Source organism: Neovison vison, chromosome 12 (genome assembly GCF_020171115.1).
Source record: "Neovison vison isolate M4711 chromosome 12, ASM_NN_V1, whole genome shotgun sequence".
Taxonomy (NCBI): Eukaryota; Metazoa; Chordata; class Mammalia; order Carnivora; family Mustelidae; genus Neogale; species Neogale vison.
In genome coordinates this window covers 9,524,892-9,774,627 of record NC_058102.1, presented here as the reverse complement: position 1 = coordinate 9,774,627, position 249,736 = coordinate 9,524,892, and the positions used below count along the sequence as shown (strand labels likewise).

The window sequence follows — 249,736 nt, the reverse complement described above, 5'->3', positions numbered from 1 at the left end:
TGGGTGTCATAGTGTTACATGGGGTGCCCTGGGGGAAGGCCTCCCTGATCAAGTGACACTTGAGCAGAGCCCTAAAGGGAGAGAGCTAGCCTTGCCAGCAGTGGAAAGAGCAAGTGCAAAGGCCCTGAGGCAGAAAGTGGCCGACTTAGCAAGGAAGAAAGACTGGAGAGGACTAGATTTGAAGGATTTGTAGGCTGCTATTGGATTTTGCCTTTTCCTTTAGGTAAAATGGAAATCTCTAGAAAGTTCTCAGAGTGACACAATAAAAGGACCCCTATGACTATGGTATAGAGAATAAATTGAGAGTGAGCTAGAGCAGAAGCAGGAAATTAATTAGGAGGCAAGTGTAGTAGTTCAGGCAAGAGATGATGGGGCTTGGTACAGGTTAATGGCAATGTGTAAAGGAAAAATGGTCTAAATGAAAATTTAACCAATAATTTGCTAATGGGTGGGATATGAAAGAAGACTCAAGGATAACCTTGTAGGAGTGACACAATGATTAAGCTCCTGTGATTTAGACTACACAGGCACTGAAGGAATAATTTGGACCATTTTGCCTATTTATCATATTTGCTGAGTAATTAAATCTGAAGCTCTCTATATAACAATAATTTATAAACTAAGGTAGGTCCATTGAAACCCTCCCTATGTTTTGCTGAAGTAAAATAATATTTTGCTACTTGATTAGGTCCCCATCTTACAGAATCTCATGGCTCCTTTGTTTTCATAAGGCTTTTCGCAGTACATAATTATATATTTACGTCATTATTTGGTTAATAACCACCTCCAAAAAACATGAACTTTGTTTTCCTATGGCAGACAAGTTTTTTATTATTAAGTGAATTCATAGTATGCTTTCTCATTCTTGGTATATCTGTTTTCTCACCCAAGATGGTTAAAAGTTATTACATTTTTTCCTAAATACAGAGAAGGATTTTCTTTAAATAGAGAGGTCAGAGAACCTAGGAATTTCATTAGGAATAGCTAAGACTGTTGGGGAAAAGGAAATATGCTTTGTTCACTTCATCTTTTTTTGAAACCTAAGTACTTACCAACAGTTACACTCCTTGATATTTCCTGTAAGATTTGGAAACTTACATCCACACACAAACCTGCCCAAAGATGTTCCCAGCAGCTTTATTCATAATTGCCGAAACTTGGAAACAACCAAGATGTCCTTCAGCTGTGTATCCTTCAGAAAAACTGTGGTAGGGGCGCCTGGGTGGCTCAGTGGGTTAAGCCACTGTCTTCGGCTCAGGTCATGATCTCAGGGTCCTGGGATCGAGTCCCGCATCGGGCTCTCTGCTCGGCAGGGAGCCTGCTTCCTCCTCTCTCTCTGCCTGCCTCTCTGCCTACTTGTGATCTCTCTCTGTCAAATAAATAAATAAAATCTTTAAAAAAATATTAAAAAAAAAAAAAGAAAAAAACTGTGGTACCTCAGGGTAGAGGAATATTATTCAGCAATAAAAACAAATGGGCTATTGAGCCATAAAAAGACACTGAGAAATCTTAACTGTGTATTGCTAAGTGAAAGAAGTCAATCTAAAAAGGCCCTATAACGCATGATTCTAACTACATAACGTTCTGGAAAAGGTAGAACTATGAAGGCAATAAACAGATCAGTGATAGCCAGGGATTAGCAGGGAGGGAGAGATCAATAGACAGAGTACAGAGGATTTTTAGGAGAGTGAAACTATTCTGTATGGTACCATGATGGTGAATACATATCATTATGCATTTATCTAAACCCAGAGAATGTACAACATTAAGAATGAACCATAACGTACACTATGGACTTTGGGTGATGGTGATATGCCCATGTAGGTTCGTCAATTGTAATGAATGTGAAAGTGTTGATAATGGCTGGGCATTGATAGGGAAACAAGGGCAAGAGAAAAAATTTTCCTGGCTACCTACAGCCCGCTGACAAGTCCATGAAACAGGCAGAGTAACATTCCTTGAGGAACTCTCAATGTTGATAATTTGCTAAGAGAAAAAGGCAATCTTAGCCCAATCCCCAGGATCCTGTAAGTCTACTTTAACATATAAAAATTCCTTTGGAAAGTTCTTTTCTCTCTACTACCCAAGATATATTTTGGTGATCATCCCCCAAGCATATGACCCACTGATAACGCATCTGAAGGGCCTCGTGACTAAGGTTTTATTAGACAGTAATAAATGACCTTTTCCTAACAATGGCTAGCCCCTCAAGGTCCTGGAAACCTTGATTCCAAAATTCCTTAGAGACTTAGGCTATCCCTAACCCCCTCCCCACTTGAAAGTGTATAATCGGCCTCTCCTCACAATCCCAGTGCAGCTCTTTCTGCCCACGGGTCCTGTCCCTATGCTTTAATAAAACCACCTTTTGGGTGCCTGGGGGGCTCAGTGGGTTAAGCCGCTGCCTTCGGCTCAGGTCATGATCTCAGGGTCCTGGGATCGAGTCCCACATCGGGCTCTCTGCTCAGCGGGGAGCCTGTTTCCTCCTCTCTCTCTGCCTGCCTCTCTGCCTACTTGTGATCTCTCTCTGTCAAATAAATAAATGAATAAATCTTTAAAAAAAATAAAAAATAAAACCACCTTTTTGCACCAAAGACATCTCAAGAATTCTTTCCCGTGCATTAGCTCCGAACCCCAACATCTTTCCTCTATCACGCATGTGTGGGGTCGGAGGTATATAGGAAATCTCTGGACCTTCCTCTCAATTTTGTTGTAAACCTAAAACTTCTCTAAAAAAAAAAAAATCCTTAAAAAAACCCAAACAAACCCTAAGAACTGACAGCTATTGTGTCCTCATGCTTACTGTATCCTAGGCATGTGCTATGTGCTTTATTTTGTTGACATCTGTAAATGAAACAACAGTGCCTCAAAAAGATTTTAGAAGGAGCAAATGAAAATACACAGTCAGAGCGGTACCTGGGCACATTAACACTCAGTGAATGTTACCTGTTATCATCCCTCCACTTTCCTGGATGAGAAAGCTGAGGCTTAAGTCACTTGAGTGCTCGTGGTCACACAGCAATTGGCTTAGCTGAGACACAACCCTAGGTGCTCTAGCACAGCTTTCACGTGGTACTGCTTACATCTGGGGTCAATTTGTTCTGCCTGTTATCTCCTGTGCGATAAGATGTTAGCAGCATTCTGGACTCTACCAACTACATGCCAATGGAATCTCCCCCCTCCTCCAAGCTGTGACAACAAAATGTCAGAAAATGCCTCCTAGGGAATGCTGAGAATGACTCTAATTGACAGCTACTCAAGAAGCCCTATGCTGTACTACCTCCCCATGGGATCATAAGATGATGATTATTCTCTTTCAACTGTCAATTTTTTCTACAAATTTGGTTTGTCTTCTGCACTCCACCTGCCAACAATACAATGCCATTTTTCATTTTATGTTTTATTGTTATTATAGCAGTAAAATTTATATTCAAGACTCAGTTTCCAACCACTAAGAGAATTATTTCTTTTGTTTAGATTTTAAAACCATAGGTTTTTACACTACTTTGAATGTCAACCACCTATGCTAAGTTCTGTACCTACATTCTCTCCTCTCAGTGTTACAAATCTGCAATTTCATGTCATTAAACTCCCCAAATGTGAAATACAGTTGCCTCTGCCTTCTGCTTTGGTAGGACCTAGGTTAGTTAGTTGTTGTTGTTTTTTTTTCAAGGTTTTTTTTTTTTTTTAAAGATTTTATTTATTTATTTGACAGAGAGAGATCACAAGTAGGCAGAGAGGCAGACAGAGAGAGAGAGAGGAGGAAGCAGGCTCCCTGCTGAGCAGAGAGCCCGATGTGGGACTCCATCCCAGGACCCTGAGATCATGACCTGAGCCGAAGGCAGCGGCTTAACCCAGAGAGAGTAGGCAGAGAGGCTGACACAGAGAGAGGAAGAAGCAGGCTCCCCGCTGAGCAGAGAGCCCAATGCGCGGCTTGAAGCTGGGATCATGACCGGAGCCAAAGGTAGAGGACCAACCCTCTGAGCCACCCAGGCACCCCCCGAGGTTAGTTTTTTGAGAAAAAACTAATTGTACTAACTGTACTTTGGATATAAGAGGATGAGAATCCTGACATTCTTCAGTCGACAAGGTAACCTAAAGAATTTGCCTTCCAATCATGGTATAGGAGGGACACACAGGAATTCTATTTCTAAAACAAGAACTTTTATATACACTCTTTTCCAAAGTTGATAAAACTGAGAAATTTGTTTAAAATGTCACACTCCTGTGCACCTGGGTGGCTCAGTGGGTTAAGTGTCAGCCTTCGGCTCAGGTCATGATCCCAGGGTCATAGGATTGAGCCCCACATCAGGCTCCCTGCTCACCAGGAAGCCTGCTTCTCCCTCTCCTGCTTCCCCTGCTTGTGTTCCTTCTCTGTCTCTCTCTCTCTTTCTCTCAAATGAATAAATAAAATATTTAAAAAATAAAAAATAAAAATAAATAAAATGTCATCCTCTTATTTTGTAAACAAAAAGAATACTTCTTTCTACCCAAAATCTGACCATGGACTTTGCCATGTATGTACAATCTCAGAGGTTCTGAATATAGGGACAATTAGAAATGATGACATAAAAGTAAGAAAAGTAAATGATCCTAATGACTTGGTAACACATCCCGTTGCAAATTAGGAAAATTCTAGTTTTTTGCTTTCAACAAAATGAAAAGAGAGCTATGTGGAATTTTTAGGAACTTTCAGGATTTTAAAGGATGATGTTGGATATCAAACTGCTATGGTATTTAAATTCCATCGGGATACACTCAGAAGAGTCATGTGGAGGTGATAGTTTCATATTAAAATGGCAGATCATTAAAGTAACAAGATTATGAGATTTTTGGCATATAACTTGGAAGGAGATTAAAAAATTGAGTGGCATTACCAGATCAAAACTCTTTTTGATTTCTACCTATGGAATTATATGGATCAAAGTTTATCAGCACCTGTAGCTATAGAAGGGGGGGGGGAATAGCCCAAAGTAATATTCTTCCATGGATATAGGATCTTTTTTTCCTTAATCTGCCTGTATCTTATTAAGAGATACTATTCCCAGGGCACCTGGCTGGCCCAGTAGGAAGAGCATGTGACTCTTGATCTTGGTGTTGTGAGTTCAAACCCCATGTTGGGTGTAGAGATTCCTAAAATAAACAAACAAACAAACTAACTAAAAACGTTTAAAAAAATTAAAAAATAAAAGATACATCCCCAATAAAAAGTTTCTGTTTAATAGTTATTTAGAGTTTTAATGTATTTATGTTGCTTTATTTAATTGTGTTCTAATAAAAATTATTATGGTAACTTAATCCAGAAGAAATTTTAGTATGCGGAGCGTTAGGATCATAAGAAATGAGAAAAAAGGGGCACCTGGGTGACTCAGTCAATTAAGCATCTGCCTTCAGCTCAGATCATAATCCCAGGGTCCTGGGATCAAGCACCATATTGGTTTCCCTGCTTAGTAGTGAGTTTGCTTCTCCCTCTGCCCTCCCATCCGCTTGTGCATCAAGCACCATATTGGTTTCCCTGCTTAGTAGTGAGTTTGCTTCTCCCTCTGCCCTCCCATCCGCTTGTGCTTGCTCTTTCACTCTCTCTCTCTCAAATAAAATGTTCCAAAAAAATGAAATGAGAAAAAATATTTTAGTATTTGTGCCACAATTCTGTGTGACAGAAATAAATGAGCAATAACACATTTGATATAAAAATGTGGGATAAGATTCTGGAAAGAAAATAGTTCAAAGAGAAAATAGAACCACATAAGATGTCCAACTCTTAAAGAAGAACCCATTCATGTATTTTTATTATTTTTAAAGATTTTTTTTATTTTGGGGCACCTGGGTAGCTCAGTCATTAAGCGTCTAACTTCAGCTCAGGTCATGATCCCAAGGTCCTGGGATCGAGCCCCACATTGGGCTCCTTGCTCAGCCGGGAGCCTGCTTGTATTCCCTCTTTCGCTGTCTCTCTCTGCCAAATAAATAAATAAAATCTTAAAAAAAAAAAGAAACTAAAAGACTTTTTAGTTTTTAAGTACTCTCTTATACCCAATATGGGACTTGAACTTACAACACCAAGATCAAGAGTCGCATGTTCTACGGACTCAGCCAGCCAGGGGCCCTCTTCCGAGTGTATTTTTAAAGGATGATGTTGGGTATCAAACTGCTAAGGTATTTAAATTCCATCGGGATACATTCAGAAGAGTGATGTGGAGGTGATAGTTTCATGTTAAAATGGCAGTACTTTGCCATGTTATAAATTTGAGCTTTTAAAGCACTTTTGGGGCTCCTGGGTGGCTCAGCTGGTTAATTATCCAGCTCTCGATCTCAGCTGGGGTCTAGTTCTCAAGGTGGTGAGTTTAAGCTCCTCACTGGGCTCCATACGGAGTGTGAAGCCTAACAAAACAAAACAAAACAAAACAAAACAAAACACCGACAGTGTAAACCTACAATGAAAAAGTATCAACATAAAATCCGTTTTCAGAATTTCTTTAGGGGAACTCTTTGAAGACCGCTAATCTTAAAGAGATGAACGCAGACCATGTTGCCATGCTCCAGCTAAAGTGGGTGCCTCGCTGTGCTGTTAGTTGCTGCCAGGCAGAAATCAGGCTGAGAGGTGCGAATCATTGACTCCAGATGAACGTGTGTGTTAGTGGCTGCTGTTTTAGAGAGGCCTAGAAGAACAGAATCCCACTGTCACTGTTTTTACTTCTCTCTTCTGTATAAGTCTCTTGCTTAAGATTTTCTATCGCTCCCCATGACCAGAAGACCCGATCTTAGCTCCATAGTCTTTTTTTTTTTTTAAAAGATTTTATTTATTTATTTGAGAGAGAGAGACAGTGAGAGAGAGCATGAGCGAGGAGAAGGTCAGAGAGCGAAGCAGACTCCCCATGGAGCTGGGAGCCCGATGTGGGACTCGATCCCGGGACTCCAGGATCACTCCCTGAGCCGAAGGCAGTCGTCCAACCAACTGCGCCACCCAGGCGTCCCTTAGCTCCATAGTCTGACACTGAAGGTTTTCCAAATTCTGGGCCCAACCTCTCACCACCTCCCTGCCTCAGCAAATCCCTGTTCTCTATCTTCACCTGCATTTAAAATACTTATTTATGCCAACTTTTGTGATTTTATTTTTATTTTTTATTATTTTTACTTTTTTTTTATTAACATATAATGTATTATTAGCCCCAGGGGTACAAGTCTGCGAATCACCAGGTTTACACACTTCACAGCGCTTAAACTTTTGTGATTTTTATTAATCCCTGTCCATACATGCAAATAAAAATGCTGAAAGTCTACTTCTGTCCCCTCTCTGCTTGGAAACTCAGAGAGGTGATTTTCTTCTTCTTCTTCTTTTTTTTTTTAAAGATCTTATTTACTTATTTGATGGAGAGAGATCACAAGTAGGCAGAGCAGAAGGAGGCAGAGAGGGAGGAAGCAGGCTCCCTGCTGAGCAGAGAGCCTGATTCGCAGGACCCTGCGATCATGACCTGAGCCAAAGGCAGAGGCTTAACACACTGAGCCACCCAGGTGCCCCTGAGACATGATCTTGTGTCTGTCTTCTGGCATTTAGAAGTATTAGTCACCACCTGGAAACGATATTTTTTCTGTTCTCTTGATAGATAACGGAGGCAGCTGTTCTGTTCCTCCCTTCAGCGCAGCATGCAAGCAAGCCGAGGAGGAACGGAGTCGAGACTCTACAGTCAGCTCACTAGGGGTGACATAGTCAAGGATTAAAGAGAATGACTCACAAGCACAGAGATGAACAGTGTTACTGCGTCTTAAAAACTCTAGATGAGAAAGAGGGGATTATAATTATCAAGGTGTGACGAATACTACATTCGCATACACAAATGCTTGGCACTTATCTTTTGGAAAGCCCAGAATTGCATCCGCCCTGCCCTTTGCCTCAGCAAATAGTACCTTTCTTTTTTTAATTTTATTTATTTATTTGACAGAGAGAGATCACAAGCAGGCAGAGAGGCAGGCAGAGAGAGAGGAGGAAGCAGGCTCCCTGCTGAGCAGAGAGCCTGATGCGGGCCTCGATCCCAGGACCCTGAGATCATGACCTGAGCCGAAGGCAGCGGCCCAACCCACTGAGCCACCCAGGTGCCCAAATAGTACCTTTCTAACGAGGGTGGGACAAGAAAAATTTTCTTGGTGACAGAAAAAATTGTATTAATTCCCTAGCAGCCTTCTAAGTCAAGGGATCCTAGTAGCTGGAGGCTCTTTGGTTTGCCGAATCCGAATGAATTTAAAGACTGTTAAATGGTGTGTATGGGAGTGCAAAACCTGAGAAGCCAGAGGAAGTAAAAATGTTTTGCACAGGGGACGTGGAGGAGGAGGCAAGAACGCAATGTTTTACCTTCAGAAAAGCAGTAATGTTGTCCAGTGCTCCGTAGAGGGTGTTCAACGGAGGGGCCATTAAGATCCCATGGAGGGCTGAGTTCCTGTTCAAGATGGATACTGGTTGAGAGCAGAGACTGTCTGTGCCGAAGCAGCCACATGGGAGGTAACTGGTTCTCAGTCCAGAGAAAATTCCGTGATGTTCCAGTAGATTATAAGGCACAGTGATGTAATTTTCTTTAGATTCCCAGCTCCCTGAATGCTCTGTTACTCTTCACTCCTACAGTCCCCATCCCCCACCCATGACCACGGCTGCCAAGTGTGCAGCCAATCCCAGGCTTTGCAGCAGTTGAATCCGGGTACGGGTACGGCTGACATTATGGGCCTCTCCTCAAGAGCTAGCGATAGAAAAACAACTATCACAGTCTTGGCCTGACCACAGACTGACCGACTGAGGCCATTTCCGTGGTGGCTTTTTGGTTCTGGAGAAGCATAAAATGGACCCGAGCAAACTTCTGGGTCACTGCGGCCAAGGACCATCTGGCATGTCACATGCTGGGCCCCAGTCTCTGCGCTCCCTTGGGTGTGGCTCAAAGGTTAAAGATCAGACCTGCCAGAGCTGTGACTGGCACCGTGCGTGTTTCCGAGGCTCTGATGATCTCTGGAACTACAGCAGGGCCTTGTCTTGGCTGGGAAATCCAGACCCAAAGAACAGGGGATTAGCAACCTTGGTTTACTTTTGACAACCCTAGAGAGGAAACATCAGCCTTCACAAGCTGGAGGGGAGGGAGTAGCTATATGCTAGAGCAGCTGAACAGGAAGTCGAGGGACCAAGTCATGTTTTTAAATAGATTCCTCTGTGTTCTCCAGACAAATACGGGGATGTTGATCAGGTATGGAGCGGAGTGGGGTATCTGAGAGGAGAGCTGGCAGCGACCTGCCCAGGAACAGAATGGAAAGGAGGAGAATTGATCAGAAAGTATATAATTATGCACTTTAATTGTACCTTTAGAATTGCACTTAAGAATTACAATTGTACTTTGGAAATACATAGACTTAATAATGTGAAGAAAAACAGGCTGGCACCAAAAATCAGAACATAAGGACCAAGACAGTGAAAACATCGATGGGTCAGTTAAACACCAACTGGTGTCTCTAAGGTATTATATAATGAGAAGGAAAGTTCTGGTGTTTACATAATTTTGATCACAGAGGCAAAATATAGTTTGCACACACTTGGAGGAAAACCAACCAGCATCAGGGTGATCTCTTAGGAAGGACTTCGTGAAACAAGGGCACCAAGCGCACACGCACGCACGCACGCACACACACACACACACACACACACACACACCACCCCCCCCCACCTGATCTGGGGGTGGTTTTCACTGGTCCTGGGTAGAGTCAAAAGAGGAGACATTTGCTTCTGCATGCATATATAATTCTAGGCATCTATGTTTGAGAATTTACAGGGTTCTCCCCCCACTAAAGGGCTCCTGCCCAGAGTAAATAAGTCCCTGTAAGTAGTTTCACATGGTTTTCCCTCCTCTACCTGTTGAAATTGCTGCAAAGACCCGTTCTTAAATTGGGAAATGTGGGAGTTGACTCCCTTGGCAGTACTTGTAAATCCAATAGGGATTGTAGTGTTCAGGACAGGCTCTTTGCTCTCTGCCAAAGAGCAGAACTCCTTGAGGAAAAGGGGTGGAGGGAAGGTTGGCAAAGCAGCCATCCAAGAGCTACTCAAGGTAGAGGGTGCCTTGTCAAGACAATATGAATGTCCAGGCTGCCTGGCAGGTCTTTGAACCTGCCCCAAACTTGCTCAAGCACACCCCAGACGAGGCAGTTCCCTGCGTGAGTGGTCTCATAGCTACCTGTATTTTTGCTTTGCTCTTAGCCACATTTGGAATCATTTGGGTGATTTCTCCTGCAAGTCCATGCCTCAGGGACTGTCTTGATTAATTATTCCTATCTATATCTGTTGTATTTGACAACTAACTGGTGTCTCCCTATTGGCAGAGTACAAGGCAGTATGCTTTTTAACTTAGGGATGCACAGATATGTAATCTAAGAACAAAGAAATGTATGGGAGTGTTTGACAACAAATTCAGAAAAATGGTTAATTCTTTGGGGGAAGGAAAGAGACTCAATCCTAGAGGATATTCAGGGGTCTTCAATTGTATTGGTAATGTTTCATTTCACAACTATCAACTGCATTATTTTTTATACCTTTTTGTCTTAAATACTCCATAATACATTTAAAATATACATATGGATGAATGAATGAGGTTTTATATAGGGAGTCCTCTGAGCCCATTAATAATTCAAGGTTTATATCCAAGCAATCTTATTATTTTTTTTTATTGTTCTGGGATAGAGCTTCTTTTTAAAAAGATTTTTAAATTTCAATTCAATTTAATTAACATATATTATATTATTAGCATCAGGGGTAGAATTTAGTGATTCATCAGTTGCATGTAACACCCAGTGCTCACTACATCAGGTGCCCTCCTTAATGCCCGTCACCCAGTTCCAGCATCCCCCCACCCACTTCCCCTCCTACAACCCTCAGTTTGTTCCCTATAGTTAAGAGTCTCTTATGGTTTGTCTCCCTCTCTCTTTTCATCTTACTTTCTAAAAAATATTTTATTTATTTATTTTACAGAGAGAGTGAGAGAGAGAAAAAGCAGGGAGAGCAGCAGAGGGAAAGGGAGAAGCAGGCTCCCCACTGAGTAGCGATCCTGATGCAGGGCTCGATCCCAGGACCTCGGGATCATGACCTGAGCCAAAGGCAGACACTTAACCGACAGAGCCACCCAGGAGGCCCTGTTTTCACCTTATTCTCCCCCTCCTCCCTTGCCCCATGTTCATCTGTTTTGTTAAAATTCCTTAAATTCCACATATGAGTGAAATCATATGATATTTGTCTTTCTCTGACTGACTTATTTCGCTTAGCATAATATCCTCTAGTTCCATCCACATCACTGCAAATGGAAAGATCACATTCTTTTTGATGGCCGAGTAATATTCCATTGTATATATATACACACACACACACACACACACACACACACACCACATCTTCTTTATCCATTTGTCTGTTGATAGACATCTGGGCTCTTTCCATGTTTTGGCTGTTGTGGACATCAAGCAACCTTCTTTTGATTCCATATTCATCAAGCAACTTTAGCTTCATTTGAACTTGCTCATTGAGGCAATAGGTAGTTCGGGTCAATCTTGACATCTGATCAGCTTGCTGTTATAGTCTGTTCTTCAATATCAGTGGCATTTTGGTATACTCTACTTGGTAGCTTGTGTGCTTCGTGAGACGGAGCTATTTCTTTTTTTTAAAGATTTTATTTATTTATTTGACAGAGATCACAAGCAGGCAGAGAGGCAGGCAGAGAGAGAGGAGGAAGCAGGCTCCCTGCCGAGCAGAGAGCCCGATGTGGAGCTCAATCCCAGGACCCTGGGATCATGACCTGAGCCGAAGGCAGAGGCTTTAACCCACTGAGCCACCCAGGCGCCCCGAGATGGAGCTATTTCTCTAGAAATTAATCAGTACTGGAGAACTAAATACACTGAAGATGAAGGCTGAAGGCCTGACCCTGAGGCATGGAGCATTTGCCACCCATATGACACCTCTTGAGAAAATTTCAACTAGCTTTCCCAGGTCAAAACCCCTTTGTCTGTGCTTGCTTTTAGGTTTACATAATCTTAAAAATGTTATTTAAATCCTGTGTTGCCATTTAACTTTCTAATACCTTGTGTCTCATGTTTCTGACCATATTGTAAGCTCTTGAAGGTGAATTCTCCCAGCCTATAAGAGCCCAATATTGTATCCTGTAGAATAGTGTTACACTGATGACTTCCAAGGTACCATAACTCCTGACATTCAAGCTCCTGCATAGTCCCCTCCCACAAGGATCTGGGCTTGGTTGATGACTTGCTTTGGCCAATGGGACCTTAGCAAGTACGAGACAAGTAGAAGCTTGATAAGCTCTTGCCATGCTGGAACCCAGGTACCATGTAGAAGCTCAGGCTAGACCATGGAAAGATGACAGAAGTCTCACTCTTTCATCCATCCCTGCCAATATCCCAGACACGTGGGTAAAGTCATCTAAGACCCTCCAGCCAACCCATGAGCTGAAGGTGGCTGTGTGAGCAGCTTGTTTCCTTGCCCCTTTATCTAGATGTTGCCATATTAGGATGTAAAGCACAAGTGCTGTAACCATCTTTTGACCATGAGGGGAGCTTTTGGAGAACCAACCAGCACTGAGGATGGGAAAGTGAAGAAACAGAAAGACGTTCTTTCTGTTTCTTGTTGTTGCTATATAATAGCAACATTATATAGTTGCTATTAACTTAATTACTATATTAATTATACTAATGAACTGACTAGTTAATTAATGAAGGTCAGCTTCTGGACTCTTCATTATATGAGAAGGCATATTTCCTCATAGCTTAAGTCCTTTGAGTTGGGTTTCTGTTACCTGCTGCTGAAGGCATTTCTTTTTTTCTTTAAGTATTCTCTATAGCAGATGTGGGGCTCAGAAGTCATGACTCTGAGATCTAGGATCTCATCCTCCCCCCCACTGAACCAGCCTGGTGCTCGGCAGCTGAAGGCATTCTAATTGATAGGCTCCTCAACCAGCTCCACTGGTACAAATAGAAAACCCCTGAAATGCCTTGCATTGTATGTAACAGAACTTCAATGAGTTTATCTCTGCTGAGGAAGTAAAAGATTTTGTGGTAGAGACTGCCAGTTGCTTTCCCCCTTAATTAAAGAACTCTCAGTTCTAGCTGGGCATATTGCTGTCTAGAACAAAAGACTAATTCCCAACTTCTTTGTGTGTAGATATGGCTGCGTGACTGAGCTCAGGCCAATGAGATACAAGCAGAAGTGTGTGGGAGAACTGCTTCACAGGGGCTGACTCAGCTGCAAGGAACTTTTTTCCTGCCCTTCTGCCTTTCACCATTCTTCCCCCAGCTTGATTTCTCTGACAAGAGTTCCAAGCACTATCTTAGGCCATAAGGTGACCTTGAGGATGGAAGCCAAGAGCGAGGATGGTCAAGCAGAAAGACAGAAGCCTGATGACAAAGTAGGGGTCCCGAGGACAAAATGGAGGCCCCAGAGCATCTCTGGACAGCCTGGCTTCAGATTGCTTGTTAACGAGAGAAATAGAAACCTTGATTTTGTTTAAGACACTGTTATTTTCAGTTTTTCTTTTATATTCAGCTAAGTAAAATCCCAACTTTCCTTTTAAAACATTAAAGGCTGGGGTGCCTGGGTGGCTCAGTGGGTGAAGTGCCTGTTCTTGATCTCAGCTCAGGTCTTGATCTCAGGGTCGTAGAGTTCAGGCTTTGCAACACGCTTAACAAAACAAAACAAGAAAAGGCTGGCATAGGAAAGTATATGAAGAGTGTGATTAATGAGGAATCTCTCATCTGTGTGTTAAGCAAGCCCTTCCTGGCTTCCTTTTTCTCCATTTCCCTAAAGCAGCATTTGGGAATCACTTTCTCTGCACCTTGGTTGGAATTCTAGATTGCAAGTAGTAGAGTCCAACTCCAGCTAACTGAAATAAAGGGTAATTTGTCAGAAGGACATTAGGAGTCATTGGGTTGGCAGGAGGCTGGAAAACCAGCTGGGGAATGAACAGGAGTTTGAACAACACTGCAGTTTGGGAGTCAGAAACCTGCAGTCTAGCAGCATGAAAGGACTGCCAGGTCACTGCACTGCTGCTGGCCCTGCCACCCTGCTGTCACTGCACGAATGAGTGGCTTCTAACCCATGTTTTAATCCTCGTTAACTGTCACTCAGTATCCAATGTCTCAGGACAGACTACATGAATTGGGGAGACACAACTCTTTAAAAGAAAACCAGGATCTTATTATAATAGAGTCATGGAAACTATACAACCAAAAAATTAGAAACATTCGCTATGTCCAAGCCAGAGTCAGGTGAAGAAGACTTGACTGGGCACAGCTTGGTGTCCAAGGTCCCAATCCCTCTTTTCGCCATGAAAGACAGTCCTTCTCAATTGTCTAGTCCACTGTATTCCCTGTTTTTGGCTTGGCCACCCTATTCTGATCTGGATTTCTAGCCTTATTTTTTTCTTTGCTCTTTAAGGAATGATTGAACAGGAAAGTTAGAAAGGAATGGTGGAGATATTCTATTTCAACCTCTTCATTTTCTAAGTGGATACTAGGTTTCCCTAGATCTTGACTTACATGTTTCTGTAGCCAGTGTGGAGTACAGATTGTGTTTTGTGCATCCTGGCGTTTGTTAGGAGAAGTCATCAAGAAGTCATGAATGCCTGTTTGACCTGTAAGCTAGACTCAGGTGATCAGAGTTCCTTGCCCCTACCCCATTCCTTGGGGGTATTTTTTTTTTAAAGATTTTATTTATTTATTTGACACAGAGAGAGAGATCACAAGCAGGCAGAGAGGCAGGCGGAGAGAGAGGAGGAAGCAGGCTCCCCACTGAGCAGAGGGCCCGATGCAGGGCTCGATCCCAGGACCCTGAGATCATGACCTGAGCCGAAGGCAGAGGCTTTAACCTGCGGAGTCACCCAGGTGCCCCTATTTTTCTAAGGATAGACTTGAGAGAGTGGTATGGTGTTGAGAAAACCTGCACAATATACGTGACTGAACCCAGTCAAGGCCTCTACATGAGCTTTTAAGATTTGGTGGGAGGGGCAGGGATTTGAACTTGTCTTGCTGTTGCCCAAGACAAGCGTCATGTGTAAGTTCCCTTTGCTTACTAAAATGGCCACCCACCAAGAGAGTGGCCTGCCTCTTTCTTCAGTCTCTCCCTGCCCTCCACCCATGGGGGCTGATTTCAGATAACCCCTGGGAAGTTCCTGAGGAGGTTATGGCCAACAGTGCTTGACCCCTGAGTGTACCTAATTCTTACTAACTGCTTGGATCCCTGTCCCCACTAAAATTCATACATTGAAGTCCTAACCCCTAATACCTTAGCGTGTGGACTTATTTCGGAATACGGTCATTATAGATATAATTAGTTAAATTGAGGTCATATTTGAGTAGGGTGAGCATCTAATCCAACATGACTGGTATCCTTATAAAAGGGGGAAATTTGACACAAAGACATATACATAGTAAGAATGTCATGTGAAGATGAAGGCAGAAACGGGGTGATTCTTCTACAAGCCAAGGAATGCTGAAGGTCACCAGAGAACCAGCAGGAACTAGGGAAGAGACAGGGAACAGAATCTCCCTCGTGGACCTCAGAAGGAACCAACCTTGACCTCGGACTCAGAGCCTCCAGAACTGTGAGACAATAAAATTCTGTTGTTTAAGCCATCCAGTTTATGGTATTTGGTTATGGCAGTCCTAGCAAACTAATACACAAACCTTCCCAGGTAAAAGCCCTGACCTCTGCTTGCCACTTCCTCATTCCTGATCATGATAGAAATATAATCTCCTCTCATAGGTTAGAGAACTTTGTCAACAGTCACCTGTGACTCTTCTTCTGTTTTTATTCAATCTCACACCCATACTTAACCTACTGAACCACATTTTTGAAACGTCTGTTTCACTGCTACTCCAGTCCCAGGTTATACCATCTCAGAACTGAATTTTTATAACTGTTTCCTAAATTGTATCCCTGATGCCAGTGTTATGTCCTTTATCCATTTTCTGTGTTTCCATCAGATTAATGCTCCAGCTTCCCAATGCCAACAACTTCCAATCAGAGCACACCTATACCCTTTCCTTTTTTCCCATTCCTCTGCTTGCCTTTGAGTCTCTACGAAAAGTAAATAGAGGTCACTGACTCTCTTGCTGTAGCAAACTCTGAATACATAACCTCTATTCTCACTTGATAGTCATGGTTTGTTTTTTTGCCACGGAATGAATGCTCTATGGAGGAAAAACGCATGCTTTTTCTAGTGGGTTTTCTAACTTAGTGGGATGTAAGCCTAGAGCCGCAAGCAACATCTTGGCTACTATGTGGGGAAAGCCTGTCTGAGAACAACAGTGGCATGGAAATGATCAGAACAGGAAAAAGAGGTAGGGAGAGCAAGTCCTAATGATGCTGTTTGATATCTTGCCTCCATCTATGACTAAAGACAGCACTACTTCTGGACTTTTCAGTTTCATGAGCCAATGAATTCCTATCTTCATTTGCTACTTTGAGTTTTGGTGGCTTGCAACCAAAAGAGTCCTGACCAATACAAGCTCTTTTTTGAGCTCTTCTGTCCCCCTTAGAATAAGGAGTGAGAGCTGCTTCTGCAGTCTGGTGAACTGGAAGGACTGGAAAGCCCCAGCAAATTGAACCCTGGCCCAGCAGAGTTCCATGGGCACTGCACAATCTGCTGTGCTTTCCCAAAGCTGGGCCTCAAGGTTACAGCTTCTTAGTTCACTGTCCTCAGTTCTCAGCTACTGTTCTCCAAAGCAGGACACACAGAGCAGCTGGACCCAGACAGGATTCCAGCTTTAGCTACATGCTGTATTATAACTAGCCTCCCCACAGGGCTGCGTGCCCTTGGATTAGGCCCTGATTTCCAAACATACTGCCTACCTTTTGGTAAATTCTCACTGGTGAGGGGGTTACTCAGTTTAATCCAGAAAATTTTTCTGAATCTCCAGTCTTGGGACTTCTGTTTCCTTTCCTACCAAAAGGCTCTGGGCTCCTACATAAATTAGTCCATTCCCTCCAGTGCTCCGCATACCAGGGAATCTTTAGCTGTTGTTCAGTTTTTATCAAGTAACAAAATCTTCCCTTCCCCAGGACAAAAGTATGCATTTATATTTGTATACCAAAAAAAAGTCATTTAAGTGACTTTGCTGAATACAGAAAATCTGTTCCTAGATATCTCTGCTTACTCAGAAAGTGGCTTCTGTGGTATTAAAAAAAAGAAAAAGAAAAAAAAAAAAGCTCTAATTTCCCAGGACCCCATACTGAACAATTTCTGCTTGTTCAGGCTGGTCTGTGTTTCCAAATCCCAGCTTCTCTGCCTTTGCACATGCTGTCTCACAGCTTACCCTTTCCTCTCCCATTTTTGGAATCCTATAATCCAAGACCACACTACAGATAAATTAATTATATAATCATTTGCTCTCTTTCATTCTTTCATAAATGTTGTATTTTCTCTTAACCAGTGTACATATTCTTTGAGGGCAGGAACCATACTTTCCTTGTGTATTTTTTAGTTCCAAGCATTGCTGAGTGAATGAGAATGGATAATCAAATACTTTTTGTAATAAATGGTACTTTCAATACTTGCAGTTTCATACAAGGTGATGCAACATAAGAGATGAAATCTTTTTGAAATCTATAAAGATTGTCATAAATACTATTCATATTTTAATTTTCAAATACTTTTATCATACATTCATTCTGAAAACCAGATTTTATTTTTATTTAACAGAAAAAAACCCAATATTCTTTTACACCTTTCTGAATTTAGTGTTCAGAAATTTTACATGTAAATTAACCTTAGTATTTTTTAAAAAATATTTTGAATTCTCTACCCTGAGCTTAAAATATAAAACTCATGCTATACTGATTACCCCAAACTGTAAAGTTCCTAGTTAGCTTCCTCTTTTATCCCCCATAAAATATGTCTGTATCAGAAATATTCTTTTTCAAAGTAATTTTAACTCGTCAAAAAGTCAAATGGATTAAAACTTAATTTAATTTAATACTTCTTTTCCATTGCTATAGAGGTAAATGTACAGTTTGATGTTGTAAATTTAAAAAAAGCTTTTTTGTGTGTTCTGTAAACATTCCTTCCTTAACTCGCTCCCTCCTTTGGAAGTGTGTCCACCTCTGTAAGTGTTCAAGGGAAAATGGTGGGAGAATGGGGCATGTCTGAGCTTGTAGATTTTCTGTCTGTTTAGTGGCTGACTTTGGACAGCTAAAGTGATGGGATCGGGTACCCCTTCCCAACTAGTTTTCCATAGCTTTATTCATATATACACATGTAGGAATATATATATGTGTACATATATATATTCCTGAATTGACATACAATGTATAGGGATTATACATCAGGGACTTTTAGGATAAATATAAGATTTAAATTTCTTTTGTTGACTTTCCTCTAATAGCATGTGAAAAAAAACAAACTCTTACTTCAAGTTCTGAAATTTCAGACCGCTTTTCCATTTCTTCAGCTCCTAATAAGCACTAAGAAGCAATTTGCATCAATTTGCCACCTACTCCTTGGCATCCCCAATTCCTCCAGCAGTTATTGCGAAGGTGGCTTCATTTTCAGGCATCTCAGGGCTAACAGAATACAAGGGAACAGAAGTTTATAAAAAGCTCTATTTCTATAAATACCATATTCATGTCACAGGCATCACACCCCTCTATCAGTCTGAGTCTCCAGAGACATTTCAGAGTTGCTACAGCTAAATGTGGACTACAGAATTTACCTACAAGTATTACCAAGCCTCACAAACACTTATTGAACAGCTTCCATTTTTAAGGTTCCGAATGTCAAGAGAAATGACCCCAAATCTGGAAATAGGCAGACGGAATAACTGGGTTTTCTTTCGGTATATTCTGAGGCACAGTGTGGCAGGGCCTGGGTCAAAAGGGGGGCGCACATTTCTGTGACTAGACCAATGCAGGGCAAAATTGTGAAAGACTTTGAAGTGAACTAAAAGGTTGCCACGTACTTTCAGTGGAAAATAGGTTGCCTAGCACATCCTTCCAGGTGCCCCTATTTTGTAAGGACTCTGCCTTTTGTTGTCTTTGAGCTACTTGACAACTCTGCAAGTTGTAGGTAACCATGAATAATACAAATTATTCTTGTCCATAGAAATATGAATTGTATGAGAAGGAATGCAATTGATTCTTGTCCTATGGATATTGATCTGTTTTTGGTCAATTTCGAATCCACTTAGCATTCCTTATTTGGCTCCATATGTGTATTAATTTGATTTTTTCTTTGATCTGGTTATAAAAATCTTATTAGTTCCTGCCTTAATTAATGAATTAAATAAAATATTTGACATTTTATATTTGTATGTGATTATATGATCTCTTAGATTTTACCTTTTACTTTTTTCTACAACACCGTAGGAATAGAGGTTAATTTGTGGAAAACTGACAGCAATGCGGGCAATTCCTGTCTGTGGGTGTTGCAGATGATTCCAGTCTATAGCACTGGAAATGAATTTCACTGTGTAGAGAAGCAACTGATTTCCCTCCAGTAAAGAAAACAACTTCAAATGTTACAATTGATTGCCTTGTAAGATATTAACCAGTTTTTCATCTATTTGCAAATTTATTTCTGCATTCCTCTGATTGAGAACACAAATCTCTATCAAATTATCCTTTGAATAAGATTCTTCATTTCTTGAGTTGAATTAATGTTTTGACACACTTTTATTTTGTATTTATTTCCAAGAAAGTCATTTTTCAACTTCTGAAAATCATACATTAGAAGGTACTAGATCCTACAGATTTCACAAAAATGGGACAGAGTCCCTACTATCAAGAAGTCTAACAGGTGGGACGCCTGGGTGGCGCAGTTGGTTGGACGACTGCCTTCGGCTCAGGGCGTGATCCTGGAGTCCCGGGATCGAGTCCCACATCGGGCTCCCAGCTCCATGGGGAGTCTGCTTCGCTCTCTGACCTTCTCCTCGCTCATGCTCTCTCTCACTGTCTCTCTCTCTCAAATAAATAAATAAAATCTTTAAAAAAAAAAAAAGAAGTCTAACAGGTGAACTATGTATGACGTATGACAAATATGCAAAGTAAGATAAATTTCATAAAGTCAATATATATGTTACAGAACTCTAAAGAAAGGTTGATTATACCAGTGAGGTTGATTAGGAAAGGACTCGTAGATAATATAAAGCCTCATAGAGGCTTTTTGAGGCAGAAATGGGGGTGTTCAAGGCAGAGGGAATAGTATAAACAAAAACAGAGAACTAGATACTTGTTTAATAGGTAAGAAAGAAGAAGGGGGCATTTGTGTGGCTCAGTTGGTTGAGCATCTGCCTGCTTCTCCCTCTCCCTCTGCAACCCCCATGCTTGTGTGCTCTCTCTCTCTTTCAAAGAAATAAATAAAATCTAAAAACAAAACAAAAGAAAAAAGGATAAGAAGTTAGGTTTAGGTATGTTGTGTTTGAAGTACCGGTGTGATAGTCCTGCAGAGGAGTTCTGTAAGCAGTTGGAAACAAATATCTAAAACTTAAGTAAACTAAACAAGAAATAAATATTTGAAAATCACTGATCCTGAGAGAAAGAGCCTACTGCTACTTTATGTTATTATTACATTCAGGTTATGGTGACTGTTAATAACATTAATAGCTTTCATTTATTAAGTATTTACTAATTTACTACATGTTGGTCTTCTTTATGATTTTATATTAACTTTATGAGAACTCTTGGGTATGCATTATTATCCCCATTTTATAGATGAGAAAAATCATGGTTCAGAGAGAAGTAATTTTCCCAAAGTCACAGTGGCTGGTAAAGGAAGGTGCCAGTTTGGAGACTAATTATTTGACTCCAAAGCTCAATGTTCTTCTTCTTCTTTTTTTAAAGATTTTATGTATTTATTTTGTCAGAGAGAGAGAGAGCATAAACAGCGGGAGGGACAGGCAGACAGAGAAGCAGGCTTACAGCTGAGCAAGGAGCCTGATGTGGGACTTGATCCCAGAACCCTGGGACCCTGGCCTGAGCCAAAGGCAAACAGCAAACACTTAACCAACTGACAACCCAAGGGTCCCAAAGCTCATGTTCTTAACCACCAGACTTTACTGCCTCTCAAGGCTGGCTTTTGTTTTTTGGTTTTGTTTTGTTTTGTTAGAGGGGTGGAGATTAGGCACTGTATTCTGAGCCCACTATTGGTTAGGTTACTTCCCTTAGGAAATAGTAGGGGGGCCTCCCCTGAGGATAGCAAATGGGCTATAAATAAGGCCGGTCTTGCTAAACTAAAACTAGAGCTGGGTAAGAAGGCCCGAGGAGAATCAGATCCCAGAGATAGAGGGAGAAGCAGGGTCTCTGCTGAGCAGGGAGCCCAACTCGGGGCTTGATCCCAAAACCCTGGCCTGGGATCATGACCCGAGCCAAAGGCAGCCACTTAACCCATTGAGCTAGCCAGATACCCTGAGTTGTTTTTAATGTCCACCAATCTCAAATATGCTAAATGGAATAAAATATTTTTTTTTCTTCACTCAAGAATTTTAAAGAGAGCAGGGCACCTGGGTGGCTCATTCAGTTAAGCGACTGCTTTTGGCTCAGGTCATGATCCCAGGGTCCTGGGATTAAGCACTGCATAGACTCCCTGCTCAGCAGAGACCCTGCTTCTCCCTCTGCCTCTGCCTCCTGCTCCTCCTGCTTGTGCTCTCTCTCTCTGTCAAATAAACAAATAAAATATTTTTTTAAGTTTTTTAAAAAATATTTTATTTATTATTTATTTGACAGAGATCACAAGTAGGCAGAGAGGCAGGCAGGGAGAGAGGAGGAAGCAGGCTTCCTGCTGAGCAGAGAACCCGATGTGGGGCTCGATCCCAGGACACCAGGATCATGACCTGAGCTGAAGGCAGAGGCTTTAACCCACTGAGCCACCTAGGCACCCCAAAAAAAGTTTTAAAGAGAGAAAAATGCATACTGGGGTCCAGCTATATTTACTTATGGAAGCTATAAACTATAGTGACACTTTAGGGAAAGAGCTTAGTCTGTTTTTGTAGTCACTCCTATATATCTGGGAATTCTTCTGATAGCCCTTTTCTGCTCTATTCCTCGAGAATTCTGTGTTTTCTTTGAATGAGAACTGTCTTTCCCTTACATCTGTGTAAGTTAGTAGTTGAAGGCATGGGAGTAGCAGTAGCAGATGCTATGACTGTCCAAAATAGAGCATCTTTAACAAACTAAGAAATAGTGTAATGATTAAAAGTGTTGATCCTAGATTCAGACAGTACAGATTCTAATCTTGGCTCCATCTTTTATTGATTGTGTGATTTGGGCAAGGCCATTCATGCGCTCACTAAGAAAGTATTTATTGGGCACCTGCTAAATCTTTGTTGTAGGTACTTGAAATCTAGAAGTGAAAAAAACAGACAAAGATTCCTGTCCTTGTGGAACTTATATCTGGGGAGAAGAAGAATCAGATAATAAATAATGAACATAATATATTATGTAATATATTTGAAGATGGTCAGTGTTATGGGAAAGATAAAAACAGAGCTGGGTGAGGAACAATAGAAGTGTGGAAACTGGGAGGAGTTGCGATTTTAAATAGGGGATCTAGACAGGTGTGGTGGAGAAGGTACTATTTGATCAAAGATTGGAGGGGCGGAGAATGATAACCAGAATGAAAGCTGCGTGGGGAAAGATGATTCTAGGCAAGTACAAAGCCCCTAAGGTAGAACTGCGCCTGGCACATTTATAGAACATCATCCGGCCACTGAGGTCGCAGTGCTGTGAGAGAGGGAGAGCAGGGACAAGGACAGGGACATCCTTTACGGAGACTAAGTAAACCATTACAGAGACTTGAGCTTTTATTCGGAGTTAAGATGGGGAGCGACTGGAGAGTTCTAAGCAGAGGACAGATATTATCTGACTCAATTTTATAAGGGATCACTCTGGCTTCTGTGTTTAAAATAGACTGTAAAGGGACAGTGGCTACCTAGCTGCTTGAGCCCTTGATTTGCTCATGTGGAAAACAGGGATAATGACCTCCACCTCTTAGAGTTGTTGTCATAAACAATGAAACATATATAAAATTATATTACATATAATTACAGATATGATTTATATAAATTATAGAAAATTATAAATTTTATATTTTATATAAAATTATAAAATATATTATGTATAATTATATATTTTCTAAATATATACATATATATGTATACAAATAAAGTACTTGGTGGAAGGCCTAGTATGCAGCAGCCACTCAATATGTATTAGCTATCATTAAGCTAATAGCTTAATGCACCATCATAGCTAATAGCACCATCATCTTCTCAACTAAAAAGTTTTCTCTGGAGTCAAGAATTCTTTGCAGGAAATTTTTTTTTTAAGATTTTATTTATTTATTTGACAGAGAGAGATCACAAATAGGCAGAGAGGCAGGCAGAGAGAGAGGAGGAAGCAGGCTCCCTGCTGAGCAGAGAGCCCGATGTGGGACTTGATCCGAGGACCTGAGCTGAAGGCAGCGGCTTAACCCACTGAGCCACCCAGGCACCCTCTTTGCAGGAAATCTTAAGGAACCAGAAAGAAGGGAGGACATGCTGCACAGCAAACTAAATTTTGATACTTTTTGCTCTGACTAGTTTTGCTGTTTTAATTCAAATTTTTGGAAATTTGAATTTCTAACCTCTACAATCCTTTAATTATCCTTTACTGAGTTTGCAGAATGCTCGTATTCTCTCAAAACTAAGAACTGTAATGAGAGACTATGGACTCTGAAAAACAATCTGAGGGGTTTGAAGTGGCGGGGGGGGGTGGGAGGTTGGGGTACCAGGTGGTGGGTATTATAGAGGGCACAGCTTGCATGGAGCACTGGGTGTGGTGAAAAAATAATGAATACTGTTTTTCTGAAAATAAATAAATTGAAAAAAAATAAAATTGAAAAAAACAAAAACAAATACAAATACAAAAACAGAAAAAAAGAAATATGCATTTAAAATTGGTTGATATTAGGTTATTGCAGATAGTACATTCATTATGTTGCACTGCACTAAATTTTTTTCTCAAATTAGCTAATTGTGTATATCAATTTTTAAATTTTAACACATTTTCTTTCTGGAATTTAATAAGGATTTTTTGAAACATGCATAACCTCATGATATGTGATAATTGCCTAAAATAAAGCCAACAACGGAAAAAAAAAACCAAACAACTAAGAACTGTAGGAGTTACTTGGTCCTGCAAATATGGAGGGTTTGATAAAATATGCGAATGACTGCACATGTAGATGGTGTTCATTTGTTAATTCGACCAATAGTTACTGAGTTCCTACTATGTGCCAAGTACCATGTTAGTGCTGGGGACATTTGTGAATCAGACTCAGTCCCTGCTGTGAGGGAGATTTACATGGAATCAGCTGATGCAATTCAGAGTGAAAACTGTTTAGGAGAGTATTTTATTCATTTATTTATTTATTTATTTCCGAGAGACAGAGGGAGAGTGTACATGAGTTGAGGGGAGGGGCAGAGGGAGAGGGACAGGGAAAGCAGAGTCTCTGCTGAGCAGGAAGCCTGACTCCAGGCTGAGCCCGAGCTCCGTCTCCCCACCCAGAAGTCATGACCTGAGCAGAAACCAAGAGTCAGATGCTTAACCAACTGAGCCACACAGGCACTCCTAGGAAACTTCTAAGCACAGCAATCTAAGATACAGACCAAGAAATTGTAGTAAAAAGATGGAACAATCTTACTACCTATTGAATTCAACAAAGCATATTCATAGGAAATTTCTAGAGATTTCTGAAATCCATAAAATACAGCATTTGTATATTATAGCCTACAGAGATAGGTCACAAAAAAGCAAAATGGTCTAAATAACAGTCAGATGAGAGAACTGATTATTTAATATTTATTCAGTGACAGCCCATAATAAGTACTGCGATTCATAGCAAATACCAGATTAAGAGCTCATGTGATTTCTTTTTGGTTGATTTTTCCTCCATAGTATAGTTCTCACAAATCTTTGCCTTGTTGATCAGGGTTGGCTAATCAGCCAATCACAAATATTGTACATCTATCATGTGTCAGGTACTGGGAGTACAGCAGTGAGCAAGAGAATTGGGTTCCTGTACTCTGGGTATTTGGGGTCTAGCATGGATGGCATGCATTATATAAATCATTGCCAGCGGAATATAAGCTCTATGAGGGCCTTGTCTTTTTCTTTTAGTCATTGCTCTATTCCTAGAAACTAGAACAGCTGGTGTATAGTACATCTCTTGTAAAAATTTCCTTTTTTTTTTTTTAAAGATTTTATTTATTTATTTGACAGAGAGAAATCACAAGTAGATGGAGAGGCAGGCAGAGAGAGAGAGAGGGAAGCAGGCTCCCTGCTGAGCAGAGAGCCCGATGCGGGACTTGATCCCAGGACCCTGAGATCATGACCTGAGCCGAAGGCAGCAGCTTAACCCACTGAGCCACCCAGGCGCCCCTCTTGTAAAAATTTCTTGTTTATAATTCTTTTTTTTTTTAAGATTATTTATTTATTTATTTGACAGAGAAAGATTACAAGTAGGCAGAGAGGCAGGCAGAGAAAGAGAGGAGGAAGCAGGCTCCCTGCCGAGCAGAGAGCCCGATGCGGGACTCGATCCCAGGACCCTGAGATCATGACCTGAGCCGAAGGCAGCGGCTTAACCCACTGAGCCACCCAGGCGCCCCTATAATTCTTTTTTTAAAAAAATTTTACTTATTTACTTGACAGAGAGGTAGAGCACACAAGTAGGCAGAGCAGTGGGCAGAGGGAAAAGGAGAAGCAGGGTCTCTGCTGAGCAGGGGGGGCTGGAACCCAATGTGGGGCTGGATTCCAGCACCCTGGGATCATGACCCAGGCCAAAAGCAGCTGCTTAACCCACTGAGCCACCCAAGAGCCCCATGTTTATAATACTTTTTTTTTTAAAGATTGCATTTATTCTTTTGACAGACAGAGATCACAGGTAGGCAGAGAGGCAGGCAGAGAGAGAGGAGGAAGCAGGCTCCCTGCTGAGCAGAGAGCCCGATGTGGGGCTTGATCTCAGGACCCTGGGATCATGACTTGAGCCAAAGGCAGAGGCTTTAATCCACTGAGCCACCCAGGCGCCCCCTTGTTTATAATTCTTAATTAAATAAGTAAAATATCATGAAAGAATATAAATTACAATATAGTGTAGCTTAGACCGGAGGGTTAGGGACAAGTTCCCTGTGGAAGTGATGTTTAAATTGAAACCTATAAAACAAAACAAAACAAAACTCCCAAAAAACAAATCTGGCAGAGGAAAGGAGAAGAATATTTCTCTGTCATACTCTGTACTTTCCCTGCACTGAACAAACCTCAGTTGGAATCATTCTCTGGCTATCTAGCTTCACCATAAGCTTTGGAAGGTCAGGAACCAAGTCTATTCATCAACAGAATCCCTTAATCCCTAGAACCTAGTCTGTAGTAGGGACTTCCCAATGGAGTGAATACTTTTTTTTTTTAAGGTTTTATTTATTTATCTCAGAGAGAGAGAGCACAGGAGTGGAGAGGATCAAAGGGAGAAGCAGACTCCCTGCTGAGCAGGGAGCCGGATAGGGGACTCGATCCCATGACTCCAGGATCATGACCTAAGCCTAATGCAGTTGCTTAACCAACTGAGCCACCCAGGCAACCCAGAGTAAATACTTTTTGAGAAGGAAATTCAAACATGTAGGATCTGCCAGTGGTATAATTAAAGCCTCTCATGGAGCTCATGGGTGGCTCAGTGGGTTAAGGCTCTGACTTTAGCTCAGGTCATGATCTCAGGGTCTGGGATCAGATCTGGGATCGGGTTTGGGATTGAGACCTGCACTGGGCTCTCTGCTCAGCAGGGAGTCTGCTTCCCCCTCTCTCTCTGCCTGCCTCACTGCCTACTTGTGATCTCTCTCTCTGTCAAATAAATAAATAAAATCTTTAAAAAAAATTAAAGCTTCTGAGGAGAGGCAATTCTATTTAATGCCATATGCCCAAGAATCTGATTAAAAATAAGAAAATATTTACCTGTCATAAATCTTTGCAATTCTCAGTTCTCCTCTTCCTTTTCTCAAGCTTATTCTTGTTGTTGAAGCATGAGCCAGGATGTGTCCCCCGATGGGTTTTTTGGGGTCTGCCTGAAAACTAAAATAATAAAACACTTTTTCAGGTTTCATCATAGGGACTATATACAGTAAAATCTGCAATTATAAGGCAACTTTTCTCCAGATCACAGCAGGAGATGGGGTAGGTGTGTGTTCTAAGGAAGCAGGGGCTCATTCATTAACTATGAAGTGGGGTATGGTTTGGAGCTGTCATATATCCCCTTGCCATCCCATTCAGGCTCCTGATGTAAAGTTCACAATTTGATTGCTTTTTTTTTTTTTAAGATTTTATTTATTTATTTGACAGAGAGAAATCACAAGTAGTCGGAGAGGCAGACAGAGAGAGAGAGAGAGGGAAGCAGGCTCCCTGCTGAGCAGAGAGCCCGATGCGGGACTCGATCCCAGGACCCTGAGATCATGACCTGAGCCGAAGGCAGTGGCTTAACCCACTGAGCCACCCAGGCGCCCTGATTGCTTTTTTAAAAGGAAAAAAACACAAACACTATGTTATTCACTGTCTTAGGATAATTCTTGGGGGTAAGCAATTTTTCTTCTTTACAAAATACCAAGACCGAATTTATTTATTCATTCATTCATTTATCAGAAATCTTTACTAATGGCCTACTATATGCCAAACACAATTTTAGTCTAATGAATAAGAAATGCCCAATTATCCCTATGGGGTCATGATACAACTGAGAGCAGACTGAGAACCTCCTTCTTGTTCATTAACTGGATGTTGGAAGCCTTCAAAGCTGCACTCGTTATGAATTTGCAGTGAGAATAATCTTGGAAATGTCTGTCTTTATTGCTGATGCTTAAAGTTTATTCTTCTAAAAGAGGATACAGAAGAGATAAGTTTTGACTATGTGTTAATTTTTAAAATATATTATGATTGCATGAGTTATGACACTCATCTTGAGATATACACATACTAGGGTACTAACACTCACTTGGCAAGAAGTGAAGGGTCCTTAATAGCCCTAATTGTGAACCCTTTAAAAAAAAGCCCAGGTGCTTTAAATCATCAACAAAATGCCAGCAAACCAAATCTGGAAGCATATTAAAGGGATTATACATCATGACCAAGGAGGATTTATTTAAAAAATGCCAAGAGTGGATCAACATAGGAAAATCATCAGTGTAACATACCAGATCAAAAGAATGAAAGGAAAAGATCCCCATATACTCATCCCAGTTGATGCAGAAGAAAACCATCATGGGCTTTGAAATCATCAATAGGGGAACTAAATATAGACTAGCAGGTTATACTTGATCAAAATAAACTGTGACAGAGCCTAATAACTTCAGCTCTGGGAGAATATGGTTACAAGTCAGTTTAAATTCTGCTTGATTCATGAGCCTGCTCAGGATTCTGGTTACTCTAAGCATGAGGCATGGTGTAGTAAGGATGTAGCTGACTAGCAGGAGGTTTAGTAGGTAGCAGGGTGGTGGGGATGAGAGCTTCTTGGTGAATAAGAAGTTCTCTGGTGAAGGAGTCAGCTGATACCAGCAGGAATTTGCTTATAAACTTCTGCTTGTTTAAATGGCTCAGGAGTTAGGACCAGAAGATCCTTGGCTGGGGCTGGATAGGACTGGTTAAAATTCAGTAGGTCCAATGTTGAAATAGACACAGAAAGTTGGTTTTGGAGTGAACTATCATCAAGAAAGTAGTAGCCAGGCCATTGAGAGGGACAGCAGTTAAGAAGTTAGAAGGCTATATACCACATCTTTATCCATTCATCCGTCGATGGACATTTGCCCTCTTTCCATAACTTGGCTATTGTTGATAATGCTGCTATAAACCTCGGGATGCATGAATCCCTTCGAATTAGTGTTTTTGTGTCCATTGGGAAATATGTAATAGCGCCATTTGCAATGATGTGGACGGAGCTAGAGAGTATTATGCTGAGTGAAATAAGTCAGTCAGAGAAAAACAATTACTGGATGACTTCACTCATATGCGGAATTTAAGAAACAAAACCAATGATCATAGCAGAAAAAACGAGAGGCAAACCAAGAAACAGACTCTTAACTATAGAGAACAAACTGATGGTTACCATAGGGGAAAGGTGGGGAATGGCTTAAATAGGTGATGGGGATTAAGGAGGGCACCTGTGATGAGCGCTGGGTGATGCATGGACGTGTTGAATCACTAAATTGTACACCAGAAACTAATATTACACAGAATGTTAATTAAGTGGAATATAAATAAAAAAATTTAAAAAAAAGAAGTCAGAAGGCTAGTTTGCTTTCTGCAGGCAGCTGAAGGGGTAGTAAAACAATAATGTGGGCTGCCTGGGTGGCTCAGTGGGTTAAGCCTCTGCCTTCAGCTCTGGTCATGATCTCAGGGTCCTGGGATTGAGTCCCGCATCAGGCTCTCTGCTAGGCAGGGAGCCTGCTTCCTCCACCCGCCTCTCTGCTTGCCCCTCTGCCTACTTGTGATCTCTCTCTGTCAAATAAATAAAATCTTAAAAAAAAAACAATAATGTGATCTCAGTTGGATGAAATAGCTAAACTTGAGTTGTCTGCGTAATGCTTTCAGATTAACGTCACTCTTAATGGAATGGCTCTAAATTTTCCAGATGATCCTATTCAAGGTCTTAAAAGAATCCTATGGTTCTATACAGATGGGCCCTGATGATATCAAACAGGGCTAGGACTCTGAACTTGCAAATACTATACTTACATTTCCTTAATGCACTTTTCATACTGTGCCTTTAGTGCTATTATTATGCACCTTTTATATTTCCCTTCAATCTCTCTTCTATTACCTGTCACTAGGCTCCTTAAGGGCAGACAACACTGTATTTAACATTGGAGCAACCAGCTACATAGTGCGTGCTCAAAAATATTTTTGAAGATAAGATATGGAAGTTACAAAAATATCAAGGAGAATATTGGACTGTAGAAAGATTGGTGCTGCCACAGAAGGTAGACCTATTAGAAATTTCTATCAAGAGGAGACAAGACGCTACATGGTGAAGAGAAGTTTCAACAGTTATGTTACTGCTTCTCACAGATGGTCTCTCAGTACTCTTTGTAATTCTCCTGTATGAGCTTGGTGAGTCTCCTTAAGCCCCCTTTTCCATTCTTGTCCCTTTATCTTGGATGACAAAACTTGCTTTTTAAAATTTTTTTAAGATTTTATTTATTTATTTGACAGAGAGAGACAGCAAGAGAGGGAACACAAACAGGGGGAGTGGAAGAGGGAGAAGCAGGCCTCCTGCTGAGCAGGGAGCCTGACATGGGACTCAATCCCAGGACCCTGGGATCACGACCCGAGCTGAAGGCAGACGCCCAATGACTGAGCTACCCAGGTGCCCCCCACCTTTTTATTTATTTCTTTTTTTTTTTCACCATTTTCTTTTTTTAAGATTTTATTTATTTTTGCAAGAGAGGGGCAGGGCAGGCAGAGGGAGAAGCAGACTCCCCACGGAGAAGGGAGCCTGACCCGATGTGGGACTCTGTCCCAAGACCCTGAAATCATGACCTGAGCCAAAGGCAGATGCTTAACAGACTGAGCTACCCAGGCACCCCAACAAAGCTTGCTTCTTTGTAGAAAAGAAATGAGTGTTCTCAGGAAGAAGCTCCTTCAATTTCCCCTTCTTTCTATCTGCTGCTTAAATACTTTTCTATAGTTGTAGTCATCCTTCCTTCTTCCCTCTCAAACTTTGCTTTTTCCTTCTTCCAATAAATCCTCTGACACCTTGATGCCTTTGCACACACAATTCCCTGTAAACAAAAGCCCCTTTCCCACTGTATTTGTTAATTTAGCTCCTACTCACCCATCCAGTGTCAGCCCTTCTTGGAAACCCTGCCTGGTCCTCTGAAACAGAGTGAAGCCTTCCCGTCTGTGCTCTCATACCACTGTATATTCCTCTGTGAAAGCACACTACATTGTAATTTTTCTTTAATTAAGTAGGCTCCACACCCAGTGTGGGGCTTAAACTCACGACTGCTATCAAAAGTCACATGCTCCACCAAGTGAACCAGCCAGACACCTCCACATTATGATTTTTAATTTATAGTTCTCATTCCCCTACTATAGTCCAAATCCTATTCAGCTGTGTAACTCCTAGAAAAGTGTGTGTAACATAAAAGGCACTGTATAAATATTGCTGAATGACTAGAAGGGAGGACAATTTGGGTGTCCCTGGTCTACATTCTTTTGTATACAGATCTGGATACACATCTCCAAAGACGGTATATAATTCGAGGAGTTTTTTTTTTTTTAAAGATATTTATTTATTTGATAGACAGAGAGAGATCACAAGTAGGCAGAGAGGCAGGCAGAGAGAGAGGGAAGCAGGCTCCCTGCCAAGCAGAGAGCCCGATGCGGGGCTCGATCCCAGGACCCTGAGATCATGACCTGAGCTGAAGGCAGAGGCTTAAACCACTGAGCCACCCAGGCGCCCCTTGAGGAGCTTTTGAAGGGTGTTCTGACCAAAAGGCAAATGTAGAAGGAGACAGAATTTCTCTCTAATTCAAGTAATCCTACCCCCTCCCCATTTACTGATCATCTGAAGAAGAGCAGGAATGTGGAGCTTTTAGATGCATAGCCATGATTTTTTCTTAGCAAATTACTGTTTGCTGTGATCAAGGTGATACCTTATGCACAAAAAAGAATATGTACTACTGCTTGTTACTGATGACTCCAGGTGAAGAGCCTGAATGTTAGGAATGTTATCTAAAAAAAAAAAAAAAAGGTTATCTCCAAAGGGAGGAGATTTTGAATGAACTAAATGGGGAAATAAATTATAGAATGTGCAAAAGTACTAAAAAAAAGTAGGAAAGATATCACGGGAAGAAAAATGTCCTCAAAAGTGACTCAAACAGGGGCGCTTGGGTGCCTCAGTGGGTTAAGCCTCTACCTTCGGCTCAGGTCATGGTCTCAGGGTCCTGGGATCAAGCCCCGCATCGCATAGGGCTCTCTGCTCAGCGGGGTGCTTGCTTCCCCTCTCTCTGACTGCCTCTCTGCCTACTTGTGATCTCCTTCTCTGTCAAATAAATAAATAGAATCTTTTTTTAAAAAGTGACTCAAACAGAGGTTGTACTTAACCAAAATTGATTGCCACATATTGTAACAACCTTAGCTCTGGGAGAATATCACGCCAACTCGAATTTTACTTGCTCCATCAAGGTGTCAGGATTCTGTGGAGAATTTCGTGTAGAACTGATGGTTCTTCACGTTTCTTATAGGTCACTAACACTTGGACAATTTAATAAAAGATATAGACTCTCTCCCAGAAAAATGCACATTTGTATGTACATGGACTTTTCATGTTCGTTTAGGGGATTCATGGTTTCTCTCTCCTCTGAGGCAGATGAGTATTAGTAATAATAATAACACCTGGGGCGCCTGAGTGGCTCAGTGGGTTAAAGCCTCTGCCTTCAGCTCCGGTCATGATCCCAGGGTCCTAAGATGGAGCCTAGGGATAGAGCCCTGCATTGGGCTCTCTGCTCAGCAGGGAGCCTGCTTCCTCCTCTCTCTCTGCCTGCCTCTCTGCCTACTTGTGATCTCTGTCTGTCAAATAAATAAATAAAATCTTTTAAAAAATGTATTAAAAAAATAGGGACGCCTGGGTGGCTCAGTTGGTTGGACGACAGCCTCCGGCTCAGGGCGTGATCCTGGAGTCCCGGGATCGAGTCCCACATCAGGCTCCCAGCTCCTTGGGGAGTCTGCTTCGCTCTCTGACCTTCTCCTCGTTCATGCTCTCTCTCACTGTCTCTCTCTCAAATAAATAAATAAAATCTTTAAAAAAAAGTATTAAAAAAATAATAACACCTAAGATTTACTGAGTCTGTACTATGTGACAGACACACTTCTTAACTCATCCAATTATTTTCTTTTGCTTCCACATTTAGTGAATAACTTCAGATTAAAACTTAAATTCCTATAAAGGTCTGCCTACAGGGAGAGAATGCACTGGTCACAAGAAATTCAAATACAGTTACATTTTTCATTGTCAGTAGACTGGCCCTCTGAACTATCATGGAGTCTCCCGAGCTTGATTAATATGAATCTACCCTTAAGAGATTCTTGGTTCTCAGTAGGTGACCAAATCAGATCTCTACATATAAGGCTAAGGGTCAATTCACCGGGGTAATGGATACATCCCTGCAAAGTTTCTCAAATGACAGCTTGCCAACCTCTCTCCAGGCATCTATGGCTCTGATGTACTGTGTTCGAGCATTGGAGTTAGACCCGGGTTCTGGTTTCGGATTACCAGCCAATCATGCGACCTCAGGAAAATTACTTAAGCATTGTAAGTGTCTGTTTCTTTATTTCAAATGGGGGTAATAAAAGTACCTAACTGGTAGGGTATATGTAAGAATAAAATAAAATAGTTTAGGGAAGGCATTAGCCCGGTGAATATAATTATCTACTTTCCCAATCCTGACTCAGTGTTTTCATTGGGCCAGTTACTTATGTTCATGAACCTCAGTTTCTTTCCCTGTAACATGGGATCAAAAATATCTTACCACTAAGGGCTGTCATGAGCATTCAAGATATATTTAATATAACTCAGTGATACCTACTGCATGCCAGGAACCGTGCTAGGTCATTTATGTACATTAGCTCTACTCTTAATACTAATCTTGGCACATAAGAGATATTTAATTAAACGATCCAGTTAAAACAGCCACTCTTTCAGGGACATGTGGAATAAGAAAACTTCTTAAAGTTTCTTTGAACTTCCTGAGTATTTTAACAGTTACAACCAGGGCTCGAGGTAAAGTACGAGAAGATGTAGCATTCCGCATCTTTTCAGAGGGCTTTAATTTACTTCTATTTTTGACCTAGTAAAAACAGCTTCAGAAAACCACCCACATTCCTCCTTCAACCTATTCTTATTTCCCCTTCTTTCATATTTTCTTCTCTTCTTTCTTCCTTTTCTCAGGAGATGGCAGAGTATGACAAGCAGGAGGAAAAGAGAGGTGTGGATATTAGGAATAAAGAGGGGCCAAGAGAGGCTGCCATTTATCCCCATCCGGCTGAAATGGACATAGTGTATTAGATTGCTGAGGGTAAGACCCAGAGCAGCCTGATCTCCCAGCTTCAAACTGGGGTGTTGGGGTCATGTAGTACAAGATGATGGTGATGGTAGGGCAGGTGATATTTTCCTAGGAGGAGGATACGGAGGGTAGCACAGTGAGGCTAAAAGAGCAAAACTTTGGATTCAAAGATACCTGGGGTCAAATCCTGACTCCCATTCTTAAATCTTCTTTTTAAAAAGATTTTATTTATTTATTTGCTAGGACAAGAGAGAGCACGCAAGCAGGGGGAGCTGCAGGCAGAGGGAGAAGCAGGATCCCCAGTGAGCAAGGAGCCCGACTTGGGACCCATAACCCTGGGATCATGAGCTGAGCTGAGCCGAAGGCAGACCTCCAACTTACTGAGCCACCCAGGAGTCCCCTGACTCCGGTTTTAAATTGGATGATTGAAGAAGTAGATACTCTGAGACTCTGTTTCCTCTTTTTCAAATTAGGAATAATAATAGTATCTACGTCAAATACTGGTTGGAGCAGGGACCTTCAGGGGCCAGCACAAGGGCAAGCTGGTACTGTCCCTGAGGGACAGCAGAACTCCTGGTCCTTTGGACCTGCCGCAGGGGAAGGTTTGGATGGAATTTTTGAGACGGGATCTATTGAGGAGAGAAAGGCTGAATGAACATGCCCAGGAATGAGGAGGATTCTTTGAGATTAGGGGAAGATAGGGAAAGAAGAGTACAGCAAAAAAAGAAAATTGGGGGGGGAAGGAGAAGAGACTTTAAGATTTTATTTTTAAGTAATCTCTACAGCCAATGTAGGGCTTGAACTCATAGCCCTGAGACCAAGAGTCACGTGCTCCGACAACTGAGTCAGCCAGGCACCCCCAAGAAGAGATGGTTTTTGAAAAGGGCTATGTTTAGGGACACCGGAGTGGCTCAGTCAGTTAAGTGTCTGACTCCTGATTTTAGCTCAGAGGTCTTGATCTCAGGATCATGAGGTCAAGTCCTGGAGTTCAAGCCTTGTGAGTTCAAGCCCTGCGTTGGGCTCCACACTGGGCATGAAGCCTACTTTAAAAAAAAAAAAAAGTAAAATAATAATAAGAGGTATGTTTAAGAAGTTTTGTTAAGTTATCTCCCCACCCTGATACTTTTCTCATAAAATCGGCAGAAAAATCTAAAATTTTTTCAAAAGTTTGAAGACGGAATTCTGGGGCGGGAAACATAGCACTATTTGGAGACTGGTTTCATAGAAGGAAGAGGGAGGCACAGGGAGGCTGAGCTGGGGTGATAAGAGAATTATAGAAGACAGTGCATAAAAGCACCTGGCAGCAATCAATAAATATAAGCCCTCTTAATCTTTTAATGGAGTTCATATAGTTTATTTTTACTTATTTGTTTTTTAAGTTTTTCTTTAATTTAAGTGGGACTCAAACTCAGAACCCTCAAATCAAGAGTCACATGCTCTTCTGACTGCGCGACCCGAGGTTCAGTTTAAACAACTTGCTCAAGGTCACCATGCTTCTGAACTTGGCTTAATGTTTTTTCTTTAACCATATTGCTTCTTAATTTACATGCATGCTGTTGGATCAGTGAGTGACACACTTAGAGAGCAAACTGCACATTTACAAGACATGCAAATGTTCTAAGATGACTTTTGGTTTTAGCTAAACAGGTACACAGAGCAGGTGAGTAGGTCATGGTCTTATTTGCCGCTCATATTCTCTGCCCTGGTATGGAGATTTGCAGGCTGATACTTCTCACTTTTTATCTCCAGGCCTTCATCAACTGGATCATTCTAGTTCTAAAATCTGTATCTGTAAGCTTCGTCTAGGAGCTAATGCTCTGCTGTATCATACGGCAGCTCCCCGCCTCTGTAATTTTGTTCCTTTTTAATACGATGTGCCATCAAGTATAATGCATGGGACATAAGCCTCAATTATTGTCAGCATACTTGGGGACTCATACCAATTATGGTGATATTTCTCTGACAGGTCCCAGGCAAGCTGCAGCTTGGAGTTCTTTAACACCGAGAAACAAAGCTTTTCTTTATGGGAGGTTTTCTAATAGCATTTGAGTTCCTTTAGTTTAAAACTGTACTTTTTTTTTTTTTCATTTAGTTGTGGCAATCTATTGCTTTATATAAAGACACACATTTAATTTATATTGTTATAATTTAATATACTTTAGAATATACTAATTATAGTGAACCTTGATTCCTCACAACTTGGTTTGGTGAAGGATATGAAGCTTCAAAGCAGAGTCATCCAACAAAAGTATTAGCCTTTGCTACCTTGTCTGGCTCTCAGGTCACTTCACTATAAATCTCCCCTCCCCAGCTCCTACAATTGTTTCTTTCTGTCATCTCTCTCTGTCCCCTTTAGTTGTTTTAGTGGAGTCAATTCAAAATGGTTTTACTCTTTTTGAAACTGTCTACGAATTTAAGAAAAAGAACTCCTATCTGACCTAATTTCCACAGATTTCCTTTGCCTTCTAACCCGATAGACAGTTTTGGCCTCTGCAGTGTTCCCTCCCCACACCTGAAGAAAGAACACTGCTCTTTAACTCGTACTGTTTTATTTGAATGCAACCCACTTCCTCCCTCTGAGCCAATGAGTCATTTTCTCTTTTTAAAGTGAGCCCTGAAAATCTTCCATTTCTCTCCAGTTTAAAATTATTCTCTTTGTGAAGTACTTCATGTCCTGTGTATGAAAGACACCCTATAAAATGGAGAAGATTGCCTTAACTACGCAAGGACTACAGATAATGCATGACCTACCAAGTCTTCACAATTCTGAGTTAAATGGACACCACTTATTTTCTTCTTTATGGAGTCAAGGCACATAGTCTCTTTTGTGCAGTAGTGAATTCCCAGAATCTTGATACATAGATTTTCAATAAGTATTTACTGCACGAATAAATGGTTGATCTCCCCCTCCTCAGTCTTTTTAACTTGCTTAATACCATTCCTATAGTTAATATTTTTCACATTGGACTCTCCTGTGATTAAATACTCATAAAAAGGGTATTGAAAAGTGAGAAATACAATTTGCAGAAGATGCAACAATACTCTTAGGGTGAGTTTAGAAAATGCCTGAAGGGGGCACCTGGGTGGCTCAGTGGGTTAAGCCTCTGCCTTTGGCTCAGGTCACAATCTCAGGGTCCTGGGATTGAGTCCTGTATCAGGCTCTCTGCCAGCTGCTCTGCCTACTTGCGATCTCTCTCTCTCTGTGTCAAATAAACAAATAAAAATCTTCAAAAAAAAAAAAAAAAAAGAAAAGAAAATGCCTGAAGGGGAGTGCCTGGCTGGTTTGGTCAGGGAAGCCTGTGACTTTGGATCTCAGGGTTGTTGGTTTGAGCCCCACACTGGGTATAGAGGTTACTTAAAAATAAAGTCTTTTTAAAAAATTAAAAAATAGGGGTGCCTGGCTGGCTCTGTAAGTGGAGTATGCACCTTTTGATCTCAGGGTTATGGGTTTCAGTCCCACTTTGGGTGTAACAATTACTTAAAAATAAAATCTAAGAAAGAAAGAAAGAATGAATGAATAAAACAGAGAATGCCTAAAGAGAGATACATTCATTTCAGTACAATTTACATAATTTACATTGGATTGAATATCTTCAAATACATATGTCATTGACCCGTTTAACTGCTACTAAACGATGTATTGCCTTGGTTTTAAATATTGCGTTCATCAGAGTAATAACTGATTTAAGCAAGAACCTTCCATGGATGCTAAAACCAACTGGTAAGAGCTAACTGCAGGACATGATATTCACACACATCTCAGATTACTCTAACACAAATCACTTATTCATTATAAAAGCAAAAAGGTCTTTTACAATGGAGAAATTTTGTGAACACCATCGTAATCCCATGACCAAACTTCACATCACTAATAATGGGACAAACCACCATCGTGTGCTTCTTGATATGATGCAGGGAGAAGGCCATAATATTGCTTATGTAATCCTCCTGCCAAAAGTACTTAACATTTTAAATAATGAGGAAAAATACCCTCCGAATTGAGGGACGTTCTGAAAAACAGTTGACCTGTGCTCTTCAAAACTGTCAGTGTTGGGGCGCCTGGGTGGTTCAGTGGGTTAAAGCCTCTGCCTTCGGCTCAGGTCATGATCCCAGGGTCCTGGGATCGAGCCCACTTCAGGCTCTCTGCTCAGAGGGGCGTCTGCTTCCACCTCTCTCTCTACCTGCCTCTCTGCCTACTTGTGATCTCTGTCTGTCAAATAAATAAATAAAATCTTAAAAAAAAAAACCACACACCCACCTGTCAGTGTCCTAAAAGCTTAACAAATGCTGAAGAGCCGTCCTGATGAAAGGAGATTCAAGAGACAAGACAACTAACTCCAGGCCGTGTGTGATACTAAATTAGTCTTGAATCAAAAACAAAATTAAAAAACCCTGGCAACTATAATGGACATTTTTGAGACAATTGGAGGTGCTGGAATATAAATGTATGTTAGAAAACACGAGTGTGCCATTGTTAAATTTCCTGATGGTGATAGTTACCCTGTGGTTATGCAGGAGAATCTTCTTGTTCTTACAAGAAGTATGCTGAATTATTAAGAGGAGAAGGGTCCTAATGTCTGTAAATAATTCTCAACAGTTCAGGTGGAAAACCTCTTAAATGGTTCACCAAAAAATACACACATGTATATTTGAGTATGTGTGTGTGTGTACAGAGAGAGTTTACACATATGCACACACACAGGGACACACAAAACATCAGAGGGAAAAATGCAGCAAATGTTTACAACAGAAGAACTTAGCTGAATGATATATGTGTATTCATTGTACTAGTCTTGTAACTTTTCTCTGGTTAAACAATTTTTTAAATAAAAACTTGCTGGAAAGATTGACATCACGAATTCAGGGTTATTTTGATTGCTTATTCAGATACATAATGTTCAAAATGTTTGATCGTGGCAACTAATCATTCTTTGAATTTTCTGTTTTCATCATCTTTATTTAGCTCTCCTTGCCTTTCTGTTCACGGCCATCTGTCAAGCAAAACCATCAAAAAGTATATGATGTGCACCAACACCTCAACAGATTCTGAACATGCCTAAGTGCGAACTGAAATTCTGTTTCTTCTAACAGGAGTCTTCTCTCATTGGACCTCTTATAAATGTATCCTTGTACATCCTGCAGAGAGCCTCCTTTTTTTGTTGTTTTTAGGCTGATGGCTTATCAGTACAATAAAAGCCATTCATATAAATGGAATAGAATTTTTTATCTTTTTCTTATTGTCCTCTAATATCCTTTTAGCCCTAGACAAAAGAGGAGCCCAAAGGATCTCTGAAAATGGTTAAAACTATTGCTTTATTCTATAGAGAACTAGAGAAAAATAGATTCTGGATAACAAGTGATATTTGCAATTATGAAGTAATATTCACCGTGCAATAGGGTAATTTGTGATATATTTGTGCCCACATTGGAACTGATCATTTTGGAATTACTTTCTGTTCTTCATTTTAACCCTTTTGATATTAACCTTTGGGAAATACAAAAGCAGAATATTGGGACTTACGTCATAGTTGCTCCTGGATCAGCAGTCATTTGATTGGTCACGAACACAGCCACGTTATATTCTGCATCAAGAAATAAAATTAAGAAACTAATGATGGCAATATAAAAAGTTCACTGCTTAGACTTCAGAATTTAGGAATACTGTGCTATGAATTGATTTTATAAACAATATCACATTCCTATTTTTTTCATTGGTAACATAGATTAACTTCCTTAAAATTATTATTGTTATTACTATTTAGGTACTTACTATATTAGAATCAGTATTTTGATTTTTTTAAAAAAAGGAGTTGCATTCTCATGAAGGTAAATTTATTTTTAAATGTGTATTGCCAAAAAAAAAAAATGTGTATTGCCTCCTGACATTATTCTGAGCTTCTCTGTGAAGCCTACTCAACAGTCACAGATGCTATTCTGATAGCACCACTTATTTTAAAAAATCTACCTTCTGAGATTTTTTGGAGTCGTGACAACATCTGGGCCAATTTTTGCTGCCGTTCAGCCAACTCCCCACGACCGCTGAAATCTACTCGAAAAAGTGCCATTATTGAATCAATGATCTGCACAGGATTAATGTAAAAATAAATATGGAAATGGAAAGAAATTAATTTGAATTGGAATCAATAGAAGAAAAATAATACACTAAATAGCTCTGCGAGGGAGCAGTATAGAAAAGCTTGTACCAATAGCTTGAAGATGCCGGCTTCTTCATGGAACTTTGCTGCTACATAATCAAGTAGCTCCATCTGATGTTCACCTGGTGGGAAATGCAGTGAGAAAATGTTATAACAGCTAGAAGAAGCAGAGGCTAAAATCATTTATGGTCCTGGAGGCAAGCAAAAGAGAGTCCTGAAAGGATTTCTTCATTATTCATGGCTTTATTAAATATGATTTCACATTCTGCCTTAGCATGCATGCCAAAGGCTACATTATCCAAAAAGAATGTTACTCTCCATTTCAAAGACAAGAACAAGAAGTCATTTGAGGGCATTTTAATACCTCAGGGCTTGCCAGATGATAAAATCTGTGGACTGACTAAATAAATTTGGAGGAAAGCAAAATGCAAAGAGAACAGAACAGCATCAAAATGTTGTAAGGATCAACTCAATAGCAAATCAGTGCTTCCAACCTTGAAACAGCCCAAGCATCAGTTACATGGGGCTCTTACTAGTATATGCACGGGCATAAAGGACGTTGTCCAGTACTGCGTCATGGTCTACATTGAAGCGGTCAGCAATGTCCCGAAGGCGATCTGGACGGCTGGAGCATGCCAAGATTAAGGATCCAATAAATCAATTCCAAAAAAAGTTTAGAACAACTACCAAAAATAATATCTTAAGTAAGTAAACTAACAGAGAGGCAAACATCATACCTGGAAAGGTATTCTGAAAGATGCTAATAACCACTTAAAATCTACATCAGATTTTTCTTTTTCATAAGTGCCCAAATTAATAAATAACTCAGTGTATAACAATGATAGAAATGATGAGCACTGATGGATTTAAATACAGAATACTCTGATCTTTACAATAGCTTTGGAACCTAGTTGTTATGGCCTATATTACACTTTACAAATGAGGACACTGACAAACAGAGATTAGGCAAATGACTCAGGATTATGCAGCAAATCAGTTACAAGGAAAAAACCAGACACTAAGATTTGTGACTCTCTTTTGATTTCAGTATAAAAATAGATCTATTCTAGGAAGATAATATCACTGAATTATAATTCAAGTCACTTCAAAGTGAATTAATTCACTCTCTTTAAATTCCTCGCTTGTTCAGTATGAAGTAATTTAACATACTGTTAACCATGAGTTGCCAACAAATGATAAATTTGACTACATGAACCAAAGAATCAGTAAGTAATTTCAAGGATCATGGGGTGCTTGGCTCAGTCGTTTCAGCAAGCGACTCTTGATCACGAGGTTGTGAGTTCGAGCCCTACTTTGGGTGTAGAGATTACTTAAAAAAAAAAAAATCTTAAAAAAAAAAAAAGAATTTCAAGGACCAGAAGGAAATTAGCAACCTATGGTTTTTGGTCTGTTTAGGGTTTAAAATCTCTCTTCTTCTAAAAGACTTGTGTTAGCTTTCTGAAATTAGTAAAATTCATAGGGAGGCAAATTCAGTGTACCTGCAAACGTTTTTTGGAAGATGCTAATAATCACTTAAAGCTATCTAAACAATAGGGGCGCCTGGGTGGCTCAGTGGTTTAAAGCCTCTGCCTTCAGCTCAGGTCATGAACCCAGGGTCCTGGGATAGAGCCTTGCATCCGCATTGGGCTCTCTGCTCAGCAGGGAGCCTGCTTCCTCCTCTCTCTCTGCCTGCCTCTCTGCCTACTTGTGATCTCTGTCTGTCAAATAAATAAATAAAATCTTAAAAAAAAAAAAGCTATCTAAACAATAAAGAAGTAATCCACAGTTTTTTAGGTCTTCGGTGATCCAAATATGTCTACAGTATTCTCTGAATTGATGTGAGCTAAAATAAAATCCATGTCGGTGTTCTCATTTCACTTTGTTTACAGTGTTTGTATAGTACTGATCACACTACAACTGTAAAATGAGGACAATTTGCGATTTTATTTGTGATGTTTACAACTAGCTCCGTGTATGTAGAATTAGATTGTCTTTCCAATTCCCCAGCCATCTATATCCTAATGCACTACGTGTTCTTTTCTTCAGAGCTTCAGCGACAACCACTAAAATCTTCCACTGCTCCTGAGTTTACCCAGGAGATATTTTTGGTGGACAGGTCAAAGCCAGCAGAGAATTAGAAGACACAGTAAAAATGCTTTTCAGCACATCACTTTTTACAGAATCTGGTTACCACGTGACTGAAAGTGTAAAAGTTGGGCTTATGCTGAAGGGAAGTTCAAATCAATTTTTAAATATTTGTTAGCCGATTACTATATGGAATTGATTACTATTTTAACCAATTACGAGTGCATTGCGGTACCATATACGGAGTTGTAAAACCCATCCGTATTACAGGTAAATGTAAAACATAAATAAGAAGGCAAAATATAAACATTTAAAAAGGAAAATATCAGGAGAGAGTAGTGTATACCTAAGAGCAACTAAAGGAGGGGCACCTGGGTGGTGCAGGGGGTTCAGTGGCCAGCTTTTGGTTTTGGCTCAGGCGATGATGTCATGATCCTGGGATCAAGCCCACAATAGGCTCTGTGTTCAGTGTGGAGTCTGCTTGAGATTTTTTTCTTCCTCTTCTTCTGCCCTTCCCCCTGCTCATTCTCTCGCTCTCTTTCTAAATAAATAAATAAATAAAATCCTTAAGGAAAAAGAAAAGAAAAGAAAGAAACTAAAGGAATGAGAACATTCCATTGGGGCTCTTGAATGTCCTTATTCCCCTAAGCTGTCCTCCCTACTCCTTCTTGCAGAAGACTTGGCTCCTAACTGTTCCTCTCTATCATTCTTGATAAAATCCAGATTGCCCAGGGATGCCTGAGTGGCTCAGTTGGTAAAGCCTCTGCCTTCAGCTCAGGTCATGACCCCAGGGTCCTGGGATCAAGCCCCGCATCAGGCTCTCTGCTCAGCGGGGAGCCTACTTCCCCTCTCTCTCTCTGCCTGCCTCTCTACCTACTTGTGATCTGTCAAATAAATAAATAAAATCTTTTTAAAAGATTTTATCTTTTTAAAAAGATTTTATTTATTTATTTGACAGACAGACACAGTGAGAGAGGGAACACAAGCAAGGAGACAGGGAGGAGCAAACTCCCCACTGAGCAAGGATCCTGATGTAGGGCTGGATCCCGGGACTCTGGGATCATGACCTGAGCCAAAGGCAGACGCTTAACAATTGAGCTACCCAGGCGTCCCTAGATAGTAAATTCTATAACAGATTAAGAAGGACAAGGTTATTTACGTTGGGTAATTAGAGAAGATTAGAAAAGGTAGGCCTTCAAAGGAGAGCCTTAAAGGATTTGTGTGATTCAGGAAGACTGAGGTAGAGACAGACGGATCAAATATCCAAGGAGGATAGAAATATACCATGCAATTCCTCTATGACTGGCCAGATTCACATTTAAGAGTGAGAGCAAAATAAAGGCATTTTCAGACATGCTAGGGCTCAAAGCTTACCATCCAGATTACTTTTCTGAAAGAATGACTTGAATAGGTATGCAGAGAAAACAAAGATATGGGGAAGAAAATTAATGAATACCTTTATAGTTAAGACTAACTAATTGCTGATGTACAAAGTTTTCAAGTTTTAGAGACAATTTTAGAGAACAGATTGGATCCCTTTGCCTCTCTACTAGTGGTAATAGTCAGTAGTGAGCTGGGAGAGCTAGGTTGGGGCTTCATTGTGAATGGCCTTACAAACTTGTGTGCAAGTATTTTCTATTGTTAAAAACAATTTCCTCTGAACCTGATACCTCAAACTACTGTTTCTTCTTCTGTTTATTGGTTAATAGCACACTGGCTCCATTCTTTACTGTTCATTTGCAACAAGCTTCCATCATCTTCTGGAACTGCAAATGCTCTCTTGGATTCCTAATTTCAAATCTCAGTGACCTTTCTCAATTTGTGCCTTCTCTCTCTCTCTTGCTGACTACTCTTTTCCTCTTTAAACTTTCCTTTTGCTTAGCTTCTACGACGGATTTCCTTCTACTTCCTCTGTCTCTATGGCATCCTCTTTTTGAGTCCCTCTTCCTAAACTTAGGAACCCAGGGAAGTGATAGTCTCAGGTCTCCTCTTGTCTAAGTTCTCCCGCCCTTTCGTTTATTCCATCTGTATATCTCTGGCTCTACCCCTTCTCAGACAGAATCTAACATTTCCAACTGCCATGTGGATGTCCTCCTGTTTCTCATACTTAACACACCGAAATGAAACACACCTTTTGTCTGAATCATGACCCTTCCAATTCTGTCTTTAGCATCATTTCTCTCCCAATATCTAGATAATACACCTGATAATTTCTCAAGCTTCTCTTTGATTTGTCTACCAAATACAGTCATCAAGTCCTATCAATTTTTCCTAACATTTCTTGTCCCTTTTTCCTTTTTAAGATTCTTATTTGATCTCTATACCCAACATGAGGCTCAAACCTACAACCTTGAAGTCGAGAATCACATACTCCCCTGACTGACCCAGCCAGGCACCCCTTGTCTTGTTCTTTTTATACAGGCTTCCAGCCTAGGTCAAGCTCTATTACTTGCCTAGAATATTGCAAAAATATCAATTTATACCCATCATCTGGTTTTAAAGCCCTTTATATCTAAGACCCAAATCATCTTTCCAGCCTTAATTCTGAAACATCTTACATTTCAATTAAGCTACAATTTTTCCTGTGACCCAACCACATTCTGCCTTTTCCCACCCTGTACTTTTGTTCTCTTCTTTCTTTTCCCTTTATTTTGAACCATGACTTTGAGTCAACAATCTTCCTCCACCTATTAAGTACCATCTTTGGAGAAGTAAGAGGACTAAAAACAAATAAAATATAAGTCCCTCTCATGTATTCATTTTGTGAATTTTACACCAAATACATCTAGAGAAGTGAGACTTTTTAAAAATAAAAAGTGACTTGAAAACTCTACCAACTACTGATTTCCCTGTGGCTCTTCTCATTATTGCTGGTTTAGGGGATGATTATATAAATGATATACTTCAAACTTTCTTTTATAATAACATTACTACATCACACTACTATGCAAGCAACTTATTTAAATAAAAAGGTTACAAAGTATTTTCTGTATCAATGAAGATAATCTTTCCTCCTGAATAGCCACCTGCTCCTGGAAGTTGAGCTGTCACTAGGAAGCAATTAAAAAAATGAAATAATATTAATAGAATTGAATAAACTTTGCACAAGCAAATATATAAATTAACAGGGTTTATGTTGGTTGCAACCCTTTTGTCAATCTGGCAAAAAATCATGATCCTTTAATTTCTAAACAGCATGTTATATTTTTATATTACTAACCAGTGGTAAAACTATAAGTATTCTATAAGCATGATAATTCAACAAAGAATGTCCATATCTCTCACAATCTTTAGTTCTCCTAAAGAATAGAATTTAAATATTACTTTTTTGCTATAAGAAATAATCACAAACATAATTTATGCTATATAGCCCATTTGAGTCACCTTTCAATTAATGCATGTTAAAATTTAAAATGCATTTTCTTTATAGGTATTAGTAATTGACACAAAGGAATTTATTTATATTAGGATCATGGATTATTTCATTTATTTTTCAAGACAACCCTAACTTTGGCACTATCATTATGCCTATTTTACTGATGGGGAAAATTCAAAAGGTGAAGAACTTGCCCAAGGTCACACAGTTATTAATGGTAGAGCCAAGACTTGGGCCAGGTGCTTTGATTCCAGAATCTACTTCTTTTCTTTCTTTCTTTCTTTTTTTTTTTTTAAAGATTTTATTTATTTATTTGACAGAGAGAGAAATCACAAGTAGGCAGAGCAGGAGGCAGAGAGAGAGGGGGAAGCAGGCTCCCTGCTGAACAGAGAGCCCAATGAGGGGCTCCATTCCAGGACCTGAGCAGAAGGCAAAGGCTTAACCCACTGAGCCCCCCAGGCGCCTCCAGAATCTACTTCTTAACTGCTTGGCCATGCTACTTCTGCTTAGGTCAAAGAAATGCGGAGTAACATCTTTGTACAAAAGGAGGTATTTTTGTTTATTCTGTTTTAGAAAAATTTATTTTTAAGTCTTTCCTAAGGCCAACTTTACTTCATGGAAAGTTAGAGATTCTAGGCCTCAACTGATTTTGGGACATTCTTGTTGATAGAATATAGAATAGATGGATTGGGAAAAATGGAGACAGTGAGGGCCTCTACCCACCACAAACATTACACTCATATACGCTTTCACTTCCTCCTGGTTTCCATTCAGGTGTTCAGAACACAGAGTGCAGCACATACAACATTACCTCAAGCGCCAAACATTCAAAGACTGGCTTTGGTATTTGTGTAACCATAGGCAGGTTAGTTTCCTTGCAAATTCCAGATTACCTGAGATTATATAAAGTACCAGGCACAAAGTACATTAGTAAGTGATTGCTATGATTATTATCGTTATTGTGGTTGTTATGTATCCTTACCACAGAGGGTATGAGAGAGCTGGGTTTTTCCAGTACGAAATTCTGTGAAATATAGAAAAAAGCAAAACCACATAGTTAATTTCTAGATATTTTCATAAAGAACAAAATACAGACTCAGAGTATGATTTTCTTTCCAACTGTCAAATCTTACACCTAAAGTACCACTGTGTCATGGACGAAGCCGGCAATACAAGGTGTTTGTTTGTTCATAGAACTGTCCTTTAGAAAAAATTTATTTAAACCAAGTTTTCCTTAGTCATTGTGAGGTAATGGAAAAGAGGACATGGAAGCTCCGCCCCTCTTCCCTCATACCTTCTCCTACTCATCTTTTCCCTCTAAATGTTCATCTGTAGCTTTTATCACGTTTAATAAAATGGTAAACATGAGTGAGTGTTTCCCTGAGTTCAGTCAGCTGCTTTAACAAACTAATCAAACCCAAGGAAGGGGACACTGGAACTTTGGACCTACAGCCGGTTTGTCAGAAGCACAGTTTTAATCTGGGCTTGTGACTGGCCTCTGAAGGCGGGGGGATTCTTATGGGACTGAGTCCATACTTAGCCTGTGGAATCTGGCACTGTCTCTGGGTAGGTAGTGGCAGAATTGACTTGAATTCTTGGATACCCTGCAGGTGTCCAAGAATTGCTTGTTGTTGTCGGGGGAACGTCCATATATTTGGTGACCAGAGGTGTCAGAAGTGAAGTGTTTGTGTGAATAGTGAAAGAGACTTACAGGAAAAAAAGATACACAGTAGGAAAGAACTGGGTTTTCCCTATATAGGGGAAAAAACCCGAGTTTTTTCATTTTAGTCATAGAAATGAAAGTTTAAGACCCTACCACAAGGAAGGAGAGCCTGGGGTTGTCCCATTGTACTGAGATCCTCAAAGGAAGACTGAAGTAGTCTCAGGCTGGTGGCATGCCCTACCTTCCAACAGAAGCAAATCCTCTCTGGAGAAAAACTTCCCCACTCACCAGTTTAGGTCCAGTGAGCTCCCGTAGATCAAAATCAGGCAATAAGCTCAGAAATATCAATAAATACACAAGAGAGCAAGCCTTTCAACCCTGACAGTTGACAGGAATAATAAAAAGCAGATTTATTTCTCTTTGTCAACAGAAATATCAACAACCACAAAAAACAGACTAGTTCCCCAAGGATTGCAGATACTGGAGTTGCAAGGCGCAGCATATACAATACCTGTGTATGAATTGTTATGAAGAAAAATAGAGGGGCCCCTGGGTGGCTCAGTTAGTTGAGTGGCTGCTTTTGGCCCAGGTCATGATCTCAGGATCGTGGGATGAAGCCCTGCATTGGGTTGGGTTCCCTGCTCAACAGGGAGCCTACTTCTCCCTCTCCCTCTGCTACTCCCCCTACTGTGCTCTCTCACTCTGTTTGTAAAATAAATAAATAAATAAACAAACAAATAAATAAATAAATAAAATCTTTAAAAAATTTTAAGATTTTATTTTTAGGAGAAGAAAAATAGGAGAAGATAGAATCAGGGAAGAAAAAAATCTACTATGTCCATGGAACATGCATATCCTAGAAATAAGATTGGTCTCATTACCCAACTACTTTCTGAAGGAATGAGGAAAAAAATTATTTTTTCTTTTATGGAAGTCAGAGATTTAAAAATGACAAATGCCAATAGGACCTCTCTGTTAATGATGGAAGGTCTTTTAAGCTCAGGATGATCCTGTATTATAATTGAGATTTCAACATAAGTTTCAAAGTAGCTATTCAATGTACTATTGGTTGTTTTTAAATTATATATGTATGTGTGTATATAAATTCTTTCATATAACAAAATAGTAAGGTTCTACTTACCTCCAAAAGCTTCTGTGATTGCCATGCTTTCAATTCCACCTCCTAGCAACTTACTGGAAATAAAAAGCAAGCATTAGTAAAAGGAACAGAAACAGATCAAGAAAGGAGAAAGTGTGCCATTAATGTCGTATCTGTCTCTCTTTCTCTCTCTATCCACCACGGACAGGAATTCTTGGCTGAACAATGATATGCTAACTCTTTAGAACACAGATTCTGCTGTATGTGGGCAGTAGATCAACAAAAGGTCAAAAAAAATCTTTTGTTGTTCTTGCTCTAGCTTCTAGGTACCAATAGGAAATAGGCTACATAGGCTTAGGTCTCATCATTCTTTAGAACTGAAGCTTGAGCAAATGGTTTTAGTTATTAACTGGGTTGTTCCCATTGTGCTTGGGACTATGTTTCTAAAAGTCAACTGAATACACATTCAGTGGGAGAACAGATAAGAAACAGTAATAAGTAATAAGCAAAATATGTGGTAAGTCAGAGGTTATTAAATTTATGAATAAAAATTAGATCCAGAAAGGAGATAAAAAGTGCAGAGGATGAAGGCAGGGAGTTTATTTATTTATTTTTTTAAAGATTTTATTTATTTGACAGAGATCACAAGTAGGCAGAGAGGCAGAGAGAGAGGAAGGGAAGCAGGCTCCCCACTGAGCAGACAGCCTAATGTGGACCTTGATCCCAGGACACTGGGATCATGACCTGAGTCAAAGGCAGAGGCTTTAATGCACTGAGCCACCCAGGCACCCCAAGGCAGGGAGTTTAAATAGTTAAATAAAGTGACCAGAAAAGACCTCACTGAGTAGATATTTTAGCCAAGATTTAAAAGAGATAACAGCAAGCCAGGTAGATATAGGAGGAAAAAGTGTTCCAGGCAGAAGAAATGGTAAGGGCAAAAGCCCTGACGCAGGAGTGTATATGGCACGTTCTAGAAATAGCAAAGAAGTCAGTGTGTTTGGTGCATAGTGTTGGTGCATAGCAAACTGAAAAAAGGATAAAAGATGAGATTAGATTAGAGAGGATTTTGGCTTTTGCTCTGAAATGAGGAGGCATTAGAGTAATTTTGGGCAGAGAAATGTCCTGATCTGACCTAACTGGTTTTTGTTTGTTTGTTTGTTTGTTTGAAGAGAGTTGGGGGAGGGGCAGAGGGAGAGCGGCCCAAGCGGACTCCCCGCTGAGCATGGAGGCTGAAAATACTGTGCTCAATCCCATGACCCTGAGATCATGATCTGGGCCAAAAAAAAGAGTTGGAGGCTCAACCAAATGAGCCACTCAGGGGCTCCTGACCTAAGTTTTAAAGGGATCATTCTGGCTCCTGTGTGAAGAATAAATACTAGGGGCAAGGCCTGAAAAAGAGAGAGGTTAGAAGTTATTATACTACTCCAGAGGCGAAGTTAATAGGTAATTTAAACTAGTAAGGGAACAGTGGAGGAAGTGGAGGAAAATTGATTGAATTCTTATTTCCTCTTTTTTTCTATACACACACACACAGGAAAAAGATATAAACATTATAATGCAAGGTTTCAAACATAAACTAACGTGGACAAAACACTATAATAATGAGCCATCAAAGGGCACCTGGGTGGCTCAGTGGGCTAAGCCTCTGCCTTTGGCTCAGGGTCCTGGGATCGAGCCCCACATCAAGCTCTCTGCTCAGCAAGGAGCCTGCTTTCCTCTCTCTCTCTGCCTGACTCTCTGCGTACTTTGTGATCTCTGCCTGTCAAATGAATAAATAAAATCTTAAAAAAAAATAATGAGGGGTTCCTGGGTGGCTCAGTGGATTAAGCCTCAGCCTTCAGCTCGGTCATGATCCAGGGTCCTGGCATCGAGCCCCACATCAGGCTCTCTGCTCAGCAGGGAGCCTGCTTCCTCCTCTCTTTCTGCCTGCCTCTCTGCCTACTTGTAATCTCTCTCTGTCAAATAAATAAATAAAATCTTAAAAAAAATAACGAGCCATCATGTACCTCTCACTTAGCTTCAACAGTTATCAACTATGAACTCATGGTCAATCTTTTTTCATATAAACCTCCAACTACATCCTTCCCTTTTCCTGTTATTTTAAGCAGATACCGGACAACATATCATTCATCCTAAATATTTCAGTAGGTATCTCTAAAAGACGTATGCTCTTATTTTAAACATAATCATATCATCATTATTACCTAAACAAGTAGTAATTCCTTAATAGCAACTATACAGTAGGTGTTCAATTTTCCAACTATCTCATATATAGCTTATTTTTTAATACTGTGCTTGAATCAGGATCCAAATGAAAACCACATATTGGGGATTAGGTAATATGTCTTTTAAATCTCTTTTAATCTCTAGGTCTTCTCCTTGACTGCATCTGTTTTTTGATTCTTTGTAATTTATTTGTTGAAGAAACTGGGTGGTTTGTTGTAGAAGGTAGAGCACACTCTTAATGAGTAAGAGTTAGGGTGTGAGATGAAAAAAAAAAAAAACAAAGTGCCAAGGACAACACCAAGGTTTTAGTTCTGAGGATTAGAAAAGAGGCAAATCCGAGAGGAGGGAGGCTTTGAGAGGTGCAGATCTGGGACAGATAACAGAAGTTTGGATTTGGACCTGTGAAGTCTGAACTGCCTGGGAGACATCCAACTGGAAGCAATATTTGACTATGAAATCCTTTTTTCTTGGAATACCTTATGAGGACAGGGTTTTGAGGAATACTTTGTAGAAATACTGCTTTTGTTTAAATTGCTCTTGGCCACTCGTCTAACCTATGAACTAGTAATTCTGCCTAGGAAGGTAAGGGGGAAAAAAACACAACTTAGTCAACTTGCATTAGGAAGATGATAACTATGTCTTAGGAATCTTGAGATAGTAAATAAAAAGGGAGGTTAAAGCAGTTGATGCTAAAGAGAAAAAAAACCCCACTGGATTATTTCTTCTAAAATATTCAATCTAAACAACTGATTTTTAAGTAAAACCAAGAGTGAAATGGAATCTCCTTTATCAACAAGGAGAAAAGAAAATGAAAAGTTAAACTGATTCTTAAGGCGGTTTTTTAAAATACAGGCTGACTCAGAAACTACTTATATTTTGGGTCTGAATTTCTTGTAACAAATTTAATCCTGCTTCTACAAATTGTCTGGAATTTGTTTGCTTCAGTAGACTTTTGGAAGAAAAAAAACTACAGAAAAAGAAGTTATTTCTAACAAACTCAAGAAAAGAGATACAAAGTCCAAAGCTTGTGTCTAGTGGTCATAAAAAATATGAGGTACACACTCAAATTCCTGGCTCCCAGTGGTGATATGGAAAACCATCTTTCTCTTCTCACTGTACTCAAAGGCAGTCAAGAATCCTGGCTCCTATAAAAAGACAAAAGGAAAGGTTCAAAGGGGTATAAGATCATAGTTTCGTTTCAAATGCTGCCCAAAACTCTCTACTTGATTATCAGGGTAATCATTTGATATGAGCTACAGTTCATTCGTCTTTGAAGGCAGCAAAAGATCGTGGTTAAGAAAACTGACTCTGAAGCTACCCTATCTAGGTTCAAAATAAGTGTCTAATACTTATTAGTTGTATGATTTGGGGTAAACTACTTAATCGCGCTGTTCCTCAGTTTCCTTGCTTGGGCCAAATCAGGACAAGAACCATGATAAGTCAATAAGAGAAAGACAGTTATCATATGATCTCCCTCATATGAGGAATTTGAGAGGCAGAGTGGGCAGTTTGGGGGTAGGGAAGGAAAAAATGAAACAAGATGGGATCGGGAGGGAGACAAACCACAAGAGATTCTTAATCTTACAAAACAGACTGAGGGTTGCTGAGGGGAAGGGGTCGTGGAGAGGGTGGTTGGGTTATGGACATTGGGGATGGTATATGATACAGTGAGTGCTGTGAAGTGTGTAAGCCTGATGATCCACAGACCTGTACCCCTGGAGCAAATAATACATTATATGTTAATAAAAATAATTTTTTCCAAAAAGAATAGTGTCTCTCTCATAGGGTAGCTGTAAAGTTTAAATGAGGTATATTTATGGCATAAAGCAGAATGGTATTTTACCGAATGACTCAATTGATTTCATTGAACACCATCATTTTCCACTCGCTCTGGAAGTTTCAAGGAGCACAGAAATTCCTGTGTTCACTATTCATGAGACAATATATATTGCAATGGTAGAAATACTACTTATTTGACAAATCAATGAGCTACAGCTGATGCAGTAGTCTAACTAGCAAGAAGAGGCCTGATGTGCTCTCATGACATGGTCTAATGTATTCCCCTTAAAATAAGAAGATTTTATTTATTTAAGATGGAGAGAGAGAGAGAGAGGCATGAGCCCAAGCAGCAGGGAGGGGCAGAGGAAGAGGGAGAAGCAGCCTCTCTACTAAGCAGGGAGCCCGATACAGGACTTAATCCCAGGACCCAGGGATCATGACCTGAGCCAAAGGCAGCTGCCTGACTGACTGAGCCACCCAAGTACCCCTAATGTATTTCCCTTTTTGTTTTATACTATGACAGTGGCTCTCAAACTTTGGAGAACTTAAGAGGGTGTTAAAAAAAAGCCCAGGCCGGGGTACCTGGATGGCTTAGTCAGTTGAGTGTTTGATTCTTGATTTTGGCTCAGGTGATGATCTCAAAGTTGTGGGAGAAAGCCCCACATCAGGCTCTGGGCTGGGCATGGAGCCTGCTGGAGATTCTCTTTCTTCCTCTCCCTCTGCCCCTCCCCGATCCTCTAAAATAAATAAATAAATAAAAGTTTAAACTCACAACTATTTTATTTTATTTTATTTTATTTTATTTATCTGACAGAGAGAGACAGTGAGAGAGGGAACACAAGCAGGGGGAATGGGAGAGGGAGAAGCAGGCTCCCCGCAGAGCAGAAAGGTCAACACTGGGTTCGATCCCAGGACCCCAGGACCACAACCTGAGCCAAAGACAGACACCCAACAACTGAGTCACCCAGGTGCCCTAAACTCACAACTCTTAAAGAAAACAACAACAACAAAAAAAAAAAACAAACAAACCCAGGCCCTATCCTATTTCAAGGAGTCTGGGCCTGTGTGTTCTTTATTAGCCAATCCAGGTCATTCTGATACACAACAATGTTTGGAACCACTGTACTATGAAATTAAATACCCCCCCATCTCTTTCTCTCTAAGAATAAACAGCTTTAGTTAAGAAGGGATGCAGATTCTGGGTATAGTAATGGATGCTTGAGAAGGAGAGAGATTCTTTTCTTTGATAATGGGATTTAATTTGCAAAGAAAATAAGACTAATGCCTATGAGCTATAACGTGTCAGTTTTGCAAACTCTGGGTACTGTTTGAGGGCAGTTGTGGAGCTGGCCTGTGGGTATACTGTCTGAATTTACTCAGAAGTTAGAGCAACTGAGCTCGGTTCAGAGCAGTTCAGTTAGGCGCTCTCCAAGTTCAGGACCATACCACCACTGTCCTCACTGCCACACTTCAGATGCCTCTGGGTAAGCAAATCAAATGGCTGTCAGTGAAGAGAGCTTCTAGGACTTGTGGGAACGAGACTCTTACATACATATGTAGACATAAATGGAGAGCCTTGTTCTTCTGCAAAAAGAGAGACTGGTGACTCTGCACATTCCTGTTTCCAGCGATAGTGCCTCCACAGATCCCCCAAAAGGTCAACACAAAAGTTTGAGTCAAAGACATGTTTTTGCTTGGAGCCTCTTCGTTGCATGGGCCACTCAGTGTGTGGGGGCCAGCTACAAGGTGTGAGTTCAGCTCAGCTTTAGCTCATCTACCTCAGTGACCATATTCTTGGTCATATTTATCTCAACCGTACACATGCAAACCCACACTTAGTTTTTTTCTAACCCGATGCTCTCTTACTAATTGGCCTATACCAGGAGACAGCAACTTCTTTGGCGCTAGTGCTTTGCAACAACCAAAGATAAAATATTTGAGGAGACAAAGTGAAAACAAGGAGGAGTTAAGGCAGAGAAACAGAAAGGGAGAAAAATAAATATAAAAGGAGACCAAAAAAATTTTTTTGGTAAAAATAATTACCTTTTTAGTAGTATTCAAGTCTCTTAATACTTGTCTCAGTCTGTCAAAAATTAATTGTTGTTGCTTTTTATCACTGAAGTGATAAAAAGTTAATGTGAGGGGGTATAATAGATTGTGATCTACAGAAATTTGGGGTCCCCACAGTAGTTTCTGGTGTTCATGAGACGTGTCTAAGGTCCAATGAGAAAGGCTATAGAGCCTCACATACCCTTCTAAGCTAAAACAACAAAGAACTGATTTTGCTTACGATGAGTTTGTTGGCTGCCTCTTTAATTTTGTCCACTTTTGCTTCTGAGAGCCCTTTGACATTGCATAGTGCTCTTCTAGTTGTCATCTGTATCCCTTTGATGGTACAGATTCCTACGGACTTTAGTTTCTTAATGTCAGCCACGTTCTGTAAATAAAAGAATGGGTGCAGCAGATTGATAAAATGCCAGCCTGCAAGGCTCCCATACTATGTCATGTGCTTTTGAGTCCATCTCCTTCCACCAAGATGCCAATTTTATCCAAGCAGCCAGGTGGAACCCACCCACCATGTAGCCAAATGTTCTGGAAATATCTGAGTAGAACATATCCAGCACGCTGCCAAATGTTCTGGCTGTGCCCTGATTTCCCAAGAATGTTAGTGAGACCATGGCAATGTAACAAGGAATTCAAAAGAGAAGTCTGTTGGTGGAAAAGCTAGCAAATGTATCACACGTTCGCCCCCTCAGTTCATCTCTTTCCTTCTAGAGAACTTCATTATGATTATGTTCTTTTAAAATTAAATTTTTTCCCCCTCGATCCTTGGAAAATGCAAATAACTACATCACCAATGGACTAGGATTTTCTCTTGCTCCTATTTTCTAAATCCAACTGAAAGAGATTAAATGTGAGGGCTTCAAAAGATAATGTCAGGGAAGTTTTACTATCAGTGAACTGATGCTGAAATGCATCTACTTAAAGTCTGACTTCAGTCAACATTATTTACTCTGATCATCTGCCACAGAACTGAATTTTCTGTTGATGAAGACAGGGGTGGGTAGCTCTGAATGCCTCCAGTTGGACCAGTGGTTCTTGGCTGGGGACAGTATGCCCTCTTAGGACACCTGATAATGTCTGGAGAAATTTTTGGTTGTCCTAACTAAGAGGGGTGTTACTGGCATCTAATGAGTGGTCAGGAGCCAGGGGTGCTGTAAACATGCAACAAATGTACAGGAAAGTCCCCTCCCCGCCCACTAAGAATTGCCCATTCCCAAATGTCAGTAGGGTCAAGGCTGAGAAACTCCGGATTGAACAATTTCACATTGAAAAATTACATGGAAAATTGAAAAAATACTTACAATCCCATGTTTTTGTAACAGGTCAATGTCTTGAAACAAAGATTCCTGGAGGAGATGGAACAGAAAAAAAGGGAGCTTTGATTCTTCATATCCAATTGTATCGTATCTTTTAAGGAGTTAATTCAGTATTATGAGTCACTCCAAAATGCCTCAAATTCCACTTTCCTTGACAGAGCAAGTTGGGATCAATAATGTTTTTTCAAACACATTGTTATATACTTAAAAGATGCACCAACACTGAAAGGGCTGGGAAGCCCAGTATTTTTGTTGTGTCCTGTCCAGATTTTTAAGACCTTAACCCAAAGGAGTGAAACAATATTTAACCTCTTTACTTTTTAAAAAAATTTTATTTATTTGACAGACAGAGATCACAAGTAGGCAGAGAGGCAGGCAGAGAGGGAGAAGCAGGCTCCCCGCTGAGCAGGGAGCCCGATGTGGGGCTCCATCCCAGGACCCTGGGATCATGACCTGAGCAGAAGGCAGAGCCTTTAAACCACTGAGCCACCCAGCCGCCCCAACAGTTAACCCTTTTAAAAATACATTTTCTCAACTTTCTGCCCCACCAGACCTTGAACTCCTTCAGTACCAGCATGGATTGATACCATTATGGCCATACCAGTTCAGTTATTAAAATACTTTCATGCTAGTTGCGAAGTAGCTAATCCTAGCCCCCCTTGCCAAACAAGTCATTACATATTTGTAATATTGCCTCTCCCTAGAACTATGTTTTCTTTCCACTCTCAGTTTCTAAAAATAATAGCCAACAGAGCAGCAACTTCATTTTTGTGGAATGACTGAACGTCTACCCATGTTTCAGCATCCTAGCCATACCTCTTCATCTTGGAATCCTGGTTCTTCCAGCACGACTTGATCCTCCTTCATCGTGAAAGGTGAGCAGCAGAAAAATAATCAGTTCTGAGAAAATAAATATTATTTAGGAAATAGTCATAGATAAAAATCCTTTGCTCAGAGACCTCCCTGATTTCATTTCAAAGTCACCAAGGACCAGAAGAGGAATTAGAGAAACATTTTATTTAGAATGACTGGGCTGGCCTATCTGCTTTCTGCAGGGCATGTGACATTGTTTCTCTTGTGGGTGTATGTATGTGAGGGTGGGGAACTTAGTTTCTACTCCTTTTCCTGAAAATTGGTTACTTTTCTCATCTTTTGATTTCCTAAAGCACAGATATCATGACTGTTAATATCTTTTTTGTTGTCTTAGAATACTATTTAGTATTCCATGTTGCTGTTTAACCTTTCACGTTTATGTTAACAATACCAATTTTGTTAACAACATGAATTTTGACCTCATGTCATTCTTCCTGTATCTCTCCTGGCTCCTAGAACTTAGTCTAGCCTCAATCAATAGATTTTAACTTTCTCATATACGATGAATGCCTTCCTGCCTCCTAATTATGAATGGGCTCTCTTGGAACATATTTCTTTGTTTCTTAAAACATTAGCTCTATTTTGTTTTGTAATATTTACTAGTCTCAAATTTCTTTTAAGATTTAAAATTATGGTAGATACCCAGTATTATGATAACATGACGGCCAATAAGCAGATAAATGGAGTCTTAAACATTGTAGTAGTTGTTTTAAGATCTCGGGAATCTACAAGGCATGACCATAGAATACAATGTGGTCCAAGCAATCAGTTTTCTTGGTTTATTGTGTTTTCTCGCTTCCTACCAAAGTCACGGTTGGGCCCCAGTGGAAGGGACACCAACTACTACGGTAGACGTATGATTGCCGTCAGCTAATTCCGCTGAGCAGCACAATATCTGAGGCAAAGAGGAGACGACGTGAATGGGATCTTCGGGAACACTGTCCCTCAGACAGGTAAACACATATAGGACGACCCTAAATTCCACACTGCCCTCATGGAAGACAAAAATCTTTCATTTCTTCTCGCCTTGATAAAACGAAAGATAGTTCTTTCTCAAGTGGCCATGGATGGGTGTTAGAGCTGGATCCTAAAAGCAGGCTCCCTGCCACCTCGGTTTCAGGCGTCGCAGCTCGGGAGCCGCCATGGGCATCTTCCCGACACCCGGTTCCCCCCAAACGAGGCCGAGGAGGCTGAGTGAAGACTTAGGTCCGACTTGCTTTAAAATAATGCTGCCGGAAATCCCTCGGGGTCACTGAGATTTCCTCCCGGGGGTGCGGACAGAACGCAGAAAGTCACCAGCCCAGGGCCCAGCGACGACCACCAAGCCCCACCAAAGGAAGCAAGCCTTGGCTTTCCCCTCACATTCTCCACACGCTCGCCCTTTTTGCCACAGACCCCGCTCGTACCTACAGTCCCGCGAAGTTTTCAAGGTCACTCCCTTCCGCCCCCCGCCCGGGCTTTCCCGTCCTCAGATTCTGACCCCGAACCAGAACGCTGAGACTGGCAGCCCTCGCGTCACTGACCAGCAGGTTTGGCGCCAACGGACGAGAGTCTGGGCGCCGGTCCAGCGTGGGCGGGGCCGGGCGATGACACAGGGGCGTGTCCACAGTGGGGGCGGGACATGGTGTGGCTGAGACAGAGACGGGGCGTGGAACAATAGTGCGGGCCCATACGGGGAGGGGTGGGGCGGGGGCGGGGCTTGCAGGGAGGCGGGGCGAGGCACCGGTGGGGTAGGTATGGGGGAGCAGCCTCTAGGAGCCGCTTCCACATGAACCTCGTGGGAGCGCTCGATGGGGAGAGGGAGGGATTCTGAGGCAGAGGAAATGTTTTGAGGAGAGGGACCCTGATACGAGCGGAGGCTAGGGGTCTCCATTGAGCTGAGGGAGATGCTGAAGTGGGGAGAAGACTCCAGGGTGGGGACCCTGAGGAGACGTGTGGAAATTAGGGGGCACTGAGGAAGGCGCTGAGGTGAAGACAGGCTGCTGTGAGGAAGAAGGCCCTGAGGTGGGGGTTGTTCGAAATGGAGAGGGGCCGCTGGGAGAGGGTCGTGAGGTGGACAACCAAGGCGGGGGGCGGGCAAAATGCTTGTCTTGTTGGGGACCCTCAGGTCAGGAGGTGGAATATGGGATCCTCACTGAGACCCCAGCATTCCCGATTTCCATCCCTTCTCTGTGGCTCCCGTACCATCAGCCGCTCGCTCTCTGGCAGTGAGACACCCAGGGCCCATTCAGGATGGAGAGTAATTTTTCTGCGTCTGAACTTGAAATTTTAAATAGACAACAGAAGCCAAGCATATTTTGGTCCAGCTTTTAAATAGAAATTTGGGGCCCGCCTTCTTGCCAGCACAGCCGTCTCTGGCGGCGTCATCCTGCTCCCCTTAAATGGAGACTGACTGTTGACGAGAGAGTCATGAAACATTTGAAAGAGCATCTGTTGAGGTGGAGGCTAGCATGGGTGTCTGTGCAAACAGTTCTCGGAGTTCAAGACCTAGTACAGGACGACCCTTTTTCTTCAGTGTCTGAATCATTTTGTTGGAATAAATAGAAAAAAAAAATTCCCACAATAGCAGTTGGCATTTTGTAGGACATTTTTTCCCCCTCAGAGTGGATTGTTTAAAAAGCCAACAAATAACTACTGTAGCTCCTTCAAGATCTTACTTTCCAGAAACAGAGCCTGTCCTTCGTGTTAAATGGAAATCAGTGCCCGGTCTGGGGATGGACGAACTGGATAGAGGTGACAGGCCTTCCCCTTGACACCTCACCTAATGACTGTAGAACTTTCGAGCAGCTCGTTAGGTGAGGACACCCAAGTGTATGAAGAGCTGCAAAGAGCACAGCAAGACGATTTAGGGAAATCTAACATATGTAGTTTGGTGTAGTGACAGCTGGGAGAGAGAAATGTTCATAATATTTGAAGGTTGTGTGCACTACACTTAAAGAAACAGAAATGAGCTTGGGAACGACAAATTCATAAAATGAGGATAAAAATCGTGTTTGGATATGGTAATGATGGTTATAGGCAACTTAAAAAAAATTTTAACCCAAAAGCTGTGGGTAGTTAAAAAGTATACTTGAAGACTTATCCACTTAAATCAGGCCAAAAAAATTAAAAAAAAAAAAAGGACTAGCCTTTCATATCATACAAAAATTCTGAATATGACGACGGTGATATTTCAGATCAGTGGGGAAATGATGAATTCAGGGAATGGTGCTGGAACAACTAGGTAGCCATCTGGAAGAAAAATAAAATTGGAACCCTACTTCACACCTTATACCAAGATAAATTCCAGATGGATCAATAGATTAAATCTGAATGTAATAACAAAAGTGCTAGAAGAAAATGAGACAATTTTTTAATTATCCCAGAATAAGAATAATCTTTTTAAATATGACAAAAAATTCAGAAGCCATAAAATACTTATAAAAATGACTACTTTAAAAAAAAACCCTGCATTGTAAAATGCTACTTTCCTATTTTAGATATAGAGTATGGGGAGCCAGAGCTTTTGTAGCAATCTAACTAATTAGTAATTGTGTGAAACAGCTTTCTCAATTTCTCAAATCCTTCAGTGAGTCTACAAATCCTCTACAAAATTTTAAAAATTTGTTTCATTTTTATGGTATTCTGAAAACAACTAGGCAGTGGGAGTACCTGAATTTTAAACCATTACACTTTACTGCCCCTCTGTGGACAACCGCCTTATAATCAAATAAAGTCATATGATCCCACAGTCTGCAGTTGGGTTCCCTCAAACTGGTGCCTGTGACTATATGTTCTTGAAGTTTCAAGAGCTCAAATATGAGAAATGCTTTGGTAGAGAACTTAAGAATGAAAGATCATCACACACAAAAGAATTTCACTGGGTATCTCCCCTTCAACAAATTTAATCCGTTCAAAAGATGTTTATTGAATCCCTACTATTTGTCAGACACTGTGCTAAGGGATATGTACCGGAGATTCAACAACCAACAAGATACAAACCCTAATGGGGGCTATAGATTGGTATGTATATAGGCAATTACTATAGGCAATTACACTGAAACACACACACACACACACCAGTCATTTGGGGGCTTTCTCATTTATTTATATTTATTTCCAAATTTGAAAAACTTGCAACTTTAGCACATAGCTGCCCAGAGAGGCATGCCCCTGACAAGTTATTTAACCAATATTTACTAAACACAGCTTGATGGGGTGCCTGGGTGGCTCAGACAGTTAAGTGTCTTGCCTTTGGCTTGGGTCATGATCCCAGGGTCCTGGGATCAAGCACCATTTCTCCCTCTCCCCCTGCTTGTGCTCTCGCTCTCTCTCTCTCTCTCTCTCAATAAAATAAAATCTTTAAAAATTAATAAGCACAGCTTGATTCCAGCTTTCTGCTGGATAAGAAGATGAAGACAGGTCTCTGCCCTTCGAGAGCCATGAGTCTAGTAAGGGAGATAGACACTGAAACATAATCACACACAGGGCAAGGTAAGAGGGATTATACGTGCATTTGGGTAACAGGTAGGTGTCTCACTGCACGATCTTCCCAGAGGAGGTGATCCTTAATTTGGGGCTGCGAGGACAAGGGAGGATTTGCCAGCTGGGCAGGGTGGGAAAGGCAGAGGCAACACAGAGGCTTATTTAGGGAAATGCAAGTGGTTCTGCTGGGGTGGAAAAGTGCTAGGGGGAAAATAGCTCTCAAAAGTGAAGGACAGGGGGGTGCCTGGGTGGCTCAGTGGGTTTAAGCCTCTGCCTTCGGCTCTGGTCATGATCCCAGGGTCCTGGGATGGAGCCCCGAGTAGAGTTGGGCTCTCTGCTCAGCAGGGAGCCTGCTTCCCTCTCCCTCTCTCTGTCTGCCTCTCTGCCTACTTGTGATCGCTCTCTGTCAAATAAATCTATCTTTTAAAAAAAAAGGCCTCTTGAAAATGGGGAAAACTGCACCTCACTCACAGAGTGAGAAGACAATAATATAGTGAGAAGACAATAATGTGGAAATAATGTGGAAATATGCTTAAAAGTGTTTAGTTCAGGGGTGCCTTGCTGGCTCAGTCAGTGGAGCGAGTGACTCTTGATCTTGGGCTTGTGAGTTCGAGCCCCACATTGGGCATACAGATTAATTAATTCTGTTCCTTTTTAATTTATTAAGTGGAATACTTCTAAAAGAGAAAATTCCCCTCATCTACTGTTTGGTTAGCTGGTAATAAGGTTTGTATGGAAATGGCATGGTAAATGCTGACTTTTGCTAGATTTCAGAAGAATGAATTGGTTCCCTAGTATCTTTCAATGGCGACCAATTAATCTTTTTAAAGCAATAGTATGAATATCTAAGTGAAAATGTTTTTGTGGATTTTTTTAAAATTAAAGATTTTATTTATTTGACAGCGAGCGATCACAAGCAGGCAGAGAGGCAGGCAGAGAGAGAGAGAGAGGGAAGCAGGCTCCCTGCCAAGCAAAGAGCCCAATGCGGGGCTTGATCCCAGGACCCTGAGATCATGACCTGAGCCAAAGGCAGATGCTTAACCCACTGAGCCACCCAGGTGGCCCTAAAATGTTTTTGATGTACTTCAATTCCAATTACTATTACAATGCTTAAATTGTCCCGACCTTTTTTTTTTTTTTTTCCCCAATAAGCAACACACCCAGTGTGGGGCTTGAACTCATGACCCTGAGATCAAGAGTTGCATATTCTACCGACTGAGCTGGCAGGCACCCCTAAATTATCCCATCTTTAGCCAATGAGATCCCAAGTTGGCTCATGACTTTCTCGGACAGGACTCTTATCTTTAGTAGCTTTTCTGTTGTCTAGTGTAGCAAGAGGTTGTGTGTTCATCTCATGATTTCCCTGCCCTAGACGGGGAGCCAGACATTTCTTCAAGGATCCCTGAATCCTTTTAGTGCAAATAGTGTTTCAAGTCCACGGTCTGGGGCATTGCTACTGCGGTCTTTATTTCTAGGTCAGTTCAATAGATAGAGTTAGGAAATAGGTATTTTTTTCTGTTTTAAATAGGTTGAGGTATAAGTGACATACAAGAGAATGCATATATTTAAAATGTGTCTACTCCTGAGAACCTTTCACCACAATGAAGAGTGAACATATCCATCACCCCAAAAGCTTCTTCAGGCTTCTTTATAAACCCTTCCATTCTCTCCTCCCCTCCCCTCTCTAGACATCCCTCCTCTCGGTTACTCAGGCAACTGTTTTTAAACATAAAATACATCCTTGGTCCATCATCAGTTCAAAATCAGGACAGTAGGATTTTACCTTCATCTCTTCTACTTTAATGTGCTGAGGGTGCTGGCTCTCAGCAACACTGGGAATGACAGAATTGGAGTATCACACAATTACTCATTTGTTTTATAGTAAATGCCTCTTAAATGTTAGTTCCCTGCAACACTCTATCTATCCCCTTCCCCTTATAAAGGGCAAAGTATCCTTCACCATAATTTTCCCTTCTAATATTTACAAAGAACAGAGACAGGTCTTTTGATCTGGAATTTGCTGAGAGGCCAATGGTTAGGAGTCCTCAGTAATTTCTGGAAGGGGTCTGTGCAGAGATCTTGGCCCCAAGCTGCGCAAAGGATTGTCCCGTAAAACAATCTGGGTCCAGAAAACCAGGACAGCTTCTGGGTGGGGGCTAGTAGAAACAGACAGGTTGACAGGCGATTACATCCATTATGGTAACTGCTACCATAATGGAGGGGCATGAAAGGCTGTGGGAGGGGTCCCTGTGCCAACTTCAGGAAGGCTTCCTGAAGGAGAGGATGCCTATGTGGGGTCCAGAAGGTGGAACCGGAATGAGTGTTATTGGGACTTCATAGTGAGGAGGGAAAGGGATTTTCAGGTACAGAAGCAGAGGAAAGACCCAGCAATAGGAGAGAGTATAGCTCCTTAGAGAAACTGTAAATAAAGGGCTAACTGCAATTTGAGTGGGAAGGGAAGGCGTGAGAAACCTCTGGTTATCTTATGTGGTGCCTTGCACATGGCAAGGGCTCCGTACATCCTGGTTTCAGGAGAAGTGTATATTAACAGCAATGACAACAAAAGAGCGGGTAGCAATGGCCAAGTGAATGACCCCTGTGCCGAGAACATTGCATAAATTATCTCATTTAATGATCACAACACTACTGCGAGGCAGGCATTCCCTTTCTGCATTCAAGAAAACAAGTTCAGAAAAGGTCAAGTTACACAGCTACTAGGCCTAACGTCATACATCTATCATGAGGCAGGGTAGGGACTCTAAGCCCTGAATTTTGGGGGGCCAAAGCTTGAACTCTTTCCTTATCACCCTTCCCCCATCCCTTTATCACGACTATTCAAATGATTATACGTTATCTGTGGGAGACACTGGAGATCCCAAGAAGGTACTTATTTTCTTCTTGGTTCAGGCAAATAGCCATCTGCTTCTTTTCTTCCAACTTCGCATTGCCAGGCAGACTGCTATAACACAGACCAGGTCACCTCCTAGTGCCCTAAGGACCAAGTGATAAAAGCCACACCCGTCAGCTCAGCTCCTTCCACATACTCACCCCTGCACCTCTGAGTCTTGGGGAAGTCGCTTTCCATTTTGATTTTCTTGGATTCCACACAGATTTCTAGCAAAGCTTAATGCATTTATTGTCTTCTATATCCTTCCCCCTCTCTTCCAGGCCGTGGTGCACCTTAAGGCCAAGTACTGTGTCTTTATTCATCTCTGTACCCTCTGGGACGGCTGCAGGCATGGTAGAAAATAGACATCTAGAGGGCTTGCGCAACCCCTCCAAATCCGGGTGTCCTCCCAGGAGAGATGGAGGTGACAATACTCACCTTGTGGGGAGCCACTAGGAGGGTTAACCCAGATCATGTCTAAGCCCGACTTACCAGAGTACTCAGCATATCATAAGTACTCAGTAACTGTCTCCTATGATTACTATTACTGTTATATAATAATATTAAATCTTTCATTGTATTACCACTAATAAGTGAGTGAAAGAATTAGTAAGTGAATGCATGAGGGAATGAGGTGACTTAACTTCAACTTAAATCCTGACTTTGGGGGCACCTGGGTGGCTCAGTGGGTTAAGCCACTGCCTTCGGCTCGGGTCATGATCTTGGGGTCCTGGGATCGAGTCCCGCGTCGGGCTCTCTGCTCAGCGGGGAGCCTGCTTCCTCCTCTCTCTCTGCCTGCCTCTCTGCCTACTTGTGATCTCTCTCTGTCAAATAAATAAATAAAATCTTAAAAAAAAAAATCCTGACTTTGTCCAGGGGTAGAAGTGAACTTTAATGTTCTTTGTCCCATGGACTGGAAACAACTACATGTGTTGTGGTATTACTGTTTTGTTTGTTTTGTTGCTTCTGCTTTCGATGAGACCCAACAATGTGGGCAGGCTTCAGTCAATAGTTGTCCCCATTCTTGGACAAGGGTTCATCCAGGAGAGCTAGAAGGTGAGGGGTTAAGGAAGCTGGATTCACTTTTCTGCATTGGTTTTCACTTCTTGGTTTCCTCCCTGTAGATAAATCATAAAAATATAAAGAGAAAAAGATTAAAAGGCCTATGCGAAGAAGAGAATGGAAGTGAGTCCGCAGGGTTACATAAACAGCCTAAAATCAACCACCCAGAGTGAAACTAGTCAGAAGACTGGGAAATGAAGGTGAAATGGACAGACTATGTAATGTGTCTGAATGTAGTGTGGGGCAGATTTGTATAACCCAGGGGAAATTTGGAGATAAATCGTGATACGAACATGACAAAAGAAAAAGGCAAGAAAACAGGCAGATTAAAAAGAGAGAGAGAGGGGTGTTGGGAGAAGGGGGGTAGGGTTATGGACATTGGGGAGGGTATGTGCTTTTGGGTAAATTGGAAGGGGAGGTGAACCATGAGAGACTATGGACTCTGAAAAACAATCTGAGGGGTTTGAAGTGGCGGGGGGGTGGGAGGTTGGGGTACCAGGTGGTGTGTATTATAAAGGGCACGGCTTGCATGGAGCACTGGGTGTGGTGAAAAAATAATGAATACTGTTTTTCTGAAAATAAATAAATTGGGGAAAAAAAGAGAGAGAGAGAGAGAGAGAGAGAGACTTAGTTCCAGGGATAGCAGAAGGTTCTATAGGAAAACAAAAATCATTGCATCACTCTCCATGGCTCATGGCAATTGTGTTGATGGTATAGCAACACTGATTAGTGATCCACACCAAACCACCACAGAAACACACCGAGAGGAAGAGATAGGAGGTATGTGCATATGAGAGAGAGCCCAGTCCTTCCCTTCCCTGCTGAGAACTCAATGCACAGTGCCTAATAGTGAAAAATCAAGGAGCCAGAGCACCATGGTATTTCAACAGGAACAGGAAAACAAACACTAAAACAATCAGTGAAGAAAGTGGAAAATGTGTTCCTGGGGAATGGAAAGCAGGTCCAGAGGAGTGCAATCTTTTGTAACAAGCTTTGTCCAACTATTAACTGATTAATTTAATAAGTACTTACATTATGCTTTTCATAGTTAATCAGTTAATTTTTAAATTTTAATTTTTATTTATTTTTAAAGATTTTATTTATTTATTTATTTGACAGAGAGAGAGCGATCACAAGTAGGCAGAGAGAGAGGAGGAAGCAGGCTCCCTGCTGAGCAGAGTGCCCACTGAGGGGCTCCAACCCAGGACCTTAGATCATGACCTGAGCTGAAATCAAGAGACAGATGGCCAACCAACTGAGCCACCCAGGTGCCCATCAGTCAGTTAATTTAATGGGCACCTTATATATTACTTTACATCAGGCACTGTTCACAATGCTTTATAAATGTTAACCAATTAAATTCTTGCGCTATATCTACCATTATCATTCCCATTTTACAAATGAAGAAATTTGAGACACAGCGAAGTTAATTAAGTAAGGCTCAAGGTCACAGAGCTAGTCAGTCATAGGTCAAGGAGCTGGGATTGACACCCAGGTGGTCTGACCCCAGAGTTGCCTCTCTATTTAATTTTTAAAGGATGAATATGAATTATTTTAATTCAAATATAAGCAAAAGAAATTTAAATCAGTGTGATCTTTTAAGAGGATTTATTCAACTTCATGGGTATAGAGAGAAAAGTTCTAAAATGTGATCAATTTTTGTATAAGCAATGAACTGAAGCAGAATGCTAAACACACATTAGCTAATCACTAATGCCTTCACCAAAAATTCACTGAATCCTTACTATGAGCAAGCCATAGGAACAGGTACAAAAGATTCAATGCTGAATTAGACAAGGTCCTTGAACTTGGGAGACTTCTAGCACAAAGAGCAAGATAGACAAGTCCATCACTAAAGTCAGTCATATTCAGGGAAGCAAACTTAGAAAAGCACAGAACACAAAGTAGAAAGTCACTAGGGCAGTTTGGGGAGACTTCTTGGAGGCAGTGATGCCCATGCTGGGCTTTAAGGGTCAGGTAGGAGTTGGCCAGATGAAAAAGTGGCTAAAGGATATTTAAGACAGAGCAATGAATACTTATTAAAGTGAAATGAATTAGTGGCTTTCTTCTTCCATTCTGAAACATTAGAAGGTCAGAAACAACAGTATGTACAAGCCCCTCTTAACCTGAGAGATTGCACAGCCCAAACCAGTGGGGCTGAAAACCATGCGGCTGTATGCCAGTATCAGTGGCTGTTTCTCTAATCAAAGGGAAAAAAATAGACTGATAAAACTTGTCTTCATATTAAGTTTACTTCTTAACGCTTCTCTTAGAAATAGGCTGTAGGGCAGGCCCTAGAGTCTGGCTGCGGGTTTGAAATCCTGGCTCTTCCGTCTACCAAAGGTGAGAGCTTGGGCAGTAATCACTAAACCTCTCCGGCCTCAGTTATAAAATGAGGACACCACCACCCCAGAATTTATAGGAGCGTTGTGGGGATTAAAGCATACACAGACCATGCTTAGAACAGAGTTATATCTAGCTGGCATGACTCTGTTGGGTGCCCTTGCTCAAAGTGATAAAACGAATGAATAAGTAAAAGTTAAAATTAAGAAAAAAAATTAAACTAAAAAAAAAAGAAAAAAATAACCTGTAAAAAGTTATAATTTCTTAACATAGTATATGTTACTTTAAGATACCAAAGTTTGCAGATATACTGGAATTCTATATTTTATGCTACTCAATAGTACTTTATTTGGGTGGCAGAATTTAAAGCAGTGATATTTTGATGGGTTTCTGCAAAGAGTACTATGACTTCTGGCAGTCCTGCCCCCAACACATGGGAGAGTCAAGGCTCTGAGCTCAGGAAAATGGCCTGCCTACCTCTTCTTCCACTCTAGAGCAGTAATCCTATGAAACAATGGCTAGATGCTTTCTCCAAATTGGGTCTGCCCCAAACCTCCCAGTGCAGAATGGTCCAATGTACAGTTGACCCAGAAGGAACCTGGGCCTCGACTCATGCAAGACTCAGCTGCCTCCTTTGAAAAATAGGAAAAAGAAAATTTACCTAGACTTGAATGGGACAATGGAACATGCCTAGCACAGGGCCAAGACAACTTCCCTCAATTCCCCTTCCAGTATTTGTAATAGGGGGAACGGGTCTGCTCTTCCTTAGGCTCTGAAAATTCTGGGGTGGCCAGTCCTTAGTGATTTCTGAAACAAGTGTCTGGGGAGACATTTTGGATCCTGTGTGTGCCCTCTCTTAATGTGAAATCATAGGGATGCCTAGGTGGCTCATTCAGTTAAGCATCTGCCTTTGGCTCAGGTCATGATCCCAGGGTCCTGGGATCAAGTCCCACAACAGGCTCCCTGCTCAGGGGGAAGTCTGTTTCTCCCTCTGTCTCTCCCCGTTTGTGCTCTCTTGCTCTCTCCCTCTCAAAAAAATACATACAATCTTTTTTTAAAAATGTGAGAATCTTGGAGCTTGGAGGCTCTTCCTTGCAAGTTAAGAATTTGTGTTTTCTGGAGCTTCACCATTGCAGTGCCCAGGGATGGCTAAGTAGGGTAGGGACTGCCCTAAGATGTAAGAACTCAGTTGGTCCAGGGCCCAGAAAGCCTGGGAGTCCTTCTGGGATGGGGTAGACCAGTGGTCTCAAACAGGCATGTTCAAAGATGTCATGGATAAGGGAAGGTAGGAAGCTTTATGAAACAATGATACGATGACTATTAGTAACTGTCGGGTTCTATGGCAGGTTCTTTTTATAGCTGAGCACTCCACACGTAACCGCCATCCACATCTTTTAGGGCCAACGAAACAGGCCCAGAGAACAAAGGTACTTGACCTGAGGTAGCAGAAGGAGCAGAGCAGAGATTCAAAACCCAGATCTTTTTAGAATAAAGTCTGCTCTACTTGTAGAGCCTACTGCTTCATCTGCCATCAGGACTTTTTTTTTTTTAAAGATTTTATGTATTTATTTGACAGAGATCGCAAGTAGGCAGAGAGGCAGGCAGAGAGAGAGGAGGAAGCAGGCTCCCTGCTGAGCAGAGAGCAGAGTGCTCAATCCTAGGACTCTGGGATCATGACCCGAGCCGAAGGTAGAGGCTTTTTTTTTTTTTTTTTAAATTTTTTATTTCTTTTCAGTGTAACAGTATTGATTGTTTTTGCACCACACCCAGTGCTCCATGCAATCCGTGCCCTCTCTAATACCCACCACCTGGTTCCCCCAACCTCCCACCCCCGCCCCTTCAAAACCCTCAGATTCCTTTTCAGAGTCCATAGTCTCTCATGGTTCACCTCCCCTTCCAATTTCCCTCAACTCCCTTCTCCTCTCCATCTCCCCTTGTCCTCCATGCTATTTGTTATGCTCCACAAATGCCCACTGAGCCACCCTTGCGCCCCGTGCCATCAGGACTTTTTTTTTTAACTTTTCTTTTTTTTTTTTTTTTTAAGATTTTATTTATTTATTTGACAGACAGAGATCACAAGTAGACAGAGAGGCAGGCAGAGAGGGGGGAAAGCAGACTTTCGGCTGAGCGGAGAGCTCGATGCAGGGCTCCATCCCAGGACCCTGAGATCATGACCTGAGCCGAAGGCAGAGGCTTAACCCACTGAGCCACCCAGGCGCCCCCATGAGGACTTTTAAAACCCAAATATTTTTAAAATCCACAACTCCCCAAGACTTAGAAAATAAAGTGTTTCATGGCTTGTTTGGAGATCTTCTCTGTGTTCACCTCTCCTGGAACCCCCTTCACACCCCTTCTTGATCCCCCGCCATGCTAATTCCTGCCTCTGAGCCTTCGCCTTTGCTGATCTGTCCACCACAGGCTCACGCCAGCCTCTTGCCTCCTCCTCCTCCTCCTTCGGCCTGGCAAACCCCTTCTTATCATTTCCAGACCCAGTTCAAGGAACACCACCTCTGTAAAGTGTTTCTGAGGGCGCCCGGCTGGCTCAGTCAGAAAAGCGTGCGACACTCGATCTCAGGGTTGTGAGTTTGAGCCCTATGTTGGGTGTAGAGATTACTCAATTAAAAAAAAAAAATCTTTAAAAAAAAAAAGAAGTGTTTCTGCATGGCTCCTGGGGGTCCCCTCTGTCTAAAGCACCTCCGGAGTTTAGGGTGTTCGTTGATTGATCCATTTGCCTTCTCTCTACCAGAGTGTGAGCTTCTCGAAAATAGGGACTGTGTGTTAACGACTGTTTTTTTACCCAGTATCTATTTCAGGGAACTTCTGAAACCTCTTATTTTCTTATTTTATTTTATTTATTTAGAGAGAGCAGGGGGAGGGGACAAGGGAGAGGAAGAGATTCTCAAGCAGATTCCACACTGAGTGCATAGCCTGACACAGGGCTCCGTCTTACTACCCTAAGATCATGACCTGCGCTGAAATCAAAAGTTGGACGCTTAACTGACTGAGCCACCCAGGCATCCTCGAAACCTTTTCTTTTTTTAAAAATTCATTTTATTTGTCAGAGAGAGAGAGAGCACAAACAGGGGGAGTGGCAGGCAGAAGGAGAAGCAGACTCTCTGCTGAGCAGGGAGCCCGAAAAGGGACCTGATTCCAGGACTCTGGGATCATGACCCAAGCCAAAGGCAGACGCCTAACTGACTGAGCCACCTAGGCGTCCCCCTGAAAACTTTTCTAACCTGGGCTTGCTGCTGTGTAAAATGCAGTGGGTCATGTCTGCCTCATACGGCTGTTATGAAGGTCAAAATGAGGTGATGTCTGTCATGCGTTGAGCTTACTTGTTTAGTTAACAACTAAAGCCATTATTATATTATAGTTTAATACTGTGAGTTGTAATATTTAAAAAAATCAGTGGGTAAAAGAGTAAAGGCGTGAATAAACGCAATGCCCCAAGCAAAAACTCCTCACTCTTGCTTTTCACTCAGCCTAGGAACAACTATGATGGAGTATTTCCCTTATCCTGGGAATAGCTCTTTTTGTTTCTCAGTCTTTGGCCACAGTTTCCTTTTTCTCATGTTGTTTTACCCTACCTGTAGAAATATCAGGGCTCCTGAGGGAGCTTCCCAGTCCCAGGGGAGAGAATTAGTCAGGGTCTGATAGTGACAAGGGAGAGCAGTCCAGCTTCTCTCTTACTTCTCTTTCCCTCTCCTCCTTTTTCTTCCTGTGGGGGAAATTAAAAAAAAAAAAACAGTTAACAAAAATTGGTTCAAAAATTCAGTGTGATTTCTTCAAAGGTGTCACTGGAATCTTTTTTTTAAAAAATATTTTATTTATTTATTTGACAGAGAGATAGAGAGATCACAAGTAAGCAGAGCAGCAGGCAGAGGGAGAGGGAGAAGCAGACTCTTCACTGAGCAGAGAGCCCGATGCGGGGCTCGATCCCAGGACACTGGGATCATGACCTGAGCTGAAGGCAGCCACTTAACCGACTGAGCCACCCAGGTGCCCCGTGTCACTGGAATCTTGATAGATATTGACAAGAGATGTTTACAAAGGGACCAGTAGTGGCGACAGCAAATATCCAGAACAGAATGCTGAATGCACTGCACGATCCCATCATCTGTCTTTTAGGCACTGTTGGGTACCTAAAAGGACTTGGTCCCAGGAAAACAAGATCACCCAGGGCAAGATTCTTTGAGGCCAAATATTCAGTCTAGGGAGATGGACAAGGAAGTCTATGATTAAGTAGGCTAAGATCTATGGAGCATGATCAGGAAAGCACAGGGCACATAACGGATACCCTGAGTAGGCAAGTCAGGGGAGACTTCCTGGAGGTGATGCCTGAGCTGGGTTTTAAAGGTCTGTGAGGAGTTTGTTAGATTAAGAACTATCTGAAAGATAATCAAGTCTGAGGGAAGAATAATAATATTGGTAAATTAAACTGCGTTGGCTTAGATTTCTGAGAATCTAAGGTGGATATCAGAAAGCTTGTTTCTGGGGGTGCCTGGGTGGCTCAGTGGGTTAAGCCGCTGCCTTCGGCTCAGGTCATGATCTCAGGGTCCTGGGATCGGGTCCTGCATCGGGCTCTCTGCTCTGCAGGGAGCCTGCTTCCTCCTCTCTCTCTCTCTGCCTGCCTCTCTGCCTACTTGTAATCTCTCTCTGTCAAATAAATAAATAAAATCTTTAAAAAAAAAAAAAAAGAAAGCTTATTTCTGATAGATCCGCTGAGTTACCACTGATCCTTTAAGATTCCATGGCTCAAACAGGTGGGTCTCGAGCTAAACGGCTATTATCAAAAAATTGTGGTCTTCTCGATCAAAGGAAAATTAAAATTGGAAGACTTAAGATTGGAAGGTTTCCTTGGATAACTTTCTCAACTCATTAAGCTTTGGTTTCTTCTCTCAAATGGATAGTATAACACCATCTATCTCTGTTGAGATGGCTAGTTACCAACCCATCGTCTGCTCTCCCTTATTCTTTAATGGGAGAATGAGTCAGCTTTTGTTTAAAACGGCAATGTCCCCAGATTTTTTTTTAAATTACATTTCCCAGGGGCGCCTGGGTGGCTCAGCGGATTGAGCCTCTGCCTTTGGCTCAGGTCATGATCTCGGGGTCCTGGGGTCAAGCCCTACATTGGGCTCTCTGCTCAACGGGGAGCCTACTTCCCTCTCTCTCTGCCTGCCTCCCTGCCATTTGTGATCTCTCTGTGTCAAATAAATAAATAAAATCTTTTTTTAAAAAAATAAATAAATTACATTTCCCAGCCTCCACTGAAACTAACATCACCATGTGACTAATATCCAACCCTTGAAATAAAGTGGCAATGTTACATGGTACTTCCAGGGAGGTTATTAAAAAGGGAGAGGGTAACAGTGGTTGACTACAACTGAGCATGAGGGATCTTTCCGGGGTGATGAAAAAGTTCTTAAACTGGATGGCAGCAATTGTTGCTAAACTCTGTAAATTTGCTAAAATTAATGTACTTCAAATGAGCAAATTTTATGGTAAATTACCCCCTCAGAAATATTATTAAGTAATAATAATTATTTAAAAAATCACTTAAAATGGTTTTTTTAAAGGAATGTTAAGGTTTTTTTTTTTTAAGATTTTATTTATGTATTTGACACAGAGAGAGCATGATCAACAGGGAGGAGCAAAGGGAGAGGGAGGAGCAGTCTCCCCACTGAGCAGGAGAACCCAATACGGGACTTGATCCCAGGACCCTGGGATTCTGCCCTGAGCTGAAGGCAGACACTTAACTGATTGAGCCACCCAGGCGCCCCAATAAATATAATCATTAAAAAAAAAAGGGGGGGGTGGCTGGATGATGGACAGTGGCGTGGGTTATGTGTTGTAAGTACTAGGTGTTGTGTAAAACTGATGGATCACAGACCTGTGCCCCTGAAACAAATAATACATTATATGTTAATAAAAAATAAATAAAAATAAAGTATTCAGACGGGGCGCCTGGGTGGCTCAGTCAGTTAAGCATCTTATTCTTGATCTCAGCTTGGGCCTTGATCCCAGGGTTGTGAGTTCAAGCCTCATGTTGTGCCCCACACCCAGTGTGGAGCCCACTTAAAATAAGAAAGTTCTAACAGTATTCATATTTCCAACTTGTCCATGGTCTTTGTCAGAACAAACCTTAAAAGAAATGCAGTCTCCCTCTCGGGACTTCCTCTAGATTTCTTGTCAAAGGAGTCCTCAACCAAGGTGGAAGGTGGGATGAACATGTGGTTTGTCTTCTTTAGCTCTAATGCTCTTTGATCGATATTCTTCACCTCCCTGTGGGGAAATCACAAAGGCACATATGGAAAAATATTGAGGAGTCAGCATGATATTTTCACTCCTATTTTCATATGTAAAGAGAGAGAAATATTTACAGACTTATTCATTTAAGAGCAAGCAGAGAGCAGACTGTAAGTCCAGAGCCCCTGTAGTGTGCTAGGGGTCATGTCAGTGCTTGGGGACACAGATAGGAATAAGATGTGGTCGTTGAATTCAAGGAACATACACTCAAATTAGGAGGACAGGAAAAAAATCAGCAGTCTGAAAGAAAGCCAAATACTGAAGGCAAGCTAAATTCAAGTTGGGGATCTGCTGCTTGCTGTGTGACTTTGGGCAAATTACCTAACCTCTCCCTGCCAGTGTACCCATCTCAACTTGGTGATGGTAGAACCTAGGGTTGTGGCGAAGGTTAACTGAGTTGCCACAGGTCAAGTGCTTAGCTCAGTGTCTGGTACACCATAAATAAAGGAAGTGCTCCAGAAATGCCCTGTGCTGCTGGTGTTCTTACAGAGACGGTTTGCCATAGAGTGTGTTGAGGTAAGCATGGGGCACACAACAGGGAAAAGGAATTGGGTGATACATCAGCTGACTTTTGAACGTGAGCAGACATTTACTTGATGACGAAGCAGGTTGCGGGCACTCAGGGTAGACAGAATAGCAATAAAAATGTATTTGTATGGGCACCTGGGTGGCTCAGTTGGTTAAGCAACTGCCTTCGGCTCAGGTCATGATCCTGGAGTCCCAGATCAAGTCCCACATCAGGCCCTCTGCTCCTCAGGGAGCTGGCTTCTCCCTCTGCCCCTCGCCCCTTTCATGCTCACTCTCACACTCTCTCTCTCTCAAATAAATAAAATCTTTTAAAAAATGTATTTGTATGAATTAAGAGTCTGCCATATACTTCTCTGCTGATGAAGGATAGAGGCAGAAAGATTGGTATTAAAAAAAAAATAGCAGTGAATTTGGCCTTGAACTGAGGTAGGGAAGCTGAAGGGATGCCATTTATTTTATTATTTTATTTATTTTAAATATTTTACTAATTTGAGAGAGAGAAAAAGCATGAGTCGGGGAGGAGCGGAGGGTGAGGGAGAAGCAGACGCCCCGCTGAGCACAGAGACCAACAGGACCCTGAGATCATGACCTGAGCTGAAGTCAAATCCTCAACTGACTGAGGCACCCAGGCACCCCTATTTTTTTTTCTTAAGATTTTATTTATTTATTTGAGAGAGAGAAAGTGTGTGAACACATGTGCAAGTTGGGGGAGGAGTGGAGAGAGAGGGTCAAGCAGACTCCGTGCTGAGAACAGAGCCAGGGCAGGGCTCGATCCCATGATGCAAGTTCACAGCCTGATGGGACACCCAACCGACTGAGCTACCCAGGAGGCCCTGAAGGGACTCCATTTTAGAAAGGTTCTATCTCTGCTGGTTTTCCACTAGGCCCCATTTCAGAATAAGCCAGAGAAGCTATGTTCCCATTTCAAGGGGGAATCAATCATTCTCTGAATTGTGTCCTAGGCCCCAAACACCTAATAATGTCAAAGGAGCACCAGATCCCAAACACGTTCCAGGCTGACACTGGCATCAATACCTCCACCTTCAGTAATTTATGGAATAACACCTGTTGTTCACCCGACACTCACCTCTGATTGGGGCCTACCCTGGACTCCTGAAGGAACAAGTATCCTAGACCCCTTTCCAATGGAAACCTCTAACCCCAGGCAATGACAAGTCTCCTTCTCCTTTTCTTTCCAAGTCTCCCAGACATTCTGCTATTTTCTACCTGTCATTTAGACTATTTCATAAACTCTGTTTCCACTTTCTCTCTCGCATTTGATTTCTATCCTGTGTGAAGCCAGGACCCTCTTGGCTGTCCTGGGGAACCCTCCCCTGGGTCCTCAGACTTAACCTGCCTGTATCAATGTCAATGGTTATTTTAACAATGCCAATGGGTTCTTTTTCCAAGTCAAAGGAAGAAATTCTGTTGACACAACATTCTTACTTTTAGGATCTTTTTTTTTTCTTTTGGGATCTTCTGCCACAACTTTTTTTTTAACCCTGGGGAGCCTGCTTCTGCTTGCAACCAAGAAGTAAAGAATAGCCGCAAATTGCATTTGTCCTTGTTATGATCACATTTTTAAAAAGATTTTATTTATTTATTCGAGAGAGAAAGAGAGTGAGCAAGAAAGAAATGAGCCGGGGGAGGGGCAAGAGAGAGGGAGAAGCAGATTCCTAGCTGAGCAGAGAGCCTGATGTGGGGCTCCATCCTAGGACCCCAGGATCATGACCTGAGCCAAAGGCAGATGGTTAACTGACTGAGCCACCCAAGTGCCCTGATGATCACATTTTCTTTTTTTAAGATATTATTTATTTATTTGACAGGCAGCGATCACAAGTAGGCAGAGAGGCAGGCAGAGAGAGAGGAGGAAGCAGGCTCCCTGCTGAGCAGAGAGCCTGATGTGGGGCTTGATCCCAGGACCCTGGGATCATGACCTGAGCCAAAGGCAGAGGCTTTAATGCACTGAGCCACCCAGGCACCCCTGGTGATCACATTTTCTAACAGAAAATCACTGAAGAAATTCCTTGATGATATTTTCTATAGTGTTATTTCTTGAGACGTTGAAACCCACACATGCCTTAGGCTCATATTTTGCACGAGAAAAACCATCTTTAGTTTGTGTGACAGAATATGTTGAAAACATTTCATGGGGTTCTGCAAAGAGCATTCTGAATTGTGGGTGCTCTGTGCCCAGACAAGTTTGAGGATCAGGGCTCTGGACTCACATGTCAATAAAGTTCTCCAGCAGCCAGAGACCCTGTTCCCTCAAAACATGCCTCGCCTGCACAGGCAAACTGACCTCTACCTACAGCAGGGACCCCTGGATTGCCTTTTCTTTTCTTCTTCTTCTTCTTCCCCTGGATTGCCTTTTCTTTTCTTCTTCTTTTTTTTTTTTTAAGATTTTACTTATTTGAGAGAGAGAGTGCATAAGCAGGAGGAGCAGCAAAGAGAGAGGGAGAAGCAGGCTACCCACTGAGCAGGGAGCCCGATGTGGGGCTCAATCCCAGGACCCTGAGATCATGACCTGAGTTGAAGGCAGACGCCTAACCTACTGAGCCACCCAGGCGCCCCTGGATTGCCTGTTCTAATAGGGGCTTCTCCAGGACTCCCCAATCACAGACTTTCAAATCTGAGTCCTGCGCTGCTTTGGACCCTGCAATTTCCATGGCACGGGGTCACAGGTATTATCTCTGGCCGTCGGCATTTACTGAGCACTTTCTTTGAGCCAGGCACAGAGCTAGACATCTCCATTCCCCCACAGCTACTCTGTGTCCCTGTTTATAGTCAGTATCCAAGCCTCACACAGGCTGTGATGGACATAATTCAGATAGAGAGTGAGACAGAGCTTCAGTCTGTCCAACTAAAAAGCCAGTGCTTCCTACTGATATGCTCTATTTGGGAAATAAGATGGTAACTTAGGTCCCAAAGGAGTCCTAGCCCATGTGCAAGTAATAGTCCATATGGGCATTTGACACCTTTTGTTTTTGTTATAGCTACCATTTAAAAAAAAAACTTCAAAAAATATATAAAAGTAATGAAAATTGCACAATCAACACCATTTACCCATTATTTAGCTTCAATAGTTACCAACATAAGATTAATCTTGAAACATCCATTACTCCCTTCATACCCCTCCATTCCCGCCCCAAATGGGTGATTTTCAAGAAGAGCCTAGATACCATGTCATCTCATCCAGAAACACTTCATTAGGTATCTCTTTCAGACATGGCGCTTTTAATTTTTGTTTATTTTTTAAGATTTTATTTATTTATTTGCTAGAGAGAGAGAGAGATTGCACAAGCAGGGAGAGCAGCAGGCAGAGGGAGAAGCAGGCTCCCTGCTGAGCAAGGAGCCTGCCGTGGGGCTCCATCCCAGGACCCTAGATCATGACCTGAGCCAAAGGTAGACGTTCAACTGACTGAGCCACCCAGGCGGCCCCAGATTTGACTCCTTTAAAAAATAGGTAACTACGAATGGGAGAAGATACTTGCAAGTGATATATCAGATAAAGGGCTAGTATCCAAAATCTATAAAGAGCTTAGCAAGCTCAACACCCAAAGAACAAATAATCCAGTCAAGAAATGGGCAGAAGACATGAACAGACATTTCTGCAAAGAAGACATCCAGATTGCCAACATGAAAAAGTGCTCCACATCACTCAGCATCAGGAAAATACAAATCAAAACCACATTGAGGGACACCTGGGTGGCTCAGTTGGTGGGCAGCTGCCTTCAGCTCGGGTCATGATCCCAGTGTCCTGGGATCGAGTCCTGCGTTGGGCTCCTTGCTCAGCGGGGAGCCTGCTTCTCCCTCTGCCTCTGCCTGCCATTCTGTCTGCCTGTGCTCTCTTTCTCTCTCTCTCTCTGATAAATAAAATCTTTAAAAAAAAAAACAAACCACAATGAGATACCACCTCACACCAGTCAGAATGGTTAAAATTAACAAGTCAGGAAGTGACAGATGCTGGTGAGGATGTGGAGAAAGGGGAACTCTCCTACGCTACTGGTGGAAATGCAAGCTGGTGCAACAACTCTGGAAAACAGCATGGAGGTTCCTCAAAAAGTTGAAAATAGAACTACCCTATGACCCAGCAATCACACTACTGGGTATTTACCCTAAAGATACAAACGCAGTGATCCGAAGGGGCACGTGCACCCGATTGTTTACAGCAGCAATGTCCACAATAGATAAACTATGGAAAGAACCTAGATGTCCATCAACAGATGAATGGATAAAGAAGACGTGGTATACATACACAATGGAATATTATGCAGCCATGAAAAGAAATGGAATCTTGCCATTTGCGATGACGTGGATGGAACTAGAGGGTATTATGCTTAGTGAAATAAGTCAATCAGAGAAAGACAACTATCATATGATCTCCCCGATATGAGGGAGTGGAGATGCAACATGGAGGGTTTGGGGGGTAGGAAAAGAATAAATGAAACAAGATGGGATTGGGAGGGAGACAAACCATAAGAGACTCTTAATGTCACAAAACAAATTGAGGGTGGCTGAGGGGGAGGGAGAGGGTGGTGGGATTATGGACATTGGGGAGGGTATGTGCTATGGTGAGTGCTGTGAAGCGTGTAAACCTGGCGATTCACAGTCCTGTAGCCCTGGGGCTAATAATACATTATATGTTTATAAAAAAATAAGAAAAAAATTTTAAAAAATTAGGTAACTACAAAACCATTATAATATCTCTACAAAGAAAAAGGATACACCAGTACAAGGAGCTCCTTAATATGTTCCTTCAGAACATAGATAGCAAAGAATTCATAGACTCTAAATGTGCAGCTCTAGGAGATTTTGTGGACTAAGCAAACCCATGTAACTAGCACCCAGATCAAGAAATGGAACACTGGGGCGCCTGGGTGGCTCAGTGGGTTAAAGCCTCTGCCTTGGGCTCAGGTCGCGATCCCAGAGTTCTGGGATCGAGCCCCCGCATCGGGCTCTCTGCTCGGCGGGGAGCCTGCTTCCCTTCCTCTCTCTCTGCCTGCTTGTGATCTCTGTCTGTCAAATAAATAAATAAAATCTTTATTAAAAAAAAAAAAAGAAATGGAACACTGTGTGCTCCCCAGAAGCCTCCTCATCTGTACCCTACTCAGGCAAGCTCTATTTCCCTGAGTATAGCTCTGCTTTGATGTCTAACAGCACAGATGTGGGTTTTTTTTTTTTTTTAAGATTATTTTAGAGAGCGAGGGTGAGAGCATAGGGAGTGAGGAGAGGGGCAGAGGAGAGGGGGAGAGAGATAATCTCAAGCAGACGCCCCACTGAACTTGGAGCCTGCCAATGCAGGACCCCATCCAGGACCCTGAGATCATGACCTGAGCCAAAATCACATTAAAAAGATTATCCACCATGACCAGGTGGGATTCATCCCTGGGCTACAAGGATGGTTCAACATTCGCAAATCAATGTGATAGAAAAAATTAATATGAGAAAAGAGAAGAACCACATGGTCCTCTCAATTGATGCAGAAAAAGCATTTGACAAAATCCAGCATCCGTTCCTGATTAAAACACTTCAAAGTATAGGGATAGAGGGAACATTCCTGAACTTCATAAAATCTATCTATGAAAGACCAACAGCAAATATCATCCTTAATGGGAAAAAGCTTGCAGCCTTCCCGTTGAGATCAGGAACAAGACAAGGACGCCCACTTTCACCACTCTTGTTCAACATAGTGTTAGAAGTCCTAGCAACAGCTAGGAAAAGAAATAAAAGAGAAATAAAAGGTATCCAAATTGGCAATGAAGAAGTCAAACTCTCTCTTTGCAGATGACATGATTCTTTACATGGAAAGCCCAAAAGACTCCACCCCCAAACTACTAGAACTCATACAGCAATTCAGCAACGTGGCAGGATACAAAATCAATGTCCAGAAATCAGTGGCTTTCTTATACACTAACAATGAAAATACAGAAAGGGAAATTAGAGAATCGATTCCATTTACTATAGTACCAAGAACCATAAGATACCTGGGAATAAACCTAACCAATGAGGTAAAGGATCTGTATTTGAGGAACTACAGAACACTCATGAAAGAAATTGAAGAAGACACAAAAAGATGGAAGACCATTCCATGCTCTTGGATTGGAAGAATAAACATTGTTAAAATGTCTATACTGAGCCAAAATCAAAAGTCAGATGCTTAACTCACTGAGCTACCCAGGTGCCCCTAATGGCACAGATGTGTTTCAAGGCCACCATTTTATTCTGTAGACACAAATTTTGAGAATCACTTTATTAACAGAAGGCATGCTGAACTTCTTGATAATGCCTTACCCAACAAAAAGTGGATATATTTAGCAATGAGATTGCTAACACATAATTACAAAGTTTCTACTGACTTAAAATACGTATACTATAATTCACCCTATAAGGATGCCTTTATTAAACAAGGATGTCCTTATATATTTCTGAAATATATATGCTGTAGACTTAATCTTAAATGAATTTAATATTATTTTTATTAAATTTAAATTATGGGGCTAAGTTCCAGCCAAAGGAATAGAAAATGGAAGGTTTATTTGTGATCTTATTATTGACTTGAGAGAGAGACAGAGTGAGAAAGAGTGAGAGAATGTGAGCAAGCAGGGTAAGGGACAGAGGGAAAAGCAGACTCCCTGCTGAGCAGGGAGCCGGATGTGCGGCTGGATTCTGGGAGTCCCGGATCATGACCTGAGCCGAAGGCAGATGCTTAACTGATCGAGCCACCCAGGTGTCCCAATAACTAAAACTAAAAACAAAAACAAAAACAAAAAACCCCAAACGGCTCCTGGGTCCTCTCCCTTCCTCAATCCTGACCCTGTCCTCCCTTACCTACATTTTTCCAATCTCTCCAATCTCTCTGGCTTCCCATGGCCTTGGGTCTTCCACTTGATAATGAAAGAGCCCTGTTACTCCCCATCCAATCTTGTCCTTTTTGGTGCAGAATTTTGCTCCTTCTGCTCTCATTCACCCATGGGGCGCCACACCTTTCCCCCAACGTCCCAGGCTCTGGTGTCTGACCAGTTAAGACCACTCTCTGCCAAATCACCAAACCTGTCTCAGCCCAGGGCTTCTACATGTGGCACCCCCACTGCTGACCGCTACTCCCCTTGGCCCTTTCCTCCCTCAGCTTCGTGGCTGCTGTGCCTTCACACACGCTTTCCTTTCCTTCCGGCTACTCCTTCTCCATGGCCCCACATTTTGTCCTCCCCACAAATGTGGTTGCCCTCCAAGTTTCTGTCTTTGACCTTGGCTTCTGTAAAATGGAGATAAATAACCGTGCTTCTTACACACACTATTTTATACCCTGTTTTTTTTTTTTTTTTGGTCCAATAATATGTTATGACCATCGTTCCTTATAAAATAATACTAGATCGACATGGCCATTTTTCTCGGCAGCAGAGCACATACATATGATATCTGATTAACCAAACACCTTTTGATGGACATTTAGGCAGAACTGCATTTTTGTGGGGTTGGTGCTTAACAGGTTTGTGTGTTTGTGTGTGTATCTCATTTGGAAATAATGCTACTGTATCACTTTGTAAAACAAAGCAGTTACCAATGTGTTCATTGTTTCCTTTCTCTCCTACCATGGCAGATACCAACGGCTGTCTGGCCAACAGCAGTTCCCCCTTTCTCCCCCGCTAACTGAATCCAGTGTTATTTTGGATAATGAAGTGCTCAGGCAGTTCCGCTCTGGTTCAGGCATGGAAATCTCATTTCTCTTTGCCAAATATTTCCTGAGCTTCTTTTGCAGCCGGATGTCCACGTGAGAGACTTATGGGAATAGGTGGAGAAGACATGAGAGAGAGATAAGGGGCAAAAGAAGAAGGTGAGCTCTTTAGAAAAAAAAAGTGCCAGCTAATAAAGGGAGAAGGGAGTGGAAGTAGAAACCCCAGCTGTCATAACTGATCCAGGCAAAGAGCATCAGTGGATGCTACAACCGCTGGGTGTTGGTTTGGGGAGAGCAGATTCATTCAGCCTCAAAGAATCACACCAGTTATTACAGACTAACTACATAAAACAGGGGTCTTAGAATGGAGAGGTCTAGCAGAGACCACCTGTCTGGCTGACTTGACATTGAGTGTCTCCTGATGCCGTGTACTGCGCACACACATCATCATCTATGAGGTGTTTCCTGAATTCTATCAAGCACCTAGTATCACCCCATGTCTAGTTTATGAGAAATATAGGGCATTTTGGAATAAGTTAAATGATACCCTGAAGAAATAATTAGAAAAATCCAGAATGTGGCTTGAGTGTTTCAAAAGACTCTGTGTCATAAAATAATAATAATAATAATAAAAATGTAACCATTGATTCATGGCATAATAACAAAGGTGGCAGCAGGGCATTGTTATCAATGAAAAGACCCCAAAGAGATATAACAGCAAGATCTAGTTCCCAATCCTTGATCGGATCCTGGAGCAGCAAGTAAAACCAGAAAGGATATTTTGGGCACCACTGGGGAAATTTGAATTTGACCTAATTACTAGAGAGAGAAAGAAAATGTGGCAAAAAGTGGATAATTGGTAAACGCAGTGTGGACATATGGTGTTCACTGCACCATCCTTTCAACATTTCTGGAAGGTCTGAAAAATTTCTAAAGAAAATAAAAATACTGAAAAAGTCAGAAGGCACAGGAAAATACCCATCATACGCAGCTAAGTGGGAAAACAAAGTCTAAAAACCAGATTGATGGTATGACTCTACTACTTTTGTCTAAAGATACACCTCTACAGGCCCAGGCGAAAAGACTGGAAGGATTTATAGAAAAATGTTGGCAACATATGTCTCCAGGTGCTTTTCCAGGTTTGTTTGTTTGTTTTCATTGAACATAAATGCTTTTGTAGTTAGGGAAAATGAACTTTAAAAGAAAGATCTGGTCTCTGTTACTATGGCATTTATATTCTGACCACAAGAAACATGCCTAAGATAGTCCCAGGACTAGGCCCCCAATTAAAAATTACCATGGGCAGGGGCACCTGGGTGGCTCAGTGGGTTAAAGCCTCTGCCTTCGGCTCAGGTCATGATCCCAGGGTCCTGGGATCGAGCCCCACATCGGGCTCTCTGCTCAGCAGGGAGTCTGCTTCCTCCTCTCTCTCTCTCTCTGCCAGCCTCTCTGTCTACTTGTGATCTCTAGCTGTCAAATAAATAAATAAAACCTTTAAAAAAAAATTACCATGTGCAGGGGTGAGTGGCTGGTGCAGTGCATTAAGGGTCTGACTCCTGGTTTTAGCTCAGGTGGCGGGTGATCTCAGGGTCATGAGACCTGCCCTATGTCGGGCTCTACACTCAGCAGGAGGTCTGCCCAAGATTCTCTCTCTCCCTCTGTATTCCCGCTCCTGCTCTTGCTCTCTCTCTCAAAATAAAATAAATAATCTTTAAAATGCATGTAAAAGGGGCACCTAGGTGGCTCAATGGATTAAAGCCTCTGCCTTCAGCTCAGGTCATGGTCTTAGAGTCCTGGAATCGAGCCCAGCATCAGGCTCCCTGCTCAGCGGGGAGCCTGCTTCCCTCTCTCTCTGCCTGCCACTCTGCCTACTTGTGCTCTCTCTCTGTCAAATAAATAAATAAAATATTTTAAAAGAATAAATAAAATGCATGTAAAAAAGAAATTTTCATGTGCAGGGGTACTTTACTGGCTTGGTCAGTGGAATGTGCTACTCGGTCTTAGGATTCTGAATTCAAGCCCTACACTGGGTGTAGAGATTACTTAAAAATAAAATCTTTTGCAGAGAAAGGGAAACCCTCCTACACTGTTGGTGGGAATACGAGCTGGTGCAGCCACTCTGGAAAACAGCATGGAGGTTCCTCAAAAAGTTGAAAACAGAGCTACCCGACGACCCAGCAATTGCACTACTGGGTATTTACCTTAAAGATACAAAAGTAGTGGTCCGAAGGGGCACATGCACCCCAATGTTTATATCAACAATGTCCACAATAGCCAAACTATGGAAAGAACCCAGATGTCCATCAACAGATGAATGGATAAAGGAGACTATATATATACAATGGAATACTATGCAGCCATCAAAAGATGAAATCTTGTCATTTGCAACGACGTGGATGGAACTAGAGGGTATTAATGCTGAGCGAAATAAGACAATCAGAGAAAGACAAGTATCATATGATCACTCTGATATGAGGAATTTGAGAGGCAGGATGGGGGGGTCGTGGGGGGTAGGAAAGGAAAAAATGGAGCAAGATGGGACTGGGGAGGAAGACAAACCATAAGAGGCTCTTAACCTCAGGAAACAAACTGAGGGTTGCTGTGGCGGGGGGTGGAGGGAGAGGGTGGCTGGGTGATGGTCACTGGGAAGGGTATGTGCTATGGTGAGTGCTGTGAAACGTGTAGCCTGATGATTCACAGACCTGTACCCTGGGGCAAATAATGCATTATATGTTAATTAAAAAAATAAATATATAAAATCTTAAAAATTTTTTTTAAATTGTCATGTGCAAGAACAGGCAGATGCCCAAACAATGTCCCTTCCCTAAAGCCCCTTAAATACCTGAGGAAGTTTTCTTGCAGTTCCCTTAGGTACACATCAAAATACTTCCATTCATTCCAGTGGAGGCATTTCAGTTGTTCGAAGTTGTCCCTCCGCTTCTTCATGTTGCTCAGGGTCAGGTCAATGACCTCAGCATATGTCAGGATGGACTCAGTGGCATTGGCCGTCAAGGAAAAGTTCACACTGTTGGTTGGTATTGACTCTTGAGTGTTACCAGCAAGACGGCCTACATCACCAAAATCTGAGCAGGAAAGGACTCCTGCCCTCTGACTATGGGTGAAGGCAAGGGGCTATCCTCCCCAATGGCTGGGCCATTCCTGATCTTTTAACACAGCCCTTCTCTTCTCCTGCTGATGGAAGGGCTAGGAAATCCTCTTTTGAGACTGTCATCTAAAGTTCTCACTCTGGGGGCACCTGGGTGGCTCAGTGGGTTAAAGCCTCTGCCTTCAGCTTGGGTCATGATCCGGGGGTCCTGGGATCGAGCCCTGCCTCAGGCTTTCTGCTCAGTGGGGAACCTGCTTCCCACCTCTCTCTCTCTCTGTCTGCCTCTCTGCCTACTTGTGATCCCTGTCTGTCAAATAAATAAATAAAATCTTTAAAAATAAATAAATAGAATTCTCACTCCATAGGGTGACAAGAGGCGACTCCACTTATCATGGGAATCACTTCGTAGTAACACTGTGTTGTACGTCTGAAACTAATATGTTGTGGGTCAACTATACCTCAATAAAAAAATAGGCAAATAAATACTATTCTTACTCTATGATCACAGTGATGAAGAGGAAGGGATTCCAACTTTCAGTCTCAAGACCTCATTCCCAATATCATGTTTGTATGTTGGAAAGCCCTCTGGGCCTCCCCCACCTCTCTACCCCTTCTGCATTGGTCAGAATCTCAGGCGTTTGGGATTTCCATCCAACATGAGTCATCCTCTATGTCTCTATTTTCTGATCTATAAAATAAGGATAATAATTCCACCTTCGAAAATGTTAATAATAATTATGATCATTATTGTTTATTTAGAACCAGCCATATGCCATTTAATCCTGATCATAACACTATTGTTTTGGTATAATTATACTTATTTTTAATTATTTATTATGAATTATATAATATAAATTATATAAATTATATTTTTATAATTATATTATAAATTATAATTATTTTTTAAGATTTCATTTATTGGGGCACCTGGGTGGCTCAGTGGGTTAAAGCTTCTGCATTTGGCTTGGGTCATGATCCCAGGGTCCTGGGATCGAGCCCCGCATCGGGCTCTCTGCTCAGTTGGGAGACTGCTTCCTCCTCTCTCTCTCTCTCTGCCTGCCTCTCTGCCTACTTGTGATCTCTGTCGAATAAATAAGTAAAATCTAAAAGAAAAAACAAATTTTATTTATTTATTTATTTGAGACAGAGAGAGCAGGAGGAGGCGCAGAGGGCAAAGGACAGTGTGCTCCACACTGAGCACAGAGCCCGAGGCAGGGCTCGATTCCATGACCCTGAGATCATGACCTAAGCCAAAACCAAGAGTTGAATGCTTTAACTGAACGAGCTACCCAGGTGCCCCTAATTATTCTTATTTTACAAAGAACTTGATAAAGCTATTGAGCTCAGAGGTCAAGCAGTGCACCTAAGATCTTAAGGCCAGTACGTTGCTGAGCTGGACTCAAATCTGGGGCTGTGTATTCCCAACCCAGGCTCCTCCTACTGTACTACACTACAGAGCAGTGAGGTCAGCCGCTGACTTGGTGCTTGAGTCTGGGCTGACTTGATCCCATGTCTGACCCCCTATAGGAAAATGCTAGGTCTCAGGACACCAACTAGTCACATCTGTTTTCTTAAGATCTGAGTTGGGTTACTGAATCTTTAAGTTGGTTGGTTAAGTTGGTAACCAATACCAATTGTGCCAGAGATTTGCTGATGGGTCTGGAGGAGGGTGTGTGCGTGCGTGTGTGCGTGCGTGTGTGTGTGTGTGTGTGTGTGTGTGTGTATGAAGAGGATGTTACAAGAAACACACATCTGGACCCCAAATCCCGATCAATACAGATTCTGGGGTCAATGAGCACAGGGGAGTCATTACTGAACAGCAAATATGTTCGAATACCTAGTTAGCAGGAAGAGATTTTGCACCCAGGGAAATCTGATTTGCCTAGGATCCCATGCAGCCAGTTTACAAAGCTGGCTTGGAACTAAAATGCTCAACATTCTGAGCCTTCGGCTCCTATCAATGACTACCCTTGATGGGTACCAGGCACTGAGCTAAGGGCCGGGTCCCTTTCTACACCCTTGCTTCTCAGAGGTGGAAGCAGCAGGGCCTGGAGGAACATGTGCCCTTCCTGTGGCAGAAAGGATATGGGATGCTCCTGGTTCTTTCCCTCCTGACTATCAACACGTCTTCACCACCCTGGGGCAGATGGGCGTAGTTGTGGAGGAAGTACACAATCAGAGGGCTCTTCCCGTAAATGTTGAAGAAATTTGAAGTCAGCTCAGGGCTTTTGCACGCTGGGTGAGACTGATTGGGAAAAAGAGTGGAAAAAATTATATATTGTCATTGTTACAGCATGGATTAAGAAACATAAAGGTAATAATGTTCTTTATCCAGTAACTCCAATTTTAGGATGCTATCCTAAAGAAATTACCCAAATTCAAGAAAAAAGATTTAAGTACTACAATGCTTGCTGCAGAGATACTGACTATAGCAAAAGATTAGAATAACCCGAATGTTCAAGAAGATATTGATATTTCTTTTTTTTTTTTTAAAGATTTTATTTATTTGATAGAGAGAGATCACAAGTAGGCAGAGAGGCAGGCAGAGAGAGAGGGAGGAAGCAGGCTCCCTGCTGAGCAGAGAGCCCGATGTGGGGCTCGATCCCAGGACCCTGGGATCATGACCTGAGCCGAAAGCAGAGGCTTTAACCCACTGAGCCACCCAGGCACCCTGAAGATATTGATATTTCTATCCCAAGGAATAGTTATGTTGCCATTAAAATGTTTATGAAGAGTTGGTCCTAAGAAACAGCTTCAGATCTAATAGTAGATTAAAAAACTGAGATGCAGGGGTCACTGGGTGGCTCAGTTAGTCGTCTGCCTTAGGCTCAGGTCATGATCTCAGGGGCCCGGGATCAAACCCAGAGTTGGATTCTGTGATCTGCAGACAGCCTGTCTCTCCTTCTGGTCCTCCCCCTATTCCTGCAGTCTCCCGCTCACTCTCTCAAATAAATAAATAAATAAATAAATAAATAAATAAAATCTTTAAAAACACAAAATAAACTAAAAAATAATTTAAAACTTGAGATGCAAAGTTAGGAATATAGCATTATATGTTTTCTGTGAAACAAATCAGTTCAAAAGAAAGATAGGAGACTGGAAAACATAGTTACCAAAATGTTAATGATTCATTCAGCAAATATTTATTGGGTCACGAACATGTATAAATACTGTTCTAGGTGCTAGAGACTCAGCCAAGAAGAGGACAAATTGCAGCCCTCGTGGAGCTTGCATTAGAGTTGAGACGAAGACAATAAACAATCCCACGAATAAAGGAATAGGATGACATTATGGAAGAAGTAATGTTTTGGGTAAGAATCAAGCTGGTGGGGGTGGGGGGCACTTGGGTGGCTCAGTGGGTTAAACCTCTGCCTTCGGCTCAGGTCATGATCTCAGGGTCCTGGGATTGAGTCCCGCATCGGGCTCTCTGCTCAGCAGGGAGCCTGCTTCCTCCCTCTCTCTCTGCCTGTCTCTCTGCCTACTTGTGATCTCTGTCTGTCAAACAAATAAATAAAAATCTTTAAAAAAAAAAAAAAAGAATCAAGCTGGGCAAGGGGTGGAGGGTGAAGGGTGGTGGGAAGAGAGCCTGGGGAGGAGAGGAATCTTTTCCATGGGGTGGTCAGGGAGGGCTACGAGGAGGTAAGGAATGAGGATCTTTTTGAAGTGTCATGGAAGCCACTGGAAGGTTCCACAGAATTAGATTCATTTTCTACCGCTCCCTTTCACTGGTGTGGAGAGAGAGGCTTGCCGTGGGTGAAGGCAGCTGTGAGGAGTGGTCAAGAGGTCTCTGCAGGGGTGGGGGGTGTTGGGCTGGGACTGAGCGGAGCAGTTGCAGAGAGGGGTGACAAGGGATGGGACTGGCAATCGGCTGCGAAAGTAGAATTGTCAGGATTTGCTGGAGGACTCGACGCGAGTGTGAGGAGAAGTCAAGGAGGAGTCTGAAGGTGTAGGTGCCAGTTGCTCCGGTGAGAGGAACTGGGAAGGAACAGGTGAGTGGGGTGGGAAAATCAGAATGTCTGCTTTGGACGCGCTACAGTTGAGAGGAAGTATCTCAGGAGAGAGAGCTGGCTGGGGCCAAGAGTGACTTGTTTTCCTTGCTTATTATTCCTCTGCCTTTTTCCAACAATGTCAGTAATGAGTACGTACTCCTTTTGTCGTTAAAGAAACTGATAAAATTTAACTAAAAGTCTGCCTCGTGAATAAGGGCTGTGGTAACAACTGAGCGCACTATTCTCTAGTACTTTCCATTTGAGTTGCTTCATGAAATTTTTTTTTTTCTATCTATAGATGGTCTCTTAACCTCACCACTTTGACGTGTTGGGCCAGATCATTCTTTGCGGCGGGAGCTGATGCTGATCTGTGTTCACTGGTCTCCAGTGAAATGAGGGCAACCAGGGAAAAAAATATTACAATGAATCTGACACAGAGTAAGATTATGTGCTTCAAGGCTTTTCTTTTATTCTGATATTACCTTTTCTCCTTTTTTGTATTAATGACCTTCTTTCTGGGAAACAATGGTGATGGTAGATAGCAGTCATTTTGCTTTAATGAAGTTATTTAGTTAGAAATTTTTTTTTCAAAGTCTTGAAAATTCCAAAATTCCAAGATCTACTAACTTAGTTCTGTATTTATCCTAGAGTTGTTCTTTTGGCTGCCCAGAATCCATCCTCCTTTTCTGACAAGGCCCTGATTCTTGTGCTTAGGAGAGTTTACCTGCCCTCAACTGCATTTGGGCTTGAAGGGGCTGTAAGTCAAAAGTCCTGCTCCCCCAAGAGGGCACCGGAGGGATCCTCAGAGGCAGCCTGCCTCTCACCTACCCAGCCTGAGCCAGGGCACATAGAATAAGTTTGGTCAGTCAAAACGTCTGCTCCTGGGACTTTGACCCTTGAGTGGGGCAAAGTACAGACCAATGACACATGGGGGCTCACCCTTTCCAGACATGTCACCTTGAAGTGATGGTTCAAAGGTTGAAACTGCCCCGATTCTTCTCCCAGTACCTGGACTCAATTTCAGACTTTCTAGCTACTCAATGTTCTTCCAGTTTTTGCTCAAGTTGGCCAAGGACAGATTTTTTTTTCTTTTCTTTTTTTTTAAAGGTTTTATTTATTTACTTGACAGACAGAGATCACAAGTAGGCAGAGAGGCAGGCAGAGAGAGAGAGGGAAGCAGGCTCCCCACTGAGCAGAGAGCCCGATGCAGGGCTCGATCCCAGGACCCTGAGACCATGACCCAAGCCGAAGGCAGAGGCCTACTTAACCCACTGAGACACCCAGGCACCCCCAGATTTTGTTATTTACAAAGAATTCCAACTAATATACCTCCTTTCAATAATATTCTCAATAGGTGGGGCGCCTGATGGCTCAGTGGGTTAAAGCCTCTGCCTTTGGCTCAGGTCATGATCCCAGGGTCCTGGGATAGAGCCCTGCATGGGGCTCTCTGCTCAGCAGGGAGCCTGCTTCCCCGTCTCTCTCTCTGCCTGCTTGTGATCTCTGTCTGTCAAGTAAATAAATAAAATTTTTAAAAAATTCTCAATAGATATTGTCCATTTTGCTTCCCTAACTTTGAAATGGGGGACATACTACCTCAGAAAATCCAGTTCCCTTGTTGCTAAGCATCTGACTTCTCCTCACAGGTGGGAGTCAGGGGAAGGGGCGCTGGGTACAGGGACCTGGGGATCGGAGTGGAAAGGGCTGGCTCCTAGCCACAGCACTGGGCAAAGGCTGGCCAGTGTGCAAGATGAGAGGTTCTGTAACATCAGATCCAAGGGGCAGGGAGAAAGCAGAGTAGGAGCTAGAGTGAAGGGCTGGCTTCAGACATCTGGCAAGAGGACAGAGTTGGTTTGAGAGCCAGAGCTGGGACAAATCCAGCAGATGGTCTGCTGGAGAGCCAGGGGGTAAAGCTGGTTTAAAATGACCACTTGGACCCTTAGGAAGTTCTTTGTTACCCTAGATAAAAATCTGGCTCTCTGTAATTCCAACCCATCTTCCTCCAGAACCAGGTGTTACGGAATGGTCCTTAAAATATTGGAGGAGAGTCCCTGATCTTCTCTCTGTCTTGTCTTCTCCAACCCAAACATCCTTAGTGCTTTCAGTAACTCCTGGACAGACTCAAGCCAGATGCTTCCCTCTGCATACATGTTTGGTGAAACGTTCTGAAGTGGAATTGTCCTCTTTCTCATTCTGCACCAACAGAGCTTCCCTTTTGGAAGTTTTTTATTTTGACACTTGCAGATCATTTTTCAGATATCTCTGAGGATGAAAACCTCTATTTCTTTTTAACAAAATAAATTCATGTTCACTGTGAAAAACCCATATAATATTTTTAAAAAGATAAAAAGTAAAAGACAAACGTCTTCCTCATTCCCACTTGCAGTGCTAAGAATAAATACTATGAACACTTTTCTGGGTATCCTTCCAAGCCTTCTTGTTTGCACATACCGATTTTATACCAAAAATATATTTCAAAAATAAAAATGGAATCATACTCTACATAATGTCTTGTTACTTATTTTCCACTCACCAGTAACTAAATATGTTACCAGTAATATTCTCTTGATTTATGACTTTAGTCATTGTCAACTGACTTCTTTCCTATCAGAAGTTATACATCTGTCTCATTGGATGCATGTATGTTGTCTACCTTGGATTCAGTTCCCTATGCCCTTCAAAATACCTCACTAAATAAATTCCCCAACTGACCAGTGTTGACCAGAGGTAGGGACATCTCCACACCCCTCTTCAGCAGGAAGGAGTTATAGAAGGTAAGACCTTCTGCTGCCCTTGGCAATCTTAAAGATTTAAGGGTCAACATTGTTCAGGGAGGGAAAATGATGAGAATAAAGGCAAGAGGAATGCAGATAAAATTAAATATCCTTAAAAAAATTATATTTCCTTATAACTTGCAGCCCACTGATAAAACACCTGAGACAGGCAGGGCGTGACAGTCCTCAAGAAACTCACAGCCGCCTCAATGTCAAGTTTTGTGAGAGACTAAAAGCAGCCTTCGCTTGACAACGCCAGAGCTCCAGGATCCTGTGAGTTTTCTTTAACAGGCAGAAATCCCTTTAGAGACTTCTGTTATCTCTACCCTCTCCCCCACAAAACTTAAAAAGTATGTAATGAGTCACTCTTCACAATCTCCGTGCAGCTCTTTCTGCCCACGGGTCCTGTCCCCATGCTATAATAAGAGTGCCTGTTTGTACCTTAAAAAACAAAAAACAAAACAAAACAAAAAACCAAAGCAAGCAAACAAACAAACAAAAACCCCTTCTCATTGTTTTTAATAGCAGCAGTATCCATATTATGGATATTTCACAATTTACTTTTTTATCTATGGAAATTTAAGTTTTCTTCATTGTTGTTTTTTTTCTTTTTCCCCCAGTCCAGTTAATATAATGGATGGCCACATATGAACATTTCTTTTTTGTTCTTTTTTTTTTAAAAGATTTTATATATTTATTTGACAGAGAGAGATCACAAGCAGGCAGGGAGAGAGATGGAAGCAGGCTCCCAACTGAACGGAGAGCCCAATGCGGGACTCGATCCCAGGACCCTGGGATCATGACCTGAGCCGAAGGTAGAGGCTTAACCCCCTGACCCACCCTGGCGCCCCTACATATGAACATTTTTACAGGGTAGATTATCTGAAATGGAATTGCTAGGTCATAGGTATATACATTTAAAATTTTAATGGGATGCTCTAAACTCATGATATAACATAAAAAATGCTAGTAACTATTTTAAAAATCCTTTTCTTTTGTTTAAAGATTCCACTTACTAATTTATTTGACACAGAGAGAGAGAGAGAAAGAACATGCACAAACACAAGCAGGCAGAGTGGCAAGCAGAGGCAGAGGGAAAAGGGGACTCCCTGCTGAGCAGGGAGCCTAATGCTGGGCTCCAACCCAGGACCCCAGGATCATGACCTGAGCCGAAGACAGACACCCAACCAACTGAGCCACCCACGTGCCCCTTAAAGTCCTTTTCTTTCTTTCTTTCTTTCTTTTTTCTTTTTTAAGATTTTATTTATTTATTTGACAGAGATCACAAGTGGCAAAGAGGCAGGCAGAGAGAGAAAGGGGGAGGCAGGCTCCCTGCTGAGCAGAGAGCTCGATGCGGGACTTGATCCCAGGACCCTGGGATCATGACCTGAGCCAAAGGCAGAGGCTTAACCCACTGAGCCACCCAGGTGCCCCTTAAAGTCCTTTTCAATGAATGGAGGAGCTTGCAAGAAAGTAAGGAAAATCCTTTGAGGTCTAGGGAAGTGAGGGAGTCCTGAAGTTGGATGTCTGGGTTGAGAACAACTTCAAAGGGAGGTGGAGATAAGAGTCCTTTCCCTGCTCCTGGTGCTAAGCCAAAGGCTCTACTGTTCACTGGTCCGCAGGTTTTTTGATACTAATGTCTCTCTCCAGTTACCAATGTCCCCTTCCATTCCTCTTGTTACTGGGATGTAAAAAAACTGTGTTAGCTGGTACCAGAATTTACCACGCAGGGAGGATGATGTAGAAAATGTTGGGGTTTGGAGCCTACAGCCAGGAAAGAATTCTTGAGACATCTTTGGTGCAAAAAGGTGGTTTTATTAAAGCACCTTTATTAAAAAGGTGCTTTTATTTATGACAGGATGCGTGGGCAGAAAGAGAGGCATTGGGGTCGTGAGGAGTGGCGGATTATATGCTTTCAAGTTTGGAGGGGTGTTAGGGATAGCGTAGGCCTGTGAGGAAGTTTGGAAGCAAGGCTTCCAGGACCTTGAGAGGTGAGCTGTTGTTAGGAAAAGGTCATTTATTACAGTGACACCCTAGTCCTGAGACCCCCTTCAAATGTACATCAGTGGGCCATATGCTTGGAGGATGATTGCCAACATGTTATCTTGGGGTTAGAGATAAAGGAAATTTCCAAAGGAATTTTTATATGTTAGACTCACAGTATCCTGGGGGTTGGGCTAAGATTGCCTTTGCCCTTAGCAAAGTGTCAATATTGAGGCAGCTGAGTTCCCAGGGGAAGGTCACTCCGCCTGTCTCGAGGATTGGTTACTGGGCTGTAGGCAGTAAGGAAATTTAATTTTGTTCTTTTGCCTTTGTTTCCCACAGCAAGGGGACTGCTCTTGCTCAGGAACACATGTCAATTAGCCACTTGGTGAGAAGCTTAGAGCCAAAGGCAGAGGAGGGCTACGCTGCTCTGAGTCAGAAATGAGCGGGAGTTGGAGATTCCAGAAAGAGAAGAAAGGAAAGTGGAGAAGGCTGGGGATGGGGTCTAGCCAGCTGGGCGACTGCAGGGTCTGTAAGAAGGGTAACTCACATGACTGTTCTCGGCAGCACTGGGATAGGGTCCCCCTTCTTCCCACATCTTTAAACCCAGTAATACCTTCTATCCACACTACACACATGCAGGCCTGTGTGGGCAGTTTTGCAAAACTGAAGGGAAGAGGTGACTCCATCTTTGGGCAACATGGTATGAGCAGAAGAGGAACTCAGTGCCAGGAAAAACACAAGGCCCCAGAGTTCACAGACACGTGGGGGAGAGGACTGGGCTTCAAACAAATCATATAGCAAATGCTTGAGCCAGTCTTGAACTAAATTCAAAGGAGCAGAGTGACCCCTGGTGACATATGGTTATGTGAGTAGCGTTTCTGCATTGTGAATAGGTGATAACAAAAATACTGTAGAAAAAGTTAGGAGAATATTTAGAGTGATAAATATCTTTCTTTGTAAGACACGAAATCGAGAAGCCATAAATGAGAAGACCAATAAATGTGACTTTAAAAAAAAATTATAATTTTCTCATAAAAAATATCATAAAATAAAACGATTAAATAGTAAATGTTTTTGCCAAACATATGACTAAGAATTGAGCTTCTACAAATGAATAATGAGCAGAAGACTAAGAAACTCAACCTCAGAAGTTGAAATATTTCTACTTTGGAAAAAATATTTAAAAAAAGACGCAGGCATTTCACAGAAATATAACTTCCAAAGTTATATATATATATGTGTGTGTGTGTATATATATATAAAAATATATATTTATATATATATAAATATAAATATATATAAATAAACAGGGGGTGGCTTTATATATATATGTATATATATAAATAAATAGAAATAAATAGAGGGTGGCTTTATATATATATAAAAGTATATATATATATACACTTAGTATATATCTATATATCTAGATTATATATATAGTATATATCTATAGATATCTAGTTCTAGATCTAGATATCTATATATAGATATAGATATAGATCTCTATATATAGTATATTACATACATATACTTAGTATATGTATATAGTACATGTATATGTACATGTATATGTACTATATACATATATAGATATAGACTTAGTATATATAAAGCCACCGTATATATATAAATAAATAGAGGGTGGCTTTATTTATACTAAGTCTATATCTATATATATCCATATATACGTATATACATATATATGGATATATATAAATAAATAGGGGGTGGCTTTATATATACTAAGTCTATATCTATATATGTATATGTATCTATATATGTTTATACATATATATTATATATGTATATATACACATATATTTATATATATAAATCTATAAATACATAAATATAAATAAAATAAACACATATAATATAAATATATATAAAGCCACCCTCTATTTATTTATATATGTATATATATAATTTATTTTATATATATAAATACATATACTTATATACTTACATATATACTTATATATAAATATATATACTTATATACTTATATAAATAAGTGTGTGTGTGTATATATATATATATATATATATATATAAATAAGTAGAAGGGTAGCTCAGTTGGTTAATGTTGCCTTTAGTTCAGGTCACGATCTCAGGGTCCTGGGATTGAGCCCCACAGGATCCCTTCCCCACCTTCCTCGCTCATGCTTTCTCTCTCTCTCTCTAATTAATAAACAAAATCTTTTTTAAAAAAAGACAACTTCTCTCATAATTAAAGCATTTATACTGAAACAATAAAAAGTACCATTTCCCCCTCGTGAGAATAGCAACAAAAAATTTGATAATGCACGACACTGGAAACGGTACATGGAAGATCTCTTGCATCCTGCTGGTGGGAATATAAATTGGCACAACTTCACTGGAGAGCAAATTAAGATGTACTTTGCTTTAGCAATTCCACTTCTAGGAATGTTTCCTACATGTGTATTTGTTCATGTGAGCCAAGAAACACTTAAACACTAAGATGTTCAAGGTAGCAGTATTTGTAAGAGCAAAGACTGGAAGCACCCAAATGTCTACTGCTAGGAAATGGTTAATGAACTATGGAACACAGGTGTAAACATGAAAACAGCGTGTGATGGATCTCCAGGTGCTCTCATACGGAACATTACCCAAGATACACTGAAGTCAGAACAGAGTCTGATTTAGAGCATAGAATATGGAGTCAGACTGCTCAAGTTAAAATTCTGGCTCAATCAACTCGATCTAAAAATGCGTAAGGGGTGCCTGAGTGGCTCAGTCGTTAGGCGTCTGCCTTCAGCTCAGGTCATGATCTCTGGGGTCCTGGGATCGAGCCCCACATTGGGCTCACTGCTTGGTGAGGAGCCTGCATCTCCTTCTCCCTCTCCCACTCCCCATGTTTGTGCTCCCTCTCTCAGTAGGTCTCTCTTTATCAAATAAAATATTTAAAAAAAAAAGGCAATAGATTGGAATAAACATTTCTCCAAGGAAGATATATGACTGCCAATAAACACATGAAAAGATGGTCAGTATCACTCACTAGCCAGTAGGGAAGTGGAAGTCAAACCACAGTGAAATACATCTTGATGCCAACTGGGATAATGGTCATGAACGAATGGAAAAGAAGTATTGGCAAGGGTATGGAGAAAACAAACCCCTCACACGTTGATGGTCAGAGTGTAAAATAATGCATTTGCTGGGGTGCCTAGGTGGGTTAAGCCACTGCCTTTGGCTCAGGTCATGATCTCAGGGTCCTGGGATTGAGCCCCGCATCGGGCTCTCTGCTCAGCGGGGAGCCTGCTTCCCCCTCTCCCTCTCTGCTCTGCCTCTCTGCCTGCTTGTAATCTCTGTCAAATAAATAAATAAAATCTTTTTAAAAAAATGGTGCATTTGCTGTGTGAACAAGTTTGGCATTTCCTCAAAAAGTGAGACACACAGTTACCCCATTGCCCAACAATGCGACTGCCGGCTATGTACCCAAGAGAACAGAAAACCTACATGCACCCATAAACTTGTACGTGAATGTTCACTAAGATCTAAAAGATAGAAAAGACCTCAATGTCCATCAACTGGTGAGTGGATAAACAAAATGTGGGGGCGCCTCGGTGGCTCAATCATTAAGCATCTGCCTTCAGCTCAGATCATGATCCCTGGGTCGTGGGATGGAGCCCCACATCGGGCTCCCTGCTCGGCAGGAGGCCTGCTTCTCCCTCTCTCTATCTCCCTCTCCTTCTGTTCCCTCTCTGTCTCTCTCTGTGTCAATAAATAAATAAATAAAATTTTTTTTAAAAAATGTGGATTATTCATATATGGAATGTTATTCAGTCAAAAAAAAGAAATGAAGTACGGATAGATGCCATTAACGGACAAACCTTGAAAACATAATGCTGAGTGAAAGGAATCCATCACAGAGGACCACATATTGTATGATTCCACTTATATGACATGTCCAGAGAAGGCAGATCTCTACAGATAGAAAAGTAGGTTGGTGGTTGCAGAGGCTTAGAGGAGAGGTGAATAGGAAATGACTGCTATTGAGTATACAGTTTTTTTTTGGGGGGGGGGCAATAAAAATGTTCTAGAATTAGATAGTGGTGATGATTGTACAACTTGTGAAGAAATTAAAAAGTGACTAAATTGTACATTAAAATGAATTTTTTCATAGGGTTATGGGAGGATTAAATGAGTTAATATATATGATGGGTTTAGAATAATGTTTGGTATACACTACGTACTCAGTAAGCATTAGCTATACTGTGTTAGGTTGAAAAACCAAAGTGCAAAATCATGTATATTCTATTACAGTTTGTGTATTTAAAAAAGTGTTTATATCCCTTGACATCCGTCAGCCATTTCTACAAGGATATATGGGAAAATAGCCTTTGCCTCTGCGTAGGGGGGCATAGGGTCTGGCATGGAAGAGCAGGGGGGAGGGGCGGAGGGAGAAGCAGACTCCCAGAGGAGCTGGGAGCCTGATGTGCAGCTCAGTTCCAGGATCCTGAATCCTGAGCCAAAGACAAATGCTTCACTGACTGAGCCACCCATGCGTCCCTATTTCCCCCATTTTACAGAATAAGGTCAGAAAAGTTAAACCACCTGCTTAAGTAAGAGGCAGAGGTAAGTGCCATTGATGTAAACTACCGTCCGCAGAGGTTTGTGGGGGAGTTAGGGGTGGGAAAGAGAAGAGGAGAGAACACCTATTAACCCAGGGCCTTTCAAGTTCTGGGGACTTTGCTAGTGGCAAAGCTCAGAGATGAAAAGCTCAAGCTCAGAGTCAGACAGGTTTGCCTGCAAGTCTTGGCTTTATCACTTATTTGCTTTTTGAATTTGGATAATACTCTGAGCATCACTTCCCTCACTAATAAGCTAAAGAAGAGCAGGACTAATTATCCCAGAGAACTGAGACAGGAAAATAAAATATATTGCAAATATAGGTTTAGTTTAATATCTGATATACAGTAAATGATCATTATTTATTATCATTACTACCTTAGGTAAACCTCTAAGAACACCAGGACCTAGAAATTATCGTCCCCATTTTCTCAAGTAGGAAATGGAGGCTCAGTGCTCTTTTTATTACACCAAGGCTCCTGAATTCCAAGGGGGTAACTTAAATCCCTGCAGAAATCCAGATGAAATGCTCACTCAACTAACTAGTACCTGCCTCACCCAGGAATCACCCTTAGGACATTTCCTGACTATATCATCTTAGTCTACAATCAGAAATACCCCAGTTCTAGGGGCATCTGGGTGGCTCAGTTGGTTGGGCGACTGCCTTTGGCTCGGGTCATGATCCTGGAGTCCTGGGACTGAGTCCCACATTGGGCTCCCTGCTTGGCAGGGAGTCTGCTTCTCCCGCTGACCTCTCACCTCTAATGCTCTCTCTCTTGCTCTCAAATAAATAAATAAAATCTTAAAAGAAAAAAAAAAAAACTAAAAAAAAAAGAAATACCCCAGTTCTTACTCTGACATCTTCACAGAGCTGGCTTTTCTCACCAGATCTCCCACTCCTCTTAAATCATCTCTACTATTAAATTTCCAATCATGTACTCACCTGCTTGGGAAGCATGTTCTCAGGTTCTCTTGCTTCTGATATCCTCTTGACTAGTTTTGCAGCTTTCCTCAAGACCAGAGTCTGACCAGGATGCTCTGTCAATACAATGTTAACAGGAAAGGCTCATTGGAGCTTTTCAGCTGTGATGGGAAAGCACGTATTGCAGATCTCAGCTTCCTATTACTGTGAAAATGCCTGCGTGTATTCAGATCAGTAACAGCTCAGGTAAATTCATGCAGTTTTATTTGCATTTTAGCCAGATATACACCTGCGGCCATATATTTGTCCTTCTACTTATCTGTCCATCCAGCTATTCATCCATCCAGTAAACATCTACTGAGCACCTACTATGTGTTAGGCCTGTGCTCAGTGCTGGAAGTAGACTATCTTCAAGGAACTCATGGTTGAGGGAGGGGGAAAAAAAGCATGCAATAATAAGGGTAAGACCAACTCAAGGCTGTGCATAGAATTCTTTACAAGTGGCCACAGAATAAGGAAGGAGAGGTTTGATGGCCTCAAAAGTGCTATGCAGAGGTACACCTAGCTGGCTTAGTCAGTAGACCATGCGACTCTTGATCTCAGGGCCATGAATTCAAGCCCCATGTTGGGTGAAGAATGTACTCAAAACACACAAACAAACAGACAAAACAAATAAACAAATAAATAAATAAATGCTAAGCAGAATCATGAAAAGTGTTGAGGATAAAAGATCCAACTCTTACACAAAATTATGACTCTTCAGTGGAAAAAAGTGAATAGACTATCTTAAAGTTGGGCCGAGAGAAACAACAGATCATCTACTAAAGGAGTAACAATCAGAGTGACTGCAGAGTTCTCAATAGTAACAAGGGAAGGCAGAATATAATAGAATTAAATCATCAAAGCACGGAGGTAGACTTCTGTACCCAGCAAACTATCTTCAAAAACAAAGGTGAAGGGGCACTGTTGAAACCATCAGATGAAGACTGTAAATCATTCATTATAACAATGTTGTAAGTAGTAAGGGCGAACTCTTTGAGACAAATAGTAAGTCTCAGTAGGGAAAAAAGAAGCTATTACAGAGAACCAAATAGAAATTTTACAACTGAAAAATAAAACAATTGAAAAAAAAATCCACTGGGTGGGATCAATAGCAGAACTGAGGTGACAGAGGAAAGAGACAATGAACTTGAAGATAGATCAACAGAAATCCATTTTGTCTTCAACAAAGCAGGAAAGAATATCCAATGGAAAAAAGACAGTTTACAACACATGGTGTTGGGAAAATTGGACAGCCACATGCAGATGAATGAAAGTGGACCATTTCCTTACAGCATGCACAAAAATAGACTCAAATGGATGAAAGACTTAAATGTGAGAGAACAAATCCATCAAAGTCCTAGAAGAGAACACAGGCAGCAACCTCTGTGACTTTGCCCATAGCAACTTCTTGCTAGACACATTTCCAAAGGCAAGGGAAACAAAGGCAAAAATGAAAGTGAAACTTCATCAAGATCAAAATCTTTGGCACAGCAAAAGAAATAGTAGACAAAACCAAAAGACAACTGACAGAATGGGAGAATATAATTGCAAATGTCCTATCAGATGAAGGGCTAGTATCCAATATATATAAAGAATTTATCAAACTCAACACCCAAAGAACAAGTAATCCAATCAAGAAATGGGCAGAAGACATGAACAGACATTTCTCCAAAGAAGACATCCAAGTGGCCAAGAGACACATGAAAAAATGCTCCACAGGGAAATACAAAACAAAGCCACAATGAAATATCACCTCACATCAGTCAGAATGGCTAAAATTAACAAGTCAGGAAACAACAGATGTTGGAGAGGATGCAGAGAAAGGAGAACCCTCTCACACTGTTGATGGGAATGCAGGCTGGTGCAGCCACTCTGGAAAACAGTATGAAAAACAGTTGAAAATAGACCTACACTATGACCCAGCAATTGCACTACTGGGTATTTACCCCAAAGATACAAATGTAGTGCTCCAAAGGGGTACCTGCACCCCAATGTTTATAGCAGCAGTGTCCACAATAGCCAAACTATGTAAAGAGCCCAGATGTCCATCAACATATGAATGGATAAAGAAGATGTTTATCCATATATACGTATATATATATATATATATACACATATATATATATAATGAAATACTACTCAGCCATCAAAAAAAAATGAAATCTTGCCTTTGCAACAATGTGGATGGAACTAGAAGGTATTGTGCTAAGGGAAATAAGTCCATCAGAGAAGAACAATTATCATGTGATTTCACTCCTATGTGGAATTGACGAAACAAAACAGGATCATAGGGGAAGAGAGGAAAAAATAAAACAAGAAGTCATCAGGGAAGGAGACAAACCATAAGAGACTCCTAATATAGGAAACAAACTGAGCATTACTGGAGGGAAGAGGGGTGGGGGATGTGGTAACTGGGTGATGGACATGAAGGAGGGCACATGATGTAAGGAGTACGGGGTATTATATAAGACTGATGGATCACTGACCTCTACCTCATACATAATTGTATGTTATTTGAATTTTAACTTAAACATTTTTTAAAAAGATAAATAACCAATTTGTGTGATTTTCTGATACCACATGTGTGGTTCTATACTTCTCCAATTCTCTGATATAAACTGGGTCTCCATTCAGTTTAGTTCCAAATCTACCAAATCTGAGTTAGCCGCAGATCATACAAGTTAAAAAAACAGTCTGACAAAATCATCTCCACTTTTGGCACCAGTCTCAGATGGGATGCCCAGTAACCCATAGTTCTATCCAGGCTATTACAAATTTGGGGGTTCCTATGACCCACTCTCAAGTTTGATAATTCACTAGGATGACTCACAGAATCAGGAAAGTGCTGTATTTACTATCACTGATTTATTATAAAAAATGAAGCTTGGGGGCGCCTGGGTGGCTCAGTGGGTTAAGCCGCTGCCTTCGGCTCAGGTCATGATCTCAGGGTCCTGGGATCAAGTCCCGCATCGGGCTCTCTGCTCAGCAGGGAGCCTGCTTCCCTCTCTCTCTCTCTCTGACTGCCTCTCTCTCCGTCTACTTGTGATCTCTCTCTGTCAAATAAATAAATAAAATCTTTAAAAAAAAAAAATGAAGCTTGGAGGGGTGCCTGGGTGGTGGCTCAGTTGGTTAAACACCTGCCTTTGGCTCAGGTCATGATTCCGGGGTCCTGGGATCAAGCCTCATGTCCAACTCCCTGCTCCACAGGCAGTCTGCTTCTCCCTCGCCCTCTGCCACTCCCCCTGTTTGTGTTTGCTCACTCCCTCTCTCTCTCTCTCAAATAATGAATAAAATCTTTTAGAAAACGGGCAGCTCAGAAAGATGGAAGAGATACATAGGGCAAGGTATGGGGGTGGAAGGTCCACGCTGTCCTCAGGGTGTAACCACATTCCCAGCCTGCTGATGAGCCCAGCAACCTGGAAGTTCACCAAACCACACTGATGAAGACGGTTTTTTTTTTTTTTTTTTTTAAAGATTTTATTTATTTATTTGACAGAGAGGCAGGCAGAGAGAGTGTGAGCAGAGAGCCCGATGCAGGACTTGATCCCAGGACCCTGAGACTGTTGGGTCCCCAATATTGGGTTCCCCAATAATGGGTCCATGGTCAAAGGAGCGAGACTGATACAAAGCTAAGGTCAAGCAAAGCTTTATTTCGCGCCAAGCATCAAGAATCAAACCGACCGTCAAACTGACCTTTCAGGGCCACCCCGTACAGAGAGGGCGACCGCACCCTGCCTCACAGACTAACCTTTTTTTTTTTTTAAGATATTATTTATTTATTTGACAGAGATCACCAGTAGGCAGAGAAGCAGGCAGAGAGAGAGAGGAGGAAGCAAGTTCCCTGCAGAGCAGAGAGCTGGATGCAGGGTTTGATTCCCCGGACCCTGGGATCATGACCTGAGCCGAAGGCAGAGGCTTTAACCCACTGAGCCACCCAGGCGCCCCCTCACGGACTAACTTTTATAGAGCAAAGGCCATGTGGTTGAGCCTGGCCACACACAGGTGGCCAACGAGATTGTAACACACAGAGAAAACTGCACAGTCATGCTAGGTCACACATGGGTGGCCAATCGAATTACAATTCACCCCATAGTAGCTATTTGAACTAGCCTATCACCTTGGTTAGAACTGGCGCCCAAAAGTCACCCAAAAGGTGGAGCCCACACTCTGGTAGCTAGGGGACAGTATGCATGCTCTACTGATTGCATGTCTCCACCTGACCTGAACCACCCTTGTATTTGGGCTTTGTTACCTGGGACTGGTTTCCTGGACTTACTTTTAAGTAAGTTCCCTGAGGAAGGGGCAGGGTCAGTTTAAGTTTTACTGCATAAACAACAAAATCACTGTTTAACCGGATGGAATTACTCTGGCTAAATAGGCCCTTACATCTTCCTCTTTGACTCATGGGTCTTCATGAACTGAATAGATAATTGGCCTTTGTTTTTGTTTTTAAGTAGATGCCACATTCAGCCTGGAGCCAGATGTGGGGCTTGAACTCACGACCCTGAGATTAAGACCTGAGCTGAGATTGAGAGTTGAATGCTTAACTGACGGAGCCACCCAGGCGCCATCCTTATGATTTCCTCAATAGCATTTTCTTTCTGCTAGCTTACATTATTGTAAGAACACAGCCTATCCTACATATAACATACAAAATATGTGTTTATCAACTGTTTATGGGGTTGGTGAGGCTTCTAGTTAACACTAAGCTATTAGCAGTTAAGGTTTTGCTGGGGGGAGTCAAAATTATACATGAATTTTTGGCTGAGTGGCAGGATCAGAATCCCTAACCCCTGTGTTGTTCAAGAGTCAATGCATGTTTATGTTTTGGAAAGTCTCCTACAAATATTTACCTCTGTTTGAAATCTGGCTATATCTCTCAAGGGTAGTTCCCCAGATGTTGCTGTTGTTGTTGTTGTTTTGTTTTTGTTTTTGTTTGTTTTTAAATGTTTTATTTATTTATTTGAAAGACATAGATCACGAGTAGGCAGAGAGGCAGGCAGAGAGAGAGAGAAGAAAGCAGGCTCCCTGCTGAGCAGAGGGCCCTATGATCCCAAGACCCTGGGATATGACCTGAGCTGAAGGCAGAGGCTCAACCCACTGAGCCACCCAGGCGCCCCTGTTGTTTTAAAAACAGCTTGATTGAAATATAATTCACATACTCTGAGCCTTCATTTCTCCATCAAGAAAAAGGATTGTTTAATTTTTTTGGAATAATGATGACATGTACATAATTGTCTAGAATGATATTTAGGAGTTCCTGTTCTTTGTTCCTTCAGGTTCTGTATTTGTCTACTTGGCATCCTATAGTTCCAGGGCAAAACTAATGGCCAAAGTTCTTCATGTCTCTCCTGTAACCCAGAGCCCATGCTCTGGGCCACCTACTTCTCTAACTCTCACATACAACGGCAGGTTTTCTCCCCCATGCCCTAATTCACCCAGACACCAGGTGCCAAATAACAAGGGATGGCCCCTATGCCCCAAAGACCCGCAGAAACACTCCAACTAACCCTAACCTGTTGCCCTTACATGCCTTATCTTTTGTAAAGAAATTCTGGTAAAGGCCATGGCCTATGGCTTCCCCTTGCTCCGTTCTGCCTCCTGATGGACCTAGGTACTTCCCCCATGGCCCTGTGTGGTGAACCGGGCCTCTGTTTCTAGCAGAACTGTGAGTTGCAAACTTTTATTTCAAAGGCATCGGCCTCTCTGTGTAGTCAATCAGTCTCCTTCATAAATTAACACCTGGACACAAATCAGTTCCTACCTCAATAAATACTGGTTTCTGAAGGCACCGTGGAGGGCAGAGGGGGTGGGGGGTAGAGGGGGAAGTAATCATGTCTTGGGTTTTCTTCTTCTATTGCTAACAACCTCTCTTCCCACAGATATTAGCACTGTGCTAAACTCATCATCAAAGTGGAACTTAATCTGTGCTTGTTGAACTGAAGAATAATTCTTTTTTTTTTTTTAAAGAGCTTATTTATTTACCTATTCATGAGAGACAGAGAAAGAGAGGGAGGGAGAGGTAGGCCCCCCCGCAGAGCAGGGAGCCCGACGGGGGACTCCATCCCAGGGCTCTGGGATCATGACCTGAGCTGAAGGCAGATGCTCAACCGACTGAGCCACCCAGGCGACCCCTGAAAAATAATTCTGTCCTCTCCTCAGATACTACTTGGTGCCGAGGCCCCAGACTCGAACTACAGGTGTAAACTAGGGTGGCAAACTATGTTTGGACAAACCCAAGCACCTAGGTCTTGGGAGATCATAACTATGTCAAACACCTACATTTCCTTTTTAGGTAGTTAATGTACCTTTTGTGGCATTGTGGGTTTGGGGTGTATCTGCTGAATTCTTCTTGGCCGAAGAGTCTTTCTCAGTGGTTGAACTTACACCAGGAGACTCCAGGGGAGGCGGGGGGGAGAAAAAGAAAAAATTTCATAAAACCGGTTCTGAGAGGAATACAGAGCATATGAAATTTCCTAGACACATCTCATTGTTCTTAGAAACGGAACACGTGGAGGGAGACCAGTACTCAGCCCTCCAACCCGGGAGCATGGCCAAGAGGTGGCTGATATGGAAAATGCACATCCTAGGGATGGAGCAGGCCGGGGCACCCGTCCCAGCCCCTGTCCCTCAAAGTAGCTGCTAATCTTGGACAAGTCCCTGAACCTCTTGGTGGTCTTGGTTTTCCCCAGGTCCCTAGGAGGATGAAGTCAGCACGTGCGTGCAAAGCTCATGGGAAGTGTTGTATGAGCACTGCTGCCATTGCTTACACACTCCTACACCCCACCTCCCTAAGGAGACATTTCACTGAGCAGCTACCGCTGGCTCTGCCACTGGGCACACCCTGGAACCTGGGCCCTGCCCAGAGGAGCTCCCCATTGAGCCACAGGAGAGAGCAGGAAATAAGACAGTTATGCTGAGGGGTGGGAAGTCTCACCTATTTCTTAGAGAGGTGATGTAAGTTGGGGTTGGGGGAGTGACAGACTCAAAATGACAGTGGTTCAAACTAGGTAGAAATTTCCCTCCCACAGAACATTCTGAACGTAGGCACTGCGGGGCTAATACGGTATTTCGGCGGTGACAAATCCTTAGGGACTCTGACTTCTCCCAGCTCGTGGTTATCACATTCCTAAGACAGGAGCCTTGTTCTTAGGGTCCAAGATGGCAGCCAGCGCGCTCCAATATTGGGGGACAACGAACAGTCTGCCACAGCCGTACGAGCAGAGTATCATCGGAAGCCAGGGTGGGGAACGCTCAGGATTTTGTCTTGGGGGGAACTGGAGGGCTTCCAAGGAGAGAAGACATTTCTGTTCTGTCTTTGAAGAGGAGGAAGCATTGGGCAATGTTGAACAGATGGCCCGCCACACGGCAGACAAGCAGTCCACCAACCGCAGCAGCCACTTTGCTTTTATAGAAATACGGTATTTGAATGGGAGGCACACTGCGAGGACTTCCGGTGTCCATGCAGCCGGCTGTCCAACGGCTACTGATTTTTTAGAGCATAGAAATGGGTCCTGGGATGTGCGAGAGAGAAAATGCTCCCAGCTCGAGGAAGCATCGCAGCTCCTTGCTAAGAGGCTTCAGAGATCTGTAGTCTAGCAGAGAATAAATGCACTCCAACAGACTCTAATCCTGGGTGTAAGACTGTTGGAGAGGCAGTGGGGCGGTCCCCATGTTGGTAGAGGTCAGGTGCGTGGTCTGGGCTAAGTTGTTCACCTCTTGAGTCTACAGCTTCCTTTTTCAAATAACAATAATAATTACCTGCCTGCAAGGGTGTTGGAAGGCCTAGAACGGACACTTCCCATTTAGTCTCTTGGGTTGTGACCAATGACCAGGTCTGAGCTGTGAGGCAAGGCAACTATTGTGTGGGTGGGGGGTAAGCTGAGACCACTCTGGGATCCTCTCCCCACCACGGCCCAGAGGAGAGGGAACCCTTCTGCCCCACGTGCTCACCCTGCTGCTCAGATCCCCTGTGCCGAGGGCTCAGCTGTGATGGGTCAGGGTGGCCAGGGAGCCAGGTTTTGAGCCAATGTGGGATTCAATCTGGGGCTGCCCAGAAGTATCTGGGAGGGCGGTGGGCTTTGCAGATCTGGTATTAGCAGGTATGGGCATGAGCTGGAGGAATTGGGGTCATTCCAATTAACGATTGTTACTGTACCCATGCCCTGCAACTCGGAAAAACTGGTTAAAGTGAGAACACATTCTAATAGGACCCGACTGAAAAAGACTGGGCATTTCCTGTCGTTGGACTCAATCTGCAAGAATGAGTATCAGTTGTGATGTTCATTTTGCAGGTTAAGAACACAGAGGCTCAGTTTTGCTGAAAGCTGTACAACTGAGAGGTAGTATCACCTGGAGGGAAATTTAGATCTTCCAGAACCAAGAGGTCTGTTTTCCTGTCTTCACCTAAGGCTCCATGGGGGTCTTTCACTCCTAGCTCCCATATTTTGTCACCGATATAGATGACTTCGGTATGACTTGTTCATTCTTTAATCTAGACCTCCCCTCCAAAGCCTAGTCTTATAGACTTAACTACCTAGGTGATATCTACATCCATACTTCTCACATGTATGTTAAAGGTAAATTCAAAGCTGAACTCTTGGTAACCGTCCCTTATCTCCCCTCTTCTCTGAGTAAAAGGGCACCATTCAGATGCCTAAGCAACACCCCAGGGAATCCTCCTTGGCTCCCTCCTTTCCTTCCCTGCCCCTCCTCCCCATTCCCAAAGCCAATGGGTATGCACCTGTTGAAAGATCTGGCTCCAAAACACACTTCAAGTCTTCACTCTTACCACCTGCTGTCACTTTCTCTTCCTGAGACAACCACAAAAGCCTAACTGGTCATCTGTCCCCTTCTGTTACATTCTCCATATTCAGAAGACAAGTGTGATCTTGTAAAAATATAAATCAGAGGGTGTCATCTCCCTGTTTTAATGGATTCCTGCCGCACTAAAATTATATCCATATTCCTTACTATGACCCTCCCAGCTGTACAGGACCTAGTCCCTGATACTTCCCCAGCCTCAACTCCTGCCCCTTTCCTACAAGGGCTAGTGACAGTATTGTTGGCCTTCTCTCTGTTCCTTGAATATCTCAAGGGTTTTTTGGTTTTTACTTCTCACCTCAGGGCCTTTGCACATAATGTTCCCTTTTTTTCTGGAAGGTTCTTCCATTCATTTTTTTAATGGCTGACTCCTCATCTTTGGTTCTTAGCTCAAAGTGCTCTTTCTGGTGATGTTACCTGTCACATGTGTGCCCTTGCTTCTCCATATACACAAGATCCATGCCCCAAGGTGAAAGACTCACACTGCTCCCCTAGCTTCTTCTGTGGCTGGGATGCATACATTTCACCTACGGTCTACCTTTCAGATGCACCGCACCTTCCTGATCCTTTGAGGTACAAATGAGCAAAGGGATGAGACAGCCCATGCAGACTCCAGTTCCGGGATGACCACTGACAGGAAAACAGAGTGGAGCTTGGAGCTCCCACTCCCCAGGAACACTGGTTGGGGGCCAGCAGTGTCCCTTGGCAGAGATGGGGTGGCTTGGGCATCGTTCTCCATGGCATGGCCTCTGAAACTAACGAGCTGGTCCTCCCAGGGGAGCAGTGCGCCACCATTTTCCTTGAATACGTTTCTTCCTGGAGGAGATCTCATTGATTGCAGGTAAGAAATCTGACAATGACTGTTCCTTCTAAAGACTGTCTTTGCCGATCTTCTCTAATATTTGTTAAATGAATGAATGACCCCGCCTCTAAAAGGCAGAAGTCCGTATTTATAGCCTAGCCTCGTAGCAGAAGCCCAATATACCATTAGAAGCTTTGTCATTCCCACTCGGCAGAATCTCCCAACACTAGATAAGAAAAGGACAGACCACAGGTCGGACTTAAAGCAGCTTAGAACTGCGGACTCTTAGACAGATTGTTGCCATTGAAAAACATACTTTGAACACAGACAGCTATTTCCGTGAGCAGATGAGAAAGTGAGTCTGCTAAAAATAAGAGGCTCTGTCCTCACCATGGAATTCCACCAGTCCATCCTGGTTCACCCAGTAAAACTTCAGCGGATTTCACAGTTGGAAAGCTTTTGATTATTTCTATTTCTGGGGCAGAAAACTGAATCTTTAGCTGGGTTTCTGAAATAACTCTCAGGGGGATTTTATGTTATTTCAGTACAAAGAAACTACATTTTGCTTTGCACGGTGGTGCAAAACGTTAAATGATGTGATCTTGGTCTCCGAGTGACAGTTAGCCCTCTGCAGTGCCTGCTTTGTCTCTACTTCTTGGGGACGGACACTTGTAAGGAGACCATCCTCATACGCTGAGTGCGGGACCAAGACTTCACACAGATGGCCCCATGCGTGAGACGTCAGGAGGTATCTGTTGAGTGTCTGTGCTAGGTCTGTCCTAGGAGCTGGAGATAAAACAGTGAGAAAAACAGCCCTGTCCTCCTGGAGTTGGCATCCTGATAGAGCCAGACACTAAACAACCCGTAAGTCCCCCAGGGGAAGAGCTGCCTATGAGAAGCACCCTACAAGGCAGTCAATGGCCGCACAATGATAAGAGTAGCTGGGCGGTCAGGACCCGCCTTGCTGGCGTGATGTCAGTGAACTTGGGATCTGAAGGAGCGAGCCATTCCTAGGAACTCTGAGAAGAAAGCACATTCCAGGCTAAGGTCACAGTGCACAGGCCCAACTGGACATAGGCCTGGAGTGTCCAAGAGGCAGAAGGAAGTCTGGCGGGCTGACGTCTGGTGCCGAGGGAGTGCAAGGATGTGAGGAGTCTGGGGAGAGGTGGTGGCCGGATTCTGCAGGGCGGTCCATATCAGGCTAAGGCATCTGGATTGATTCCAAGTGCACTGGAGAAGGCGCTGCAGCTTTTAAGCAGAGAACAGTCTGATCTGGTGTGTGTCTGTGAAAAGGTTGTACAGACCGGTCTGGGGTCAAGCGTAAAAGGGAGGAGCCCAGAAAGAGGCTGCTGCCCTCAGCCAGACGCTGGGTGCTGGGAATCCGTGACCTCTTCCCCGCTGCCTGAGGGAGCAGAAGGCTGGCGGAAGGCAAAGCATGAGGTTGACATCCTGCAAACCACCCCTCCCCCACGCGCCTGGGTGGGACACGTGTGACATTCTTCCAGGAAACTTTCAACTATCTTATTGTTAATGCCTTGCCAGAGGGGAAAACAACTTGAACTTGACAATGTCAAAGCCTCCAGTATCTGGTAGGTCCATTTTAGCACAAGAAAGTTCTTTGGAAAACCTCCCCTAGCCTTATGTCCCCCCAACCCCAGAGTAGAAAACCAACTGCTCCTCACAACTCTGGGGCAGCTCTTTCTGCCCTGGGGTCCTGTCCCCTTGCTTCAAAGATGTCTTGAAAATTCTTTCTTGGCTGGAGGCTCCAAACCCCACCCACCTATATTCCCTTACCTATATTCCCAAACCTGCTCATTGAGCTCCCCACCCCCACCTTGAGGCCCCAGGGGCAGTTGGATACACCAGGGCAGGGAGGGAGATCTGAGTGTCACTGGCACCAAAAGCCAGACAAGGAGCCAGCAGAAGGCTAGCTGAAGACAAAGCATGAGCTGACACCCTACAGGAACCCCCACCCCCACTCCTGGGAGGCTTTTGTGGGACATTCTTCCAGGAATCCCCCAAGTATCTTGTTAATGCCTTGCTAGAGGGGTAAAGAACCTTAACTTGACAATGGCAAAGCCTCTATTATATGGTAGGTCCTCTTCAGCGTATGAAAATTCATTTGAATCCTCCCTTTTCCATAGTTCCTCCAACTCCGCAAAGTCCCAAGCATATAATGGGCCCTTCCTCAAAAGGGCGCTTCCCCCTGCCCCCAGCAGCTTTGTGCCCTTGGGTCCTGTATCTGTGCTTTAATAAAACCACCATTTTGCACCAAAGAAGTATTAAGAATTTCTTCTTGGTCATGGGCTCCAGACCTCACCCCACTGAACCTCACCTATAGTCCAAAACCACATCAAGAAGACTAGATTAAAAAAAAAAAAATTAAATTAAATTAAAAAAAAAAAAAAGGAGGACTAGATGAGACCACCTGGGAAGAATAGGTAGAGGGGAAGGGGAGGACAGACTGACGGACAGGAAGGCAGGCACTCGCAAAACTGGCAACATAGAAGCCAAGAGAAAAAAAGTCTGGTGAAGGTGGGAGCAGCCAACCACGAGACCACGAGACCACGAGACGGGGACTAGAGTGGGGAGCAGATCAGGGCTGGAACCACGGAGGCAGGAGCAGCTACTAGGATGCGCTGAAGGCGGGATCTGTGGGTACAGATGAGGCTTTTGAGAAAGCCTGGTGGGAAGGGTGGCAGGAAATGGGGGTGCAGCGGCAAAGGCAAGAGGTGCCAGAGCAGGAGTGTTGGGTGATGGGAGCCAGTCAACAGTGGGAAAAGATGATGAAAGACGGGGTTGTGCCCACAGGGAACGAGGTCCAGACCCAAGTGCGGCAGGGCCCTTCCTCCACAGGCATCAGGGGCTGGTGGATGGTGAGGGTACAGATCCGGGTAGGAAGGTGAGGGCCGGGAGAGGGTATTGTGTGGAGGTTTCTGTGATGTGTCCTGCATGTTGTCTGTGAGACTCGTGCTGCATGAGTGACCTTGGGAGCCAGATTCGTTGACATTAGCTGACCTCCAGGTTCCAACTGGCCCTTCTGGTCTGGACACCAAGACCCTCCAGCTCCAGGCAGGGCCGGCCCCCTGGATCGGAATCCGGGAGGGGAGGCGAGCACCTCTAACCCAGGCTCCCAGGAGACGTAAAGACATAACATAGAAATGCAGCTTTCCAAACCGCCCGTGGGCAAACAGTGTTTAACCTCAGACCCCCATGTGCCCTATAAATAGTTATGTGCCCTATAAATACAGCCCTTATGGGCACAGTCAACTGGAATTCTCGCCGAGGGGAGGACGCTCCGCCCAGGCCTTTCCTGGGGACTCCTGCCTGGCTGTCGCCACAGGGCTGCCCTAGCCGATAAGAAGCTGGATATCTGAAGTGTCCGATTTGATGGAACTTTGTCTTCTCCTTTACTGCCCTCACCTATGCACAGATTTCCCTTTTCTATTAGATTTTTATATAATCAATAAAGTGTCTCCCCAGTCAAACTGATTTTATATAATTGTATTGATTATTGATCAATACAATTGTATGTATTGATTTTATATGTATGTATGTATGTATGTATGTATTGATTTTATATAATCAATAAAGTGTCTCCCCCAGTCAAACTGAAGAGTACGGTGGCGCTGTGAATCTTTATTCAGAACAGAGAGCAGGGTTTTAACCCAACACCTTTGGCCCCTGTGGGGACACAGACTTTCCAAGGCATACTGGGATGGCCAGTTGGAAGAACATCCATTTCCAGATCCCCAAATGTCCTCACCTCCCGTTTTCTGAAAGCGAACATCCTGACCATGTGCGGGTGTCAGCAACAGCCTCTATCCCACTTGACAAAAGAAAAGGCACACCTTTCACCCATTCCAAACACCGGGTGACCGTTGCAGGGAGGAAACAGCCCCAACTTGGCACCAGACTAAGGGCAAAGGCTGGTCTGACAGTGAATCAAGCCTCACAGGCTACTTACAGGGTATTAGAAATGAGGACGTCGGTCTACAGCTTAAAGATTAGTGGGGGAGAGACAGCCACGATCAGTGGATGACCCAATAATTCCCTCGCTCGGGAGGAGAGGGCTCTGAGCGGTAGAACAAGATGTGGACCAGAGTGGAGACCACAGACCCTGAGGGGTTTGGCTGAGGTAGAAGGATGAGTGGGCTCCTTCTGCAAAGAGCCGGAACATAAATATTTCCAGCTTTGTAGGCCGGGAAGTCTGTATCACAACTACTCAACCCTACGAAGATGGTCAAAGGCAGTAGTCAACCAGTGACCTCGCCTGGGTACCAGTGATGTATTTCTTACAAAAACGGGCAGCAGCAGGCCTCATTCGTGGCTTTCCCAGGCATTTACTTTTTTTCCAGCTCTCTGGAAAAAGGAGGTCTTGCTAGGAAGTGTTTGGCAGGTTTCATGTTACCAGAGGGGTGGGTGGCAGTGAGGGGAGGAGGCTTACTTGGGGACAAGAGGGATCAGAGGCCAGGTGAAGCTAGGGAGGTATTTTTCATTTGGGCTGGGGGAGGTTATTTAGGGGAGGGGGAATAGGCTGGGGCCGGGGGGGACAGTATGACATAATTAGATCTGCATTTTGAAAAGATTGCAGGGGTACTGGGGAGCCTGAGGGAGCCAGGAGCTTACTGCAATGGTGAAGGGGCTCCAACTGGACTGTGGGAAGGGGAGGGGAGGGGAGGAGAAGGGTAGGATGGTTCTGGAGCTACCTGGGAGGGAACACCACAGGGCAGGGCACAGAGGGGCAAACCGGTATGAGAATGATGTGGGAAACAATGGCAGAAGAAAAATTAAATTCCCTGAGAACAAGCCACTGATGCGTCCTTGAAACAGGCAGTGCACCTTCCTCTAGGAACTCAGCTGCCTCAATGTTAATACTTCGGGAAGGCAAAATGCAATCTTAACCCCACCCCCAGGATCCTGTGAGTCTACTTTAACATGTAAAAATTCTTTGGAAACTTCCTTTGTCTCTGTTCCCCAAGATACATGTTGGCAATCATCCCCCAAGCCTAACACCCACTAATATACATCTAAAGGGTCTCATGACTAAGGTTTTACTAGACACTAAAATGACATTTTTTCAACAGTAGCTAGCCCCCTCAAGGTCCTGGACACCTTGCTTCCAAAATTCCCTGAAGACTTATGTTCTCCCTAACCCACTCCCAATTTGAAAATATATCAGGGGCCACTCCTCATGACCCCTCTATCTGCCCACAGGTCCTGTCCCTGTGCTTTAATAAAACCACCTCTTTGCACCAAAGATGTCTCAAGAATTGTTTCAAAAGGAAGCCGGCAGCTTTGAATCCTAACAACTTTCCTACATCAGATAGGACAGCCAGGTGCGGGTTTATGGTGAGGAGCGATAGGAAAAGCTATGAGAACACTTTGAGCCGAGCCTGGGCTTAGAAACTGCTTCCATCCCCTTCACCCTCCAATCACTGCATCTCTGTGGTGACCTTCTGGTGTTCTACTCACGTGCACAGATCTAGAGGACCACCAGGACCCCTCCCCAAGATGATGGACAGGGAGTGCAGAGGCGTGGCACCCACTAGAAGTCAGTGAAGCTTTTGGGGATGCACGGGGTCTGGGTCTGTGTCCCTCTACTCACCTTAGGGTAGGGAACTTTCTTGTACTGGATAGATGTCTGGGAGACATATCTCTTAGAAGTGAACAAAGAGAACTCTCTTTCTAGGGAAGAGAAAGAAAAATGTGCTTCATTCTTGTCCCAGACAGGACACTGCAGACCACAAGTTCTGACACAGCCCCCTCCCTGGAGGCCACAGCAACAGCAGGACAATGAAACTCAGGCAAACCAGAGCCCCTCAGTCATTCCCTCTGCTCTGTGACCTTCGGCAAGTTACCTAACCCCTGATCCTGTTAAAGGTTTGAGTACTAACCACCTTGCAGGGCTGGTGAACCAATTAAAGTAAACAATGTAAGCAGAGGTCAGTACCCAGGGCAAGCACTCAACTCATATGAAAAAAAAAAAAAAAAAAAGTACTGGCTTCAAAAGAAAAACAAAAAACTCAAAACCCTGAAATATCAAAATGAGTAAATGTTGAATTAAACACTTAAAAAAGTAACAGTCTATCAACCTGAGGGAGGGTCATTAAAGTTGGAGACAGTTTACAGTTTACATTTTTTTTTTTTTCACTTTGAAACTTCTGTGTGTTTCCTGGTGGTTCCTGGGAAAGCAGACGGCTTCCCTGTGCCCTGGGCTAGTGCTTCACAAACTGGACAGCACTCAAAGATCATGGCGGGGGGCGGGGGGGCGCCCATCCAGAGATGCTGATGCGGCTCATCCTTCTAGGCTCTGCCCACGCCCCTCCAGGGTCAGGAAGATCACCATGGTGTGGACAGTACTGGTGTGGACAGTACCGCCTCTCGGAAGGCTCCTCTGTCCTGCTGAGCGGCCTCACGTTCCCTAAGGGAGGTAGACCACGGGGCTACTAGGGACGTGGCTGCGTGGCCTAAATTTCCCACTAGACTGTGCCACTGGGCTGTGCATCCGGGGCGCAGAGAGCCCTTTCCTCATCTGTCGCATCAAAAAGAAAGGAAGCCTTCCGCCACTGACTTCTCTGAACTCTAACTCTCCTTATCTATGAGATGGATTTAGTGTGTCCTTGAGTTGGTTGCTGTGAGGATTAAGTAAAAGGATAAGGAGGCCAGCAAGGAGCCTGACCCAGAGCAGACACCCCGTCCCTGGCATCTGTGAGTATAGTACCAAGTCCCACCCCTGCATCCCAGCCATGATGCTGCGGAGTCTAACTATAATTTCTAAGCACGAGGCATTTCAGTCATTTTGGTGGCTAATGTGGGGGAGTGTGAGAGGGAACCTGGCCTGAGTACTTAAATACCAAGGCCCTATCCTGCCCCAGCTGGATGGCAGCTGGCATGGCAGGGGAGCCGGCAGGGGGGCGGGAGGTTGGGCGCTAGGTGCACAAGGGGTAGCTTACTCTTTAACAATCTTCTCTGCAAAATTAATTTTTCTCTCCGGAATCTCTCTGGATCCAGTTCTGAGTAGTTCCAGCTGTTGTAGCTCTGTAGGCAAGGGTAGATGCCTAAAGGAGCAAAGAATGAGCAGGAAAACCTCCATAAAGGAGAAAGGAGGCAGAAAGCTGAAGACAGAACCCCACCCCCACCCCCACCCCCACCCCCTGCTGGTCCTGGGGCCGGGTGGGTGGGCCTTCTAGCATTAGCCTCGCCCTACACTGGCCCTGTGGTCTTGGGGGAGTCACTTCCTCTGTGGGAGGCTTTGGTGCCTTCTTCTGGAAAAGAAATGGTTAGGTTTGCCCTACCCAACCCCTCCGACCCCCCAGGAGCATGGATGGGTCTGATGACTGGATCACACCAGGACATGTGACCCTGTGCGGCACAGATGTGAAGGCAGGCATTGTCATCATTCCTTTTCCTGCTTATCTTCTCTGCTCTCGCTGAACTATGAGCCCCCTGAGCGCAGGACCTGGATCTTACTCACTTTTACCCCTCGAGGGCTTAGCACTGGACCTAGCGCATGACAGAGAGGAGCTTAGTATTTGTTAACCTAAACGGCTCTTCCTAAACCTTTGATGGCGATGTTAATGGGCCTAATGCTTTTCTTGTAAGCAAACCATGTGTTTCAGAGTCTTGGCTTCTTGGAACCTGAACGCTCAGACATTAGAAGGACTCCGCTGTCTCCCTCCATTCTTTGGTTTAGAAAGGAAAAGACCAAGGATTGCTTGAGAAATCTTGAACTCTCATGCAAAGACGCTGTCTCCATTGGACAAAGTAAGTGGACAAGAAGTTTATTATTGAGGATGGATTAGGGGAAAGAGGTACAACCTTGGACAAAAAAGGAGAATAAAAAAGGAGGAACGGAAAGAAAAGGGTAGGAACAGAAAGAAAAGAATGCGAGGCAAGATAGCAGAGTGGTTGGGGTGCCTGGGTGGCTCAGTGGGTTAGGCCTCTGCCTTCGGCTCAGGTCATGATCTCCGGGTTCTGGGATCAGGCTGACATTGGGCTCTCTACTCTGCGGGGGACCTGCTGCCCCCCGCCCTGCCGCCTGCCTCTATGTCTACTTGTGATCTCTCTCTCTCTGTCAAATGAGTAAATAAAATCTTCAAAAAAAAAGATGGAGTAGTGGTCAAAGACCTAGCTGTGCAGTGGGACAGCCTGGATCTGAATGCCTACGCCCCTATTTTTGCTGCAGGACCTCAGTGATTTTGCATATACTAAGAGGATCAAATGAGTGTGTGTGGGGGGGGAGACTTAGCAGGCCCTGGGCTGCAATCCTTGAAAAATCTTGCTTGTGAGGTTGGCCTTTGGCCAGCATGTGCAAGTTGGCTGGTAAACATTTCTTTACATGATACCATTTTCCCTAACTAGTTAGAAGAAGTGATACATTTCTAGAAGTGTACAAACTACCAAGACCGAATCATGAAGAAATATAAAATCTGAACAGACCGATAACGAGTTAGGAGGTGGAATCAGTGATCAGAAAACCTCCCAAACAAAGAACAGCTCAGGACCAGATGGCTTCACAGGCAAATTCTACCAAATATTTAAGGAATGAACTCCAATCTTTCTCAAACTCTTTCAAAACATTGAAGAGGAGGGAACACTTCCAAACTCATCTTATGAGGCCAGCTTTACCCTGATACCAAAGCTAGATAAGGACACTACAAGAAAAGAGAACTATAGGCCAATATTCCTGGTGAATATAGACATAAAAATTCTCAAAACAATATTAGTGAACAGAATTCAAGATCACATTAGGAGAACTGTACACCATGATCAAGTAGGACTGAGCCCTGAGATGCAAAGATGGTTCAACATCCACAAATCACTGTGATACACCATATTAATAAAAGGAAAGATAAAAATCACCCGATCATCTCTGTAGATGCAGGAAAAGCATATGACACAATTCAACATCCTTTCATGATAAAAACTCTCCACATTTGGGTACAAAGGGAACATAACTTAATGTAATAAAGGCCACATAGAATAAGCCCACAGCTAATATCATACTCAATGATGAAAAAAGTGTTCCTTCTAAGACCAGGAATGAGACAAGGATATCCACTCTCACCACCCAGAATAATTAGACAAAACAACAACAACAACAACAAAAACCCCATAAAACCCAAACAAAACAATAACAAAGATGAAAAGAAAGGAAAGGAAAAAAAAAATGCTATCCAACTCAGAATGGAAGAAGTAAATTTGTCTCCGTTTGCGGATGACATGATGTTGCATATAGAAAAACCTAGAGTCCACCAAAAAAAGTTACAATTAATCAACAAATTCAGTATATTGTCACGATACAAAATCAACATATAAAAGTCAGTTGGGTTTCTATATTCTATACACTGACCATGAGTTATGTGAAAAAAAAGAAAGAAAACAACCCACTCACAATAACATCAAAAACAGCAAACTACTTAGGAGTAAATTTAACTAAGGACGTGAAAAATCTATATGTTGAAAACTGTAAGACACCGATGAAAGAAACTGAAGAAGATACAAATTAATGGACAGATATGCTATGTCATGGATCAAAAGAATTAAAATTATGAAAATATCCAGACTACCCAAAGCCACTATCTATTCAATGCACTCTCTGTGAAAATTAAAAAAAAAAAAATTCCAATGGTATTTTTCACAGAAGTAGAGAAAACCATCCTAGAATTTGTGTGGATCCACAAAAGACCCTGAACAGCCAAAGCAATCTTGAAAGTAAGCAAAGCCGCAGACATTACGCTCTCTGACTTTTAACTATATTACAAAGCTAAGAAATCAAAATAGTCCAGTCCTGGCATAAAAACAGACGCATGGATCAATGAAACTGACTGAGTGCCCAGAGATAAAATGTGGTCAACTAAAATTTGATAAGGCGGCCAAGACTATACAATGCGGAAAGGACAGTCTCTTCAATAAATGGGGCTGGGAGAAAAGGACAGCCACACGGCAACAAATGAAACTGAACCCTCTTTTTTTACACCACTTACAAAAATCGACTTGAAATGGATTAAGGACTTAAATGTGAGATCTGAAACCACGAAACTCCTGGGAGAAAACAGAGGGGGAAATCTGACATTGATCTTGGCAACGACTTTTTGGTTACGACACCAAAAGCACAAGCAACAAAAGCAAAAAATCAACAAGTGGGACTACATCCAGCTAAAAAGCTTCTGCACGGCAAAGGAAACAACAAAGTGAAAAAGCAACATTTGGAATGGAAGAAAACCTTTGCAAATCTGGTAAGGAGTTAAATATCCAAAGTGTATAAGGAACTCATAGACTCCATAGCAAAAACAAATAAACAAACAAACAAACACATCATCTGATTAAAAAATGGGCAAATTAAAAAATATCTGAACAGGTATTTTTCCAAAGAAGACATGGCCACCAGGTACGTGAAAAAGAAGTTGGCATCACTATCAACAGGGAAATGCAAACCCAAACCGCAAGGAGATGTCCTTCTCACATTTGTTATAACGGCTATTATCAAAAAGACAAGAGATAACAAGAGTGGGGAAGGACGTGGCGAAGGAACCGTGCGTAGGAATGTAAACTGGTACCACCACTGTGGGAAACAGTAGGGAAGCTCCTCAAAAAATTAAAAACTGAACTACCGTACGATTCAGGAATCCCACTCCTGAGTACAGATGTCCAAAGGAAATGAAATCCCTGTCTCCATGAGATCTCTGTAGGGCCACGTTCACTGAAGCATTAGTCACAACAGCCAAGACAGAGAAACAACCTGGGTGTCCATCGATGGATGAATGGAGAAGGACAGGGTACAGCTACATGTTGGAATATTATTCAGCCGTAACAAAAGAAGGAAAAGCAGACACTGGGACAGCATGGATGACCCTTGAGGGCATTATGCTAAAGTGAAATAAGGCAGACAGAGAGGGACAGAGACTATAGGATCTCACTTACAGGTGGAACCTGAAAAACCAAAGTCACAGAAGCAGAGAGATGAATGGTGGTTGCCAGGGGCTGGAGCCGGAGAGAAGGAAGAGATGTTGGTCAAAGGGCATAAACTTCCCATTATGGGAGGAACCAGTTCCAGGATCTAATGTACAAGCGTGATGACTATAGTTACTAATATAGTGTTGTAGGGATGGCTGGGTGGCTCAGCTGGTTAGGCATCTGCCTTTGGCTCAGTCATATTCCTGGGGTCCTGAGATCAAGCCCTGCATCAGGCTCCCAGCTCTGCAGAGAGTCTGCTTGTCCCTCTGTCCCTCCCCTTGCTCCTGCTCACACTCATTCTCTCTTGCTCTCTCTCTCTCAAATAATAAAACTTAAGGGGTGCCTGAGTGGTTCAGTGGGTTAAAGCCTCTGCCTTTAGCTCAGGTCATGATCCCAGGGTCCTGGGATTGAGCCCCGCTCAGCGGGGAGCCTGCTTCCTCCTCTCTCTCTGCCTGCCTCTCTGCCTACTTATGATCTCTGAGTGTCAAGTAAATAAATAAAATCTTTAAAAAAATTTTTTAAAAATAATAAAACTTAAATAAAATTTAAAAAAAATACCATGTTGTATATTTGAGTGCTGCTATGTGAGTAGACCTTAAGTTTTCTAGCCATAACAACAAAACAGTAATTATAAGTGAAGGATGTGTTCACTAACCTTATTATGGTTAACATCCCCAACATGTATCTGCATCAAGTCATCACTTTGGGCATCTTAGACTTAAACAATTTATAGGTCAATTATAACACTATAGCTGGGGCGCAATTTTTCCCCTAACTGATCAGAATGGCTCACTGGGCCTAGGCCAGCTGCAGAACAATGAGGCTTCTGCGGCACACCTAGTTTTCTGGCATTTTGGTATAGGATAGACAGAGGTGTCTACGGCCCCCACTATAGACCTTGGGTCATGTGTCTCTAGTAGGCTTCCCCGGGCAGAGACATCACACGCGCTGCTACATTCTGTTGCAGAGGGATGAGCGCACGTTGCCTAACTTTTCAGGGAAGGGAGGGAGCAGAAGGAAGCCTGCCCGTGAATTCCTCGACCTTAGCCGTGAAGGTAGTAGCTACACGCTGAGACTATGAGTACTCCCAGCAAATATCCTAATGTGGCAATGAACGTGGAGACCCCCAAGACAGCAGGAAAGAAGTGCTGACTTAGGACAGTACTTAGTACACGGGAACTTCTTAATAGGTAGTAAGTGTTAATGACCTTAGAAAATAGCTCGGTCAAGAAGAGGGGAATACGGAATGGGAGTGACAAGTAGTTAAAAGTGAACATCAGCCCGGCACTGTGTGTGGCAGGGACTAGGGGACTACAGTTGGGTCACATGGGGTCACCCGGGATGCTTCCAACCAGGGTTCCTGAGCTCTGGGTCCATTAGTCCACAGCATGTGGCTAACTACGCTCTGCTGAAACCTCCTTTCTGCAGATTACCGGGCACAAAGAGGGGACTAGGAATGTCTCAGAACTGTCTTTTTGTGGAAGCAAGGAAATTGGTACTCCTGGGGGCTCTAACCGCACATCTTCCCTTCTTTGATGTCAGCAAGAGAAAGGGACAAGGGTCTCAGTGAAGGGTGTGATGGCAAACCACACCCCTAGGCTCAGGCAGGAGTGTGTTTCTAGAATCGCAACCTCCCCGACCTTAGAGCAGCCCCCTCTTACCTGAAATCCACAGGCTCACTGTGTTACAGATGCTCGATTTGAATTCGTGCGTGTTGAACCAGGATTGAGGGAAGCAGCAACAGAAGCTGGTATACACGGCTTTACTCAGCAGTGATGGCAGCTTCTGTGGGTCGGGGGAGAGGGCAAACAGAGCTCAGGCAACATCCTGGACATTTCTAGACCCAGAAAAGAGTTCCTAATTGCAGAAAGGATCCGTGATAAAACTCCCTACCTGATACCTCCTGCTTTCCACCCAGGGAGAGGGAGCAATTTCCATCTGCTGCTGGCCCACATTGTGCTGGACTCTTCACCCTACCTGGGGACCACACCTTAACCTCATGAGAGGCTTGGCCAGGAACCTCCCCCTCCCCCAGGTCCTCTGCTCGCCATCTGTGGCTCAGCCCGTTTTGCCAAAGTGTAGCCGAGACAACAAGATACATTTGACCTGCCCATCTTGCTACCTCCCGGATATCTAACTGTACTACTACTGTTTTGGTTTTTTCCTATGCATAATTGGTACTGTTGTTCCTTCTTAACTATGGTTGTCTCAAATTATACATTTATATCTGGACTTCTTAACTATGATCTCAAATTATACATTTGATCTCAAATTATACATTTATATCTGGCCTTATTCATTTAACAATATAGTGTAAACACTGCTTCGGGTTGTTATTAACTCTTTGGAACTTTCCCCCAAGAATGACCTTCATAATATTGGGCTGATTGGCATATCAAAATTTATTTTGACATCCCCCATCAATGGCTGTTGTCTTGTTTCTAAGACTTTACAAATTACGTGGCCTAATTATTTTTATTTGTTAAGCTATCTCTGTGTCTGGCACATAGCAGGCAGTCAAAAATCTGGGGAAAGCATGTGTGAAAGCAGCTTTTCCTGAGTATTCGATTATGACCTCCAGAAGACGCAATCATGATAGTAATTACAGCAGCTATCATACGCTGGGGGCTTATCAGGTGCTGGGTACTGTGTCAGGGGCCTTACAAACATCATCTCATTTAATCCTTAGTACAACTCTGGGACTGAGCCATCATTATGCCCATTTTATGGATGATGAAACTGAGGCACGGAAAATCTAAGTGACTGGGTAGGCGCACACTTAATTAGTATAAGCGCCTTGTAGCAAAGACGTATCAACTCACTTCCCAGACTGTTGGAATGCCCTTTCCCTAGATCCTTCACAACCATGGGAACCATTCTTTTTAATCCATGCACTCTAGCAGGTAAACAGGGGTATCAAATGATTATTGTTTTAATCTGTATGTTTGGCTGTTGTTAAGGGTGAACCCTCCCCCGCTCCAATCTGTATTCCTTCCCTGGGGAATTTCTGGTTTAAGCACTTCGTCAATTGGTCTGTGAAGTGTTGCATTTTCTTCTCACTGATTTGTAGAAATTCTTTTTTTTAAAAGTGTTTATTTACTTAAGTAATCTCTGCACCCAATGTGGGGCTCGAACTCACAACCCCGAGATCAAGAGTCGAATGCGCCTCTGACGGAGCCAGCCCGGCGCACGAGTTTGTAAGAGTTCTTTTACATTGTGTGATGTATATGCCACGTGATTTCTGCGGTTTCTCCTTTGCCTTTTAAGTCTGACTGTGGTAATTTAAATAATTTATGTAGTTAAATCGGTCGTTGTGAATATATATATATATATTCATAATTTTAAAATTACATACTTATTTAAATACTACAGAAATATTTAAAATAGAAAAGGAAGTCTCTTACAACCTCATTCCCCAGAGATAACCATTGCTAGGAGTTTGGTACAAATTTTTCCAGATTTTTTTTTCTATTCATAGGCACACATACATATATATATACACATACACATTTTTAAGCACAGAGTTCTATAAATTGCTCTGCTTTTCACTTAAAATAAACGGTATATAGATCTACTTTATTTACTGTCACTGCTGCATTACAAGTAGGTGTATGGATGTCGCACAACTTACTACTTACTGCCTCATGGGAAGAACGCTCAGGGCATTCTATTAGCATTAGAAGTGCAGAGATATCTAGTGTGATTCCGCCCCCCCCCCAAACGGTGGTTGATGCTTACTTTTAAGAGCGCCTCTTCATAGTGGGACTTGGATTCACACAATAAGAGAAAGGCGTAGTTTTGGGCTATCCGGTCAAACATTTTATTCTGGAACTCCTTGTTGGGCTACCAGGAAAAAAGTGGAGAAGAAATTACTAGAACCCCTGGTTGAAATGGCCAATGGCTGAGATGCTGAAATATGCATTTCTCTCATGTTTAGGAATATTATTATTGAGATGTTTAACCTCATGTGGTTTCTGAAACAGTACACCAATTTTTAGAGGATTTATGCATAAAGGCTGATTGTTGAAGTAAGAGCCCAGACTCTTAGCTGGCAGGTCCTGACTCTGCTCCAGGCCCTGTGCTTGACCAGGCAAGTGACAGGGACCGGTTCCTGGTGCTCAGGGGGCTACGTGTACAGTGGCTGAAGCACAGGATGTATGGGTGAGGCCCGGGGGGAGGGGGCGTGGCAGATGGGGCTGCAGGGCTGCTCCCCAGAATCAGAGAGGCTCAGCCCGTGTTAAAGAGGCTGGAGTTTGTTCTGCAGAAAAATAACTTAAGCAGGGAGAGAAGCGATCATATTTGCATTTACCTGGTACCTCTCATGAAAGATCCACCAGAAGCTATCCAGCCATATGGCTCTTAGAGAAGGAGAAGAGAGAAACTTCTCTAATTCTTTATCCGAACAGAAAGACTTGAAGAAAAAGAAAATCACATTATTATTGCTGTTATTTTTTTTAAGATCTTTTTAATTTATTCATTTGACAGACAGAGATCACAAGTAGGCAGAGAGGCAGGCAGAGAGAGACAGGATGGGAAGCAGGCTCCCTGCCGAGCAGAGAGCCCAATGCAGGGCTTGATCCCAGAACCCTAAGATCCTGACCTGAGCCGAAAGCAGAGGCTTAACCCACTGAGCCACCCAGGCGCCCTTACTGCTGTTGTTTTTGAAAAAAACATTTTTCACCTGGGTCAAAGACTGATTGATAATCTTCTCCATTCAAGACCCGCCTTTCTTCCTACTTTCCACAGCTTGTTACTATTACTAATCACTCCGTCTTCCCGCCAGTCATCTTTGGAATGAACCTATGTTGGCATCAACTTAAAAACAACACTTATCTTTTCCAGTGAGTGCCGACTATTAGCCTTTCCAGGTGTTTTTACATGCTCTCATTTAACCACTATGATAATCTCCATTTTACAGATGAGGACATTGAGGACCCAGAGCTAAAATTACTTGCCCAAAGTAATACAGCCAGCAAGGGGCTGAGCGAGGACTGAGACCTGCCACTCCAGGCCCCTGCCCCAAGCTCTCACCTACTTGGATCAGATGTCATCAACAAACACAGATATTATACAACTACAAATCACTTGACCAGGGGATTCTGTTGGGCTCCTAGTAAGCCTATGGAATTCTAAAATTAGATATCAGATTTCATTGTGAGGCAACAGGGTCTTGAACCTTACTCTGATTCCAAAGCTACTACCTTAATAATATAATAATATATATAATAATATAATAATATGTCAGGGCACCTGGATGGCTCAGTTAGGTAAATGTCTCCCTTCAGTTCAGGGCAGACACTTGTGCTGTCTATCTCTCAAATAAGTAAGATCTTTAAAATATACATATATACATGTGTATATTTTACATATATGTGTATTTACATATTATGTATATTCATAAAAATATGAGATATATACATCTGCTATTTTTTGATAATATACATGTTATCCATATATGGGCTAATATACATAGCCCATGCGTCAGGCACTGGGCTATGCACATTCCCTCCCTGTCCCACTTCATTTTTCACAATCTGTCTGGTAGATACCACAGGCATCCCCAGTTTATAGAAGAGGAAAGTACGGATCGAAAGTTTAGGATTCTGGCCCAAGGTCACATGGCCCGGGAGGCTCTAAAGTAGGGTTACCTGACCCCTTAGCATTATGAAGAGTAAAGAGATCCCACTCTTGTCCCCCTCCTGGATGCAAAGGGAGAGCCCCCCCTCCTCCCCGGCCTCCCTTCAGGCCCATGGAAGTGCAGGGCATGGTGAGTTGATAAGCAAGCCTCCCTCATTAGCAGGTGAGTTGATAGGCAAGCCTCCCTCATTAGCAGGGAGCTCTCTGAGCCGTGGTATCTGCTTTGTCTATATCACCATTCCTCCCACTTCCCTGGAGGAAAAGTAGCATCAGAGCAGTTAAGAGCACTGACATCAGCACCAGACAGCCCGGATTCAAATTCAGCTCTTAGACTTTAAAACTGTGCGATCTTGAACAATGTTCTTGAACCTGTATGTGCTCATTTTCCCCAACCAGATGAGACAGGGAATCTCCATAAGAAATCTGCTTTTTGCTCTTTTCCCTGCTTCTAGTCTTGCTAGGACCTGTACCACCCACTTTACATAAGCCTCATAATGCAAATAGTGTATGTCCTCCTTGTAAACAACAAGAAGTTAACAATTTCTCTAGAATAGACAACATCTAAGGAAGGACCAGGTGAGAATGACCGGACATGCGGTCATGTGCGTTTTCTAGATCACTGGTGCTGGACATTGACACCAGGACACCCTGGCTTCAAGGAGTAGTGTCTGGGCCTCTGTCATTGCTCAAACCAGTTCCTGGCTGCCTGACAGGACATATACACCAGACTACCACCTTCAACAAAAACCCTGGACCCCAAACATAGACAAGACTCCTAAGCCTTTTCCTTTCTGAGTCTCCCGGATGCTCTGTCTCCACCTGCCCTCTCTCAATTCCTTCAATAAATCCTGCTTTCACACCCTGCTGGCTTGGGTTTGACTTCTAGCCTGTGAGCAGCCAGGGCCCCTCTTGGCTGGCCCTGGAGACCCCTCTCTGGATCCTGGGGCACAGCCTGCTGACATCACGGAGAATGAAGGTGACAGTGATAGTCCCAACCTCGAGGACTGATATGATGATTCCATGAGCAGTGAGACATACGAGGTGCTTAGAACCAGGCACTTGGGAAACACTCACTAAGGGCGTGCTAGTTCCTGTTTATTTACTTATTCACACTTCTGTTTCCTTTCAAAGAGGATTTCATTTCAGCCCTTCAACAGATATTTACTGAGCACCTACTAGGTGCTTGGAAGGTGATGGAGAGTCCCTGCCCTGGAGATGTTCCCAGGTAAGCAGACATTTGTAATCTAGTGTGATGGGTGCCCTGAGAGCAGGAATCCAGGGGTCGTGGAGTCCCGAGGGGCAGCTAACCTGTGCTTGGGGTACCAGGGGAGGCTCTGAGAGTAAAAATGACCGGATGAAGAAGGGAGAGCTGAGAGCTGCACAGACAGGGGAAAGCACGTGCCGAGGCTGGGAAACAGCAGGACGCATTTGGGGAGGTTCAAGGGCTTTCTGGACCGTGGAAGGCACTGGGTGTGGGCACTGAGAGGTCAGGCTGTGAGACACCTGGGGGCTGGGACTTAGGGTTCTTCCGTCACTGGACAGGGGGAGGGGGGACAGCCAGCCCTGAAGAGTTTTCGGCAGGGTGCAAACACCATGAAACTGTTGTTCTAGAAAGATACCTGGAGGCAGCACAGAAGGTGCATTAGAGGGGACTGAGATGGTGAGGAGGATGGCATGCCGAGCAGCAGGGGCAGCGATCCAGACAGGATGGTGTGGGGCCTGCACTTGGCAGTGGCAATGAAGGAGAAGGAGGTACAGTAAAGACAGTAAGTGAATCTCAGGGCCGGCTCAGAAGCGGGGCAAGGGAGGGAGGAGACCAGTTGATGCTTGGGTAGAAGGTGGCAGTTTTCGGTAGACAGGAGGCCAAGCGGGTCTGAGGAGGCTGAGAAGTCTGGGCACCAGGAATCTGGGAGTTGGGGGCACAGCACAGGCTTTGGAGGTATGACACAGTGGGGAGCCTCGCATGCTGAGAAGATGACTGCTGCCCACCCTCTGCGTCCCCCATGAGTCTGTGCAGAGGGAGAAGACAGCGCGGAGGCGGGGTCCTGAAGAACGTGGGCTTGGAAGACGCAAACGTGCTGCTCGAGCAGACGGGGAAGCTGCCAGAGAAACCACGGAAGGATGCAACTTCCGATACAGAGAGTCCTCCTCGGGGTCAGTTCCACAGACAGCCCATCTAAGGGAACAGCTGAACACACCCACTGGACTTGGCCTTTTGAGAGCGGAGGGCAGAGGGACTCGGGCCACGCTCAGGGACGGGAATGGGGGCAGGCTGCGGCAGCACTGGGAGAGAGCGGAGGTGAGAAGCGAGGGCAGCAAGCGTCCCAGGCGAGGCTTGGTGCCCCCCCCTGCTGCCAAGAGAGGTGAGAAATGACGAGAGGGCGTGGCTTGCGATGGTCCTGAGCAGGACCAAAGAGGGGCCTTTGAAAGGTATGACAAAGGGGCGCCTGGCTGGCTCAGTCGGTGGAGTGTGAGACTCTTGGGTCTTGGGGTTGTGAGTTGGAGCCCCGTGTTGGGTGTAGAGATCCCTTTAATAAAAAATTTTTTAAGGAAATAATGAAATGAAATGAAATGAAAATAACAGTAAGACACAGATTTGCCTAGAGTTTCCTGGGAGCCAAAGAAAAGCATTAGTTAGAGGCACCAGTTATAAGATGAAAAGCATGCCAGGAGATGCACAGTTTTTCTGGGGATTAAGGCCTAAGGAGAACACTCCCTGTGGGCCCTCCAAAACAGGACATTAAGTAAGAGTGGTCACTGTCCTTGGGGCTACCAACAAAGCAAACTGGAACATGAGTGCGTGTGGCTCTGCCAGGGGGCAGGAAGTTTACGCAGGGACAGCAGGTCCCTGAAACATACAATTTGTTTGTTCTCAAGTCTTTCTAATTCAGAAGTGTTTTATTAGTGATCCGAAGGGACATGTGTACCCGAAAGTTTATAGTAGCAATGTCCACAATAGCCAAACTATGAAAAGAAACCAGAAGTCCTTAAACAGATGAAGGGATAAAGAAGATGTGGTATATATACACAACGGAATACTATGCAGCCATCAAAAGAAATGAACTCTTGCCATTTGCAATGTCATAGATGGAACTAGAGGGTATTAAGCTGAGCGAAATAAGTCAGTCAGAGAAAGGCCATTATCATATGATCTCTCTGATAAGCGGAATGTGAGAGGCAAGGTCGGGGGTCATGGGGGATTAGGGAGGGAAAAAATGAAACAAGATGGGACCAGGGAGACCAACCATAAGAGACTCTTAATCTCCAGGAAATAAACTGGGGGTGGCTGGGTGATGGACATTGGGGAGGGTCTGTGCTATGGTGAGTGCTGTGAATTGTGTAAGACTGATGGATCACAGACCTGTACCCTTGAAGCAAATTACACATTATAAGTTAATTTAAAAAAATACAAAAGTGTTTTATTTATTTAAGTAATCTCTATGCCCCATGTGGGATTTAAACTCATGACCTGAGATCAAGACTTGCATGTTCTTCTGACTGAGCCAGCCAGGCACCCCTTTTTTCTTTTTAAAGTACAGAGAAAGAGGGAAGAAAAAGCTATAACCTTATCATTCAGCGAACATTGGTAATATCTATGTATGGTTTCATCCCCAGATTTTCCTATGTGTATGCTTATGGAATACTGTGTTGTAGAGTTTTATATACTAATATTTTTCATTTAACATCACAGCAGAGCAAAATACACTCTTTATAAACACTCATTTCAATGGCTAGCTAGGCCACGATATATGTACCCAAAATGAGTGAGATGACCTTCTACTAATCATCCTTAAACAACTTCTAATAATGCTGATAATAGAAACTACCATTTTTTGAGAACTCATGATTTAACTAAGCATGGTGCCAAGTGCTTTTCATTTTTTTTTAAGATTTATTTATTTATTTTAGAGAGAGTGTGCGTGTGCGTGCATGTGTGCTCTCTCCCATGGGCAGGGGGGTGGGGTGGGGCACAAGCAGACTTCTGCTGAGCATGGAGCCCAACATGGGACTCTATCCCACGACCCAGAGATCAAGACCTGAGCTGAAAACAAGAGTTGGGCACTTAACTGACTGAGCCACTCTGGCACCCTCCCTAAGTGCTTTTTATACACTTAATGAGATCCTTATTGTATTCAATTTTATAATAACACCTCTAGGTAGAGACCACTCACATCCGTATTTTATAGAAGAAACTGGAGTCCAGAGAGCTACTTTCCAGATCTTTGCCATCATACACAATCCTGCAGGGAGCGTGTCCTGATATTGTTCTGGGGTCAACGTGGTGCTCTGAGAGCAGGCCACTCCTCCACCTCTGAGCTAAGGACAGCAGGGGATCAGGTACCCAACTGCAGAGCCACTACTGCCTGGTCAAGGGCTGCAGTCCACTTGCTGACCGCAGTCCATGCTGGAACCAGGCACTGGAACTCCAGCAAACATCATCCCCATGCTGGGCAGTAACTGGTCAGAACAGGTCATCACTCTTAGGAAGTCTGAATGCAAGACACGAGGAAGTAGATGGGAGACACGCAGAGGCACAGAGGCTGCGCTGGAGAGAAGGCAGCAGGGAGGACCAGTGAAGAAAAGAGGAGGGAAGGCGGGTAGGGGGAGGGGACAGAGAAGGAGGGAGGGAAAGAGAAAGAGGACAGAGGGAGGGAAGTACAGAAAGAGGACAGAGGGAGGGGAGGGAGATAGAGATGGGGGAGTGAGGGGTTTGAAGCAGCAGTGGGAAGCGTGGGTAGTTAAGACTAAGAAGCTGGGTCCCCACAATGGTGGGGCGACTGGTTGGGAGCCACGGGGACCATGACTGGACAATGAACGGTGGTTAGTTAACATTCGTGAAGGGTGCTGAGGCACAGCTACAGGGCTACAGAGCCACTCCTTGGCCTTCCCCTCCCCACCCCTCCTCACACTCGTCCCACACCACTTGGCACCCCTTGGAATATATTCTAGGAATATATTCTAACTAATATCTAATTGTAAAAAACAAACAAGAAATTAAGATTACTAACATACAATGTAGCTATTGACAACAGAGCATGTGTATCATTGATAAAGAAACATACACGGTGAGGGCACGTGATCAAAATTTCCTGCTGATATAGGATACGTGATCAAAACAGTGTGGAAACCAGTCCCCTGGGAGGGAGAATCTAGGTTTCGGAGGGAATGTGTGGGCTTGGGTTCCAATCTCAGTTCAGTCATTTGCAAACTGTGTGGCCCTGGGTGACTTAGTGACCTGGACTCCGTTTCCCTTCCCAGGGGTATAAAACAGGGACAGCTGCATGTGCCTGCCATGCGCACTGCTATAAAGCTGGGGTACAGCCGGGCCTCCTGGAGCTGAGTGCGAACAGTGGGGAACCGCCCACCATCTTTCCTTACCTTGCCACTGAGGGGGTGTCTCTCAGAGCGGACCACGTTGCCCACCATGTCACAGAAGTTCACCCCGTTTGGAAGCCTGTTTGGTATGGCGCTGTTAAACGATGTGTACTGGTACAGTTCTGCCAAGAGATTTTTGTGGGCTATTTTCTAAAACAAAAAGCAGAATATGGAAATGAGGTTTGCCATTTGATGGTTTAAAACTAATAATGAGATACCTCCCCTTTTCATGACGAAGATGACATAAGCACTTTTTACAACACTGAAAAAAAATGGGGGTGCATTCATGACCCCAGCACCTCTTACCATACCCCTATTTGTTTTATTTTTATTTTCCCTTTCAGGCTTTGAGCAGCTGTATACAAATGGGTATGTGTAACTTCACTCACTTTACAAAACATAAACATACACGCACACTCTTTTATGCCCTGCTCTCTCCACTTCAGATTTTCCATGTTGCTACACTGTCTTCAACTTTATCACTTAAGATAATAGATCCCTTTGGGGCGCCTGGGTGGCTCAGTGGCTAAGCGTCTGCCTTCAACTCAGGTCATGATCCCAGGGACCTGGGATCAAGACCCACATTGGGCTCCCTGCTCATCAGGAGGCCTGCTTTCCCTCTCCCACTCCCCCTGCTTGTGTTTCTGCTCTCTCTCTTTCTGTCAAATAAATAAATAAAATCTTTCCAGGGGCGCCTGGGTGGCTCAGTGGGTTAAAGCCTCTGCTTTTGGCTCAGGTCATGATCCCAGGGTCCTGGAATCGAGCCCCGCATCGGGCTCTCTGCTCGGCGGGGAGCCTGCTTCCTCCTCTCTCTGCCTGCCTCTCTGCTTACTTGTGATCTCTGTCTGTCAAATAAATAAATAAAATCTTAAAAAAAAAAAAACTTTCCAAAAAAAAAATCTTAAAAAAAAAAAAGATAATAGATCCTGTTAAGGAGATGTGCTATCATTTAATTAACTACTCACTGATGACCTCTAATCGATATTATCATCATTAATGATCAGAGCATATAGCTTCCTTCCTTTTGGGTTTATTTATTTAGAAAGAATTTCTGAAAGAGGCAATATAATAACCAAAAAACAGATGAAAATACAGAAAATTGGAAAGAGGAAATTGATCGCCATCACTCAAGGCACCTATTAGAAACGTTCTGTGGAATCAAGAAACTTTCTAATCGGCCTGTGGCATTGGCATTGGCAGTTCCCAGAAGAACTGCTCTGACCCAGACTCAGACCACCTGACCAGCCGTGCCCCCTGGGGCTGGGCCTTCACAACTGCTCGGCCACCGTCAGAGGCAGCGTGGCACTTGCGACCCACTCTCGAGCATCGGGCTCTCCACTTCGTGGGAATTTCCTAGGCCGAGAAGTGAAAACATGGTGACAATAATAGGTGGTTTTGTGGGTTCCGGCGTGGTTTGATTATGTATGATGTGGGAGCGCAGAAGACTCTTCACTGGGGTGGCTTCGAGGTGGGGCCCGACGGCAGCCCCAGAGGCAGCGGCCAGCCCCCACATGGGGCGGGTGCTGGGGGCTCTGCCATCAGGCAGGTGATGATGCTGGACAGGCTGCTGTCAGCTTCCTGCGCTGTCCCAGTGACGGGCGCCATGTGCACTGGGTGTGAACCGGTCTCTTGGGATGGGGCAGCACCAGGGCTCCTCTGAACTTACCGTTTCTAAGAGGACCCACCTTTTTTTTTCTTTTTTTTTTTAAGATTTTATTTATTTGACACAGAGAAAGAGAGACAGCAAGAGAGGGAACACAAGCAGGGGGAAGTAGAAGATGGAGAAACGGGCTTCTCACTGAGCAAGGAGCTGGATGTGGGGCTCAATCCCAGGACCCTGGGATCATGACCCGAGCTGAAGGCAGATGTCTAATGACTGAGCCACCCAAGTACCCGGAGGACCCACCTTTGATGCTCTACAAAGAAACAGACAAATGACTTCTGAACACTCCTCATTCTACCCCTATGGGGGTGGTATATGAGAAATTTCAGAGTTATTAAGATACCTTAAGATCCTCTAAAAAGGGGCCCCCTGTGGGTCCCCCACCCCCACCCCCCACACCATCACCAGCCAGGTGCCCAGCATGCCCTCCCAGGAATAAAATCTAATTTTGTGCCCCGTGGAAACCAGTCAGAAAGAGACCCAGCAATAGATCCCTTACCCTTTTAGAAATGAAAGGTCTGACGCTCCTGGATTTGGAGCCTCTGCAGATGAACTCTGATTTGCTTCGACTCTTGTCTGCGGAAAAATGGAAGAGAAAGAGGATGTGAGTAGCCATGGGGTCTGGCCCCCGCTGTGCGCTATATTATGGCTATGACTGTTCACTCTGCCTGAGCTGCCAGGTGATGGCCACACTGGTAGTCTCACTGGACCCCACCTGCATTTGATGACTCACTAAGATTCCCCCCATGATGGGTTAGACTCCTTGCCCCGGGAGGAGCAGACAGAGTATGCGCTTGTGAAGGCAGGCTGGGACCCGAATCCAGGTCCGCCTGCAGACAGGCTGTTCCCTCGCTCGCCCCTGAGCCTGTCCCCTCATCTGTAAACTAGGTCCAATGGCACCTGCCCCACAGGTGAGGACATTATGAAGTTTTAACAAAGGAGTCCGCCCAAATGCCGTGGCGCAATGCGCCACATAGCAGGCTGTCTCTAAGTATGCTGTCCTTCCCTCCTAACTTGCCCAATGCTAGCAACTCAGACTCCTTCAGAAAAGGATGAAAACATCCTCAGCTGAAATGCTGGATTCCTGATTAACTGCATTTGGGATCCTAATGAAAGCGGATCCCCACAAAAACACCAGCAAGGCTATATGAGAAAGGATATTTGCCTCTGTTTCCCAGGCTGTCTTGACTTTTCTCTCTCAAATCCTTCTTCTCCAACTCATATCTCTCAATTGCCTTCAAAAATCAAAAAGAAAAGGAGCATTAGGGAACTCATGCAGATCTTGGGGTGGGGGGTGTCGGAGAGCAGGCCATTTCTCCTGCTGGTGTGGAAAAGGCCTGGAGCAAAGTTGGTGGCACGCCTCACATTCTCTCCACGGCCACCTCGGTGGTGGCCGTTGGTGTCACTGACTGCCCCCGCCCCCACCAACTGTCAACCACCAGTACATTTTCCTGCGCTGCCCTTCCTCCTGGCTATGCTTCCTCTTGTCTATACCTCGGAGGGGTATAGAATTTGGAAGGGGTCCAATCAAGCTCCATGGGTTAAAAGCTATTGTTTAAATCCTCTGTAGGGGGACAATGATATCTACCTTCCCAGGTGTTTGTAAGGATCAGATATAAAATACTGAACGCATCTGAAAACACAAGCACAGAGGCTATGAGGTAGGAGCGGCTCAATAAAGGGTAATTACTATTATTATTAATCACCATACCCTTGACTTCTCAAGAGATTTCTCCTGATCTCTGACTCTCCCCACCCCAATCCCTTCTTGGGGAAAGAAAAGGAAAGAAAAATGAATGTCAGTGACCCAAAAAGTTGTATTGATTTTCAACCATGAGCCCGGTACCATTCTTGGATGATAAAGCTAATGAAGAATTAGGATTCCGTGCTCTTGCTTTAGGAATTTACAATCGATCTGGACACTCACATCTGCACACATGGACCAATTAAGTCCTGAACTGCTACGTTTGGGACTGGAACAAATGAGAGCAGTGTGAGCTGGAGCAATCACAGAGGACTGCCCAGAAGAGGCGGGACACGAGTGTTGGGGGACATGATGAGGCATGTGTCTATTGTGCTTGATACCCTGTGAAATGCCCCTCCAGCTTCCCATCACCTTATCGGAAATGGACATGTGTGCAGCTGTAGGCGGATGGGAAAAAGGGTCACACGGGTAAGTCTGTCAACACTATTGCTCCAAAAAAATGAGTCCAAGAGGAGGCACAATGAGCGACTTGGATGGGTATAACCCAATGCAGCAAAACAGCAGCATCTCTGAGCCTTATCGGGATGCCACTGTAGCCAAGATTGTCTAGGTCTTGCAAGGATGGATGAGATTTGCACACAGAGAGAGTGAAAAGGACAGAAGAACATTGGAAGAAAAACAAGTTTTAGGGGGAAATGAGGAGACCAGCGTGGGGCTGTTTGCATTGGAGATGACAGCGGTACCTACAAGTGCCAAGTCAATTCCCAAACCTGGCTGATGGCCAGCACAGCTGGGGAATTACTCACATAGACCAGTTCACTAGAGATGCTCGCTCCTGACATCTGCCTTGGGTCAGGAACTGTTTATTTATGGTGGCGCCTGAATAGTTCTATTTAAATTTTTAAAACCAGTACTATTTTACAAGGTATAAAATCAAATAGTAGAGTCAGAAGTCTCCCTCTTAATTCCCCTACTCCCCACAACACCCTCAGTTCTTGCATACCCTCCAAGTTCAAATGAGAGCACATAAAACATACAGTTCTGTGCAATTTTTTTTCACTTTTAGGGGCTTTATTTTTTATTTTTTAAGATTTTATTTATTCACTTGATGGAGAGAGACACAGTGAGAAAGGGAACACAAACAGAGAGAGAGTGGGAGAGGGAGAAGCAGGCGTCGTGCCGAGCAGGGAGCCTGATGTGGGGCTCCATCCCAGGACCCCGGGATCATGACCTGAACCGAAGGCAGACACTTAATGACTAAGTCACCCAGGTGCCCCTTAGTTTTTTTTTTTTTAAGATTTTATTTATTTATTTGAAAGAGAGTGAGAGAGTGAGCGAGGATGAGCAGGAGGAAGGAACAGAGGAAGAGCGAGAAGCAGACTCTCGACTGGGTAGAGAGCCCAACGTGGGACTCGATCCCAACACCCCAAGATCATGACCTGAGCCAAAGGCGGATGTTTAACCGACTGAGCCACCCAGGCTCCCCTCACTTTTAGATTTTAAAAACCTCCCAGGGAAGTCTGATGATCAGTCAGGTTTCAGTGTCACTGCTCCAGGTAGCTGGACTATGAGGCTGAAGCACAGGAGAGAAGCTAGAATTCGCAACCGTATCACTCATTCCACAGATATGTCCTGAGCACCTGCTAAAAGCCAATGCCATGCCCAGGTCAAGTGCAGCAGTGAGCAGTGAAAGCCATCCCTGCCTTCCAAGGGCTTGAGGATTGGTGGGGAGAAGCAAGTGATTATGAGGTGATGGATGCTGCCGTGGGAAGAGACAGGATGTCAGACGTGTGCCCAGAAGGAGCACTGATGCTACTCCTGGGGTCTAAGATGCAGGGAAGGCCTTACCAGAGTGATGATCTGAGGGCAGAGCATGGAAGGGAGGAAGACTGGAAAGGAGAGCTAAGGAGAGCTAAGCACGGTTCAGAGATCAGGGAAGCCCACACTGAGCACATGGAAGAAGGAAGAGAAATAGGACGTGGCCGTGTGGGATGCGGGGAGGGGATCTGGGGCTTCCTCATTTTTTTTTTAAAGATTTTACCTATTTATTTGACAGAGAGAGATCACAAGTAGGCAGAGAGGCAGGCAAAGAGAGGGGAAGGGAAGCAGGCTCCCCGCCGAGCAGAGAGCCCAATGCGGGGCTCGATCCCAGGACCCTGGAACCTTGACCAGAGCCGAAGGCAGAGGCCTTAACCCACTGAGCCACCCAGGTGCCCCTTCCTCATTTATTAGTACACATCGAGAAAGCACTTCTCACGCCCCAGGCACCGTGTTAGGTGCCAGCCAGGAGGGCAGCATGGAAGCTGGAGAAACCAGTCTGGCTAAGGGGCTGCTTCTGGAGAAGCAGCCACAGAGTCAAGGCCTGGTGAATAGACAGCGGGGGAATCCACAGCCAAGAGAGGGTGGGCGGGGTAGCCCTGGATGGGCTCTGGGGGCAGAAGGCAGACCCGACAGAGCTGACCAGCTGCTTGGGCAGAGGACAGGAAGGACAGGCAAGGGGTCCCTTCCTCCTAGTCAAAGGAGAACCCAAGGCTGCTCCAGCCAGCCCTTTCCTGGATCCAACTGGCAACAGAGAGCACCAAGGAGATATGCCCAAGCTGGGCACTCTTGAAAAGCCACTAGATCCTGCTTCTGGGAGCAAAACATTCTTTTCCTGCTTTTAACATTATAATTGGGGGGGGGGGAAATCACAGGACACACAAATACATTTCTGTTGTAAAATACCCAAATACTACAGAATTATTTAGAGTAATAAATGTTTTACTCACCTCCCAACCCCCCCACTTTACAGAACTGACTCCATGGATTGTGTGTAACCTTCCAGACTTTTCTCTTACATGTTTGTACATATAGAATGTCCCTCCTGTGAGCCAGGCACTCTTCTCTGCCCTGGTTTAGGGGTCTTGGTGAGTTTTAACTCTTCTAATTCTTGCAACAGCCCCATGAGAACCTTTATTACTGTTATCCTCATTTTCTAGAAAACAGAGATTCACAAAGGTTGAATAATTTGCCTAATGTCACAATGTGAGAAAACAACAGAGCGGGAGTTTAAGGTTGGACAGTCTCACTCTGGAGCCTGCGCCTCTAGGGCTATGCCCTCTCCCACGGACACAAGCACACACACAGGTACAAGGCTGCTTAAAGTCCATGCCATCACTCCATAACCCGTGTGTGTTTTGCTTTTACTCACTTGTGAACGAGCCCCAAGATACATATACAGAAACATTCCCCTGTTCACTCTGATGAAAATACCACTGAAATAGTTACCAGTAGGGAACAGTTGAATTTATTACGTCACAATGTGGCATATTCCCTATGGATAAATTCAGCTATGGGCTTTTCAAGATTCCCCAGCACTGGCATGTCTCCCCAGGGGCTCTCCAGGATTACGCAGCCACAAAAAGAAAGGGACAGGGCAACAGTACGGACTTTGAAGAATCTGCAAGAGATTCTAAAATAATTCTAAAAATGAATAAGGAAAAAAAAAAAAAAAAAAAGCAGGTTAATAAACAGCCACCAGGGTGGCTCAGTGGGTTAAGCCTCTGCTTTCGGCTCAGGTCACGATCTCAGGGTCCTGAGATCGAGCCCCGAATCAGGCTCTCTGCTTGGCAGGGAGCCTGCTTCCTCCTCTATCTCTGCCTGCCTCTCTGCCTACTTGTGATCTGTCAAATAAATAAATAAAACCTTAAAAAAAAGAAAATAATAACCCTAAATATGTGTGTTCTATTTTTCTAAACGTATAAAAAAAGGTTTTGGAAGTATACCCACCAAACGACTAATGATGGTCACTTCTAAGGAGGAAAATAGGGCTGGGAGTGAAGTAACTTTCACAGTTTACTTGTATACTTGTAGATGGTTTGAGCCATTTATTTATTTACTTACTTACTTAAAAGTAAAGAAAAAGGGGGTCACCTGGGTGGCTCAGTTGTTAGGTGTCTGCCTTCGGCTCACATCATGATCCCACGGTACTTGGATCGAGCCCTGCATCAGGCTTCCAGCTCGGCGGAAAGCCTGCTTCCCCCCCCAACCCCCCAATCCTCCTGCTCGTGTTCCTTCTCTCGCTGTGTCTGTCTCTGTCAAATAACCCCTCCCCCAAAAAAGACAGACTTGAGAGATGAACTGACCCCAAAAGTCAGCACTAGAAAAGTTAGGGGAGGGGGTGAAGCTGAAATCTGTGGAGACAGTCACCAGCTCAGTGCCCTGGGGACAGAGAAACTTGGTGGAAAGCAAGCTGCCAAGGGTGATGTGGTTAGGAGATTTAGCTGGAGTCAAGTGGCAGAAAACATTTACAAAAGATACATCTGGTAAAGGACTGTCACCCAAAATATACAAAGAATTCTTAAAACCCAACCAGAAGAAAACAAACAACTCTATCAAAAAATGGGCCAAAGACTTGAACAGACACCCCACTTAAGATGATCGACATATGGCAAGCAGACATATGAAAAGATGTTCAATAGTACATGTCATTAGCAAATTGCAAACTCAAACGACAGGGAGATATTGTTATATACTGATTAGAAGCCAAGATCAGGATGCCTGGGTGGCTCAGTTGGTTAAGCAGCTGCCTTTGGCTCAGGTCATGATCCCAGCATCCTGGGTCGAGTCCCGCATCAGGCTCCTTGCTCGGCGGGGAGCCTGCTTCTCCCTCTGCCTCTGCCTACCACTCTGTCTGCCTGTGCTCACTCGCTCTCTCTAACAACAACAACAACAACAAAAAAAAAGAATGGCCAAGATCCAGTATACTGACACCACCAAAGGCTGGTGTGGATGGGGAGCAACGGGAGCTCTCATTCGTGGCTTCTGGGAATGCAAAATGGTGCAGCCACGTTGGGAGACATTTTGGCAGTTTCTTACAACATTCAACATACTCTTACCAGATGGCCCAGGAATTGCACTTCTCATGGTTTACCCAAATATACATCCACACAAAACCCTGCTTCACAGTAGCCTTATGTATAAATGCCCAAACTTGGAAACAACCAAGAGGTGAACAGGTAAATCAACTGTGGTGCATCCAGAGAAAAGGAATACTATTCAAGCGCCAAAAGAAATGTGCTATCAAGCCATGAAAAGCCATGGTGGAACCTTAAATGTCTATTACTAAGTGCAAGAAGCCAGCGCACTAAAGGTTCTAACTCTAGGAAATTACGGACACAGCAGAAAGTTCAGGGGTCGCCAGGAGTTGGCAGCGTGAAAAGGAAGAGCAGAGAGGATTTTTAGGGCAGTGAGACCCTTCCGTATGATACTACAAAGATGGACAGATGTCATTACACATTTGCCCAAGCTCACAGTATGTGTAGCACTGAACCGTAAAGTAAACAATCTGGGGTTGATAATGATGTGTCCATGCAGGTTCATCAATTGTAACAAATGTAACAAACCCATGGGGAGCTTGTCCATGGGCTGGGACAGGGGAAGGCGGCCAGAACTCTCTACTTTCCACTCAGTTTTGCTGTGGACCTAAAACTCCTCCAAAAAAATAAAGTTTACTAAGTATTAAAATATATCTTTGACATCTCTATTGCGCAAATGTGCTTTCCAACAAATGGGGGAGCCCCCAGGTCCCCTCCTGCCTGGAAGCCTCATCTTAGCACCCATAACTCACCAGGCTGTTGGCCAATGGTTTGGGACTCAGACTGAGCTCGGCAATCTTTTGGTTCACGCGCTGTATGGAGCCAATAGTGCAGGCTGGGAGGGGAGTCTGTAAGGAAACTCTCTGCCTATTGATCACACACGGCCAAGGGGCAGGCTGGCCTAGCTCACTCTCTTTTTGAGCTGTCTCTCTCCACTTAACTTTTTTTTTACAAACATTCACACCTCTTTGATCGTTTTAAATGAGCTGCTTTATGAATTCTAAATGAGAATTAACCATATCCTAGACACCTTGGAAAAGAGAAAAAGATTCTTCCATTACACTCCCATGTTAACAACTTCTGTTAGGATCTGGGGAGATTTCCTTCCAGTATTTTTGATATACATACGTTTTTTCTATCATTATAATCTCAGCAAATGTCTATTTTAGGGCTCTGACTTCTCTTCCACTTGTTATTATGATCATTTTCCAAAAAGCTAAATAATCCTACTATTTTAAATGGCATTGTATGAATCTATTTAGAGAACACACCACTTGACTGTTCCATGGCTACTGAATATTTAAGTTGATAGTCGTGTCTTACAATTAAAAATAATGCCGTGATGTACACAGTAAGAGAGCTGTTCCCATATTTTGGATTATTCCTCCAACAGAGATTTTCAAGTGAGGGATGACTGGCTCAGAGGGTATCTTGACCTTGTTTATCACTGTTGAAATCTCTGTTCAGCTCAAGGGCCCCTCTTGTTACCCTTTCTATCTCTGCATTTCTTTCTATCTTGGCCTCAACCAGTCTAGGATATAGCCTCTGTAGTAGCCCCATAATCCTATCACTCCTCACTGCCTTCACATAAAGCAGGGTCACTCTTACTTCCATTACTCTCAAGGGTTCTCACAAATTGGAGGATACTTGACAAATGAAGATGCCCAGGAGGGACATGACGAATCACAGGAAGTGAAATGGGTTAGTTACGTTGAGATGAGTGAGGGATTAAGAGGGGATATCAGAAAAAGGCCCAGGAAAGTAAGTCCTTGAAGCAGACCCTGATGGGATCACTTGTGCTCATCTTGAGAAGGGATCCTGAGAGGTGCAGACCCAGCCAGCCTGGCTGGTAGCAGCGGGACTTGAAGGTCAACAAGCTCTCGATGAGACAAGACGACCTGGGTTATTTGTAACCCAAAAGGGTTATATGACAAATGAGCTCTAAGGTCCTCCACAGATAGGCTTCTGAGGGTCTCTGGCGGAGAGTTCAGAGTCAGAAGTGAGATGTGGATCAACGAAGGCAGGGCAAGAGAAATCAGATGCTGGAAGAGCCTGGAAGATGCCAGAATGGGCAAACTCGGAGGCCAGGCAGAAGGAGAGGGCCGGTGATGACAAGAGGTGAGGTCAGCTGGGGTGAGAACAACAACAAAGTTGTGTCTGAAGGTCACTTATCTGGGGACAGAGGGCCACACTGGGACTTCTTAGCTGCTATCTATAATTCCTGGGAAGACAGAAGAGAAAGAATGAGAAAATGAAAAAAAAAAAAAAAAAGAATAAGCTTTGTTTCCCTCCCCCCTTCTTCTTTCCTAGCCTTTCAACCATTATTTCTAGTACTTCTTCCTCCAGGGCCCTTTCTGATTATCCTAGTAAAATAAACTCAAACCAAACAATCCGTCAGTCTCAACAGATTCTTTCAGAGGACAGGTAGGGCTTAACTGATTGTAAAAATTAACGAGCACATAAGGAAAGGAGCTGATCGTGTGTGACACAGACATAGGCAGTGGTTACCCCTCTGGGGCAGGTGTATTTGGCCTGGCTCGTAGAAGGCACCATAGAAGGATACTGGGTGGGTTGTCCTCCAGACTCTTCCTCAGGGCATTCTCCACCGCGTTCCGGGTCACGAGGGAGACGGTCAGGTGCTCATCCATTGGCAACATGGGCAAGGCAGTGACATTGATGACATCCATGTTCCTGAAATAAGCCATTGTCCGGTTTCTCGTAGAAGGACAAAACAGTAACTTTCGGGCGCCTGGGTGGCTCAGTGGGTTAAGCCGCTGCCTTCGGCTCAGGTCATGATCTCAGGGTCCTGGGATCGAGTCCCGCATCAGGCTCTCTGCTCAGCAGGGAGCCTGCTTCCCTCTCTCTCTCTGCCTGCCTCTCCGTCTACTTGTGATTTCTCTCTGTCAAATAAATAAATAAAATCTTTAAAAAAAAAAAAAAAAAAACAGTAACTTTCTGCCTAAGAGCCCCACATTTCCTACTCCAAGCTTGCTCTCTGTTCAACCAGCCTGCTGGAAATCACAGATAGCATAGAACCATCTTAGAAAAACAACCATGCTCAGCTGGTAAAGTGGGGCTGATGACAAGGCACATGCTGCCTGCCACATGGGGAATGAAGGCCATCGTCTGACAAGCCCTTCTGAGCGATTCCAGACATACATACTTTTTTTTTTCCTGTTGATGCTCCTCCGCCCCGTTTCCCATGAACACGGTTCTAGTTCTTATTTATTTATTTATTTGACAGAGAGAGAGAGAGAGACAGCAAGAGAGTGTACACAAGCAGGGGGAGTGGGAGAGAGGGAAGCAGGCTTCCCACTGGGCAGGGAGCTCAATGTGGGGCTCGATCCCAGGACCCCGGGATCATGACCTGAACCGAAGGCAGACACTTAATGACTGAGCCACCCAGGTGCCCTCTAGTTTTTTTTAAAACAAGGAGACTAGAAGGCTGAAAAGGCCAGGGCTCCAGGCCACCCAGCAAACCAGTTTCCAAGTTAGAAAGGAAATCAAATCCTTGTCTCTCTGAGACTCCTCTGCCAAGTCAGAGTTCTGGATTGGATTCCTGACCCTTCTCAGCTCTGAGATGCTGGACTCTGTGACCCCAGGTCCATCTCCTCAGCATGGGCTTCTGATCTACTCAAAGCTTCCTGCGCCCTCCCAGAAAACTGGCCCTGTCATTGCTCTTCCTCCTGGTTTCAGGACACTCTGGCTGAAATGTTCTCCTGGGTCCTTGCTTACAGGCCAGGAGTTCCTGCTACCATCTGTGGGTCTTCCAGGGCCAGAGCCTGGGAGCATAGGCCTGGTTCCAAAGAAGTTAAGACTCAGATCGGCCCTCAATAAGCTCCTATGTAATGGAGGGAGAGAGAAAAGGTAGTTTAGTGGTAAAATTACCCCAAGTGCTTACCACACTGTCTTTCCCTCTCCTTGGGCTCAAGTCCTCCGCTCTGCCTCTTTTCCACAGCCATGCTTCCCTTATGTCTGCCCCTGCTCCGCTATGTTCTTGTGACCCTATGTCTTTTCACCTGCTGTTCCCCTGCTCCATGCCCATCCCACATGACTTATCTTTAGGAAAACCTTCTTTTATAAACAGTTTGTTTTTAAGTAGGTTCCATGCCTAACATGGAACCCAACTCAGGGCTTGAACTCATGACCCTGAGATCAAGACCTGAGCTGAGATCAAGAATCAGGCACAACCAACTGAGCCACTCAGGTGCCCCTCTTTTGGAAAACCTTCTTGAATTACTCCAAGCCATTAGTTACTGCCCCTCCTCTGGCAAGTTTTGGATTCTGCTTTCATCTCTCCATCACAGCACTTATAATTCTGAACTGGAATTATTTGCTTCCACATATTTCTCCATTAGGCAAATTGATCCCTAGGGATTAGGTACCCTCAATATTCGATTCCATTTTAGACCCACTCACCATACCTACTTTTAGTCTGAAGAAGTTTGGGGCTGTCCCAAGTCAGCTGGATCACAGGAAAGGCTGTCCCAGGACCAGGTTAATATTATTTTTCCTCCTTCCAGCTCCTAGTCTTTCTCTACGTAGGCAAGGGGGAGAGGGTAAGGAGGAGACAGGTGCATTGCCGGGCTTCTCACTTTCCTCCCACCCACTCCCCAGCATGACTGCAAAATTATGGCATGTTCTCTGAGATGTAGGCTTAGGGCGACTCTGTCAAGAAGCCTCCATTCTCCCTCATGCCTAATGGAAGAATTGGCTATTATTATGATTCTTTTTTTTTAAGATTTTATTTATTTATTTGACAGAGAGCGAGCGAGCGAGAGACGGAACACAAGCAGGGGGAGTGGGAGACGGAGAAGCAGGCTTCCCACTGAGCAGGGAGCCCGACGACGCAGGGTTTGATCCCAGGATGCTGGGATCATGACCTGAGCCACTCAGGCGCCCCTATTATTGTTTCAGTCTTTCTTTTTTTAAAAATATTTTTATTTATTTATTTGACAGAGATCACAAGTAGGCAAAGAGGCAGGCAGGGCAGGGGGTGGGAGAGCAGGCTCCCGCTCAGCAGAAAGCCCAATGTGGGCCTCGATCCCAGGACCCTGAGATCATGACCTGAACTGAAGGCAGAGGCTTAACCCACTGAGCCACCCAGGCGCCCCTATTATTATGATTCTTAAAAGAAATGTTTAAAATACACACTGTTCTCTTCTGAATTTTTCAGCATACCATTTTAGGTATTCTCTGAAACAGGATAAGCTTTTACCAGTACTCCTTGGGGAGGAAAAAGGATGGGGGAGAAAATGAATTTTGCTGACTCTCTACCCTGCGGGCTTCACTGTCATGTTGGGGGCAGACAAGTGCAAGAGTTAACAAACATTCTGCCCTCGTGTAGCACATATTTGACAGCTGGGATGTTTCCTGTTTGAAGTTAACACGTTACATGATTTTAAGCATGTTTAAATAAGTGAAAATGATGCCGACTTTGGAATCAGACTTCTGTTTAAACTTCAGCCACTCGATTTACGGAGTGTCCAACACAACCCAGCAGTGTGCTCTTATGGGGAGAGGGTGGTCAGCTAAGCCAGACCTTATTACTGCTTTAATGAGCTTTAAAGACCTTATGTCTACAGGGGAGACATGCAATAATCAAATGATTACACAAATAATTGTGAATTATAACTGCAACCACCGCTTTGAAGGAAGGAATGCAGTGCTGTGAGAAGAGCTGAAATTAGGTATGGACCCAGTTACCGCTTAAAGGAAGAGCAGGAGTTAATTAGATAAAGGTGGGGGGAATACCATCCAAGCAGAGGGGAGCTAGTGTAGACAGGTAGGAAAAGGCTAGATCTGTGTATCACGGTAGCCATTAACCACATGTGACAACTGAGGTCCTTGAAATCTGATTAGTGTGACTGAAGAATAGAAATTTTAATTTTAATTAAGTTAAACTTACAAACTGAAGCAGTTGATTATATGTTGAAATGATTATATGTTAATATTGACTATATGTTGAAATAATAATATTTGGGGCACATGAATATAACCTGATTTTTTTTTTTTTTTTACTCTTTAAAATATGGCTACTAGAAAATTCTAAGTGACACATGTGGCCCCCGTATGTTTCCATTGGATAGTGACGGGTTAGACCATGCAGTTTTATTCTAGGACATAGAACTCTCCCCTTTTCAATGCACTGAAGTGTAGCTGGAAGAAAAGTGGACTTGCAGCCAGAGACCCATGGCATCTGGCCCTCATTGGATGGATGACCCGGTGCACTCGCGTACTAGGTACCCAATAAACATCCCCTGAATGGCCCTTAGTTTAATTTTTCAAATGGAACCAATAATACACACTGTTGGGACTTCAGGAGATCTGGCGTTGATCCTCGCTCAGTTCTCTGTCCTTGTTCACTTCACTGTTGAAGTGGTCCCTGGACCTCAGTTTCCCCTGCTTGTAAAAGCGGATCAGTGCCGGGACGTGGGGAGGTGGCAGTCTGCGGAAGAGGGCAGGGCGGGTCACCGTCTGTCTTTACGTCTTACCTGAAGACATCGGCGGAATCTGACGAACTTGGGGCCGGTTCCGCCACGGGTGGTTCAGCGGACCCCGCAAAGTTCTGGATGGGACATCCGACACCTGTTGCCCCCACATCCAACAGGAAGGGGTGCCCTTTGCTTTGTGGTGAGGAGGAAGAGGGGCGTCGGGGAGAGGCCCATTTTGCCACTGTGAGTCCAGGCGTTCTCAAGGCAACGCCAGGCGCGGTCACCACTTCACCTTTGCCACAACAATGGAACCTTGGTGAGCCTCGGCGGCGTCCGCGAGGCGCCGTTACCACGGTGACGGCTTGGGGTGGGGGTGCTGGGGAGACCAGACCAATGGGTTTGTGGGGAGTGTAGTTCCTCTTCCCAGTCTATAGCACGGGGAATGTCAGTGGCTCCAGGAGACATCCCCTCCAGAGTCTCTTTAATATTCCTAGCGCAATCCTCAAGGGTTTCTGGTGCCTCGCGTAGGGTCCCCTTGTGCACCTCACCGCGCCGGGCGCCCCCACCTCCCGCGATGGTAAAGTCCTGGGCGGGGATGTGCGTGCGCACATCGGCGGAGGGGGGCGGAGCAACGCCAGAGTCGTGGTCGCGGCGGGTGACGCTGACCCCTGCGCGCGGTTTCCGGCAAGTATCGGCGTGTCTGTGGATCTGGCCTTCTTGGACGCGCTTAGGTCTGAGCACCGCGTCGCCCCAGAGCCCGAGGAGGGGGTGGGACGCCCGGGCGTTGTCCAGGGGCCCAGGGCTTCCCAGCCGCTGGAGCGGCCGGAGGGCGCGGGACAGAGGGCGGAGGCTGGGTTCGCCCCAGGCGGATCGTCGCCCCTATAAACTGGGTTGGTGATTCCTCCCCTCAGATCCGCTGCGAAGAGGATGGGAGTGCGTGCGGGCGCACGTTTGTTCTCTACCGTTAGTTGAGCCCAGCGGCTCGGGGAGGCAGAGTATCTGTGTGGCACGTACTTGGCTAGCTCTGAACTCTTTGAGAATCCAATGAAAGCCAAAAACGGCTCCCTCCCTTCTTGTTAGATTTTAAAAAGATAATGTGTTTTATGGCCCATTGCAAACTGTAATGCACAGCGATGAAGTGATTTTCATCAGCTCAGAGGAGTAGACCTTATTTGAAGCTCAGTTCCACCACTTTCCCACCCTGTATTTGGGGACGAGTTACTTCTTTCACATTCAGTTGTCTGTTTCCTGAGGCATACTTACCTCGATCTATTTCTCAGGGTTGTTGTGAGCTTCAAATGCCCCGGCTTTTTATAAACACTAGAGCTACATGTAAGTGGGTACTGTTGCTATCCCTGTTTACAAATAAGGCTGAGGCCCAGAGAGCATTAAGCTCGGGGTTGGGGGGGGGGGTCCAAGTGGGGCTGAGCAGCAGAGCCATGATGGGAACCCAGATGTTCTCCCTTCACTTAGAGTTGAGCCCTCTCAACTCTAGGGAGTTTCACTAGAGAGAGAGCTACCTTGTGCCAAGGGGCTCAGCTCAGCTGGGACCTCAGGGTCCACACTTGTGTTCCAGATCTTAGGGTCTCAGCCAAAGTGGTTTGTGGATTATTGGATATGACTTAAAAGGCATTTGGTCCAGGCACTTTCTTTTCCTCATCTGAAATATATTCATGATAGTTCTCTGCTTAAGGGTTATGAGAATGAGGTCACGAGGGAAGTGCCCCTGTTAAAACCTTGGGAGAGAAAGTAACTTGGCCAAGGTTTAGCATGCAACTGAGGGCAGAGCCAGACCTGGAACTTGGTCTGTTGTGTCCAGGTGATATGCTTAGGCCTAGTACTCTTAGCACAGTGGCAGGCTTTCCAAGAATGACCTGACCAAGTATTTTTCCTTCTTCAGACGTCTCCAGGTGTTTGGAAGGTTAGGGGCTGCTCTCTAGGGTATTTTTTTTGTTGTTGTTGTTCATTTGTTTTGTTTTTTTTTTCACAATGAACATCATTGTAATTTATTAAATCCAGAAGTATATTTCTTTTTTTAAAAAATAAATTTATTTATTTATTTGTCAGAAAGAGAGAGAGAGAGAGCGCGCGCACAAGCAGGCAGAGTAGCAGGCAGAGGCAGAGAGAAAGAAGCAGGGTCCCTGCTGAGCATGGAGCCCGATGAGGGACCCTGGGATCATGACCTGAGCCGAAGGCAGTGGCTTAACCAACTCAGCCACCCAGGCATCCCTCTTTTGTTTAGTTTTTTAAAAAGATTTAATTATTTATTTGAGAGAGAGAGCGAGAGAGAACAAGAGTAGGGGAAGGGGAGAGGGAGAAGCAGACTCCCCACTCAGCAGGGAGCCCGACTTAGGGCTCGATCCCAGGACCCCAAGATCATGACCAGATCTGAAGGCGGCTGATTAACCGACTGAGCCACCCAAGCACCCTCAGAAGTATATTTCTTTAATATAATATAATTTAATATAAATTATCATTTAATATATTACATAATATAATTTGATATTATTGTAACATATAAAATTTCTACCACTTGACCACCTTTTACCTATAAAATGACGATTTCACTAAAGCCAGCCATCCTACCTCCCTCCAAACAGTGAGGAGTTTGGTGTATCTTTCCAAATTTTTTTCTATTTTTTTAATGAACATATATTCTTCCCTTTTTTTTTTTTTTTCTTTCTGTCTTCTCCTGGCTTTATATACATTGTTCTGCATCTTGCTTTCTTAATGTTTAGAGTGCGTTGGAAGTCTTTCCAGGTCAGTTCATATAAAGCTGCCTCAGTGTTTTAACTTGTCCTGTTGCATTCCATTGGAAGAATGTGCTACAATGTATTTGCCTATACCAACCATTGGCAGACATTTTGGATTGTTTTTTATTTTTCACTGTTACCAACAGCAGGGAACATATGTGTGTATATGTCCAATTCTTTTTGGAGGATACATTTTTAGAAGATCTGACAGCCAAAAAGTGTGCACATTTAAAATTTTGCTACGTTTTGCCTGACTGGGAAATTATAACATCTTGTTTCCACCTAAAGAAAACGAAAGTGTCTTTCTCTCCACACCCTCACTGGCACTGGATATTATTTATCTTTTAAGTTTTGCCAATATGGTGAATGAAAATGCTTTTATGATGAGCCCCACTAGTTATTTATACAAGGGCAATATATACCTTTAGCCGACTGACCATGACTGTGGACCTTGGGGAAAACTGGCTAACTTCTCCATGCCCTAGTCTAGTCTTTTCATCCCTGATATGGGTAGAAAATACCTGTGTGGCTCAGTGGGTTAAAGCCTCTGCCTTCAGCTCGGATCATGGTCTCAGGATGTGGGATCAGCTCGGATCATGGTCTCAGGGTGTGGGATCGGGTCCCACATTAGGCTCTCTGCTCAGCAGAGAGCTGAGATTCTGCTAATTAATGATTAGAAGGGATTCTCCTCTCTCTCTGCCTGCCTCTCTGCCTGCTTGTGATCTCTCTCTCTTTCAAATAAATAAAATCCCTGAGCCGAAGGCAGAGGCTTAACCCACTGAGCTACCCAGGCGCCCTAAATAAATAAAATCTTTTTAAAAAAAGAAAAGAAAAAGAAAATACCTACCTAATAGGGTGGCTGCAGTGTGCTCAGCATCTGGCCCAAACCATGGTGGCTCTGCGGAAAGTGATACTAGTTTGTGTTACTGCACTCTTTTCTTTTTGCAGTTAAACTCTTTCTTCCCAGATAGGCCCTTTCCATTCCTGTTCTGCCCTCTACAGTCATCAGATCGTCTTTCCCTCTCCCACCCTTTTACTTTTCTCCAGCAGAACGAGGCCAGAGCCTTCCACTGTTTTGGATGACATGGTAGTGCAGCTTCAGTGACCCTCAGCATCCTGGTCCCCAGTGCTGTCCCATCTGCCCCCATGCTGGAAGCATTCTTCTCTGTCCAAGCCCTTGTGTTGTGTTGGCCCAAATGCCGTCCCCTAGGTTGTGAATCTACTGCTGGTTTGTTTGTTTTTAAAGATTTTATTTATTTATTTGACAGAGTCAGCAAGAGAGGGGACACAAGCAAGGGGAGTGGGAGAGGGAGAAGCAGGCTTCCCGCTGAGCAGGGAACACGATGCGGGGCTCGATCCCAGGACCCTGGGATCATGACCTGAGCTGAAGGTAGACGCTTAACAACTGAGCCACTCTACTGTTGTTTTTAATTAAAAATACACACCTACCAGTGAAACTCTCATGAGTACACCTGCTCCAAATATCTTTATTTTTATTTATTTATAAATCATACAGACATGAACGTCTATATTATTGTAAAACCTCCAAACAAGCTTCTAGACTTTCATCATTAATCTTAATGACATTAATTTTTACATCACTGAAAATAGCCTGGTTTTTCGTCATGTTCTCATAGAGTGCATGTCTTCCTAACTGATGGATTCGTACAGTGAGTTATCTTTAATGATAGTTGATATAAACCTTGTTTCAAATGGTCTTGAGAAGTTCTCTCTTTTTTTTGACCAGCTTCTTGTCAGATGTGATTAATTCCTTACTGTGTGCTTTTTTGCCGGGGCAGGGTGGGGGGTGGTGTGTGTGTTGTTTATTTGAGAGAGAGAAAACACAGAGGGAGGAGCAAAGGGAGAGGGAGAAGCAAGACTCCCCGATGAGCAGGGAGTCTGATGTCAGGCTTGATCCTAGGACCCTGAGATCATGACCTGAGCCAAAGGCAGATGCTTAACTAACTGAGCCCCCCAGGCACCCAATTAATTCATTACTGCTTTTGTCTCAGAATGTGGTGGAAGAAGATTTTATATGTAGGAGTAGGAAAATTGAGAGCTCTGTTTCCTTCTGTTCATTGTGCTTTTGTTATGATTATCTTCACTCTGCAGTTTCTTGGAAGGATCTTTTTAAATGACTTGTGTATTTTTTTTTAAGATTTTATTTATTTATTTGACAGACAGATATCACAAGTAGGCAGAGAGGCAGGCAGAGAGAGAGAGGCAAACAGACTTCCCGCTGAGCAGAGAGTCCGATGTGGGGCTCAATCCCAGGACCCCCAAGATTCTGACCTGAGCTGAAGGCAGAGGCCTTAACCCACTGAGCCACCCAGGTGCCCCACTACTTATATTATAAATTAAAATAGGGTAATATCTGGGAAGAAATGAACCTTGACCTCTGTCTCATACCTTACACAGAGGTTAATTACAGATGAATCATGGTCCTAAATGTGAAAGCTAAAACAATAAAATTTGCAAAGGATTATATATATGAAAATATGACCTTGGAGTAGGCAAAATTGCTTATTAGGATACAAATAGGATACAAGTAATATACAAATAGGATACAAATACAAAAATAGGATACAAAACACTAATCATTAAATAAAATTGATAGATTCCATTAAAATTAAGGACTTCTTTAATCAAAAAGAAACCAATAGGAAAGCAAGAAGACAAGTCGCAGATGGGGAGAAAATATTTTCGGCATTCTCTCTCTACAACAGAGGACATATATTCAGCATAAATAAAGAACCCTTACAAATCAGTAAGAAAATGATGGAAAACCCAACAAAAAAGTGGCAGAATCTACCCCCCCCACACCGCCTGCCTCTCTGCCCACTTGTGATATCTGTCTGTCAAATAAAATCTTTTTTAAAAAAATGTGGCAAGGGACGCCTGGGTGGCTCAGTTGGTTGGGCAGCTGCCTTCAGCTCAGATCATGATCCCAGTGTCCTGGGATCGAGTCCCACATTGGCTCCTTGCTCAGCAGGGAGCCTACTTCTCTCTCTGTCTCTTCCTGCCACTCTGTCTGCATGTGCTCGCTCACTCTCTCTCTCTGACAAATAAATAAAATCTTTAAAAAAAAATTGGCAAAAGACTTGAACAACTATGTCACAAAACGAGGTTATCCAAACATCTGATGGATATATGAAAAGGTACTCAATGTAATTGAACAGTGTAAGCACTCAATCATTATAACTACATACCTACCAGAGTAAATAAAATGAAAAAGATAGGAAATGCCCAAAGTTCAAAAATGTGTCCACTGTTGGCAGGACATATAAGTTGTCTCAACCGCTTTTGAAAACCATTTAGCAGTGTCCTGCTAGAGCTGAATATATGAAGGTTTGACAGCTTCACAGTTCCACCCCCGGGAGTAGAATCAAGAGAAGCGTACTGACACGTACAGAAGTTCATGTCCGTGCCTGTTCTCCACAGTAGTGTTTCTAATTGACAAGAACTGAAAACAATCCAAACGTCCACTTACTCAGTCGACTATTTTACTGCAATGTGAGTGAGCAAAGTGTAACTACACAGAACACAGACAAGTCTCACACACATGATACTGAGTGGGAAGAAACCAGACACCGAAGACATCCTGCACGAATCCATGGATACAGGGCTGCTGGGCAAGGCTTGCAGGGTGATGAAATGTTCTGTATCCTTGTCTGGAGGGTGTGTGTGCGTGTGTGTGCGTGTGTGTGTGTGTGTGTGTGTGTGTGTGTGGAGTAAAAATTCAGGAAGCCATACATTTACTATCTGTATACTTTTCTGTGTTACACATAAATATACGAAAATATCTACCCCACCTCCCCACCCCCCAAATGGGCAGTGTCGGTAAATCGACTTCATTGGGCCAGCATGAATGGCAGTAGGTTGCGATGGGCCAAAAGCACATGGTGGCCATTGTCAGCCCTGCCACATGGTGGGCCTCCTCCTTCAGCTGGACACCTCACGGGCCACACAGAAAGGAGACCTTCTGACCTCGGACTGAGTGAGGGGCACCATTCTCACTCTGGAAGTATAGAGCTTCATTTCTCTCTCTCTCTTTTTTTAAGATTTTGTTTATTCTGATGGAGAGAGGAAACACAAGCATGGGGGAGCTGGAGAGGGACAACCGGGCTCCCTGCTGAGCAGGGAGCCCAATATGGGCTCGATCCCAAGACCCTGGAATCATGACCTGAGCCAAAGGCAGCCACTTAAGCGACTGAGCCACCCAGGCACCCCTAGAGCTTCGTTTTTTTAAGATAGAGTCTGTGCAGGGGCTCTTGCCCCATGTGTGATTCTCCCCAGCATCCAGGAACAAGCAGGACAAGGACGCAGTCCTTGATTATAGATCTAGATTATAAATCTGGAGATGTCACCTTGTGTGACAAAACTCGAAACAGGCAAGTTAGGCCGTTGTCTATAGTGACAAAACTGTAGACCCCCAGGGACGCCTGGGTGGCTCAGTGGGTTAGGCTGCTGCCTTTGGCTCAGGTCATGATCTCAGGGTCCTGGGATCGAGTCCCACATTGAGCTCTCTGCTCGGGAGGGAGCCTGCTTCCCTCTTTCTCTCTCTCTGCCTGCCTCTCTGTCTACTTGTGATCTCTCTCTGTCAAATAAATAAATAAAATATTTAAAAAAAAAAAAACTGTAGACCCCCACAGGTCCGCACTGAAATGCTCACACCCACTTAGGACTTTAGTCTTTCTGGACCTCTTCTGTCCAGTGGGGATTACAAGAAGAGTAATAAACACGGGGTGCTTGTGAGTTGAGGAGTTTCACACAAGGGCTTCACGGAGCGTTCTTCTAGCGAGCTCTCAACATGGGTGCCCTCACCAGGATGGCTGAGAGCCACGTGGAAAGATGTATGTCTCCATGATCTGAGGATGGTGGCATAAGGTCATTGACCCATCTGTTTGTATCTGTGACTTTTTCTGACAGTAGAAGGGAGCACCGACCTTTCCTTCATCAGGCCCAAGATGCCTCTCTTTGGGAACACGTTCAGTCCCAAGAAGACGCCCCCTCGGAAGTCCGCGTCTCTCTCCAACCTGCATAACGTGAGTATCACCACCGAGGCCCATCCCAGTGTTCAGGGACTGGAGCATCAGGCCTGGTGTCTGACGGAGGGTGTGGTCCTCCAGTGGCAACGGAGGGTGGGATGCAGGCGTTCCAGGAAGAAGCACAGTCTGCCCGCGGCTTGGAGGGGGCCCCATATCGAGCGGGCCCTGACTTGCCCAGGAGCACACTCTGCGTGGGTCCTGGTTTCTTGTGGCTGCAGAAGCCCTAGCAGGCTTCCTTGTAAGGAAGACATCCTTCTAATTTGTATTATTGCCATTGCTAAAAATTTTTTTTTTTTTTAAAGATTTTATTTATTTATTTGAGAGAGAGAGACAGTGAGAGAGAGCATGAGAGGGGAGAAGGTCAGAGAGCGAAGCAGACTCCCCATGGAGCTGGGAGCCTGATGTGGGACTCGATCCGGGGACTCCAGGATCACGCCCTGAGCCGAAGGCAGTCGTCCAACCAACTGCGCCACCCAGGCGTCCACTAAAAATATTTTTAACTCCGGGGGTATCTGTCTGGCTCAGTCAGAAGAGTGTGCGAGCCTTGGAGTTGCGAGTTTAAAAAAACACATTTTTTAAGAAGGTTTTATTTTATTTATCTATTTATTTATTTGAGAACAGAAGCAAGAACAAGCTAGTGAGAGAGTGAGAGAGAAAGAGGACACAAGCAGTGGGGGAGGGAGAGGGAGAAGCAGCCTCCCTGCTGAGCAGGGAGCCCGATTGGGGCTCGATCCCAGGACCCTGGGATCACGACCTGAGCCAAAGGCAGATGCTTAACTGACTGAGCCACCCGTGTACCCCCTCACAAAAAAAAAAACATTTTAAATTCCTGTTTGGAAATCATCATTAGATTTCAAGAACCTAGTAAAACAGTCGCTCTCAGGATGATTTTTGGCTCCAAATGGTATTATCCAACTTGCTTTCACTTTATTCCCAAAACCTGGCCAGGAATTAATTTTAATTGTGTCTGAGAATCAAATTCATTCTTGAAGGATGATGTTTTGCCATCATTAGTGGCGCTCAGGGGTGTGTCGAAGCTCCAGATGCAGCTTCTGGAGTGCAAGGCTGGTCGCATGTACCCCGAAATGCCCAGGCCTGGTCCCAGCACCCCAGGGCTGCTGAGTGAGTGGGAGAAACTCTGAAAACTACATTACAGACCAGCTCGACTGCAGATCGGGTGTTAGCATTTCAAGCCTTTTCTTTTCTTTTTTTTTTTAAGATTTTATTTATTTACTTGACAGAGACACAGCAAGAGAGGGAACACAAGCAGGGGGAGTGGGAGTGGGAGAAGCAGGCTTCCCGCTGAGCAAGGAACCTGATGTGGGGCTTGATCCCAGGACCCTGGCTGGGATCATGACCTGAGCTGAAGGCAGACGCTTAACGACTGAGCCACCTAGGCGCCCCATTTCATGCCGGTTCTGTGACCTGTAGAACTCCATGGTAAACAAGGAATAATGTAGGGGCTGCTTATCTCTAAAAAGGATTTTCTGCTTTATTAAAAATTTATAGTAGGGGGTGCCTGCGTGGCTCAGTTGATTAAGTAACTGCCTTTGGTTCAGGTCATGGTCCCGGAATCCCGGGATCGAGTCCCACATCGGGCTCCCGGCTCTGCCAGGAGTCTGCCTCTTCCTCTGACCTTCTCCCTTCTCATTAAAATAGACAAATAAAATCTTTTAAAAAAATTATAGTAGGAATTCTTAAACTGTGAAGTGCCCAGCAGATGTCAAATAATTCAGATTTCGGCTTACAGAGTTTTTCTGGGAAACATGTATAATAAAGTGGAAGATTCCTTCTTCTAAGATTAAAAGTTTTTGTTGTACCTTATTTGATTTTCTGACTTTGAACAAAAGTTATGAAATGTGCCCAGTGATGATTAGAGAAAAGAAATGAGTTGCGGGGGTCACGCTGTTAGCAGGAGAGGCGCAGGGACTGGAGTCCATGTGCTTCTTGAACCCCCCGGGCGATGTCCCGGGCGATGTCTCGTCCACAGCTGGATCGGTCAACCCGGGAGGTGGAGCTGGGCCTCGACTATGGGACCCCCACTATGAACCTGGCCGGGCAAAGCCTGAAGTTTGAAAACGGCCAGTGGATAGCAGGTGGGCTGATCTGCCGTGGTGTCCACCAAGACCGTGGAAACAGAGCCCCCGTGTAACTGCCGGTTCTATCCTTCCGCCAGAGACGGGGATCAGCGGCGGTGTGGACAGGAGGGAGGCCCAGCGCCTCCGCAGGCGGAACCAGCAGTTGGAGGAAGAGAACAATCTCTTGCGGCTAAAGGTGGACATCCTGCTGGACATGGTGAGGGGGGCGATGGGAAGGGACGCCTCGTTCTCTCCTTGCGGGAGAGGGCAGTTGGAGTCTGCATCCGGGCCGGGCATCAGCGTCAGCACAAGGGAGAGAGCAAGTCGTTCTGCGAGTCAGGAGCGTGTCTGAGGGAGGGATACTTGAACTGAATGTGGATAAAGGGAGGAACGGAGGGTGGGACGCAGGCGTTCCAGGAAGAAGGACAGTCTGCCCGTGGCTTGGAGGGGGCCCCGTATCGAGCGGGCCCAGACTTGCCAAGGAGCACACTCTGTGCGGGTCTCGGTTTCCTGTGGCTGCAGAAGCTCCAGCAGGCTCTTGGGCCTTGGGGTGCGGGTGAGTTGGTCCGGGTCGCGGCAGAGCTGTCCTGCCTTCTGGAGCCAGACCGCCAGGGTCCTTGCGCAACTGCGCCATGGGCTTTGTGACTTCAGCAAATTCCTTCACAGCTCTGTGTGTTGCAACTTAGTGTATTCATGGGTGAAACAGGCACCAGAAGAGGAGTGGCCTCGTACTGAGTTAATAACCCAAGTAAAGCACTTGGCCTAGAGAAGTGCTCAGAAGTATAGTCCCTTCTGCACCCCCCCTCCCCCGCAGTAAGCTGTCCTCTGCTTCAGAGAGTAAAGTTTCTGTCCGTGTCCTGAGTAGCCTCCACCCCAAGTACGTTGAAAGACCCAAATGAGGAAAGTGACATTCTTTTTCAAGCATTTTCCCCCTAATCACCATTACGTGAGCTACGGCTCAGAAACAACTCAGACCCCTAATTCTTTAGCCTTAGGATGGCCCATGGTCTGCCTTCATCATCTCCCGAGGCCTGCTGTCTTTAAGGCAGTGAATGCAGGACCAGAATGTTGGGAGGGTGGGTCAGGACTGTTCTTTGTGTACTGGAGGCCCTCGGGGTTCCCCAAGGGATTCCCTTGGGGGGGGTGGGAGGGGAGAGAGAGGCCAGGGGGGCCTTTCCCCAGGGCACGGGGCACCTTGGAGTCATGGCACAGCCCAGAGGACACTGGTTTATTACCATCTCCTGCTTTGTTTCAGCTGTCTGAGACCACCGCCGAGTCCCACCTCATGGAGAAGGAGCTGGAGGAGCTGAAAAGCATCAGCCGCAGGAGGAAATGAAGCCCGTGAAGGCCTTCGTCAGGAGAAAAGGGAGAAGCCCATCGACCGGAGGAGTGGGATGTGGCTGAGGGTCTTTTGTAGCCTAACTAGGGGATTAGGTCCTGGGAGAGACGGTCATATAATAGGTCCAGCAGGCCCTGGCCCCCTTGGGTTGGCAGCAGGAAGGTACCACGTGCTGGTGGAAACCGGGACCCCAGGCCAGGGCGGTGGGCCGGAACAAACCCTGGGGTGCTGTCCAGTGGTGACTTCACGTTCATACGCACCTTCCCAGGCTCGGCCTCACTAGACAGAGGCTGCTGGCCGCAGCGGCTGAAGTTCATTGCCTCACCCTTGACGCTGGTATCTAGGGTGCGGCGCCAGCAGTTCCAGAGTCCTGTGTTGGGGGCCTTGGATGAACAGCCCTCCTGGCTCTGCGCCACCTCCCTGGGGGTCCCTTAAGGAATATTTATTCTCCAAATCCACCCCTCATCTGGCTTTAGCTTCTCGGTGGCGAGTCCCAGGCTTCCACAAAAGCTCTCTATTTTTGTGCTACTTTCCTGTGTACTTTCTCACAATTAAATGATGGTATATCATCTGTCTGTGGCCAAAGTGACGGAGAAATGAAAGGAGCAGGTCTTGAAGAAGTCAGTGGAGCCTGGAGTCTAAGCGTCTCTTTGGCTGTCCGGAGACACAGTTTTAAAAAGTTAAAGTTGGGGGGAAATGTCACCCTGGCAGGGAAAGCGTTCCAGCTTTCTGAGCATCCGCCGAAGCTGACCGGGAACAGAAACAGTCTCACTGTCCAAATTCCTTTGCAGTCCTGATGAAGTTTTAGAATAGACGTGAGGGCCAGAGCCGATGACCAAGAAAGAATTCTTAGGACATCTCTGGTGCAGAAAGGTGATTTTATTAAAGCACGGGGACAGGACCCGTGGGCAGAAAAGAGCTGCTGCCCAGGGTTGTGAGGGGCGGCTGATGATACACCACGGGGTTGGGGGATGTAAGGAAAAAGGGAGGGTTTGAAAGAACTTTCCATTGTTAAAGAAGACACGCAGGATCCCAGAGGCTTTGCTATTGTCAAGTTAAGGTGGTTTTTTCCTTTTGGCGAGGCATTAACCATGAGATAGTTGGGTGCTTCCTGGAGGAATGTCCCACTCCTGCCATCACACATCCTGGCCAATGAGCTTTAGGCTTAGAAGAAATTTAGCTTCACTTACATTTCCCTCTGCTTCAGCCTCCCTCAGTTGTAGGGAGGGGAAGATGATGTCAGGACGTCAAGAACTGAGTTACAGTTCTCTGCAAGTTAGACTGTTGATAAGAAAGCTCCTTCCTTGTCAATCACGAGGACATTTGTAAACTGAGGGAGGCTCAGGTCTTGCAGGACTGTGATCTCTACAGGGTAACTATTTGTTTTTCATTTGGGGCAGCCAGGGGTGCCTGAGGACTGTCACGTACAGCCCATGGGGGAGCGGTTTGTGGGGTGTCAGCTTCCGCTTTGTCCTCAGCTTGCCTTCTGTTCCCCTCATTAGTCTTTCAGAGATTGGGGGCTAGCTCGGACCTGGCAGGGATCCAGTGGAATCGTGGAGTGGCTGATGTGGGGGGTCTGTCATGGTTGGTGTGGGGGGAGTTCGCATTCCTAGAGAGGGAATTTGTGCCTAGGTCCATGTGAGCCGAGCTGCTTTGGCTGGAGGAGGGAATCAGTAAGAGGGAGCCCAGCTCCCAAAGTTAAGGGGGAGAGCACTGAGATGGGGGCCGAGCCAGAGCTCCAGCCTGGCGATGGCTACGACGGGCAGCAGTTTCTGAAAGCCCGTGACTTGCGTGGGACGGACCTCAGCACCTCGCCCACCTACTGCAGTGTCCCTCAGCTCAGCCCTGTGAGGGGGGGACTGGACGCAGGTGTCCTCAGAGGTAAGGAGCCAGATTCCAGGAGGTTCCGAAACTGGTCCAGGATCATAGGGCAGAGAAGTGTGAGAGCCTGCGTCATGACTCGCCGCTCCTGGTGAAAGGGAAGGGCTGGTGGGAACGGCCTCTAACGGGCCAGCTCTGGGAGAGATGGATAGACGCTCCAGCCCATGAGCTCACTTTCTGACCGAGGAGAGAATAACTCAGAAGAAAAGGGACAGTACAAATGTAAGCAGGATGTCCCTGCTCCCACTGATTGCAGCAGGGGAAGTCTGGCTTCGTCCTGGCCCGGCATCAGTGGCGACCATCTACTGAGGGTCCTTGAGGCCAGACACCCGTTGCTGGATCTCCTAGGATTCTGGCTTGTTACCGGCCCTTGGTTTTAGAGGAAGAAACAAGGCCCCTCGAGGTGACACAGCTGGAAGGGGTGGAGCCCTGGGAATCAGGAGGGGCAGGTTTGGTTGTCACAAAGATGTGGGTCCCCGAGTCTTCCTGCCACCAGACAGGACTGGAGCCGTTATGTGGGACAGTTATGCAGTGAAGAAGGACTTTCATTTTGAGTGAGAAGGGCAATAAGCTGTTGCTGAGTTTGAACACGGGAGTGGTGCTACGATCAATTTTTTGTAATGATTTATTTATTTTAGAGAGTGTACAGCAGAGGGGCAGAGGGAGAGGAGAGAGAACCTCCAACAGACTCCCTGCTGAGCGCAGAACCCGACGTGGGGGCTCGATCTTACAGCCCTGAGATCATGACTTGAGTTGAAGTTAAGAACCAGACACTTGGGGCGCCTGGGTGGCTCAGTGGGTTAAAGCCTCTGCCTTTGGCTCAGGTCGTGATCCCAGAGTCCTGGGATCGAGCCCTGCTTCGGGCTCTCTGCTCAGCAGGGAGCCTACTTCCCTCTCTCTCTCTCTCTCTCTCTCTCTGCCTGCCTCTCTGCCTACTTGTGATCTCTGTCTGTCAAATAAATAAAATCTTAAAAAAAAAAAAAAGAACCAGACGCTCAACTGAGAACCACCCAGGTGTTCCAATCAATGTGTGTGTGTGTGTGTGTGTGTGTGTGTGTGTGTGTGTGTATGTGTCTTTTAAGATTTTATTTATTTATTTGACACAAAGAGCACAAGCAGGGGGAGCGCCAGGCAGAGGGAGAGAGAGAAGCACAGTCCCTGCAGGGCAGGGAGCCGCATGCGGGGCTCCATCCCAGGACCCTGGGATCACGACCAGAGCTGAATGCAGAGGCTTAACCAATTGCGCCACACAGGCGCCCCCACCAATCAGTTTGTGTTGGGTGATGGATGTGAGAAAAAGAGGAAGGTGGTCACATCTCACCACCCCAGCCTTTGTGTCTGTCGTCCCCCTGTCCATGCTATCTACTTTCAAGTTCTTCCCTTTCTAGTCACATACATCCTTAAGATTCTGGTTAAAATTAGACTTTATGAACCAGATCTGCTGCCCAGGGGTGACCTAAATACATAGTGCCATTATAGATACTACAACAGTTTTGTGAATTTCCGCACTGCATGTCAGGTTGGGGAGCAGTTACTGGGGATGCAGGAGAACTCTGGGGTGTCAGGAAGCGCACAGGATTAGAGGCTATCGGAGGGAGTCCTTAAGGTCCTACAGGCCTCCAAAGGGGATCTACCCGCATAATTGTGCAGATGCGGGCTAATACAATTTTTTTTTATGGGAGGGGCTTACAGCTTCTCTAGGATTCTTGAGGGGATCTGTGCCTGCCCACTGACCCACATTAAGAATTGCTATTATCACCGGGGCCCCTGGGTGGCTCAGTGGGTTAAAGCCTCTGCCTTTGGCTCAGGTCATGATCTCAGGGTCCTGGGATGGAGCCCCGCATTGGGCTCTCTGTTCCGTGGGGAGCCTGCTTCCTCCCCCTCTCTCTGCCTGCCTCTCTGCCTACTTGTGATCTCTATCTGTCAAATAAATGAATAAAATCTTAAAAAAAAAAAAGAATTGCTATATCACCAATTATGAATCTGACAGGACAGAAAAGGAAAGGCGGAATCATGGACTTGAGGGATGGAGTCGGAGAGGAGGCAGAGACTGGGGTTCCAGAACACCCCATCTCCATCCAAATGTCAAAGTCAGCTGTGTGTCTGCGTGGGGTATCCACACTCACTTGTTCCCAGTGCTTGTCTCCTTACCCTTCCACAGGCCCCCTGGCCGGGTTCATTCTTGCCTTATGTCTTCCCTGCATTTCTCCTCCAAACCTTCAGTAAAGCGACTCCCCCGATTTCCCTTCTTCCTCTCCAGCACCTCCTCCTTGAACCCCTTGAGGCTCCCCTTCCTCACTATCTTTTTTTTTTTAGTTAGGATTTTCTACTTGTTTTTAATTTAAAATTTTTTCTATCGTGGCAAAATACACACAACATTTACCATCTTCACCATTTTTAATTAGTGCAGTGGTACTGAATACATTCATAACGTTGTGCCCCCAGCCCTCCACCATCCATCTCCAGACGCTTCATCTTGTAAAGCTGAAACTCGACCCATCAAACAGTAACTCCCCATTCTGTAACTGAACCCAAGTTCAAGTGTCCAACACACAGTAAAGTTGATCACTGAGGGCTCGAGGGTACAACAAGGCAAGGGTTTATTCTTGCTCCCAAATGAGAGCTGGGAAAACAAGGCTCAAATTCACCTCCCTGAAGCAGGAGAGCCAGGGATTTTTTAAAAAGCGAGTGGAAAAGGGTCTGAGTAAAAGAGGAGTTGGATGACCCAAAAATCAGATCAAGGAAGATACCAAGTAAGGGAGGGTACCTGCATTTTGTTGGACTCTAAGGGGCAGTCAGTATCCTGACTGGTTCCAGTTGGCTTCTGGATGAAACCTTGTGTTTCTGCAAAACAACTAAATTAACAGTTGGTTCTCATGGTGTCAGGCAGGAAAATTCTGGATACATGGTGGTAGATAGCATTCTGAGAACAAGCAGGTTCTCAGCTGCTTTAGCTGCCCTGTTACTTTTTTGGTTATACATATTGGTTTCCCCTCCCCCAGCTCCTGACAACCACCTGTCTACGGTCTATGATTACCACTAAGTACTCACAGACCTTCAAATGTCTGATTTCGCAGGGTCCTGGCCTCTGGCCTCCCTTCTCACTCTGCCTTTTTTAGACCATCACATTTCTCCAAAGGCTTTTAATACTCTGTTCTGCAAGATTCCCTTTTTTCTTATCCCTCTGCAGTGACAGAATTATTGAAAGTTTTTTTATTCTTTTTTTTTTTAAGATTTTATTTGACAGAGATCACAAGTAGGCAGAGAGGCAGGCAGAGAGAGAGGGGAGGAAGCAGGCTCCCCGCTGAGCAGAGAGCCTGATGCAGGGCTCGATCCCAGGACCCTGGGACCATGACCTGAGCCAAAGGCAGAGGCTTTAACCCACTGAGCCACCCAGGTGCCCCCGCATGTGTCTTTTTAGATCATGTATTGCTCTTGTGAATACAAACAAAATTACTTGGTTAAAGTTTTCCCAAAACTTCCTCACATTAGTATTGTGACTTTCAACTTGGAGGCATTAATGCCTGTAGCTTCCACAGATGATTGCCTTCTCTAGGGGCACCTGGTGGGCTCACTTGGTAGAGCATGCAACTCTTGATCCCAGGGTCATGAATTCAAGCCCTAGGCTGGGTGTGGAACCCACTTAAAAAAAGAAAAAAAAAAAAAAAGATTGCTTTCTCTCCCTTCAAGAGTGTTGGTCTTCCAGCATTTCCTAAAAGAGCCCACAAAAGAACTGAAAGCCATTGGTACTGGGCTCTTAAGCTGTCCTTGGCATTTATACAGTGCAAGCCAACATAAATGCTTTTAACAAGTGCAAAAAGACGTAATTCGTAAGTGTACAGCCTGCTAGAGTGTCCAAAATGAACATACCCAGGTAAACACCACCCAGGTCAAGATACAGAACTTTACCAGCACCCTAGAAGCCACTCTCTTGCCCCTTACCAAATATTAGCCCCTCCGAGGTATTCAAAGGGAACCACTAATCCACAGCATAGATTGGTTTTGCCAGGTTTTGAACTCACCCTTTTGGACATAAAAACCTTCTATAGTCAGTGCTGCCCTGTTGGGAGCTGTAAAGGACCAAGGACTGTTGAAGGAAGTGCAAACATGCCTGACCCTTGTTACCTAAGCACAGAACGAAGGACATGGTCCTGCATCAGATAGAGACCTGGACTGTTCAGTCCCAGGAGTCTCTGATTCCATGGTCAGCTGGCCGAAGTGTTTATCAGATCACCCTTGTATTAAGAACTTGTGTGAGGGGCACCTGGGTGGCTCAGTCGGTTAAGTGCCTGCCTTCTGCTCAGGTCATAATCTCAGGGTCCTGGGGTCAAGCCCCCAATCCGGCTCCTTGAACATCGGGAGAGTCTGCTTGTCCCTCTCCCTCTGTCCCCCACCCCTGCGTGTGGGTGCGCTCTCTCAAAAAACAACAACAACAAAACCCCACAAAAAACAAGTGGTGGCACATTATAAAAAGCATTTAATCCAGCAAGGCAAAAAATTAAAATATGGATAATACCTAATGCTGGGAACAGTGTGGGAAAAAGAACACTTCCATTTACAGTTATTAAAGTATATAATTTCGAGGGCAATTATGTAATATCTGGCAAAGTACTAAATGTTCATACGTTTTGGCCAGCAAACTTACTTCTAGAAATCTATCCTCCAGAAGGACTTGCCGCGCACCCCTTTACTGTGCCTCAGTTTACTCATTTCTAAGCCAGGGATGATAGTACTTACCTCAGTGGGTTGCTGTGACGATTAAATGAGTACACACACACACAATGTCTGGTACTCAAGTATTTAAGTGCCAATTCTTGCTTTTGTCTTAGTACTTTGGTACTGTTCACTCAACGTTTCCCCAAAAGACCAATAAACCTCCAAGTGTCTACCTACCAGATAACACACCTACCAGATAACACACCTACCAGATAACACACACCTCCGGGAAATGAGACTGCATTAGTGTTTGTCTCAGTGTAACCCGTGGGACCTTATTAAAACGAGGGTTTCTGGGCCCACCCTAAACCGAAGAGAATTACCGCGGAAGCACCACGACTCGATACTTGGACAAAACTTCCCAGGTGTTTCGGACTTGGCGGAAAGCCGAAGTCCGCCGGCCAGGAGGCGTCGCTCTTCCACAGCGCTTCAGCCTCCGGCTCCCGGAAGAGTACCTCTGTCCGCCAGGGCCTCTGCACTTGCCTCCTCTCTTCCGCTTCCGGTGTTCCCCTGCAGCCATGGCCGCCGCCGCCGCCGCTGGCGGTCCCGGGGCGCCCCTGTCCCCGGACGAATTGCTTCCGAAAGGCGATTCCGAGAAGACTGAGGAGGAGTTGGAGGAGGAAGACGACGAGGAGGTACTGGGGCCCTGTGGTGTGGGGCCGGGTGCGAGGTTACGGGCGGGCAGCGGCCAGCCCGGGGGTGTGAGCTCCGCGTGCTGCGGGATTCGGACGAAGGCGCGTCGCGGAGCCCGGAGAGGTCGGAGGGGAGGTGTCTTCTCCGGGAGGCGGGGTTAGGGCCCCCAGTGGGTCGGGGCGGGATACCCTGTCCACACGGGGTGGTTGCTATTGCTTCGGTGAAGACCCGCGCCGCCTCCACACAGCTAGATGAGACCCTATCGGAGAGACTGTGGGGTCTGACGGAGATGTTCCCAGAGAGGGTCCGGTCCGCGGCTGGAGCCACTTTTGATCTCTCCCTCTTTGTGGCTCAGAAAATGTACAGGTAAGGGACGAGGGCAAAGACGTTGGGGTGTTTCTGGGGTGACTGAACGAGCGTGGGCTTCCAGAGTAGGAGGCGGGAGTTGGAGGCCAGCCTGCCACTTAGATCGGAGTGACCTTGGGCTGGTGGGGACCTTAACCTTTCTTGGTCTCAATTTCCTTTCCTTAAAGTGGTAATTCCTATGGGGCAGGGTCGTTGGGAGGATCGTTTCACATCATGTGAGGTAATTACTGTGCTGTATAAGTAGCTTTGTAAGAATACAGAATCTTAGAACTGCTGGCATTAGATAAACAGCCAGCAGAACTGCCGGTCCTGTTTCTGGTAGGAGTATGGTGCAAGGGTTGGGTGGAACATGCCTATCAAAAACATGGGAGTGTGAGAGCTTTGGTTGCTGGTTCCTTGGTGAAGCAATCTGGTTTTGTGTCTGGCTGTCATGCTCACACCCTCTGCAGGTTTTCCAGGGCAGCCTTGTGGATTGGGACCACTTCCTTCATGATCCTGGTTCTTCCTGTTGTTTTTGAGACGGAGAAGTTGCAAATGGAGCAACAGCAACAACTGCAGCAGCGGCAGGTGAGCCCAGCCCCTGGGTAGACCAGCAGTTCTTCTGGGTTGAGATTGGGATCCAGCCCCTGCTCTTTCACAAACCACATTGTGCTCACTGGTGTGTGTAGACCTTGTCTGCCCTGTCCGTTATGGTGGAAATGTGATCCCTAGGCTTGTATGATGCCTTTTATACCCCTCCTTTTCTTTTTCAGATACTTCTAGGGCCTAACACAGGGCTCTCAGGAGGAATGCCAGGAGCTCTACCTTCACTTCCTGGAAAGATCTAGATTGCTACTGCTAGACTTGTCTTGGTGGGACAAGTTTGAAAATTCAATAGTGTTTGAACTGCTGATTATTTGGATTTTTTTTTTTTTTTTTTAAAACTTTGGCACATTGATCTATCTAAACCCGGTGGGGAGAATTCTCCCCAGTGTCTCACAGAGACTCCCAACTTGCAACTGTGCCCTCCACGTTGTCCCATTTCTTCTGTTCTCACTCTGATACCAGAATGCAGCAGTGCAGATGGTTACTCCAGCTCTGGCCATCCCACCCCTTTCACTAAATCCCTCGTGACCAGAAGATCTCACTATCCCATTGTGGCATAGGAACTGACGCCACTGGGAAGGATATCCCCATGACCATTTTTGTTTTTAAGCATGGAGATGTTGGGAATGGACATGCACACGATATGAAATACATTATGCGTTACAGCCATAGTGTAAAGCAGCCACTGTGAATTTCTATGTCGGAAAGGAGGGAGGGCCGGGCAGCAGTTTCAACCATAGGATGGGGACTGTGGAGGACAAAGCAGGAGCTCATTTCCTCTGCCCATTTTGGCTATGAGAGACCTGTGTGTCTGTCTAAAAAAGAAAGCAAAGTAAGTGCTCACTTTTTGTATTTAAATATTAAAAACGATTCCAATGGAAACTGTCATCTATGTACTTGTGATCCACACCTCGACATCACTTATTCAGACTGGTCCTCGCATTTCCTCTCAGCTTAGGTAGACCACCTTTTAACAGTTTGACCCCTCACTGTCCAAGTTAGTTAAACTTGCAAAAGTGAAAAAGGGGTTTCATTTCTGGCCAAGAACTCTTAATAGTAATCTCTGTCCTAATTCAGGCCATGATTTTCAGATCCACAAGGGACTGGGTCGATGTACTTGTACAGTCTACAGGGACATAGTCATAAAGGATTTATAGGGAATGACATAGTACTGATTTCTGGCCTAGGGAGGGAAGAGTAGCAAATAGAACTTTTTTTTTTTTTAAATAATTGCTGCACTGAGCTGATCATGAATCCAACTGTAACCGTCTTTGAACTTTGCAGTTTCTCCATTTAACAAAAATTTCTATTAGTACTGTGCTCTTAACAGTACCGAGCCTTTTGTATTTATCAGAATATTACTGTACAGTTTAGGGGATAGTACTATTCCTATTTTACAGAGGAGCACAGAAATTACAGAAGCACAGAAATTACTTAACACAGAAATGTTAAGTAATCTGCCAGACTGCCTAGGAAATGCTGGATCCGAATTCAAACTCAGCAGGCCCTCTGCTTTGTGCTCTTCACCTTGTTAACCAGAGAAAAACACTGGTCACCTGTCAGTGCTGGTAAAGAAAACTTGTACTTAAATTGGGATTCCTCAGATTGTTGAGGCTAGTTTTTGTAAACTGAAAAACGCGTCAGGCTTTTGAACCAAATCCCGCTAGGTGAGTATCTTTTCTGGGTTTTTGAAGCGAGAGATTAGACCAAAGCACAATACAGCTCTAAAAGATGGCTTATGATGGTAGTGAGTTTTTCTTCTATACATCATCATACTAAAGTTTACTTTTTTTCCCTCCACATACATAATTACAGAATTCAGGCAGACAGATGTGATTTATGTACGGAGTTTTCCATTTTTAATATTTGGTTAAACAAAATACATCTTTTGTAAACAAACCCAGCACAAGGCCAACAAAAAAAGGAATAAAAGCAAGAAAAACAAAAAGCCTAGGGTTGCCCCTTATTGGGCATCAGGGTCAGGCCTGCCCCCTTCCTTGAAGTGGGCTTTTTGCCCTTGGGCATCAGCATGGGTCCCTGTTCCTAAGCACCAAAATTGGATATGAACAGAGAAACCAGCCCTGAAATGTTTAAGCGTCTTTGCATATCCCGTTGGCTCATGGACTCCCAAGTGCACAGGGACTCCTCTGAAGTGCCATTTGCACAGGCCCAAGCAGATGGGTGGAGAGGAGTTTCCCCCTTCTTCCAGGAAATGGCTTACTATCACTGACAGTGCCCATGGACCCAAGGTCCTGCTTGTGACAATCAGGTTGGCTGTAACTTCTGGCTGGTGGTGGTTGGAATGTCATTGTGCAAGGGTAAGGAGCTCCCTGTGGTGCCAAGCAGGTCTGGTATGGAAAACGGTGCAGAAGAGACTGCAGCCAGTTGCCGAGGTGTGATGCAGTAGCCGCTTGGTGGCCTCAGTTACTCAGCATAAAAAACGGCCTTGTTGGATTGAAGATACATGTGCAGAAAAAGTGCTGGTGTAAACATGCACTCCAGTCACAGTGGGGAGAAAGCCTCAGCTTCATCCTGTTAAGCTTGCTCAGGCTTGACATGCAAGCCCCAGGCTGGCTTTGCTGCTGGAGAGACGTCTGGTCCGTGGGGGCAGCTCTCAGACCCGCCAAGACCACCCAAGTGGAAAGGGCAGACAGGCCATCTCCGCCTGTCCCCCTGCCTTGAGGCAACCACAACCACCCTGGTGACACCCAATGTGGTGGGATACTTCCCCTCCCCTTCTCTTGTTTTCCAAAGTTACAGGAGAAAAGTGGGCTACAACTATTTAAAGAGGTAGGGGGTGGAGGATTCTCGCTGATTTGTAAAGGAAACTAAAGAAAGATGACCAGTCCAGGTGCCATATGTAATGCGCGTAAACACCCAACTTGAGGATTCTGATTCTTGTCACCACAGTGACTCGGAGCCTAGGCTTCTGCCAATTCTAGCTGCTCTTAATCTCTCAGGAGCTTATTTTCGTAATACTTTGCTCACTCAGCTGTTTCTCAAACTAGTGGAAGTGGATATTGAGAACAGACTCCGACGTTTCCTGATTTTGCCAATGTGTGTCAACTGGGAACACTGCCCTCTGGCCTGTCTTGTGCCCCAGAGGAAATTAGTGTAGTGAAGTGGCAGGGACAATGCTGGGGGGAGGCGACAGACCCTCTGTGCCTGCCCCAGGCTGCCTTCCACCACGGCCTCTTCGGTATCTAGCTCACCCTGTCATACTAGGATGTCGCAGGATTCAATCACCCGACATGGAATACTAGAGAGTGTTTCATTAGAAAACTTGAAGGATGGCCAGGAACCACCCTCAAAAATGGGGGTAATGGGTGGCCTTAAGGGTTGGAGATGGCATGCTGTACCACTGCTGGGGTTTTGGAGATGGTTTCCTGAGAGGCCCTCATGCTCTGGGTCCGTCCAGCCAGTCACATGGGCTTCGCACGTCCTGTGTCTCCAGATGGGGAAAGGGGAAGTGGAGGCAGCATCTCGGGAGTCACAGCAGCAGTGCGCTCCAGCAGAGCCTCTGTCGAGTTCTCACAGGAATGGCGAAGATAAGCTAGGACCCACCTTTCTCCTCAAATAAAACAAGGGTCTTCCACAGGTTGCCCTAAGCCCACAGAGCTCCTACCTTCCTGTCCCATGTCGTGCTGGATGGTGGTTCTCGTCACAGCCCACACGTCTGTCTGTCCTACGGTACTGTCAAATCTGAGGGGGAACCCAGTGAGATGTTTGGGGAAGTGGCAAGGGCAGACCCACTGCAGAGGCCACAGCACATGACAGAGGACTTGGGGGGCCGAGGTGAGGGAAGGTTGGGCAGCACTGCGTTACACGTCGGCCCTCCAACTCTGACGGGCCTCCACCTCTTCCGGCACCACCAGCAGGAGTTCACAGTTCTTTCCTCGCAAGTGATGTTTGAGAAATTTCCTACGGGAACAAAGGTAGATGAGAGAGAAAATGAAATGCTGGTAAAACTGCACATTCCAGTCTCGGGGCCACGTGCTCCCCAGTGACCTCATTTATGCCCTTGGCAGTCCTCTGACCCTCTTGGAGGGATCTGTTCTTACAGGGTTCCACATGTGGCTCCCCCTTCAAGCTGCCCAGCTCATTTCCACCCTGAATTTCCACTCCTCCTCATACAACTGCCACCCAGCACTATTCTGTGAGGAACAGAGCTGCCCCGAAGTAATCAAGGGATTTCTCATTGTTAAATAAATAAATGAATAAATAGCTGCTTCTTTGGTCTCAGGAAAATTTAGCCCTCTCTGGTCTGAATGTCTGTCTGCCGCCTTCTGAAGTGGCTGCTAGACCAGCCCAGTGTCCAAGCGTAGACAATGTCCCGATGCCAGTCCCACCAGACCAGAAGCCAGCGTTCTGGCTGCTGGACCGTCTACCAAAGGGACTTCACACCCTCACGAGCCATCAAACATACAGGTCTTTCAAGTCTGAGACCCTGATTCTAAGCAGGGCGGGGAGAGGATCCAAGGAGCTAGGATTTCGTCTCCTTTGTCAAATAACCAAAGATGGGCTCAACTTCCCCAGCACAGCAAAGGAAGGAGCCCGGCCCACTCACAACCGCTACCTGAGCTCGCTCTCGCCTCCAATCCACTCGGGCATCTTCAGTTTGGAGTCGAGGTTGTAGTAGGCACCGCCCACCTCTCGGACACAGATCCAGTGCTGCCTTTGGAGAGGCAACTTCAGTGGACCCCAGCACAGGCTGGAGGGCAGGTTCATGATGAAGCCCATGACATTCGTGAGAGCAATGGCACTGACATCCCTGCAGGAGAGAAACAGCGTCAGTTCCCCGAGGTTCCCGTCAGAAGCACCTCCCCACTCATGGCCGAGTGCTGGTTCTCATCAAGGCGAGCCTGGTTCAGATTACCTGCGTTTGTCCCACCAGACAGCTTCATAGCCTTTGGTTTGAAGTGCTGCCATAATGACATTCACATCGTAGTTCCCATTTCCCAGCATACTCTTCTTGTGGGGGGTCACCATGGTGTTTGGAGACAACCTACAAATGTGAAAGGAGGAGGGCTAAGATGTGTGGGTTGTCCAACCCCTCCTGCCTGGCACTCCACGGCACCATCCACCACTGCCCCTGAAAGCTTCTGTCTCCCATTCAGTACAAGGTAACCACTTTTTTACCCAAGTATTATAGTCTGGGCTCCTACCGTCCTAGAGATTACCCTTCTTTTTATGCAAAACATTTAACTCAGCAGCGGTGGGGCCTACGTGCTGTCATTCAGAAAGTCAATGGACCCAAACCATGTTCCTCAAGAGGTCTCATTTATGAAACCCCCAGCCCACCTACTTCTGCAGTCTTCCTCCTTGCTGATCTTCCTGCCTTAGTATGGCCATTTTATCGTTAGAAAATAGTAATTGATATTTTCATTTGCATGGGTAGTATTTGTTGCTACTCTTTTCTTTTACAGGTTTTAAAGTTTTTTGAATTTGAATTCAATTAATTAACATCTAACATTATTAGTTTCAGAGGTAGAGTTCAGTGATTCGTCAGTCTTATATAATACCCAGTGCTCGTTACATCACATACCCCCCTTAATGCCCATCACCCAGTCACCGCATCTCCCCACCCCTCCTCCCTCCAGCAAGCCCTCAGTCCAATTCCCATCATCAAGAGGCTCTTATGGTTTGTCTCCCTTTGATTTCATCTTGTTTTAGTTTTTCCTCTCTTCCTCTATGATCTTATTTTGTTTCTTAAATCCCACATATAACTGAGATCATATAATTGTCTTTCTCTGCTTGACTTATTTTGCTTAACATAATACCTTCTGGTTCCATCCTTATCATTGCAAATGGCAAGATTTTTTTGATGGCTGAGTTGTATTCAATTCTATATACACACCATATCTTCTTTATCCATTCATCTGTCGATGGATATCTGAGCTCTTTCCATAGTTTGGCTCTTGTAGACCTTACTGCTACATCTTGTAGACATTGCCATTAACACTGGGGTACAGGTGCCCCTTCGCATCACAACACCCAGTAGTTCAATCGCTGGGTTCTGGGGTAGTTCTATTTTCAACTTTTTGAGGAACCTCCATTTTGTTTTCTGGAGTGGTTGCACCAGCCTGCATTCCCACCAGCAGTGTAGGAGGGTTCCCCTTTCTCCGCATCCTTGCCAACACCCGTCGTTTCCTGACTTGTTAATTATAACCATTTTGACTGGTGTGAGGTAGTATCTCACTGTGGTTTTGATTCTATTTCCCTGATGCCGAGTGATGTTGAGCATTTTTTCATGTGTCTGTTGACTATTTGTAAGTCTTCGTTGGAGAAATGTCTGTTCATTATCTTCTACCCATTTCTTGATTGGGTCATTTGTTCTTTGGGTGTTGAGTTTGATGACTTCTTTATAGATACTGGATACTAGATATTTGCAATTATCTTCTCCCATTCTGTGGGTTGTCTTTTTGTTTTATCTACTGTTTCCTTTGCTGTGCAAAAGCTTTTTACCTTGGGGCGCCTGGGTGGCTCAGTGGGTTAAAGCCTCTACCTTCGGCTCAGGTCATGATCTCAGGGTCCTGGGATCGAGCCCCGAATCAGGTTCTCTGCTCAGGAGGGAGCCTGCTTCCTCCTTTCTCTCTCTGCCTGCCTCTCTGCCTACTTGTGATCTCTGTCAAATAAATAAAATCTTAAAAAAAAAAAAAAAAAAAAAAAAGCTTTTTACCTTGATGGATGTCCTAGTCATTCATTTTTGCCTTTGTTTCTCTTGCCTTTGGAGACATGTCTAGCAAGAAGTTGCTGTAGCCAAGGTCAAAGAGGTTACTTCCTGTGTTCTCTAGATTTTGATGGATTCCTGCCTCACATTTAGGTCTTTCATCCATTTGAGTCTGTTTTTGTGCATGCTGTAAGGAAATGGTCCAGGTTCATTCTTCTGCATGTGGCTGTCCAGTTTTCCCAACACCATTTGTTGAAGAGACTGTCTTTTTTCCATTGTACATTCTTTCCTGCTTTTTCAAAGATTAGTTGACCATAGAGTTAAGGGTCCATTTCTGGGTTCCCTATTCTGTTCCACTGTCCTATGTGTCTGTTTTCAGGCCAGTACCATACTGTCTTGATGATTACAGCTTTGTAATACAGCTTGAAGTCTGGCATTGTGATGCCACCAGCTTTGGTTTTCTTTTCCAATATTCCTTTGGCTATTTGGGGACTTTCCTGGTTCCATACAACTTTTAGAACTACTTTTTTCAGCTCTGTGAAAAATGTTGATGGTATATTAATACAGATTGCACGGAACATATAGATTTCTCTAGATAGATTAGACATTTAACAATATTTGTTCTTCCAATCCATGACCATGGAACGTTTTTCCATTTCTTTGTGCCTTCCTCAATTTCTTTCATGAGTGTTCTATAGTTTTCTGAGTACAACTCCTTTGCCTTTCTGGTTAGATTTATTCCTAGATTATGGTATGGTTTTGGGTGCAATTGTACATGGGACTGACTTCTTAATTTCTCTTCCCTCTGGTTCATTGGTATACAGAAACACAACTTATTTCTGTACATTGATTTTCTATCCTGCTCCTTTACTGAATTTCTGTATGAATTATAGCAATTTTGGGGTTGAGTCTTTTAGGTTTTCCACATAGAGTATCATGTCATCTGCAAAAAGAGTTTGACTTCTTCTTTGCTGAACAGCAGTGGTGACAGCAGACATCCCTGCTGTGTTCCTGACCTCAGGGGAAAGCTCTCAGTTCTTCCCCACTGAGAATGATATTCACTATGGGCTTTTTTTTTTTTTTAAGATTTTATTTATTTATGTATTTGACAGAGAGATAGAAAGAGCACAAGCAGGAAGAGAGGCAGAGGTAGAGGCAGAGACAGAAGCAGGCTCCCTGCCAAGCAAGGAGCCTGATGCGGGGCTTGATCCTGGGACTCCGGGATCATGACCTGAGCTGAAGGCAGCCACCCAATCAACTGAACCACCTAGGTGCCCCCGCTATGGGTTTTTCATAGATGGCTTTTATTGATATTGAGATATGTATCTTCTATCCCTACACCTTGAAAAGTTTTAATCAAGAAAGGATGCTGAACTTTGTCAAATGCTTTTTCTGGATCTAGTGACAGGATCATAAGGTTCATTCTTATTCTTTCTTTTGTTTATGTAGTTTATTGCATTGATTGATTTGTGGATGTTGAACCAACCTTACAGCCCAGGAATAAAACCCACCTGTTCGTGGTGAATAATCCTTTTAAGAGAGTCTGGAAGTTTTCCTTCCATTTTGATTTTTTGAAACAGCTTCAGAAGAACAGGTATTGATTCTTCTTTAAATGTCTGGTAGAATTCCCCTGGGAAGCCATCTGGCCCTGGGCTCTTGTGTGTTGGAAGACTTCTGACTACTGCTTCTATTTCCTTGCTGGTTATGAGTCTGTTCAGGTTTTCCTCTTCCTGTTTCAGTTTTGGTAGCTTATACATCGCTACAAATGCATCCATTTCTTCCAGACTAATTTGTTGGCATATAATTGCCCACGATATGTTCTTTTTTTTTTTTTTTTTAAGACGGGGAGAGAGAATCTTTTTTTTTTTTTAATATTTTATTTATTTATTTGACAGACAGAGATCACAAGTAGGCAGAGAGGCAGGCAGAGAGAGAGAGAGAGAGAGAGAGAGAGAGAGAGAGGAAGCAGGCTCTTTGCAGAGCAGAGAGCCCGATGTAGGGCTCAATCCCAGGACCCTGGGATCATGGCAGAGGCTTTAACCCACTGAGCCACCCAGGCACCCCTCACTATATGTTCTTATAACTATTTGTATTTCTTCAGTGTTGGTTGTAAGCTCTCCTCCTTCACTGATGATTTTATTTGGGTCCTTTCTCTTTTCTTTTTGTAAGTCTGGCCAGGGGTTTATCAATCTTATTCCTTTTTTTTTTTTTTTTAAGATTTTATTTATTTAACACAGAGAGAGAGAGAGATATCACAAGTAGGCAGAGCAGCAGCGGGGGTGGGGGGTGGGGGGGAGGAAGCAGGCTCCCTGCTGAGCAGAGAGCCTGATGCGGAGCTTGATCTCAGGATCCTGAGATCATGACCTGAGCCAAAGGCAGAAGCTTAACCCACTGAGCCACACAGGCACCCCATCAATCTTATTAATTCTTTCAAAGAACCAGCCCCTACTTTGTTGATCTGTTCTACTGTTCTTTTGTTTTCTATTTCATTGATTTCTGCTCTAATCTTTATCAATCCTCTTATCCTGCTGGGCTTAGGCTTTTTTTTTTTTTTTTAATACTCTTCTTTCTCCAGCTCCTTTATGTGTAAGATTAGGTTGCGTATTTGAGACCTTTCTTGTTCCTTGAGAAAGGCTTGTGTTGCTATATACTTCCCTCTATATACTTATATACTTATACATATACTTCCCTCTATATACTTCCCAAAGGACTGCCTTTGTTGCATGCCCAACATTTATTTTCATTTTCACTTATTTCCATGAATTTTTAAAATTCTTCTTTAATTTCCTGGTTGACCCATTCATTCTTTGATAGGATGCTCTTTAGCCTTCATATATTTGAATTCTTTCCAAATTTTCTCTTGTGTTTGAGTTCCAGTTTCAAAGCACTGTTGTACAAAAATATGCAGAGAATGATCCCAATCTTTTGGTACCAGTTGAGACCCGATTTGTGACCCAGTATATGATCTACTCTGGAGAATGTCCCATGTACACGTGAGAAGAATGTGTGTTCTGTTGCTTTAGAATGGAAATGTTCTGAATATATCTGTGAAGTCCATCTGGTCCAGTGGGTCATTCAAAGCCGTTGTTTCCTTGTTGATCTTCTGCTTATATGATCTGTCTATTGCAGCAAGCAGAGTGTTAAAGTCTTCTACTATGTTATTATCAATGTGTTGCTTTAATTTTGTTATTAATTGGTTTATATAACAGGCTGCTCCCATGTTAGGGGCATAAATATTTACAATTGTTAGAACTTCTTGCTGGAGAGACCCTTTTATTATAATATAGTGTCCTCCTCATCTTTTATTACAGTCTATGTCTGATGTAAGGATTGCCACCCCAGCTTTATTAGCATAATAAATGGTTTTCTACCCCTCACTTTCAATCTGTAGGTGTGTGTGGGTCTAAAGCGAGTCTCTTTTTAAGACGGCGGCATATTGATGAATCTTGCTTTTTTTTTTTTTAATCCAATCTGATATCCTGTGTCTTTTTTTTTTTTTCAAGATTTTATTTATTTATTTGGCAGAGATCACAAGTAGGCAGAGGGGTGGGGGGGGCGGGGGCGGGGAAGCAGGCTTCCCACCTAGCAGAGAGCCCAATGCAGGGCTTGATCCTAGGACCCTGGGATCATGACCTGAGCTGAAGGCAGAGGCTTTAACCCACAAAGACACCCAGGCGCTCCTCCTGTGTCTTTTGATTGGAGCATTTGGCTCATTTACATTCAGAGTAACTGCTGAAAGATATGAATTCAGTGCCTTTATATTACCTGTAAAGTCACTGTTTCTGTATATTGTCTCTGTTCCTTTCTGGTCTACTTTACTTTTGGGCTCTCTCTTCACTTAAGGGATCCCCTTTAATATCTCTTGCAGGGCTGGTTTAGTGATCACAAATTCTTTTAATTTGTTTGTCCTGGAAACTGTTTCTCTCTCCTCCTATTTTGAATAACAGCCTATCCGGATAAAGTATTCTTGGGTGCATATTTTTCTCATTTAGCACCATGAATACATCATGCCAGTACTTTCTGGCCTGCCAGGTCTCTGTGGCTAGGCCTGCTGCCAGTCTAATGTTTGTATCCTTGTAGGTTACAGACCTCTTGTTCCAAGCTGCTTACAGGATTTTCTCCATCTCTGAGATATTCAAGTTTCACTATGTTGGGGTGCTGATGTATTTTTCCTGAGTTTGAGCGGGGGTTCTCTGTGCCTCCTGGACTTGAATGCCTGTTTCCTTCCCCAGATTAGGGAAGTTTTCCAGCATAATTTACTCCAGTATACTTTCCACACTATCTTCTTCTGGGATCCCAATTATTCTAATACTGTTTTGCTTTATGGTATCACTTATCTCTCAAATTCTCCCCTTGTGATCCAGTAGTTGTTTATATATTTTCCAGCTTCTTTATTCTCCATCATTTTGTCTTTTATATCTCTAATTTTCTCTTCTGCCTCATTTATCCTAGCAGTTGGAGCCTCCATATTTGACTGCATCTCATTAATAGCCTTTTTAATTTCAACTTGATTGTATTTTAGTTCTTTTATTTCTCCAGAAAGGGATTCGCTTGTGTCTTCTATGTGTTTTTCCGAGCCCAGCTAGTATAATCATTACTAACTCTAGTTCCCACATCTTACATCCATACTGATTAGGTCCCTGGCAGTCAGTACTGCCTCTTGTTCTCCTTTCTGAGGTGAGTTTTTCCTTCTTTGTCATTTTGTCCAGGAAAAAAAAACAGATGAACAAGAGAAAAAAATACTAAAATGGCAACAATGACACCAGAGAACTACATACTAAACAAATCAGGAGACCCAAAACTGAAGAAAAAAAGTTAAAATTAAAAAGGAAAGAGAATATAATCAGACAGATGAACTGAACAGAGCAATACTTGGGATCCTGTGTCTATTTTGTTCTGTTGTTAGAAAACTAGATCCCAAAATTGCAAAGAAAGAAAAACAAAAATAAAGTTAAATACAATGAAAGAACAAAATGTAATAATCATAAAAATGAAAATTTAAAAAAAGAACTGATAAAATAACAAACTGGCTGAAAAAGGAAAGAGAAAAAAAATTAAAATTGAAAGACTGAAGAATCCTGAGAAATACCCATGAATTCTATATACTATTTTCCCCTAGCCCCGGCATTTTGCAGTTCTGTGTCATCAGTAAACTTGGTCTTAGCCAGACGTTTTTGCTCATTTTTTCGGGGAGGGTCCTGTTGCACTGATTCTCAGGTGTCTTTGCCCCAGGTGGAAATGCACCACCCTTGCCTAGGGCCAGGCTAAGTAAGCGGATTGCTCGCTTGCTCTCGGTGTCTTTTGTTCCCTGAAGGCTTTCCATGCAGCTTTAGAGACAGAATGAAAATGGTGGTCTCCTAATCTCTCGACCTTAGTGTTGAGAGACCCTGGTTTTGAAAGCTTGGGGGCCTCACTCCTCAGTGAACCCTCAAGGAAAAGCAGTAGCTCCGGTCTCCGTCTGCACTCCATGCTCACCCAGTTTGTGACCAGGAGTCTGTCTCAGGTACACGACCTGTTTTTGAGTCCCCAAACCCTGCAGACTCTTGTGGTGCACACCTGCACCGCTCCTCCCCTGGGGAGGAAAGGGGGAGGGTCTTGTCTCGGTTCTGCTGCTCGCTGGGCCCCTGCTTGGAGAGCGGTAGGTTGACTGTGCTGCGGTTCATGGTTTACGGCAATCCTGGGCTCACTGACTGCAGCCAGCTTCCCCACCCGATGCCCGGAAGCTCTGCGGCACTCAAGCACCTCTGGTCTTCCCGGGACCCCTGAGACCACACTGTCCCAGCTAGGATTCCAGCTCACCTTGCCACATAAGCATCTTTCAGGCAGCAACATCCCTCACCAGAGCAGACTTAAAGTTCTGATTCTATGCTCCGCTGCCGTATCACTCTCCTGGGCCTGCTTACAGAGGCTCCCTCCCCCTGTGGTTTATGTTCCCATGTATCGCCCCGGATTCACTTCTCTGCATCTCTTAACTTGCAGAAGGCGGTCACTATTCTACTTGTAGAGTTGCAGCTACTCTTCTTAGATCTTTAGTTGAGTCTGCAGGCGTTCAGAATGGTTTGACAGCGGTCTAGCTGAATTCCTGGGACCAAATGAGACTAAGGTCTCCTACATCTCCGCCATCCGCTCCTTCTTTTTTTTTTAAACAGTTTAGATGCCTTCTATTTAAGGCTGCACACTTGGTAATCATTAATCCTTAAATACTCCAAGGCATGCAGAGGCTCAGGCAGGTAACATAAATGTATGAACTGGGGCCAAATTTAAAGCAGTAGGAAGTTGTAAGGCCTATATTAAACCAGAACATAAAAGCCACTTAAAGTATTTCAAATATACATGTGTATAAAATGATTGAATAAAAAATTAAAGACAATTAAAACACAAAGAATTAACTGGGGGGGGGGAGAATGTACCAAACAAGTAAACTTGCCCACCCGCCCGTAAGTCATTTCAGCCAGGCCTTATTAGCCTTCAAGTCAAGGCAAGGGCAACAGCTCTAAAGGTGTTTCCAGTCCTGTGATTTTGCTTTTACAGGCTTGTCACCTAGGACTGAGGAAAGGCCATCTTGAAGGATGGGGTAGATTGCTTCCACCTTGGTGTGAAGGGGAAGAAGGGAAATGAGGTGAGTTTCTCAGGAATAAAAGTCCAGGAGGCTGTTAAGAGCCATCTTTAGGGGCGCCTAGTTGACTCTGTGGGTTAAAGCCTCTGCCTTTGGCTCAGGTCATGATCCCAGGGTCCTGGGATCGAGCCCCGTATCAGGCTCTCTGCTTGGCGGGGAGCCTGCTTCCCCGTCCCCCACCGCCCCGACTGCCTTTCTGCCTACTTGTGATCTGTCTGTCAAATAAATATTAAATAAAATCTTTTTTTTTTCTTCTTCTAGAAAAAGAGCCATTTCTAGAAGAGAATCATGACTAGGTCAACTCTAAACACTCAAGAAATCTTACAAAAAGTTTTTTTTTTTTTAAACTTCTTGATACACAGCAAGCATATTATTTTTCAAACATAAAACATTTCCCTCCACTGCTTACACCCTCCAATGGCTCCCAAAGCACTTGAATAGGCTAGGTTACTTCCTCTCCCTGCAAGGCCCTCAGAACAATGCTGACCTCAACCCCACTTCTTTTAACACACACACCTGCTCTCTATGACTTAAACACACAAAACTGCTTCTTGGCACCCCTGGGTGGCTCAAATGATTAAGTGTCTGCCTTTGGCTCAGGTCATGATCCTAGTGTCCTGCTATCGATCCCCACGTTGGGCTCCCTGCTCAGTGCAGAGCCTGTTTCTCCCTCTCCCTCTACCATTCCCTCCACTTGTATTCTCTAGCTCTTGTCTCTCTCTCTGCCAAATAAAATAAATAAAACCTTAAAAAAACAAAAACAAAAACAAAAAACCCTTTCCACCTGAAGACCTTTACACAACATTTCAGCAATGTGGAATGTTCTTCGTGCCAGATCTATACTTGGTTCGCTCCTTTATTATTTGAGTCTCAAATGTTAGTGCCTTAGAAGCTTTTTTTGACCACCCGATATTTAGTTTCTTCCAGGCACCGTATTTCATTCCACCTGCTTTAATTACAGCCCTCGTTACTACCAGACACATCTGCTTCCCACACTAGAATGACAGCAGGGGCCTTGGGTATCCCGTTGGGACTCTATCACCAGGACCCAAAGAGAGCCTGGCACACAGGAGGTGCTTAAGAAATGTTTACTGAAATGAGCTTGTGATCTCTCTCTCTGTCAAATAAACAAATAAAATCTTAAAGAAAAAGGAGAGAAATGTTTACTGACATGTTTGCCATGTTTACTCTGCTACCCTCTCTCTTTGTAAACACTGGTAGCAGACCCTTAAAAAGAGCTCGTGTGCTTGTCTCCAGAGCTAGCAAAGAAGGGGATCAGAGGACACTAAACTTCACTCTGCAAACCAAATGGTATTTTACTGTAACAATAACCGCCATTTATTGAAAAATTCCATGCCATGCCCAATGCAAGATGGTTTTTTGTGTTTCTCATTTAATTTCCAAAATAACCCTATGAAATTATAAATTATTTCTATTTCATAGACTTAGAGAAATTTTTTAAAGATTATTTATTTGGGGGCGCCTGGGTGGCTCAGTGGGTTAAGCCGCTGCCTTCAGCTCAGGTCATGATCTCAGGGTCCTGGGATCGAGTCCCGCATCGGGCTGTCTGCTCGGCGGGGAGCCTGCTTCCTCCTCTCTCTCTCTGCCTGCCTCTCTGCCTACTTGTGATCTCTCTCTGTCAAATAAATAAATAAAATCTTTAAAAAAAAAAAAAGATTATTTATTTGTCAGAGAGAGACAAGCAGGGGAGCAGCAGGTAGAGGGAGAAGCAGGACTCCTGCTGAGCAAAGAGCCTGATGCAGGACTCAATCCCAGGACCCTGGGATCAGCGTTAGCTGAAGGCAGATGCTTAAACGACTGAGCCACCCAGGTGCCCGCATTTCATAGGTTTTATTTATGTATTTATTTTAAAAGATTTTATTTATTTATTTAAACAGAGGGATCACAAGTAGGCAGAGAGGTAGGTAGAAGGGGAGGGGGAAGCAGGCTGCCTGCTGAGCAGAGAGCCCGATGCAGGACTCAATCCCAGGACCCGAGACCATGACCTGAGCCGAAGGCAGAGGCTTAACCCACTGAGCCACCCAAGAGCTCCAATGTCCCACGTTTTCTCAGATTCCAACCCTCTCTGTTCTATTCCTACTCACTCTGCCCAAACTGGAGCTTCCTTGCCCCATATCTGAGCTTTCGAAACAGGCTGCTAAATGGATCTCCTTGTTCTGAAACTCCCCTTCCACCAAGTCACCTACATGTTCCTGCCACATTCCCCAAGTCACCATTTCACTCTCTCACGCAGGGACTGCTGCTGCAGCCAGCTGCCCACTGGCTAACTCCCACCCTCCCCGCCCTCCCGGGCCTGTGTTCTCCTCTCCTTGGGCTTTTAGTGCACTTCAGACACCATGACCACGCGGCCTGTGTTCTTTCATCCTGTTTCCTGTTCCAAGCCAAATGGGAAAGCTTCTTCAAGGTCAATGTCACATCCTACCTCTTCCATGGAATCCTTCCTGGCTTCTGTGTAGAAAATACAGGGAGATGGGGAGGACCACAAATTATCCTAGCAAGGAGCACCAATAGTAACTGTGAGATTTAATGCTCGTGCCTGCTGGCTTATCTGCAACGATGGGGATAATCCCCACCTTACACGACCATTAAAGAATTTCGTTCTCTCACCATGTCCGGCCAGAGAGCAAATTCCCAAAGCACAGGGGACGGCTCTTCTCCTCTCTTAGCCCTCACAGCAGAGCACTGGCAACTGAATAGACATGTGTTGGCCTAGATGACATCACTCTAGGGAATGCGGAGAATGGCCTCCATCTCATTCCTAGAGCGGGCATTCGAGCCAGTGGGGTCCACCCAGTGTGCCACTGTAGCAGTCCTCACTTCTACTGAGCTATAACCAGGTGCCCACTGTGTCAGCTACTCTTAAGAGCTTTATCTCTTAATCCTTCCAGCAGTCTTAAACGGAACTCCACTGGGTTAATAAGGAAGCTGAGGCACAGCGTGGCTACAGTGAGTTGCACAGCCCTAGGCAGCTGGTGAGTGCCAGAGCTGTGCTCTACCTATACACTCAATGGTCTCCCAGCGAGTTCGACCAACTGGTCCCACTGACCTCCACGGCATCCGTGATTTTCTTGAGACTCCTTGGCAAACTCCCTTTCACGATAGCCGTCGTGATTTGGATGGAAGTTCTGGACTAGAAAGCAAGCCTCTCACTTCTGTCGTCACAGCCACAGGTTGGAGCCATGGGATCTGAAGTGATCTCCAAGTGAGAAGATGGGCTCCAGGCCAGGTCTCGCTAATGCCTACGCCCTCAGCTGAGTTCCTGGTCCTCGCTCGTGGTTATTCCCATGTTTGGCTATGGTGACGGTTTCAGATTTTAACAAAAAGGAGATGTGGAGACATTCATCAAGATTCCTCTTCTCTCCTAATTATTATTTTCCTTTTATCAGGTCTCAAGAAATGTGACCTTAGAAAGTAGGTCTCAGAACTTCACCATGTGTCTTTAAATTATTAAAGATATAAAGCGCAGATTACAGGGTCCAGCACATCAATGTACTCTGTACGTGTTGGCAATGATGATGATGTGTTTGCCTGGCCCGTGGACAAAATGATTTAAATCTCTAGAGGTGAACACTCTACACCTTTTAGCAATTTACCACCACCGCACCTTTAAATGTGGCTCCTTCCACATGCTCGGGGACCTTTTAATGGGGAGGCTGGACTTCTCTGTGGTGGAAGAATGCTGGTTCTTCACCAATATCTAAAATCTCTTGTCCCTTTAGCTTGCATTAGACTTTTCCCGGGGTACCGACCCTGTTTTCATCTATTTAGATTTTAACAGCTTTTTTGGGGGAGAGGGGGGAAGAAGGCATACCTAACTGCAAGAACGTTTAATCACTAAACAATTGAGATGAGTCTAGTGAAAATGGTTTGAGGCTGAGGATTTTCCAAACAATTCAGCAAAGCTGCTACTACATCCTTTGACTTCTACATCCTTCCTTTTTCAAAGCACAGGCACATATATGATGAGATGTGCGAGATCAAGACATCCACATCTGTCTAGCTGCGTGATGATGCCTGCCCAGTTTCTGAGCTTTTCTCAAATTCCACATATTGAAAACTGATCCTTTTCAAACCAGTGACCTCTTCTGCCATCATTGTGGTTGTAACCACTATGTTCAAATCCTGGACTGACTGCCACCTTGAGTCCTCTCTTCCCCAACCCCATGCTGCTGGGCCACTGGCTTTAGCTTTTCCTCAGTCCCTACTCATTTCTGTTCCAAACATGAGTCATCTCATATCCACAACGGTACTGAAACTCCACCCTGCTTTTGTATTTCTCTGTTTTTATCTGGCTAAAATCCGACTGCTCGGATGAACGTCCTCTCTACAGTGTTTGTCAACATTTTTCTCCCACTTCTCCCATTATCAGCCCCATCTTCAAAAGAGCATAAAACCTTGTATCTGGGAATTTTAAATTATCTGGTTTAACCTGCCAATATTACTATTCTTTCCTTAAGATCCAAAGAGATCATCTTTTCCCTTTCAAACAGCTCTCAACTCCGGGGTTCTAACTTCACTCAAATTCATTCTCAAGGTCGGTCAATGTAGAGCTCTGGGATGTACTTAGCAGCTGAGTCCTGTTCAGTTTTTCTCTACGGTGCCTAGCAGTGCTTGGCATGCAGCAGGCCAATAGTAAATGTTTGTTTATAAAATTCCATCTTCTCTTCCTCACCTTTTCTCCCTTTCCTCTCTCCTCTGATCCCTTTCATGCATCTTTGTTTCTATTTATCCATACCAAATGTTTCCATACAAAATGCTCCACACAGAATTCCGCCTCTGGAGTGGAAAATGAGTACCTTTTCTTAAGTACTGGTCTGCTATTACCTTGAAAGATGGATCTTTACCTTGTGCTGATAGTAAATTGGGGCGTGCAGTACCAATTTGCTAGTTTTAGTAGCCAGGAATAGAACCTGGTTCCATGTGAGTGTTTAGCAAATACTCAGCCTTCTTTCATTCAGGGAAAACACAACTGAGAGTTATCCACAAACAACATTTATCCACAAACAGTTTATAATCATAGTCCATATCTTTAGACCCAGGCCCGACCTACGAGCAGGGGGAAAGGATACTGATGATACTATTGCTTAACGTGCCTTTCCAATACTCAGGAGGTAGGAGAGCAGGCACGGCAGAACTAATTCTCAAACCCTTTGATAAAAGAATTTTAGGGGCACCTGGGTGGCTCAGTGGATTAAAGCCTCTGCCTTCAGCTCAGGTCATGATCCCGGGGTCCTGAGATGGAGCCCCAGATCAGGCTCTCTGCTCAGCGGGGAGCCTGCTTCCCCCTCTCTCTCTGCCTACCTCTCTGCCTACTTGTGATCTATCAAATAAATAAATAAAATCCTAAAAAAAAAAAAAAAGGAATTTTAGAACATCAAAGTAGAAAAAGATGAATTTCTATTAACCTGTCAGGCAGCATTTAACAAAATGGGTAAAAAAATGCCATCGAGAACGAAGCAGAAAGGGAAAGAGATCTAGAGAATAGGCTTCAAATCATAGTTTTGCTACTTAGAAGCCATTTGGAAAAACTACCTGACTTGTATGCCTGTTGCTCTATCAGTAAAATAACTGCTGAGGAGGGCTATACGAAGCAACCCGGAAAAGCACCAAGGCCACCACAGAACATCATAGAAAAACTAATCACTGTGTATAGCTGAGCACCGTCCTTTATAAAACCCACAGCATTTCACCTCTGATGAGAGGTGACAGTGTGTACAGATCCCCTCCCCCTTCCAGACTGTAACTAACCTCTTGGGCGCAGGACTTGAGAGGCATTACAGCATAGTGGTCAACAACACAGATACAAACCTGAATTCAAATTCTGCTCCATCTCTTGTCATGTTACCTCAGACAAATCACTGCACTTCTCTGAGCCCTAAGTCCGTGAAATGGAAACAGCACATATTCCATGGGATCCCTGAGGGGATTACACAAGATGACACAACTGAGGGATTTAGCACTGTGCCTTCCCTGTGTAAGTGATCGAGAGTGACTATTTTCCCCATCTCTGTGTCCCTTACACCTGCTAACAACATCTAGCTAATATTACCTGTTGGTTTGAAGGTTTATGTAGCAGAGACATTGCCCCACCCACAGAAATTCAGAAATAGCAAGAAGTTTAAAAATGCCAAGGAGAAGGGGTCCCCTACCTCTGGAAAATCTCTTGCAGCGTTTCCCGGGTGAAGGCATTGCTGTCCTGGAAGACGTTATTGAGGGCATGCAGGGCACAAAGCTCCCTGCGCTGTTTCTCATGGTAGATTTGTGGGGGTGCTGCCTGAGGCAGCTCCAAAGATTCAGATTTGGCCTTGTCTCCTTTCCATGGCACGCAACTCATGTTTTCGTTTTAGGTTCCACAGAGGGCTAAAAACACCCCACCCTTCCCTCCAGAGGAAGAATGTAAGCTTCTCAGTCTTTTCAGGATTCCTGAGGTCCACCTTATTTTCTGGTGTCCATGACTTATGCTTTGTCACGGAAAGAAAGGTTGGAATCAAAAGGAAAAACAAAAATCCACCTCCGTCAAAAGAAAAGATCACTTTTGGATTAGTGTTATTTCGCCACCACTGTCAAAGTGCAGAATTTTTAAAAAACCATAGAGGATCTAAGATCCTGTTTCCCCTCTCCCACCCTCCCCTTCAAAAAACAAAACAAAACAAAACCCACAATTTTCTTGCCGTATTTTCCTCTCTGCAAATGCCAACCAGGCCTCAATGCAGGAGGATTGAACGGAATTGGTCACATCGCTCCTTTTCTTCCATTTCTTTCAAACCGCAAACGCCACAGACTCAGGAGACAAGGCCTAAGGTGGTGGATAAAACGCACAATTCGAGCAGCTAGCGAGGGCCGGCCAGCGTGGGATCGCGGGCCAAGCTGGGGCCTCGGGGCCGGCTCTCCATCCCCTCGGGTGCGGTGGGGCCCCGCAGGGCGCGGGCCGAGGCGGGGGCGGCTCCCTCGGAGGCGCGGACTCTCACCCTCTCGCCGCCGCCCTGCGGAGGAGACAACCCCCGATCAGCTCCTGCGGTCGAAGAGACCGCCGCGGAGGACAAGGCTGGCGGGGTAAGTGGCGGGGCGGGTCCGGCCCCAGCCCGAGGGAAGGTCCTGCGCAGCCACTGGCAGGCCCGCGAGGGGTGGGGTCGGGCCCACCCGGCTCGCCCCGCCGCCCACACCCCAACTCCCCGCCCGTCACGTGAGTGCAAGCCGGCACGCCCTCCGCCGCGGCCCCCACCCGCACCGCGGGTCGCCCCCTCACCGCTGCCGGCCGCCACCAGGCGCTGCGGGCCGCCACCTGGGCGGCGCTCGGGCGGGCGGGCAAGCGCGCGCACCTGAGCCCGACGTCAGCTGCCCTCGCCGGGCGCGTGCTCCGGAACCGCCCTCCTGCGCCGTCCCCGCTCCCGCCCGCCGCAGCGTCACGTATGACGTCAGCCTGTCGTCAGGCGGCGCCGGCTTTAAGGCTGCTGCTGCCAGCCGTCGGTTGAATGGGTGTCGCGGGGAGGCGGCCGGGTACCGGCGTCTGGGGGCTGTGGAGCGCGGTGGTGGCGCTCTGGAGCTGGTTCTGGAGCTGGTTCTCGGCTCCTAGGTTCGGTATTTTTCCGGGGCTGGTAGAGCGGGGCGGCGCGGCCCGAGGGAGTCTCGCCTCGACGCCAGCCGTTCCCCACCCCTCCCCAGGCGGCGGCGCCGTTCCGGGGCGGCGACCGGGCCTGCGGCTGCACTTCGCCGGCTTCCCCTCCCTTTTCCCTCTGTGGGCCGGGCCTCCAGCGGAGTGCTTTCGAGAACCGGACTAGCTACTCCCGCGCTGACCGTTTTGTTTGTCTAGCGCGCAGTTCACCAGGTGATTTCAAAGAACCTTACTGATGCTTTCGGGCGTAAATTGCGTTGGCTAGTGGGCTCGGCCGCCTCGCACTTCCCCGGGAGCGCTGAGGGTAAGTGCCTCCCCGGAGTCACATTTCAGGTGGATTGGAGAGTCCTGTTTCAGCGGCGTCGAATTTCAGTGCACTACACCGACCGCTGTCCTCCTGCCCTCGGGCTTCCACCTGGTCTCACGGTGGCTGACACAACTTCACTCCCTGGATTTTCTCAAGGTGTTTTGTGTGTCAGGAAGGTGAACACCCAGTTCCGCAAGAGCTTTCTTCCCCTTTACCTACCTCTAGGTCATGTGAAAAGACATTATCTAACCTAGCTGCCCTTCTTTGGGATTTTTGTGCAGAAAATTGAAAAAACAGATTACATAATTCAGGCATTTCTTTAACGAGACTGTCCTAACACCATTACACTCACCACAGTTACCACTTTAACACACACTTGAGTGCTTACCATATGTTTGGTAGTTCTGCCCTAATCCAGACAACTTTTGGATTATTTTAAATTATTGTAATTTGTAAACCACCTAAGTGTTGCAGTTATATTTTCATGAGATTAGTTAATGGAGGCTTGAAAGCGCTGTTCATTTATTTACTGCTAACTATGCCATGAGATCCATGAGATCGCTGTTTCATATATGTGTATATATATATTTTTTTTTTAAATTTTTTTTAGAGGAGACAACCGAATCTCAGAGTTAATTAACTTGTTTCAGATCACACAACTAGTAAGTAGTGGACCCAGAATTTGAACCTGAACTCTAACCCATCTTCAGAAAGGGGATGTAAAAATGGGTGGGGAATTCCCTTCCCAAAATGTAATTTTAGATTTCTCTGTTCAAGAAGCACCTACTCTTAAAAAAAAAAAAAAGAAGCACCTACTCTTGAGAGTTTTTTTCTGGGCAAGCCCTATAGTGAGAAGGACATGTTTTTTAGTCTACCAATAGGTGTCAGCACATTCTGAACTTGAGCTCTTTCTGGAAGAGCCAGCTGGTAAAATGGTAAATACCAACTATTCTAGACTACTAAGGCATGATATTTGGCTTTTCTGCCAAATCAAGATTTTAACGTTTTAAACTTACTCCTCGAGGAATATATAGGACAGTGATGAGCAATTTACCAAGAAAACAAAAACACATTCGAAGAGCTATTATCAAGACCTTTGGAGTTGAGCGACTTTTCGTCCCATATTCCCAGCTGTGTTTGTGCAATAAGACTTGATTGTGTTAAAAACAAAACCAAAAATAGGTAGTTGGAAACAAAAGAAAACAGAGGTTGCCTGTTTTTTTCTTTCAGGTGGATCCCTGAAACCGGAGGCCGTTTTGAACCTTGATCCTGTGTTCCAAACCCTTAATCTTGGCTATGTTACTATCTCGATGGCTGCTCTTTCTTGATTGCTGCCTGGGACTGGTGGCCACGGCCAACATTATGCGAGTTTTGGCTAATCTCTTATTTTATCAAGCTTTTCAGACTTTAGAGACTGAAAGGGAAAGACCCCTCCCTTTTAGGGTCTTTTAGGGAAAGACTCTAAAACTTGTGCTGATGGTATTGTGGATTGGGACTTTACAAACTGATGATACGCTGGAAAAATCATAAGAAACTACCCTAAGAGACCCTAGATTTCAGGTTCACAGTTCACAAATGTGGTGATACACTTTTGGCTTGCGTTTAGCTGGTTGCCTCTTTTTGGCCCTGTAATTGCTGTCTCCGCAGAGGCAGTGAATGGAAGATTCTCCCTAAGGTCAGCGTTTAATTAATTGCCTCGCTTTGGCTGCTACAGTATTCCAGGCATCGATCCTTCTATTAAAATTGCCTGGAGGTTGCCAGATCGTCAAACCTCGATCTACCCAGGAAAGCCAGGAGGGAGTCACTAAATTGAGAGGAGGGAGGCGCCCTGTGCAGTTTACTATCTCGGTCGCCCGCGGCCCGAGGCGCGGGACCCATCCGGTGACGAGATTGGGCCTTGCCCCTGTCCATCATCGGAAAGGACTCCGCGGAGACTGTTTTGCCGTAAGAGTTGGAAACTGAGCCCCGCCTATGGAAAAGAGGGAGGTGAGGGTAAACGTTGTGTGTACTTCCCCATTCATTGGGTGGCTACTGTGTCAATCATACCCTGCCCAGTCTCGTTGGCTGGAAGGCCCCAGGCAGGTAGCGTGGACGCGGTGCTGCCCCTCCCGAGCTGCGAACCAGGCGCGTGACGTCTCAGACATTTGTTGTTGGGATTTGGGCCTCATTAATTATTCATTAGGTACTTGAAAGGGCTCCAGTGATTGGTGGCTTGGAGGCCTGGTCGATTGTTTCTTAGCTAGAGATACGTGTCACCCTCTACGCGGCTGGAGAAGTTTCGCATAAATTATCGGATAAGGGGCGGGGCGGGCCCCCCCCGAGCGCATAGATTAAGCAAATAGGCCGAGGAGGGAGGGGAGGCCGGCTACGAATTAGCCTAAGTTATTAAAGATGGCGGCGGAGCGGAGTCGCTCCCCGATGGAGTCGCCGGTCCCGGCCTCTATGTTCGCCCCCGAGCCCAGCTCCCCGGGGGCGGCCAGGGCCGCGGCGGCTGCCGCCCGGCTCCACGGCGGCTTCGACTCGGACTGCAGCGAGGACGGCGAGGCGCTCAACGGCGAGCCGGAGCTGGACCTCACCAGCAAGGTAGGCCCGGGCGCGGGCGCCGGCGCTGAGGGGACCCGGCGGGCGCTGAGGGGACCCGGCGGGCGCTGAGGGGACCCGGCGGGCGCTGAGGGGACGGGGCGGCGGGCCGAGCGGTCTCCGGGACGACGGCGACGGCGCGGGTGGACGCGGGAGGGGCTGAGCCGAGCCCGCCCACCTGCCGGTGCGGGAAGCGTCTGGGGCTCCCCGGAGAGGGGCGGCCCCCGAGGCCCGCGCACCGCGGTCCTCTCCCGGCGGCGTCTACCCGGCCTCCCGCCGTCCGGCTCCCGCCGAGACCACAACCCCTCGGCTCCGCCACGTGGAACGGGGGCGCCCGACGCCCGGAGCGCCCCGCGCGATGGCCGTCCCCGAGCAGTGCCGACTCCCCCGAGCCCGAGGGGGTGGTTGTCTCCCTGCACTGGCCCCGGCAACCGAGAGTGGAAGGTGGCCGAGGCAGGGGGAGCGGAGGCGCGGGACGATCACCCCACGGGGAGCAGGAAGGCGGCCGGGCTCTTCCTGGTGTCGGAGTAGGAGACGGAAAGTAGTCGCTCAGTCGCGGAGAGGCTTGTCCGAGGAATTCCTTCCCAAACCAAAACTGAAAGATGGGCAGGACCCATAGCCTCGCCATGCTGGGAGTGGGACCTCATCGTGTATGAATGGAATAATGAAGGACCTTTGGAATCGGGGCTTCTGAGCTTGTGAGAAGGTAGGCAGGAATTAAGGGCTCAGCTTCTGCTTGGCATTGGGAGGATGAAGAAGTAAGTATAAGATGTGACTGCTGTTTTGATGGCGCTTAAACATCACTAAAGAAAAGAATGCCAACTTGAGGGTCAGGCAGGGCTGGGTTCCCTTTCCTGCCCTAACACTTTAAAAGGCTCTGTGACCTTGGGAAAGTTTCTTAACCTCTCGCTTCTCCAGCTGCATCATTTTTAAAGTAGAGATGTGTTGTAAAAATGAGAAATGTATATGACGTTTAAAACAACGGCAGCGATAACAACAGGTCCAAGATGGGGTCATTTGCCCCCTGGGCTACAAAACAGTACTTAGTTGCAGCTTCATTCTCTTCCCAGGAGTGAAATTTCTGGGTCAGTACTAGTGAGGTAATCTGCCTGATAGGACCCTCTTCCTAACCGTGCCTGAGAGGATCCTTTCTTTTCTTCCCCTGATAACCTTGTCTCACCCCCTTTCTGCCTATAAAATCTTTGGGTTTTGTACAGCTACTTGGAACTCCTTTCTCCTTGCTCAGTAGGGTGCTGCCTGATTCATGAATTTAGAATAAAGCCATTTAGATCTGGAAATGTACTGGATTGAATTTTGTTTTCTAACAGACACCTAGTACAGTGCCTAATACATAGTACTCAGTAAATGTTTGAAGTGAGCCCAATAACTGATAATTCCCTGTGCAGATTAAATAGCAGCCTATGGAAGAGAGAACACCAATGCCACCTCCTACTGACTGTTGGATAGTTACGATAAAAAGACGTTTATTGAACATTGAAAACATTTGTGACTTTTCAAAGTCTGTGGTGGCAAAACAGCATGAAACTTGACCCAAACTGGAGATAACTTCCCTTGCAACCTAGGCAGCCAAATTTCAACTTTTCTCTCTCCCTCTAGTCTCAACTACCTACTTAGAAACCAGCTGTCTGCCTTATTACAGTTTTCCTGTCTGATGTGTCTACTTCCACAACGAGAATGGCCAAGCTCAGAGAGAGGGATGATCAGAGGAAATGTGTGAGGTGGTTTGACATGATGCAAAACACCCAGGCAGCACCCAGGTTACAAGTATAAGCCCTAGTGAGTCAGCTCAGGAAATTGTAAGAAATGCACTTGATTCAAAAGCAGATGAGTTGGATATCAACTCATAGTCAAGATGCTGGAGAATCCTGAAAACATAGTGGGAAATTTCAAGGCAGAGTTGCAAAGAGAGTAGTACCTTCATTTCCTGGCCAACTTATTTAATGTCCCGGGATAGGGAAGTGTTACTTCATCTCAGGTCTGGGGAAGTCTTCCTTACTGTTTTAAAGTTGAGAACCTACATATATATATATGTGTGTGTGTGTGTGTGTGTGTGTGTGTGTATGTATATATGTGTGTATATATATAAATTTTGATGATACTGAAAAGAAAAACTGTGTGGAGGGGAAGAAGGGCTGTGTTGAATAGATTGATTGCTGAGGAAAGGACTGGAAGCTCTAAGTTTATATACTTGTAACAGCAGGGAAGACCAAAAGTTCTGAGAGCTTTCAAAGGGAGAAACAATTAGCTGACTGTAGTGGCTAGTTTCATCCAAGAATGTTTTCCTAGGAATGACTTGATAAAGGAAACTAATTACCATTTATTGAGCTGTGGACTAGATGCTTTGCATGTTACCTCACTTGGTCTGTACAGTGCACTTAGGATGTAGGTAGTATAATATCTATTTGTAGGTTAAAAAACTGAGACTCAGAAAGGTTGAGTTCTTTGTCCAAGGTCACACACAAGTAGTCAGAGGATGGAATCTGACATACCTCCTGGTAATTGGCCTTCCCCAAATAAGTAGTTCCTATTTTAATGTTACTGGCAGAAATTTGCAAAGTGATGGTGTTAATACTCATCTCAGTGTAATGGTGTTTGTTGATGAAGATGAGTCTTGCAGCAGTTTTAACTGCTGATTCCTAAATAATCAGGTTAGCCAAGGCAAGATGGAACGGAATTCTCCCGTTACTATGAGAACCACTGGCCTTGGGGGGAGTGCATGGCAGTGCATGAGATCTGTGTCCTGTGAACTGCAAGCTGCAGGGGGGAGACTTTGACATGTAGGTAGTAAAGCACTGTTCATCAGTTTCTGCCCACAGTCCAGATTCTCAGTCACTGTGGGTCCCGCCCCTCCTGTTAAGCAGCAGGAAGCAGGCTCCTCACGCCCTCTTTTCTGTGGGTTGTGGTTCAGACATACTCATTTTAGTCCATCATATAACTTAACTCCTGGAAGGCTTAGGCTCAGAGTCTATTTCAGGAGAGGCAGAGAGGGCATGGGGGGTTGTGTAGCTATTTTAGGTCAGGGTGCTATGGGGTTCAGTCAGGGTCTTTGGTCAGGCTGTTGATCTACTTTGGCTGTGGTGCTCTTGTAGTAAGTGTGGTCTTAAGGCTGTTGGTTTCTCTTCTAGCTGGTTCTAGTGAGCCCTACATCAGAGCAGTATGACAGCCTACTTCGGCAGATGTGGGAGAGGATGGACGAGGGATGCGGAGAGACCATATATGTCATTGGGCAGGGATCAGGTGAGCATAGTTTTCCTTACGCTTTATTTTTACAAAATTATTTAGAGCACATTTTCCCTCTTTTATTGACTTCCTGTTCATGTGTCTCAGTCGCAGTGATTCTTTAGTGTCCGCAGAACTGTTTGGGAGGACATTAAAGTACAAAATGATAATGCTAATTCCCACCTTAGTGGTCATAATATGCTTCACTTCAAAGATGCACTTTCCGGGCGGTTTTACAGGTGCTTCTTTTCTCCCTCCAGTACTCGCAATTTGTATAAAGGGAAAGTACAACGCAAGGAAACTTCTTATCTCAGGTAATAGAACAAGTCATAGTTAGATCTACAGTTAAGCCTGCCTTGGGCAGCTCTAGGTCTTCCCTCTGAGGCCCAGGTTACAGATCCCATTGCTACTTAATGGCCTGCTTTGCAGAGAACCTGTGTGATTCTTCTTGACATCTGAAGAAAGGGACACCCAGAATTCCTCTCTTCTGCAAGGCTACCTTGCCTAAACCACAGTGACCATTCAGTGTGTATAGTTGTGATAACAGAAGTCCTCTTTTTCTCTCTTTGAGATCCTGTCAGACATGTAGCCTTGTTAATGTTCTGGAAGGGGCTGATTAATGTCCTCCCGCCTGCTTATTCCATTGTAATGGGGCCCACAAGTTTAGAGAAAGACTGTCCTCATTGCAGATTATATCTTGGACTTTTGTTTTTGGGGGCTTTGGGAGTTTTGGGGGGGTTGTTTCTAGTTTATAACCTCGATACAAGGCCCACTTACCCTTGCTTCATTATGACATTATCTTTGCTGAAATGGCAGCTGGGCTTACTAACAATTAGAGATTTAGCTCGTACCAGAACTTGTCTCTGTCATCTTTGCAGGAAGCCTTGGTGGGCCTTGATGGATCATTAAAGGAACAGTTCTTTGCTGAATGTAGGCTTTGTAAAGGCAGGTAGTAATTCCTGTTAGTCAAAGATGGAGAAATCTCAAAATCATTCTTTAACTATTTGACAGATATCTATTAAGTATCTTCTAAGGGCTTGATACTGTTGCAGAGTACTTTTGGATACTTATAATCAGGTCTCTGTCCCAGAGAGATGGCATATAAATAGATAACTTCAGTAGAAAATAATATTTGGAAATGCTTCAAGACTGACACATGGAAGAAAGTTTTGCTCTCCACATACTGCTGTGCCGTCCTTTGAAATGTCTCTCTTATCTATCCCTTCCATTCCATCCTTGCTGCCACCTTCCCGTTTCAGGGCTTATCACTTTAAAGAAAGCATGGTCAGAGGGATAGGCAAACTGAGAAGTTGCCTGTCAAGAAAGGGAGGAAACTGGTCAGCATTGTCAAGTGCTAAAGACATTAAGGAGAGTCAAGTTCAGAAAAAGCTGTTTTGTTTGGTGGCTAGGGCATTGTTGGTAGCTTTTTGAAAGCTTTTGTTTAGGTGCACATCTGGCCTACTGTAACAGGATGAACCACTCCAAGGCACGCGCCATGCTTGTAGCATTGAAGAAACCTCATCTAGATCGATTTTGACAAGTGTTGGGACTGTTCTTTGATGATCTAAATTCTTAAGATGCCATCCTTTCCCCCTTATTCTTTAATGTGGACTCAGTGAATTTTACCATGCCTTGGCAACTCACAACTAATTAACCATCAGATGGCAAAGCATAAGAAAATGTGAGATGCTCATTGTCGCATCTGCACACCCAAGTGTTATCTTTGCATCTACCAATTGGACGCTGTTACATTCACAGTGACTCCTTCCTGCTGGAATTCTTTAGAGGGAGAAGGCCATCATAACTAGTTAAACAAGTTGAACATCAGAAGACTATACCAGGTGTGAGGCCCCCAGGGGTCAGCTTCATTACTGACTTCCTGTGTGTGCTTGGTGCTTCACCTCTGTTTATCCCATCCTTCATCTGTAAAATGGGGATAATGACATACTTCCTTACCCTACCTCAGAGAGATTTTGTATGGATAAGTTAGGTGTTAAAAAGTTCTAAGCAGAGTAATGTGCTCTTTAAGTATACATTCCTAATTTTAAAAGGTGGCAGCCTGACCTGATAGTTCAGGGTCTGGAGCCTGGTAGGTCTGCATTTGCCTGTTGGCTCTTTTCCTTGTCTTAAAATGGGGTTAATAATAGAATCTATCCCATGGTGTCATGGTGAAGGTTAATACTTGACATACAGTAAGCATTATATAAATGTTACCTAGCATTAGTAATTGCAGTAATCATTTTTTAAGGATTCCAAGTTATAGTTGATTTACCATGAGACTTCTTTCAAGAACCACTTTGTTCATTTTTCATATTAAGTCATAGCTTACAAGAGCCAGCTACTATATTAAAAGTTCAGGGAGCATAGGAGGAGTGTTAAGTCTTTCTGGGGGAGTCAGGAAGGGCTTCAAAGAAGAGGTGCTCCTTGAATTGGTACTAAAGGGTGAATAGGAGTTTTCTAGGTAAATGGAAGCAGTAGTAAGTGAGCAGAGAAAGTCACATGCACAACACAGAGGCATTGGTGATTGTGGACTATTTGGTGAGCCAAAAGTGATTCTCTTAAAAATGTATCTTAGCTCGTAGGGGAGTGGGTTGGGGGAGGGGCAGAGGGAGAGAATCTCAAGAAGACTCCCTGCTGAGTGCGGAGGCCAACAGGGTCTCTCACCCCCCTGAGATCATGACCTGAGCTGAGGTCAAGAGTTGGATGCTTATCCGACTGAGCCACCCAGGCGCCCCCAAAAGTGATTCTGTAAAGTGGGAATATAGAGTGTGAGGTTGGGAGTATCAGGAGGGTGAAGGCTGGACAGGTTGCAGGGCCCAGATCTTGATGGTTTTTGAATACTATGTCAAGGAGTGAAGACTTCTGTCCTAAACGCATGTTGAGCAGGAGAGTACGTACAGAAAAGGTAAGTCAGATGGCAGGACAGAGATCTGATTAGGTTCAGACCTGAATATGTGGTGTTAGGTAATTGGACCTCGGCAGCTTTTCTCCTTGACCTTTGTCTCCACTCCTCCAGAGTGAGGAATGCAGTGCGTCCTGGAGAAGGGTAATGTGACTGGGAGCATTTTCCGGGAACTCTAGATAGACAGGGCAACACTCATGATTGCCCCCTGGCATGGAACAGGACCTGAAAGCATTTTGTTTTACCAGAAACAGGAAAGGTTGGATAGAACTTGGGGGTCTGGCCACAATGGTAGGGTTAGCAGACTTCCTCTTAGGAACACTTGCCACAAGCCCTTCTCTAACCAGAAGATTTCCAGACTCAGTTGGCCATGTATTTGGAAACTCCTCAGCCCAACTGCTCCCTCTTTGTTCATTTGTTTTGCATTTTGCAAACATTAGAGGTCCTGATGGAGGAGAAGCACCCTCATGGGGCATCCGGGGAATGTTTGAGATACACCCTGTCCTCAGGATGCCTGTGTATAGTAGGGGAGTAGATGCATCCAAAACACTGCTCCACAAGGGGTGGGATGTGGCGCACTGTGGGGCTTTCTAGGATGGCAAATACCTAGGTAAAGGTGTAAAGCTGAAGAAGTACAGGGAACATGGGGGGTGGCGACTGGGCCACTTACACTGGGACAAAACTGAGGAGGGGGTGTGGGATTCCTTTAAGGAATTGGAACCAGATGCTGCTGGGCTGGGGGAGCCATTCCAGAGCTTTGAGTTAGAAGTGAGAACATCAGAATTGTGCCTGGATTAGGAGCTTAAGCTTGTGTGTATGGAGGTTGGGCTGCAGGGAACAGAGCCCAGGTGTTCTAGGAGAAGCTAGGGGTTTGGCAGGGATGAGGTAGAACAGACCCTGAATCAGGCTGGTGGCACTGGATTGGCAACAAGAGAGCAAGGACAAGGACGGAAGGGCGAGGCCTAAAGCTAGAATCAGCAGGACTGGAGGGATGAGCATTGAGCTTGGGTGACCGGGAGGGTGGTGGTGTCATCAGAAGGAAGGAAGGCAAGGGAGGAACTAGTCGGGCACAAGGAGGAATCCTTGCCAGAGGAGAAGGCTCTAGGTTTGGAATCAGAAGACCCAGGAGCTCGCACAGCCCCTTGGCTCTTTACCAACCCTGAGACCTCTGTGGGTTCTGTTTATCCCACTGCTAAATGGGAACAGTAGTGCTTACTACTTAGGATTGCGGGGGGTGGGGGTGTCTCAAATGCTTTGTTAGGGCTGTTAGTTTTTGTGCTGTTGTTTGAAAGGGGGGGTGGAGTGGTTGAGTTTAGATGCCAGGCTTCGAAGAGTTACCATCCAGGCAACTGGAAATTCAGTCTGGAGCTCTGCAAAGAAAACAGTGCTAGAAATGACTGTTTCTGTGGTTTGCAAAACTACAGTTTGAACCGTAGAATGATGTGCCCAAGGGAAATGTTTAGAGGCTAGAGAAAAGGGCCACTGACTAATTGCTAGAAAAGACTGGCATTTAGGGGATAGGAGCAGGAAGAGCAGCCAGAGGAAACCGAGAAGGAAGCAGAGGGTAGAGAGGTGAATCAGGAGAGTTCAGGCAATAGGCAAGCAGAGTGGGAGGGAAGTGCTTCAAGAAGCAAAGGTGGTAGGATAGCCAGCAGTGTCAAATGCTGGAGGGGTCAAGAAAAGGACGTTAGATGAGTGGTTGAAGTCCGTTGATGTCTTGAAAACCAGTTTCTTCTGCAGTCATCAGAAATAATAGTCAGCAGGTGCAATCACTTTTTTGAGATGCTTGGTGGGAAGAGGAGGAACTGGGGAGATGGTAGCTTAGTCAGCAGGGGCAAGGGAAAAGGGGGTGGGTTTCCTTTTCGTGGTTTAAGAACTTAAGAACGAGCTCATTTATAAGGGGAGGCATGGAGGGAGGGAAGAGAAGGTAAGAAAAGGTACTGCAAGGTGTTCGGGAGACCGTATAAGAGAAGAGAGGTTGGGGTCATGCTGCGGGGGTCAGCCTAGGGAAGCAGTGGAGGTGCTCTGTGAGACCCAGAGCCTGAGCCTGGAGGAAAAGCTGAGGGAGCGGTTGTGGAAATTGAATGACACCATGTGGAAGGCACCTTGCCGGGATTGCCTTACAGTAAGCACTCGAGTGAGTGCTGGGTCCATTGACTTTCCTTTGGACGCCCTTCCTCATCCTGAGCTCAGACTTATTTTTTTCAGCCGCTTGCCGGTTATGTCACCTGAGCTACCTCATTTAAAAAATCTGTCCCTAACTAAAATCATTCTTAAATTCTCTCCCCGTTTTTCTTTGAATCCTGTCCTCATGATCTCTTACCTGGATTATTAGTATTATTTCCTAACTGGGCTCCCCCTTTCTGGTCTCTCGCTTGCCAGTGCACACTTTATATTGCTGCTCCAGACATCTTTCTAACCCACCGCAATCTGGTCATGTTACTCCCCTGCCTAAACCCCCAAGGCTTCCCACTGCCTGGTACATACTGTGTTTTGCTGCTCTCTGACGTCTCTGCTTAACAGCTCCCACCTCTTGTGTGGTCTCTCACCACTTGACATCCTGCTCCCCAACATACCGAGCTGCTTACTGGTCCCTGAATGTGCCGTGATCTGCCACGCTCCATGCTTCGTTCCTCTGCCTAGGATGTTCTTACTCCTCTCTCTGTAGGTTCGTTTTCCATACTTAGAGACCCGGCTTGGAGTCCGCACCCTGCAAAGCTGTCCTTGGCTTCCCCAGGCAATGCCAGTTGCTCACACTTTACATTCTTTTTGTACAGTTCTATAGTAAAGCACTTAAGCTGTATTACAGTTAATTAATTTTCTGTCTCTCCTGCTGGGCTGGGAGCTCACCAAGGGCACCTGTATTCCCAGTACCCAGCATGAGGCTTGGCATAAAACCTCAGAGAGTCTTGGTGATTACTGTTTAATGAACACCCTGCTTGAAAGGGAAGCCCATGGCACGATTATTTATTAACTCCATGTATGCCCAAGTTTTTGAAGTGTCTGGTAGAGAGAGCCATGTTCTTCTCCAGTGCCTGGGGTGGAGCCTTTGGTAGGGGTGGTTGACTGGCTGGCTTGTTGGCAGGCTGATGTCTGGGCTCTTGTCACCAGATGGGACTGAGTATGGGCTCAGTGAAGCCGACATGGAGGCCTCCTACGCCACGGTGAAGAGCATGGCGGAGCAGATAGAGGCTGATGTCATCCTCCTGCGGGAACGTCAAGAGGCTGGGGGCCGTGTGCGTGATTACCTGGTCCGGAAACGAGTAGGAGACAATGACTTCCTGGAGGTCAGGTGAGGAGGCCTCAGAACAGTTCAGGGGTTCTCTGCAGCCTGACCTTTGATCTAGGGCTTCGAGAGAATGGTGCCGGAGCCTTCGGCGCCTGGCATACCAGCTTCACTCCTTCCCCTTCTGAGGCATGGAAGGAGTATCCAGAGACGTGATCATCCCATTTGCTATTTCCGTACTTGCCCATCCGTAAATATTTCCATTTGGTAAGAGTGGGAGGCTAGCTGTACATTTGTGGCCGTTATGTGGGCTGCGTTTTCTTACCTGTTAGCCTGTAAGACTAAAAACCAGTGTCTTGGAGGAGAGCATTCTGTTCCTCTCTTGGTTCCTGGGCTCTTTTCTGGCAGCTTTGAAGAGGCTTGAGGAAGTTTAGAGAGAAAGGCATTGGGACAGGAGCCTAGTTCCTCCTGAATAATTCTTTCTGCTCTGGGTGTCCTTCTAGGGCCATCCCCAACGCGCTTAGCCATGAATGGGAGGAGCGGGAGCTGGAGGGGCTCAGGGGCAAGTCTGTCCTTAGAAATCCAGTTACTTGGGTTCATTTTTGCTCCACTGCTGACTCTCACAAGGCTGTTTGGGTTCATGTACATGCAGGGTAGCAGTAGTAGGCAACGTGGATGCTGGCAAAAGCACACTTCTGGGGGTCCTGACACACGGGGAGCTGGACAATGGCCGAGGCTTTGCCCGCCAGAAGCTCTTCCGCCACAAACACGAGATTGAATCCGGTCGCACCAGCAGCGTGGGCAACGACATTCTGGGCTTTGACAGTGAAGGCAACGTGGTGAACAAGCCCGACAGCCACGGTGGCAGCCTGGAATGGACAAAGATTTGTGAGAAGTCCACTAAGGTGATTACCTTCATCGACTTGGCTGGCCATGAGAAATACCTGAAGACCACGGTCTTCGGCATGACAGGTCATCTGCCCGACTTCTGCATGCTCATGGTAAGCGTGAGGCGCTCCTGACAAGGGGAGGCTCCGTGGGCTGTTTGGGGTGCTTATGCGCAAGTGTTAGAAATTGTGCTGCGATGGAGGCCTCTTGGTTTGGGGCTTTGACATTTTGTAGGGTTGCCCAGCCTCTGAGCGCTATGGCCTTCTCAAGGGCTGTACCTTGATCTCTCTTCCTGGTGCCATTTGCAGTCCTCTTTCATTTTCCAGAGAGGCACAGAGGAGGGTTTCTCGTGGGGCTGGCTTACTACCTTCAGAAACGTTTCTCCTGGGGTTAGGCTGCTCTGTGGAGGTGACACCAGGTGGCACTGCCCAGAGAAGGGGAGGCCTTGGAAGAAATGGGGGAGAGCACAGAACGCAGTCAAGAGGGGCCGGGGAGGTGGCCTCTTTCGAAGCCTGGGAGGAGTGAAAGCCAGTCCAGGGTACTTGTGGAGAGGCTGCTGAGTGCCTGGCACCGTGTTGGGCCTGGAGATACAGCAGTTGAGTCTAGTAAGATTTTCCAGCAGCTCATCCTGTAGTTCACCTGAGAAGGGGAGGGAGCGGAGGCTTCCGTGTTGGATCATGCCGCAGAGCTTCCCTTCGGGTCCCACTCATCTTCTGTGGACAGAGAGTGGGAGTTTAGGGGGTCCACAGCCTTGCACGCAGCTTCACAGCTTTCACAGGGAGCACAAGTGAGCAAGTTTTCCTTTGGCAAGTCCTTCTCCAAGCCTTTCCCCATTTCCCAGTTCCTCCAGCTGCCTGTATTAATAAGTGTAGTAAACACGGGCATCTGTTGAGAGCGGAGTTGATCAAGTTGCCCCACAAACACGGCTTCTCAGGCAAATTCTCCCCAGACTGGAGAGTAAGGAGGCCGAGCATATGTGCGAACGCTCTTGTCAGCGCTCTGCGCAAGGTTGCTGGGATCTCAGCACGATTTCATCTCCCATATCCTTGAGCATTTCGAGGGGCCGCCACCAGCTTGGCTAAGGAAAGCGGTTCTATGAGAAGGGATTTCAGAGGAGGAGCCGTAGGGTGCACTGGGGGCAGTTGTCGAGTTTGTATTAAGAAAGGTTCAGAAGCCAGTCTCAAATGAGCATTTTTCCAACTGAGCTATGGAGAACAAAGCCAATGAAAGGAAATACTTTCACCCTAGATGAAATGTTCTGTATTATCTGACTTTTAGGCAGTAATCCAAATATTAAACATTTTCTGTAGAAAACACTGAAATTATTATTGCCTCATGACAATCAATTTCCAGAGCAGGAAAAAAAGCTTTAAAATATATAGACAACTGAGTGATAGAGACTTCTTTTATCCCAGTTGGGAAGAGCAAAAGCAAGTCTGGGTTGGATAGGAAAGGTGTTTGGAAGAAGCGAGAAGAATTAGAAGGCAGAGAGAGAAGGTATCTTGGTGTCGGCAGAAGGGAATATGCAAGGGACGTTGGCGTTGGAGGGATAGCAGCTCACCTGTGACCTGGGATCAAGTGAGAACATCACTTGAAAACCTTCTGGAATGTATTAAATACTATGTAAATATGTCATGGCAACTTTAATTTTGTTTTTGTAACATTCATTCATGTGGTACATGTGGTATTCATGTGCTACAAAACAAAAAGATGCCAAAGGGCTTATAGTGAAAAGTTTCCCTTCCTCCCTTGTCCAGTTTCCTCTCAGGGCAACCAGTATTTCCAGTTTCTTAGGTATTCCTCAAGAGATTTTGTAATCGTACCAGCAAATGAGGATATATTCTCTCCATCCAGCTTCAAAACCATCAGAAAAGTTGAAAGAATAATATGATAAATCCCATAGACCCACCACTCAGATTCAGCAATCACTAACGTTTGCTTTGTTCATCTTTCTATGTCTCGGATGCGTATGTTTATTTTTGTTTTGTTTTGGCTGAATCATTTGAAAATAGATTATAGGAGTTGTGATTCTTGACCCCCAAATCCTTCAGCACACAGCTCCAAAAATAAGAACTATCTCCTGCTGTTACGGCGGCCGGGAAGATGACCGAGAGTTCGTTAATATCTAGGCTGTAAGTGTTTACATGATCTCAGATGTTCCCCAAATGTCTTCCAGCTCTTCACAGCCGCTTTTTTCAAACAGTGATCCATTCTACACCCTTTTAATGGTAGCATGCTATACACCTTGCTTTTTTTCCTCTTTTAAAAACATACCTTAGGGATTATCCCATGTGAGTAGATAAGTGTTTCCTCTTTTTTGTCTGTATATTTTGTATGGCACATTTTGTACATTTTGTATGGCATACTTACACCCATGCCCTCGTTTATTTAGCCAACCTTTATGGTGATATTTTATCTTTTTTTTTTTAAGATTTTATTTATTTCTTTGACAGACAGAGATCACAAGTAGTCAGAGAGGCAGGCAGAGAGAGAGGGGGAAGCAGGCTCCCTGCTGAGCAGAGAGCCCGATGTGAAGCTCGATCCCAGGTCCCTGGGATCATGACCTGAACCAAAGGCAGAGGCTAACCCACTGAGCCACCCGGGCGCCCCTATGGTGATATTTTAAAACATTTATTGTTCTGGGAGGGAATAGAGAGCTGCCATTGCCTAAATATCTAAATCACGCTGGTCATGCACAGGAACTTTGACCTACGTTATGACACTTAAACCTCAGGAGGCCCTCTAAAGGGGATGTTATTATCCCTCCATTTTACAGATGGGGAAACTGGGGGCCAGTGGCGTTAGACTGAATCTGCCTTGATGACGCTAGACAGTTGTTTCCCTGGACTGTCTGGGTTTGTCTTTTTTTTATTGCTTCCAAGTCTTTTCAGGTTTTGACAGGCCACATCATTAAATCAGAGGTTAAAGCCATCTGTGCCCAGCCACACTTTCATCAACAGCTCTTTTGTTTCTGGCCTAAGACTTCTGCTCCATGTGTCCTGTTCTGATGGAGGCCTCAGATGGGCCTCAGATGAGAGCTCTCTCTTAACCCAGCCTTCTCTGAGGCCCTGTGCCCACCCAGCATCAACTTGTCTCCCTTCTCCTGACCTTTCCTTCTGTGTTGGGGCAGGTGGGCAGCAATGCTGGCATCGTGGGGATGACCAAGGAACATCTGGGCTTGGCATTGGCACTCAATGTGCCTGTCTTTGTGGTGGTCACCAAGATTGACATGTGTCCTGCCAACATCCTGCAAGGTAAGTGAAGCCTGCGGCTAGTAGCAGTCTCCATTTGGGGCTGTCACCCACTGTGGCTCCTTGGTGGTGCTGCCAGGGCTTCCGCCCAAATCTTCTGCTTTTTTATCTTGTGCTCAGACCTTGGTCTGAGTTCTCATCAAGCCAGAATTTTCTGCTTCCTCCCTCGTTTAGCTCTTGGTCTAAGCACCCTAGAATTATCCCTTGCTCTTTGTTCCTTCTGGTTCCAAATATAGGATCCTTGAGATTCCTAATCTGGCATCTCTTTTTAGATGGTCCCAGGGCCAGGGTGTTGGTTTTTATCATCTGAAAGGGATATATATGGAGGCATTTGGGCAGAGGATCTGATTGCCTTCTACCAGCAAATGTTTCAGAAAAGCCTCATATTTCTCCCTCATTCCTACAGATAGTAGAAGAGAAATGGAGAGGTGTCCTTTTGGAATGCCTCATAAGGGCTTCTGCAGATGTGTAAATATCCTAGAGATCCTTTGTCAGATGACTTTTTATCCAGGAAGCAGAGCATTCTGAGAAGAACATTGCCTTTCCCATGGACCCGCTTTCTTACAGGATGTGGGTCTTTAAGAGACTCTGGAGAAATATGACAAATTTCAGACTCGTAACCTTACCAGACAGGCCGTATCTGTGTTCCTTCTCCTCTAGCAAGCATGTGCCCACCCCAAGTTTTGATCCTCCTTTTGCTTCTCCAGGCATGGCATTTAACACTGGTCCGTCTGTCTCCTGCTTCTCTCAGCAAGGAGTGGACCAGTCTTGACCTGGAAACCTGGCCAGAGAGAAAGCTGTGTCCCCCTAATTGTGTTCCATTTCAACCTTTAAGAAACCCTGAAGCTGTTACAGCGCTTGCTGAAGTCTCCAGGCTGCCGGAAGATCCCTGTGTTGGTACAGAGCAAGGACGATGTAATCGTTACGGCCTCCAACTTCAGCTCTGAGAGGTAATGGGGTAGGGAGCACTCACTGCTGAGCAGGCAGAGATTGGTTGGAATAGAAGATTCTGGTCTCAGTATAAGCTCTCCCATGCTGGCAATGTTGCCTAGGAGCTGCATCAGGCAACCCAGATTCTGACGTGCTGGCCTTGCTGAAATTGGAATTCCGGCTGAGGCTTCAGTGTCTTTACGAGTGAAGTGGGAACAGTATTCCCTTCCCCACAGGGCCCTCGGAAGTGTTAGAAACGATGTGTATAAAGCACTTAGCACTGTGGCTGGCTGCCGTATGATACATACACAGCCCTTTTTATAACTGTTATTATAAGTTTTTATACTGTTGTCTCTCAGAAACTCTCTAATCACAGAGTAGCATTTGGCATTTATTCATTAGTGAATCCTTTGGTTCCATACATGTTTATTAGATGTTCTGTACTAAGGTCTTTGAGGCATTGAGGATTCAGAGTGGACTCGGGTATAATCCTTGTCCTCAAGGTGGTCACCTCCTTGGTCAGAGATACTCTCTTGATGATAGTGAACTTTGTTAAGTTTGTTCCTTTTCCCAGAGTCTTGGGGAGCTCTGGAGCCATCTGCCTCCCGGCTTGGTGGGTATGCAGCACCCGGAGCAGGCTGGCATTTTGGCCTTTGGCAGTGTCCCGGCGCTGCCTTCAGTACCGTCAGGCGGCCAGCAGAGGGGGTGCGTTTCCATTCATTCCTCGCGCCTGTTCTGTGCAGGTGCTATTCTGGGAGCAATGGGGAGTATTACAATTCCTGATCTTGAAGAGTATGATTAACCTTGGATAGGAGACATAGAGGCTGTTGTGATGATTGATGGAAAATCAGATGTAATTATGTGTAACAGAAATGCAAAAAGTGCTCCCTAGATCTGGGAGGAGTCAGGAGTGTCCATCAGAGAAGGGTTTCCTGGAAAAATCTGCCTTGGAAATGGGCCCAGGAGGTTTTGTTAGTTGGGTAAGAGGGAAGGAGTTGAGGCAGCAGGATCAGAATAAAGAAACACGGGAAGCAAAAAAGTACTACCTTTTGGGAGAGGAGAGGGTTCTCTGGTCTGCCTGACAGACAGGAACTTGAGAGGAATAAACCTGCAGAAATGTTGGGAAGAGGAAATTCTGTCTGACTTCTTTGCAGTGGAAAGGCAGAACTAAGCCAGTTTAAGAATTTTAAGATGTGTATGCTTCGGGCGCCTGGATGGCTCAGTTGGTTAAGCAACTGCCTTCAGCTCAGGTCGTGATCCTGGGGCCCCGGGATCGAGTCCCACATCAGGCTCCCTGCTCTGTGGAGAGTCTGCTTCTCCCTCTGACCTCCCCTCACATCCTCACATGCGCGTGCACGCTCTCTCTCTCAATAAAATTTAAAAAAAAAAAAGAATGTGCTTTAGGAAGAAGAGGCAGCCGTACGAACCCCAAATCCAGCAGTGGTAGAGGGACAGAGACAAGGGGACAGATGTTAGAGATAAAACTGAATGAAAGAAGAAGGCCTTAGAGTGGTCTGGCCAGCAATTGGAAGGCTGGGACAGGGAGTGGAGCCCAGGCCTGGGAGGCTGGTGAGGGGGCAGTGGGGCCTTTAGCCGCCTCACCTGTTCCAGAAGGTCTTCTGCTCCCACCCTGTCACACAAGAGCTGGCCACCTGAGCTCCTTTGTCTTTCTTCACCCTCCACTTAGGATGTGCCCGATATTCCAGATCTCCAACGTTACAGGTGAGAACCTTGATCTGCTGAAGATGTTCCTCAACCTCCTCTCCCCCCGCACCAGCTACCGGGAGGAAGAGCCTGCCGAGTTTCAGATCGACGACACCTACTCTGTGCCGGTGAGTAGCTTCTGGAGGACTGAACAGGGTAGGAGGCTGCGTGGGTGCTTCCTGCAGGGACATCATGGCAAGTAGGTCGTGGGGAGGACCTAAGTGGGATCGATTGACTGGACCCTGGCCTTCTCTGCAGGGTGTGGGGACAGTGGTGTCGGGGACAACATTGAGAGGCCTGATCAAGCTGAATGACACACTGCTGCTTGGCCCAGATCCCCTGGGTAACTTCCTGTCCATTGCTGTCAAATCAATCCACCGCAAGCGCATGCCTGTTAAGGAGGTGCGAGGGGGCCAGACAGCCTCCTTTGCACTGAAGAAGGTGAGTGCCGAGAATACCAAGAACTCCCTTCGGATTCTTACGTTTGACTCTGGGCCATTTCTAGTCATCCTGGCTGTTCCATATGGTGGGGATTACTGACCTCACTTTTATAGGTCAGAAAACTCAGGCTCAGAGAGTCCAAGTCACTTGCCCAGGAACACACAGCTAGTAAGTTCTAGAGCCAGGACTTGAGCCCAGGCCTGCCTGCCTTCTAAACTTTTCCTTCTCCTAGTGCCTGAGATAGGTGCTCCAAGCCCAGTGGTAAGATCAGAAAGACACCACCCTCCTGTGTACATGGTCCCTCTAGGTAGGGTCCTTGGAGTCCATGCCAAGTCCTCCTCCCAGTCAGTCCTCTGTCCCTCGGGAATTGGGGTAAGTTTTAGCTCTAGGGTCACCTACCTCCCTGCCAACCACATTAACCAGCAGGGTGGGACTTTCCTTATCCTCTCCAACAGTCACATCATGCTCGCCCTGTCCCTTCCACTTGAACGCTTGCCAACCTCTGCCCTCTCACCACTACTTAATTCTTACCCATCCTTCAAAACCTGGCTGAAGTGCCAGCTCCTGCCCAAAGCCTTTCCTGATCCTCAGTAGCAGTGTTTAGGCTTCCCACTCAGAACTCAGGTCGGCCCTGCATTATCCACCCTAGAAGGCCTGTGATCTAGTGCAGTAGGAGGTCAAGGCTGAGTTGGGGTGGTCTCCATTCCCAGAAAGAACTCCTGGTCCTCTGGGACCAGAGGAGAGAAGCCCTGGGCGTTTTATTTGCCCCTGAGGTCTGGCATTCCCTCTTTCTTTCAGATCAAGCGCTCGTCCATCCGCAAGGGCATGGTGATGGTTTCCCCACGCTTGAATCCCCAAGCATCCTGGGAGTTTGAGGCCGAGATCCTTGTCCTCCACCACCCCACCACGATTAGCCCACGCTACCAGGCCATGGGTAGGTGTCTAAGGGCACTGCCAGCAGAGGCCCTCTGCTCTAGCTCTCCCAGCAAAGTACTGCAGCTACCCAAACCCCGAGCTTTCAGCTGCAGCCGAGAGTCAGGTCTCCCTCTCCTGCCCGTAAGCTGCCGTGTTTATTCAGTTCTGCAGACATTAACCAAGTGCCGGCTTTGCCAGGCTCTGGAGACCCAGTCTTGCCCCCAGAACCTCACTTTCATTCCTTCAGCAAACATCTCCAAAATACTGCTGTGTTCCATGTGGTATTGCTAAGATGCTGGGGACACAGTGCTGTGCAGGGGATCTGCCGTCAAGAAGCCGACAGTCTAGAGAAGGCACACATGTGAACAGAGTGCCCTGTATTCCTGAACCAGGACCGTGGGTCCAGGGACAGGGGCTAACTGGGTGTGTATGGCAGGATCAGACCTGAGAGCGGACCTCCAGCTCACTTGGCCACACGTGGCCCCCTGAAGCCTTTACTTTAGCGGACCACAGCTCCAGCATATTCTATATTCTCACTCCTGTATCTCCTGCCCAGAGGCCACTGGGGAGCTCAGTGACCTCTATTGTGACCCCCTGGCTCTATCAGCTCTGTGGTGACCCCCTGGCTGTCTTGGCAGTGCACTGTGGGAGCATCAGGCAGACGGCCACCATTCTGAGCATGGACAAGGACTGTCTACGCACCGGGGACAAGGCCACTGTGCACTTCCGCTTCATTAAGACCCCTGAGTACCTGCACATAGACCAGCGGCTGGTGTTTCGAGAAGGCCGCACCAAGGCCGTGGGCACCATCACCAAGGTATGGCCAGGCAGTCCTCCTCGCCCAGCCCCAGGAAGCACTAGGCCACGCCAGTTGCAGACTGTGAGTGCAACAGGGGAAGCCCTACAAAGTCCCCCTAACTGCCAGGGACAGAAGTGCTAGTTCCTGCCTGAGGAGAGCTGGAACAGGGCTGAAGTGTGGCCTCAGTGCCCTTTTCTCTCTTCCCCCTGAGAGGTCTCCCTGGGCTTTGGTGGTGACCCTGGAGGAGAGCAGGTGGGGTTGAGGCCTGTCTGCCCTCATAGGAAACAGTGGTATCTGGACGTGGCTGAGATCGGCCTCTGAGATGCCCCAGGTGCAGGCTCCAGTGGCCTGGCTGGGGTGCTACCCTTACAGCACTGGGTCAGGTCAGAGTGAATTGTTGGACAGCAGGGTGGCCTAGGCATGAGTTCCCTTGGGGCTTGAGCTGTTTGTGTGTCCTGGAGCCCACTTCATGCCCTCTGCAGACTTCATCGTGGCTTTGGGTAGGGGCACTTGACAGAGTGATTTGACTCTTACTCCACACAGTCTATGTGGAATCTTGGGATCAGCCTTAGGGTGACCAGAACAGTCTTCCTCAGGCCCTTCCGTGCAGACCTGATCATGTCCCTGAAGGCCACTTGCTTCTGGGACTGACTGAGAGCGGCAGAAGCTTCCGGCACGTGCTGTAGTGCCCTTGGGGGTATGGCAGTCCCCCCTCCTGCTTTGAGATTGAACCTGGGCCACAAGGGAAGGCGCTAAATCAGTCCCTCCTGGGTGGTAGCTGTTAGGATCCCTGATAGCCACACTCTAAATGTTTCTAGATGCTGAACATTCACTTGGTCTCTTTGGGAGGCCTGAAGTTAAAATTGCCCCAGACTCTTGTTATCGGCGCAGTGGGAGAGATGCAGTTGGTGCTCTGAGGAGTTTCAGCCAGCTTAGCAGGGAAGCCTCAAGGTCCTTCCAAGGCTCTGGGCGGGCCACTCGAACCTAGGAGCTTGGCCAGGTCGGGGATGGCCAAGATGCACAGGCTGTCAGTGGGCAGAGCAGCTGGGGCAGGCCCTAGGACGGAGCGGGGTGAGACTAGGCTGAGGCAGGTGAGACTTCAGCGGGGCAAGGGGCTGCCCTGGGACACTGAATGGGGATGAAGACATCTCTCTAGCCCACCACCCCTGTCATGGCCCCCTTGCCATCCACCTTGCTCAGGACCAGCGGGGCCAGGGAGTGGGAAGTCCCTGGGGGCCGGGGCCTGGGGCCTGGGCATCCGAGCCGATGCCACCGCCTGTAGCTCCGGCCTCATCCTTAACTCCTCGCCTCCCGCAGCTCCTCCAGACCACCAACAACTCCCCGATGAATTCAAAGCCCCAGCAAATTAAAATGCAGTCAACAAAAAAGGGTCCCTTAACGAAACGAGAAGACGGAGGTCCCTCTGGAGGGCCAGCAGGAGGGGCGCCCCCATCTGGAGATGAAGCTTGCTCTCTGGGGACTGTGCAGCCGGCTGTGTCCAGCAGTCTCCAGCCACAGGTGAGTGTGTGGCTCGGGCTGGGCTGGTCCCCTGACCACCTGGGGGTGGGAGTGGGAGGATGACTGATACTCTGGTTGGTGGAGGTGACAGGACAGCTTCAGGCAGCCTGGGTCTCGCTCCTACGTCTGCAGAGCATAGAAGGTGTCTCCCCCGACTCTCAGCACTTAAGTGCCAAGTGAGCACTGTTTGTCTCTTAGGGCAGTATTTTCTGACCTTTGAGGTATGGCCTGCATAAAGCTGATTTAGTCGGTCGAGATTAGCATTTGATAATGAAGCAATAGTGAGTGCGTAGTCTCCGTGTGGGACTAGGTTGTGTGTGTGGCGGTCCAGAAGGTCGTCTGAAAGGTGCAGACGGTCCTCCTGGGTGGGCGTAGAGGAGGCCGTGGGCCCCGTACTCATGCGGCTCTCACTCAGCATCTCCTGTTAGCTTTGTCCCCTGCTTCTGTCCTGCTGCCCCCTCATATTATATTGCTCCTTCCAGGGTCATCTCTATCTGACCCCCATTTGGAGAAGGAAACGCCTGTGTGGACCTGTCCTTTCTGTTCTCTCTCCCACATTGGGCCTTTCTCTTTCCACCTCTCCGCAGGGGCAGGTGGTGCTTCCTGCTGTCCTAGTGCTTCTTGAAGCGCCTCTGTCTCAGCCCATCATCATGTGCGCCCCGCTGGCTAGGAAGGCAGGCTGGGTGCTGGCTCCCATCTGACAGAGGGGGTGTGCCCGGCTCCAAGTCACAAAGTAGATGACTGTTCAGGCTAGGCTGGGATCGTCCTTCCTGCTTGCTTTTCTCCTACCCCTTTTCCTGCTCCCAATGGGCCACTACTTCTCAAGCTCCTTCTTTCTCCCTTTCAGCCCAAGCCCAGCAGCGGGGGCCGGCGACGGGGGGGCCAGCGGCACAAAGTGAAGTCCCAGGGGGCCTGCGTGACTCCTGCCAGCGGCTGCTGAAATCTCCCTGGCCCACCCCCACCACCCAAGGGATCCTTGTACTCGGGCCACTGTTCCACCACATGGGCCAGAGCAGCTCTGACCACCACCCGCCCCCCACCCAGGCCACAGCTGGAGCCTCATCATTCCCTGCCCCCACCCCCATTTTCCAGGGGGGTTGTAATTTATAAGCTGAGGAAGGTGGCCAGACTTCCAGAGGACTGACCATCATCCACCTTCTTCCCCGCCTTCTTCCTTAACTCAGATTTTTTGTACATCTGGGCCCTTAGTTTTTATTCTTTTTATTATCTCTCTCTCTCGTGTGTGTGTGTGTATGTGCGTGTGTGTGCGCGCGTGTGCCCGTGTGTGCGTGCAGAAGGATGGTGGTGCGGAAGTGCAGCCGGTCAGGGCCCTGGCAGTCTTTCTCCTTTTTTCCTCTGTGGCTGGCCACCAGCCTCCAGGAGCTGGCTGCCTGCCCATTTGTCCATCCGTCTGTGTGTCTCTGTGACAACCTTTAGGGGCTTTCAGGAGCTAAAGAGCACCCTCCTCCCCTGTGCTCACTCCTCTGCACCCAGGGCCCTCCACAAAGCCGGACTCAGGGCTCGGGGGCTTCATAAGTTCTGCCAGAGCAGGGAGCCTTCCTTCTGGGACTGGAGGGCTTTTAACAGAATGGAGAGTGGTGGCCTCCTTTTTCTCTCTTCTCCTTTCCCCCTCTTACATACCCCAAACAGGTAATGCCAAAAGCTCTTAAACTGTAGCCTCTAGATGTGTGGAGGAGAGAGGCACTTGGATTGTAGGACCCCTCCCTGCCCCTAACTCTGACCCTTGCCACTGACCCAAAGACAGCTGGTGGTTTTCCTTTCCCTATGGAGACAATCCTGTGTTTGCCTGGCCAGGCCAGGGCAACTCCCGTTGTGTTGATTTTGAGCTGGAGGCTCTGGTCCTCGAACTTTCTGTGATAGGAATCTTACTGGGCCTTGGGGCACTGATGACCTGGACTGGGTTTGGCTTGCTCTGGGTCTCACTCACCAGCACCTCTTACGGGAGGGTGTGTGTGTGTGTGTGTGTGAGGTGTTCCACTGAGCCAGGCCAGGACTGGAACCCCTCCTTCCCCACTACAGCCCTGCCATGTTGCCCCATCATGGCTGCTACAGGAGCACAACAGGGAAGGGCCTGAGCCCCATCTGGGGTGTAAGAGGGCAGGTAGGGGTAGTGAAAAAGGTTCTTCCGGGCCCAGTGCAGAGCATTAAAACCTCTGGAAGATTCACTTCCTGGGGTGGGATGGAGTGGGGATCACTCAGGCCAGTGAGGACATTGTGGGGCCCAGACCAGCCTGGCCTGAACTGTGGCCAGAAGCCCTAGGTTTAGGGTGGACTGGTGGGTGGAGATGTGTTCTTTCTAGCCAGGGCAGACACCCAGCTGGCTGGGCCCTTCCTCAGCCTTGCCTCCCTCCCATTCCTAACCCTTCTCCATTCTTCCTGCTTCTGGACTGCTGGTCCCCTCACCTCCCCTCCTTCCAACTATTTCCAGTTACCACTGACCCATGGCCGTGGACTGACCAGACCAGCACAAAAAATAAAAGTTTGTTTCAAGCTGATGGTGTCCTGTTCCCTGCCCAGGCCCTCCAGGTGGAGGTGCACCACCGGGAGCGCTGGCTGTGCCTGCCCCAGAGCCCCCTCCCTGCTGCGGTGCAGGGCAGGGGCAGGACGAGCCCAGCTTCTCTTAGGCCTGCATGGCTTCAGAACACAGGCCTCTGTGGCACATGTGACACAGGCCAAGTTGCCAGTCTTCCCCAAACCTAGTTCCTCATCTGGAGCGAGAGTTAAACAAAATGCCTGTGTGGTGGTGGTTGCGAGGATTCAGCGAGAGAGTGCGGCGAGGCTCAAGGCGTCGGCCTGTGGGAGGCGCCACTGACCCGGCCCAGCTGCTTCCTGGGGCCGTGGGCTGTTGTGCAGGGAGAAAGGGGCTGTTGACATGTCTCTGCTGGGTGTCTCCCTCACTTAGGCGCTTTGATTTTGAAGCCACCATCTGGGAGAGAGGTGGCGATCGGTTTTCCTAGTGAAGGCAGCTGAAGCTCAGAGCAGCGGGGCCGGCACCCCACCCACCCACCCCATCCTCGGTGTGTGGCCGCTCTGCCCCCTGGCCTTTGGCCCCAGCCTTTGTGTGCTCTTTCCTTCTTGCTTTTTGACTCTGGTTCTCCTTAGAGAGGCTGCTGCCCAGTGGTGCCGTCGTACAAGGAAGGCTCCAGCACAGCGCACCCCTCTGCTCTTGGTCCCCATGGCAGGTGCTGTGGGCTCCGTGTTTCCCCAGGATTTCACTGGGGTGGGACCTTGTTTGGTTTGAATTCTAAGAGTAACCACTTTCTTTACATTTGGAAACTGTGGTCTCCGCTCTGGCCTCTGCCCTCAGACACGCAGGTGGTTGGTCTGGATCTCGGGTCACCTGGCCTGCTAACGGGGGCTGACAATACAGCGTGTTACTGTCGTTCACTGGGACTCCGCAGGTCCTCTAGGGGTCTCAGCCCTACCAACTCTCACTTTGGAACAAAACACCAGCCCTTTTGTAGCTGACAAAGAATAAAGTTGTTAATCATCTCGAATGGCCAGTCCTGACCCTTCTGTATGTACAGCTAGCATCTGTGATGTCTTCAGTTCAGTTAGGACCCCTTTCTGGCTTACAGGCCTCCCTGGCACAGAATAAGGGAACGGGAATAGGCCATGGTACGGGGGGTTTGGGGGTATGGCAGATGGGGGGAGAGCTGTGCCTCGAGGGTCCAGAGGATTTGAACACGTGCAGATGCGCAGAGGGTACGCGTCCGGCCCGGAGCACACAACCGGGGCACTGAGCCTTGACTGTGTTCAGTCCCAGGCAGCCGTTTTGGGGAGCAGCTGGGGGATATCTCCTTTGTTGACTGTTCTAGATGCAGAGCAGGTGTTGAGTGAAGTAACGAAACTGGAGCGGTCACGGGAGTGAGCCATAGGACCAGCTCTTTCCTGGCACGGAGGGCTGAGGGGTTACCTGGCCCAAGGCCTCAGTGCTGATTCATACGCGCCTGGTGCCCGCTCCTGCAGCTGCTCACCCCCGCCCCTCCCTACTGACCTGTCCCAGCCTCTGTTTTCTCAGCTGTGGTGGGCACCGGCCCTGGATCAGGTGCCATAGTTAGAAGCAGAGTAGGTTGGAAAGTGTGGCTGTGGAAGCACCCCAGCCCTTCAGGCAGGTCCTCGGAGGCACTGAATCTGGGGACACATTGGAAAGGGAGGGCCAGGACCTGTCCCTTGGAGCTGGCAGCTTCTGGCTCTTCAGGGAACCCATCTCCTTATGCCATTCCAGCATAGGTACAAGGGGCAATGTCCAGTTACCGCGGTGGAGCCCAGTCCCACACTGAAGGCAGATGTGGTCAGTAATGAGACAGGTGAATTCTTCTACCTTCCGCTCAAGTGGCAGCGAGAGATGCAGGCGTAGCTGCGTACTTCTCCTGGATGTCTGGGGGCGCCAGTAAAGCCGCCTCCCTTCCTTCTCCACATCCTCCCCCCGCCCCCCAGCCCAGCATCCCAGAGCAGGGCCAGCCTCAGGCCCCATTCCCCCAACCCAGCTGGGTTTTAGGGGAGAAACCAGGGTTTCTGAAATTCGGGATCAGTCTTTGGGGCATTGTTTTGGTTCAGTGTTCGTTCTCTTGTTTTGCCAAGAGCAGAGTCCCTGTGCCAGGGCCAGATAAAAACTACACATGCCATGAATCCTGGGCATAATTTATTTTTTTTGCATAGGCATAAATTAGAATCTGGAGATAAAAAGTTCAGAACCAATAGTGCAGCATTTGTGACAGGAGAGCGCAAAATGAAACCTGGTTGTCAGGGCTGGGGCTGCTGCCAGAGGGCTGCAAGTGGCCTCCGGCCTCGTCTTCCTTCCAGCTTCCTCCCAGCTTCCTCCTCCAGCCGCCCATCTAGGGCTTAGCCCTGCTCCCAGGGCGCCTGCCTCCACAGCAGCCCCTTGTGGCAGCTGGGTAAGGAGGAGCTGAGTCAGCCCGTGCCCCACACAGCGGGGCTAGGGATCAGCCCAAAGCTTTTCAGTTAAGAATCAGACCTTGAAGAATATATACATAATACAGCAGAGCCCTCTCTTCCCCCAGCCCACCACCCCTGAATGCCGCCGCCCCCGTAGACAATGAGCTAGAAGGAAACAAACTGAGCAAGAGCCGGAAGAGTCCCGAGGGGGCAGCTGAGAATTAGGGCCCTTACACTCGGGCCTGACTAGGATGGGGACCCACAGCAGACAGACCTCTTGCCACCGTGACACCTTCAATGTCACTATCATACTCATGGGACCACCGTAAGAGCCAGGGGCATACCCTGCTCCCCACCCTTTTAAGCTGACTGCAGCTGCTTCTGGCCTCAAAAAACTGGTCTGGGCTCCCTGCACCCTGGGGGAATGTGACAAGCTTGCTCTGGGACACAGGCAGGCCATAGCAGGAATGGGGAGCGGAGTGGACCTCGGTCTCAGCATCGGGAGAGAGAAAGCAACTAGCCCCAGCAGAGGGGGAATCGGACAGGCTGGCCCCCTGGCCCCTCAGAGGCTTACAGGAGCCAGATCCTCAAGGGGTATGGAAAGCCCAAGGGCCCACTTTGACCCAGAACAAGCACAGTGTAGCGAGGCCTTTGGGGGACCTCATGGGTCAAGCTCCCTTAGGTTGATGGCACTAGACTTCTGGAAGAGCCCGGCTACCCTGTACAAGGAGCTGCCCGCCTGGGGCTCAATCCTAACCTGTACCACGAGCACATTCCTCGTGGAGGCCCTCACTTCCCCGCCAGCGCTGGGGACAGCTCACTTGCCCCAGGCCCTCACTTAAAGCCCACCCATGGCTTTGGCACCTGCTTCATGCACGCGCCTACCAACAGCAGCTCCCTCGGTGCCAGCCCCCGTCCTGGTTAAAGGGCAGACAGGTTTCACCCACCTTTGCTGGAACTTGTCCACTCATTGCCTCTCTCCCTGTCTCTCAATCCCCCACGATATGCTACATATATACACCCTTCCAAGAGGGGGAAGTAGACACCCAGTGCCTGGCACAAAGAAGACAAAGAAAAGGGACACTGGAGCTTGCTGTCCCCCTCGAGCTGTCCTGCTGCTAGGACAGCCCTGCATCTTCTCAGCTCCATCAGGCCAGGGGTTCCTGCTCCTGGAAGTCTGTGTGCTGGTCAAGCATGTGGGGAAGTGGCAGGGGTGCTGCTCTCCCCCTCCCAGAGAAAGGGGCACACGCTGAGAGGGGCTGGCCTCCCAGCTGGCTGGCCGCAGCACAGAGAAGGCTTAGTGGGCGGGTTCCCCATGCACCCGGAAGCGGTAGATGCAGGTGTACTCGGGGTGACCCCAGTTAGTCGAGATCCGAAGCTCCACCACCTGGTAAGTTGCCATTTTAGGGTCCTGGGTAGAGAAAGAAGGGGTTCAGTCCTCAAGCCTCACTGACAGGAGGGTAGGGAGGGAGACAGCCCCCGCCCCGTCAGCCTCTACAGAAAAGTGGGCTTCAGAGCTCCTGTCTGCAGCCCATGGAGCAGAGCCTCCAGCCTGCGAGCCACAGCGCCCCAGGGGCTTCATAGGTCCTCCAGGGGCCACTGAGCCACAGCCACGTACAAATGGCCTCGTAGCTGAGGACCAGCGGGGTTCATCCCAGACTGACACATTCGCAGGAGCTATTGCTGTCAGTGGACAGAATTACCTTCATGAAAGGTTTGATGTTGATGCTGGAAAAGAATCCTTTTACTCTGAACTGGGCAGGATTTTTCTCTCTCAAGTTCTCATCAGGCCTCTGTCCTCTATGCTCAAAAAGCCCCAATTTTTGAGTGAGCTCTTGGAACAAATTTCTCCTGGTTTGATGCCAGTAGGCACAGCGCTGTCCTACTCTTCCTGTCTCCCTCTGGCCTTCCACACAGCCTCCTGTCCTCTACCTTCTAAAGGCTTCATCTGCACCCATCCCTGTGAAGTCCCCAGCACTCCGCTGCCTCAGTTACCTCCCTGGGGCTGACCGCTCAGTCTTTGTGTCTAGTTGCCCTGATCGCTCCACTGGACCAGCCCACAGGTGCCTCAGACTTGGTGGCCAAAGCCCCTGTTGCAGCAGCCTGCCTCTTGGCTCCTGAGAGCCATGCCCCCCGCCCCTCTTCTGCAGTTCTGTCCAACGGGACCCTTGGCCTCCTGACTGTGTATCCACCTCTCCCTCCTCACACCCTCTTTCTGCAGCCAATTCCTCACTGGTCTTGTCCCCTCGATTCACCATTTCCACACGGTCACAGTGATACTGTAAGGTCTTGTCACTTCTCTGCCTGAAACATGGCAGTGCCCATCAGAACCAAAGGTGTTTGGCCTGGTAGCCAGGCCTGCCTCTCTCCAGCCTCCCTTCTCGCCACCGTCCCTTTGCCACCTCGTCTGGTTCTTCACCCCTGCTATAGCTCTCAAGCCCCCTGCACAGCATTCACTCGGGGCTGCTCGTTAGAACATGGATTCCCGGGGCACCTGGGTGGCTCAGTCGGTTAAGCATCTGCCTTCAGTTCAGGTCATGATCCCGGGCTCCTGGGATCGAGCCCCACATTGAGTTCCCTGCTCAGCGGGGAGTCTGTTTCTCCCCTCTCTCCCCTTCCCTCCACTCATGCTCGCTTGCTCTCTCAAATAAAATCGTCAAAACAAAACAGAACACTGATTCCTTAGGACCGTTGGAACCCGGCAGCCTACCTCCTGGGGTGTAGACTGGGAGTCTGCATTTCTAACAAGGGCCAGGGAGACTGGTGCCCACTCAGGTTGAGGCAAATGCCCCACCTAAACGCCCTAGTCCTGCTGCCCTGAGGCCCGGCTGGGCCGCCTTCAGATAAGTGCCCTCTCCAGGCAGCCTCCTCCATGCTCCCTGTCTGGGCTGGGCCCCTCCCCTGTGCTGACATCTAGCTGGTACCTCTCCCATGCCACCTTGGACAGCTGTCCCTGTTTCCTCCCGGGAGCTCTCGAGAGGCAGGGGCTGCACTTTTTCTTGCCCCAAACCTCTGGTGCCCAGCCCAGGCTAAGTGCTCAGAAACTGTCTGCTGAGTGGGTGAGAAAGTGAACAGGCCACGTCCGTTCGCACAGCAGAGTCCTGTACCTGGAAGTAGAAGGTCTGAATGGGCTCCCCATCCTGGTCATAGGTGAACTGGCCAAGAAGCGTCCCCTCGTGCTGTAGGTCTTCATCAAACCCCTAAAAAGAGAACAAGGGATGGAGGAAAAATCTTGCACTTAGATGAGTGCCTCGGCCCCCCGAGGAAGCAATACTCTCCCTTCCTGCTCCCATACCAGTCCCTTCCCACACCAGCCGATCAGGCAGCAGCCTTGGTGGGGCTGCAGGGGGCCTGCGCCCTGGACCTGGTTTCTTCCAGTGCAGCCTAAGGTAATTGGGAGTGGGGTACCATTTCGCACCCTGCTACTTTCTCTTCCAAACCTGCTTCCTTCCTCCCAAAGAACAGATCCCAGCTTTATCCTCGGTAGAGCCTGACAGGGTCTGTAGCCTCTCGGCCCACCGCCCCCCTGCCACTGCCCCCCGCCAAAAGGTACTCACAAAGATGGAGAAGTCCTTGGGGGCACTGGAGATGGTGCTGTTGGGCGACAAGGACTTGGGGACATGCTCTAAGGTGACAGCAGTGGGGCGGATGCGGGCAGAGAGGCGAACCACGGCAAAGCCCTGGGGCCCCTGGAAGGCCCAGCAGTTGCCTGGGTGCACGTCTGGCTGGAGGGGAAGGAAGCTGGGTCAGCATAGGGCCGCTGACCAAGACAGCCCACCCTGAGCACAGCTTGTGGTGATCCGAGATGGGAGTCCCCCAGCTACCCGGGTGACTCTGCTCGGGGCCCCTGCTGCTGCCCTCTCTGGGTGCCTACCTGGAGAATGACTCGGGGGGACTGGGAGTGGTACCACAGGGGGATGCCGAAGAGGCTGAGGAGGGCCGTCTTGGTCTCGTAGGTCTCAGAACACCGGGTGCTGATGACACTCGCCCCTAGGACAGGCAAGCAAGGCAGTGTGGGCACCTGGAGCGGGACCCCAGCAGCGGAGGGAGGGTGGGAGATCCAGACACCAGCGTACCTCGCCAGCCCAGGGCACCAGGTGGGGATGGCTACTGCCAGGTGCTCTCTGAGGATGGCGGGCACGTGCCCCGGGCCCCGGCTGTGTCGCTCAGCTCTATCCAACTACAGAGTAACTGAGCGTCAGCCTCTCCCTGGCCAACAACAGTGTTCTCTTCCCCCAGACTTCTCCAAGCTTCTTAACTAGCCTTTGTTGTGAGTGACAGTGTGCTGATCTCAAGCCCCAGCCCCAGCGCCACGGCTGCCCGGGCCGATGCCAGAGGGCCCGCCAGCACGGGGGCCCGGCTCTGCCAAGGGCGGGGAGTCCCACGCACCTCCCGATTCCAGAGCGTAGTCCACCATCCCGATGCGGTCCTCGCTGTAGCGCTTCAGGGCCTGGTTTACGATGCGCTGCACCTGCTAAAGGGAGCCCCAGGGCGGCTGCCAAGAGCTGCAGACTTGTCCACCTGAGCGCCCACTCCTGGGGGCCCCTCCCCGCCTGCACCACACACTGGCATCCAGCCACATGTGCCACTTCCCTAGATGTCCCCCCCCGACCAGTCCCAAAGCCCACATGAGAGCCCACGTGAGAGCCTCTCGCATGTCCCTTAGGCTCTGGAACATACCAGAAAGCCGACAGTGTGGGACTGTGCAGGTGGATGGCTCCCAGGGAAGAGAACGCTGTGTCAGGGGTGGGGCTGTTCCGGGGGCCACCCAGTCCTCACCTCCTCTGTCACCCCGATCACGCCTTCCTTCTGCAGCGTCAGCCCCAGGCTGGCCGCGGCCTCCCTCGCGGACTTGCCCTGCATCTCGGCCACGTGGGCGAGGATCTTTCTCTCCAGCTCCTGCAGCTGAGCTTGCATCTCCTCTCGCTGCAGGAGCCCCGTGCGGGTTCCCCCACCTCGGAGAAGGAACTGACTGACCCAGGCAGGGAACTGAGACTCCACCTAGGGACGGAAGAAAAGGTCTCTGAGGAGCTCACAGGGACATTGTTGCTCTGGCGGCCCAGGCCAGGGCAGCAGCCGGCTTGAGTGGAGGGGGTAGGGAAGGAGAACAAGCCAGCCTGGGAGGGGGGGGCTGGCCCAGCACGCCCCGCTGACCGACACGGGGGGAAGAGTCGGGCACAACCGTCCACGTTACTGAAGACAAAACAGGAAGAACTCCAGTCAGAGCAAGCCCGCATCTGTGCCAGATCCCCAGCAGGGGCCGGCGGGACGATCGGGCTCTTGGCCGCACGGGCTCCTAGGACTGGCGCCCTCAGAGGACAGGCTGTTCAGCAGGGCCTTTGCGTGGTTCCAACTTACGTCATCCCTCACGGCCTGCAGCTGCTGGGGCAGGAGGCCCACTTGGTCTGCCACCGTGCTCTGCTTCAGGCTCAGGGCCGCCAGCTCCTGCCGCAGGGCTGCCAGCTGGCCCTCCAGCCGCCCCAGCTCCTTCACGGAGTTCTCTCGGAAGGCCTCTTGGGTCATCCTACTCCCAAAGAGAGGAGAGAAGAGTAAGCCTTGGGTCTCCGGTGAGGGGTGAGGCCGTGACGAAGAACACAAGAGCATCCCCCTCACCGGCTCCAGACAGAAGTGTGTGCCCACCTTCCGCGGGCGCGGGGGAGGCCTAACACCTGGGGACCCCGGCTGCAGAGCACAGCCCCGGTGCCTACGATCCCACGGAATGAATTCTTATCCTGTTCCCTTTCTAAGCCCAGGTCCTTCTGCCTCCGCCTCTCCCACCCTCCACACATCCAGCTGTCTGGGGCTTGGGAAGGCAGCCTGCACGTGTGTGCAGAAAAAAAAACGGTAAGTCTCCACGTGAGCCCACAAATCCCACTTTTCTTGCGGTGCCTCCCCTACCCAACCTCTCTCGCACCCAAGGCCAGGCTCTCAGCAGCTGTTCCTGAGCCAGGTTTCAGCCACCCCCTCTCTGCTCTGAGGCGCTCTTCCCCAGGCCTGCCTGGGTGCGGGGAGGGGAGGGGCAGGCCTAAGCCAGACAGCAGCGCCCATTACCTTTGCCACTCAGACTTCAGCTGCTGGAGTCGAGCCTCAGACTCCTGTAAGCAGGAAGAAGGCACAGATACAGCGAATGCCAAGCTCACAGCGACCGGTCTCCCAGAGCAGGAGTCTTTGTTTCCCCACAGCCCCACCCCTGCAAACCTAAACCGCCTGGTCAGGGTCCCTAGGAGAACCCCCGAGCTGGCACACCTCCGCATTCATTCATTCACTCACTCGTGCACTTGGCACGTCATACCCAGCACAGGAGGCCTCCTGAAAACCCCCTTCCTCAAGTGTGCCCCAGCATGTCCCTGCAAAGCATTCCGGGGCCCATGGGCTCGGCCCCCGCAGAAGTCAGGGGACCACACCCTCACCCTGGCTGGTGTCTAAGCAGCCCCTTTGGGAGACCCATGCTGTCTCAGGCTACGGGCAGACATTGAACAGGATAAGGGCCCCACCGACCTGGGAAGCCTGGACAATTTTCTTAAAGAGGTCTTCGGAGTCTCGGTGATGCTCTGCTCTCAGGGTGACCAGTTCCTCCTGTCGGAGAGAGGAAAGCGGCTCAGGACTCCCAGAGATACAGGCGAAGGGAACTTCACGACCAGGATGTGGTGGGACTGGAACTTGAACCAGGCCTGTCCATGAACTTCAGCCCCAGCCTCTCTGCTCCGGTGCCCCTTGGAAACCCGCGCGTCTCCCTTGATGTCTACCGCACACCTCCTGTGCCCGGCACTCTACAGTCTCACGCTCCTGGAGCGCCTCCGTTTTACAGGGAACTGAGGCTTAGACAAGCTAGCTGTCAGGTGACACAGTGCGGTCTGTCGTGTCAGGGTGCGCAGGGCCTCGCCCCTCCACCCCACACCCCCACGGTACCAGCCACGCGCCTCCCCGCTCCCGCTCAGAGACCTGGATCCGCGCAGCAGTGTCCCTGCGGAAGTCCTCCTTCAGGGCAGCCTCACGGCGGCTCACCAGCCCCTCCAGAAGCGCCAGCGTGTCCTCCTGGCTCAGGCCCACGTGGCCCCCCCCGCCGGCAGCCCCCTGCCGCAGCTCCAGCCGCTCCAGCCGCATGGCCTCCTTCTGCCAGTTGGAGGAAAATTCTGCGGCCAGAGCTTCCAAGCGCCGCTCCAGAGAGTGGACCCGGGACAAGATGCGCTGCTCAGCCTGGTGGGGTGGGGAGGGAAAGCCATGGAGGTGAGGGACCTGCGATGACAGAGCTTCCCCAACGGAAAGGAAAGAGAATCCCAGCTACATGCGAATGTGAACCCACGCTGGCTCAGAGGACTGGCTCAAGGATGCTCTGTGCCCTGCAGTTGGGGGCGGGGGGGGGACGACACCAGCAGGTAGCTGGGATGCCATAAAGCTGCTGACATGTGGTGACCGTTCAGCACAGGACGCCGGACACATGTGGCCCAGAAGGGTCTGGTCCCCAAGGAGGAGTGGGTATTGGCCAGGTGAGTGGGGACATAGTGAGGAGGGACCTGCGAGGGGCTGGGTGGCCTGCCGGGCTGACCCCAGCCCCCTTCCCTCTGCTGCATGGATGCACATGCCAGAAAGTGAGGGGCCGAGGGGTTCAGCCGCTGACTTCCGCAGCTCCCACTAAGTCTGTCCAAGAGAACCGGGGCTAAAAGACAAGATAATTTGAAAAGGCTTTCTTTCTTCTCTCTAATTAGAAGGCCCACAAAGGAAACAGAATAGAAGTCATTTGGAGTCATTTGGGGGTTGTTCCTGATAGCGTGCCATGAATTCTGAGAAACCTGCTGGCTTAAAAACAAAAAGCTTTGTCAAGGGAAGATATAATCTGTCAACTGTCAGTTAAAGACAGGAGCCTCCTGAACGCAGAAGTTGCTTCTGATTTTTAAAATTTTTTAAGTAGGCCGTACATGTGCAGGACTCAAAAAGCAAACAGTAAGAGGTCACTTTCTTAACCTGTGTCCCTATCTACCTGGTGCCCTCAGCCACCATCCACTCCCAAACAAAGCAATGATTTTCAGTCCTGTCCCTGCACATACAAGCAAGCACAAAGATCTCTTCCTTTTCACAGAAAAGCTGGTGCTGAAATTATATTTAACATCTTTACTAATGATTACAAAAGGGAAAGTTATTAATGCCAAAATAGGTCATTGTTTTATGAAATGATAACATGATGGTCAGGAAAGTAGTATCTACCAAAATAAATGGTTACCCCAATCAGCTTCGGCAAGATACAAGCAAAATTCAAATAGATTTAGGGACTAAAGAATTTTAAGTTTTCCTTGTCGCATGCACACATTCTGGTTATCTGGGCACTTGTCACCACCCCCCACCGCCCCACTGGACTGCAGCCTCCTTGAGGACACAGCCTGGGCTGCAGAACTGGCCCCCGGCTACCCTCCTCTCTGTATCCGCACCCTCCGCAGTGTGGCCTTGCAGGCGCTCCCAACAAGAGGTCGGGTCTCTGTCCCCCTCTTGGAACGTAGACTGGCTGTGAGATGGCCTTCGGCCTTGAATGTGGCAGAAGGGACAGTTCTGAATCTAGGCCTGATTTCGCTCTCCTGGAACCACAGAACAAGTGCAGGCGAGCTGAAGGAGGAAGCACGTGTGGGGCACGGTCCACCCCACTGACGCACGGGCCAGCTGCAGACCCTGCAGGGAGCCCGGCCTAGACCAGCCTGTCCTTGCTCAGACCAGAGAAGCCACAGACTCAGGGGCTAATCAAATGCTTGTAGTTTTAAGGCACTGATTTTAGGGGTGATTTACTTGTGGTAACTGACCAACGTGATCACCTTATCCGTAAAGGATGCTTCGTAAATATTGATAAAATTATACTGCAAAGGAACAAAAGTAGACAAAATGATTTGTCCCATTTTTTTTTTTCCTTCGGTTTTCGGTGCTTAAGATGGCAACTACCTTCGGGGCAGTTTGAAGTCCTGTTTAAGCACAAGCAAACGGCTCCCCCCGTACTGCACCCAAGACAGGTAGAGAGAGGGGGGTCCTGGGAGACAAAGCAGTTTACCCATGTGGACCATGTTCCTTCTCAGAGCCCCGTAAAGTGTTAATTGCAGGGAAATCAGCCACACACACAGGTGGGGCGAGGACCCGGGACCCCCAGATCCTTACCTGGAAGTGGGAGGAGTCTCTGGGCTCCCACACGTCCTGCTGCCTGCCGCTGCTCTTTGATGCCCACCAGGAAACCAGAGCAGGGTGGAAGGTCTGCAGCCCATAGGGGTAGAAATACCAAGCACCTGTATACAGAGGAGAGGGGGTTATCTGGGCCAGTGGCCGTGTGCAAGAAGGCACAAGCTGCTGGAGACGGCAGCCCAGTCAATATGGGTTCCTGGTAGCCTGCCGATCCCGTGCGCTGGCTTTCTGCTGGAAATCAGGATGTGGGATGGAGGTTCCCGTCATTCTCAGATGGAGGCTTCCACCGGATTGTCCCAGAGTATGTGCATTCTCACATCGCTCGGGAGCCCTCATCTTTCTCTGGATGGCAAAACTCAGAGAACGTGGCTGTAATGAGCTAGGAGTGATCCCAGATAGAACCAGGGGCCACCCTCAACTGCCATCAGAATCACCCAGGAAGCTTTTAAAATACAAAATATCGGGGCATCTGGGTGGCTCAGTGGGTTAAGCCTCTGCCTTGGGCTTGGGTCATGATCTCGTGGACCTGGGATCCAGCCCCGCATCAGGCGATCTGCTCGGCAGGGAGCCTGCTTCCCCCTCTCTCTCTGCCTGCCTCTCTGCCTACTTGTGATCTCTTTGTCAAATGAATAACATAAAATATTAAAAAAAATAAAAGAACAAAATACAAAATATCTGGCCCCACTTTCTAGAGCATGAACTCATTGGTCTGGGGGCTCCCTCTATAGGTGAGGTGTTTTCGTTTTTTAAGATTTTACTGATTTACTTTGGGGAAAGAGCAAGGGAGTTGGGAGCGGGAGAAGGAAACTCTGTGTGGAGGCCCAGAGCCTGATACGTGGCTTCATCTCACGGGAGCCCGGGATCATGGCCGAAGCTGAAACCGGGAGCTGGATGCCCAATCAACTGAGCCAGCATGTGCCCCTACAGGTGAGTCTTAAAAGCTCTTTAAGTCTTTAAAAGCTTAAAAGGGCACCTAGATGGCTCCGTTGGTTAAGTGTCTGACTCTTGATCTCAGGGTTATGAGTTCAAGTCCAGCACTGGGCTCCTTGCCCGCAGGGATCCTATTTATAAAAACAAACAAAAAACAAGCTCCCCAGGGAACTCCCATGGGGACTGTGACTGAGCATCACTAAAACAAGACACCTGCTAAGAGAAGGTACTTTCAACCTAAGACGCCACTGCCACAGTGACACGTGCATGTTGCTTTAGGGGTCACGTGCTTGTGGAGCTTTCGCTCCTGAGCTTGCACACGCGTGTCTGTGTGGGGGGCAGTGGTGAGGGCACCTGAAAAGCCGTGTCCATCCGAGTAGGACCACAGCTGCCACTCAGCCGGGGGCTGGGAGCAAGCACGGCAGGAAGCACACGCCCACCAGGCTTTCAGTCAATCCCTCTGGACATGCCTCACTTCCTGCACGCCCCTCCCTGCGCAGGCCACCCCAGCGGCCTTGCACACTGTCCACGCGCCTCTCTCCATGACGCCACTGGGACAGCAGCTCCATCAACCCCGCGAGGCCCCGGTGAAACTCAGCGGAGGTAACCCGTGAACAAAGCACGATCCAATTGTAAAAGATCATTATTATTTTACGGGTGATGCCCAGTTTCCACTGGACGTGAACAAGCTGTTCTTATAACAGGAAACAAAAAGGAAATCAACACTTGGAAAAATTTTCCGCCTCGCTATTCAATAAATACAAGTTGAGGCGACGCTAACCCTATAAAACCAACCCTAGGTGCGCCCGGGTGGCTCAGTCGGCTAAGCGTCTGCCTTCGGCTCAGGTCATGATCCCGGGGTGCTGGGATCGAGCCCGCATCTCCCTCTCCTCCCCACTCGTGCTCTCTCTCGCATCTCTGTCGCCCTCTCTCTCAAATAAATAAAAGCTAAAAAAAAAACAACTCTTGGGGCGCCTGGGTGGCTCAGTGGGTTAAGGCTTTGCCTTCGGCCTGGGTCATGATCCCAAGGTCCTGGGATCGAGCCCCGCATCAGGCTCTCTGCTCAGCGGGGGCCCTGCTTCCCCCTCTCTCTGCCTGCCTCTGCCTACTTATGATCTCTCTCTCTGTATCTAATAAATAAAAACTTTAAAAAATCAACTCTAAAAATAGAATAAAGCATGGTCTCTATCAATTAATTGTAGATGGGCACAATCATTAAAACAGCCGGGGTGGGGCGTGGGGGAACAGCCCGGAGGCCATAGAGGCAGCTCCTGTGGAACTGTGGGCCCCCAGTGGTGCTGCTCCATTCATTACAGGCTGAACACACAATACATACACACAATGGTTACAACCACGTAAAACACATGAGATCATTCTAGGATAGAGACTGGAACAACGTCAAGCGTCTTGTAAATGAGCGATCTTAAAAAGAGCAAGCTTCTCTTTACTACTTTACCGTTTTGATCTCAAAGACAGCTAAAGATTGAACCAGACTGGTGACAAGAATTCACTCACCCAGACGACATCCTGCTTTTGAATGAAGGGAAAGTGACTACTAGTAACAGTGCTCCTATACCAGGACAGGTCCCGAGCCACAAGGCTCCAAGAATGCTCTAGACATGCCAAGGCAGCCCAGCGCAGCCACCCAAACAGGACAAAAGTCAGTGGACCGGGGCATATCCCCTTTCACCCACTGGGTGCCCTGCGCATGCCGCATGGGTCAGTGAGGGCCTGGGAGAGCCAGACAGGATTGGCCAAGGGATTGGGGCTGCCCAGGCTCCGTCTGATCCCACTCACCCTGCCTCCTTCCCTTCCCTGTAGGTCATCACTGTCCCTTTGGTTCTCACGCCGCCACTCAGCGCCACCCCCAACCACACCCTGCCCTGCCCCTCTGGCTCACCAGCTCCATTTGAGCCTGGCACGTACATCCTACCCCGCCCCTGCAAGCCTGGCGAGCTCACCGTAGGTCAGGCCAGTCGTGAGCAGCAGCAGCAGGAGGAACCACAGGAATGTCTTCACAGATGAGAAGCGCCTACACCACAGGCGGGGAGAAGGGGGGCAGAGATGTCAAGAGGGCATTCGGGGCCCTTCATCCCCATGGGGAGTCTGCAGAGGCTTTTCCCAAGCACAAAACTAGAGCTGGACGGGGTGCCCTGAAGTGCTCCATCTTCCCTGGGCTGGATTGGACACTTTAGAACTTTACTTTCTTGGAATAATGGGGAGAATTCTGACACTCTGAATTTTACGGATGTTATTTAAAAACAAGCGAAGTGGGGTCTCTGAAAAACCTTTCATTCACAGAGATTCTCAAAGCAAGCAATTCTAGAAAACAACAACAAAAACAACAGAACTACTTAAACAACATTCTTTCAGAAAACGAGGAACCTTCTTTTGGTGACACAGATCCACCCCTGCCCCTCTGCTCAGCCCAGCTGGCCAGCCATCCAAGCCAGGATTACGGCCAGAGGACCCTGACTTCCTGGCTCGGTCTTTCCTGGCTCTGCTGGGTCCGGGATTTGGGAAATAAACCCACAGCCCCCCTCACGCAGCACCTACTCCTGGCTTTGGAAACACGCCTCAGAGAACACTGCGTTCTAGACTGCCATGAGGCCAAGAGGAAAGCCCAACTTTCTTGGCCACACCACTTGCTGGCTGGAGCCTAAAACGTGACCAACAGGAGGAAAGCCGTGCTCGGCAGACACAGAAGTGGCCAGCGGGGGCTGGCATTTAGCAGAGACAATCTAAGGAACTGGAACCTGTAGTTCCAGAACCCTCCCTGAAGAGCTCTTGCTTTGGAAAACAACACCTGACCCAGGCCCCTCATCTGTTGGGCAAAAAGGGGCTGCTCTGGGGGGTCCGCTCTCTGCTCAGTGATAAAAGCTGCGTGTGAACTGGGATGACCATCTTCAGAGAAAGCATACGTGGGTTTAGGAGCTCTCTTGGTCCCTTCTGTCCCTGGGCTTCTGGGTTCCTTGTCAAAGTGGGGGTCGCGCTCACCTGGTCAAAACGAAGACATCAAGAAGGGAGGCAGCTGTGGTCAGGCGATACCAGGTCGTGCCAACCCACCAGTAGAGGAGGCCAAAGAGCCGGCCTAGAAGAGGGACCGGCAAGTCCTAAGTGTCACCCTGAGCCAGAGGCCTGCAGGTCATGGTTTCAGATCACCGCTCTGTCCACCTGCCGCCCTCTCCACCCCGACCCCCAGCACTGAGCTGCCGGGGCACCTCTGTCCCGTCCGAGGTGACCCCGTTCCTCTGATCCCACCTGCCTGGTCTGCCAACGCCCTCCATCCAGCTCCACGGCTGCTGCCACCCTGAGAAGGCTAGAGTGTTACTGCAGCTCCTGGTCTCCGGTGACTATTCTAGAATGAGCTTTCCCTGATGGCCTGACGGTCTCTCGATGGGCTACCCCATCCCAGGGAGAAGCTGGGGGAAGAGGCAGCTGTAGAGAATGGAAATAATGGTGCACAGAGCAGCCAGCACCCACCTGGAGAAGTGACAAGCGTCCAGAGACAAGAGGCTGCCCAGGAGACGGCGTTCCTTAACCGTGAACCCGAACTATGGTGGTCCGTCTCCGAGTAGCCTGCCGGGACAGAGAGGCCATAGCTCAGTCTGTCCTCACTCTCACAGGCCCAGGGCGGGGAGACTGCCTATCAGTTGTCTCCTTTAGACTGTGAGCTGAGCCCCCCATCATTCCCCTTCGCATCCCGGGAGCATCACACGGGCCTGGCATCTCGGTCAGTAAATGCCCGTTAAAGGAGCAAAGGGGTAGGTTTCTGACATTTTATTTCCCTTGGGCCTCTCGTCTGCGTCCCTCCCCTCGCCGCCTGTCCTGCAGACCGCCGTTCGCAGCTAGACTAAAGGCCTCGAGCCCCTCCTCGATGTGAAGCCCCGCGTGAAGTACTTGCTGGAAACAAGTCGAACACGATGGAGCTGACCCCAGGCTGCTCTGACAGGTGGGGACAGGGCAGCCACAGTGTGTTAAGGGCCACCCCAGGCCTGCGTTTCGGGAGCCACGGTGGCACGGGGGGATGCCCGGCTGGTCTGTGGAGAGGCCTGCCGGATACCGCGCTCTCGCGGGCTGTCAGGGGGCCCCTTCCCTGGGCCTCCCCCACCCCCTCCCCCCGGCCCCCGCCCCAGGCGTCGGCCTACCTGCAAAGTCATCCTCGGAAGAGTAGCCGGAGGAGGACCCCAGGAAGTCCTCGGAGCTCCTGTTCTCAGCAAGCCCGTTGAGTTTGCTGCTCTCCGTGCCTCTCCTCCTGCGCACCCGCAGGTCCTCACCTGTGCAGGAAAGAGCGCGGGGTTCTCCAGGGGCCAAGAGCTGCGCCCAGGAGGCTTTGCCAGAGGGCCTCGCAGGGACACCCCGAGAAGCACCTCTGACGGACAGACGGCACTGCCCTTCGCCTCTCCTGAGCTCCCTGGGTCCACAGGAGGGTCTCTGGCCGGGAGCAGCACCAGGAGGGCTTTGCTGCCTGATGTGGCCTTCGGGTTCAGACACTCGGCTCCCCTTCTGAGGGTTTCTGAAGACAGCGAACCCCTCCTCTGGCCCAGCAGTGGTGAGGAACCCACTCAGGGAACACCTGGGACCTTACGTTTCCACCGGAAGCCAAGCCCGGGGAGAAAGGTCTGATACTCACCCCAGTAGGGCTCACTGTGCAGGTGGTCATCAAGGATGGAGCTCCTGGCCAGGGAGGCGGCCCGGGGGCTGCCGAAGTAGGACTCCCTGACCACCGACTCGCTGTAGTACGAGGTGTGGTCGTCAGAGGAGGGGCCCAGCTGGGGCGCTGGGGACAGGCGCTTCATGTTGCTGGATTTCCTCTTCAGGGTCCTGTGGGGGGGGTCAACCAGGAGTGGGGAGGCCGGAAACAGGCAGGTGAGCCCAGCGAGGAACAGGAAAGCAAGCCACTCTGCCCGTCTCTCCTGGGGGGGGGGGATCAGCCCCGTTGCTAGGAAACAGCTTCCCAGCTAGGTGCCAACCACAGGTGCTTCCTCCTCTCCCCCAGTCTCTCAGCCTCACCAGCAGTTAGGTGATGGGGTCAGGATTCAAAGCCAGGTCCTTAGCCTTGAAGCCAGTTTCCTCTTGGGCTTCTTACCACAGTAGCAATCTCTCCCACCCCCTGGAAACCCAGACCAACCCGACAGGGCCTCCCGGGACTAGCAGAAGCCTTGAGAGCTGCTATGTGGTCCCGCTATCTGTCAGCGGGGCAGGACGGGGCGGGCGCCTGGTTCAGCTCATTCACCGTGCCCCTCCGACGTGGGCCTCTCCTGCTGCAGCCCTACGGACCATACATGGGGGCCTGGGGACAAGGGCCAGAAGGGCACACCCATCCATAGCAGAAGGGGCTCCTGTGAACCCCACTTGTGCTTTTGGGGTTTCTGGCCTTTTGGGGCTTCTGGCTTTTTGGGGTTTCCAATCCTGAAGCTACCTCTCCCCACGTCCTGTCCTCTGAACATGGGGGCAATGGCCGGGCTCACAACACAGGGAGAAGGAAGAGCAGGGCTAGGTCTTGGCATCCTCAAAGGCGTGAAGGTTCCTGCTCAACTGGAAGAGGGGGTCTGAGCCCTGCCCACTGAGGGGACAATGGGAAGATGCAGTGCGGTGACCTGCCCGAGTCCTCTGCGCTGCTCAGCGCGATCCACGGTGGGGGCAGGGGAGGGCGACGGCAATCCCTTACCTGAGAGGACTATCTTTAAACAGGGTGCTCTGGCTTCCCATCACCGAACTCCCTCCACTGCTGCTGCCCCCGTCATCATCACCCTGGGAGTAGCGGGAAAGGCGCTGGCTTCGGCGAGACATGGCAAGGTAGGCTGGGGACCCTCCTCCTGAAGAGACTCTTGGGAGAGAAAGGAGGCCACGTGAGGGTTGTCCTCAGCGCCTCCCTGGCTCCCAGGGACCAGCCCACCCTCCCCGTGCATTCGACCCAGCCTGACAGGTGGGGACATGGGGCAGCCGGCACCCAACCTGCTGCTGGTGTCCCTGCCCAGCCTCGGGCTCCCTCGGGCCCCGGGAGGCCTCTCCCACTGCTTCCTACAAGCTTCTCCTGTTTTCGGCTAACCGGATGCTGAGCTGCGCATGAGGCAGAACCGGACCTTCTGCAACCTTTGGCCCATAGTAGAGCACCCAGGACGCGACAGGCACCCCCACCCCAATGCTAACTGAATGCCTCTGATTGCTGCTCCGTCGCCCAGCCCATGATGCTGCCCTCCCCCCTAGAGCTGTGTGAGCACTCATTCCAGCTCTTTCTCTTGGAGGGGACACGTTTTCTTTTCCTTGTGGCTATGCTCTCTGATTCAGGGTGCCCCTCCAACCTGAACTGGAGAAAACTTTTTCCTAGTAAGTCCCTGAAGGGGTCTGTGTGCTGTATCCCCCAGTGACAACATCCTGACAGGACTGGGATGGTGATGACAAAATACTTTGTTAAAGGCCTCCTAGGTACCTGGCTTCTTACACAGCCATCTCTGATCCTTGTGAGCATGGGAGACACGGCTACTGCCATCGTCCAAGAGAGCATCCTGGGACACCAGGGTGGGGGAGGGGGATCGGTGACCTTGCCCACTGTCACCTAGCCTATGAATGACAGGTGGCACAGCCTGAGTCGTTCCCCTCTACCATCAAGTTTTCAAGGTGCTTTCGGAATGTGTCATGTGTCCCCAACTAGAGTCTTGAATAGCCTCAAATATGCTCAGAACATGCTGTAGACAGAGTTGTCACACAACCAGGACTTGTTAACAAACAAAGCGGGGAGGTAGAGCGGGGTGGGATTAGGCCGTCTCTGCTGGAGGGAACAAGTCAGCGCGTGGGGTGAGAGCTCAGGGCTCTGGAACGGATGTGGAGGACTGAGAGGAGGCCAAGGAGAGGGAACCAGGCAAAGGGCAGCGCTCTACAACCAGAGGAGGACGGAGAAGCCTTCTGGAGATTAAAAAAAAAAAAACAAACCCAAATTCAAAATCCCAGATGACCAACGTGAAGAGTCTCAATGTGGTGCCCTTGCCTGCCCACGTTACAAAGTTTTTGTTACATATGGGGCCCCCTCAAGAGTCCCCAGTACCTGTGACTTATTATCCCTTCTGGTCTTCCTGGGTGATACTTAAATTGTTCCCTATGTCGTACAGAGGGCACCGACTCTAGCATTTCCCAACTCAAGACTGTGGAAACCAGAAGGTCTGGTTAGTCTAGCTGGAGAATTCTAGAAAGTTCTCTTCTGAAAAAACAAGCACTTCCATGTCTTGGTCTTACTGGCATCCTCCCAGGTAGGATGCCCACCTGGCATCCCTCTGTGGTTTTTAGCCTGTGTTGGCAAAGGGACTGATCAGTAGTAGCAGAAGCAGGAAGTTGGCCTGGGTCCTTGCCCTTATTCCACTCCTTATAAGGTAATTCCACCCCTCGCCGGCCCTTCCCACCTGAAAGCTCCACATGCCCAGATAGGCTCCTCCTCCTAACCCTGCAGGCTGAAGGCAATGAAGCCTTCACCCTGGGACAGAAACAAAACAATGTTTCTGCCAAACTCAAGCCGCTGTTGGCAAGAATATAAATATTCAGACAGAGCCAGTGCGGTGGGGGCGCGGGCAGAAGGGGCTAGTGAAAACAGAGCAGACGGCACCCTCCTCCACCCTCCCCATTTTTCCCGCAGTTCTGGTAGCCCGCAAACAGTTTGCAACTGAGTCTGGGCTTCAAAGGTAAGAAAGGTCAAGGCCGGAATCCTCCAAAACAAGAGCCTCTGGGAGCTCAAATCTTTTGCATATCAGCAGAGAACCCACCCTCCCCAACACAAACACACCAGTTAAGAAACCCTCGAACACAACATCCCTCCCCACCTCGGAGCTGAACCACATCCTTTTCTCAACTGCACCTTCCCCCACCTCCCCACCCCCACCCCCGCCACAAACTTAGATGGGATGCTGCCAGTCTGCAGACTTAACCTAGACCTCCAGCATCTTCCATGGGGGGTTTTCACACTACTTTGCCTCGTGGGACCTGTAAAACCCTCCAGGTGCTTACTCCCTTCTCCCTTCACTTTCCCTACGGGCTGAACCTACAGGCATTTGATTTTTTTTTTTCTTTTTTTTTAAACCAACCACGCGCCTTCCCTGCCGCTCTGTTCTAAGTCACACTCCCGCCTCCTATTTGTTTGGTTTCTTTTTTTAAGAACGGAACAAAATGGGCCTTCCTCCTATTCCCAGAGTCTGACAGGCAGAGGCAGGGAACTGTCTGTCCCTGGAAACTGCCTGCCTGGCACGAAAACACGGGCACTGCCCTGGGCCGGTCGGAGGTGGCCCGGCTGTCGCTCCCCTCCTCGCGGGGAGGTCCTGCGCGGGGAAGTCCCGCCTGGAGACATCCGCCCTCCGCGCCGGCCAGTGGGCGGGCTGCGGAGATGAGTCAGGGCGGCTGGCCCCGGCGCGGCGCTGGCCCTTCCCAACCGGCCCAGGGGCGTGCGCCGGGCGGGGCTGGAGCCCGGCCCAGCTTGGCCGGGAGAGGAAGAACCAGGCCTGGGCAGCTCGGCCCTGGCCGGAGCCGCCCGACGCTGACCCCGGAGTCGGCGCGCCCGGAGCCCGGGGCCCGCGGGGAGGCGAGCGAGGCCGGCCCCGCGCCCTTGCCCCGCACGTCCACCCGCCAGAGGCCCACGGCCGGCGGTTACCTGCTGCCGCGGCTGCTCCGTGCGGGGCCGGGGGCGTGCGAGGCCCGCTGCGCCGCCCGGGCGCGCCCCCTTCCCGCGTCGGAATCCCGCGAGCGGTGCTCGGTGAGAGGCCAGGGGCGCGCGGGCAGCAGCGGCGCCGGACGAGGCCAGCGGGCGGGACGGCGCGGCAGACAATGAGACCCGCGCAGAACCGCGCTGCGCGAGTGGGGCCGGCCAGCGCGCGCGTGGCCGAGTGTGTATGTGTGCGCCTGCCAATCAACGCTGACAGGCCGCGGCCCATTGGTCGGGCCCCGCCCGCGTCACCGCCCACTGCCACCGCCCATTGGGCGGTTTGAACACAAAGGCTCCGGTTCGCTCCGCCCGCCGCGTGGGCCCGGGGGGGCGCCCCGTGCGCCTTGCTTGGAGTCCGCGCGTGGGAGGCGCGGGGGCGGCGGCGGCAGCTAGAGGACGCTGCTGGAGCCCGCAGGTGGGGGCTCGGCCGGGCCTGGCTGCGCACTTGACTCCGGGCCTGGTGGTGCTAAACACCTGATCCCGCTCCCAGCGCTGCCTCCTGCGCCTTGTCCCACCCGTGACCTACTGGCCGCGGCGTCCCAGTGCTCTGCAAGCCGACTCCGCCGGCCGGGGTGCCAGGGCCTTAAAGGCATCGTGACGAGACAGGCTCTCTGGGGATGGCCCGGGGAAGTGGGGAGTAAGGGGAGTAGAAGACCCCTGGCCTCAGGCCCATCTGGAGGGGGAGCGAGTCGTTAGCCCTTAGTGGACCGATCCTCCTACGGTTGTTGGAGGCTTGCCGAATGCCCTGCGCATGCGTAATGGTCCTTTTAGCCAGGCATTTCTGCACCCATTTTAGAGATCAGGAGATCGGTTCATAGAGGTTTTAAATGATTTGCTTCAAGTCACAGCTAGAAGGAGGCAGAATTGAGATTAGGAGCTTCTCTTTACATCCGAGTCTGATTTTTCTGCTTTAGGGTTGATTTTGGGATTCCAGACGTGGCCAGAGGCTCAGTCACATGTGGGTCTGCCCCCACTCCACCCCCCAAGCTTCACAGCGAAGTTTTTCTCCACTTTAAGGAGGGAATTTGCTACATTTGGTATTGAGAAGGCAGGGCTGGTTACCTCTACCTCGGCCCACTCAAGTGTGTGTAGATAGATACATAGATACGTAGATAACGGAGGGAGTCAAATGCTGCCCGCCTCCAGCAGTCCGCCCCCCGCCAACTTCACAGCTGTAGCAAGGGCACTGCTCGGGAAGAGTCTTTTCCTGTGCAAGTTCTTCTATGGTAACTGTGCTTGTTGCACTTTTAAAGCACCAAGAGGAAGAGACAAGAAATTACAAAACCACTGCAACAGGACAGGAAGGCAAAGGAGGGTAGGGGCATGAAGAGTGAAGCCCTGTGCTAAGCTGACCGCAGCAAAATGAAACCCCTTCCTGGGCGTCTACTGCTCCCCCTGGAAAAGAGGGGTCTCACCCGCCCTGGTAGTATCCTGAAGACAAGGGTTAGACAGCAGACCCCCTGAAGACAGGGCTGGCTTTCTAGGACCTCGCATGGGGCGTGGCTCCTGTCTGAGTATCTGCTGAAGGTGGAATGCGTGAAATGAAAGTGCAAATCAGATGCAGGGCCAGCTTCCCAGGGCCTCTCTTGACACCTTTTCACCGGGCCGCTTATCTCCCCAATCCTGTCAGTTTCAGTGTCTGTATCTCACCATCTCCCCTGCAGGCCTGTTTCACTCTCCTAGGATCCTGGCCGAAGGACCCTTTCCTGGGGCCTGCCTTCTGCCTGGTGGAGGCAGAGGTCCCTCCTAGACCATGTCACCTCCGTGGGCCAGCAGAAGGTGAATAATGGCCCCAAGGTTATTAGGTCCTAATCCCTCAAAACTGTGCATGTTAGCAAAAGTGGTGAGTCTTTGCAGACACCTTTAGATGAAGGATTTTGAGATAAGGGGAATATCTTGCATTATTAAGGTGGCCGTGCATGTAATTACAAGTGTTCTTAAACAGGGCGTTAGGGAAGAGGAGAGGTCGGCATGACCCCGGAGGCAGGGACTGGAGCCGTGTTGTCATGAGACCAGGGAAACCGGCCGTTCCCAGAAGCTGGGAGAGGCTAGGACCCCATTATCCCCTGGAGCCTCAGGAGGGAGCCTGGCTTTGCTGACACTTGGCATTTCCGTCCAGCAGATTTTGATTTTGTACTTCTGGCCTTCCAAACTGTGGGAGAATATGTTTCTGTTGCTTATAAGTCACAAAATTTGTGCTGACTTGTTACAGCAGCCCCAGGAAAGAGATTAAGAGACAGTTCGGTTCTCCTGTGTTTGTGCCGTGCCCCTCTGTCCGCCCTGACCTTCATCATGGGTGCCAGTCCTCACACGCAGACCTGTCTCCCCACTCTCTCGGCCCCTTGGCTGTCTCCCCGGACTCACTCAGCAACTTCAGCCCTCGGGGGCTCTTTCCGGCTCAGCTGCCATTCATGTGGCCAGTCTTCCCACAGTGGCAGGGTGGGAGGCGGATGGCTTAGGTCCCTGGAACAAGGTCTCAGTGGCTGACCACGCAGCTCCAGCAGCGAGGGCCACATGATTGATGGCTTTCTTTGTCACGGGGTACTTTTGCCTTGATGGCCCCTTCCTTCATAATAAAAGTATTTAAACTTGTATGTTAGGGTTCCATAGGTAGAAAGATGACCACCATCCAGGTGTGATTCATTCGTAAATATTATTATTATATGGAATTTTTCTTCTGATGTTAAAAGGATGAAAATGAAAACATTTCCGTGGGCTCTGCGTGCCCTGCCTGCTCTGCTTAATAGAGAAGGTGGCCCCGTGTGTCAGAAATGTCACATCAGTGCACGGATGATAAAAAGCAAGGAGCACGCGGGACCCACAGCCCAGGTTCAGACAGGTGTCTTCCTTGCTTACTCTGTGATCCTGGGGTAGCCACTTGGCCTCTTGGAGCCATTTTCCTCACCTGAAATAATAACATCCTGTGTGTGACCTTGGGCAAGTCAGCAAGGCCCCCTGGCCTCTTTCCTCATGCGTGGGGTCAAGCAAGTAGAGAAACTGCTTCGACACGAAGGGCTTTTGCTACGGGAGATCTTTGGGAAGATGAGGAGGATGGGCTGCTGGTCGGTCCTGGACTCATGGTCATGATCACGTCAGGGAGCTTCTCTGGGCTTCCAGAGACCCCGGCTCTCATGTGGAGGTGGGATGACCCAGGTACCTATGTGCGTGCCCCATGACTCATGTGCACATGTCAGAGGAACACATGGGCGACAGTGGAGCCTCCAGTTGCCTGGCTGCTGCCAAGGCCACCTCCACTTCTCCCCACTGCTGTCAACCTAGGCCAGCAGCCAGGGTGTCGGCGTCTGTCATTTAATCACCCCAAGCACAGTGTCCTTGCTGGGGGCGGGATGGCAGGACTTTAATGCCAGGCTTACCTGCAGCAGGAACACGTTTGGCAGCTATGGGGAGGGTGGGTAACCTCAGAGCATCCTGGTGCCCTCCCACCCCCAGGGGCCGCTCGGGGATCTGATGTGGGCTCCCTACCACACCCTGCCCCGACGGGCGACAGGGCTCCATATTTATGGGATCTTTCATCCCAGGACCTCAAAGAGCTCTGTCACCTGGTGACAAGCGCAGTAAAGCCTGTTTTATGGAAGGGGAAGGCCTTCCCCTTCCAGTCCGAGGAAGGAAGGGTGCTGGATTCAGGTTAGCGATCAGGCCAGCCGGGCTCTCGTGGGTGACCGTGCCTGAGGTCATCTCTGTCCCCTCGCGCCTATCACAGGGCTAGGCTCAATAAACACACATCAACTGCCTGCCTGACCGCAGCTCCCCGATCTTCAAACACCCCACTCCCTGGCGCCCCCCTTGTGCTCCCCGGAGCTGAGCCCTCCTTGGCCTCACCCAGTGTGCACCGCCCCCTCCCCACCTCCGCACTCCTGCCCATTTGCTCAGGCTCTGTGCTGGCCTAGAATGCCCTTTCCCCATTTCTCTGCCCGATGAGACACTACGGAGCTTTCAGGGATGGGCTCAGATGGCGCTTCTCCCACAGAGGCTTGCTTCCCTGCCTCCAAATTCCCGAGGCAGAAGCAATGGCTCCTGCACCATGTTCCCACGGTCCCCACCCCCTCTACCCAGGCACGTCCCACGCTGTGTTCTGGAATTGGAATAACAGTCACCCACGGCCCCTAGGGACAACAGGCGCACGGGCAGGGCTTGTGCCCGGCCCTCGCTGTAAGCTTGGATGGCCACTCATTGGCCCCTGCTCGGCACCTGGACGCATGGAGGAATGGCTTGCCGGGCCTCTGGGGTCAGAAGGAAAGTCAGGGGCGACGCTGGGGCCTTCATGGCTCCTGACTCATGGGCTTATCCACAGGGACTGGCCTGATATCCCCATGAGGTCGTCTCTCCTCAAAACGACTCTCAGCCTCTTGACACCCACACCTGCTGCTCCAGCTGCTGTGGGACGTTGTCAGCTGATGGTTCCGAGCGCAGGCTTGACACTCAGATGCTCCCTGTGAACAGCGCTGGCCAATCAGGTAGGCTTTCTCAGCCTCAGTGTCCTCATCTGTAAAATGAGGATGACACTGATGTATCTACTCCCCAGAAGCCTAGCCCAGTGCCGGGCACAGAGTCAGTGCTGTGTCAACGTCCATTACTTTTAAATTTACAAAACATGCCTGCTTTGCCGGTGAGGAGGACCCGGCCCTGCTGGAGAAAGAGGTAAGTGAGCGGATCACACAGTGCCCCCCCCAACCCAGAGAACCCGGGCCTCTGGGGCCCCTATGATCCAGGCCTCCGTATCACTTTCCTGGGCCCCTTCCTCCATAAAAATATCTTTTAGTTTTGTTTGTTTGTTTGTTTTTTGAAAGACAGCCTCTTTCTTTCTTTCCTTTTTTAAAAAAGATTAGTTATTTAACCCCCACAAAAATATTAAAAGTTCTATTTTGTGGCTGTGTTGGTATAAAAGGGAACATCATCCAAGCTGGCTTGTATTCATTTTTTTTTTCTTCTCATTGAAAAAATAATGAAGACATGTCTGCAGGCCCTAAATGTGTTGTGGGCCCTGGCACGGTGCCTATCGTGTGTAAGGGAGGGACTGGCTGTGACTCCCTTCGCCCAGATTTGGAGAGTCAGGGAAGCTGCCAGGGACAGTGACCTGAATCGGAGAGAGGAGTAGCCAGGGGACAGAGGGGACAGCAGAGGGAGCACTCAGCTCAGAGGACCTGGCCAGACCCACCAGGCACATCGTGTGGGGACCGTCTCTCCCAGCCTTGTCACTGGACTCTTTGCTCTTGTCCCCTGCGGTAACCTGAGACACCGCAGCAGCACCCCAGCCCCTCCCCAATGTCAACAAACCCTCCACCACTCGCCACTCACCCAGCCCCCTCCTCCAGGGCTACACCCCCCCCCCAAGCCTGCTCCACTGCTGGGTAGGGGTCCAGAATGCCATCCTGCCCTGCCCTTCAGGTGGCCATGGCCAGGATGAGCTGAGCTGCATGGGACCCCAGGGGCAGCCATCCTCACGGTGGGGACATGCAGGGACAGACCTCAGATGGGCCCTCCTCACGCAGCACCCGGCTGTCAGCACGGCAGCTGGCGTGGGGAAGAACATTCCATCATGAGTCACTCGGTGTGGTTCCCAGATAGGACGCGGGACTCGGGAGACTCTGCCCATGGCTGAGGGCACTTCGATCTGGGGACCCCAGTCTGTTCCGCTCTCCTGTGCTCCTCTCTGCCCCCACGGCCCACTTCCTGAAGGTCTGTACTTCCCCAGGTGTGGGGGGGAGGGTCCATCCAGCTGGCTCTGGTGGCACATGGGTGGGGCAGGGACTGTTGGGGCCACATGTAGTCCTCTGTCCAGCTCGGGCTGTCACTTGGGAATGACATGGCTTCAGGCAAGCCTTGGGGTGCTCCTGTGGCCACGGCAGGCCTCCGTTCCAGAGTCCATCCCAGGCTCGGCCCTCCTGGCTGACGATGGCTGCCCCCTCCCCCAACCTGGGCCCTGGCCGCCCCTGCCCGAAGCTGCCCTGCCCCCAGGACGGACAGGGAGGTACCTGTCTGTGCACCCAGTCCCCTGCCTGCCACCCGGGGGACATCGCATATGGTGGGTCAGCAGTCGGGGGCTGACCTGAGCCTGCTCCCTCCTCCCTTTCCCCCAGCCTGGCTCCCGGGCTCTTGCCACACAGGCTCTGAGGGGCCTGCAGGTTGCATCTCTTTCTCCTTCGCGTCTGGAACACTCCCAACTCCTCTGTTTTCTCCCCTGCATCCTGTTCACCCCCCACTTCTCTTCTCTGTTCCTCTTCCTTCTCCTGTGCTGGATTCTTGACTGCTTTCCTCTTGGGGACAAGGTGGCTGTGGTTATTTGAAATTCAGGCAGTTTCTCGGTCTTCCTCTTCCGGCCCCTCCCAGCTGTCACCCTCATCCCAGACTCTTCAAAACTGGGTCCCTGCCCCAGCCCACACCTCACCCCTAACGGCCAGCCTCCCCCCCCCAGGACCCACTGCTTGGACCTGGCACCCCTTTCTGCTCCCCTCCCCAGGCTCCAACCTTCCCCCTTGGGACCCCTCAGCTCCGTGCCGCCCCTTCCCCCACTGGACAGTCCCTCTGCCCCTTAAGGCCTGTCATGCTGTCATTGTCCCCAAGGAACCCCAGTTCCAGAGTTGATTTCTGAATGATTTCTGCAGCTTCCTAGCTTCCCGCCACACCACACTTTCCCGCTGGCCTCCACAAAGCTTCCAGAACAATCTTCCTTAAGCACAGGTTGGAGCTTTTCAGCTGCCTCTAGCTTACCACTTGTCCATGGCTCCATCAAGCCCTGGGTCAAGTCCGGTCCGGCCTAGAAGGCCCCCATGGCATGGCCCCTGTCTGCCCCCAGCCTCATGGCCTCCCCTCTCCACCTTATACAGAAAAGAATGAACACAGCAGGCCTGGGACAAAGGCCTGCTTTCAGGGCTGGCCCTTGGCTGGCATCTGGGAACTGGGATTTCTGGAAGGTGCCCGCCATTGACTAGTAAGAGTGACTCCTGGTGCAACTTCCCCAGCACCAAGCATCGCAGGTGCTCAGCGAACACCAGCAGAAGGAACGAGAAACCACCATCCCCGGTAGGCCTTGCTGTGCCCATTTTACAGATAAAAAAATCTGATGGGATTTGTGCTCAGAGATGTGGTTGGTCTGTTCAAGGTCACAGAGCTGGTTACTGATAAAACCAGAGCTTTCTGAACACAGAGCGCATTTCTCTTTCCATTTGGCCCGTGCCTGCCCTGGGGCTCACAGGAACCACGTGTGCATCTGGGGGAGGCCCGGCAGACACCCCCAGCCCGCGGCCCTGACCAGAGCTCTTCTGTCCCCGCTCACTTGGCCTTCCGGCTCTTGCTCCCGGGGTGGCACCACGCACATTTGCCCAGGCTGGTTTGGGAACAAAGAAGCTCATGGTGCCCTCCGATGTGGGGGGCTGCCAGTCAGCTCGGGCTCTGTGCTGGAGTTGGAGGGGTACACACGGTTGCTTGCTGCAGGAGGAGCAAAGCCGGAGGTGGTGCTGGGGGCGGGGGGCAGTCCTGGGAGAAGCTGCCTGGCTCCTGTCCCTTACTGGGCTCAGCCCACTCAACGGCTGGGGATGGGGTGTGGGCAGGATCAGTGCCCCCCATTCTGCCATAAAGTGGTGACTCCCTTGGGCTCTGGCTCTACACCACCTCGGATTTCTGCCACTTTCCCTAGATCCAGCTACACCCGTGCCCAGATTTTGTTGACCTGGCTGCTCTCTGTAATTGGCCAGGGGCAGGTGAAACTCCGTTTCCTGGCCTGTAAGATGGGCGCAATAACCTTACTTGGGGTGGCTGAGGGGAAGAAAGGATCATCCCGGTAAAGTGACTAATGGATCCGCTCTTTCTCATCACCCACCCTAGGGATCAGCAAACGTACCCATCCCTGACAGCAGTCCAGCCTGGATTCCCAGGGCTCCTGGTTCCTGACTCCTCCTCACTGAGCATCCTGCCTGGCAGGGCAGCCCCGTGGCCCTCAGGGAGATGCCCACCCCTAGCCCTGGCAGCCCCTGTGGGTGGATGCCATGGCCTCACCTGACCGCCCCCCCCCCTGCATCTGGTTCTGTGCCTACGCCCTCCTCCCCCGGCTGTGCCCTCCCTCACCACCAGGGCACCACCAGCCTAGGTCCCTGCCCTTGGCCTCAGTAGGCAGGGAGGTCCTGCCACACAGGGAAGGGGACTCACAGCGATGAGCACAGCCTATGAGCCTCAGCACACAGGTCTTCCTGACTCCAGTCCCCCCATAAGGACACTGAGACCCAGCAAGTACCCAACATGAACGGGCGGTCTGGGCTCCTGCTGGTAAGTGGGGCGCCAGGACTTGGACCCGGCCGGCTGCAGAGCGCGAGCTGAGTGTGAGAACAGGCATTGATTGGAGCGCTGGAGTCAGCTCGGGCCTCCTGCGCGTCCTGGAAGAAGTTGAGGGACAGGGCGACACCTGGATGGCTCACAGAACACATGATCCCTTTCAGCCACGGAACGATGGCCTGACAGCCACCTCCTACGGCCCCCCGGCTCACTGTCCAGGGCATAAGTGAACACAGGGCAGGACACATGAAAAGGGCCGCTGTCCTTTACCTGGGAGGCAAGATTAGGGGACCCCTACCTTGTACTGACTCAGGCCAGCAAGCCCCACCCAAGGCCTCCCCCCGTGTCCCGGTCCCCAGTCTGCTGCTTTCTCTCCTCAATTTCCAGTTACAGCCTCCGCAACTTACTACGGTTCCCGCACCAGCCAGCCTCCACACCCCTGTGACCTCTACCTGGTGGCCCATCTCACTTTTCCTGTCTCGGCTAACACGCCACTAACTCACATGCACCCTCTTAAGTCCTCCAAACCCTAGTGACCGTGATGTCTCCTCCAGGAAGCCCCCCCAGATGCAAGGGTGGGGTTGTGTCCCTTCACGGGACCCTGTGCCCTCTGCTGCTTTCACTACTGGCACTGTCCCCTGTCCCCCATCAGAGACGGGTCAGTGTACAAGGCTCTGGCTGGGGCTGGCAGAGGGAAGGCTCACAGGCAGAGTGGGCGCAGTCTGGGTCTACTTTGGACACGGAGTTCCCGGGAGGAAGAGGGGGATGCAGTCCGTGTGGAGGACAGTGTGGGTGGGGGGGGTGGCGCTCAGATGCGGAGACTCTCGATTTACTGCTTCCCCAGGCTGGGGCCCCGTGAAGAAGATTCTGCAGAGCTTTCTGTCAGTAGGGCCACCTCATAGCACCCTGACATTCATTATTCAGCTGTCGGCCCATGGCTGGGCGAAGGCTCCAGAATTCCAGGATTCTGTCCCCGAAGAGAGGCAAAGAAGGACACGCCCTGGCCAGGCCCTAGGCACTTTCCTGACACCTGTAAGCTCAGTTAAACCTCTGAAAACTTTATAGGAAGGTTTGTTTGATCGTCACCTTTATAGGAAGCTGGGCTTGGAGAAACCGAGTGGCTTGTCCAAGATAAGCGTCTGGTGGATGGTGAGGCCGGGGGGTCTGAAAGCGGGTGCCCTTTCTACTGGCCAGGTGGCCCCCTCTGAGCCAAGCGCCAGCGCGGAATCTGCCCAGGGAGAGCTGGATGGGAGGCGGGGACATCCGGGGCAGGGGGAGCTTGAGGAGACCTGCCGACTGGGCTGTGCTCTGGGGCCCCCCCGGGGCTGCCAGAGCACTGGCCACAGAGGCTCCCCTAGCCAGGAGAAAAGCCGCCCTTTCGAACCGTGCTGCTCAAAGTCAGAGAAGTAACAGAGGCGGGTAGGGGCCTCCTGACCCTGGGTCAGCCCGACACGAGACAGAAAGGCCCTCTGCCCGGGGTCTCAGCAGCTGGAAGCCTCAGGCTAGGCCAGAGACCTGCTGGTCCCGGTGGTGGCGGGAGGAGGGTGTCTAGGCTTCTTGCCCACAGCACCAGAGACGGAATCCTGCACCTGTGAGAGACCTGCATGGCCGGAGGAGGGGGGAGGTGGGTAGCTTTGCCTCCCTGGGCCTCCGTTTCCTCATCTCTGATGGACCACAGCGCGGACGGAATGATAACGGGGCCCAGAGTCTTGCCCTTATGCCAGCTCCCTTCCCTCCTCTGGCTTCCTTCCAAAAGTGGCCCACAGGAGGGCCTTTCGAAAGTCAAGACAGATGGTCCAGCGAAGAAGGTATGGAGTCTCTGAAGACCCTGGACTCACCCCTCTATTCGGCTCCCAGTGACTGTGTGACCCTGGGCAAGGTGCTTAACCTCTCTGTGCCTTCCAGTCTTCACTCTGCCTCTCCAGGTGCAATCACAGATATGCAAGTGGCCATGGAAGAAAAGCCCTGTTTTGGTCTTTTGTGGGTGGAACGTGGGGCCTGGCAAATGTCCCTTCCCAAGGGGACTGAGGCTCAGGGCGAGGGGGTCTCTGGTCTGGAGTTAACGCTCCAGCCACAGAATGGAGGCGTGCTGGGGTCTCCCTTCTTGCTCTCTAGGCGGGCTCCCTGGGGGCCGCCAGGAGCTGGCCCTGCCTTCATTTTCCTCTGTGTCCAGGCCCTCTGCCTGTGTTGGCCGGAGTGGGGTGGGGGGGCCCTCTAAGCAGAAAATCCAAAGGGGCTGAAAAGATAAATTTTAGAGTGCTCCCTCGCTCTACGAAAGGATCTTCCATAAAAAAAGCTTCCCACATTCTATTCATTTGGCCCCTTCCCTGGAGGGTAAAGTGAGAGTCAGCACCAAACCTGATCTCCCAAAGGAGGCGCCCCAGCGTGGAAGGAGGTGCTCGGAGTGTGTGGGGGGCGTGTCTCCGTGGAAGCTCTGGGAGGAGCCTCTGGACCGAGGGGCGGTGGAGGGTGGGGGGCACTGGGTGGAGGCGCAGGGGGGTTGGGGAACAGCTGTGTCTCCGAGGTCTGCCCCATGCCAGGTCCCACCCCTGCAGCCTGGCCTTGTGGGGACTGTGGAGCCGGCACGGTTCCAGGGGATACGGGGCTCCGAGATTGAAGTTGAGGGGCTGGGGCCTCGTTGGTCCCTAACTTCAGGGAGTATGGGGACCCGCCTGCTCTGTTTGCTGCCCCAGCACCCACACAGGCAGGGCATACAGCAGATGCCTAATAAAAGTCTGTGAATGACGATCAGAAGGCAGTTGGAGCTGACTCAGAGCCACCCCATCTTTTCCCAGTTGGGCCTGATGAACTTGAGGGGACCTGGCTGGGCCTGGGAGAGGAGCAAAGGGTAGGCAGAGCCCGTCCTGCCCTCCCAGCGCCCTCGTGTGGGCCAGGCGGGAACAGTCGCGGCAGAGCCATGTTATGCCCACATGTGGCCACAAGAGGTCGCCGCGCACCGCCAGCCGCCGGGAGAACAGCCTCCCAGAGGGGCTCCTAGCGGTAGAGGAGGAAACGCATCTTGGAGAAATAGGACCGCACAGGAGTGGACTGGGGGTGGGGGGCGGGGGTTGAACAGGAGCAGGGCTGAATTGTACTATGTGGGAGATCAGCTCTTGGCCACAGAGGAGGCGATGGGCCCAGAGACGGGGGTGGCTGGCCCCAGGGACACACAGCCAGCTCGTGGCAGAGCAGTTCCCTCCCTGGTCTCGCCTCATGGGTTTGAAGACGGTATACCATTGTTGGCACACATTGGGGTTAGCTTCAGCTGGGATCCCGGAGACTTTTAGACCGCAAGGAGGAGACAGCGTTGGGGTGGGCAGGGGTGGGGGATGGGGAATGTGGGGCGGGGGGGCATGCAGGTGGACTTGACCACAGCCAAGGCCACGATCGTCTTAGTATGCACCTCCTACAACAGGGGGAGTCCGGCAGTTGTGCTAGGGTACAGCTCATCTGATAGGTGTGGAAGCAGCGCCGTGGGGGTGGGTGCCCCAGGGTGTGGCTTGGCAGCTCTGCCAACCTGAGGACCAGGCCTGGCCCTGGCTGTCAAGGCAGCTGGACCCTGCTGATGGGCAGTGAGGCCAGGCCACGCTGGGCCTGGTGGGCCAGGGCGAGAAGTTGGGCTTTATCCTGGGGCAGCGGGGAAACTGTCAGGTGGGGGAAAGCTAGGGAGCAGCGTGGTCCTTCTGGTTGCTGAGGGGGGAGTGGGATGGGGGTGGGGGGCTGGGTTAGGAAGCCCAGCTCTCCTGTGCCTGCGGAGCAGAGCAGGTTACTGGCTCCTAGCTGCCTCTCCTGAGCCCTCAGGGCTGCGAGAAAGGGCCTCTGTTCCCGACTCCGTGGTGTCACAATCCCGCAAGAACCCCACCCACCCCAACACCCTGTGGCTCACTCCTGGCTGACCCAGCCCTAGCCCCAGCTCTGCCCACTCCTCAGCCCCAGCTTCCTTGGCTACAAGGCCTGACCCCTCTTCACTGCCCTGGGACCTATGCCAATGCCTCCCAGGTCCAGCTCAAACGCCACCTCCTCCAAGAAACCCTCTGGGCCAGTCTGGGTATGGAGGCTTCTCCCCGGCACCCCCAGCTCGTGGGAGCTCAGCACTTACCAGTTATCGAGGTCTTTGGCCAAGGCCCCGATGGGTAGGGAACACGGCTTAATGGCAGGGACTGGCCGTTTCCAGGGTCCCAGGGCTCAGCAGCAGACGGAACACTCAGCAGGCGGGACGAGGAGGAGAGCAAGGAAGGGAGCCTGAGTCACAGGGAGCAGCCGCATCCTGGAGTCTGAGCTGTGCCGGCCGCATAGGGACCTCCGGACTTCGCACCCCGATGCGGCAGTGGGAGAGGCTTGGTCTCTGGCCGGGGGACGTGGCATCGCCCAGGAGCTGGACCACTTCTGTTCGCCACACTTGCTGTTAGTCAGCGAGAAGTTCTTTCTGGGGTGACCTGGAGGAGCTTGTCCTCCCCCAGCACAGGGGTGTCTGCCCTCGGCCACCTGGAAGGCTGCGGCCTTGGCATCTCCTCCACTCCCGGAGGCAGGTTGAATCCAGAATGCTCCCTGGCTCCAGGGGCCGAGGACCTCCTGGGGCTCCAGAGCAGGGGTGGGGGGCCAGGCATGGGTTGCCCTGAATATGACAAGGCCACCTGAAGGGGCCCAAGAGGAAGAAGCCAAGCGCAGCTGCAGGGCCACTGATGAGTCCCGGCCGCGGAGGTGCCACTATGGAAACCATGGGAGGGCCATGGAGCTGGGCTGGGCCGACAGCCCGGAACGAGGCGCTCATGGCTGTGAGCAAGGCTGGCCGGAGAGAGGCGGCATCTACAGGAGCCCACCAGCTGGGGCCGGGGATCATCTCCCAGATGGGTCATCCAGGGAGGGCCCAAGTGCCCCGAGATGCAGTGGAGGCCGGGGTGGGGGGAGAGGCCTGGCCAGGTGGGGGGTCAGTTATCAGTGCTGATAAGAGAAGGGCCCAGGGGAAGGCAGAGCTGGCCTCCGGATGACTCAGTGACGGAATGTCTACCTCCCTGCCCCAGCCCTGGACAAACCTCCAAAGATGCTGGTCTGTCCCCAGGGGGTGCTGCCCCTTCCCACTCCATGGGGTCTCTGAGCTGGGGGTGGCGGGGAGAGTGAGGACCAGCCCTCAGAGACTGAGGCCTGCCTCCTCCGCGGCCACCTGCTTCCCTTCCTCATCTCAGCGAGTGAGGCCCAACAAAGGCCCCTGCCCGCCTCTCCAGAACCATCTCTCATCTCCTGCCCCCCCATCCCGTACCCCCCCACCCTGCTCTGCCTGCAGTGCTCCCAGAGCTCATCCACACGCTCCCAGCTCTGCCTCAGCCCCCTCCCCGTGAGTTGAACCCCAAGTCCAGTTTAGTTCAGGGTCCAGCTCAAATGTCCCTTGTCTGGCTTTTGCGCCCCTCCTGGGCACTCCTGTGTCCCGGGATGGCACTTTGCACAGAGAGCCGTCCCTGTTGGCTCTCAGGTCCACCTCGCTGCCAGCTCTGAAGGGTGGCAAGCATGTCACGCTGTCCTGTGTCCCCAGCCCCGTCGGAACCTGGCACAAAGAATGTGCTGAAAGATCTAACAAATGAATAAATGCACAAGGGTGTTCACATAATAAGCATTTACTGAGCACCAGCTGTATACACAACCCTGTGCTAAGCCCGGTAAGGAGGTATATAATGCAAAGTCCGTTGGCTCCCACAAGTGCTCCAGCCTCTGAGTGCTCAAAGGGGAGGCTCTGCCCCCACCAGGGCGATCAGGAAGGCTTGGGTGAAGCTTTCCAGGGGTCCTGGCACACTCGTCCCCTGGCTTGCCCACAGCTCTGCCTGCACAGGCTTCTCCAGGAAGCCCCTTTAGAGTCTGTGTGCCCCCGGGGGTCAGGGACCAGAGTGGGCGCCCATGTCCTTTGCCCAGGGCCCAGCACTTCCCCAGAGCTCGTCAAATATTTGCTGAGCAACAGTTGGAAAGACCACTAGGATCGCAGGTGAGGCTGAAAGTGGTCGTCAAAGGCCAGCCCAGGTGTGTGTAGGAGCCAAGCTGTCATTGCACTTTCCAATGACAACCCTCTAGCAGAGGCTTTGATGACAGTACCTACCCTGTGACGCCCCCTTTCAATTGCGGCTCCATATCCCCCATTCTCCCAGTGACAGTGACCTCTGGGTAGGAGGGCAAGGACTTCTCCCCATCTTACACATGAGAATGGGGCTCGGAGATGAAAGGACTCACTCCAGGCCACGCAGCCTGCAAGTGGTGGAGCCTGCCCTGGTTTTCAGGTCTAACTGCAAACCCAGCACCCCCTTCCTGCTTTGCAATGCTCTACCCACTGGCATCCACTCACGCTGCTTCTGGATTTTACATGTCTCTTAGGAACCAGGGCAAAGGGGAGTGACTTTGTGAGTCCCAAACAAACCTGAGGCCTCCCGTGAGGGGTCTGAAAATTTGGCAGAGGGTATCAGAACTCAAGGGACAAGGTTCAGGCCTTGACGCAGTCATGGCTGATATGCCCGCCTCGTGTGCCTGCTGCTCTGTTTTTCAGGACTTTTCCACTCATCCATTACCCGCCGTCCATCCATCCGTCCCTCCGCCCATCACCCATCCCTCAGCCTCACTTGTCGCTCATTCACCTGCCCACCCATCCATTCATTATCCATCTGCCCATCAGCTGTCCCTCTGTCCGTCCGTCCGTCCATCCATCCATCCTTTCACTCCCTCACTCATCACAAAGCATCTTCGATACGTAGCAGGCACTGTGCTGGACAGAGAAGACACGGTCCCTGCCATCAAGTCGATCAAGTGTAGCAGACGTAGACACCGTGACAGAAGACGCGACGCACTGGGGACACAGAGTGTCTAGAAGGGGGATCCGGAAGGTGCAGTGGGGAAGGTGGCCTGGAGAACCCGTCACTCTCACCCCATCTCCCAGGCTGTGGGTGTGCAACAGGGAAACCTGAGCCCGGGGCCAGTCCTCGCCGCCGGCGTGTCACAAGTTCCCTGTGAAGCCATTTCCCCACTGCTGGCGGTGGCGGGGACCCTACTTCCCGGGGCTGTTTTAAGGCTGGAAGGACAGACACAGTTCCGAGAGGGCTTGGGCAACCGGGGAGCCCGCACAGGCACTTGTCACTGAGACTGGCTCTTCCCTGGCTCAGGGTGGGGAGGGGCGTCTAGTCCAGCTCTTTGGGGTCCTCGGTCACTGGAAGTGTGGTTGCACACGTGCACATGTGCACATGCGCGGTTACCCTGCGATTCAAGCTCCAGTGCTGGGGGCCGATGTCTACAGGGACCGGGAGGCCCAGGGATGCAGAACGGCACCCCAGACACACCCTGACCCAAATCCTGGACTGGCCCTTCCTACTTGAAAGGACTTCCATGTCCGTGGCCAGCATCTCCCTAGGGCCTGACAGTCGTCCTGGGAAGGAGGCAGCGCAGGGGCCGTGAGCCCTGCTGTGCAGGCGAGGAGACAGTGGGCAGACCACTGGAGAGATTTAGATGTGGGAGCTCTGGGGTCCCAGGCCTCGGGCGAACCCCAGCTCTGCCTCCCCAACCCCATGTGACCTGGAGCTTCGCCGCTCTGCGCCTCGGTGGCCTATGTGGAGAGAGGGGCGTGGACAGTACGCTTCAGAGTGGGTGGACGAATTAAATGGGCTCGAGTCTGGAAAATGTTCAGGGAAGTGCCTGGCACGCTTGGTGGTTTGGGAATATTATTAATACGAATTCAGCTCCCGCCTCCTGAGCGTGCTCGCTTTCCACCCCCCCACCCCCTAGCGGGCCCTTTCGAAGGATTGAAGACAGCAGCTGGCAGTGGGAGGTGGTTGCTTTAAATACGAGATGAGGAGAACAAAAGGAAAATAGAACAGGGCGATGATCCCCCTGCTGACGATCCCTCTCCTGAACCGGGGGAGGGTCCCCAGGGCGCACTCAGGCTGCCCACTTCTCTCTTTAAGGAGCTGGAAGCCTGCTTCCCGGCTCAGTCACCCCTGCTTGGGGGGGTGAGCGGGATGCACTGGTTTGCGCTGGGACCTCACAACCCCAGGGGACACCCCCCTGCCTGCCTGTTCTCCAGAGAGGCAGGAAGTAGGTTAAGTGGGCTCCTGGAGCCTCTCGGCCTCCCTGCTAAGAGGACATGAAATATTCACTGGGTTTCACATGAGGCCACACGGAGCATTTCAAAGGCAGCCTGTCCCCTTGGCAGTGGCATGTGGTGGTCGCCAGGGAACCCACACCAAGTCCTCCCCCTTCATCTTCTCCAAGACACTGCCCCAGTGCCCCCATGGTCCCCCAGCACCCCCACTCTCGAGGGCCTGTGGTTCTGGAGGCTGTGCCGGCAGCACTGGGCAGGCGGCAGGGGCCTGATGGGGCCCAGCCGCCGCTCGCGGCTCTCCCAGGCAGAGGGACGGAGCCCTGGCAGCCGGCCTCTCAACAAGGCTGCCAGCGTCTCCCAACCTGACTCCGGCTGGGCCTGGCAGCAGGGACGGAGGTGTGAGCGGGTGAGCGCGGTTCCCTGCAGCAGAGACAGGGCTGCGGGGCTGCGGGGCTGTGTCTTGCTTCCACTAAGCAGCTGCCCGGGGCTGTTTGGTCTGAGCAGAGGGCCAGGTGGAGGCCCGAGGCCAGTGGGAGAAAGCCGCCAGCTGCTGGCCAGTGGGCAGACTGAGGCCCTGACAGACGGTGGGGACCCAGCTCTCTGCCGGGCGGGGCGCAGAGACAATGGAGTCGGCGCAGAGACAAGGAGGGACGGGGGAGGCCCGCAGGCTGAGGCTCGCGTTCTGGCTCGTGGCTTCCCCGCTGGACCCGGGGCAAGACACCTCATCCTCTCCACCTCAGGTTCCTCATTTGTAAACGGGGACAGTGGCTGCCCCTGGGAGGTCTGCCGAGGATACAGGACAGTGTGGTTATGTGGGAGGGAGCCCGGTGCCTGCCAAGTGGGACACACTCAACAGACGGCGTTTTCGTCCTCCTCAACCCCAGCCAAATCCTCACCTTCCGCGCATTCCCTTCCCCTCTTGCCCTCTGGGCAACTCCAGCCCAACTGCCCCTTCCCCTGAGCCTCTCAGCAGTGTCCTTGGGCCGCGTGCTACACGCTGCTCCCCCAGCCGGTGGCACCTTCCCCTGCCTCCCCACCC

General features: G+C 47.0%; 7 protein-coding genes across 18 annotated transcripts; 3 read left to right on the top strand and 4 right to left on the bottom strand.

Annotated features, from left to right (window-relative positions):
- Positions 1–18,294: 18,294 nt before the first annotated feature.
- On the bottom strand, positions 18,295–64,746 carry DMC1 (DNA meiotic recombinase 1). Of its 2 annotated transcripts, XM_044226522.1 has the most exons (14): positions 64,229–64,746; positions 56,660–56,743; positions 55,829–55,873; positions 54,754–54,900; positions 51,747–51,829; positions 48,501–48,553; positions 46,679–46,720; positions 45,298–45,370; positions 40,769–40,860; positions 40,284–40,357; positions 40,046–40,160; positions 39,602–39,662; positions 26,984–27,100; positions 18,295–18,574 (listed from the first exon to the last, which is right to left on the bottom strand). In XM_044226522.1, the coding sequence occupies exons 2-14, from the start codon at positions 56,708–56,710 to the stop codon at positions 18,505–18,507; spliced, it is 1,023 nt and encodes a 340-aa protein (XP_044082457.1). In that variant the 5' UTR covers positions 56,711–56,743; positions 64,229–64,746; the 3' UTR covers positions 18,295–18,504. The 2 variants fall into 2 exon arrangements, with proteins under 2 accessions (XP_044082457.1, XP_044082458.1); XM_044226523.1 differs by lacking the exons at positions 40,769–40,860; positions 45,298–45,370; positions 64,229–64,746 and adding an exon at positions 58,123–58,150.
- A 192-nt stretch (positions 64,747–64,938) lies between these two features.
- FAM227A (family with sequence similarity 227 member A) lies at positions 64,939–145,973 on the bottom strand. 8 transcript variants are annotated; one of them, XM_044226515.1, is made up of 19 exons: positions 145,702–145,973; positions 143,636–143,744; positions 141,771–141,898; positions 139,960–140,042; positions 133,812–133,881; positions 133,146–133,222; positions 130,987–131,133; positions 124,280–124,381; positions 123,709–123,813; positions 121,632–121,755; positions 115,968–116,072; positions 114,620–114,699; positions 105,695–105,782; positions 99,366–99,460; positions 87,175–87,332; positions 84,824–84,976; positions 73,614–73,754; positions 71,060–71,190; positions 64,939–65,185 (listed from the first exon to the last, which is right to left on the bottom strand). In XM_044226515.1, the coding sequence occupies exons 3-18, from the start codon at positions 141,892–141,894 to the stop codon at positions 71,112–71,114; spliced, it is 1,731 nt and encodes a 576-aa protein (XP_044082450.1). In that variant the 5' UTR covers positions 141,895–141,898; positions 143,636–143,744; positions 145,702–145,973; the 3' UTR covers positions 64,939–65,185; positions 71,060–71,111. The 8 variants fall into 8 exon arrangements, with proteins under 8 accessions (XP_044082450.1, XP_044082452.1, XP_044082451.1 ...); XM_044226517.1 differs by lacking the exon at positions 145,702–145,973 and adding an exon at positions 145,516–145,530; XM_044226516.1 differs by lacking the exon at positions 143,636–143,744.
- A 297-nt stretch (positions 145,974–146,270) lies between these two features.
- On the top strand, positions 146,271–157,428 carry CBY1 (chibby family member 1, beta catenin antagonist). Of its 3 annotated transcripts, none has more exons than XM_044228032.1 (5): positions 146,271–146,325; positions 153,327–153,439; positions 155,433–155,538; positions 155,619–155,737; positions 156,776–157,428. In XM_044228032.1, exons 2-5 carry the CDS (start codon positions 153,362–153,364, stop codon positions 156,854–156,856), a joined length of 384 nt encoding a protein of 127 aa, XP_044083967.1. In that variant the 5' UTR covers positions 146,271–146,325; positions 153,327–153,361; the 3' UTR covers positions 156,857–157,428. The 3 variants fall into 3 exon arrangements, with proteins under 3 accessions (XP_044083967.1, XP_044083968.1, XP_044083966.1); XM_044228033.1 differs by having other exon boundaries at positions 146,280–146,372; positions 153,324–153,439; XM_044228031.1 differs by having other exon boundaries at positions 146,295–146,372.
- Positions 157,429–163,962: 6,534 nt separating this feature from the next.
- On the top strand, positions 163,963–165,922 carry TOMM22 (translocase of outer mitochondrial membrane 22). Its single transcript, XM_044229440.1, has 4 exons — positions 163,963–164,091; positions 164,337–164,455; positions 164,905–165,022; positions 165,208–165,922. Exons 1-4 carry the CDS (start codon positions 163,975–163,977, stop codon positions 165,280–165,282), a joined length of 429 nt encoding a protein of 142 aa, XP_044085375.1. The 5' UTR covers positions 163,963–163,974; the 3' UTR covers positions 165,283–165,922.
- Positions 165,923–166,873: 951 nt separating this feature from the next.
- On the bottom strand, positions 166,874–185,381 carry JOSD1 (Josephin domain containing 1). Its single transcript, XM_044229439.1, has 4 exons — positions 184,497–185,381; positions 169,917–170,045; positions 169,617–169,811; positions 166,874–168,961 (listed from the first exon to the last, which is right to left on the bottom strand). Exons 1-4 carry the CDS (start codon positions 184,679–184,681, stop codon positions 168,862–168,864), a joined length of 609 nt encoding a protein of 202 aa, XP_044085374.1. The 5' UTR covers positions 184,682–185,381; the 3' UTR covers positions 166,874–168,861.
- A 3,208-nt stretch (positions 185,382–188,589) lies between these two features.
- Positions 188,590–211,171, top strand: GTPBP1 (GTP binding protein 1). The gene is made up of 12 exons (XM_044226352.1): positions 188,590–188,849; positions 191,993–192,104; positions 198,100–198,280; positions 198,867–199,215; positions 202,233–202,356; positions 203,189–203,303; positions 204,971–205,115; positions 205,246–205,428; positions 206,227–206,362; positions 206,982–207,160; positions 208,460–208,660; positions 209,508–211,171. The coding sequence occupies exons 1-12, from the start codon at positions 188,658–188,660 to the stop codon at positions 209,598–209,600; spliced, it is 2,010 nt and encodes a 669-aa protein (XP_044082287.1). The 5' UTR covers positions 188,590–188,657; the 3' UTR covers positions 209,601–211,171.
- Positions 211,172–213,309: 2,138 nt separating this feature from the next.
- Positions 213,310–232,487, bottom strand: SUN2 (Sad1 and UNC84 domain containing 2). Of its 2 annotated transcripts, none has more exons than XM_044229409.1 (18): positions 232,296–232,487; positions 229,335–229,493; positions 228,297–228,487; positions 227,812–227,940; positions 227,147–227,242; positions 226,585–226,660; positions 225,625–225,695; positions 222,713–222,837; positions 220,523–220,777; positions 220,079–220,156; positions 219,632–219,675; positions 218,939–219,104; positions 218,360–218,581; positions 217,970–218,054; positions 217,455–217,570; positions 217,138–217,305; positions 216,688–216,780; positions 213,310–214,991 (listed from the first exon to the last, which is right to left on the bottom strand). In XM_044229409.1, exons 2-18 carry the CDS (start codon positions 229,454–229,456, stop codon positions 214,878–214,880), a joined length of 2,151 nt encoding a protein of 716 aa, XP_044085344.1. In that variant the 5' UTR covers positions 229,457–229,493; positions 232,296–232,487; the 3' UTR covers positions 213,310–214,877. The 2 variants fall into 2 exon arrangements, with proteins under 2 accessions (XP_044085344.1, XP_044085343.1); XM_044229408.1 differs by lacking the exon at positions 226,585–226,660 and adding an exon at positions 226,661–226,754 and having other exon boundaries at positions 232,296–232,485.
- Between the last annotated feature and the right edge of the window lie 17,249 nt (positions 232,488–249,736).

Excerpts from the sequence above, each read along its gene's own strand:
- SUN2 (XM_044229408.1), bottom strand. The coding sequence starts at position 229,456 with ATGTCTCGCCGAAGCCAGCGCCTTTCCCGCTACTCCCAGGGTGATGAT. Across the intron at positions 217,571-217,969 it reads CTACGCTCTGGAATCGGGAG|GGGCGAGTGTCATCAGCACC; the intron begins GTGCGTGGGACT and ends TGCCTGTCCTAG. Across the intron at positions 217,306-217,454 it reads CCCCCCGAGTCATTCTCCAG|CCAGACGTGCACCCAGGCAA; the intron begins GTAGGCACCCAG and ends CTTCCCCTCCAG.
- JOSD1 (XM_044229439.1), bottom strand. The coding sequence starts at position 184,681 with ATGAGTTGCGTGCCATGGAAAGGAGACAAGGCCAAATCTGAATCTTTG. Across the intron at positions 170,046-184,496 it reads CTGCAAGAGATTTTCCAGAG|GTTGTCTCCAAACACCATGG; the intron begins GTAGGGGACCCC and ends TCACATTTGTAG. Across the intron at positions 168,962-169,616 it reads GGAGGCGAGAGCGAGCTCAG|GAAATTTCTCAAACATCACT; the intron begins GTAGCGGTTGTG and ends TTGTTCCCGTAG.
- DMC1 (XM_044226522.1), bottom strand. The coding sequence starts at position 56,710 with ATGAAGGAGGATCAAGTCGTGCTGGAAGAACCAGGATTCCAAGATGAA. Across the intron at positions 40,161-40,283 it reads CCGGCATCTTCAAGCTATTG|ATCATTGATTCAATAATGGC; the intron begins GTACAAGCTTTT and ends AATCCTGTGCAG. Across the intron at positions 18,575-26,983 it reads ATTGCAAAGATTTATGACAG|CCCTGAGATGCCTGAAAATG; the intron begins GTAAATATTTTC and ends GTATTCTGTTAG.
- FAM227A (XM_044226513.1), bottom strand. The coding sequence starts at position 141,912 with ATGGCTTATTTCAGGAACATGGATGTCATCAATGTCACTGCCTTGCCC. Across the intron at positions 131,134-133,145 it reads GACCTTTCATTTCTAAAAGG|AAAATAGCCCACAAAAATCT; the intron begins GTAAGGGATCTA and ends TTTTTGTTTTAG. Across the intron at positions 121,756-123,708 it reads ATGAAGAGGCGCTCTTAAAA|AAGCTGCCATCACTGCTGAG; the intron begins GTAAGCATCAAC and ends CCCGACCCACAG.
- CBY1 (XM_044228032.1), top strand. The coding sequence starts at position 153,362 with ATGCCTCTCTTTGGGAACACGTTCAGTCCCAAGAAGACGCCCCCTCGG. Across the intron at positions 155,539-155,618 it reads AAACGGCCAGTGGATAGCAG|AGACGGGGATCAGCGGCGGT; the intron begins GTGGGCTGATCT and ends TCCTTCCGCCAG. Across the intron at positions 155,738-156,775 it reads TGGACATCCTGCTGGACATG|CTGTCTGAGACCACCGCCGA; the intron begins GTGAGGGGGGCG and ends GCTTTGTTTCAG.
- GTPBP1 (XM_044226352.1), top strand. The coding sequence starts at position 188,658 with ATGGCGGCGGAGCGGAGTCGCTCCCCGATGGAGTCGCCGGTCCCGGCC. Across the intron at positions 198,281-198,866 it reads AATGACTTCCTGGAGGTCAG|GGTAGCAGTAGTAGGCAACG; the intron begins GTGAGGAGGCCT and ends ATGTACATGCAG. Across the intron at positions 205,116-205,245 it reads ACGACACCTACTCTGTGCCG|GGTGTGGGGACAGTGGTGTC; the intron begins GTGAGTAGCTTC and ends CCTTCTCTGCAG.
- TOMM22 (XM_044229440.1), top strand. The coding sequence starts at position 163,975 with ATGGCCGCCGCCGCCGCCGCTGGCGGTCCCGGGGCGCCCCTGTCCCCG. Across the intron at positions 164,456-164,904 it reads GTGGCTCAGAAAATGTACAG|GTTTTCCAGGGCAGCCTTGT; the intron begins GTAAGGGACGAG and ends CACCCTCTGCAG. Across the intron at positions 165,023-165,207 it reads AACAACTGCAGCAGCGGCAG|ATACTTCTAGGGCCTAACAC; the intron begins GTGAGCCCAGCC and ends TTTCTTTTTCAG.